Source organism: Vitis riparia, chromosome 10 (assembly GCF_004353265.1).
Source record: "Vitis riparia cultivar Riparia Gloire de Montpellier isolate 1030 chromosome 10, EGFV_Vit.rip_1.0, whole genome shotgun sequence".
Lineage (NCBI taxonomy): Eukaryota > Viridiplantae > Streptophyta > Magnoliopsida > Vitales > Vitaceae > Vitis > Vitis riparia.
Window position 1 is genome coordinate 16,356,391 of NC_048440.1, and position 286,829 is coordinate 16,643,219.

General features: G+C 34.5%; 25 protein-coding genes, 1 long non-coding RNA gene and 1 other non-coding gene across 53 annotated transcripts in view; 11 read left to right on the forward strand and 16 right to left on the reverse strand.

Moving 5' to 3' along the window:
• Nucleotides 1-5,422: 5,422 nt before the first annotated feature.
• LOC117923148 (cellulose synthase A catalytic subunit 8 [UDP-forming]) lies at nt 5,423-36,827 on the forward strand. The gene is made up of 25 exons (XM_034841389.1): nt 5,423-5,537; nt 5,659-5,755; nt 7,879-7,940; nt 9,445-9,501; nt 15,013-15,072; nt 23,630-23,686; nt 23,867-23,909; nt 26,743-26,820; nt 27,947-28,268; nt 28,339-28,492; nt 28,595-28,683; nt 28,842-28,913; nt 29,932-30,146; nt 30,894-30,973; nt 31,090-31,141; nt 31,240-31,381; nt 32,163-32,429; nt 32,778-33,123; nt 33,223-33,360; nt 33,959-34,084; nt 34,187-34,399; nt 34,657-34,924; nt 35,014-35,213; nt 35,470-35,823; nt 36,015-36,827. Exons 1-25 carry the CDS (start codon nt 5,442-5,444, stop codon nt 36,600-36,602), a joined length of 4,176 nt encoding a protein of 1,391 aa, XP_034697280.1. The 5' UTR covers nt 5,423-5,441; the 3' UTR covers nt 36,603-36,827.
• A 1,996-nt stretch (nt 36,828-38,823) lies between these two features.
• LOC117923459 (receptor-like protein 51) lies at nt 38,824-40,580 on the forward strand. Its single transcript, XM_034841749.1, has one exon. The coding sequence runs from the start codon at nt 38,881-38,883 to the stop codon at nt 40,201-40,203; it is 1,323 nt and encodes a 440-aa protein (XP_034697640.1). The 5' UTR covers nt 38,824-38,880; the 3' UTR covers nt 40,204-40,580.
• A 1,059-nt stretch (nt 40,581-41,639) lies between these two features.
• On the reverse strand, nt 41,640-45,770 carry LOC117923458 (pentatricopeptide repeat-containing protein DOT4, chloroplastic). Of its 2 annotated transcripts, XR_004652624.1 has the most exons (2): nt 42,911-45,770; nt 41,640-42,526 (listed from the first exon to the last, which is right to left on the reverse strand). XR_004652624.1 is itself a non-coding variant. In XM_034841747.1 (1 exon), the coding sequence occupies exon 1, from the start codon at nt 45,635-45,637 to the stop codon at nt 43,007-43,009; it is 2,631 nt and encodes an 876-aa protein (XP_034697638.1). In that variant the 5' UTR covers nt 45,638-45,770; the 3' UTR covers nt 42,563-43,006. The 2 variants fall into 2 exon arrangements, 1 of the variants encoding a protein (XP_034697638.1); XM_034841747.1 differs by lacking the exon at nt 41,640-42,526 and having other exon boundaries at nt 42,563-45,770.
• Nucleotides 45,771-45,863: 93 nt separating this feature from the next.
• Nucleotides 45,864-52,350, forward strand: LOC117923460 (SAP-like protein BP-73). 3 transcript variants are annotated; one of them, XR_004652625.1, is made up of 3 exons: nt 45,864-46,097; nt 50,598-51,011; nt 51,738-52,350. XR_004652625.1 is itself a non-coding variant. In XM_034841750.1 (3 exons), the coding sequence occupies exons 1-3, from the start codon at nt 45,998-46,000 to the stop codon at nt 52,076-52,078; spliced, it is 789 nt and encodes a 262-aa protein (XP_034697641.1). In that variant the 5' UTR covers nt 45,906-45,997; the 3' UTR covers nt 52,079-52,350. The 3 variants fall into 3 exon arrangements, 2 of the variants coding, with proteins under 2 accessions (XP_034697641.1, XP_034697642.1); XM_034841750.1 differs by having other exon boundaries at nt 45,906-46,097; nt 50,664-51,011; XM_034841751.1 differs by lacking the exon at nt 45,864-46,097 and adding an exon at nt 46,182-46,204 and having other exon boundaries at nt 50,647-51,011.
• A 680-nt stretch (nt 52,351-53,030) lies between these two features.
• Nucleotides 53,031-55,604, reverse strand: LOC117924161 (60S ribosomal protein L11-1-like). The gene is made up of 5 exons (XM_034842742.1): nt 55,496-55,604; nt 55,288-55,395; nt 54,955-54,997; nt 54,666-54,861; nt 53,031-53,550 (listed from the first exon to the last, which is right to left on the reverse strand). Exons 1-5 carry the CDS (start codon nt 55,496-55,498, stop codon nt 53,352-53,354), a joined length of 549 nt encoding a protein of 182 aa, XP_034698633.1. The 5' UTR covers nt 55,499-55,604; the 3' UTR covers nt 53,031-53,351.
• A 1,815-nt stretch (nt 55,605-57,419) lies between these two features.
• TRNAE-CUC lies at nt 57,420-57,492 on the reverse strand. Its single transcript has one exon. It is a non-coding gene; the product is annotated as a tRNA-Glu (tRNA).
• Nucleotides 57,493-57,888: 396 nt separating this feature from the next.
• LOC117922912 lies at nt 57,889-60,464 on the reverse strand. 2 transcript variants are annotated; one of them, XM_034841134.1, is made up of 3 exons: nt 60,061-60,463; nt 59,401-59,952; nt 57,889-58,545 (listed from the first exon to the last, which is right to left on the reverse strand). In XM_034841134.1, the coding sequence occupies exons 2-3, from the start codon at nt 59,910-59,912 to the stop codon at nt 58,326-58,328; spliced, it is 732 nt and encodes a 243-aa protein (XP_034697025.1). In that variant the 5' UTR covers nt 59,913-59,952; nt 60,061-60,463; the 3' UTR covers nt 57,889-58,325. The 2 variants fall into 2 exon arrangements, with proteins under 2 accessions (XP_034697025.1, XP_034697024.1); XM_034841133.1 differs by having other exon boundaries at nt 59,401-60,464.
• Nucleotides 60,465-65,897: 5,433 nt separating this feature from the next.
• Nucleotides 65,898-74,018, reverse strand: LOC117922985 (probable LRR receptor-like serine/threonine-protein kinase At5g45780). 2 transcript variants are annotated; one of them, XM_034841235.1, is made up of 11 exons: nt 73,705-74,018; nt 73,471-73,603; nt 73,240-73,311; nt 71,868-72,011; nt 71,727-71,785; nt 71,568-71,627; nt 68,617-68,682; nt 68,386-68,532; nt 67,956-68,294; nt 66,945-67,336; nt 65,898-66,499 (listed from the first exon to the last, which is right to left on the reverse strand). In XM_034841235.1, exons 1-11 carry the CDS (start codon nt 73,802-73,804, stop codon nt 66,173-66,175), a joined length of 1,839 nt encoding a protein of 612 aa, XP_034697126.1. In that variant the 5' UTR covers nt 73,805-74,018; the 3' UTR covers nt 65,898-66,172. The 2 variants fall into 2 exon arrangements, with proteins under 2 accessions (XP_034697126.1, XP_034697124.1); XM_034841233.1 differs by having other exon boundaries at nt 68,617-68,690; nt 71,714-71,785; nt 73,705-74,014.
• Nucleotides 74,019-75,034: 1,016 nt separating this feature from the next.
• LOC117922986 (shaggy-related protein kinase eta) lies at nt 75,035-80,048 on the reverse strand. Of its 2 annotated transcripts, none has more exons than XM_034841236.1 (12): nt 79,843-80,048; nt 78,834-78,926; nt 78,672-78,731; nt 78,317-78,589; nt 78,153-78,227; nt 78,019-78,075; nt 77,330-77,470; nt 77,170-77,220; nt 76,997-77,092; nt 76,609-76,692; nt 76,234-76,335; nt 75,035-75,646 (listed from the first exon to the last, which is right to left on the reverse strand). In XM_034841236.1, exons 1-12 carry the CDS (start codon nt 79,855-79,857, stop codon nt 75,551-75,553), a joined length of 1,143 nt encoding a protein of 380 aa, XP_034697127.1. In that variant the 5' UTR covers nt 79,858-80,048; the 3' UTR covers nt 75,035-75,550. The 2 variants fall into 2 exon arrangements, with proteins under 2 accessions (XP_034697127.1, XP_034697128.1); XM_034841237.1 differs by lacking the exon at nt 79,843-80,048 and adding an exon at nt 79,560-79,795.
• Nucleotides 80,049-86,668: 6,620 nt separating this feature from the next.
• LOC117923852 (O-fucosyltransferase 8) lies at nt 86,669-101,737 on the forward strand. 4 transcript variants are annotated; one of them, XM_034842348.1, is made up of 11 exons: nt 86,669-86,991; nt 89,778-90,057; nt 92,326-92,412; nt 92,517-92,616; nt 92,807-92,877; nt 95,319-95,407; nt 96,149-96,269; nt 96,371-96,514; nt 99,165-99,499; nt 99,612-99,852; nt 101,115-101,735. In XM_034842348.1, the coding sequence occupies exons 2-11, from the start codon at nt 90,025-90,027 to the stop codon at nt 101,427-101,429; spliced, it is 1,536 nt and encodes a 511-aa protein (XP_034698239.1). In that variant the 5' UTR covers nt 86,669-86,991; nt 89,778-90,024; the 3' UTR covers nt 101,430-101,735. The 4 variants fall into 4 exon arrangements, with proteins under 4 accessions (XP_034698239.1, XP_034698240.1, XP_034698241.1 ...); XM_034842349.1 differs by having other exon boundaries at nt 86,669-86,985; XM_034842350.1 differs by lacking the exon at nt 86,669-86,991 and having other exon boundaries at nt 89,859-90,057; nt 101,115-101,737.
• A 218-nt stretch (nt 101,738-101,955) lies between these two features.
• On the reverse strand, nt 101,956-107,054 carry LOC117923853 (nucleobase-ascorbate transporter 2). The gene is made up of 14 exons (XM_034842351.1): nt 106,635-107,054; nt 106,441-106,538; nt 105,936-106,112; nt 105,307-105,407; nt 105,138-105,213; nt 104,954-105,013; nt 104,380-104,564; nt 103,811-103,907; nt 103,636-103,722; nt 103,101-103,159; nt 102,905-102,996; nt 102,737-102,814; nt 102,492-102,652; nt 101,956-102,397 (listed from the first exon to the last, which is right to left on the reverse strand). Exons 1-14 carry the CDS (start codon nt 106,723-106,725, stop codon nt 102,185-102,187), a joined length of 1,575 nt encoding a protein of 524 aa, XP_034698242.1. The 5' UTR covers nt 106,726-107,054; the 3' UTR covers nt 101,956-102,184.
• Nucleotides 107,055-110,901: 3,847 nt separating this feature from the next.
• LOC117923930 lies at nt 110,902-127,213 on the reverse strand. Of its 3 annotated transcripts, none has more exons than XM_034842429.1 (9): nt 127,009-127,210; nt 126,518-126,876; nt 119,894-119,954; nt 117,818-118,053; nt 114,043-114,244; nt 112,352-112,483; nt 112,132-112,199; nt 111,919-112,037; nt 110,902-111,325 (listed from the first exon to the last, which is right to left on the reverse strand). In XM_034842429.1, the coding sequence occupies exons 2-9, from the start codon at nt 126,839-126,841 to the stop codon at nt 111,259-111,261; spliced, it is 1,209 nt and encodes a 402-aa protein (XP_034698320.1). In that variant the 5' UTR covers nt 126,842-126,876; nt 127,009-127,210; the 3' UTR covers nt 110,902-111,258. The 3 variants fall into 3 exon arrangements, with proteins under 3 accessions (XP_034698320.1, XP_034698319.1, XP_034698321.1); XM_034842428.1 differs by having other exon boundaries at nt 126,518-126,898; XM_034842430.1 differs by lacking the exon at nt 110,902-111,325 and having other exon boundaries at nt 111,947-112,037; nt 112,107-112,199; nt 126,518-126,898; nt 127,009-127,213.
• Nucleotides 127,214-136,236: 9,023 nt separating this feature from the next.
• Nucleotides 136,237-139,108, reverse strand: LOC117923933 (calmodulin-binding receptor kinase CaMRLK). Its single transcript, XM_034842435.1, has 2 exons — nt 137,552-139,108; nt 136,237-137,254 (listed from the first exon to the last, which is right to left on the reverse strand). The coding sequence occupies exons 1-2, from the start codon at nt 138,969-138,971 to the stop codon at nt 136,623-136,625; spliced, it is 2,052 nt and encodes a 683-aa protein (XP_034698326.1). The 5' UTR covers nt 138,972-139,108; the 3' UTR covers nt 136,237-136,622.
• A 12,245-nt stretch (nt 139,109-151,353) lies between these two features.
• On the forward strand, nt 151,354-155,127 carry LOC117923981 (CBL-interacting serine/threonine-protein kinase 12-like). The gene is made up of 2 exons (XM_034842513.1): nt 151,354-153,047; nt 154,748-155,127. The coding sequence occupies exon 1, from the start codon at nt 151,517-151,519 to the stop codon at nt 153,026-153,028; it is 1,512 nt and encodes a 503-aa protein (XP_034698404.1). The 5' UTR covers nt 151,354-151,516; the 3' UTR covers nt 153,029-153,047; nt 154,748-155,127.
• Nucleotides 155,128-167,102: 11,975 nt separating this feature from the next.
• On the reverse strand, nt 167,103-169,147 carry LOC117923325 (CBL-interacting protein kinase 5). The gene has a single exon (XM_034841578.1). It carries the CDS (start codon nt 168,796-168,798, stop codon nt 167,446-167,448), a length of 1,353 nt encoding a protein of 450 aa, XP_034697469.1. The 5' UTR covers nt 168,799-169,147; the 3' UTR covers nt 167,103-167,445.
• Nucleotides 169,148-178,164: 9,017 nt separating this feature from the next.
• On the forward strand, nt 178,165-179,082 carry LOC117922981 (protein DOG1-like 4). The gene has a single exon (XM_034841228.1). It carries the CDS (start codon nt 178,326-178,328, stop codon nt 179,061-179,063), a length of 738 nt encoding a protein of 245 aa, XP_034697119.1. The 5' UTR covers nt 178,165-178,325; the 3' UTR covers nt 179,064-179,082.
• Nucleotides 179,083-179,156: 74 nt separating this feature from the next.
• On the reverse strand, nt 179,157-188,021 carry LOC117922980 (protein MALE DISCOVERER 2-like). 4 transcript variants are annotated; one of them, XM_034841224.1, is made up of 15 exons: nt 187,678-188,021; nt 187,016-187,481; nt 186,776-186,908; nt 186,450-186,521; nt 184,922-185,065; nt 184,693-184,836; nt 183,158-183,253; nt 182,988-183,049; nt 182,404-182,898; nt 181,567-181,757; nt 181,344-181,476; nt 181,090-181,244; nt 180,786-180,977; nt 180,361-180,644; nt 179,157-179,668 (listed from the first exon to the last, which is right to left on the reverse strand). In XM_034841224.1, the coding sequence occupies exons 2-14, from the start codon at nt 187,113-187,115 to the stop codon at nt 180,384-180,386; spliced, it is 2,178 nt and encodes a 725-aa protein (XP_034697115.1). In that variant the 5' UTR covers nt 187,116-187,481; nt 187,678-188,021; the 3' UTR covers nt 179,157-179,668; nt 180,361-180,383. The 4 variants fall into 4 exon arrangements, with proteins under 4 accessions (XP_034697115.1, XP_034697116.1, XP_034697114.1 ...); XM_034841225.1 differs by lacking the exon at nt 179,157-179,668 and adding an exon at nt 179,677-179,797; XM_034841223.1 differs by lacking the exon at nt 179,157-179,668 and having other exon boundaries at nt 179,945-180,644.
• A 5,101-nt stretch (nt 188,022-193,122) lies between these two features.
• Nucleotides 193,123-196,767, forward strand: LOC117922835 (plant cysteine oxidase 4-like). 2 transcript variants are annotated; one of them, XM_034841019.1, is made up of 6 exons: nt 193,123-193,291; nt 194,494-194,736; nt 194,870-195,033; nt 195,245-195,392; nt 196,110-196,313; nt 196,427-196,767. In XM_034841019.1, the coding sequence occupies exons 2-6, from the start codon at nt 194,637-194,639 to the stop codon at nt 196,543-196,545; spliced, it is 735 nt and encodes a 244-aa protein (XP_034696910.1). In that variant the 5' UTR covers nt 193,123-193,291; nt 194,494-194,636; the 3' UTR covers nt 196,546-196,767. The 2 variants fall into 2 exon arrangements, with proteins under 2 accessions (XP_034696910.1, XP_034696911.1); XM_034841020.1 differs by having other exon boundaries at nt 194,515-194,736.
• Nucleotides 196,768-205,814: 9,047 nt separating this feature from the next.
• Nucleotides 205,815-215,835, forward strand: LOC117923371. 3 transcript variants are annotated; one of them, XM_034841626.1, is made up of 7 exons: nt 205,815-206,037; nt 209,020-209,409; nt 210,123-210,199; nt 210,347-210,383; nt 214,439-214,655; nt 214,738-215,206; nt 215,401-215,835. In XM_034841626.1, the coding sequence occupies exons 2-7, from the start codon at nt 209,088-209,090 to the stop codon at nt 215,650-215,652; spliced, it is 1,374 nt and encodes a 457-aa protein (XP_034697517.1). In that variant the 5' UTR covers nt 205,815-206,037; nt 209,020-209,087; the 3' UTR covers nt 215,653-215,835. The 3 variants fall into 3 exon arrangements, with proteins under 3 accessions (XP_034697517.1, XP_034697519.1, XP_034697518.1); XM_034841628.1 differs by having other exon boundaries at nt 214,867-215,206; XM_034841627.1 differs by having other exon boundaries at nt 214,439-214,576; nt 214,716-215,206.
• Nucleotides 215,836-217,792: 1,957 nt separating this feature from the next.
• On the reverse strand, nt 217,793-221,223 carry LOC117924185. Of its 4 annotated transcripts, none has more exons than XM_034842766.1 (4): nt 221,081-221,223; nt 219,417-220,443; nt 218,318-219,298; nt 217,793-218,212 (listed from the first exon to the last, which is right to left on the reverse strand). In XM_034842766.1, the coding sequence occupies exons 2-4, from the start codon at nt 220,413-220,415 to the stop codon at nt 218,174-218,176; spliced, it is 2,019 nt and encodes a 672-aa protein (XP_034698657.1). In that variant the 5' UTR covers nt 220,416-220,443; nt 221,081-221,223; the 3' UTR covers nt 217,793-218,173. The 4 variants fall into 4 exon arrangements, with proteins under 4 accessions (XP_034698657.1, XP_034698654.1, XP_034698655.1 ...); XM_034842763.1 differs by having other exon boundaries at nt 219,417-220,451; XM_034842764.1 differs by having other exon boundaries at nt 219,417-220,471.
• Nucleotides 221,224-223,830: 2,607 nt separating this feature from the next.
• Nucleotides 223,831-227,066, reverse strand: LOC117923764 (low-temperature-induced cysteine proteinase-like). The gene is made up of 5 exons (XM_034842205.1): nt 226,562-227,066; nt 225,162-225,394; nt 224,916-225,053; nt 224,312-224,833; nt 223,831-224,221 (listed from the first exon to the last, which is right to left on the reverse strand). The coding sequence occupies exons 1-5, from the start codon at nt 227,031-227,033 to the stop codon at nt 224,081-224,083; spliced, it is 1,506 nt and encodes a 501-aa protein (XP_034698096.1). The 5' UTR covers nt 227,034-227,066; the 3' UTR covers nt 223,831-224,080.
• Nucleotides 227,067-231,045: 3,979 nt separating this feature from the next.
• Nucleotides 231,046-243,111, reverse strand: LOC117922971. Of its 3 annotated transcripts, XR_004652594.1 has the most exons (5): nt 242,929-243,111; nt 234,372-234,899; nt 234,223-234,295; nt 233,610-234,144; nt 231,046-233,531 (listed from the first exon to the last, which is right to left on the reverse strand). It is a non-coding gene; the product is annotated as an uncharacterized LOC117922971 (long non-coding RNA). The 3 variants fall into 3 exon arrangements; XR_004652595.1 differs by having other exon boundaries at nt 231,084-234,144; nt 234,372-234,611; XR_004652593.1 differs by having other exon boundaries at nt 231,084-234,144.
• Nucleotides 243,112-248,243: 5,132 nt separating this feature from the next.
• Nucleotides 248,244-249,328, forward strand: LOC117924098 (abscisic acid receptor PYL11-like). Its single transcript, XM_034842656.1, has one exon. It carries the CDS (start codon nt 248,430-248,432, stop codon nt 249,003-249,005), a length of 576 nt encoding a protein of 191 aa, XP_034698547.1. The 5' UTR covers nt 248,244-248,429; the 3' UTR covers nt 249,006-249,328.
• A 2,282-nt stretch (nt 249,329-251,610) lies between these two features.
• LOC117924046 (peroxisome biogenesis protein 7) lies at nt 251,611-255,623 on the reverse strand. Its single transcript, XM_034842597.1, has one exon. The coding sequence runs from the start codon at nt 255,503-255,505 to the stop codon at nt 254,555-254,557; it is 951 nt and encodes a 316-aa protein (XP_034698488.1). The 5' UTR covers nt 255,506-255,623; the 3' UTR covers nt 251,611-254,554.
• A 5,691-nt stretch (nt 255,624-261,314) lies between these two features.
• Nucleotides 261,315-262,717, forward strand: LOC117923386. The gene is given in 2 exon segments (XM_034841646.1): nt 261,315-261,903; nt 261,906-262,717. Coding segments are annotated over 2 exon segments (546 nt in total). The 5' UTR covers nt 261,315-261,611; the 3' UTR covers nt 262,160-262,717.
• A 6,388-nt stretch (nt 262,718-269,105) lies between these two features.
• LOC117923811 (trihelix transcription factor ASIL1-like) lies at nt 269,106-273,248 on the forward strand. 5 transcript variants are annotated; one of them, XR_004652687.1, is made up of 3 exons: nt 269,107-270,447; nt 272,367-272,862; nt 272,953-273,248. XR_004652687.1 is itself a non-coding variant. In XM_034842275.1 (2 exons), exons 1-2 carry the CDS (start codon nt 269,616-269,618, stop codon nt 271,843-271,845), a joined length of 909 nt encoding a protein of 302 aa, XP_034698166.1. In that variant the 5' UTR covers nt 269,106-269,615; the 3' UTR covers nt 271,846-272,105. The 5 variants fall into 5 exon arrangements, 4 of the variants coding, with proteins under 4 accessions (XP_034698166.1, XP_034698168.1, XP_034698169.1 ...); XM_034842275.1 differs by lacking the exons at nt 272,367-272,862; nt 272,953-273,248 and adding an exon at nt 271,769-272,105 and having other exon boundaries at nt 269,106-270,447; XM_034842277.1 differs by lacking the exons at nt 272,367-272,862; nt 272,953-273,248 and adding an exon at nt 271,430-272,102 and having other exon boundaries at nt 269,106-270,447.
• A 4,991-nt stretch (nt 273,249-278,239) lies between these two features.
• LOC117923292 (protein LIGHT-DEPENDENT SHORT HYPOCOTYLS 10-like) overlaps nt 278,240-286,829 on the reverse strand; it is an 11,322-nt gene continuing 2,732 nt past the window's right edge. The window contains exon 2 of the mRNA XM_034841517.1: nt 278,240-278,557. The gene's annotated coding sequence lies outside the window, so the exon portion shown is untranslated. The remainder of the gene's footprint in view (nt 278,558-286,829) is intronic.

Sequence of the window (286,829 nt, forward strand, 5' to 3'; positions counted from 1 at the left end):
ATTTTATAAAACCTTATTCTGAATATTGGAAATAGAATTTAAGGGTTCGGTTGAAAATTATTTTCAAGAATAGTTTTTTATTTTTCAAAACAAAAAACTATAAAAACACGTTTGACAATTAAAAAATATGGTGTTTTAAGATAATATTTTTTTGTTATTTTTTATTGTTTTCACTTGTTTTGTAAGATCTATTTTAAAAAATAATTATGTAAATATATAAAATGATTAAAAAAAAAACAATATATATAGAAATTATTTCTAAAAATATTAAAAATAAATTAAAAACTTTTTAAGTTTCCAAATAGACTTTTATTATACAAAACATTAAAAAATAATTTTTAAAAATTGTTCTCACAAACTATTTTTCAAAACTATTTTCGAAAATAGTTGTCAAATAAGCCCTAATTTTTTATGTCACATTCATAATTGAACTAGAGAAAGAAATAAAATCAAAGCAAAAGAAATCAAAATCAAAATCAAGAATTTCATTTAAGTAACATTTACAATATACGAAAAAAAATTAGAATGAATTAATCATTTTTAAAGTGTTATTATAAGTGAATTGAATGAAATATTTTGATTTTATTTTATCCTTGTAAACATAATTTCACTATTATTATTATAGATTAAAAAAATCATATTTAAATTGAATTACAAATGAATAAAATTTTTTTTTGTAACATGTGTATTTTTTTTTAAAGAAATTCATTAATTTAAATTATGGAATTAGTTTTTAAAATTAAAAAAAAATGCTCTAATAAATTAATAATTGCTTTTAGAAATTTTATTTAATAGACCAATATTTATTTTAATGGTTTTAAATATTCAAATATTTATTTTGAAATATTTAGGATTAATGTGAGGGGTAGTTAGATAGTTTTGGGGGAAATTTTGATTCCCTAACCACATTTCTATGCTTAAATGGATTATGAAAGGTTGCCTTCCATACCTTTTGAATTCATAATATACTTTAAACTATGTTTGATTCCGTAAAAGTATTAAGAAAAAAATAAAAAATACGAAATAATAAAAAAATAATTAAAATTATATATTTTAAAATTATTAAATTTTTACATAAAAAAGAAAAAATAAATGAAATAAGTTTAAAATGACATATAAAATAATTTATTAATTTTAAATTAATTTTTTATTTTCTTTCCTTTTTTTTTCCTCATATTCTTGGAAACCAAACATAGTCTTCACTTTCATTTTACCAATTATTACCCTATTTACACTCCTAAAAATAATGAAAGGGAAGTAAATTTGTCTAAAAAATATGGTTGTTTTAATTAAACCTTGCATGTGAAACTCTCTTTATTTATCTATATTCTCCTTATAGTTTTGTTACCTTCCAACAAAGATATCTTGTGACCTCATTTTTTTAGCTTTTCAAACTTCATTTCATATGAATTGCCTTTCTTTGATCTTCTCACTTTTCTTTTCTTTTTTTTTTTTCAATTTTTTTATTTATTTCTTGTCTTAGATTCTTTATCTTAAATTTTATTATTTTTTCTTCATATTTTCATTTTTCTATTGTACCAGTATTTAAGCGATTTTCATTCAATTTGCACTCCATCGTACGCTTTCTTTCCACCATCATTTTTATATGCTCTTATACTTCTTCACATAAGAAAAAATACAACATTAAATTGTCCATATTATAGCTATAAAAGATTTTATCATCCAATTCAAAGAATAAATTTATCTACAAAATTTTATACAAAAGATATTACACAGGAGAAAAAAAAATGAAGAGAATTTTACTTTTTAATACCGAGAGGTCAATGATAATTATATGTACAATTTTTAATATGATATATGTATTTGACTTCATTCCATCTCAATATTTTAATATTTTTCAAATTATTAAATTATTATAGTTCAATTAAAAATTAATTATCATCATTACTTAAAAGATGGTTCTATTACAAAAAGGATAAATTAAGATGTAATACGGATTAAAAAAATTCAAATAATTGTTACCAGCATTAAGGGTATTGATGTAATTTTATATTATAAATATTTATTTTAAAATGTATTTTGTAATAATAATTTTAAACCATTAATCTCTATTATTCAGTTAGTTGGCCTGATTTGCGTGAACGGAGAAAAAAAATCGGCGGAAATAGTGCCACCTCCCCCAAAGGTCCCGGCAATAAATAAATAAAATAATTGTCCACGTTTTTTTCGACCGTTGGGTGAATTCCGGCTAATTACTGGCCTCCACTAACAAAAGAGGAATGAATGCTCACCCCACTTGCTACTAAAGCGCTTGTCTGTCACTCACCAGTCAAATGCAAGATAAATGCATGTGTCAGCTAAAATTAAATTATGGCGAGTGTGGTCTTTAAGCACAGCTCCCATGGTTTGTTGCCCAAAATACCACTTTACAATTCTCCAGAAGTGGCAAATAAGCAAGGTTAGTTTGGTCATTATGCAGCAGTGAGGGCACGGTAGGTGTTTATTCCTCTGGCGAGGTCTGTAGAAAGTGTAGAGAGTCCAAGGGGAGGCTGTGGCAAATTACAAAGTTGTTCTCCCCATTGTTGAAACTCTGGTTTGTTCAGGTTTGTAGGTTTTGTTTGGCTTTATTTCTCATGGAGGATTCAGGGTTCACAGAGAAGTTGGACTCTCTCTGGTTCTTCTCCAATGTTCTTTCTTTGAGAAGTCAATCTATGGCTTCTGCCACTGATGAGAAAGCCACTCAAATCTCTCTCCATCATAGTCCCAAATCAGAGGCAACCAAACCCCTGAGCATAATTGCTCAGAATCAGAAGAATCAAACAGAGAATGCTGAGTTTCTGGTCCAACAACGAAGGTGTCTTAATTGTGGTGAGTTTGCTGTTGAAACTGAAGGCCAGATAGCGAAAACAGAGGTCTTGGAAGTGCTGCCACCAGTGAAAGAAGAAAAGAGAAGAAGCAAGAGAAGTTTCAAGTCATGTTTGAATCAAAGAAGAAGGGTTCTTGGGGAGTCTGATTTACAAGTGAAGGGGCTTGGCGATATGGGTTTTGATGTGAATGTGGTTTGTGGGAACTGGGTGGTTGAGGAAGCGTCTGGGTATCAGTGGTTTGGCAGTCCGCATCATGTTAAGATGCCTCCTCTTAGTGATGGCATGGCCATGAAGCATCATCTCAAGTCTTGGGCTTACGCAGTTGCCTGCACTGTCAGATGACAGAGTCTTATGGGAGTTGCATTTTGCCTCTCTGTCTCAGCTATGTAAGTGATCAAGGAGTTCTTTCTGGGTAAAGCTGTAGCAGGTGTTAAGAGTTGTTCAAATTATTTCAATGAAAAGTTCTTTTCTTTTATCTATTTTATTATTTTTTGTTTTTGGGACCAAACAAGGTGTTAGAAGGGCGCAGATTATATTTTCGATGAAAAATTGTATTGCATTTCAGTTATATACTAGTCACCATACTTAAATAAATGGAAAGGACTGGAACTGCAATGCCCGAGCTTGGTGCTGATCTTGCAGAGGAAAGCCTTGTTAAAATGTTGAACCAGAATAAAATTGAAATTATTTTCCATAATTCTTAATTATAAAACTGTACATATGAATCCCATGAGAAGTACCGAGATTTAGTGGGAAACTTGCACGAATCACTAGCTTTATTTACAAGGTTCTAATTTAGTTTTACTTCCAGAAATAAGACTAGGAAGTGTTCTATGAGATGCAGAAGGATGAAGATGGTGCCTTGGATCGCTTGCTTTAGTGCATGATATGGAAGGCTGTTCGATTGTTTAAACTGTTGTTGCTGCTCCGAATTCTTCTGCCCGTGCATTGATTACCTGATAATGGACATCTGTGTGATCTTTATGTGATGCTTTCCACTTTATTTCCATGAGGCCTGGTCATCAAGGAAGAAAACAAAGACCCAAGTGTCTCCTGTATTATTTAGGAGCCCCCAAGAATTGATCATGACAAAATATCAACTGGAACACTTAAAGTCTCTTGTCAAATGTCAGATTGAATCCAAACTTTAAAGAGGCCTAAATTGACGACCTATGCTCCCATCTCTTCATTACTTCTTCTGGATCCAAACTCATTTTCGGAAAATTTTCTCCCCTCAAATTAGCCCTATTTTATGTCCTGATTAGATGTCATATTTGAAGCTCTTCTTATGCAAATAATTATCGTGGATTCTGAATCACTATCGAGTCTTTTGAAGGTTCACTTTCACAGTCGAATCCTTTTCCTTCCATTATTGCACCCTTTCTAAGGTGGTTCTCTCTCTCGTTGCCTTTGTTGTGGATCCTGCAGATATGCCACCCCCAGATTCTGTGCTGCATTATGCAATCTGCATACTTGAAAGCGTTTACTAGAATGTCCAGCTTCACTGCCCAAGTTGCATTTCTTTTGATGACTCCTCCAGAAGAAAATCAGCTCTTCTATGTACCAAGTCCTGTCATTCACCACTTCCTGTAGCCAAGGTTCTGTGATGCCTCTCACATAGCTTCAAAACACTGTGGTTACAAGTTCTCAGGTAAAACTGAATAACCAAAGGTCTACAATAGAAGAGTACTCTAGGAATTTGGAGCACTTGGCATAAGAAAAATGGAAATCATATCTGATTCGTTACAAATGTAGACGTCAATTCACACGCAAGCTTTAAAATTCGTTCTTTTTCCTGTGAAGGATTTCTTGGTAAAATTTGTTCTTTTTAAGTTTCGACTTGAAGGGATTTCTCAGGTCTAGTTTCTTTTCTCTGCATCACCAGCAATGCCCCATTGCCCAAATGCATGTGCTAGTGATTAGTCTTGATGGATTACTTCAGAGTGAAAGCATTTTCTTGCATTCAGCTTGACTTTTTGAAAGCCCAAGGAACAACCTTCTCATCTGCTGAATACCATGGGTTTGAGGCTTTCAACTCCAAATCTCAAATAACACTCCCACCCTGGGGGCTGAACATGCATGCATATTAGGCTCATAACAGTGATCATCTCTGGAATGGTTGTTCATAATTGTATTGACTCACTCTCACCTGCATAGATGATGTCTACTTTGGATTCAATGAGTCCTGATGGATTCTTATAGTTTTAAAATACATCCAAATAGTTGGAAAAAGCTCGTACCTATATAATATCATTTTTTTTATTCGACATGATATTATAATCACTCTTATACAAATACAGACAAAACTCTCTCTGGGATCATGGGATAAAACAAACAAACATGTCTTTTGAACCAAACAATAATAATAGCATTTATAACGACTTGCTCTAATACTTGTATACTTTAGACTAAATAATAATGATAATAATAATAATAACCTCAATCCTAAATAAATTATTAAAGCCCAAAGTTTCATTGCTAAAGCCCAATCCCAATGGGCTCAACCTGACAGCCCATTGGGCAATAACCGACGCGACCAGAACATGAGCCCCAACCCAAAGTTGCAGGGATTTCACAAAACCAGACACCGAGCATCGGAAAGCCCAATACCCGATGGCGGAGGCACGACGGTTGAGAGGTCACAAGGCCACCGCCACCTGCTGCATCGCCTCCCGCGACCGCCCTGGCCTCGTCGCCACTTCCGGCGAGGTAAGCTTTTTCCTTTCTTATTTCATTTTTCTTCTGTTTGGTTGCCCGGAAACCGCGGGAACAGGAAAGATAATTGAAACCCTTTATTGGTTGTGTTATTGTGATCATTTTATGAAAATAGGATGGTTGCATTTGCTGGTTTGATATGCGATGCAAAGATGTGGTGCTTACAATGGATTTGGGAGTGAATCCAATTTCATCTTTGTGTTTCAAGCCAGGTGAGTTTGATTTAATTCTTGGATTGCATCATTGATACTGTACTGATTTCAGGATGCTTAAAGGCCGCAAATAAGTGCGTCGGTTTCTTATTTTATAATGAGTTCGGGTGAATTTTGTCTCTGCCTTTAGTTTGAATATAGTCCGTGTAGAAGATGTTTTTAGAGTTCATTGCCTGCTTGGAGGGGTTGTAGTTTATTCTTCTTTTCTTGTTTTCTTGATGCCTTAGTATGACTTAGTATGCTTGAGTGTGTATTTGGGTATTGCTCCTTTTTAGCATCAAACATGCTCGATTCTGAATATAGATCAAAGAAGATCCCCTGAAATGGTTCTGAGAAGCTTACACTACTCTTTGGCTCACAAAATAAGAAAATTAATGCTATTCTGGTGACAAAGTATGTAATCCTTTCAAATGAAGTAAAGTAACTAAGGATTTTTTTCCCTGCCCTTTTGCGCCTTACATTTTATCTGGCATCAGAATCACTGTTAATTGTTAATTATTCTCTGTTGGAAATAAAAATGGAGTCGATAAGATGAACATGCTGTACATATTCCCAAAATATTGAAGTTGAAAAATGTATAGAAAGTAAAAACTGTGACCACCAGTTTGATATTTAGGTAGCAATGGCACAGTAGCTGGCTCAAATCCAATAAAACCTTTATCATTTGGGCTCATTATAACAATCCTGTTATTGCATTTTATTTCCAAGATTTGTGCTTATATGTGTTTCACTAAGATTTTTATAGTGGTCAAACACTTAAGTTCAATTCCATCTTGGACTTAACTCCCTTTGTTGAAAGAGTAGAGCTTTTAAATTTTCCTAAAAAAATAATTATCAATTGTTATTTGATAATGTGGGAATTTTTGTGGTGACACTTCTCGGAGACACTAGTGGATCCCCAGATCCCCATTCCTCTTATTCCACTTGAACTGGGGTTGATATGTGTGAATCTTTCCTTTGTGAGCCTCTAACTCTAACAATCAGACAAGGCCCTCAAAGTTGTCCAAAATACTTGTTGAGCCTGAAATCGAGGTGCACTATTCTCATGTGGGCTTCCCTAGCCAAGTCTTGAATCAGGTGACCCTGAAGCATCTAATATCATGCAACTAGGCATCCCCTGCTTGAGGTAAACCCTTTGGCTTAATGGAGATGTCCTCAAATGACCACTCTCTTTGAGGGGCACAAGGAGGCAACCATCAAAGGAACCCTCATGATGGGGCAAATTGTTGGGTATTTCTCATAACCTTTTTAACAAGGTTAGGAGGTGTCAAGTAGAGCCAGGGTATGAATCTGGGAAGTGATCTATGCTTTCTAACATGGTTTGGTCATGCATAATGAAGATCAAATAATGGACCCGGAAGGACAAGTGAATTTATTCAAGTTCAAAGCACAAGAACCAGAAATACACCAAAAAGAAATCAGATAGTGAGAAAAAGCATATGATGGAGATGTGGTAGAGGAGGTTGGTTGTAAATGAGGATGGATTAGTGATGGAATCTTCTGTTTTATGCAGGTTTTGTAACGTGAAAGACAAAATTAAGTGGTTATTTGTTGGGCTTGTTTTGGAGCACATTGATATTGGTTTCTATGGGCTGAAAGGGAGAGTATAATTGGTGAGAACTCGGGCATTGTGGTATTTCCTGTGTGAGGGGGTTTGGTAGAGTTTCTTCAGCTACAGGGACATGCTTTACTTCACTGACGGTGAAGCATGTTAATTGATTTTCTTGATGATCTGTATCTAGAGATAGTTTTCCTTTGTGCTATTCTTGTTTTTATCCTTGTATGTTTCGCATGAACTCACATTGCTCCTTTATGCACCTTTACTGTTCTCTTGCTTATAAATGAATTTAAAAGAAAAAGGGAAAAGGAAAAAACATGATGGTCCACAACTAAGTAGAGGATGTAACCATACATAGAGCAAAATGGCATAATGGGATCCCATGTAGCCAATCTCAAAAAGTTAGGTTTTTGGAATAGTCTTTGTGGAGATTTTAACATATGAAGTTGGGTGATAATTTTTTTAGTATGGCATTTATATCATTAGAATCTAGGTTATGTTTTTGAATCTTGAGTGGGAAAAGATTAGTAATCTGTTCTTTGCAAATGATTGTGGTATCACCCAGGGAATGAAGATATCATTTATGTCTCCTCAGGATCGGAAGTCAAGTGTTTCGATGTGCATCTGGTAATGATTTTATTGTTTTGTTACAACATTGACTAGTTGCAATCTTTCATGAACTTCTGCTTTATTTATAAACTGCTGTCTTTGAGTCATATTATTTATTTTTTATTGATGGTTTTTTAGTTAATGAGAACATTTCTTAAATTTTTAAATAATTGAGCTTGCCCTACTACAATTGTATCTCACTATTGCAGAAATTTATTACATCAGCTGTGCAAGATATTAGTAGAAAAAGGAAACAAAATGAAATCACAACTCTCCATAAAACTGGCATCCACAACCAATTTGGCTAGAGTGCAAATTTAAGAACCTTGCAAGAAGTTGACTTAACTGCCTTCCTGATATTATTTGACCCAAAATTTGAATCTATGTAAAGAAACTTAGTGCTTGATCCTCCAAAATGCATTGGAGTGCCTAATATAATGGGATCCCATATTTGATTCTAGCAACCTTAACTTCTTTCTCTCTCTTTTCTTGCTCTCTTCTCCTTTCCTTCCCCTTCTTTCTCTCTCTTTTCCCTCTCCCACTCTCCTTTTATCCCCTTCTCTTTCTCTCTATCTATATGTCTCTCTATTGCTCTCTTTTTGCATCTAAAACCTCTCTATTTCTTTCTTTGTCTTTCTTTCTCTCTTTCAATTTTCTTGTTCTCTCTTTTTGTCTTCTCTCCCTGCCTCTCCCTCTCTACCTCTTTTTCTTTCTCCTCCACTCCCTCTCTTTCTCTCTTCCTCCACCCGTTCCTCTTTCTTTCTTTCTCTTATCCATTTCTATCTTTGTCTCTCTCTTTGCTCCATCCTTTCATTTGTTTTTTCTTTGCTCTCTTTCTCTTTTCTTCGTCCCCTTCTCCCAGTTCTTCGTTCTCCCTTTCTCTGTCCTTTTCTCTCTTGTCCCTCCCTCTTTCTCTCTCTTTTCTCACTCTCCTCCTTTACCTTCTCTCTTTCGCTTCTCTTCTCCCTTTATCTTTTTTTTCTATCCCTCTTTCCCTTCCTCTGCCCTTGTCTCTCTTCTCCCTTTGTTCCCCCCTCTCTCTCTTTCTCGTTCTCCCTCTATCTCTCCTTCATCCCTCTCTCCCTGTTCTCCATTCTCCCTTCATCTGTCCTAGTCTCTCTTGTTCCTCTGTCCCTCGTTTCCCTCTTCTCTTCATCTCCTCCTCCTCCCCCCCCCCCCCTTCCCTCCTTCCCCTCTCTCTTTTCCTCCCCTCCCTCCCCTTCTCTGTTTCCTTCCTTCCCTTCTCCGTTGTACTTGCTGTTTTATTTATGTCATGTTTGCACTAAAGTGCCATCATGCTTTACTGTTGACTTCTGTTCCATTAATAATTGATATCACATATTTAGTTGCTAATGCATGACCTATGTCCATCTATTGCACATGCTCCTTTAGTTGTATCATGCTTCCACCTAGGCACTATTATGCTCTATGATCTATTTATATCCCCCCAGTTACTTCCATTCAATTGATGTTGATATCCCATTTCTGGTTTCTAATTCATTACCTGTTTTCTATCTTGGAGGCTGATGCATGGAAGCCATTGGAGAGTTACAACTACAATAAAGAGGAGATAAATCAGGTACATGCTATTGGTACTGTAAGTGATATTTTAACATTTTCAAGATTGTGGCCAGATTTTATGCTTTTGATCAGCACCTCTGTATTTTTCTTTGGTTATATTTGGTTAAAGAAATGCAGCTGAATTCTATGACCCATATTGGACTATGACCAGATACTGATGCTTGTGCCCAGCAACAAGCCTTTTTCTTCTGTTTTTCAATAGTGGCCAGCATTAATCAACTGTCCAAATCATCTCTTGTAACTCTAATTGACATATGAACCAAGTAGCCTTTTTTTTCTTTTTCTTTTTTTTCTCAAGTTTGAATAGACTGTGATTTAACTAATTTTAAAATAAAGTTGAATGCTAAGTCTAAATGATGTGTTTGTTTTTATTAAGTTCTAAATTCTATTTACATGCTAAAACACTTGAAAATTAATACTCAAATAAGTTTTTCCTTGCAAAAATGGTTATTAGTTTCTTTTTATTTTATGTAAATAAGATAAATATGAGTGAACTAATAATTTGATTAAAAAAAAAAGTAATAATTTAACGTATTTCCAATACCTCAGAATGCCAAATTTATTGCAATACCCAAAATTTTAAAAATATTATTTTATATAATATTTATCAAAATAGTAGGTGGTGGTTGAGCAGAGGCTAGCAAATCGAGAGGAGTGGGGTGGTGGATGCTGATTAGCAATGATGGAATCAAAGAAAGGGTCAGATTTGTGTTTGGCTGTTTGTGGAAGCTCAAGTTGAGAAGAGAAAGAAAAAGAAAAGTGACTTTTTCTATTGAGAGAAAAGAATATATATATATATTCACCTTTTTTTTTATTAAGACAAAATTGTCTTGAAAAAAGTAATAAGTTTTTTAACAAACATTTCTAAAATGTCTTGAGTTTTGGAAACAAGTTGCTTTAAGAGTTAATGTTAAAAAGAATAAACAAGGCCTTACTCTAGGTCTGAATTGTCACTATCAATGTATGCTAATATATACCTTGTGCCATAATTCTGAGTTTCAAATTTTAGTCATTGACTGAAATTTCAAAACTATAGGCAAAATGCTTTGGCATATCATTTTGCTTATTTGGTGTAGGAATTTAGTGAAATCAACAAACTTTGCCATCTTGTGTAAAGATAAGGGAAGCTCTTTGCCATGTATTGCAAGAAATAAAAATAAAAACAAAAAATCATTTTCCCTTCCTTTTTCCTTTTTTAAAATTGATTTTTTTTTTCTTTTTTGGTCTCTTTTCATTATAGCTTTCTCATCCTACTCTCATTATACTTGAGCATTCAGTTTAATCTTATAATCAGTTTGACATGAGATAAACATAATTATTTAAAAGAATCATTATTCTATATTTATCCAAGAGAAAGAGACTATTATTTGTGATTAGTTGTTTCATAGTTGTTAAAGGTGCACTTTAGGCATGCATAAGCTCAGGGCATATTGACTACCTAGCTGTAGCACCTTGCCTACCACAGTCTCATCGTTTTTTTTTTTTTTTTGACAGTTTTATTCTGGAAATTTTAAGATTTATGTTAAAGTTTGTATAGTTGCATTAGTTTTTTGTTGCTTTAATTAAAATTTTGGATCATATTTGGTGATATAAGTATATGACAAATGTTTACATGTCCAAATTTGCAATATATTTTATGAAATGAACATGCACCCTAGGTTGCGTTTAGTTCCTTGCACCTTTTAGAATTATATATATATATTTTCAATTTAAATATTTTATTTTCTTTTATTTAGTTGAAGATTTTTAAGAAATTTGTTAATTTTGAGTGGAACTATAGGGAAGAAAATGCTTGATTATTTTGATTTGGTGCATAGTGTTGATTTGGTTTATTTGTATACATATATATATATAAGTAATAGGAATGTATCTTAGGGTTAAAGGGGGACAAATCAAATACATATGGAGTATACTAATTTTTTTAATTTGTTTATTTATTCATTTTTTTATCTTATAAATGATGCACTTTTCAATGCACACATTATTTTAATGATGTTTTATGTTTAAAAAATGTATCATACTATTATTTGCATGTTGTATACAAAGTTTTCTTTGAAGTTTTCACATCTTGGTAATAATTTCTGTAAATTTTTAAAAAATAGTATTTGGATATTTTATTGATAGTTGCATCCATATTTTTCATATTTCAATGTTTCATTTTTGTTGTTTGTTGGCTTTAGATGAGTACATTTGGTTTGTAGAAATTGCATTCTTTATCTGATGAAATATACATATATATATATACCAAAACATCATAGAACATGCTCTTGCTAAAATGATGTCAATTACTTTGTTGCCCATGAACATCATTTTTTGGGAGTTTTAAGGATGAAGCAAGGCTTAGATGATCAGAGGCTGCTGGACAGAAAAATGGAGAGGAAATTGGTGGTTCAGACAGATTCAAGAACCTTTGGGAACAGAGTGTCTGTGGATCAGGGTCAAACAGTTGGTTGGATTGTTTGAGAAGGAAGAAGGTTACCAAGGGTGGATCAAAAGTAGGAAATAGGTGATTTGAATGGCTGGAATGTTTGGATTACTGCTGTAAAGGGGGATCAGAGGAACATCTTTGTTGAGATTTTAGAGGCAATTGTATATGGTATCAGATTGGACCTGGGACTATGTCAAGCAAGTAGATGCCTTGTGCTCTCTTTTCATCCCAAGATGATAGGTGATTCTTCATTATCTTGCAAGAAGGAGAGTGGCTTGCATTGATCATCAAAATAAAAGATATGGGTTTTTTTGAGGTAGTGGCAAAAACAATGCAATCAAAGAGGGGAGGCTGGTGTTCATGGCCCTGTAAGCCCAGCTGTGGCACAGAGAGCCATGCCCAAGTAGTGAATTCAGCTGAAATAGTGAACAACTTGAAGGATTTGAAAAGTTGTTTAGTTGAGTGGTGGAGGGATTTTGATTATCCTATTCCTGATAGACTGTCACTGGAGTTGTGGGACCTAGGTGGTGGATTGAGGGGTGAGAATAGTTGAACTCAATGCTGCTCTCTTCTTGTTTGTGTTCAAGTCAGAGAAAGGTTATAGAATGTTAAGGTGTAGACTTTGGTTTCTTGACATATGGGTTCCTTCAGTTGGTTGTTTGAGGAAAGAAGTTGAATTAAAGGCTGCTCATTTATGGAGTAGAAAATGGTCTAAGAGGGTAGGGAGCTTATTGGGTGGGTTCTTGCCAGTGGATGAGAGGATGGTCTTGTGGCCACATTCTAGGTGGGGTTTTGTTGAAAGATAATGGTTGTGGATTCCCAGGTGAGATCAGGATTAGGGTGAGTTGTTTATATCAAATGACAACTTTGCTGTCCACACTTCTTTCCTTATTTTAGCCCACAATTGTTTCCTTATTTCTCCATTTATTATTCTGTACAGTTAGCATACATTATTTGACGGATTATAGTTTACATATATAGGGCTAGAATCATGCTGGAATTTATTTGTTTTTATTTGCTTTCCATGTATAGCATCCTTGTAAAGTCTATATATAATATACAAAACTTAAGGCCAAGGTATTCGGCCATTCACACAATATTTTGACATGGTATTAGAGCTTGTGTTCTAAACCTAGAGTTTACACGCTTTCTAGTTTTTCTTTGGGTTTTCTCGGATTTAGCTCTAAGGGCTCTCGGATTTAGCCATAGGGGCTCTCGGATTTAGCCTTAGGGGCTCTCAGATTTAGCCCTAGGAGCTCTCGGATTTAGCCCTAGGGGCTCTTGGATTTAGCCTTAGGGGCTCTCGGACTCTAGCCCAGCTTTTGGGTTCTTTTTTTTCCTAGGCTATTTCTGTCTTCATAATGTCTGGAGAATATTCTATTGTTCGTTTCAATGGCAAAAACTATCTTAGTTGGGAGTTTTAGTTTAAGATGTTTGTGAAAAGTAAGAAGTAAGACAGAGTCTCTAAGTCATTTACGAAATCTGAGTATCGAGCGATGTCTCTTGCTTGTTCTGAAATCATTTGGCTTCAAGGTTTGCTTGCGGAGTTAGATTTTTCTGAGACCGATCCTACACCTCTACATGCTGATAATACAAGTGCTATTCAGATCACGGCCAATCCTGTCTATCATGAGCGCACAAAGCATATTGAAGTGGACTGTCACTCTATCCGTGAAGCCTTTGAAACTCGTGTTATCACTCTTCCACATATTTCCACTGACTTACAAATTGCTGATATCTTCACCAAGGCTCTCCATTGTCATCGACATTGCTTGCTAAGTAGCAAATTGATGCTTATTGATCAACCTGCATCAATTTGAGGGGGGCTATCAAAGGACAGCTTTGCTGTCCATACTTCTTTCCTTATTTTAGCCCACACTTCTTTCCTTATTTTAGCCCACAATTGTTTCCTTATTTCTCCATTTATTATTCTGTACAGTTAGCATACATTATTTGACAGATTATAGTTTACATATATAGGGCTAGAATCATGCTAGAATTTATTTGCTTTCCATGTATAGCATCCTTGTAAAGTCTATATATAATATACAAAACTTAAGGCCAAGGTATTCGGCCATTCACACAATATTTTGACAGTTTAATATTCAATCCTTCTTGTGGAGACAGCACCATGGATGAGTTTGGAGTTGAAAGAAGGCCTGTCAGTTTGTTATCTGACAAGGGATGGGTGTTCAGAGGTTGAAGAAGAAGAAGCACATGAGGTCATGCATGAACTGAGAGGCGTATATGGATGTGGGAGACTGAGAGGTTATGATAGTGAAGTACATGTGGCTGTCTCTGGTGAAAAGGTGGGTGAGTGAGGACCGTTAGACATGAATTAAGAATTTGAACATGGGTAGTGGTGGGGTTACTGATTCTATGCTGTCCAATTCAATTCAATTGGGCTGGCCCAAGGAGCTCAGGCCTCTCGGGGGAGGTGAAAGCCTTCCTGAGGATAATATCAACACAGTGAATTTTGGGCTGTTAGACCCCACTAAGGGAGGTCTTTATGGACCATGGTGATAGCTGCCCAGTGTTGGAGACTAGTCTTCTAGTTCTGACTCCAATGTGGCTGGGATAATGTCTTCTGATTCCTCTAGTGATTGTGAGTTTTATTATGCTAGCATTAAGCAGATTGCTTTTGGCATTGCTTCTAAAAATATTGATGAGGGTGATGGGTTTTGGCAGAGTAAGGCGAAGCTGTTACTCTGCACTAGGAAGCAGAGAATTCCTTGGCTCTTAGTATAAAGCAGTTGTGGGTTAGGGAGGCTGAAGAGGTGTTTTCCTGCCTCGAAGGCTGCTCAAGTCCCTAGCTTGGAGAGGAGGAATGATGGTCCCTTGAGAATGGTTACAGGTGTTTTTATAATCTTACAGCTTTCTCTTGTTCCTTAATATATGTTATTTTATGAGTCACATTATGCCATTTGATGTTTGGTTTGGATCTTATTGGTTTGTGAAGTTCCCTCTCCATCTTCTATCATAGTCCAAATCATGACTTCATATATAACAGGATTTTCTTTTAGTCTATGCAATATCACGCATAAAGAATTTTTTAACAGAATTTTATTTCAATGTCTGCAGATTGCATGCAATTCTAAGTCATCTTTTCTTGCATCTGCAGATGATGATGGTGATGTCAAGGTACTAATTGTTCATTGATTGGGTTTTGTTTTTCTGTTAATAATAGCAATATGTATAGATTGGGTTTTATACACTGTTATATACTTGTATCAATCCTTATGTTGGATATATAGCCATTTGGTAGAGGTGTGTTTTTGTGAGTGTGTGTTGTGATGTAGGGAGGGATGGAAGGGGAGTTTATTGCCTGTTGTTGGGTTGGAATTGATACCAAGCTTAGTTTTCCCCTGCTACTTTTCTTTTTTGTTGAGAAAATTTCATCTTATTATTCAGCTGATCATGCTGGCATCATTGGTAAAGCATATGGTTGCTACTAGAGATTTTTCATGAGCAACTGTATGATACAAGAATTTTAGGTTATGCCTTTCTCCTTCTGCAATTTTTCTGTTCTCTATTGTGTGGATTTGTCATGTTATTTTTCTTATGTTTACATACATAATTTAACTTGCATTAACTCCTTAGATTTGAAGGGTTAAACCTAAATTAGAAAAACATAGTTTTCCCTATAGGTTATGTGTACAAAAGGTGAAGGCATAGGAACAAAATAAGCAGGAAGTAAAAAAAACAAAGTTGAGGGAGAAGGAAGAATCCTGTTGTGTGCTGGATGGATGATATGACATGGACTGCCTCAAACACAGTTCCACAGTATTTTTCTTTAGTTTCCACCACCATAACAAAAATAAAATAGAATAAAATGAAAAAGCAAAAGATACATATATGATAGAGATCTTCAGGGTATTGTATCCCTTCTTACAGGAATTTCAAATAGGTAATACTCCATAACATACCATGATAAGACTCTTGACTAAAAGTATGCAAAAAATGAATAAACCAATCAGCAGATCCTTTTCACATAATAGAATAGGATAGAATAAATTTATTCAGGTTTTACTTGGTGGTAAAGGACCAATGTCATACCCTTTTCTCCTAAATTCCTAATAGAAAGAGTCTTGGCAAAATACCCTACATCCTGATAATTTCCTTTCTTGGAGTATCTCTATTACTTGTAATCACATGGCCTAGAGAATTTCCATTTAGACTGAGAAAATGGAACAAGGTCATTGGCCTATGGACCATGAATAATGCCCAGGTTGATTTTTTTATTATTACCTCAGCAGGCCTCCCTGGGCAAGCTACCATTTTTATCTCAAAATAAATGAGTATTTTACCATTTTTTATTTGATTAAACACCCACTTTTTTGGGCAATGTTGGTCTTCTAATACTTGGAATCTATCTCACACATTTTGTCTGCCCCTCACTATGAGACCTCCCTGTATACAGTTCTGAAGAACAAAAAATATTGAACGGAGAATTTTTTTTTTGATAGGTAAAGAAAATTCATTAAGAGCCAAAAGGCTAGAGAAAGGGTATACACGTAGTATACCAAGTACAAATCAGCAAAAAACAAAAGGACGAGCAAGCCTGACCCTTACTTGGTGGCTAGCCAGTCAACGAAATCTATCAAAGACAATGTATGATCCTCTATGTATACCCTAACCCAATTCACAAAAGTGTACAAAAAAATGGATTTAATATCTTGATCGTTCCTCTCAATATCGTCGAAAGCCCTTCTATTCCTTTCTTTCCAAATGGTCCACATTAGGCAGAGGGGGCAGCTCTCCAAGCTTTCTCTCTTTTCTTGCCCACAAAAGAACCATGCCAACCCAGGAGGTTTCTTTTCACAGAGGAGTGCATCACCCATTGCACCCCAAAAAGGGAGAAAATCAAAAGCCATAACATTCTAGCTTTTTCACAGAATAGAAGAAGGTGATCTGTGGTTTCCTCCTCTTGTTTACACAGAAAACATCTGTTGGGAATGCTCCAACCAAATCTCTTCAGGCGGTCAGTGGTGAGGAGCCTGTTCCAAGCCGCCTCCCACCCAAAGAAGCTAGCCCTAATTGGAACCCAAGGCGTCCAAATAGTTCTAGCCGGGAAGGGGGGCTTGGTGTCCCTTGAAAGTGAACTGTAAAAAGACTTGACAGAAAACGTCCCATTCTTGTTCTCTTTCCACCGGAGTAAGTCCTCTACACCTCTTCTAATGGTCAAAGGATGAAGCTTACATAATAAGCTTTCTACTTCTCCCACCTCCCAATCATTAAGGTGCCTGTTAAAACGAAGTCCCCAGCTTCCCCCAACTTCATCTTCCTCCCAAGCCTCAGCTACCCAGCCTTCTTTGTTGACGGAAAGATTAAACAAGATGGGGAAAGCTTCTTCCAAAGCTTGATTTCCGCACCACAAGTCCTTCCAAAATTTCACTCTAGTGCCATCCCCTATGGTGAAGCGGGAATGAGAGCGAAAGTTCTCCCAACCATTTCTGATAGCCTTCCAAACTCCCACCCCATAGCGGTCTCTCACTCCTTTGGAGCACCAACCCCCTCTTGGAGGTCATACTTACTAGAGATAATTTGCTTCCAAAGGGACTCATTCTCATTAGCTAATCTCCACAACCACTTCCCAAGGAGGGCCTTATTAAAAGTAGATAGACTGCGAATGCCCAGGCCTCCTTTCTTTTTAGTAGCACAAATAGCCTTCCAACTCACCAAGTGGGGTTTATTCTCTAAGGCACCACCGCCCCATAAGAAATCCCTTTGGATCTTTTCAAGCCTTGCGCACACTTTCTTAGGGATCACAAAGAGGGAAAGGAAATAGGTTGGGAGACTAGAGAGGGTGCTTTTTAGCAATGTGAGGCGGCCACCTTTGGAGAGGTATTGCCTTTTCCAGAGAGACAACCTTTTCCTGAATCTTTCTTCCACTGCATCCCACACCCTAGTAGATTTGTAAGGGGCTCCAAGGGGAAGACCCAAGTAGGAGGTAGGTAAACTCCCTATCTTACATCCCAAGACCGACGCAAGAGTCTCCATAGGGATGCCTTCCCCCACTGGGATGGCCTCCGTTTTGCTCAGATTGACTTTTAATCCTGAAATCGCCTCAAACCACATGAATGTCCAACTAAGATAATGCAACTGATCTGCTTCGGCGTCACAAAAGATTAAGGTGTCATCGGCAAACAGGAGATGGGACACAAGCAGCCCCTCTCTTCCTCTTCCTCCCACTCTGAAACCCGAGATAAAGCCCCCATTTCTTGCACAAGACAGCAATTGGCTAAGGGCTTCCATGGCAAAAAGGAAAAGATAGGGGGATAGGGGGTCTCCTTGTCTCAATCCCCTAGAGCTACGAAAGAAACCCGTGGGACTTCCATTGATGAGGATTGAGAAGGTAGCCGTAGAGTAGCACCAATTCATCCACTTTTTCCATCTATGCCCAAATCCCATCTTAGTCATCACATCCATGAGAAAGTCCCACTTGACATGGTCAAAAGCCTTCTCAATGTCCATCTTGAGAAGGAGGCCCGGATTGTTGCCTTTCAATCTAGAATCAAGGGCTTCATTAGCGATGAGAACAGCGTCCAAAATCTGTCTCCCATGAACGAAAGCATGCTGTGTATCTGAAATCACCTCCCCCATCACTGATTTTAGTCTATTGGCAAGGACTTTGGCAAGCAATTTGTAGACACTCCCTACTAAGCTGATTGGTCTGAAATCTCTTAGGTCTTCGGCCCCCTCTTTCTTAGGGATGAGCAAGAGGAACGTGGAATTTAAGCTTCTTTGGAAAGTCCCATGGAGGTAGAACTCTCTAAAGAGGCCCAAAATCTCTGGTTTAATAACGTCCCAACAAAACAACCAGAAAGCCATTGTGAACCCATCCGGTCCTGGGGCTTTGTCACCACAGAAGCTGCTTAGGGCTGCAAAAATTTCTTCCTCTGAAAACATAACTTCTAGGCTGCTGGCCGAACCTTCTCCCAGCTCCTTGAAGTTAAGGCCATTGATACTAGGCCTCCAATCCCCTGAATCTGAGAGTAAGGCCTGGTAGGCCCTACATACACCTTCTTTTATATCATCCAAGGAAGAGAGATTTACACCATTCACTTTGATCTTAGACATGAAGTTTCTTCTTGCCTTAGCATTAGCCATTTTGTGGAAATATTTGGTGTTTTTATCGCCTTCTTTTAACCAGATTTCTCTTGACTTTTGTCTCCAAGATGTTTCTTCCAACAGAGCCCATTTCTTATAGTCCTCAAGAGCCTTGTTTTTGGCCTCCACTTCTCCAGGAGACAGAGGGTTCTCATTCTCCTTGGCCTCCCACTGCTGCAGGCGAGAGAAGGCCTCTGCTCTATTAGAAGAAACGTTGCCTACCACCTCTTTGTTCCAGATTTTAAGGTCCTTCTTAAGAGCTTTGATCTTCACAGCGATGCAATGGCTACTATAGCCTTCGACTGAATAGCCATTCCACCAGCTTCTTACTAGGTCTTTGAAACCATCTAATTTCAGCCACATATTTTCGAAACGGAAGGGACTTTTGCCTGACGAGAATCCACCAGCTTCTAGAACTATGGGCTGTGATCCGAGACCAAGCGAGGAGAGCAGATTGAGTGATGGCAGAGAAGTGGTCCTCCCAAGGTTCTGAGATTAGGAAGCGATCCAATCTAGAGGCAGCTTGGGAGTTCAAACCCCCTATCCAAGTGAAAGGACCTCCAGCCAGATGGAAATCCCTCAGCCCCAGCTCCTCAATCACTTCAGTAAATCTCCTCATTTCCGCTGTGAATCTAGGGGCATTTCTTCTTTCCTCTGGAAATCTTACAGCATTAAAGTCCCCCCCTATGCACCAGGGTCTTCCCAGAGGCCACGGATGGCTCCAAGCTCCTCCCAAAAATCTTCCTTTTCACTGCCTATCACTGGCCCATAAACTCCAGAGAAAATCCAAGAGAATCCATCAGCGCAGTTTCTAAAGCGAACAGAGATGGAGTACCCCCCTCTTTCAATCTCTAACTTCTCCAAGACTCTGTTATCCCAGAAGAGAAGGAGACCTCCTGCCGCACCCCTAGCGTCCACTGAAGCCCAATTGAGAAATCTTCCTACTCCCACACTTTTAACCAATTGCGGAGAAACTTCTTTCACCTTCGTCTCCAAGAGGCAAACCAAATCTGGTTTTTGATTCCTCACCACTCCCTTAATCAGATTTCTTTTGCACCATCATTAATCCCTCGGACGTTCCAACAGAGAATTTTAATTCTCATTAATCAACTGGAATCAAATCCCAGGAGCTATGACCGGATCTTTTGGTTATCCCGGATGTCTCCCCATAACTAACAGAGCATTCCAATCTTTTTAACTCTCTTTCAAAGCGGGTGGTGCAAGATTTTTTCTTCTTCCTTCTCTTGCAGAGGGAATTATTTCCAGTCCTCAGCTTCAGTTTCTTAAGCAAGGCCAGAATTTCTACTTCATGCCCTTCAACAGGCATTCCCAATACACTGCTAAAATGAAAAAGCTTGGAGATCTCCTCATCTGACCATCCTTCTTCACTTGGATGAGCAACCGACGTGTCTCTCTGCTTTGCCACGTCAGTTTCCGGATCAGAGCTCGGTGCTTCCGTCAGAACCACTGTCGACCCGTCTCTGAGCATCATGGACAGAGGGCTCGGCGTCGCTTCCTCTTCCCTTGTCGTCAATTTCCGCTGACTAGAGCATCGACCCTTACCCCTCTCAAGCCCCGAATCCCAGAATGGAGTAGAAGAAGAGGATGGCTCCCCTCTCGAGGAGATCAGGGGTAGAGACAGGGTACCTTGTGGATCTCGAGGTTGGGCAGGAGAGGAAGGCTCCTTCACAGGCGGCGACTCATCCGAAAGGGGCGACGCTTGCCTTTGGGGTGATTTGCGATCTTCGACGGCGAGGGAGGGCTCCATCGCTGACGTCGACGCATCCAAAAGGGGCGACGCCTGTCTCTGGGGAGATTTGCAAGCTTCGGCGAGGAGGGAAGGCTTAGCCGCTGGCGTCGGCATGTCCAAGCGGGGCCATGCTTCCATCTGGGGAGGAACTGCGAAGGTAGGAGTCGGAGCGGGGCTTCTCTCCACCGGCTCGACGAACACTTAGGGCTTCCTCGCCCAAAGTCATTAAGATGGGCTGGATCGAGGGGCTTAGGGGAAGACCCCAAAGAGGCTGAGTCTTGGGCCTTCCCTAGCCCAGGCCAAAGGAGGCGCCACGAGTCAGGCCCGAATGGACCAGGGCGTCCAAACATTGGCCCGTCTCCACATCACGGCCAGGGGGCAGCCGGCCCGTCTCATCTTCGTGGGCTGGGGAAGGGGTAGCAGCTGCATCAGTCTTGTCCGTGGTAGGGGCACCACTTCCCATGACCGGCGAGGGCAGCTTTTCAGACTGCGGGAGGACAGAGGAAGAGGGCCGGGAGTCCACGCTCCCCTTAGCGCGTGAAGGGCTCACCTCGTCTTCCCCAATCTTCCAAACACCAGACCCGTGGGAGGGGATCACAGGGGAGAAGCAGGGCTCATCTTCCCACCATAGTTGCAAAGCAAAACATGAGGTTCCAGCAACCACCTGCAGCGAACTTGGTGTTGCCATCCTCTGGTTTCGACGAGGACTCTGGCCCACTTGAGGTTCCGACGATCAGCAGTGTTTTCGTCCACGGCCACGAACCTCCCACAAGAGTCTCCAAATTTCTTGAAGAGACTTCTGCCCCAGAGGTGCAGAGGAAGACCTAAGATTCTGACCCATACGAGGCGCACTTCCCCTCTAACTCCCTCAAGGCATCCCACGGATGGTTTCCATTTTTCTAGGCAGAAGCTTCTACCTCTGAAGCATCTCGACCCTGAGTTAAACACTCTCTCTGCTTCGTCCTCAAATTCAAACTCCAGAAGCAAGAGATTTGCTCTCATATTTGACATCCAAAGATTCCCTTCCAAGAACCATGAGTTCTTCGCCCACGACCCGAAAGCAACAGGGTCCGGAAGACGATCAGAGTCACCTTCCCAAGAGCCCACGAGGCATTTGCCCAACAATTCCTTGTTCCTGTCCAGAGTTTCTTTCTCCATTTCTAGCCAGATGGCATCGCGAGGCGCGGGGCAATCCCTAGGGGGAGATGTGTCTCTGACTACACTACTGCTGGGTGAAACCTGAGAAGGTAAGAGGTTTTTCAGCAGGGCTCCTTTCCATTGAAGGGGAGAGACTCCCAAACTTCTCAGTTTGCTAGCGAGAATTTTCCAGCCTCCTACAAATCCTCTCCCTTCAGGAAAAGCCAATGAAAATCTTTTGTTCCCCGCGTCTCTTACAATGCAAAACAAGAATCTCCCTGCTCTATTATTCCGGATCTCCAGGCTGTATTCTCTATCTCCTTCCGACCATAGCTTCCTGAAGGGGATTCTTTCCTTTAGCCCACAACATGCCTCAACCCCTTCAAGCAGCAGAGCTAAACTTTTCCCTCCAAATTTGACCCATGAAGAAAACTTAGGGCCTCTTTCACAGATCTTACCGCTCACTTTTCCTTTGTGTTCTTCTATGCTAATCTCAAAAGTCTTCAACTCCACACCAAACCAGCACCTACCAACAGGGGATGCTACCGGCATTGTTCATCTAAGGATTCTACATCTCATATAGTATTTACTATTTGGAAACTGGAAGTTTTCCTGGCAGCAGTCAATGCATCTTCTTCAGCAAGAAGCAAATACCAGTAACCATAGTTAGCTTGCCCAAAAGGACTTTTTTGGTGGCAAAAATCAGAAAAAATAATGAATTGGCACATGAAAATGCATAGATATTTCACCTATTGATTTTCTTGTCAAAAAAAGAAAAAAGAGAGAGAAGACTTTTACACAGCACTGTCACTGTCACACTGGTGATACATTGAACGGAGAATTATCAGGATATTGTCTTATAGAATCTATTATCATCTGCCCATGTCATCTTCCACATTAAAGGGAAACTAATTAATTTTAGTTTTAGAATATCTGAAAGAACGTGGATGGTTTGCAGTTTAGTTAAAGCTTAAAAACTTGGAGTTTGTAAGTTTAAACTTGTAGCTAAGAGGTAAATGAACATGTCATGCATTATAACCTATATTGATTAAACAGAGGTGTATTGTTTTACTTCCAAAGCTACACGATTTCTTACTGGTAGTAAAAACATTAAAGAAGTTCATGATTTCTTGCTGAGATCATGGAGATTTGTACATTGCATATGAATACATTGAATGAAATGTCATTTTGTGGCACTTATATAATCTATACTCACATTTAAAGTGTTCAATATAAAGGATTAAATTTTTTATGCTTAATTTTGTATGGAAATGATCATTGATTATCACATCTCTTGTTTTTGAAGTTTTAGGTGTGTTTGTATATATATATATATATATTTTCTTTCAATTTCACTAAAACATTTTAGTGTATCTTAAAAACATGATAGGGTACAGTAAAAATTTGAAAAGATAGTGATACATGATTTGATAGCTAAGTGGATATAACTCCTCTTGAGCCACACCACCATGCAATCATCTTATTTCTTGTTTGGTCTTATTGTCAACTAAGTAAAGAGTTTTCCTTGGTAATTTTCAACATTATGCTCTCTCACTCTTATAATTTTCAGCATTATGCTCTCTCTCTCTCTCTCTCTTGCATATATCATTAATTTTAAGTTACTTAAACTAGAAGAAACCAGAGTTTCCGGTAGTGCTACTACTTCTGTGATTCAACAACTTACTGTGGTCTTAATGACAGATAATTGACATTCGCCAGAAATGCCTATTTAAAACATTAAGATCTGGACATACAAGTGTATCCTTTCTCATTAACTGGGGTACTTTCTCTTTTGCAGAGCTTCAATATGTTCAATGAAACTTACATATTTTTTTTTTTAAAGAAAAAATGTAGTAGTATATCGTACATTAGTTTTGAATGGTCTTTCTATCCTAAGACATTGTTTTCATATTGTTCCTCCTTAACCATATATTATAGATTTGTAGCAGCGTGCAATTCCTTCCTTGGAGACCTTGGGAAGGTATTTCTTTTAATTTGCAGTAATGTATTTCTTTAATAGTAAATCTCTCATTGGAGATCTTGGGAAGTTATTTCTTTAATCTATAGTAACTCTTTCTCTCTCTCTCTCTCTCTCTCTCTGTATACATATACACACCAAACACTCTCACAAGTGACTGGTATTTGCCTTGTTGGATCATGGAGTTTAAATGCACCAAATCAGTATAATGTAGGGATCTCTGACTTGTTTAATTGGCATATGAATAAAACATGGAATTCTAGAGATCTTAAACAAGGTTGTCCACTTTCCACATGTCTATTCAGAAACCTTAGACAAGGCTGTCCTTTCTACATGCCCATTCATCATTCTCCAGAAATCCTGGGCTAATTTGACTCAGTCTGATCAGAGGTTTGGAGGGGACATGATGTCTCTTGGTCTCATACTTTTGATGTCCCAAAAGAAACATAGTTCGTACGTAGTTCTGGCTGGAAATGCTGAGAAAACATAAGATTGCATGGCTCATATCATCCAATCAAAATGTATTTTTTTGATAAGTAAGTGAATTTCATTAAAGAAAAAGGGGGGAAAGAGACACTAAAATAGCGACTCTAAGTATACAAAACCTATACACCCGCCATCAAAGGCCAAAAGACAAAAAGCCTATTGCCACAAGCCTACTTAGATCCCAACCAATCAATAAAGTTAACTATAGTTAGAGGGCAATCGTCTATGAACAATTTAGCCTCAGCCCATAACGTAAGAATAAAACATTGTTTCAATCTCTGAATTGATACCGACTCATCCTTGAAAGCCAATCGATTCCTCTCCTTCCAAACCGTCCAAAAAATATGAAGAAGAGCAGCTCTCCACACCTTCTTGCGATTTTTGCCCATGAAAAAACCATTCCAACTCAGAAGGGTCTCTTTAACTGAAAAGGGCAAAACCCAAGACACCCCAAATAAGGCAAAGAGAAGATCCCATAATGCCCTCGTCCTGGGACAATGAAGAAGGAGATGGTTTATGGTCTCCTCTTTCTCAAGACACATAAAACATCTATTCGCCAAGGCCCATCCTCTTTTCTGGACTAGATCCAATGTTAAAGCTTTGCCCCACGTGGCCTCCCATGCGAAGAAACTAATCTTGGGCTGCACATTTGCATTCCAAATAAAGCTTGAAGGAAACAAAGATGAACCACCATCTTCAAGAGCTATATAAAGAGACTTGACTGAGAATTTACTGCTCTTGGTTTCAGTCCAAGATACCATATCCTCCACATCCTCAATAACTCTTTTACTCTGACTCCTCTCCATAAATCTTTCTGCCTCCTCAACCTCCCAGTCATTGAACGCTCTTAAAAAACAGGGGTTCCAACCCCCCCAACCCCCCTCAGCTAAGGGATCCCATATATTTGCCACCCACGCTTCCTTCTCAACCGTCAAAGCAAAAAGAGAGGGGAAGGTCATACATAGAGGAGACTCCCCACACCATCTATCCCTCCAGAAGCTCACCCTTCTTCCATTACCAACTGTGAAAGCCATCCTATCACTCACCAACTTCCAATCCGCCCTAATTCCTTTCCACAAACCCAAACCATGAGCCTCTCTCACTTCCCGCGAGCACCATCCCCCTCTAGCTTCTCCATACTTCCCTCTAATCACTTGATTCCACAAAGCCTCTCTCTCATTTGCGAAACGCCAATTCCATTTAGCAAGAAGAGTCTTGTTAAGGAGGGATAGCTCATCCAATCAAAATGTATGAGCTTCTTTATTATCCTATATGGTTCCCATTTACTGAAGTTGCAGACTTACTGGAGTCTATCAGTGGTAAGGTATAGTCCAGAATCCGTTACATTATAACCGTAAAATTATTATTCTTAATACTACTGCCTGCGATTAGACCCTCTCAGACACCATATTTATTTCAAGCACTATAGCACAGGCTCAGAGCACGACGCTTTATCCCAACTTTTTGTGGTTTTCTAATCTTATTCCCTTAATTCTACTCTGTCAACATCCTCAGAAGATTGTAAAATATGTGATGGAGTGATGTACTAATTCACCATCCAAAAGATGGGAAGGAATGATTAGTGAATGATATCAATGCTTAACTAATGCTTTTTCTTCCTTTTGTTTTCCATTTTGTATCACTTATGGACGTGCATAACCCGGTGTGTTTTCTATGTCACCAATGTTGATTTTGCCCCATATCAGCCTGTGAGCATATTCAGAAGAGTTTAATATATGTCAATGGAACCTTGAAGCACTGAAATGGTTCTCAATGAAAAAGAGAAGGAAATAAAAGAGTAATTAACTAAAACAGTGCTCAAGTAATACACTCACTGCAATCTTATATTCATGGATTGCATAATTCAACCTATGGAAAGACATTGGAGTTGCCAGCACTACTCTGTACCACAACTCTAGCCTCTAGATGTTTTCATAATAGTGTATCACATTCATACATAAATGAAGAAAGGAACCTAATTTCTGTCCCAAAAAAAAAATAAAAAATGAAAGGAGTAATGAACTAGATCAACACTCAATTCTTAATTTACACAATCTTTCTACATTGTCTGTGGACAGGACCACATTAACTATAAATGTGGAAGCTGCTGTATAATGGTGTTATTTCATTGAGTTTGCTACACAACATTGTGCAATTGTGCATGGAATGTCATGCTCAAGTTGGCTTGTTGCTTGTGGATGTATTTTAAAAGCCTGTTACCAAATTATGGTATTATGCAAAATCTGCTACATGATTACATATTATGATTGCTGCAATTTCTTACATCATGCACCTGAACTTGTGATATCTTTTTTGACTAGCATTTTGTGTTTGGGAAACATTTTGTCAGTCATTACTGGTGGTCTTGATTCAAAGCTTGTAATGTGGGACTTCTCCAAGGGACGGCCATACAAAATTGTGGACTTTGGTATTTATGTTTTATACTGTTAATCTTCTATGTATACTCTCTTGCCCTTCACAACTCTTGGATGAACTGATCAAACTAGATGGGCTTCAGAAAAATTAAATCTGAGGTGGTAGCATGGGAACATGGATTCTCTGTCAACATTAGCATAAATTGTTTGTAGTAAAGTGTGTGGAAACAAAAAAAAAAAACTGATGAGGCTGTGGAAGTTGTTTTCCATGATATTTCTTTGGCACAGTTTCACATGTTCCAGGAACAGGAATGTGGAAAGTGGGTTTCTCAAAAATGGGTGGTTGATAACTAATAGTTTGGCCCTTGGTATTTGGGTGATGCACTCATGCTTTTTCTATAAAAATTCTCACTCATACGGTTAAGAACTTAGATTCATTTGATGCACATTTTGTTGATAACTTGCCCAATGGTAGCCCTGCATATGCATCCTCCTTATTGATGACTTGGCTTTCCCTTCATATAGAAATCCTATTGTGGAAGGAGAGGCCTTGAGCATTATAAAATGAAAACACCTCTCATCATATGATAGATATTGCCATCTAATATTTTGTGTTTTTATGCATGTATCATCACATTTCATAAGCAAGGTTTCATCTTTTATGGTCCCCTTCCTTCAGGCTACATTTGGTACTCAGGAGAAGTGGGTCCAGGAATGGTAGTGGTGTACTCCTAGAGATTCTTGTATTCAGTACACAAGAAAGTTATTACTTCATTAAAAGCTACTTCTATATGTGGTTCTTTAATATGAAAAAAAAAATAAAGACTTATCATTTTTTGTCAACGCTTTCCGGGAAATAACAAAAGGCTATACCTGCCTTTTTCAATTCTCTCTGTGTTACTTCAATAACATGATATAATTTCACAAATATTAATAATGAATGAATCCCATGAGGCCTGGCTCAGGTAGCAACAGATCGGGGTGGGGATGGCTAGCTGCTAGGTTTGATCCATTTGCTCTTGTATGGTGTCACTAGCCATGAACTAAGCGCTGATGTTTGATGCCATTGTTTTGCTCCTGATGGTTTCATTTTCTGTAAACTCAAATGGGTTCTTATTGTAGTTCTTATGCTTTGAAAGAAATCATTCGAGAAGTCTTACCATCTTCTCTTCACTGCAGGAATGCCTGACATGGAAAATAGTAGTAGCGCAGGACAATGTCTGAATCCTGCTTTTGTTCATGCAATAGCAGTTCCTGAAGTTGATATGTTGGAGAAATCAGGCAAAATATGTGTTGTAGCTAGGGGTGATGGTGTTGTAGATGTGATCAATATTGAATCAGAACTTGCTGCTGCTCAGTCAAAAACTTCCCCGAAACCGCAGAGAGGATCAAAATCAAAAGGCAGTGTCTCAACTGTTGCAGAAACTCTAAATCAAAATGGAAGGAGGAGGTTGCATTTGGATTACAGTTTGGGAGGCCATACTGCTTCTGTATCTTGTGTGTAAGTAACTTTGTAGCTTGTAGTTCTGTGGAACCAAGTTCACTTACTAAAGTTAGCACAAATGATTCAGGGCATTTGCGTTGTTTGGCGAGAGAGGGAAGTCTATAATTTCAGGTGGGAATGATAAAACAGTGAAGGTCTGGGATTGTTCCAGATACCTTGATGCTGGGCAACCTAGCAGCAGCAATGATGTTCTGCATTTGAACATCAATTTGAGCAAGAAAGTGAGTCCCATTGCATTTCCTGGGCAATGTCCTGCTTGTCCATTTTTTTTTTCCTCTCAGTTGCATTTCAAGTTTCTTATCTAGAACTTCTCACTTTGGCAGGTCAATTGGCTCTGCACAACTCCAGCTGATTCAGAAAACCTTGTCGTATGTGACACAACCAAAGTAGTAAAGGTTCATACCGTTTCATAGCTTATTCAGAAGCCTGGTCAAGTAAAGGTTTATACCGTTTCATAGCTTATTCAGAAGCCTGCGCCGTGGATTGTCATTAATGGAAAGCATGCCCTATCCCTGGCATGGTAGCAAGTGGCTTTCTGTCTCTATCAGTTTTGAACATATGGTCGGCTAGTTTGTCTGATCACAGATTGTATATTGAGAAGATTTATGGTTCCAAGCATGTGGAGCCCATAATAGTATTGAGGCATTTTAGGACAAAATTTTCCTAGAATTAGGTGGAAGATGGCCAATTTTGTGTAATACACACAGTAGTTGAGTTGAGACAACTTTTTGAAATTCATGCTTCAAACTGGAATCATGTTGTATTGTTTGGCATAATGGGAAGAGCTGTCAAGTTGCCATTCTTAATCCAGCATATCTTTTAGATGGCGAAGAGACTATTCATACTGCTTAAACTAATTTAATAACTATAAAGTTCACAAAATGATGCGCAATGCAATCCAGGACAATGATATCACGATCCATTTGTTAACAAATATTTTTCTTTGAGTGAAACCAGTGAATAATTTCAATCCAGGGACATGCAAAATGAATTGTGAAGAGAATTATGTATCAGAAGACACTTGGGCATTTTAATTCCTGTTAAAAGCTGCTAGAACTTATCAATGTTCTGATGGCTTAAATTTGAAGGCATCTGTGTTTCCTCCTTGAATACTTCGAATTTTACCTAAGAAATCTGCAGACAGCACTTAAATGATGCAACTCCATGTTGCATTCAATAAAGGTGGGTCAGGTTTCTCAATCCAAAACTCTGAAGAACCACATAGCTTGTTTTGCAAATTTACATTACTGCATCTTTGCCCACGCCAGCAACCTCCTCCTGAATATCATTAGGGGAAACAAAAGAAAGGTAAATAAATAAATGAACTTCCATTTGGGTCGTGGGTCAAGTCCAGTCACGACACTCAGACAAGGGCACAAGATTGGTTAGTTAAGATGTGCCCCGCCCAACCGCAACCTTCCTTAGAGCTCCCGCAAAATTTCAAATCTTTCCAAGCAAAGAAGAAAAAAAATGGACGTTGCTTCTCATCTCTCTCACTCTCTGGAAAAAATGACACCAACACCCCAACCTCCACCCCCCACCAACAACCACCCTCCATCCTTCCTCACCTCTACTAAGTTGCTTTCACCAGCCTCTTCCCTCTCTCATGGATTTGGGTATTCCCATATAACATTGGACCACACTAGCAGGGCTGAGGAAGAGCGGGAGTTTCTCAGGAGAGGGGAAGTGATATCAAAATGATGCAATCTGGGGTTCCACCCTGCACCACCTGTGGTGAACCTGTGGGGTTTGATTCAAATGGGGAGGTGTTTGTGGCATGTCATGAGTGCAATTTCCCTGTTTGCAAGTCTTGTTTGGACTATGAAATCAAGGAAGGGCGCAAGGTCTGCTTGCGCTGTAGCACTCCCTATGATGGTATTTCTCTTACTTAAATTTCTTTATTTTAAGTTTATGGATTCGTTTTTCTGTACGTGGGTTAGTTGTTTTGTGTTTCATACTTGCTTTATTCTTTCCAATTCTGGCATTTTATTGCTTAATATTGAAAATCTTGTTTAGTAATGCATTTATGTGACAAAATCATTTTGAAAAGCACAATCTCATGATAATCAACTCCCACATTTGAAATATTCTTTATAAACTTCGTTGCTCTGAGACAAATTGTGCAGTATTTTGAACTGTTAAAATGTTTCTCACATAATGAATAGAGGCAGAATTCATATTTCCTTTTCTGCTATGCTGCTGTTTCCTGGGAATCACAATTTTGGAACATTTGTTTTGTGTTCCATTTGGCCCTCTGATGCATGGTTTAATTCCTGGAAAGAATCAGAGAAGAGAAAAAAAGTGATTCAGAATGCCTTTTCCTTATACTTTTCCTTCTTTCAGATGAAGTATAAGAGAATATTAAGGGAGAAAATAACATGCTTGAAAATTTTCCCTCATATCTCCTGTCTTTCATATATTTTCTCTCATAAGATAAAGAATGTGATAATATTAGAATTTGAAACAATGCCTTGTAGGCAGATAGGATAATTACTTGAAAGAATCCCAAAGAGTAAGCCACTTTGATCTTCACTGATATGTGCTTCCTCCTTTTTGATAAGCTCTGTTGTGGCTCTCATAATTTAGTATCCCAAGTTAAATGTTTGGCTGTGAATTCTCCAGAGAGCTCAACAATGGCTGATGTTGAGACAAATCAATCCAGCAACCATTCCACCATGGCTGCGCACCTCAATGATGCTCAGGTATGAATGCACATTTGGTTATTGTTTTTCTTGCTATTGGTTGAACAGTCACCCTGTTTATATTTAAAGCTTCCGAACATTTGGATGAAACAATTTTCTATCATTGTGTTGTTTAGGGTGTTGGAATGCATACTAGACATGTCAGTACCGTGTCGACAGTGGATAGTGGTGCGTAAATATTGATTTCTTTTATCATAATTAATCTGGTCTGTTTGTAACCATTTCTCCAGAATAGTTGCTGACTTATATTTTCTGTTTTTTTGAAGAACTAAATGATGATTCTGGGAATCCAATATGGAAGAATAGGGTGGAGAGTTGGAAGGACAAAAAGAGCAAGAAGAAAAAGGCTACCAGTAAGGCTAAACATGAAGCTGAAATTCCATCTGAGCAGCAAATGGAAGAAAAGCAGTAAGTATAATGAGCATTCAGATGATTCTAAAACAGCTCATGAGAGTACACACACTGCACAATGATTTTGTAGATCACTTGAAAAAATGACTTCAAGGGGTTGGATGTGTATTTGTTCCCAGTGGTACAAAATGAAATTCTAAAAGGATCTCTCTAATGGGGTATGGCAGACATGCTTCTCCAAAAAAAAATTTCTCTGTTCATGCATTACCTGAAGATGCTTATAACATAAGACATTTACTTCACATGCTTATGTGTTTATCTTTTCACTAGGTTACCATGTGCATCAAAGAAAAAAATATTTTGTCAGGGCATTGATAAATCAAATGTAGTTGATAAGTGGTTTCTATATATTGAGATAGTATTCAGTTCTCACTAAACACAGTCATATGGTATTTCAAATATGAAATCAGGGAAAAGAACTATTCAAGTTCAAATTTCTCAAGCAATTTTAGATTAGACTGAAATCTATGGGTTGGCTTCTTCTGTATTTGAAATTTTGTGTAATTGTCATTTTGTTAATGATTCTGTAGGCTTTATGCAGAGATCAAACAGGATTTTTAATCAGGAGATTCAATATACTATTCCTCCATTTCTGTATTAAATACTAGTAGTTCATTTGTTTTGAGGCAGTGTCAATTTAATCCTCAACAGGAAAACTGAATTGATTCTGTTCATTTGTGAATCTTGATATTTTGGGGTCAAATACCAATAGTTCACTGAATCTTGCTTTAATGCGACTAAATCAATGTGCCAGTAAGATAAGTTGATTTCTGTGCAGGTCTGCAGATGCTGCACAGCCACTTTCGACAGTAGTTCCACTTCCACGTAACAAGCTCACACCATACAGAGGTGTGATTATTATGCGATTGATCATTCTGGCGCTTTTCTTCCATTATAGAATAACAAATCCTGTTGATAGTGCTTATGGTCTGTGGCTCACATCTATAATTTGTGAGATCTGGTTTGCTGTTTCTTGGGTGTTGGATCAGTTCCCTAAATGGACTCCCATTAACAGGGAGACATTTATTGACAGGCTATCTGCAAGGTACAAATCTTTAACTGCTAGCTTACAAATATATTGTTAAAGATGTCAAAAATAGGAGCTTGTGTTTTCTAAAATTGTTAAATAATTTAACAAGGTTGTTTGATGTACCTGACTGTTTACTTTATAGGTATATAAAACCAGACTTTTTCATGGTTTTTTTAATTATTTTCTCTGAGTATTTTGGAAAAGGGAGAATATGAAAATATACCACATATCTTGATTCTTGAATAACCAGTAATCAAGAATGGTCAAATACAAATGATCAAAGTTAACGAACTGAACTGTAGAAGTTAGGCGAGGTTAATATTGGTTGTGTATATGAGATGGCCATTTTCAATGCCATGGCAGGTATGAAAGAGAGGGCGAACCCTCAGAGCTTGCTGCTGTGGACTTCTTTGTGAGTACAGTGGATCCGCTAAAAGAACCGCCATTGATCACTGCCAATACTGTCCTTTCAATCCTTGCTGTGGACTACCCTGTTGACAAAGTCTCCTGCTATGTGTCTGATGATGGCTCTGCCATGCTTTCATTTGAATCTCTTGTTGAAACAGCTGATTTTGCAAGGAAGTGGGTTCCATTCTGTAAAAAGTTTTCAATTGAACCACGCGCACCTGAGTTTTACTTCTCACAGAGAATTGACTACCTGAAGGATAAAATCCAACCTTCTTTTGTGAAAGAACGTAGAGCAATGAAAGTAAGCATCTGAAGCTTTCTTTATTTCATATCTAATTTTTGTAAGTGCTTAAATTTTTAATGATTTTCTGCTGCTAACCATCTTTTAATTGTCTTACAGAGAGATTATGAAGAGTTCAAAGTGCGGGTGAATGCATTAGTGGCAAAGGCTCAGAAAACACCAGAGGAGGGCTGGACTATGCAAGATGGAACATCTTGGCCTGGAAATAATCCACGTGACCACCCTGGCATGATTCAGGTTAAATGATCAACTGATTAATTATTTATTCATTTTCAGAGTTGCTACAAAGTATTTTCCCTGTTTCTTCAGAGGTTATGTTGAAATTTAGATGGAACAAATGCACCTTCCAGTTTGAATTAGATCATCTTTTCATTCTCTAACTAGGTCCATCTTTACAAATTCTATGACTATTTTGCCAAATTTGAATTAAGTTACATTCAGCTATAAGCTGTTTGCAGTCTAAGCATGCAGTTAACTTGAAAATCCAAGTTTTGAAATATCTGTCACTTGAGGAAAGATTTAGAATCTGACATAGCAATACCTTCTGCTGAATGTAAAATCATTAATGTTTGGATTCAAAACACTACACTATTAACTATCGACTTCTTTGGCATTTTCATGGAAATTATAGAAAATTTTTATTTTCTGTATTTTTCTACAGATTTCATATCCATTATGAAAAAGAATTATTCTTTTTCATATTTGTGCAGCCACCTTCTCTTCCTCTCTTTTAAAGTGCTGCCTAGTTATCAACTATAGTTTCTTTAGAGAATCCTATCTTATAACATGTTTTAAGAACACATTTTGATGTATGGTTTTTTCATCACTCTTTCAGGTTTTTCTTGGACATAGTGGTGCTCATGATATAGAGGGAAATGAACTTCCTCGGCTTGTGTATGTCTCAAGAGAGAAGAGACCTGGCTACCAACACCACAAAAAGGCTGGTGCTGAAAATGCTCTGGTACATCTACTATGCTTATTATCCAAGACAAGCAATATTGGAAATGAATTGATTATTTTATGTAGCAAGTTGCATTATACTTCAATGGTTTGTTTTGGGCAGGTGAGGGTATCTGCAGTGCTCACAAATGCTCCCTTCATTCTTAACCTTGATTGTGATCACTATGTAAACAACAGCAAGGCAGTTCGTGAGGCAATGTGTTTCTTGATGGACCCACAAGTTGGACAAGATGTATGCTATGTCCAGTTCCCTCAGAGGTTCGATGGCATTGATCGCAGTGATCGATATGCCAATCGCAACACGGTCTTCTTTGATGTAAGCTTAAAGCAGCCATAATATGAGTATTTCGATTGGTTTGTATAATCATCATTAGGACTTCATAACAGTTAGGAAGGGTGAAATTTGACATCTGCCAGCCATGAAGAAGATCAAATGACATTCCTAAATTAAAAATTAACATATTAATTTTTTGTTAACACATTACAAAAAGAGGGAACAAATAGAAACAGCAAAGATGATCAGAAGAGGATTTATTGTAGGCCTCTTGACAATTCTTTAATTATTACTTTCAGGTGAATATGAAAGGACTGGATGGCATTCAAGGACCAGTTTATGTGGGAACAGGTTGTGTTTTCAATAGGCAAGCACTATATGGCTATGGCCCTCCAAATCTGCCCAATTTACCAAAGGCTTCTTCATCATCATCATCATGCTCATGGTGTGGCTGTTGTTCCTGTTGCTGCCCCTCCAAGAAGCCCTCTAAAGATCTCTCAGAGGTTTATCGAGACTCCAAGAGGGATGATCTAAATGCAGCCATCTTTAACCTCAAGGAGATTGATAGTAAGTCTGCTTTTTGACAAAACAAAGTACTAGAAAATAGTTAGCAGAGTTTTCACACCTTAAGCTATACTTGGATTTTCTCCTTGCAGATTATGACGAGCATGAGAGGTCACTGCTGATCTCCCAGATGAGCTTTGAGAAGACTTTTGGCTTATCTTCTGTGTTCATCGAGTCAACACTAATGGAGAATGGAGGAGTGCCCGAATCCGCCAACTCGCCTATACTGATCAAGGAAGCAATTCACGTCATTAGCTGTGGTTATGAAGAGAAGACAGAGTGGGGAAAAGAGGTGAGACTTCATTTACTTTTTCTCATGCTAGAATTTTATGCTAGTTTTGAAATTTTTAGAGCATACAAAGGTAGGAAACCAATCTCGATGTTAGCTTTTTCAATTGTTTTCTTGGTGGCCCCCCAATAATATCACTGCTTTTACCTCATTACATTTCTGCTCAAGCCTGATTGCCAAACAGAACCCGAATATATTCACTTCCACAGAATATCAACCAATTATTATGAATATTCAAATTTTAATGGTGCCTTGTCAGATTGGCTGGATATATGGGTCGGTCACTGAGGATATCTTAACGGGTTTCAAGATGCATTGCCGAGGATGGAGATCACTTTACTGTATGCCCTTAAGGCCTGCATTTAAAGGATCAGCACCCATCAATCTGTCTGATCGTCTTCACCAGGTTCTCCGATGGGCCCTCGGATCTGTGGAGATTTTCCTGAGTAGACACTGCCCTCTCTGGTATGGGTTTGGAGGAGGCCGCCTCAAATGGCTCCAAAGGATGGCATACATAAACACCATTGTTTACCCATTTACATCTCTCCCTCTCATAGCATACTGCTCCCTCCCTGCTATATGCCTTCTCACAGGGAAATTTATCATACCAACGGTAATTTCTTTCACTCTCCATCTTCAAGCCAGCTACGTCCCTCCCTCTTAAAGCTTCTAGTTTTCTTTTCTCTTCACTAAATTACACCATACAAAGAATTCAGATTCAGAATTAGCTTAGGACTTGCTTTTGAAGATCATTAATTAAACTTACGTAACTTACTTCTTCCTCTTCTTGGAAACTTGATTCAGCTTTCAAACCTAGCAAGCGTCTGGTTTCTTGGCCTCTTCATCTCCATCATTCTGACCAGTGTGCTTGAGCTTCGGTGGAGTGGTGTAAGCATAGAAGACTTGTGGCGTAATGAGCAGTTTTGGGTCATTGGAGGTGTCTCAGCCCACCTCTTCGCCGTCTTCCAAGGATTTCTGAAGATGGTAGCTGGCCTTGACACCAACTTCACTGTGACTGCAAAAGCTGCAGATGATGGAGAGTTCGGTGAGCTCTACATGATCAAGTGGACAACACTTCTCATCCCTCCAACAACCCTTCTCATCATCAACCTGGTGGGTGTTGTTGCTGGATTTTCCGACGCTCTGAACAGCGGGTATGAAGCCTGGGGGCCACTCTTCGGCAAGGTATTCTTTGCCTTCTGGGTGATTCTCCACCTCTACCCATTCCTCAAAGGTCTCATGGGTCGGCAGAACCGGACCCCCACCATAGTTGTCCTATGGTCAGTGCTGCTGGCCTCTGTCTTCTCCCTCGTTTGGGTGAAGATAAATCCTTTCGTGCAAAAAGTCGATAATTCAACCATCGCCCAGAGCTGCATTTCCATTGATTGTTAAACTACCATAAAACGCTGGAGTTTTGGATTAAGTAGGAGTCAGAGTCAGTTCCTTACTGAACTATAAGCCGTTTTCAAGCGAGTTTTTTCTTTCTCTCTTCTTCACAATTTGTATTGATCTTTCCTTGGGTGTTGAACAATAAGTTTGTAAAGCTTAAACAACTGCTTTTTGGCTCAACAGCAAGCGTTACTAATGTAAAAAAAAAAAAAGAAGAATTTGTGGTAATGTTCCTCCTACCTAAAATTTGAATGCTTACCCATTTCTGGTCTTAGATTTGCTTTTTCTTCGCATTGATTTCATGGAAATTCATTCAAACAGTTGGTTAAAACATCACTTTCATTTTATATGGCCTTGACTGCTTGAAGGGAATCATATTATGTATGGCAACATTAGCCCCCAACGCCCACGTTCATCACTACCAGCCCCCTAAATCTTACCCAAAATTGTGGCGTCATATAATAAATGTTCACGCAACTTTTCATAGGGTTATTCCCTAATTATAATGATTTTTCCTTTTCCATTCAGCTGCATCCACCTTTTCTTAAGTTAGATATCAAATTGCTTCATTCTCCATCTTACTTTAATGTATGCCACTTTTACAAGGACTTTCACTAAAATATACTTTTACTTTGTTTGGATTTTACTTACAGAAGTATTAATCTTGGTCTGTTGTCTTAAAAGTAGTGTTATTCCCTTTGGCCTTTTCTCTCCTACTAGAGAGAAGTAAAAAAAATTCCCAAACAAGTTTATAAGTGGACTGGCTGACTCTCACCATCACTCATATCCTCCTAAAGCAAATTTTTTAATACCATAGTGGGAGGGGTCTTACAGGGGTCCCATATATAATGCTAAATCATAAAACATCCCATGATTTTAAGTTCATATGATATTTTGGTGAATAGCTTTTCAATGAATTTTTTTTTTTTACTTCTTTATTAAATTCATCATATAATTAGGAGTGACAAGGTTGATATGATTCATTAAATTAATACGAATTTAGATTGAATTAAACTATTTTAATAATCATATTGATTAACCTGATCATAAATCTAACTTATTTAACTCGTATCTAACTTCTTTAAAATTAAACTCAATCTAATTATTAAAATTTGATCATTAAATAAACTGATGAATAGCATATAATATGTCTAATAATTATATCAGGTAAATATTTTTTACTTAATTATTATTTATATCGTACTTGAATTGATATATTCACTCGAGTGGATGAGTCTTAACAAAGCACAAACATGAGGAATTATCACTACTCATTCCCTACCCCATCCATTGTTAGGAGCACCACCCCCATGAAATAACTTAAGCTACACTAATTGGGCCTTTAATTTATGGTCATCAAGGAACGATAAATATTAAGCAACGTTTCATGCCTGTAAATTTCATTTGAAATATGGAATATATTCCATTATGGAGAAGATTACCCTTTCCAAACTATTGATCACACCCATCGTTATTTTGGGTAAATCTAAAATTGGACATGGATTAAAAAACAAAAGCCCACGGTAACAACCGCCCACGGTATGCATGTGGCGGTAGATTCTTAAGGGAATATGAATTCATTTTTGTGAAAAAGTCCTAAAATTTGGTGGTAAAAAGGTCCAAAACCCAACTCCCTATTATACCTTTCCCAGTGTTAAAAACTTTCGGAAACGTAGCAGGGGGGAAACCCCAAATCCCAATCCAGGTATATAGTATTCTGCCGTCACTCGCTCGCGCATCACTTAAACATACCCGCCGCTCTGATCGTCCATCCATCAATGGCGACAGCGCGTGTGAGTAGGTTACATGGTGGGGCGAGTTTGGGAAAATGTCAAAGAAATGGGTAAAAGGCGGGTGTTGCAATTAAGAAAGAGGGTCTCAAAGGCCGGGCCCAAAAGGAAATAATGAAAAAGGGGAGGCAGGAGCTGGAAACCACGCAAGCCCATTGCCCACCTCAACAAAACGTTGGATTATTTTTACTCTTTTTTAACGGGCAACGGATTTAAATGAGGCGTAGTAAGTTAATAACCTTGTGTTTTTGCCTAATTACGGTGTTAACCTCATCAAACCCACCCGATCACAGGGAAAGAGAAGCATATATTTGTGAAAACTCCTAGCATGAATTAATATAGAAACATCCAAATGTAGATTGTGTGGTTATGAGACAAATTCAAGGGTATATAAGTAAATCCAAGTAGAGCTCAACTCACCTCCCCTAAATCTAATCCCCTGCTGCTCCCCAGTCATCAGTTCAGTTGGGTCGTGAGCAGTGGGTGAAACAATGGATCCACATCCATCCCCGTTCTCGTACTTCGTGACTCTGCTCTATCTTCTCCTCTTCTCCGCAACCCTCACCTCCTCTCTCTCACCTCCCATTTCCCCTACTAAATCACCTTCAGCTCCATCGCCATTGCCCTCTGCGTCTTCTTCTTCTCCATCTTCATCTAGTACCCTTGATCCGAAGCAGTTGAGAGCCCTCCAATCTCTCAACATTCCAACCTCCAAGGACCCATGTGCTCAGCCCTCCTTCCACAATGCCACTCTCTGCGACTCCTCCAAGCCGTTCCGCCACCTCCTCTCTCTCCGCCTTGTCAACTGCTCAGACGACGTCGCCTTGTCCAGCACGGCCCTCAAGTCCCTCTCCACTCTGCAGGACTTGGAGTTCATCAACTGCCCCGTTGCCGCCGTCCACTTCCCCTCCGATCTCCTCTCCAGCCTCCGCTCCCTCACCTGCATCAGAAGCCTCCGGCGGCTCACCGGCGTTTGGCTCTCGCGCTTTCAGAATCTCACTGATCTCACTGTCTCCAACGTCCAGGTCAATGCTAGTGGTCCTTTCGTCATTCTTAACAGCATGAAGAAGCTCAGGTCAGTCACTATTTCGCACACCAACCTTACTGGGTATCTCCCCAAACACTGGCATTTGAACATTACCCACATTGATCTTTCCGGCAATCAGCTCATAGGAAAGATACCTAGTGCCGTAACTCTGCTAGAAAACCTTCAGTTGTTGAATCTTTCCTCCAATTCCCTTACCGGTGAAATCCCCTCTACATTGGGGGACTTGTTATCGCTTCAAAACATGTCCTTGGCGTCAAATTCCTTGTCTGGACCCATCCCTGAATCCATGGCTGCAATGCCCTCTTTGGTTCACATTGATCTGAGCTTCAATCAGTTTAATGGGACGATCCCAGATTACATCACGAAGATGAAGGGATTGAAGTATTTGAATCTCGAGAACAATAACTTCAATGGGGTAATGCCATTCAATGTATCATTCATAAAGAAACTGGTTGTGTTCAAGGTGGGTGGGAACAACAATCTATGTTACAATCATTCTCTCATATCATCCAAGATGAAGCTTGGGATTGCTCCATGTGATAAGCATGGATTGCCGATTTCACCTCCCCCTGCCAAATCGGATTCTTCAGCAGATGAAAGTGGAAGCAGCGATGATTCCGATTATGATGACAGTGAAGACGATTCTAGTCACAAAGAGGGACATCATCATGGACCAAATAAGGTAGTTCTCGGAGTGGCAATTGGGCTTTCATCTATAGTCTTTCTCATCGTTTTCTTAATTCTTCTCTCAAAATGGTGTGGATGAAGAAAAGAGTTGTAGGTTGATTTAGCTTAGAGAAAAATGGTGGTTAGGTATGAGTTCTGTTCAATTTATTATACATAAGAAGAGTAGTGAGAGATATCATTGAATTGGTGTGATTCTTTTTACTGCTATGATCATTTTGGTGGGGAAGACAACAGTGGTTTCCATTTTCTGGTAGTGGGTGTGTATGATTAGAAGCCATAGAGGGGAAAAGTGGTTGATTGTGTTCCCCTGAAATATGTATTTTTTTCTTGAGCTACAAGGCTTTCCTTTTTTTAACACCATTCACAGATTCAGCCTCTCTCTCTTCATTGTATGTGCTTTTTTAATATTATTTTGTTTCTTCTTTACACCTTCACAATGCAAAAACTTCGTAGCAAGTTCAGAGAGTTCTTTCATAAATTCAATGACTTACTTATTTTGGTAGGTTCAAATGCCCCACTGCATCTGCAATTTAACACATTACTAAGCTTGATATTTCTCAATATACGGGACTAGACACTATATATGAAAAATAAATAAGAGTGTAAGAGGAGATAAACTGATTTTTGTCAAAGCCAGCCTCTATCTTTCTCTCCTTACTACTTACTGCCCTAACTACCAATTTGGAATGCCCTAATAGAGAATGGGAATGGGCAATAAATTCCATTCTCGTCCATTAACTTATATTTGGATTGTTTTTTAAAACGAGAATAGGAATAAAAACTTCTTTGTCATGGAAACTAAATCTCACTCTTTCTAGGATTTTGATTTTTCTTTTTTACATGGTATTACGATTCACTTTCATTCCCATCTTATTTGCATTCATATTCCCACATATCAAAGTTACCCCGAGTTTGGAAAACAAAAGAAAAAAAAACAATCAAGAAAGAAGATTTTAAATTATATTGAGGCTTAGATTTCACAAGAGCACACCTGATTCTTGACATGGTATTTGGACCATGAAATATTGCCCTCTTCTAAGATTTTGACCATTACTGGTTTTGGCATTGGTATGGTTGCCCATTCCAGCTTTCCCCTGCAGCTTCCTTTTGTGTTTCTTCAAATTTAAATGGCATGTGCAGAACCACAGTTTATTTCTGGTGCCGATGATGGATGGCATGGGCTGATATTCTTTCATGTGGACAGATTTTGTAAGTAAAATATTACCTTCCTTAGCTATAAACATTAATGAAGAAGAAGACAATGCCAGGTTGGTGATGATTAATGAAGTTACTAGTAGAGAATTGGGATTGATGATGATATCCAACAACTATATGGTGTGAGTACAGGTTGGAAGGTTGGAGTTAGAGCTAGCTCTGGCTCCTGCTTAAAGAATGATCAACATTTTGAGCTTGGTAGTGTTTTTGAACCCAGACTGGACTAGGCTGCACAACTGAGTTTGCAAGTATTGAAATCCTCTGTTCCAGGGAGAGAATATCAATTAAGTAACTTAGATTAACATTTTTCCTAATTAATTTCGTCTTTTAGTTATTATTATTAAGGACCAACCCACTAAGCTGGAGAGGAGGACCATTCAACCTTCAAACCCGCTGATTTTGCAGTTTCCAGAGCGAGCTCGATTTAGAATCATTCCATTCTAGCTGGCCATATACACACTAGATGTGGCTGAAATGAAGGAGAGCCTACAGCGCCTCCAAATAAATGGAATGGTTGAGAGACAGAGACCACCTTTATACAGATTTCAGATTGCGTGATCCAGATCCTCTGATCCCTAGGTTCTGTGGTGACGCCAGGTGGGCCCATTTTCATTATGCAGTGGAAGCAATTCCACCAGGCTTCTAATGAACAAGGGCAGGGAAAAGGGTAATTTCTTGGAAGATGCCTTCGAAAGAAATTTTAAGGAACTTGTATAGGGTGCTAGATTATTTCAGAAGAACCATACATTGGTGGCACAAAAGAACAAAACAAAGGGCGACGTAGGTGTTTGAACATCTAATTCTATAAGTTTTTCCTTTTCAATATCTGAAATTGCACCTTCCCACTTCTCAAAAGTAGGCTTTACCCTTCTTTATTTAAGACTAGCTTTGGCTATGTTCTTCTCATAATCTCCAATCGCATCAGAAGTCACTGCTTCTTCTGTTGGCTTCCTCACTCAACCTTCATTCATATGGATCCACTTTCAAGCAGTTTAATGCATTTAGCAGGCACAGGAAGAGTTAAAATACATGCTTCCGCTATCTCCTGAGCTGCTGCCTACGTAGATATTCCCAGATGTCGTCCAGGAAGCCAAGCAAAAGCAATCTTCTCAGTTTGACAAAATCCTTGAAATAGCATTTCCGGGAACACAACCCACATGCCTTTCCACAGCCTTGCTTTGATGTCCCTTTCAAGAATGACAAAAATTTCAAGAAAATACACAACAAAGAAAAACCACCCCTGAAGCAAAACTGTGCCTCTCCACAAGTCTACACGAAATGGGAAATTCTTGGGAATAAACTAATAATTTTACAGACAAAGCTCAGCATCTCTACAACAAGGGAAAGGTACTTCAAGAAAACACAATCTAGGTAAATTGTGAACACTAGAAAGTTAGAAATGAGAGGTACAGGGATGCGTTCCGGCTTTTTGGTAAAATTGCATCACAAAATTCAGCCTGTGGAATAAGTAGGACCATTAATATGATCCAGAACATGGTCCTGAGCCATAGCTTAGATCAACAACAGCAATATGTTAATCTCTGTTAAATCACAATTTGCAAAACTCTTACCAATCAAATCTTGAAAATCAACTTGTGTCAGGGTGAGACAGTGAGAGTGCCTGGATGAAGAGCTCCTTACATTTCAACTCCTTTTCCCACTTTGTTTCACCAGTGACCTCTGCAAGAACAAGACCCATCCTTGAAATGATGAAAGCGATTAGAATCTCTCAAGATGATATCTCTCTTTACCATCTTGGACATGAATTTGGCCATCTCATGACAATCACCACATACTCTTAAATTCTTGGTGACCCTTACAGTTTTGCCCGGTGGCAAGCTCAAAATTCCAAAAGCCATGGCTATCTTCTCGCTGTGCCCACAGAGAGCCATTTCTTTCTCCGTGTCATCTGCCTTAATCAAAGCATACCTCATTTTTGGAAAGTGACCCTCTTCCTTCATTCGTGTCCTCGTCTTCTTTAATAACAATTCTATCTTATTGGCTAGTGGGTGTGAACTATCTCCAGTAACAAAGATATGGACTTTGCCCTTGATCTCTATCCAACTACACCCAGGGTTCTTTCTTAAGCCACGCCGGCCAATTCTCTCCCTCAATTTTTTCACTTCTTCCCACTTCTCTGCTTCTGCATAAATATTTGCTAGAAGTACATAATATCCTGTGTTCTCTGGCTCTAGCTCAAAAACATGTTCAGCAACTTTCTCTGCTAGTTTTACATCATGGTAGATTCTACACCCACAGAGCAAAGCACCCCAGATAGTGGCATCTGGTTCAATTGGCATCATTTTAATGAATTTATATGCCTTGGACAAATTGCCTGTGCGGGCAAGAAGATCCACAATGCAAGCATGGTGCTCCAACTTGGGCTCAATGCTACAGTTGTTTCTCATCATATTAAAGAATCCCCATCCTTCATCAAGTAATCCAGAATGACTGCAGGCATACAATATTGAAATGAAGGAAACTTCATCAGGCTCAATACCTGAATTTCTCATCTCATTGAATGCAGCAATAGCTTCACTCCCATACCCGTGCATTCCATATCCAGCAATCATGACTGTCCATGAGACCAGATCCTTTTCAGGAATCATATCAAAAAGTAAACGTGCAAGACCTAGTGCCCCACACTTCAGATACATGTCAACAAGTGCATTTGCAACATGTCGATCTAGAGAAAACCCATTTCTCAATATATGACCGTGGATCTCTTGGCCTCTTTCTAGAGCTGCTAGGCTGGCACAAGCTGGAAGGATGCAGGCCATTGTTATGCTGTTGGGCTTTGAGTTATATTGCATTTCAACAAACAAATTGAGTGCTTCATTGGGAAGTGAGTTTTTTGAATAACCTCCAATCATGGTATTCCATGAGACGATGTCCTTGACCTGCATCTCAGAAAAAACCGAGTGAGCATCTCCCATACTTCCACATTTTGCATACATGTCCATCAGAGCATTAGAGACGAACAGATCTGATTGCATTTTATTCTCCTTGATGTAATTATGGACATCCTTGCCATTTTCCAACAAGCCAGTACATGCGCAAGCATGAAGGATGGTTGTGATGGTAAAGATATCAGGACTAATACCTTCCTTTTCCATTTCATGAAATAATCGAACCGACATATCAGATAGGCCTTCCCGAGCATATCCAGCTATCATGGATGTCCAAGACACCACACTTCTTTCACCCATCGTCTCGAAAACTTGTATGGCACTATTTAGATCGCCAGATTTTGAATACATGTCCAACAAACAATTATTGAGAGTAAGTTCCTTACCAAAAGAAGCCTTTATTGCATAGCCATGAAGTGCTCTACCCAATAAAAGCATACCAGTATTTGAACATCCTGCAACTACACTGACCATAGTAGCTAAATCCGTATTAATCCCCAAAAGCAGCATTTGTTCAAAAAGGTCAAGTCCCTTCTCCGAAAGACCATTTGACACATACCCACTTATCATAGAATTCCATGATATAACATCTCGATCACCCAATTCATCAAACAACTTGCGTGCACTTTCAACTCTTCTAATCTTGAAATAGAAAGCAATTAGAGAATTCACAACTGTATTGTAAGACCCAAAACCCAGTCTCGACAGATACGCATGGACCCCTTCCCCTTCTTCTACACTTCCTGAAGCCGCATAACACTTCATAACGCAAGAAAATGTATAAGAATTCATTTTAACTCCCAACTCCCTCATCCGCTTGAATAAAGATAAACTTTCCCTAAAATTACCAATCTTCGCATATCCATTCATCAAAAGGTTCCAAAGAAATACCTTTTCGTTAGCAACTTTATCGAAAATCCGTCTCCCTTCCCTCAAATCCCCGCAAGTCACATACATAAACACAAGTTTGGAACCCAAAACACCATCAACTTCGACATCATTAGATTGAATAATCGAATGAATTCTCCTACCATCTTGTATGGATTTAAGATCCGCACAGAGCTGTAAGACAGAGCAATAGGTTCTTAACTCCAGGTCTGGTTTAGGAGACTGGTTGATCAATTCCATGGCCCTTCTCAGATTACCCAACTCACAGAATCTGCATATTTCAATGTTGTAATCCGTAATTTTACAATCAATGGTCTCACTGGGCAAGACTGAGGTGCCAATGGTGGCACAAGAATGATACAAATTTGAAGATACAAGTGGGGTATTGGAAGATGGTCTGAAGAATATGAAACCATTTGGATATGTGAGAGAGTTTTCTCTGTGAATTTGGTGGGGTGGAGAGACCCATAAGTTTGGCGTGGTTTTGGATATCAACAACATGCTTCTCTGCGCAAGGCGAGAACGGCGGCAAAAGTTTCAACTACAAAAACTGACAACCTAACATCTACAATCTGGAAAAGGAGCGTGGTCGACACGCGCTTTAGAAAAGCGTGTTGTCACATTTGAAGCTATGGGTGCAGCTGATCTCACAGCCACGTTGATACAGTTGAGACCATAGAACCATCAAGCACCGTTGATTCCCATTTAATTTCAATCCGAGATCACGCTTACAGACCACGTGTAATTCTGAAATTACTCAGAAAATATATGAGCTGGCTAATGTGCATCAATTCCACCTCCCATTTAGAAATCTCGGATTTTCCGGGAATTTTTTGTGTTTAGATAGAAATTTTCCTGAAAATGGTTGCAGTAGTTTTCTGTTCTCACTCGGCCCTTCGCTTGCAATCTTTCTACGCTTTCAGCAAGCCGAAATTGGGAAAATCCGCTGTCTCTCTTCAAGGTAAAATCTGTCGCCAACCCTAACCCTAAGCCTGGTTCTCTTTATCAAACCACCCCCCCATCTCCCTGCATTTCCATTAGCTGCTTCTCGTAATTGCGCATGACTAGGTCTTTTTCTTTTCCTTCTTTTTTTTTCTTGGATTATGTTGTATCTGTGTGTGTGTATGATGTATATGGTTGTAGTCGTGGTTAGAGTTTACATGTATTGCACTTAAAATTTCTTTTCAGAAGGCATATATCAAGTGATGCTAGGAGATCTACACTTCAAGTTTGAATTGGAAAGGAATATGCTTAATGGAGGTTTAAGTTTTTGTTTTGATTGTTAGTGGCCTCGCTTATTTCGTTTCCAACAAATGGTCTTATTACATTTTTACCTTAGTTTCATTTCTCTATGTCTAGGTTCCATTTCACCTAAGTTTCACTTCTTTTTGCTTGGATCTCATTTCTTCCTTCTAGTCTCATGTGTTTATACCATCATTTAAGGGTCCAGATTTTATCATACACTTCAATAGCTCGATTGCAAATTCGGTAGGGTCCGAATGGGTACCATAGCATTTTCCATTAATATATCCAACTAGGTTCTTTTTGGTGGAAGAACTGGATCAGAAAAAGAAAGGGAAAAAATGACTAAAAAAAGAAGGGGGATTTTCTATAGGATGTTTAACGAAGCATTGCTGTAATTGAGATTTCATTAAAAAAAAAAAAAAAAGTTGGGGAAAAAGCATCAGCACAACTCAGTTTTTGATAAGAGTTTGATCTTGTGAGATAAAGTGTGATTGGTTAACAATGATCAGCTTGCCAAGTTAGGATTCTCTAATTAATTAAGAGGATCTTCTGATTAATCTAGAGATCATTTGGATTTTGTTAGTAGTGAAGAATTGAATATCAAGATGTTGGTTAACAAGAGATTGAACAACTAAACTAAATATTATTCTTTGGGATCCCTCATATCATCATACAAAATGAACAAGAAATAGAATTGAACCCACTCCTGATATACCTCTCTTGATATCCCTCAATATGAATGGGCTTTTCTTAGAGAGTAAAAATCATCTGTATTGAAAAGAATTTGAAGACATTCTTAGGAATCATACTCCATTCTTTTTCTCTAGTTTAGGAATTATTCAAGGTTTGAATCCTGTGGAGGGATTCACTAGAGATAGATAATTGTTAAAGAAACAACAGATGTTTCTTTTGTCTCCTCTAGACAACTTGAAGTGAGAAATGGTTTAGATATTTAAGACAAATCGATATTTACAAAGTACTCCCTGAATCTTGAGAAAGATTTACTTATTCTTGAGAAAAGATCTACTTTTTTAATATATTTTACTACTAACTCCAATCAAAACTAATGGAAATGCATAATTATTTTTTATAAGCACAGGTGCGCGCACACACATATATATTAATGAAAATATGCAAAAAGAACTATAGATAGAGCACACCAAAGTACACCAGGAGTATGCAAAGGGCTCCAAACAAAAAGAACAAAAAAGAGAGAGAACTCCTTCACTTTTCAACTTCAAACCCAATGATCAACAAAATCCACCATAAACACATGTGCCTCTTCTATGCAGTGTCTTACACATTCCAAAAAATTGCAAATAAACTAGGATTTGAGGACTTGCTCTGAATGTTCCATGCTATCAAAAGCTCTTCAATTTTGTTCTTACCAGGCTGTTCAAAATAAACATAAAAGGGTAATCATCCATGCTCTCTTCCACCTCTTCCCAATATAGGACCCATTCCAGCTTAGCAACATTGCTCTTGTTGAAGAGTGGATCACCTAAGATATCCTAAACATGGAAAAGACCATGGTGATTTTACATGTAACATCTACACCCCCTCACCTAGTGACACTCACTTTTTCAACTAATCCAATGTCAAAATCCCTCCCCACACTGCTTCCCAAACAAAAAACTCCAATCTCATTGGAATCCACAAATTCCAAACAACACTAACCGGAAAAGGCTCTAATCCCCCTAACATAAAAAAGGAACAAAAAGTTTTGATTGAGAACTTTCAAATTTTGGAATCCAACCAGCCCATCCTATCCTTTGTACCCTGTCTTACTATATGCTTTTGAAGGTTCCTCAAAAAGGGCTCTATCATCTCTAACCAATCATGGAATCGCAGAGGAGAGTCACTACAACTCCCATCCACCAAAACTTTACTCTATTCCCATCCCTGATAATAAAGTGAATTCTACTTTTAAAAACCTCCTATTTGTTCCTAATGGTCTTCCACAGGCCTATACCAGAACCTCCCTTAGCACACTGGAGGACTGATCTTTCCCTTCTTCCCTAAACTTCCTAATAATAATCCACTTCCATAGAGGCTCTCTTTCTGTGAAAAATCTCCAACTCCACTGACCCAAAAGAGCAATGTTGAGAATAGAGAGATTTCTAATACTAGGTCCCCTTTTTTTCTTAGGCATGCATACCATAGACCATAAGACCAAATGAGGATTTTTCTCAAGTGTTCCACTCCCTCCACAAAAATATATATATCTTTTTGGATTGTCTCAACTCTTAAACTCACCCTTCTTCGAATCACCAATAAGGACATGCAAGATGGATCAAAGTGGGTCTCCCTCCTTTCAACAGATATCGTCTCTTCCATAAGGCCAACCTTTTCTAAAATCTCTCATCCACCACATCCCATACTATTGCCAACTGTAGGCCCAAATCTGTGGATGGAAGCTCCCCTATCAAACAAGTCAACTTAGAAGCTAGCACTTCCAAATTATCTATCCTTCCAACTGGGATAAGCTCACTCTTCTTCATATTGATCTTCAACCCAAAAATTGTCTCAAACCACCTGAGAATCCAATTTAAGCATACCAGCTACACTTGGCTTACCTCACAAAAGATGATAGTTCAACATATAGCAACTAAATCACCTCAACTTCCTCACAACCCATCCCTTCCACCTTAAACCTAGATATCAAACCCCCTCTTACCTCATCTTCATTAAGAGGTGGCTGGGAGTCATGGCCAGTAAAAATAAGGGGAGAGGGGATGAATGCGTAATTATCTTCATATCTTTGATACTCTCATATGTCCAAGTAGATATCTGAGCTTGCCTTTCCTAGGATTTTTCTAGCTACGGGTCCTATCAAGAGCCTTTCCATATTTTATACTTGCTTTTTTGCAATATGTGGGCAAGGCACAAGTGTCAAGGGATTGGGGTGGGTATAGGGGATGTCTAGGTTCTATTAAATGTTAGAGAAGGGGAAAAAACACACACGTTAGCTATTAAAAGGGAGATGAAATCTAAAGTTGGGACAACAACACCTTTCACCCTCAAATCAAGTGGCATTAGCTTCTCCACTGAATCAGCACTTCAACCCTCTATCTGTAAATTATGTTGAGCTTTCTTAATAATGATCAGGGCTCCTTTTTTTTGTCTTTCCCTTTGCCCTACCCCTTAATTCTTTAACAACCACAGAAAAAGGACAACAACAACAACAACATAAACAAATAAGCTGCAGAGCAAACTGATAATGGTTTCTATGGAGAGATGATGAGATTTAATGGAAAAGAAAGTTGTGGATTTAGGAACCTAAAAAACATGCAAGAGAGATGAAATCCTTTTTTTTTTTTTTTTGATAAGTTCAAGAGAGATGAAATCTAAAGTTGGGATAACAACACCATTCACCCTCAAAGCAAACGGCATTTCTCCGCTGATTCAGCATTGCACCCCCTATCTGTAAATCATGTTGAGTTTTCTTAGTAATGAAGAAGGCTTCTTTTTTTCTTTTTTTTCTGTCTTTCCCATTGCCCTACCTCTTAATTTTATCACAACCACTCATTCGAAACCCTAACCCTAGCAAAGAAAAAAGAGATTGGAAAAAATGGGTGATAGAGAGTGTTTGTAGAGATGAACATACCCAAAACATATAGTATTGCATTATTTTAATTGATGGGTATTGTGTTAGTTAGGCTCAAAGTAAGGGTAGGTGATGTTTTTTGTTTCTCTTAGTTAGGCTCAAAGTAAGGGCAGGTGATGCTTTTTGTTTCTCTCCTTTGCCCATTAGGGTGAGCCTTTTGGCTTTTGCCGCATACTTGTATACCAAGAGTGCTGTGTTGGGCATATCCTCTTTCTATTTATACTATTGTTATTTACCTATCATAGAAAGAAAAAATTGAAGGGTATCGTGTGATGTTGTGTTTTGGTTAACTCCATAAAATCAATCTTTCTGACAAAGGAGGACGGGTATTAAGTTTAGAAGTCTCAAGGGAAATCTTTGCAACTATAGGGTTCATGAATAGGTCAAAGGATGGTTTGCTTCCAAAAGTACTATACCTACTTCTTTGTGAGTGGATGCAATAGCAGTCTGTAGATATCACATAATCAGAGTTCAAACAGAAAGCCAATTTTTTTCCTTTGCTATGTTTCTTTACTTTGGATCAGTATTTAAGTCTGCTATTTCAATATCACTGGCTATACTGAATTTGCATTAAAGTTTGATATCAGCACATTGATAAATTGGTGCTAGGCCTGAAAACTTTGTGGACCACAAACTGAGGGATCAATCTTTGATGCAGCTTGTTGAATTTGGCAGAGACTGCAGATGGATTTTCACCCTTTGCCTCCCGAAGGGACCTTCTTCCATTAACCATTTCAAGCATAAAATCAGATGGAAACAGGAGAGGACGACCTCCCCGCAAAAATCATATCTCAGGAAGAACAGAAAAGGGGGATAAAAATAAGACACCGCCGTCATCTGATGGTAAATTATCAGAGTCATCTAATCAGGATGAGATAATTGCTCTTTTCAGACGGATACAATCTTCAATCTCAAAAGGGGAGTCTCTAGGTACCAAGAAGAGAATTTCTGACTCGTCCGTGGACAAGACATCAGCTGAATCAGTTTTGGAGATTCTTCGCCAATCAAGGAAACAAGTAAAAGGTAATGCGAGATTGACCATTATGTTTGTTGCTGTTGAAAAGATCTTTTAAAATTTTGTTGAAGGTATTTCACTGGTAGTTTTCAGGCTGCTCGCTTCTTAAATATGCGCTCCTTATGGATTCCGAATAAAAAACAGAGGAAAAGAAATAGAAAACTTTTTTTTTGTTTAGATAATGAGACACTTAAAGTGGAAACCTGTAGGTTGTGTTTGCTAGAGAGAATTGAATTTGATTTGGATTCTAGTTCCATGATTGGAAAACCTTTTCTTATTACGGATCATTTGTCTGAATTGGAAGTGGCCTGGATGTGGGCATTTCCATGCCACCAAAACAACCATAGGAAGCTTTTTTATTAGCATCTGTCCTTCCCGGCCTGCTGTCGTCAACGGTCCACTTCCTTGAATGAGAGTTGCTCTTCCCGGTCCTCAAATACTGTCTGTTGTCCTTTACTTGTTTAGTGGCATCTGTCTGAGGGCATTTGGAATTGTCTGTTTCAGTATTCACTCTTGTAAACGGTCGCAAACGCTCATCTTTCAGAGGAGAGCTCCTGCCACATCCTCTGATGTTGCTGCAACCTTTTATATTCAAATAAATGTGCACCAAAATTAAAATCTCACTCTCTTGCCAACCTAATGGAGTGTGTTTAGCATCATTTGCAAGGATGGTTCCTGAAATTCTCTTCCTTTATCCCCATGTTACTATTATTTTAAATGATGTTTATTTGCAGGCAGACCTTCAAAAAAGGAAGGAGGCCAGGTGTTGACACAGAGAAGAGGTGTGCCTAAGAAGGATCAGGGGATACCAGACAAACAGTATGTAGCAGACTTGAAGTCAGCGCGGCCTCCATCAAATTTTGTGAAAAGGTCTCCAATCCCATCTCATACAACCCCAAGAGGGAAGGCAGTCAAGCTGAAAAATGAAGTGTCAGTAAGAACAACTAGCTTCAATGAGTTGCCCAAGGTTGAGGAAATGAAAGTTACTGAGCTAAAAGAACTTGCAAAGTCCAGAGGAATCAAAGGTTACTCAAAGATGAAAAAGAGTGAGCTGGTGGAGTTGCTAAGGTCCTAAAAGGCTAAAAGTAGTTGAGGGCGTTCTGTGAGCTGAGACAACATGCAGAACGAATGTGAAGTTTTTTTAACTGCCGATGATCAAAGTGGTCCATCAATCATCTAGGGCTATACATCAACGAACCTGTCACCTTTTTGGAAAAGAATATCAACTTCAGTTGATGTTTAGTCTTCTGGGACAATAGTGCAACAATTTCATTTTTAACGCCCATGGTGATATTGTTCTAACTTCTTATCAAATCAATGGTTATATCGTTCTAACTTCTTATCAAATCAAGTGTCCTTGATGGCGGTGTCAACTTCGCAACAGCAGAAACATGGAGTTGTTTTGGCTTAAATTGGTAGGTGCTAATGCTACTTCATATTAGCATTACATGAAAGTCCCCTTAGCTTTCAGTCCCAAAAACAGCAGAATGAAAATCCCATCCATATTTCATTTTAAAAAGTTTAATAATTTGATTAACTCTAAAAAGGTTCATCATGTCTTATTCAAGCGGGTTTCGACCTTTTGTTAGAAAATACAGCACTCTAAAAACATTCTGATTTGTGACATCCCGTGATCGCCATGAAGGCACAAACTCAGGTGCTACTTGAATTCACCCCAGAAAATAGTTAAATAAAATTATTATATAAATATTAAAAAATTATTCTATAAAGAGCATCTTTGGACCCCCAATCTAGGAGATAGCCAAGTTAGGGCGATATTAATCAATTATTCCTTGACCACCTTTGCCAGGTAATGAACTGAAAATGGCCATTGGCAAGCTGTACAAGGTAGCAGCAGGCTTAATCAGATCCTCAAAGTATGCAATACCTAGAATTGCAATAGCATTTCAAAATTCCCGCTTAATCATGTTGGAATTTTGCAATCAGGGGCAAACCATCTTTTTTGGAGACTCGGAAGAACTCTGCCAGCAGTTACCCTGGACTAGTAGACTGAATAGCGCAAGTAATTGATTATAAAGCTAACGATGCAAAGACAAACCAGGGGTAGGTCCCCAACATTACAGAACCTTAAGATAATTTATGAGCACAGCTGTGTAAAGCAAAATAACGGTATCAAATGCCACAAACCAGCATATTATCTATTACTAAAAGCAACTAGAATTAAAACCACAAAAAATAATAAAAAAGAAAATTGAAAACCACCACAAGTGGTATTTTCTAGTCCTAGCAACTCATAAATCCCATCTAATTAAAGATATGATGCCTACCCTGCAGACACCAATAAAAAGAAGCAACACACATGCTCATGGATGTAAAGGATCTCTCTATTAACCTACAATGTTTTGGGCCTTATTAAGGATCACTCCCTCATATTTGACCTGGAACCACTTCATTGCATCATCCTTAGTAACTCTGTGGTGGAGTCCAACACGGGCCTTGCATCTTCGGCGACGACCTACACGATACCCTGGGCGTTCTAAAACAACATAGAAGTCCATGCCATAGATACCAGTTGAAGGGTCATACCTGGAATTAAAAAGAGGAAGATGAGAAACAACAGTTAGTTATTGCATACCAGTCAAATTCCTATTTGGACCATATATCTTATGTGACTTAGCTTATTTCTATCTGTTCCAAAAAACACTACTGCAACACCTGGAATAAGAAGTAGGATGGTCGCATGGGAGCATAATGTGTAAAGACAGTGGACCACCAAAATCCTCATTTCCCACCACAAAGGTCTATGAGTAACAACCTTGAACTGCATTAGCAGTCAATATGCTCCAAGTACAAGACAAGACAATATCCACTTGCTAACACAGAGGAAACTAGGTAAGAAGATGTGAAGCTATCTCTCCACCTAGATCTCAAACCCATTCTACTGTCAATTATGCAAGAGAACACAAACTACTCACCACTCAACCACAGGTAATCTATTTGCCCCAAAAAAAATACATTGTAAGTTTATATAACTTGCCCAGACCACCTTGTTCACCACATCTTTCAATCTTATAGTCAAAACTGCAGTTATGATATTATACATTCTACCCACCATCCTAATCGATGAAAGTCCCTAATATCTGCATCCCCTCCCTTTTTTGGAATGAAAGAGACAGAGCATCATAAGACATTTAGACCCAATTCAAGCAGGCAGACATAAATCCTACATTTTCCCAACACTCTGTGTCAATTTTGTCTCTAAATAAACAAACATCATGAAAAATGAGTGAATACAAAGAAGTTGCAAAAGAAGCAAGAACCCACAAGTAAATTGATATGTTATGACCTGCACATTTTTTTACGAGGAAAGAAATTCCTTTGCACAATGCCTTCTAAGTAATTTGGAAAACAATTTCTTTCATTTATAAAAATGACAATGGCCCACCAATGAACATCACCAATGTATAAACATTTTCAAAAGCACTTGGACACAAAATCAAGCCCTTCATAAGATGTTAAAAAGAAATTAAAAAACAATAAGCCACTGTGTTTAATTTGCAGTATAACCATTCAATTAAGCACCCGTATTCCAAATTATTCACGGAAAAGGGCAAAAATGAATTTAGAGAACAGAGAATACACTTTAGAAGCAAAAATATGAACAGAATATTATAGGAAAATAAAGGAAATTGCGAACTCACTTGATTCCAAGATCAATGTGCTCTTGAATACCAAAACCAAAGCAACCAGTATCACTAAAGTTCCTCCTCAAGAGCTCATATTCCTTAACCTTCAACCCACTCTCAAGAAGCTGCATTGCCTTTTCACCCCTGACAGTGACATAGCAAGCAATCTTCTCATTACGCCTGATCGCAAAGGACCGGACGGTATATCTTGCTGTTTAGAGCAACAAATAGTACATTAGATCACAAAAAACCACAAGATAATGCAATATGAAACAAAACGGTCGTAAAGAGAATTGTAGTGTACCCTTTGAGAACACAGGACTTTGGCCACTCAACTGTTCCAAAACCTAAGGATGGTATAGGAAGAAAATATTGGATTAGAGATGCACACGAGAAACCAGAAATGATGGATGTGATCCATTTGGATCCTAAGAAAAAAAGTATGAAAACAAAAGAAAATTTTAACATTTGGAAAGTTTATTCAGCGCATCAACTGGGTCCGATACCACTACTTGGCTAAGCAGAATTAAATTTGAATTTTTCAGATTTATATCTTAGGGTTTCACCATAAAATTGTATTTGAATCTACGAAAAATCTTGGGAACCAAACGGAGAAAATATAGAGAATATGAAGAACCTTAGCAGCCCTGGTGAGGCGATCGCCGCTTTCACCGACGGAGATGTTGAGGACGAGCTTCTGGACTTTGATGTCCCTCATTGGGTTCGCCAGTTTCCTCTCCGAAGCCTGGTTTTCCATTCACAAACATCATCGCACTGTCACAACTACTATGAAAATGATTCAAATTTATGAATATAGGAAATAGAGAGAAGGAGAAGAGAGACACCATTTGGAGTTAGGATTGAGGTGAGAAGCCACAGGACCGATACTGAGGCGGACTGCGGGTCTGAAGTAGGGTATTATATGGGAGCTAAGGCGCTAGGGTTTTATTTTTCAATGGAATGACAATAAAGCCCTGGTGCAAAATGTACCTCCTTTTCCACGTTGCGAACCCAGTAACTCTAGGGTTCTTTGGACTTTGGTTGATTGGGTCGAATTTCTCCTCTTGGAAAACTAATCCATTTCCCCTTACGAACTATCACTTTTAGGACAAAAATACCCTTTTCCTTTTGTGATTCTGCACCGCACGATTTTGATTTTCTTTTTTCGTTGGGCTCCTTCCATCCGTCCAATTTACACGTCAATCCATCCTACGATTTTAAAAAATACCCAAAACATTTTCCCGTTAATTTCTCCCTAAATTCACCTTCTCCTTCTTTTTGCTCTCGACCTATTTTGTTTGAAATTTATTTTATGCAACATATAATGTTTAGATTTGAAAGGCTAGATATGATAACTATGTCTAAGCCCGAAAAGTCAGACACTCTAACAATTTTTTATTCTTGATATTCGGACTTGGAGTATATGTCAAACTCTATAACTCCAAATAAGGGATAAATGTTCGATACTAGAGGCTTAGAAGCCCTAAAACAATACTTTAGGGATTTTCAACACCATATATTCGTGCATCAAAAAATTCATTAAAAACGTGGATGAATTTGTTTTGGTTTATACAAATATATATTTTCCCCTTTTCACTTTATTTTCTCCTTTACTATTTATTAATAGCATAAAAATGAATTAAAAGATATAAACAAAAACTTTATTTGTGTGACAATATCAAATGATGGTAAGCGAATCAATAGTTTTATATATAATGGTTTCAACTTTCAATATTATTTGTAAAATCTCAACCAAATATTTTATCTAAACTTAATTATGAGTAAATTTCACTTATAAAAAACATAACCAATGTCTAATTTTCAATCATAATATTGTTAACCAAACTTTTATAAACTTTATGCGAAAATAATTATTTTAAAAAACAATTTTGGATGTATAAAACAAAATAAATATAAGTACTAAAATAATGATCATATTCTTACCTTGATCCATAATACCAATAACACTTTTAAAGTGAAATTGAGTCACCTTGTGAATTATATTGTCAATATCTTCAATTCACTACTCTCATATAGTGGAAGGATTACTTGTGTGGTATATGTTATTAAATATAAAATAACAAAATGACATAAGAATGAGAGTGTATATTGGGATCTTAATTTATAAAAAGTTGTACATCTCTTAGTTTTCCCATCAAAGACTATATGAGAGTTATATTCATTATATTTACACCTATTAAGTATAAATTAATGGACAATGATGGGTTATTGACTTGAATGCGTTTCTATAATTGCATAGGTTATACTTTTTCATTTTCCTCTATTACTCATAAACATAATGTACAAAATAAACTTCACAATGATGGGACTACAAAAGTTGTAACACCACATTCATATAAATTAAATTTTCTAACTCTTCGTTTATAATTTTAGTATTTCATACATAAGACTTTTAGATGTCCAATCAATTGATACCCTTAAATAATATTTATACAAATATAATTATATATGACCACACATTATATGAAAAAAGCTAACAAATATTCGTATGGATTAAATTATAGTTAAGTTGTATTCATGAAAAACTTAACCAATGTTAAATTATCAATCAAAACATTCAATTAAATTTCACTGAAAGCTCATTGATGGGGATGTAAATGGAATAAGATGAGATCGTCTACATACTCACGTAAATTTATTTTTCATTAATGTCTTAATCCCCATCTAATGGGTGAGGAATGGCAATCTGGGTATGGGTATGTGTACTCTCCCCATCATCAATTTGGAATTTTTCTTAAAAAGGTGGAATTCCGTTGCCGGGACTTGAACCCGGGTCTCTCGGGTGAGAGCCGAGTATCCTAACCAACTAGACTACAACGGATGTATGAGGCTTTCTGACAAATTATTATTAAATCCAATTTTTCTTTCCTAACGGAAATGGAAAGAGAAGAAAAGCCCACGCGGTTTCTGCAACTGCGTCCCCTGTCTCATTAGCTCTCCAGGGCGCAAATTGCTCCTCCATAAGAAATTTACTTCACACTGTAACCCAATTTCCAAAGCAACAGATTTATAAATTGGAACTTTTGCGTTACTTTTACGTTGGTTCATATCCCATGACCGAGTAAACTTTTACCTTGACTCCACGAAATTGCACCACACAATCTCATGGAAACTGCCACGTTACTTCAACAATAAAACTTCTCCTTATATTGCTGTAGGGTAAAATCAGCAACCCAATTCATATATCTTCAAATCACAAACTAATACTACACTGACGCAAAGAAATATGAAAATTACCATTCCACTATAATTAAATGTAAATGTTGAACAAATTTGGGATGACTTCCATGCTTGTGATGGGAGTCCCTCTCAACACTAATGGCAAGTGAACCCCAGAGTGGCTCCCAGAAATATATTACAGAGTAGAGAAAACAAAGAAGACAGAAGAAGAAGAAAAAGGAAATTTCTCCCAGCATTGTACCCTAACCAATCCTTTTCAATTTCCACCCACTAATATGAAATTTCAGCCAACACTCCTTACAATCTGAAAACATGGCTGCCCACAATATATCACAGCAGTTCAGTAAATTAACTGTAGTTGTTGAGGTGGCAATATATAAGATTTGAACCCTTCAATCTTTAGGTCGCAGAGATGCAACCATGAAAGTGATGGTGCCAAAGAAGAACCTTTTAAGTCTGTTATTTACACGACCTTTAAAACATATTTACACGAAAAAACCATGGCAGCACAAAGGCTATTACCAGGCATGCCATCAGGAAGTTACAAAATGGCTGTCCCCGCCAACATCCGCCACCCCTGTCTGAAGAGTTACTACTGCTACCGGCATACCTCCTCTCATTCCAATCCTCCATGAATCTGTTGTCCCAGACACCTTTGACATTATTGGCAGTCTCACCACAAATTTCGCACATTCTGCACCAATGTGAAAAAATTGTAAGGAAGAAATACAATTGTAAAACCTAACTTTGGATTCTTGTAGGAAGGAAATCCCAGAAGAATTCGAATTTTGTTTGAGACATTTTTATTTTTTGGGATTTGGATAGATAGGCAACCAGAATATATAATAAATGGCAGGTGCCCCTTCTAGACAAAACAGCCACCATAAAGACCTAACCCTTCCTCCTAATGTGGATTTTGTATCCAGGTGTTAGCACCAACAATCTCTCTCCCATTGTATAAAGAGGAAAATCTTCCATCAACTACTTACAGCACAACCACATTCCATTGTCACACCCAAAAAAGGAAGTAAACTACCAGTAGCAGCTTGACATTCATACATTTCAACCCAACTAATGCTGGGAAGCAACCCAGTTACTATCTATCCAATGAAGATGAACAAAAGATACACAAAAACTTCTAGTACACAAATTTTGGCTCGAATCACTTCTGGGAAATTCATTTTTCCTCAAAATTTTCATTATTTGGTCAAGTTTCACCAAAATTTCGAAGTATTAGTTGATTTTGCAGCCATTTTTTAAATTAAAATGAGATCAATCAAAGTAATGATCAAAGAACTAGGATGATAAAGGTTAAGGAATTTCTTCCTTCCACAAAGAATCATTAGTTATCTTTCCTGAAACTCCTAGCAAACCTCACCATTCCATCATTTAATCTAGGAACCAATTTATGAACAAGAATTTGAAATCATTACCATCAAAATTTAGAAACATAGTTCCAAAAGCAACTCCATACTATGATTTAAAGAAGACACTAAAAATCCAGTTTCCACGGGAAAAGAAGAGAAGAGAACAGAAGAGAAACAATTACCTGTTTCCTTTGAGCTTAAACCAGGCCTCAGCACAATGAGGATGCGAAATCCCGAGCTCATCTTTACAACCGCAACCAAGCTGGATTAGATCCGCACTAGCATCACGGCAAGTAGCAATAGAACCCTCCGCCGCTGGGTCTGAACTCAAATGGCAAATCCTACACACCCTTTCTCCATCCCAATTCTCCACAAGCTCTCCTCCACCTCCACCGCCGCCGCACTTCACATCCACGACGCATGAATTCACCTCCTTCACACTAGCCTTCGACTTCGACTTTGCCTCCGACTCCGTCTCCGTCTCCGTCTCCGCCTCCGCCTCCGCCTCCGCTTTCGCTTTGTCACTTCCACTTCCTCCGCTGCTCCCCCGCCGCTCCTCTGCATCCGGCTCCGCCGGAGTTATCATAATTACCGTCTCAGGCACAGGCTCAGCACTCGAACTCTCATGAATCCCCCCCTCAACTCGGTCCACCTTATCGCCGATCCGCGGATCATGCGCCTCCCCTTCCATCATCAGTTAACCCAGCCACCCCGAAAACAAAAATATCCCGATTCTTCACAAAAAAAAAAAATCAAAAAAATAAAATAGAAATAGACATAAATGAGTGTGCAAGTATGAAGATCCAAACATGCATAAATATAGTTCAGAGAGAAGCGTTTACTTGGAATATTAAAACGGAAGATCTAGGGTTTGTCTACAGTTGAATTGGGTGCGTTAGGTGAAGAAAGGAACTGAAAACCATTATTATAATTAATATAAAAGCCTTCATATTTACAGATTACTTGAGTAGAATTAGTAAAAACAAAAACAAAATTAAGAAGAATAACAATTGGGTGGGGTTTGATCCTGGGAAGCAATCCATTGGTACATAGCATGGAGGTGTGGATTGAGGATTTAAGAATGGAATAATTATGGAAATGAATTGGAGTGTTGAATGGGTTTCGGGGGACCCCTGGTGGCGTGAGTGAGGGTGCCGCCCCAGATTCTCCCATCCCCTTTGTCGGCTCCCCTTTCCACACTCCCAACCTTCTTCCCACACCCGGAGGATTATTTATTTATTCACTTTTTCGACCAACCATTTTTCAGAAATTACATGGTGCCATTTAAATAACAAAAAAACCATATGCATGAAAAAGGCCTTGTTGCGTCGAAATAGAAAATTCGATATCGTCCGTTTTCGGTGGTTTTTCCTAATAATAAAAGTGGATAAAGTTGAGAAAATAATATTTGGTATGTAACTTTGGTTAGCTTTTATAGCATATGGTGGATAGGGGTTGGACCACTTCCCGTGGCTAAAGCTGGTGAAATGTACCTGGAAAAAGCTGTCAATGATTGAAGTGGACCGGATGGTGCTACAAGAGAGTTGACCATCAATCCCCCAAAGTGCTCACATTGGAACCCCTTTTCACCCAATAATTTAATCTCTCTCTTCGCCTAGCTGGTTAACGCCTAAGGTTAGATCTCAATAAATAATGAAATATTATAAAGTAATAATTTGTTCGTCCCTGTCACGGCTAGAGAAAGTATTGTGCTTGGACAGTTGGATGACTCGTTATTAACTTATTATGCAAGTTAAAAGGTCAAGAAATCGACTACCGTCTTCAAATTATTCTCCAGTCTCCACCACCTGCCCTTTCCACACATATTTTATAATTTAATAATTTTAAATTTTAAAAATTCATTTTGTGAAGATGACGTGTGGGAACGTAGGAGGTAGTACCCGGCTCTAGCTTCGTCCTGACCATCCGTAGTCCTGTGCGGGGGCATCCACGCAAGCTGGCCCAAAATGCCCACAGCCAGTACTTCCCCAATGATATTTCCAATTGGCTAGTGCGCGTGTTGCAATTTGCAAATCGACGAGTCTTTATCATATGCTTGTATTTGCGACGAGGCTCAGCTGTCCATGTGCGGTGCCAACCCTGGCGTCTATCTGCTTACATGGAAGGCAACAAAAATTTATGTAGAGAGATAAGACGATGGCTGCACATGACATCAGTGGCTTGAATTCAGTGACATCACAATTATCCCGTGACCATCAGTCTGTGGGTAGCCCCCTGAATTGGGAATAGCTTTCAGTTTGTTATGATTTTTATGTTCTTGGCTTTTACATTGATGACAAGAACAGGCTTGCGGACATGTATGAATGATTCAGTTCCAGATTACACGCAGAAATCAGAGAAATTAACAGCAACGGAAAAAGCAAGAATCATCCATCTCTCACCCAGCCCCCAATTTTGCATAATTTTGACCGTGGTTGAAACTTAGAAAGTCAAGGTATTGCTATTGGCAAGTTCAAAGGTACATTGATTTCGGTATCTGGGATTTTTAAAAACACGAAGAATATGTTTGATTTTTGAAAAATATCCAAAAAGGAAAAATATATTAAAAATAATAATTTTTTTATTTTATTATAAAAATATAAAAAAGAAAATCAAATATAATTAAAATTAATAAATAATTTATATGTTTTAACTTATTTAGTTAAATAATTTATAAAAATAATTTTTTTGTTTTTTTTTCATTTCTTCTATCTTTTCGCTTATTTTCCTTTCTTCGTATTTTCCCTCAAATTTTCTAAAACTCAAATATAGTATAAAGGATTAATGAAAATTTTAGATAAAATAATTATAAGGAGATGAACTAAAAAAAATTAACATCACATTTAATATGATTTAAATAATTATAAAAGCTTCTTGGAATTCATTTATGATAATGTTAATAATTAAAAAAGCTTAAAACGCTACCATATTTTATTTTTACACAAAGTGTTTATATTTAGCAATGGTATATCTTAAAAATAAAAAATAAAAATGATGAAAGATCATTGGAAAAAATGTATATATTTAAAAATGAATCAATTTGAATTTTTTTGTCTTGTAATTTTGAGTTGTATCATGAGATGGTCAAGTAATTCATAATTAAATTAAAAGTGAGTAATTGTTGAACCAAATGATACCTACTTGTCTATCAAACTCGTCATGGCCATGATCAAGATTAATACAACTCGATCAATATGTATCAATATCAATCGATAGTTCAAACTATAGTCCTTTTAATTGCTTCTGTATAAGAATATTTTTCATTTCATTGATATATCTTCAATTTTTAGACTTTGGGATTTAGATTGTCTTATAACAATGTGTTGGGTCATCCTTATTAGTTATGCAATTAGTGTTATAATAATTGAAAATAGATCAAAGTTCCCTTATTTTGTTCAATCTATTTTTTTCCTTTAAGAATATTAATTCATCCAAAGAATTAATTTGCTCTATATCTTCGCCTAATATAATATCTTCATTTTCTATAAGTCTTCTTTTATAATATAAATGATAACTTGTTCCATTTATTTAGTATATTATGAAGTTACGTCCATATCTTCTAACTCGGGCTATCAATTAAGGGTAATGTTTGATTTGCTGATGTTGGAGTTGGGTTTAGTGTGCCCAAGTGAGCTAATCCGACCCAACCCAATAAATGAGAAAATGGGGGGGGGGGGGGGGTAGTTTATGGGTTGAGAAAATTGGTCGGGATTTCTTGGACATTTCATAAGATAACCCAAAAGTGTTATTTTACGTCAGCTAATATAACATGTCATTTTGTAAATAATATGCAATAAGATAAGAAATGAGATAAAATATTTTGTTTCATATATAGTTTACAATGGTATAAGACATGTAATTACAGTAATTCATATTTAGTTAAAAATAAAATAAGACAAGATGAAATAATATATTCATCATCTTTCCGACATCCTTAACACATGAGATTTAATAAACTATAGGAGGGATGATTTATATGTATGTGTGTGTATATATATATATTCTTTTCTCCCATTTATTCTTTTCTATTTTTTTTTTTTTAAGAATCATGTTTAACTTTGTGAGATAAAATATTTTAATTAAAAAGATATATATTCTTTTCTTATATCCCATGGGTTATAAATTCTTGTCTCCCATTTATTCTCTTCTTTTAAAAAAATAAAATAAAATAATGTTGGTCACTTTGTGAGACAAAAAAACTAATTAAAAAATTATTATTATTTTGGTTAATATGTAATATTGTCTATTTATAAAACTTTAAATATTTGGATTATTAATATCATCAATAAAGAAATAAAAATTACCCAATAAAAAAATTATGGAGAAATATTCAAGTAATGTCAAATATGAGACAAATTTCACACACACACACATATATATATATATATATGATAAATAACTTAATAGTAAGATTGAAATAAATTTTTCGTTTCAATTTTTATTTTATTACCATAATAATGATATCGTAACTTTTGTATGCAAAATTATATCTACCTTTCTTAATTTAAAATCATTTTTTTCAAAAGTAATTTGATTAATCTTTTATTTCAAACTCTTAAAGTTTGCTTTAAACAATAAAGAGTTTATTTTTTTTTTAAAATTTAGGGACACAACTTTTTAAATTATTACTAGCTAGCAAAAATGGAAAGTTTTCCGACATGTAAATCTTTATCGATAATGTAATCCATTAAAATATACTTTTAACATTCATTAACATAAGATAACATTTTTAAAGCATGCCAAAACAAGTAACATTTTATTTGGATAAAGTCTAATTATGGAAGCAAGAGTTTCCCCATAGATCATTTTTTTTTTCTTAATTCAAACCTTGAACTATTATCTAGCCTTATTTTTTAACAGATACACCATTTGCATTAACTTTGATTCTAAAAAACCCACCTCATAATATTTTTTATTTTTTTTTAAATTTAGACACTAATATATAATTCAATCAAATGATTTAGTGTTAGTTTGGATATACTTTTTATATATATATATATAAATGGAAAATAGTAGTTATTTTTATATCAAATACAAGAACTTTTTACTAAAATTTTTTAAAAGTAATTTTAAGAATATAAGGCAAGTTTATACATTTTATATAAGAGTTTTTACATTTTTTATAGAATTTTTATTTTAAAAAAAAAATAGAAAATGCATACAAACGAAGCCTTAACTTTTTTTTTCTTTTTTTTAACCATATCCGAACTTCATCATTCTTAGCCTTTTAGATTCAATTTGAGACAAGAAAATAAAATTATTACAAATATTTATAAGAAAATAAAATTATTACAAATAGTTATAAGTTATCAACAAGTTCTTATATTTTACCAATTTCTTGTGCATTACCAATAATTTCATTCTTCCTATGAGAAGTACATTGACTTTTTTTGTTCTCCAAAAACATATTTGATAATCAAAAAATTATTTTTATTTTATATTATTAGACACAAAATATATGATATATTTAGATAATACCATTTAGTTGTTTTCAATTGTTTTTCTTTATTTTCTAAAGACAATGTTATAAAATAATTATAAATGAAATACTATATATAAAAATTATTTTTAAAACATATTTAAAAATATTAAAAATAGTTTTAAATTATTTCAAATTTTCAAACAAAGTTTTATTTTATAAAATATTATATAGCAATCTTTAAAAAACAATTATTAAATAGAGTTATTATTTCCATTTGGCTTTACATCCTCCTCCACTTCCCCTTGTCTATCTTCAACCTCAATTGGCTTGGCATCTTTTTCCACTTCCCCTTGTCGTTGAGACAAGTCATCATCCATATTTAGGTTCTCAAAGTCATTTTCAATTTTCATTTCATCGTCAACTATGGCACTTTCCCAACAAAGAAGATTAAATTCATCAAATACATTATGCATAGAGACCTCTATCATAAAGCCTTTTTTTTCCTTATTCGTGGCTTTGTAGAAGTAGCATAACCAAGAAATACCCAATGTTATTTTGAATCATAATTTCCCAAATTTTCTTTTATTGAGAATAAAATATCATCCAAATTTTTTTATTGGCTTTCCCAAATTTCAAAACTCTTGTTCTAAAAAAAACCAAAAAGATTATTGCAAGTTCATATTCGTTGAGTTAGGTTTTTTTATTTGCTTTTTCCATATTTCACAAACCTTGTTCTTAAAAACAAATAAATTGAAACGATTCTATGAATTTGTTTGAGTTAGGTAATGAAGTTTACGTTAGCATGTCTCAACCTTTTATGCGTGACTTCAATCATGCATGGCCAAAAAACATTATCTAAGATCATTATGTTTTTTAGTATTAATTATCTAAATATTTTCACTTCTATGATTTATGAAAATGATTTGAGTATTTTGAATGTCCTTTGTAATGCATCGGAACCTCTATCACAAAATTGACTTATATTTGATAAATTATGCTCCAAGTCTTCGACAAGTAAAAAATTTTGAATGATAAGACAATATCACTACCAATATTATCAATACTAAATATCATTTCTTTTTCTTAATTTATCTCACCTTGAGTGCCCATTCCTTCTTGGGTCTTAGAGGGTTAGTTTTTATTTATTTATTTATTGTAAACATACATTTACTTCTAATAATATTTCATTTAGCATAGATATACAAAATCCCTAATAACATGAAGAAGTGAACTTCTAAGTTCTAACAGCATAAAAAATAAGCACCAGAACAACCTGGTTAGAATTTTCCATGCAAATACCTTCATCTTAGTTGAATTGGAAAAGCTACACATAGTTATATTATACAAAATTCTTTGAGAGGGATCTGATTTTTTAAGTATCAATATTCACAATTGCAAGTAAGTTTTGTTTATACCAGTTGCTCACCTAGAGATGGGTTTGAGGTTGCTGCCCTATTGTAGTCCCAAAGTAACAAGTTAAGAGATTTTGGTATGTAATGCTGAATCTGGAAAAAGGATACGATAGTTACCAGTCACCGTGGTCCAGACAGCTCTATTGCTTCAATGATGAATGAAGATTCCTCATTGGCTTCACTGTAATTCCTGGACAAACTACAAGCCCTTCCCTCACCATTGAGGGTTCCTCCTCCTTGTGATTCCTCCTCCGCATGTCCAGACTGCCCAACCATACTTTCCAGGACCTTCAACACTTCAGACATCTTGGGCCTGAGGTTGGGATGGGGTTGAGTGCACAGCAGAGCAAGCCCTACAGCTTTTTCAAGCTCTTCTGTGTCGAAGCATCCCTTCAGATCCCTATCTATCAGCACTTCAAGCCTCTTCTCCTCCTGCAGGGTTCTAACCTGCACAATTCAACTAACACTTAAATTTTTATGACCCATAAAGAAAATGAGAAACAAAGGCCCTGTGAACTTAGAGATGCACACTCTCAGTTACTAAACAGAAAAGCAAAACATCCTATCCTCCCTAGGCGAATTCCATGCTAAATTTCCATGATGATTGCCAGCACAATGCATATAAAACAAGGTGAATGGATGAATTTGAGGGCAAAAAACCAGATAACACCAGGAAAAAAAAGGAAAACCCAGCAGAAAATTCTCGTACAAAGTCAAGAGCCATGTTGTGAATTAAAGTTTCATAACCAAAATCACCAACAGAAACAAAAGCTAATCATAAAAAACATGCATACTTCTGACAACTTTTCCCCCCTGATAAAAAAGGTCAATATGATAGCTGCATAGCAAAGAAAAAGTATGAAAATAGCAGATAGCATAGGAAACTACTTACCCAGTCAAGAATCATACCCTTCTGAACCTGACCATTTCCAGCATCTAATGCCTTTGGCCCTGTTATGAGTTCCAAAAGTAAGATCCCAAATCCAAAGACATCAGTTTTCTCCGAGGACTGTCCAGTTGAAAGGTACTCAGGGGCGATGTGTCCCACTGTACCCCGAACTGCAGTGGTAACATGTGAATCCCTCCTGTCTAACAGCTTGGCAAGTCCAAAATCCCCAACTACAGACTCAAAATTTTCATCAAGCAAAATATTTGCTGCTTTTACATCCCTATGAATTATTTTTGGATTACATTGTTCATGTAAGTATAACAGTCCACGGGCAGCCCCAAGAGCAATGTGCATGCGTCTGTTCCAATCTAAAGATGGTTTTTCTTGACCTGTGTCTGTCCAAGAGAATCAATATCATGTAAAGAGGAGAAATCTTCTACTTGATCTTATTTTTGTTTGAAAAGAAAGAAATCATGCTTCCAATGCAATTTGGTATTCAACAACGAATGAAAATTTTCTGGGTAACCAATCACTAACCTACTGGATATCATCACCCAAGTGAATAGCTATAATATATTTTTTTTTTTGATAAGTTATAGCTATAATATATATAAATGCCAAAATTGAATTAAAAAAATCTCCAAGTACATAAAATAGTATTTGGAAGGCCTAGAATAAAATGGAAAAAACTATCAAGAGTAATTTTCCTTTGTTCAAAAAAACACTTTCGTGCCCTGTATAAAAATTGTGATATTGTTTGAAATCACCTGTAAAGTAAAAAAAATATGTATGCCTCTAAAAGTCCACTTTCTTCCAGCAAATCATGTTGATTTCAGTAGAATGACAAACCTGTTTGAATGGTATGTAACTTGGAGAATGAAAACAATGCCAGTAAAATGAAGCTCATTCACATATAAACCTCATGATACATAGATCCTACTTCCTCAAATTCATTCAGAGAGAGAGAGAGTAACAAAGAACACAGGCAGACACAGCACCAAAATGGAAACAAACCTCTCAAGCGATCAGCAACACTCCCATTTGGCATATAAGGATAAACAAGCAACCTTTCATCCGATGTCATACAGAAACCATACAAGCGTAAGAGGTTTCGGTGCAGGGCCAACCCAATCATCTCAACTTCTGTTTGAAATTGCACTTCTCCAGTGAAATTGGGATCTTTCAGCCTTTTAACAGCCACAATTGTCCTATTTGGAAGATACCCTTTATAAACCACTCCAAATCCACCTTGTCCTAAGATGTTTTTGGGACTAAAATTGCTCGTAGCAATTTGTAGTTCACGAAACGAAAACCTCTTAAGATGACCGATATCAAATTCATAATCTTGCTGCACTGCAGATTCAAATAATCGGTGATTCTCACAATATTTGGCATCATTTGCATGCTTTATAAGAAGATGAAAACCAGTATAATTAGAAGGTACCATATGATGTAAACAGAAGGCGAGACCTGCACCAATGCACCAAACAGACAAGCAGAGTCATAGAAACCAGAAACGTGCAGCTGACACCTATGGCAACAGAAACCACCCATCGATGATGACCACTAACTTTCTCAGATGAACTTGTGCCTGCAAGTGAAGAATATTGCATAGGTGGTTATACTTACCACATCCTCAAAATATACCACACTTGACGGGTTAAGTGAAGATTACCATTTATTGGTTTTGCAACACGCATGCACGTTTGGGCAGATGATGAAGTGCATAGGAAATTGTTCCCTGTAATACTACAGTGAAAAACATGTAAACCTCCAAAAGAAAAAGGAAAAGCTGGAATAAGATAATGCAAAGAATTTCTGAATCAAGCTGGAAGTGCCTGTAAATAATTTGAACACAAACTGCAAAATCTACCATGCCACAAATATTGGCAGTTGCCATACATACAATTCAAAATACATTGCCTTCCTTTTATAAATGATGAGATTATACTACATTTAAATAAAATGGAATGGACACCATAACGAGAGGGAATTTGCAGAGAATGTTTCTATTTTATTACTTGTTGGGAGAACATAAATTTATCAAAAAACAGAAAATCCATGCATGAGGTGCAACATTTAGGATATATCCACCAACTCAAGATTTATAACAGAAGATCAATCTCAATCAGAAACGAATTAGCTAGAAATGCCATTTACAATGAAAGGAACCTATCCAGGACTCCGTTCAGACCTGACCAAGTAGCTTTGAGCATCCCATAAGAAGCAAACTTTGGTTTCTATATCATGCTATGCCAGAATTTGGTTTCACACATTTGTTTTTACATAAGCCAATTGGTTTGGTGTGATTGTTGGGCATTGTTTAGCAGATGGAAGTAAGCAGGATGACTGGACAAGACTGTTTTGCTCCTATAAAAAAACTATTAAGTGAGAATTGGGTTTAGATAAACTTTGCTGTACAATTTATTTTTTTTGGATAGATAAACTTTGTTGCACAATAAATGCCACTTTTCTTTTGACAGGATTTGGTATTTTAGTGTGGTTGTTGGGAATTGTATAGTAGATGGCAGGGAGAGGATGAGACCATTTTGATCATGCGGTTAAGTGGGGATCAAATTTAGATAAAATTTTATTATGTCAAGCACAGGCACCTTGAATAAAACTATACTTCACTCCCACTTTGGGAAATGAAGATAAGTTCTCTTCTACTCCAATTAAGAATCAACCAAACCTTCTAAACCATCAAGCTGCATCTACAAATCCACCACAAGAAGAAAGGAGAAGGTTTGAGGATTTTCTTCAGTTTGTTCACAAAAAGAAAGGAAAGAAAGAGAAGAGCAATGATGGGCCCCCACCTAAAAGCACTTCCATTTTGATCAAATAAAATGTTTTACTAAACTTGTCCTTTAAGTTCTGTCTCCTCACTTTTCAAGACAGTTCAATAATTGGAAACTTGAGTATGTAGAGAGATTCTCATGGAATTTGCACACTTTATTAATCAGAAGGGAAGAGGAGAACAAGTTGAGCTGGAAGGAAACCAAGTGTGACACTTTCTCTGTTATATCCCCCAATGCCTCCTTAGCCAAGGGAGGTAGAGAGATTTTCCCTGCAAGCATAGTGTGGAGTACTAGGGTACCAATGAAGGTAGGCTTTTTTGCATGGAAAGTGACATTGGGCAGAATTCTGACGCTAAACCAGATCAAAAGAAGAGGATGGATTTTGCCAAATAGACGTTTCTGGTGCAAAAGTGAGGAAGAATTGATGAATTGTTTGCTTCTTTATTGTTCCAACGCAAGAATGTTGTGGCATCTGATCTTTTCTCTCTTTGGAGTGGTATAGGTAATGCACTATTCAATTAGAAGGAACCTATTGAGTTGGCAAGGCTCACTCCTGGCAAAGTAGCAGAAAAATATTTGGAGGGCTGCTCCCTTGTGTTTATTTTGAACTTTAGGGAAGGAAAGAAATGGGAGGTTGTTTAATGATGTTGAGCATTCAGACCAAGCAATCAAATTTAGTTTTATGTCTAGTTTTTTGGATTGGGTTAGAATGTACATAACAAACCATTCAATGTAAATGATAGAATTTGTAGAATGGACCTTCAAGTAAGGAGAGGGAGACTTTTTTGTTTACCCTTTCCTTGTTTACCCTAGGCAACTATTCTATACACCGTGTGTACTTTGATGCACCTCCTCTTAGGCGCTTTTAAAATATCTTTTCATTTGTCTATCAAAAAACGTTTCTGTCTCCTAGCAACTCATTTTCTGTTCTCTCTTCAAAAGAGAAATCGAACAAGGGGAAGTGAAAATTTCTCAAGTTCACTTCTTTTTTAGTGGACCAAATGGACCACATGTGGAGAATTCTAATCTTCCAAATCATCTGGAAGAAAGTAGTGTCAACCATGACATGCTGAAAGAGCTCCCCTACCACACTGATATAGCCTGCATTATTTTTTCTCTTTCCACTTTCTCATGTAAATTTCAGGGTTTGCATACCATCATAAACAGAAGATATGACCCAAAGAGGAAACCATTAGTACTTGCAGAGTTCTTGTGCCCCTCCCTACCTCCCATCTTCAGTTCTTTGCAAGTTCATCAGGATCAGAAAATCAGTCATTTGATTGAACATGAATCAAATCAGTACCCTAAAGAAATAGATATTATAACTACTTATAGCAGTCAATGAGGATGAATTTCTGCTGCATCAAATTAATAGTTCACCAATATTTGGCTCTAGAATTTGTGAGAAGCAACTGCCATATTTCTCAGAAGAGAATTTTAACATAAGCAGGGGAATATCTTAAAAAATCACCAACTAAATCAGTTTAGGTAAATTACATAAGCTCCTTTACCTTTATTACAGGATCATCTTTGCTATAATTACTTTGAAACTTTAACTATTCAAATCAAATGTTCAGCTGAAAGAATGCTAATAGAAAATCCATTTATATTCTTTATAGGCAATGGATGTTTAGACAGATGGATTTTTCACCACCACTAAATGGCTGCAGCAATTGGTATCAATTTGTTGAAAGATGTAAAATATAGTCACATCAAATTCATAATGTTCAAAGGGAGATTGATCCATCTAAGCTGTTGGTCCACCAAAAAAACAAATGCAGCAATGCTTTTCTATGAAGGTAAGATGCATTTCCACTAAAGATTTCACCTGTAGTCTTTTGCCAGTATGTTTGGAGTGGGACCACTGAGATTGTTGAATGATAAGTCCCTGAAATATTGAAGTAACATTGAATCAATCACCATTTTGCATTATATAAAGATAGAAAAGACAGCTTCTGTGTGTGGGAGACCTACAAGAATGAAAGACCTGTAAGATTTGCAACAAGCCCAGGGATCTGTCCAGACAACTTGTTTCTACTAAGCCGCCTGAAAAATGTAGCACACTCAAAGTTATCATGACAGTTGGTAAGCAAATTGGCACCAAGTTGAACAGTCAAGCCATACTTACAAGTAATTTAGATGAGTCAGCAAGCCTAACGAGCTTGGAATTTCACCAATGAACTGGTTATCTGAAAGGTCGAGAGTTTGAAGCGCAGAAAGCTTCCCAATCTCAACAGGGATAGGACCAGATAATTGATTGTTCTGTAACCACCTGCAAGGTTAATAAAAAAGAAGGCTTTTGAAACAAAATTATAATTCCGAGGTTAAAAAATGGCTATCACATTCTTGTAATGAACTTAAAATATTGATACAAATTTTCAGATAAACATAAGCAGACAATCAACTTTCATTTAGATGCCTCCTAATGCACATTAAGAATTCCCCGTAAAGAGGCTACTATGATAAAACTCCCAATCCCAAATTATAGACTTTTGTCTAAAGGATAGGTAGTCAAACATTATCTTGTGAAAAATAATAATAATTCCACAAATATTTGAGTATTGAAAATACTTCTTTTAAAACTATTCCCCCACACATATTCAATCTTGATTTTTTTCTTACACAATAAAATTCTTGACTAAAATCTGAAATCAGTGGATAATTCGAGAAAATCCAAAATTCCACTGACAACATGATCATCAAAATCTCACTTGATAAATAATGACAAAAACTGGGTTACCTCAAAAGGCTATGGTAGGACATATAAAATGTGGATAATGGGATCAACTAAAACAACAAACTTTGATTAAATGATTCTTATTCTTCCTCCTAATTTCCTCTTTGCAATAAAAGTATAAAACTAAAGAATCAAGACCTAATACACAAGAGATTTGCATTTTCTAAGATGAATATTTATTAACCAAGGCTCCTACTTTAAAAGTAAAACCCAGCTTGCACTTAAATTTCACTTACCTACATCTATAAGTAATCTACACAATCTCAACCCATAATACCAAATTTTAAATTAAGTGATGTGCCCACATATCCCTTTCCATTCAACATACCCAACAGAAGGAAAGAACATGCAGACAACAAGAGTCTAAATGTCATGATAAGTAAATGACCCAAAGAACCCTTAGTTATTGTTTGAAAAATAGTGCATTGGATTTGTTTTAGCCAAATGAGCAGCATGATCAAAGTCATGTATACTAGAGAGCAGTTTCTCTGCCCTCCAATTTCCTTTTCCCTTATCCATGTATGATTTATTTGTGCAAATTATTCGAATTTTTTAAATCAGGTCTTGTTGAATTGAGCTGAGTTTTGAGCCCTTGGCAAATGAATCTTACTGATTAGGATGAACACTAAAGCCTAATTATGGATTAAAGTTAATAGCTCAATGGATAGTAGCCCAGTGATTCCAAACTCAGAAAACATTTAACCAAATTTGCAATAGAAGTTGTGAAGAAAAAGAAAAAATAACAATAACAGAATAAGCTTACAATGAACGGAGATGACTCAAATTCCCAATACTGGGAGAAAGGGTTCCCGATAAGCCCACGCTAGACATAGAGCTGTCAAGAGTCGAGAACTTTTATTAAGTGCAAAGATATAGTAAAACTCAGCAGATTTGGGCATTGAATAAACTATAAACCTACACCCAACTGACTGAAAAGCAGAGTTCCATTTTCACGGCAACCAAACAGAGGAAACGGGGGCAGTGGTAGACTTACAGAGAAATGACGAAACCCTCAGGAGTGCAACCCACCATGTTCCAAGTACAGGGATCAACAGAGTTAATATCCCACCCATCAAGCACATTCGACTCATCATTCATCTTGTTCTTCATTGCCATCAAAGCGGCCACTGTCCAAACAAAAAGTGAGGAAGAGACATCAACAACAACAATAATAAAGAAGAAGAAGAAGAAGAAGAAAGAAGATAGCATGAGAGAAGAAGGCAACAACCTTCATAGTTAACCCCCTTGGGAGAGAGAAGACTAATGGAGGCTCCACCCATGATGGGCAAACAAAACAACACCCACAACATCAAAACGGCATTATCCATGATTATGGAGTTGAGTGAGATTTGGTGAGTTTTTCCTGACACTGGAGACTAGGAGGTTGATTCAAGTTGAAGTCACCTCCGTTACTGTTCAGCCACTCTCACACCTTCCGCATTTTAAGGTCCAATGGAGCTCTAAATTCATCATCATTATTATAATTATAATTTCTCATTACTAAACCTGATCTCGATTGCCCCACCTTTTTCTATTTCCTAAAATTAAATAAAAATATCAGGGGGAGAAGTGACGAAAGAAAATGGCGGAAAGAAAGGAGGAAAGGGTGATGAAAGGAGCACCAAGCACAGCAAAGTCAAATGCTATTGAAAATGATGTGAGCGAGAAAAAATTAAAAATAAAAGTGGGTAGTGGCCGGGGACGGGGGACCTCTGCTTCGAAAGAAGAAAAAAGTCTTGAGATTTTAATGCCGTCAGAGACTGTCGGCTTGTCGTTTTCTCCCTTCCTGGACATGGTTTTCAAATGCCTATGATGCCTATGATTTGACGCCCTCCACTGCTTCTTGCTTGCTACTGAGGTGAATCATGTTGGACACCACATTGTAAACAAAAATTTATCAAGCTTTTCTCGTGTTTCTGTTTTTCATTTTTGTTTTTTCGCTTTTTGTCTTGTTTTCTCTCTCTTCATAGTGGAAGCTCGAGCATTACAAACTCTGATGATGGTGTTTGGAGATTAGACTTTCATACACATCTATAATGCGTACCAAATTAATGTTACTTAACTGTAACTTTGTAACTTACTATTGTGGTACTCAAATTTCAACCCTGATATAGTCAAAAACAAGAAAGGACAAGTTTTTTCAACAGACAAAAAGCGACATATACGAGCCCTCAGCCCTCTCTTGTTGAAAAGCCTGATGGAAAAGAAAGGGGAGTTTTGAAATTTGCGCACCCGCACACAAAATTTGACTAAACTGGACCGGTTGGACATTCATTACAGCACCACCTAATCATTCAATGAAACATGAACATGCGAACCAGATAATTGAGATAATTAAAGCCAACCAACAGCAGCATCACACACCTACCCTTCTTACATGATTAACAACATTGGTTCATAATTCACTTGGGTCATTCATTCTGTAGCAGACAAATGATCCAACAGCCGGGAGTCAAGAAAGAAAAAAATCGATAGGGACCCAATTCTTATGAGAGTATTTTTAAGGCTTTTCATATTCTCATTTCTGTATGGGTAGTAGCAATGGGGAAAGAAAAAGGGGAACACAATCATCAATTCTTTAAAATTAAGCTAGGAGGCTGGTCTCTCCACAAATTGAAACCACTTATCTTTAATACAATTCGGTTTGTACCAAAACAACCATGAAGATAAAAGTAGAAACAAGGAAGTAAACAAACCCAACAAGAAACTCACTACCCCTTTGCAACGGCCATTTCCTTTCAGAGCCCTCCTCTCGTAGGCATTATACAATTCACCTCATCTTTTCATTCTGCTAACAGCTTTTGATCAGTTCAAACTCAAACTATATATACTATCAAACATATACAGGTAAGAAAAAGCATTTGGGGGATAAGGGAGGAAAGACATCATAAAAGAGAAGCATCCAAGTCAATAAGTTGCAGCCATCCACCCACTGGAGTCTTTACGTAATTCTTGTAGAGCAAGAAATGCTGCTGGTCAGGCCTCACTGCATGGGGGATTTAGAACACAGATGGCACATCCCTTGGTGGCTCATTCATCAATTAGCAGAAATCAATTCAACATCACAAATAAATTTATGTGCCTGCTGGGTGGAAAAAACTTAGGCCTATTTGCCTCCTCACATGCTCCGGTATCAACTTATTAACAAGCTCAGGAGAAGCCCCAGATAACTGTGAATCACAATAAAGATAACAAGTGAACATTAAGAATATCTTGGACCAGAAACATACAAAAAGAAATCATAATACTAGAACTAAGAAATTGCACATTTGCAGAACAATTTCCCAATACAAAGCAACTTAACAAAGGCTTATTCCAACAAATGCAGACAAAGCCAATTGCTTTAGACAATTATATGAATCATGAACAAAATCCATATATATATAACAAGCCTAAAATGCATAGGTAACCTACTAATGACAGTCATGCATATTGTTTCCACAATGAAGGTATCTCCATCAAAACAGGTTCAATTCAGCATGAAAGACTAAAAATTCACATCATAAAACTGAAGATGATCTAGAAATATCAGTAGACCCATTTGATTTATTGAACTCAATTCTTGTTAATATAGTTATGTGCAAAAGGATCTGTGTTTAAAAGGCCTCTCATTATATTGAACAAAATTGAAAGGCCAAAAACCCAGAAGTCCAACAACATGAAGAAATTATGGACAGACATGTTCAGGCTGGAGACAAGAAATTAGTTTAGAAATTATATAGAATAAAAAATATAAAAATAAAATAAAAACCCTTACTTCCTGCTTAAAATTGAAGAGAGGTGGTAATGGACGACCATTTGGCAGGCGGGCATTGGGTTCTCGGAGCTCATCAAAGAAAGGATGTGCACATGCTTCTAGCTGCAATGACAAAAATATAGCTTAGTCAAAGAGGATGGAAATGGACAATGTATATTCAAAATAGTACTACTAATAATTACTTAGGATTTAAAGAAACTATAATACAACCCAAAGGGAAAAGCCAATCCAATGAGAAAATGGAGAAAAAAATTACTATAAACTAATAAATTGGCAAGTAATTAGTCAACCTCAATGAGTCCTCATGAAAGTTTCCTAAACTATCAACCATATGTAACCATATATCTAGAAAAGTCATAGCAGAATCAAACTCACAGCTGTGCAGCGAAGACTTGGTGAGTATTGCAGAAGTCGAGAAGCAAGATCGATTGCTTCAGGAGGCATTCGTTTGTGAAAGACCTAAACCCAAGAATTTAAACATCAATGTGAATCCTCTTTCACCAATTTGACATAGCATTTACAAAAATACGTGCACCAGTTAGAAATGGAGCCCACATTCCCACCAGGAACAATACAAGAAAAAAAATTTAAGCCATCTAAAGATTTCAAACCATGCATGACAAAAGCAAAAACTGATGAATACAATAAAAAATTGTCTTCAGATCATTATAGATAATATAATGATCTACGTTGTTATTAACTGGTCTCATCTACGTTGTTATTAACTGACAAAACCACAATAAAGGGGAAATAAAATGCAAACCTTGTGCCAAGGGTGTGCTTTTATCTGTGGAAACCTAAAATCAGTATAACTCGGATTCATACAGCGAATTTCTTCCCGCGTTGGTGTACCAAGAACCTGCCAGACAAAATGCAAGAATTTAACAAATGATCACCAGAACTACATGATTTCGAACACTAAAAATCAAATTGCACCTTGATAATCTCAACTAGCTGGTCCACTGCATTCTCTCCAGGAAACAATGGCTGTAACCGAAAATAAGTCAAATGAACAAAATTTTATCACAGAACTAAAATACATTTCCAGATATTGGCAGAAAGTGCAAAACTGAAAATTGCTGTGCAAATTGTTCACCTGGCCTAGAAGAAGCTCAGCTAGGACACAACCAGCTGACCATATATCAATTGAGGTTGTATACTCTGTGGCCCCAAATATGAGTTCAGGTGCTCGGTAGAAACGAGAACATATGTATGATATGTTCGCTTCACCTTTAACCTGATGAAAATTGGATTCATGGTGAAAACATGAAATATATCATAGAAAGAAAAAACAAGCAAAGACTGTCTTCCTACTGAGTACTGACTACCATGAAAGATTTGGTATGGAGCAAATTCTTCTTGAAACATATATTGAAAGGAACTGATCATCTCAAGAGCTAATGATTAGTAGAAATAACCGTTAAATGGTGTAGATTACATGATTAGATGATTAGGTAATTTATAGAAGGACAAGAGGATCAACTAAAATGCTCTTGAACCCACAAAATTAGAACATTATCAGGTGCAGGTTTCCTAAATCAATTTGCCTTCGAATGAACACTTCATATGCCCTCAAATACGACATCATTAATCAAGAAACATAGCATTAATTTCTTAATTTCCTTTAATAGTTTTATGCCAAATAGAAGTAAGATAGGCTGTTGCTAGATTGGCACCCCTCAAGATACTAGGAGAAGAATAAAGTATCAGAGAAGTTCTGGTAATACTTTGGAATAAAACAAAATAAAACTGAAAGGCCAAATGAAAATGAAAGGATTGACATACTAGCACTTTTGCACTTCCAAAGTCACAAAGCTTAACTTGGTGAGTAAGTGGATCAACCTGTAGAGAAGCCAAAAATTAATTCATTGATGCAGTTGTAACTCATTATTTTAAGCAACAGTCAGAGAAGAACATACTAGAAGATTTTGAGGCTTCAAATCCCTATGGCAAACTCCAGGAACACTGTGGATATATGCCAGGCCCCTGAAAATCTGGGATACATCCTCAACTTAATTAATATCTGGAGAGATAAAAGATAAAATATATATCCAAATTCCAAAGTGGGAAGTATTGCACATACTTGGTAAGTGTAAAGTTTCACATATATAAGAGGCATTCGCTGTTTTGCATTGCTGTAGTGCTTCAAGACCCGATACATAGTCTCAGGGACATATTCCATTACCAAGTTGAGGAAAAGTTCATCTCTACTTGTAGTAGAAAAGAAACAATGTTTTAGGGAAATGACATTTGGATGATCCATCGTGCGCATTAACTGCAGCTCACGATTCTTATATCTTCTGTCCTGCAAAACCTTCTTTATGGCCACAGTCTCTCCAGTTTCCAAGCATTTTGCCTAACAGAAGCGAGGAACCAAGACATGAAATAAAAAGAAAATGATATTGACACAAATAGTTGCATAATTAATATCCATGTACCTGAAAAACAATTCCAAATGACCCGGTACCCACAACACGCTCTGCCATGTAACTGATGGTCTGCAGTAAGCATCACAAAAAATTATATAAAACCGTTGACAATCATATTTCCACTCACAATTTGGAAGAGAAATTGTTTGTGAGCATTCAAAGTAGTTATACCTGTTTGGGCTCCCCATTTTTCCCTCCAATTGTGGTGGAAATGATGTGACCTGTGACAGGATCATTCCCATCAACAACAGGGGCAGAGATTTCCTGTAACAATAATCAAGTCAATGTTTCAAGAAGTGTTAATTCAAGAGCATTTGCATCACATAAGTAGAAGAAAATTTCGGAAGAGCAAATACAATATAAACCCACGTTAACTGTTAAGTACGACTTTGAATAGGTGACTATAAACATATATGACCCCTATAACAGCCCAGAAAATCGAAGAATCGGGTTTTCTAGGAGCTCAAAATCAAGCATGTTGAAAGTCAAGAAAAGAAAGATGCCCAAGAGAAACCATTAATTGCTAAAAAGTGTTAAATGCCTAAATATTTGCAGGTGAACAAAGAAGAACCAAAGCCACCAAACCATGAAACAATATGGATCAGAATGAAGATGGGCATATTTCTATAAGAAAAAACAAACTGAATCAGGCAATCCAAGCACCATACGAGGAATTGAAGAAGAACGACTTAATACAAATCATTTAAACACGACTCATACAAGAGACAAAAGAAAAGCACGAGCAAACCTCAAATCACAACAAAATCATAGAACAAAGCCCTGATCTAACCAAAGCTTTCAGTAAAGTCCATATCAATCAGCAAAAACAACAGGAAAGATCTTCAAAACCACCGGAACACAGAGATTTCTAGCAATTCCAGGTGAAAGAAAACGAACCATAAAAGCTTCAAATCAGGAAGAACAAGAGCCAAAAGGAACACATCCAGCTAGATCTCTAGAAAACCAACCAGAACCAGCGACGCAAACCTCTAATTTCCCCCTAGGTTGGCGAGAAAATGCAGGAAAACAAAAGAACAACAAAAAAACCCCAAACCCCAACCTCAGGACAAGAGAAAAACAATATAACTGGAGTTCGTCATTTGTCTGAGAAACAAAAAGAGCAAATAAATGAGGAAGAAAAAAAGGTTGGGAAAACGGAAGAGATAGAGAGGAATGCAACCTTGTCGTCGGACATGAGGATGAGATTTTCCGGCGGGCGACGAGAGAGAATCTTTCACTTTCTCATTGTATGGGAAATGGAGGCCCCAGCCACAACAAGCCCATGTGCTTCCACCTCCCTCCCTCTACTCCTTTTTCTTTCCTTTCCCCCTCTCTTTCTCTCTCTCTCCCTGAATGGATTATGGAGACGTCGTTTCTCTAAATTTTTTTGTTATGCCACGCTAGGAATGTGATTTGGACTCCATGGCTCTCGCTTTGTAGTCTTACCACGCAAAGATAACTAACAAATAAATAAATAAATATAAAAACAAAGAAAAAAAAAGGGACATTTTTCATTTTTTTAAAAATATATAATTTTTTTAATTAATAAATCAAATATGAAAAAAAAAATTAAAAAGAAAATATGAAGATGGGGTGGTGGTGTCGGTAGTGGTCAAAGCAAAAAGGGAGAAGTCTGAAGTCTGATGCACTGTGGAGGCAGCACACCACTGTTACGCTGGCGCGACTTTGACAGCAGATGAACATCACCTCAAGATGCTGACACGTGTCCCACTGCAGAAAGTGATTGGATGCTCACCCCCAAACACTAGGCCCCATCGCCCCATCATTCCACCTTCTCCTCTCCCACCTGCCCCACTCCCATTATTTTATTTTTTTATTTATTTCTTTTTTTTTCTATTATATTATTTAATTTTAAAAATTTTATAAAAATAAATCTATTCACAGTTGGTCGGTTTTCAGAAAGAGACAAGTGGACAAGATTTCAAAATTTACCGAATCAATTACCACTCTCATCATTCTCGATAAAGGCACTTGGGGTGAGATGGGTATAGTAACAGTCAATTAGTAATTCAATGAGGAGCTTCCTAATTATGAGCTCTCCATTTTTTACCAAATGGAATTCAATTTAAATCCAATTTGTTTGGGCATGTTTGGAATCATCTTCAAATTTATTTTTCAAAAAATAATTTTCAAAAACACTTTTTAAAAATATTTTCATAATATTTCCTTGAATAAAAGCTTATATATTTATAAAAAAATTACTTTTACCATACATCTTAAAAAGGGAAATTGGAGACAAAAAGGCTAAATAAAATAATGACAGTAAAAAGGGGGAATAGGGAAAGGGAAGTGGAGGGTGGGGGCCGGAAACACAAGGGGCAAAGAGAATCCAAAGGAAATAAAGTAGATCCAAATGGTAAAAAAGGGACGGAATAAGGCCAGATGAGAATTACATAAGTTTCACATTTGACTATTGGAATCAGACAATTCACTTCTTTTCAAGCTTTTGGAGGCTTGGGATTTAGGGTTAAATGCCACTGACCCTTAAGTTAAGCCTAATCTTATGTTTGTTGAATTGCTTGCTTTCATAGCTTCACTTCACATATCATTTCTTTCTTCTTATATTTTTATCATTTTTAATGCCTAATTTTTATTTTTATTTTAAATTTTGATGTCATTTACTTGGGATGTGTAGACTTATATCATCACTAGAAACATGTGAAGTATATGGGTAACCCGATAACGAAAGTTTTGCTTCGATCACTGAAAAATGAAAGGATTAAATTTTTTAAGATGAAAATTCAAGTTTTTCATAGGAATTTGAATGAAATATAATTGAAAGGACCTTAACTATTAAGGGTTAATAGAATGATACACACTTTTACCCCTAAATTATACCCTCTATAACATGATTATGGTATATAAATTGACCTTTTATTATAAAAAAAAAAAAAAAAAAAGAAAAGAAAAAATAATTGAAATTGATCAAAATAGAATAAAAAAATTATGAAAATTAAAGTTATGTTGAGGACTTAATGAGTTTAGGAAAATAGGTCTTATTTAAATAATTAAGAACACATTTGGTAGTAATTTAAGAAAAAAAATGTTTTTTTTTTAAAAAAAAACTATGTGGTTGGTAAATTTTAGGAAATATTTTCAAAAATCAAAAAAACCATTTAGAGTGTTTTATAAAGAAACACTTAGAAAACATTTGGTACCAGTTTTATAAAACGTTTTTAACTTTTTTAACACTTAAATAATAAAAAAAATCAATGTCTTAAAATTGTTAAAAATGCTTCAAAAAATCATTGTCAAATGGGTTTTTAGAGTACATTTGACAGTATTTTTAATAAAGGGTTTTATCGCAAAGTTTTTTTTTTATGAGAATTACTTATCTAGAGTGTGTTTGATAATGATTTTAAGAAATGTTTATAACTTTTTTAAAACTTAAATAATAAAAATTTTCAAATGTTATAAATATTATTAACGCTTCATAAAATTACTACCAAAATGGTTTGAGTGCATTTGAAAGTGTGTCAAACACACTCATAGAGTGTGTTCGACAATGATTGTGTTTGATAATGATTTTACGAAGTATTTATAATATTTCTAATACTTGAAAGATAAAATTTTCAAGTATTAAAAATGTTAGAAACGTTTTTTTTTAAGTGCATTTGACATTAATTATGTGAAGTGTTTTTAGTTTTTTTTTTTTAACATTTGAAATTTTTTATTTTTCAACTATTAGAAAGGTAAAAAACACTTCTTAAAATCATTACCAAATACAAGCTAAGAACCATTTGACAATGATTTTAGGAAACGCTTTTAATATTTATATAGTTTAAATTTTCTATCATTTAAATATTAAAAATGTTAAAAATATTTTTTAAAATTACTCTCAAACTGAAAACATTTCCTAAAAACATTTATAAATTGGCTCTTAATAGATGGTTTTCCTTAAAATTGATAAAAAAAAAACACTTTAAATAGATAAAGGATAAAATACACTCTAAATAACAAGTTGAATTTTTTATTCATGAATTTTTAGTTTTTACCAATTTTTAGTTTTTTTTTTTTTTAAAAAAACAAAACAAAAAGCAATAACATTAGAAGGCGTTATGCAATAATCCATAGTTTTTGTTTTTATTTTTAACTTCCTATGAATTCGAGGGTCTGAAAATAATTAAGAAATTATTCAAGGGTAGTAAAAAAAAATGTTTGTACAAAATTCCATGATGAAGTGTTAGAATGCATGATATACTTTCTCTATCCAAATCTTATAAGTTTTAACTTTTTTGAAAAATTGGTCATTTAACGTGATATCACAATCTCGATTCAAGATATATCATGTGTTTGAATCTTATATAATTCATGGGCTTAGATTTCAACGACCTAGATATATTGAATCTCATTATGTAACTGTTCATAGGTTCAAATTTCAACGACCTCACCATGTCTAATCTTATAATGGAAGCTCAAATTTTGCATTTTGAACCCTACCATGTCAAATATCATTATTTAATCATCTCGTGTAAGCTCTATTTGAAATCACTACATAAGACTAGTGTAATTTGACCATCAACTCATGAATAGAACATGTCTATTATCCAATAAAACATAATTAAAAAAAAAACCTTGTCTTTAATGTTTATTAGCTAAAGCTACAACTCGGGTCCATTGTTTGAGTTAATAGTTAACTCGAGTTTAACCTAATCCAACTTCTAACCCAAAGTATTTAATTCAAACTTATTTCTTTAAATTCGAGTTAAGTTGGGGTTAATTATAATAGATTTAAGTTGATTGAGTTAGATTTGTTTTGATCGAGTTTAAGTTATTTGAACCTTAATTCAAATCCAACCCAAATTGTGGTTACAGTGAAAAAATCTAACTTAAAATCGACTCAAATATTAAAAATGATTATCTAAACCTGACAAAATATCAAATTCTTAATATACACCCTTATTATTACCTATATAATCGATTATTATAAATTTATAAACAATACTTATGACGCTAAACAAAATGAATTACAAAAATTGTAAAAACATATCATTTGTTTCTCTAAGTATTACTATTAATCTAATTTAGAGTTGATGTTTCAAAAGAAAGGAGCAAACATTGCACCACCAAAAACTAAGAATTCTTCTTATTTCTCAAAATATGGAAAGAATCATGTATTTAATATATATTTAAATATTTAAAAATAAGTTATTATAATTAGATTTAAACATAATATTTGAATAAAGATTTAAAGTCAACATATCATTTAATATATTTAAATTTATTAAAATTATATAATAATTATTATATTTAAAATGTTTTAAGTCATTAAGGTCATATATATGAGAGAAATGAAATATTAAAAAATAACCTTGAATATTATTTTAAAAATAAAAACAAAGTCATATTAGTGCAATAATAAAATAAAAAGTATTTGTAAAATAATAATATTAATAAAATATATATTTTTTTATAAGGTGATTATAGATTTCCTTCCAATTCTTTGCCAATTTTAAATAGTTAAAAATCAATAATTTTTTTTCTTATTTCATTATTCATAATTACTTAGGATTTTGGTAATTATTTTAGAAAACAGTTTTATATTCTCTAGAAAAAAATAAAAAATAAAATAAACACATTTAGTAACTAAAAATTGTTTTTGGTTTTTAAAAACAAAAAATATGGTATTTTGAGATAATATTTTTTAATTATTTTATGATACTTTCACTTGTTTTAAAAAATAATTATATAAGCATATATAATAATTAAAATTAAAATACTAAACATAAAAATCATTTTTAAACATATTTAAAATATTAAAAATAGATTAAAAATATTTTATGTCTTTAAACGGACTTTTGTTATAGGAAATACCAAAAAATAGTTTTCAAATTTTGTTTTTAATAACTATTTTTGAAAATAATTATCAAATAGGTGGCTAATCACTTTAATCAAATTTTTTATTTTGAATCTATTTCCTTTCATTTACATTTTAATTCCATTTTTTTAATTCTATTTTCTATAATTTAGTAAACATTTCGAAAGTTAATGGGGATTCTTTTTGAAAAAAGACTTACCATACATGGTGTTAGAAAAATAAGACAAATAAACAATTAATCTGCCATTCCAAGAATGCAAACAAATACCAATGTCTCGAGCTAATTTGTCTTTTCTATCAACACAATTCAAGTGGAAATAGTGTGTAACAATTTTTGCATTAAAAATGAAAAAATGGACAGTGAGAATTCTAAGAGATAATTTATCAACCTAATAGAAAGTAAGACACAAAACACCAAAATTTATTCGGATTCGACGGTTCGCCTCCATCCATGGGTCAAACTTAAACAAAAGTCTTAAAAAAAAACAAAAAAGAAAAGAAAAATCTAAAAAAAAACAAAAAAGAAAAGAAAAATCCACGTTTCTTTCAATGAATTTGGTGGGAGAAGAAAACGAAAAGCGTGTCGTAATTGTTTTTAAAATAATTTTGTATTATTCAAAATAAAAGGTATTTGATAATTAAAAGAAAAAAGTTTTTATTTTAAAAAATAAAAAATAAGATGTGTTTTAAATGATATGTTTTAGTTATTTTTATTGAGAGTTGTTGGTGATGTCGAAATTAGGTATGTGTTATCTAAGCATCTTTGGAAGGATGCAACTCAACCCGATACCATGATCAGAATAATGGAACCCTTCTAGTACCACTTATCAAGAGATGCTTCTCCACGCTTTGTACCTTTTCATATCATTACTTGATTGTTGATAAGATCATGCTCACAAGATCACATCCTGTATTTGACATTTAATCGAAAAAGTTTGTGAACATCCCGTGATCATTCTAAAGTTCACACGTAATATCCCTGTTTATGAAGCGAACACACCTATTATAACAATCAAAGGAAAAACCCCAAAGAATACTAAAAAAGATTGTTTTCGATTGTTTTAAAAAACAATTATATAAATATCAAGAATGATTAAAATAAAATACTACATATAAAGATTACTTTTAAAACTTATTTGAAAAAGTATAAAATATGTTAAAAATATTTCAGATTCTCATCATACTCTTGTTCTATAAAATATTGAAAAACAGTTTTTATAAACTATTCTCAAAAGCTGTTTTCAGAATTATTTTAAAAAATATCGATCAAACGTTTCTAAAAATATAAAATATGTTAAAAATGTTTCAGATTCTTGATCAGACTCTTGTTCAATAAAATATCGTAGAACAATTGTTATAAAATCCTTTGAAAAACTGTTTTAAAAAAATTGATTATAAAAATACTGGTCAAACATATCCCTAACTTTTTTTATTTATAAAAATATACCTTTATTTTATAAAATATAAAAAAATGGTTTTTATAAACTATTTTCAAAAGTTGTTTTCGGAATTATTTTTAGAAATATCGATCAATTATGTTAAAAATATTTCAGATTCTTCATCAGACTTTTGTTCAATAAAATATCGGAGAATACTTTTTATAAAATCCTCTGAAAATCTGTTTTTAAAAACTGATATTAAAAATACTGGTCAAACATATGCCTGACATTTTATTTATTTATTTTTTCAACCTGCGGCTATTCCCTTTTTTATTTTTCGGCAAAACCCTTGCAATTCTGCTAAGCACCTCCCCTTTAAGAGGTGCTTGTGCCCATGCATTGGACCCAAGATTTGGTTCCGGTAACAGCCATCAATGGAGCGCCCCATCAACAGCAAAAATGCCCTCACATGGGTGGGTCTCATGAGCTAAACGAAATGGAGCCCACACACACAACACGTGGAAGGTAAGAAATTAAAGACGAAATGTATTTGTTGAAAAAAGTGACAAATTAAAGAAAAGATAAAGAAAATGGAAACACATTCCAAACCCAAAGTCACATAATGGCTATGTCTGTGACAAAGTTCAATTAGGCTAAGACAGACAGAAAAGGACATATAACCTATATCTAACTAAAACCCACCCACATGATCCTGGGACCTGCCCCTCATAATAGATCGTGTATCTTAATTACATGCCTTTTGACTTGAGGGCATCCCACATCAAATCGGCAGTGACCATCAACTGAAACTGGTATTAGGTTTTCTAACTTACCACCCCAAGCCATGCACCTATTCATGGAGAAGCCTGGTTCCCTATTCTTTTGTTACAAGCTGTGTTCAATGGCCTGCAGATCAATCTGCTCTGCTCTGCTCTTCTTGCCTGGCAACTGGTCCTTGGAAACCTTTCTTTCCCAGCTGCTTCACCTCCACTTTACTCACAGGAACTTCCCTGGCCGTCTGACTCACTATTTGGCTCATTTGAACCCAAGGGAAAAACTGAATTTGGCAGATATACAACATATATGGCAGCCAACAGCTTGCAAGGTTAGGGTACGATCTCACCTTCATGCCTCCAACTATTTCTTTCAAAAGGCTGCTCGTAGCGTACATATTCTTAAGTTTTGTAAATGTGTGCACTCATCAGTCCCGCATGTAATTTGGTTGGGCCAAATCTTGGTGTGGCCCAAGCTCACCAGTGTGATTGTCAAGCCACGATCTAGCCCACTAACATTTTTTTTTAGTCCAGTAATGTCCATAACCGCCTGTGAGGCCTCGTATTTGTGAAGGGAAAGCCCACCATGTCAGAGCCGCTCATTGTTAGAAGTGATAATTGTACCGAGTTTTTTCATATCTTCGTGTCATATGTTAAAATCTTTTATTAAGATGGAGATGGGAATAGGTTTATATAAATAAGTCAGGAGATGATGACTCTTGTGCCATTTCCATCTCTATTTATTGTCTAACCTTATAAAACTTGTCACGTTCATATAGGGTTTTAGTAGATCGTGATGTGAAAAAAGTTCAACATTTTAATTTTTTTTATATTTTATTTACCATATTTGTGAAAGCCCTTCATATCAAAGCTGCTCACTATAAAAATGATAATTTGAAAAGTTTTTTCAAAAGTTCATGTGATATGTTAAAATTTTTTATTAGGATGAAAAATGATAATAAGTTTATATAAATAAGATAAAAGACGATTATTGGTTCAATGATCTAATAAATAAGCAAATTCGATATAGTTCAAAACAAACAAGAAACAAAAATAGAAGAGGGTATTTATCGGATTGATTAGTTGAGGTATGATAGTGCATTGTCCTTAAAGTAGATATGTCCTCCTTGGGGTTTTAATCTCAGTGTAGTAGGAATCGACTTCTTATCTTCAGGATGCAATAGTCTATAAACATCATCTTAGGTGTACATCTCTATTTATTATTTAACATTATAAAGATTGCTACATGAGTTTTAGTAAATCATGATAGGAACCTTTTAATTTTTTTTTTATTTACCATATTTGTGAAAGCCCTTTATATCAAAGCCGCTCAATGTTGAAATGATAATTTGAAGAGTTTTTTCAGAAGTATATGTTAATTTTTTTTTTATTAAGATGAATATGAGAATAAGTTTATATAAATAAAATAGGAGACGATTATTGATTCAAGGATCTAATAAATAAGCAAATTCGACCTAACCTAAAACAAATAAACTTATCGGATTGATTGACTGCGACGTAATAGGTAGTGCATCGTTGTTAAAGCAGATCCACCATTCTTAAGGTTTTAACCTCGTTGCAATAGGAATTGATGTTATATCTCTAGGATTCAATGCCCTACAAACATCGCCTAAAGTGCATACATTTGATGAAGAAAATACAACTTACTTTTTGAGTATCATTCCTCCAATTAAGAAAAATAAAATGAGAAATTGCAGAAAATGGAAGATTGCAATTAGCTTGGAACAATATCTCGGATGGGAATTGTCGGACTCACACATACACATGGGGGTCCACATTAAGGGTTAAGGGTTTATGACCCAAGCCACCCGAATTTTCCTTTGGAATGGGTTTGAGCTCTCGAGGCACGTGAAACTCCATCGTAGTTCTTCACAAGCTCACGAGGCTAAGAAAAATGGGTTAGTATATATACTCATTGAAGTGCTTCTCCTTTTCCAATGTAGGATTGGAAAAACAAGCTTTACCACTTTAAACACATGCACTCTATACACTCTTCCTACAATGATGACAACCCATTTTGAACTTGTCTCATTACTATCTTTATTCATTATATAGCCTTATAAAGATTGTTCCATGCATATAATGTTCTAGTATATTATGATATGATAAAAAGTTGGACATTTTAATTTTATATTTTATTTCCTTTATTTCTTATATTGAAGTTTAACTTAAATAATTAATATTTTAAATAGTAAAATGATTTTTTAAAGAAAAATAACTCAACTGCGTTTTTTGATATGTTGACCCGTCTCTTATTTTTTCTATACTTATAATTAGTTTTCATACTTTTATGTGCTTCTTAATTAGTTTTATTTCTTCACTCTATCTTCCTTGAATTTCTTTATCACAATTCCATTGGTTTTGTTTTTCCTTTTAAAAGATTGATGTGGTTCACACCCCATTAATTTTATCTTCTGAAAAATCTTTTGGTTTTTTATTTTATTTTTATTTCTCTATCACCTCGTTTTTAGTAGAGTTTTTTTTTTTTTTGAGAGCTTAAATCAAACTATTTGAAATAAATCTAGTAAAAATGCATTTTGGCCCTACCATATATGGACTGCTGTGATCCTTAGGTGATCTAAGAAGTGAAATTCTTCCAAATTGTTTACATATTTAATAAATGTTGCTTTAAAAATAAATTTTCAAGAATTAGGTCTTGAATTTACAACCAACCAAAATTCAACCCGAAAAAAATAGATTGAGTTGAGTTTAAATTGAAAATCTCGTATTAGAGATCGGATTGAGTTGAGGTTACATTGATTATTTCTTAACCAATTTGCTCAAGTTACAACCTTGTTAGCCCTAACTTAAATACCATATTAGGTTTTTAATTGGATTAATAATTTATGTTATTCTCGTACTTGGCCATGCCCATTATTTTCTTTTGATTATTCTTATGAAATTTTGAACTATATGATCTATTTTAACTTTAATATTAACCTTATATGTTTTAAGATTCCTTTACCTTTGCTTTCTACCCTCGAAAAGAAGAAAGATTAAACTTTATAAACAAATTTAAGATGAACATTTTTTATTTTTAATATAATAATTAATAAAGCTCTATTTCATAAATAAATAATTCTTATTTTATTTTATTTTGTAGAGAATTACAGGATCCTCATTTGGTAGAAGAGCAAGTACGGATGCAACCGTTTTTGATGTGAAGTTGGTTAAAAAGGCCCCACCAGATTGACCGAATCATTCATCTCTGGGTACTGTTTTCCTCTTCTCTACACCTTTCTTGGCTTTCGGAGTCTTCACAGATAAAGTCCCATGAAGATTTCTGGGTTGGTGTCGTTATTGTTGTTGTTGTTGTTGTTGTTCATCTGTGGCAACATCATGGTTGGAGAATGGAAACGCAGAAACGCTTCTTATGTTTGGTGGTAAGTAATTGTTGTGAATGCGATTCTTCTCCTGCTTTATAGTAGAAAAGAATTGCTTATTTATGGTGTCATCTGTGTATTCAAATTTTGGCTTAGTTTTCACTCATCTATATGCGTCGTGCCACCAACTTCTTAACTTCACTTGGAATTCATCGTCAATGTGTGCCAACAAAGCTGAATATTGTTCTTTCCATCAGATGGGTTGGTGGGTTGGTTTTAGATTTCTCAGGAAGAGAGAGTTGTGGGGTGTGTTGTAATCAGGGCTCTGAAAAGGGGTTTTGAGTGTTTCGTTAATTATCGATCAGAACATGTTAATTTCGTGAGAGTTGGAGGTGGTGGCTTTGGCTTGAAGCCTTGTCGAGAGACTGTGGTTTAATGGGGAAGCAGGGGTCTCCAAGAAGTCCTCGTCCTAAATCTGTTGGTGCTGATTTATCATTGGGGATGAAAGAGTATCAGGGTAGATGCCCGGAAACTCTACCGGGAAGTGATCCTTCTCTTGGGAGGAGAATATCAGGGGGAGATTACAACTGGAACAGAAATTTGCTGCTTCATGGGTTGAAAAATGAGCCAGCAAAATTTGGGGCTTGTAAGGGAGTTTATGTAGGGAAAAAGCATACATGGTTTCGTAAGCATGTGAGGTCGGTTGTTTTTATGTTTGGGCTAATGGGTTTCCTTTTCCTGCTTGATTCCCTTATGGTCTCTATTTTTGATTCAATGAATCTTCAGGGCAGTTCCGCCCCAAGCAAATCAAGTGGCCTAAAGGTACAACTTAATTTCTGCAAATGATGCCTTGCAAACTAATACTACATGCTTTTTCCTCAATTTGTTGTGTTTATGGGTGTTGGACTACTGACTATTGGAACTTGGAAGTTACATAGTTCAAGATGCAGATATACCAAATAAGAGTTACTTATTTCGTCCATTATTTTCTCATATTCCCATTTTTTTTTCTTATCTTTGTTGGTGCCTATTGGTAAAATTCAGTGGCATCTTCCCTCAGCTTACTTTGTCACTCTCTAACTCCTATTATGATCAAGTTCTACTTCCCAATTCTTTAGGCTAAGGCATGATCTCTATACATATCAGTAAAGTTAGATCTGTTTGAACAATAGGAGTAAGCTCCAAGTTCATCTGAATGGGATCACAACATTATCTTTAGAAGTCAAAGTTGAGGAGGTCAGTCTTCCTCTGCTTCATTAGTTTCCTGCTATCCATGCTTGATGCATCACTGAATCATAAACATCTTCATTTCTATTGTAACGATCGGCTTCCAACCATGTAGATATTGTCCGCTTTGGACCCAAAAGGGCTCTCACGGCTTTAAAACGTGTCTACAGGGTTAAGAGGAGTCCATACTTATATAGTGCTAGGAACTTTCCCCCCTATCCGATGTGGGATGTCACAAACACCCCCTCATGTAGACACAACGTCCTCGTTGTGTCCTACGGGATTGTGGGGCCAAACAGACAAACACCCTTATAGGCCCAAACAAACCCCACACCGAGGTCAGAGATCGGCTCTGATACCATTTGTAATGATCGGCTCCTAACCTTGTAGATATTGTCGGCTTTGGACCCAAAGGGGCCCTCACGGCTTTAAAACGCGTTTACAGGGTTAAGAGGAGTCCATACTTATATAGCGCCAGGAACGTTCCCCCCTATCCGATGTGGGATGTCACATCTATCCCTTGGCTAAGAAAGAGTATAGGTTGAATATAGTAGTGGGATATTGTACCTCAAGATATTTTAGTATCTTACCTCTTCCATCATACATCTGCAGAAGTTTCACTCAATTTGTCATTCTTTTTTTACATGATGCCTTTACATCAATATCTGTTATGCCTTCACATCATGGCTCAACTTTTTCCTGCTGAAGTTCTATAGCAACTGATTGTTCTGCTTTTTATTCACAGAGATTTTTTTTGTTGCTTTTTTAAAATGAGAGCAGTCATGGTATATGTTGCCTAATCCACCTTTTCTTCTCAATTGCATAAGGGAGGAAACACATGCATGCTTATTGTTCTAGTTGTAAGACTCAGCATGTCTAGGTGTGCCTGTATCCTTTAGGCTCTGCTTATTCCCTGGCAAATTAGCTTGTGCAATATTTATTTTTTATTGTGCAATTTGTGGATAAAGAGTGCATACTCAAGTTATGTGGTGTAGATATTTTCTTTGTGTACTACTTGTAGTTAATTTTCTAGTAAAAGAAGTAGGGGAAAGTCCTCGATTGCTTCAACTTAAATGGGATTATGTTTCCTGCATGTATAAGGAGGATAAGAGTTATCCCAATGAAGAAAAATCACCTGTACTGATGTATGATCGGCTTCTAAATTTGGCTTCTAGTGCCCTTGCAGAGGTTTGTTTCATAACTTTTAAAGTCCATATGTATATTAATACGTGCTTGTCAGATACATGATTAGATATATTTCTTAAACATCTGGAGCCTTGATTGTGCTACAGAAAGAATTCAAGCAAGATTCATTGAATTTCTGGGAAGAGCCATATCGGCATGCATCTGTATGGAAACCCTGTGCAGATAGAAAAAGTTCAAAAATTATAGGTACTTGATATCTTTAAACCTTTGTTGTCATATGAACAACATTTCATTTAACTATGTTTTACAAAAATAACTTCTATTGTCAAATAACTGATAGTGTGAGATTGAGTTAGAAGTTTAATGATAACCAGTTACTATGAAAAAATCCCTCAATGTTTGAATTGCTTTGTCACTACTTTATTTTCTGACACAGGGAAGTCTGAAAAAAGTAATGGCTTTATATTGGTCAGTGCAAATGGTGGTCTCAATCAACAGAGGGTTGCTGTAAGTATCTAAGCTGCATTATTAATTAATATTTACTTTCAGAGTAAGGAGAGCTTCAAGCAGACTGGGATAACTTAATTCCTTTGAACATCTCAACTCTTCCTGTGAACATACTTGCAATGAACTTATTTTTATCAGAGAGTTCTCTATAACTTATGTCATATGTGGTAAAAGTTTGTTGGCAAAAAATCAATTCTCCCCTGCATCTTCAATATGCAATGGAAGTTTTACTTTGGAGACAAGGATGGAGACATTTTGATTGTCAATCTACATATTCTCTTTATACAATGGAAGGCAATCTTAGCTTGTCATTGTAATTATCCTTACACAATGATTAGCTAAAGTTCAGAGCAAATGTTTTGATGACTAAGCTAAATAAACCTCAACAGTCTCTAGATCTCTGTTGGTAAAAGATATTGCATCTGATTTATTATGAGAAGTAGTCAAGTACACTACATTAGATGGATCACCCTCTCTTGCTCTATTCCCATGAGGGAACACAATAGAAAACCTCACTATGAAGTGTACCAGAAGAAGATCTCCAAAACCCTACGCAAACCATCCAAAGAAGCATGATCTTGCAACTCAGAAAATATTTAACTTTGTAAATTAAAAATATATTTCTTAGGAACTCTTATACCAATTGAGGGTTTTGGATCTTAGGTGTCAGTAGACAATGGGTCTGTCTCGAAGTTTCAGATTCATCCATGCTAGAGTGGGAGTGATCTTTGAAATTTTGTGAATTTTAATGGTATATATGGGTTTGTCTCTGAATTCTTGAGTAAGGGGTGCCATACCCTCCTTGTATTCCCCAACTATGAAGAATGAGTAGAGCATTTACAGTATTTGGACTATAGGGATAACATATTGAAGTAGTCGAACAATGAAAACATTCAATGTTATGTATTTCTGAATATAACCTGGTCCAAACTGTTTGTGCCAGGCTTTTATTTTTTGCTCCTTGAGCGATTTGAAGTTTTAAATTCTGGAGTCTGTCTCATTTTCTCTAATTTATTACCAAAGATCTTGTGGTCCACTTGCCTCATATATTTTTTTTACCTTTCATATAATATTTGAAGTAAAGGTAATCAAGGCAGGTAATCAAGGCATGCCTTGATAGTTCTTACTTTTGATAAAAAGCACAATCATGTTGTCTTTGAAATCTTCAATAGAATAATATTGTTTTTCAATTAATGGAAGCAAGTTTTAAGTGGTAAGTATGGGTAGAAGATGGAGGGTGGTGATCCAAGGAAGTGAGAGAAATTTATGGGGTAGGGTTATGGAAAGTCATTAAAAAGGATTGTGATCTTTTCACTAGTAGAGTTGTCTTCTCAATTGGTAATGAGTGGAGGGTGAGATTTTGAAAGGACAAGTGGTGTGGTGATGAACCGTTGTGTGCTACCTTCCCTTCTCCTTTTGTTATTGTTTCTTCTAAGGAGCTTGGGTGGCGGATGTTTGGAACTCGTCAGAAGAAGGGGTTTTTTGGCCCCCTCGCTTTTCTAGACTCCTAAATGCTTGAGAGATGGATATTGTGGAACATTTTCTTTTAAGTTTGCAGGAGAGGAGAGTGTGCAGCAAAGAGGAAGATAAGGTAATTTAGAGAGGGTAAAAAATGGTAAGTTCTTTGTTAATGTCTTTTACCCAGCTCGAAAACTAGGAAGTACAATTTTGTTTATGGCAAGTGTGATTTGGAACTCATGGATGCCACCGAAGGTGGGCTTTTTTGCTTAGAAGGTTACTTGGACAAAGGTTTCAACCTTGGATCATTTAAAGAGGAGAGGATAGTCTTTGAAAAACAAATGTTTCCTTTGTCAGTTAGAGGAAGAGTTTATCGATCACATTCTTATCCACTATGTCAAGACAAGGCTATTATGACATCTACTATTTTCTCTTTTTGGTGTGTACTGGATGCTTTTCTCTTTAGTTAGAGAGACCCTTTTTGGTTGACATGCCTCTTTTGTGGGTAAAAAGTAGAAAAAGGGGTGGTGGGCTGCTGCCTTATACTTGTTTTGGAAAATTTGGAAAAAAAGAAACAATAGATCATTTGAGAATGAGGAGCATTCCATTCAAGGACTAAAACATTCTTTTCTTTGTAATCTTTGGGCTTGGTCTAACTTGTTTTTAGCTTTTGGTCCCCCATCTATAATAGATTTTGTGGATTGATTGGGCTCATATTGAGGAGGGCGTTGTTTTTGTGTCTTCTCTCTTTTCTTTTAGAGGAATCTTGAGGCCTTCGTTATATACTTCTTATGTACTTTGGGGTGCTTTGTTGGAATTTCTTGTTTATAGTATTCTCTTGCTTTGCTCATAAAAAAAAAAATTGTTTTTCAATTATGTGTATTAGGGGAGTTTCTCTTCTCTTTGGAGTCTAGACTGCTGTTATATTTTAAATGACCTTATTTCTGCACAACTTCCATGTATTGTTAATTTACTGTCTGCAGATTTGCAATGCTGTTGCTGTGGCTTCTCTTCTTAATGCTACTCTAGTTCTCCCCAAATTTCTTTACAGCAATGTGTGGAAGGATCCTAGGTCTGAGTTCATGCCTTATGTTTATCCTACATATTGTTTTAAATTTGCTTTTGTTTATTGTTACATCAAGCGTCTCATCAATTTTGTTTGAATATTGCTGAGTTGGTTGATACTGACACTGCCCATTCAAAGAATGGTTTTCTCAGTTTTTTTTCTTTTTTTTTTCAGTTTTTGGTGTATGGTTTTGGGATCTCAATTATTGATGGATTTTCATGGAATTGTTCAGACGTCAATTTAGTCTTGCTTATCTTATCCAGGATATCCTCTTTTAATAAATTCAGTTGAGTAAAACAGAAGAGAAATACTTGACTCAATGATTTCTCCTCTTATCTCACAGAGTGTGAGCTGCCAAAACTGAAGGTGCTTCATGCTTATGTTACTTAAAACACCTATTAGATGTCTTACAGCTTCAAGAGATGGATGTAAAAGTTAAATTATAATTGTTTATTATCATCTTAATAACATGAAAGTAGAGTAATGAAATGTAAATTCTCATGACTGGTCTAGTTTTCTTGAGGGTTGTCAGTAGGACTATACTATCTTTTTATTTTATTTTATTTATTTGGATATCTTGAATTGACCAAGTTACCTATTTGCAGTTATTAGGATCTGATTAGTGCCTTAAATAGTTGCAGATATTTGATTTTGTCTTCATGCCCCAATTGTTGTACACATGCATGCATGCATTTGCTATTTCAGTAGCAAAATACTTACTCCTTGTGTTATTTGATGGGACTGCAGCCAGTTTGGTGATATTTATCAAGAGAATTATTTCATTAATATCATGAAGGATGAACTAGAAATTGTAAAGGAGCTCCCTCCTCATTTGGAGTCACTAGACATGGAAGCAATTGGCAGTCTAGTATGTCATTTATGTTATTTCTTAGTTTATATCTTACTTGCTGTGGATTATTTTCACCCATTTTGAGAGCATTGCCTTAATCTTTTATCTTGCTTTTCCAGATTACAGATGCTGATATTCCGAAGGAGGCAAAACCCATAGAATATGTCCAAAAAGTACTTCCTCTCTTATTAAGGAATGGTGTTGTCCACTTTCTTGGATTTGGAAATCGACTCGGCTTTGATCCATTGCCTTTTAAGCTTCAGGTTGAGGACATCCCTTGAAGGTTCAAGTATTGCAGGCTTAATGATAGTGTTATGGAAGCCTAGCCTACTATTCACTAGATATCAAATCTATACTATATTTTGGTTCAGGTAGCATTGAATATTTTTGCATCTTGTTAAGCACTCATTTAAGTTCACATGAAATCTAGGTCATGCTAAAGTAAGATAGCTCAACCTGGAATTTCCATAAACTTTAGGAGTCATGCTCTCTATTTTGGTGGGAGTATTGAATCATCTAAAGATCCTGCTAACTAAATAAATAACTCAGTTTCTAACCTGCAAATAGTAGTCCTCATGTACATATTCTGATATATAGACTTCCATTTTATAATACATGCTAACCTATCAAAAATATCATGCAGAGCACATGCATTATATGGTCTAAACAAAGTTTCTTCCTTGGAACATGAAATTTTTGCCTCCAACATAATCTATGAAGCAGTTGTTGCTGATCCACCAACAACCTTCGCCCACATTCACCCCACAGAAGTAGCTTACTCACCAAATGCATTCAATTAATGCATCATGAGTCTTTGGGCAGTAGACCCCGATAAACCTTCTTGTTCAAGGTAGAGGATCAACTCTCACTCTTTTGAGGCTACCGATCTCAAGAGAATGGCAAAACAAGGAGCTGTTACACTTATGCTAGATGCGTCTCTGGTTAAAGCCATTAGCTTAGTATAAATTGTTGGTCCATTACCTAATAGCTTAAGGTTTTGGGTTAGATTGGTAGGTTAACATAGTATCAAAGATCTAGTTAACCGGACGTCTCAAGTTTGAGTATTTCTAAATGTTTATTACCTCATCCATTTATTTGTAATCCATAATGTATAGTTTGTCTTTCCATGCGTGGGTATGGCCTAGAATAGAGTGTGAGCCTATTGGCTAACAACTAAGTTTTTGGATAAAATTAGTATAGTTTACAATAAGTTATAGGGTTGTGTACATGCTTGTGCTCTTGATAGCAGGTCATAGCAACCCTGTCGCTGACCTGTGAAACAACTCAATGGTCTTGGTTTAGTGGTTGAAATACAAACTAACCAAGACTCACCTGTACCCTCTAGGATTAACGCCTGTCCCTATAGTCTAGGTTATAACATGTAATCTCTTTAACTTGCATAGAATGGATTCCAGTTCTCCATAATCCCTAGGCAGTTTCTGCTTGATGTGTGATTCTTGATTCTGTTGACTCAACATGGCTCCTGCTTGCAGATCATCTGCAGTACTTTATGCTGCAGGTCTTCACATGCCATAGCAGCTATCTAATGCCACTGAGCCATCACACATCAAAATCTTCCACTTTCCCTTTGACAAAGTGGTCTCTTGCTGCTCTCTCCCACTCTTTTTCCACTTAGGTTGCCATGCAGTCTTACTTACCACTTTAACCTAGGTCTCTCCAGTGGAAAGTGCGTTGATCAAATTTTAGTATTTCTGTGTATATCCATTCTTTCTTGCAATTTCTATGCTCCAAAGTTTTGTTAAGTTCAACTCTGATTCTTTCCATAGGATTCCTGGTCGATCAGGGGTACTCTTATCTCTAGAGATCATGATGCTTATCATTCTCACTTACTTCAAGCCTTTCAGTGTAGAAGATGCCAATAGATCCCAATCAAGTTTAGAGACTCTCTAAAAGACTTCAAAGACGATGATTAGGTTAAAATTGCCATATCTATCTTACCAAATGTCAAACTTGTCTTTGAAGTTATCTTTGTTCCTTTCTTGTTATATAGAAGCTAGGATCTTACCCCTCCAAAACCCCCTTTTCCCAGAAACCTAGGAAAAGAGAATGCAATGAATAGATGTGGTATGAGGCATCCAACTCATACCAGTAAATCAAAGTAGAGATTCAAAACTAGAAATGGCATCTTAAAATGAAGAAACAAGTGACAGCAGATTCCCCATCCTTCTTACAGAACAAATCATAGGTGTGTACTTTGGTCTTCTCTTAGAACACACCTCTGGTGTTTGCTTTTTCATAAGCCATTATCCAAATTACAGCTGTAACTTCAGGAGGAACCTTAATGACTAAAGCACAATAGAGAAGAGGATAGGCTTTAGCGGCATGATTCTTTCAGAAGATATTTACAAAATACAGAAAATTTGGATCAAGAGAACCAGACCTGTTGCATGTTGGCGCTACATTCAAGATTTTATGAATAGATTCATCTATGGTCCTTGGTTGTTTTATCACTGATCCATATTAACATTCAACATTCTCATTTTAGCTACATTCATTTTATAGATTTTTTGTTTTTTGATTGCTCAACATTTGCCATAAAGATTGGTTGATCTTATTGACGTATTGTAAAATTTTCCCCAAAATGATAGGTATACATCAAATAAAAGCATCTGTCACTTCTATCCATCTTATTATAATTCTGTGGACAATATCTAATTCGATATCCAATGCATGGATGACTGAATAAGATAATAAAATGGTTTTCCTTAAGTATCCTGTTATCATTAGCATCCACTGTGTTGTTTCTATTCCTAATTCAGAAAATGAAACTGAAGTATATCCGATTTTACACTTCCTTAAACAAATAATATGTACCAAGCTCAAAGTTCCTCTCTTCCATGTGAGTGACACCTTTATGAGTCAATGATATATTATTGATTTTTTTTTTTGCAGAGGTTAAGATGCAAATGTAACTTTCATGCTCTGAAGTTTGTGCCAAAAATTCAACGAGTTGGTTCGTTATTGGTTCAAAGGATAAGAAAATATGATGCTGCAAAGAGTAGGTTAGATAAACAGCTGCTTGGAAACTTCATGTCCAACATTCCCTTGAAAGAGAACCATGCTGAAGGGGGCCCATCCAAATATCTTGCTTTGCACTTGAGATTTGAAGTGGATATGGTGGCATACTCCCTATGTGAATTTGGAGGTGGAGAAAATGAGCAAAAGGAACTTCAGGCCTACAGAGAAACTCATTTTCCCCTGCTTATTGAGCGCTTGAAGAATGTGAAGTAATGTATCTAGTTTTCTTGGCTCCTCAGATTTTGCATCTTTTTTCACCATGTTTGATCAAATTTATTTTAGTTCATTGATCTTGCCTTGGTGTATTGTTTATGGCTGCAGACCTGTTTCCCCTACACAACGGAGAAAGTTGGGGAAATGTCCATTGACACCAGAAGAAGCAGCACTAGTTCTTTCTGGTCTTGGTTTTAAGCGGGGAACTTACATCTACCTGGCTGGGTCTCATATATATGGGGGACAGTCTAGAATGCATCCATTCACTAACCTTTATCCCAATTTGGTCACGAAGGAGGATCTCCTCTCACCCAGTGAACTCGAACCTTTTAGGAATTTCTCTTCCCAGGTAAATTAGCAGTAGCTTGTCCTGCCTTTCAATTGGAAGAAATCTAGGTGTAGTAAAATATGTGAACAATTTCTTATGAGAGCTTTGACAATTACTTCTTAGCAATATACTTAGAACATTTCATACAGAGCTATGAACTGGTTCTGCAGAAACTTGAACCACTTTCAAGGTTCACTTAATTCTGTTTAGTTCCTTGAAGGAATGAAAAGAAAATAATTTTCTAGTAGAATCTTCTTTCTTCAGCACTTTCAATCCCTTTCTTTTATTTTCTTGTTTTCTTTCCATGAACTTCTCTAATGAATTTCAAATTTTTGAAAATTTCCTTGATTGTCATTCATGTCCTCGAAAAGTGACCGATGTTGACATGGGATATCTTCATTCATGAAAATTTTACATATCTCTACACACTGACCTACATCTTTCTATTTGGTTATGCTTATATACTCACATGGCTACAAACAGTTGAAAGCATGAAAATCCACAACAGAGTTGGAGAAACATTTCAAATTGATGATCCAAACTATTGAAGTTGAAAGAGTAGGAACAGAAACTATACCTCTTAAATGATTGATATTTGATCAAACCTATACCAATGAGAAACTTAGCTCTGGAAAAGTTAGTGAGGGAACCGAGTACATCCTATTTTGTAGTTTGTCTTAAAGTCTAACCTAAACATGTGAAATTGGTCCAAAGTGTCCAGCTGTCAGAAAGGCTTTGACATAACAACCATTGAAAATTCTGTATAGGAGAAAACACATTATTAGAAATATCAAATGAGATGTGAAGTAGGCAAACTATTTTCCAACATAATAAGTCATTCATGATTCCTCAATTGACATTGTTGTATTTAGTTGGGCTAGTTTCTATATTGCTTAAATTATTCTAAATTTTCACATATGATATTTGCATTATGCTTGTATAGTGGATACAAAAAGTGTAGATTATTTACTTGACCTTGTTGATTTTATAGTATGAAGTATATGATATGTGGTATTAAATGAGTGGTATTCCAGACATGAACTTCCTGGTATCATGGAATGGGAATGATCGCAAAGAATACCATTGTATCATGATAGTTCAAAGCCAAAGGACAATGCTTAAACTGTTCTTTCTTCAAAACTTAAGGCCAATTCTCTAGACCCTGCTGCTGGAATACAGCTCAGAATCTTGGTTGTCATTGTTCCATCAGATAAGAGTATTTTCTTAGGTTATCTCTTTCCCTCAACTCACGGGTACTAAAAGGAGAATTGTTGTGGATGCAGCTGGCAGCTCTGGACTTTATTGCCTGTGCAACTGCTGATGTGTTTGCCATGACTGACTCTGGGAGCCAATTATCATCCTTGGTGTCGGGGTTCCGAACGTACTATGGTGGTGGACGTGCTCCCACCTTGAGGCCTAACAAAAAGAGGCTAGCAGCAATTTTGATGGAGAGTAGGACCATAGAATGGAAGAGTTTTGAAGATAGAGTAAAAAAGATGATCGAGGAGGGTCAAAGGGTGCGGGTGAGAGGTTTTGGTCGAAGCATTTATCGACAGCCAAGGTGCCCCCAATGCATGTGCAAATCCCACTTACATTGACAACCTTTCCAAGGGTCCTTCATCCTTTCAATATTCTTTCATTCATTGATGAGAGACCATGCCTGGCATTATGGTGGTGTGGAACCTCAACCTCAACCTCAATCTCAACCTCAAGCCACATGTGGATTGGAAGGTGAATGAATCATGCTATTGTTGATTGAAGGCAAGACCTGTTGGATTGATGTATATCACGGGATAATGGGGCATACAAACCATCTGTTGGGCTGCATTATTTTTAATTTTAAATCTTCCTCTATGATTCTTTTATCATTGTTTTTGACTCTGAAAATATAATAATTCAAATTTCATTACACAGAAGCCTCAGTGTCTTGATCTCCCCGATTTCTTCCTTTTTCTTACATGAAAAAGTTCACATGCTTGCATATAACTTTGTGTCAACATCTATGGCGTCTCTTCCCGCCTTCTGCGCCTTCATTCCTCCCATGTAGTTGTGTGGGAAGTGTTGATAACAACTGTCATTGTTGGCATACATATAACACTGTAAATATAGGGGGCCTCAGCTAAATGCAGTGGATAAATAAATTATTTTTACTGGATTAAACCTGAATAACCCTAGTCAATATACATAAAATTGAAGAAATAGATAAAAGACAAAACAAAGCTGCCATCTCGCTCCGAGTCAAAACATGGAAGATCTCCATTTCAGTCTCTCTCACTAAGATTGTGATCATCACACAATCATTTTCTACAGACATGGCTTTTCCTTACATCTCTCTCTCTTGTAAGGCAGGCATTCAAGATGGTGGAAAGAAGCGGTTGAGGTTGAAAGGGAGGGTGTAGAACTCCTCATTCCGGCTGTCTCCTTTAAATGTCCGGAACTTAACCCACCATGGCATCCCCCTGTCTCTGGCGCTGTCCTTGTAGTCAAGTGTGTTGTCTAGGAAAATAGCAACGATTAATGCAACCGTTGGGGACGAGAAGAAGATGGTGTTGAGGAAATCATTGAACTGCATGGAAATATAAATGAAATGAAAATCCAACCCACCACCCAGCAATATAGTTTGACGTTAGCAGATAATAAACTAACTAGGAAAGACTCACCCATCCAGCCCTTGTATGAGCAGGACCATGAAGGGCAGCAGAGGTGTATTCCCTGAAATACTCAGGAATGGACAAACCCAGGAAGAAAGCCACACCCGTGATGAAGAGGTTCCTCATTGAGTTCATGTTTGTAAATTGCAAAAATGATAGCCCCACAGAAGCTGAAAACAACAGTATATATTCTCAACCACCAAATTGCAAAGTTAAGAATAGAGGAATCAAAGCAAAATAGTGATACTACTCACCAACTAGGCCAAACAAAACACAATATACAGCAGCAAATATAGTGAAGGGTATTGATGCAAATAAAGCTCCAAATTTCCCTGCAAGTACAAAAAGAAAAATGAGTTTTAAGGGACAAAGAGAAGAAGTAATTCAAGAAGCAGTAGTATGTGTGATAAATTGTTGCTCACCTAGTATTGAGAAGAATATCATAAAACCAGCTGAAATTTGAATGACCCTGCGGCTTCCAACGCGAGTTGATCCAAGAAGGCCCACATTTTCTCTGTTGTGTTTTTTTTTCTCAAATAAATTAAGGACTATTCCAAGAAGGAAAAAAAAAAAATCGAAAGCAAGAATTTGTTGACAGGGTAGTATGAGCATACTTACACAGACACTGTCGAGCCAGTGGATGTCCCAAAGAGTCCACTCAGTAAGATCCCAATTCCCTGCAAAACGAGGTTCAATATAAGTTCTCTAAAGCTAGAATTGTGTAATTTTATTCTAGGGCAATGTTGGCAGAACCATTTTAATGAGGTCTGGTCGGATATACAATCAACTAGTTCGCTTGAATTTTCCATGGTTGTAACCTAACTTTTTTTCTTTTTTTTTTGTCCTTTTTACTTCTATTGCTTTGGTGAACCATAGAACAAAATTGCCACCACTTTTTATTTGCATGATTTCAGAAAATTGTACCCCTAAAATGTCCAAGTTGGTAGAATATCATGCTAAACAGGGGGGCACTGGTTTAACAGACAAAAGTTTTTGTTGGTCCCACAGGAAAAGACACAGGCCATGTAGATTTTGCTGTCAGTTTGAGAACTTGTCACATGTCAGTTTATCAGGTCTGATGGCATCCAAAGTGATAATTTTGCTACTCGTGAAGAATAATGGAGCATAAATCCAACAAGTATAATTTGCAGACCTGCCAGCCAATACCCCGGCTAAGGACGTGGGCTGGAGGTGGTGTGGCACTTGCTAGCCGAGACGCAGCCTTATAAGCTCCAGTTGACTGCCAAAATAAATACAAACTGTTATTACCAGTAATCAATATCTATGATCTTTAATCCTCTGTTGTGTGCAGGGCACATGCATAATACCTCAATCAATGAGACCAGGACAGCAGCCATCATTCCAAAAGCATGACCAGCATCAAAAGTGGGTGCGCCCCACTGAAGAGGATATGGTATCTTTATCCTACATAGCAATGATTCCAAGGATTAGAGGCAATACTAAGAAATCTATTTGATTGAAAAATGTACAATCTCTCTGTACACAGTTCCAGGAGGAGGAACCCACCCATGAGTGGATGTCACTTATCAAATGGGGTCCCTATAAAAGTGTTACACTAAAAGGATGATACAACTTGTGCTTGTTTTCCAACTGTACTTTCAGGGTGTTTGAACAGTAGCCATTCTCCATGAAGAGAATTTTGGGTACCAACCGTGGACTTGATTTGAGATTAGCCTTGTCAGTTTAAAAGAAATTTCCAGAATGTTTCTATGCACCACCACCACTGGCCATCCAAAGATATGCAGTATGCTCAGATCACTGTAATAAGGAGCACTAATAGTTCTGGTATAGGCATTTGTGTCTATGGTATGTGTGTGTATTAGCATATTAGATTTAGGCAAACACAAAATTGATGGAAGCTAATTCTGATACCAACCATGGAGCAGAAGATATGAGGTTGGCCTTGTCAGTTCGGCAGTTATGTTGGGTTGTTTCAGGACGATGTCTGTATGCACCACTGGCTGTCAAGAGATGTGCATATGCCCATATCACTGTGACTGATATAAGGAGTGCAAAACGCTCCAGTAAAGGCAGTCGTTTTGTTTGAAAATGTTTCAAGTACTGCGAACAAAAAGTAAGCACACATAATTAGAAAGAATATTTGCTTCCCAGCTAATACTATCCAAGGTTCATACTGCTAGTAATCTGGCTAGTTTGCTTAAACCGATTTTGCAAAAATTACAATATGCAACATACAATTCCGCTAATGGCTGAAACTTCTAAGCTTCTCCCCATTTAGTATAATAATGAAGTCTAAAATTTTCAAGTCTTGTTCCAAATGATAGACATCCACCACAACCAGGAGGAACTGACTCCCACTGGGGATAATCTAGTAGAAGATAAAGAACCATTTGATGGAAACAAGTTTCATTCCCGTTTGGTATAGAAACTCCCATTACCCTGCAAAGATCAAATTAGAAAGTGAATTCAACAAATAGGATGCTGTTTACCTGGGAGAAGGCAATAAATAGGAAAAGCATGGGTATGCCAATTTCCACGCACCGTCCAAGCTGATAGAAATTTGGAGAAACCAAGGTGAATGGTATCAGTGAGAGGGAAAAAGAATACCGACTTTTCTTTTCTGAAATGAGAGATTTAAGAATTAAAATACAGGCATCAAAACTTCTACTATACCACTGGGAAGCCTCTGTCAAACAGCCCAAAACCCACTAACGAGATCACTGGTACCATTCCAAGTGGACTAAAAAACCTGAGACACCAAAAAATGTCCACATTTGAACACAAAGAAAATCTACCAGTAAAGCTCATTTTCTTGATTATGAATGTACAACTTTCATTTTACCTCGAACAGATGGCCCATATTTGACTGTACCCCAGAATAATTTGTATGCTTGATGCCACTATCAGAGCACCTTGGATTGCTCTCATGGTATTGAGAAATCTCTAAAAGTATAAAAATACAAAGCCATCAGATTTCAAACAAATTTGGCACATTATCATTAAGGTTTTAAAGTATGGTCCATGGTAAAATTCATTTCTAGACAGGATCATGTGTAGAGAATAATGAATCTTTTTCTCCCTTCCTAACCACGCCACCCTCAGGAAAAAAAATGTTTTCAGGTACCCTTTTCCGGAATCTTAATAATAAGGTTTTAAATCATTTTAATGAATGGTTTATTCTAATAGAGGATGTACCCACACACTGTCATTGGGTCAAACTCACCGTGTTCAATTATTAAGAAAGAACATGAATCTCCAGGTTCTGAATTGATTGTTGGATACTTGAGGAATTTCCCATCTATTTGTCCTCTCTAAATTTTATTTAGTAAAAGCAATTCGGTGAGTGGGCCACACAGATTTGGACCGAAAGAACTGCCTTTTTCGTGAATGGAATTCAACTTTAATGAGAAAAAGCAAATGCAGGAAAAAAAAAATTAAAAAAGGAAGAACTGAGACGGAAATTAAACTAACCTGATGAGGATCAGAGATTTCCATCAAAGATGAATCATGAATTATGGAGATAACGGGGACCATGAAAGCATATGAGCCCCCAACCACGGTCGGCAATCGAGTCCCAAACAGAGTCTGTAGAAGTGTATTAATTCCTTCTACAAAAAGCAGAGTCTGCACTACCCTCACTTTGTCATCCTGATCCCATTCATCGAATTAACCAAAAAAAAAGGGAAAATGAAAATACATTTCAATCGGGTAACAGATAGGAACAAAAGATTCATAAGACATTCCAATTTGGTTCCCCAAATCTCCTCTTTTATGCTTCTCCTTTAGCACATTTGGCAAATCGTACTAAAAAATGGATTTTTTTTAAAGAAATAATTTGATGATCATCAAGCCTTGTCTCAACACAATAATGCCCCTCAAAAACTTCATGGAATTTAAAGAAAATGGCTTTGGTAGATTGAATGGTAATAGAACCAAATCACAAAGAAAAATGATTGGGTTTTGAGAATTGGCTCACATCAGTTCCACCCATCAGAGGAACAAGGAATGAGGGAATCATCACTGCAGTCCCCAAGGCCAAGATGTAGTGTTGGAACCCCAGAGCTATAGCCTCCGCTGTTTTTACATCCAGAAAGTGAGATACCATTCAAAAAATGAGCCAATCATCAATTGGAGAATCAAGATTGAAGAAAAGATCAAGAAAGAGCGTACCCCATGAAGGATTTGAGTCGATACAGTACTCAAAGCCTTGAATCTGGTCCATTGGTGGATGGCTAATCTCTTCTGGCTTTGGAGCTGCCATGGCTGTAACACTAACACCCACTTCACAAGAATCACAACCACCCTTCTCAAAAACACTTCCCCCTCTCAGAGTTGTATCAACTGAATGCAATGGAATTGAAATGAAAGAATGGAAGAAATAGATAGAAGGAGAGATAAAGCTGAAGAAAGAATCACTGTAACACAAAAAGCAGAAAGACAAAGAAAGAAAGCAAAGGATGAGGGAAGCAAAAGAGAAAGGATTGTGGAAAAAAAAAATAAAAAGGAGTCGTAGCGGCTCTAGAGAGAGAGTGAGTGAGGGAAGAGACTACAAGTGTTAGAAGAAATAAATCAAGCATGCAGTTGCAGCCCACTCATAGCCTTTGTATTTTTCTCACTCTTCTCTCTCTCTCTTTCTCTATATACATATCCATCCCTTGTGTTTTCAATTTACAAGTGTGAAAGGTTCCGTTAACTTTTCCATATTCCCCAAACTACCCCTCTATGAACTTCCAAACCAAATGTTACCGTTGTCTTCACTGCCCTCTGCCATTTTATTTTACAACTCAACTTCTACTCAGGCCCATTATTATTCACCTAATCTTATACAAAATAATAAATTGGGGGCATATATTGAAATAGGTTTCTATGAAACTTCCACTTTTTCCATTTCCTCTTTTTTTTTCTTTTTCTTTTTATCTTATTTATTTTATTTTTAAATCCTTAAAAGGAGAGAAAGGAAAAAGGAGAGAAAAAGAGGTGGGCATTTTCTTCCTTTGAAAAAGATTATTGGGGGGTCATGCCCCTACTTCAAAATGATACCAACCCTTGGATCATCACTATTATTAAATGATTAAAAAATATAGTAAAAATGGTAGGGATAATAAAGTAATTTTCTAAGTACTTTTTAGAAATTTTAAGTACAATTCATTATTTCCTTTTAATAATAAATACTTTAAGTAAATAATAAGATGGTATTTATTCTTCTATTTAGAGCAATTAAAAAGAAAAACAAATGAAGGGTATTATTGGGACCAATGTGGCTTTAAATTTTTCAAAATCTTGGTAAAATCATAATGGATTTCTTAGCATTTTATTTAGAGTCCCATTAAGAGCTCTAACTAATGAATATATAAACAAAAATATCCCAAGTATTTAAATTAAGAGGAATTTAAAAAGGGAAAAAAAAAGAAAAGGAAAAGGGTTTGTTGTTATTTTAATTGCAAAGAATTTGAATGGCTAATCCAAACATGTTTGTTTTCAATTCAAAACCCCAATATAGATTCTGATTTGGGTTTTCTTTTTTAAGGAATGAGTGAGTGGGGTCCTGCAGTAAATGTTTGATAAACAAACAGGGTCTGACTAAGAGCCAACGTGTGAGGGAGCAGTGTCCGGAGTCCAGAGCCCAGAGCCCAGAGCCCAGAGTCCTAACGTCTCTATTTTTGATGCCCAGACAGCCACCATGGAAAACTGAGCCCAGCCTCTATAGTCTGTATCACCCTACGTGTATTCTATACTGTATGCCCCTGCCCCCAACCAGCAGTCAAATTATTAAATTTTGGGTTAATTATCATTTTTATTTTTTGTTGGAAATGCAGATGGGAATTTGGTAATTGGTATGGTGAGTTAAATGCATGGATTGGCATTTTCCTTTCTTTCCTTTTTTTGGGGCGTACACTGACACAACATTAATGCTTTCAACATTTACTTACAACAACAGATTATTTGAAGAAGAAATTGACAACAAATCAAGCTTTTTCTTCTTCTGGTTAAGATTCTTTCTCAGTTGCAAGTTAGCATTTCAATTTGAAGCAATTAGTCAAAAGACATTTTAGGTAAAAATGTTTAATGTTTTTGGTTAAAGGATGAAGGTAGATGTTGCCATTAGGCAACTCTAAAAGTTTAATCATTTCCAAGTTTATCCATCCTACCATCATAAAAGGGATTTTTTTGTACATTCATTTTAAGTCCGTCTTTGGTTCACAAAAAATATTTAAAAAATAAATATTGAAAAACTGATTTTCTCGTTTTTATTTTATCATAACAAATATAATTAAAAATTTTAAATATTTTTGAAGTATTTGCTCTCTTTATATGTAGAAAAAAAACAAAATAAAAATATTTTATTAATTTTAAATTCATGTTTTATTCACTTTTTTTTCTCTTTTTTCTTTAACTTTTCTCTCTCATATTTCATTAAATTTTTGGGAAAAAAAACATAACCTAGGTTTTCTTTCCTTGCAATACCCGAATAATTTCAAGGTTATTTCTTGAGTGTCATGAAAGTCAAATAGCCTGACAATGACATACCATTTCAAGGACATTTCTTGAGTGACTTTACTAATTTTTCCCCAACTTCTATGAAACATTTCAGAAGGATTCCCTCCCCCAACCAACAAAATGTAGGGGGTCCAAACTATTAAAAATTAGGACTGCGACATGAGGATAAGCAGCTAGATAGACGAATTCCAACAAGCACCAATCCTATCAAGCACAAGCGCTCTACCCTCCGACTTCCAAATCAGCAAAGCCAAAAGTGTGAAAAAAATAAAGTGGCATTCTGATGGGAACAAAAGCTATTGCCGTGACATGTAGACATGTCCGAATTGATGGACTGTTACATGAATTTAACTAAGGATGCCAACGATAAAAAGATGTCAAAATAGGACCCAAGCAACAAATTTGACAGGGAGGAGGAAAGGCTCCCACTCTTTTAACAGCTAATTATTCTGAGGCATGCTCTAGTGCCGCTTCTTCAAGATAATCAACACCACCACCCCAGAATTTGAAAACGGTAGTCAAGAGACTTTCAATTGAATGAATACCAAGTAAGAGCCCTGATTGTGTCAAAACTAGAAAGAACAAAGAATGCGAACAGAATGACCAAGTTGATGGTGTGGCATGTTCAGATGCTCTGATACTGGTAAGGATGGTAAATTTGACGCAAAGGGGTGTAGCCGTGTAGGGCGAGAGGGTAGGCAACTTTTTCTAAAAGACACTTCTTTTTAATGCAATAACCTTGATACCGTTTCCGCCCATGTAAAAAGATCACATCAATTTTAAAAAGGTCACACATAGTACCCTCAGGGATGAAGGATGTGCCTAATCCAAGGATACGCCCACCCAGAGAATATACCATTCCCTCCACACTAGCATGGTCATGGGCAGACTTTATACAACCAGAAACTGCAAAAGCCTCTCTTTTTCTCCTTGACATGCAAAATATCAACAATCCATTCATTGACATTAACGATCATCGCGCCGGCTGGAAAGGTGCATTCGGTTGTAGCTGTCAGGAGGCAGACACAAGAAAATTATTGGGACAAGCAGTCGTGACCAGGATAGTGATGGATTCGGATACCACACGATGTAAGATTAGAGAATAATTCAGATGTCAAACAGTCTAGTTAACATGTTGCAGCATTGCTGATCCTCGTGAAGAAGTATCAAAGTCCAATTTGATTTTCGTGTCTTCACTTTCTCACACATGAAAAATAGCCAGTCAATTTTGCACTGCTCACGGGTAAAAGAATAGTGACAGGCCAGTGACAGACCTTTTCCACTAGTCCACAGGCAGGCAATAGGGACTGGTTTGGAAGTTCGAAATGCACAAAGATGACGAAATTAGAGGATTGGGAAAGGAAGGCAATCTACAAGGGGAGGCAGAACAGCCTAGCATCCTATCATCATATGTAGTCAATAGTCATGTAATCATGAAGAAACTTGATAATGATTGATAGATCAATTTTAATGGGGCCAGAGCAAAGAATGGGTGGAGGCGACTATGATGTTGTCCGGTGGCCACAGATACCGTTGGAGTTCAGTGACTGAGAATGGAGCGAAGGAGAAAAGAGAAAAGGGCACAAAACTATGATTGAAAGATGCGATCCAAGTGAAAAGAATGTTTGGGCAAAGTGGTAGGACGTGCGATGGAAATGACGGGGTGGGGGCATGCCTTCTTTTGAATTATTTACGAAAGAGATTCCTCTAGGCTGGGGCTCAGATTTGTGTATTTGAAGCATGACTTTGACTTGAAATAAAGGGCTTGGTGATTAGTACATACCAAAAAGAAAAAGAACAATCCAAAAAGGAACACTTTCTGATAACCAATCTTTCTTTGTTAAGTACATCAAGCTTTGGCCTAATCAAGAGGACTAGGTCAATTTTTCCACCTCATGCCATTTTTCCGAATTTAACCGATTCTGGGGCAACCCCTGTCAGGTAGTAAAAGAGGCAGCTTCATAAAATTGTGTTAGTCCACTATATCAATAGAGCATCCAGGTACAGTTACATAATTTTAAGTGACACTAAAAGGCAAGTGACCGCAAGGAAATCCATCTGAGACGCTTATGCCCCATTGAAAACCATTTCTAGGGCCATATCAAACTAAAGAGAGATCATGCCAGGTTGAATTACAAAGGCAATGATCAGATGGAAATGAATTCCTATTTCATGCCATATACATAATGACATAAATGATATAACAAGGAAGAAGCCTACAAAATCCCCCAGATCTATTCCATCAATCCTCAAAATTATATAAAAAGTTTCACTGCCAAGCAATACAATGAAGGGGTCAAGATCTTCTCTCTAACTTCCTTTCACTAGATCTCTTTTCTTCTGCCTCTCGTCGTCTCTGTAGCCTGCCATTTAAGTAGAGAATACAGACTGAATGTCTCACTGGAAGCAAGGAGAAGAATATTGCATATGACACTCAAAAATAAAAGGTTAAAGTCAAATCAATTTGTTACCGGTTTCAATAGTTAAAACCAGTTCGGATTATAATAAGAACAGTACAACAACCCCAGTTACATAAAAATACTTCACAATTTCTCTCTACTTAAGGCAATTTCCCTTTACTTTTTACAGGCCATCTGCATTACCTTCAATCACTTCTCAATTGCATTTTTCAAGCTTTTGTGCATTTGCTTCACCCCCAGAATGCTTTTTCTATAGCAGTAATATCGAATGTTGACTTCTCACAAGATCATAAACACAATATGCTTTTACTTATAACAGATGTCCATATCAAAAATTATCAAGAGATCTTTTTAAGAACTAAAGCTCTTAAACCACTTAAGTAGATGCATTTCATATATATTGTTCAAAAGCCACTGGGGAGTTTGCCTTATTTCCATTGTAGTACAAGGGAACACCAATGAGAAAACACAAACACTAGGAACTGGAGAGAGCTGAGCAAGAATAAAATCCAATGTAGCAAGTAAATAGGACTTACGCAAAAGCACTGTATCCAGCACCAGCATTAGCTGCAGATAAGAGTGCTGCATGTGCCCCTACACTTGACATAGAATCCTGCCCTCCAGAAGGAAGAGGATTCCTTCTATCCCCATCCACCTGAAACCAGATAAGTTATTAAAATATAGCAATCAATTAACTTAAATTGGTATATTACAGGAAACATACATATATATTATGCATGGACAAAGACCTTATCCCACTTTGATTTCTTATTCTGCCTACCATCCCGCGTCACAGCATCAGCTGCAGTAGAAACACCTGCAATTCATAGGAATCCACCATGAACTGTAAGATGATGACTTGTTTGCAGAGGACACCACAAATTAATAAATTGAAGGACTGAAAAAGGAAAATTTCCTCAAGAGTCCTATTTTCATTCAATATGTTCACAAGAAAGGTGAGTTTTTGACCTGGAAGAGGAATGTTGATTTTTGGAGCAGCAGCAACGATTCCAGTTTGTGCTCCTCCAGCAACAAATTCAACCTTTTGACTGCTCTTCCTTTCTTGTTCCTTCCTCTCCATTTCACGCTTCATATCAGCTTCTGTAAAGAACATGCATTAGTGGCTAAAGTTATGTTTATTGTAAATAACATAGGTCTCTTCTGGTATGTTTGAACAGGAAGAAGTGATAGTCGCTTATGTTTATAAATAAGTATCACAACAAAATAAACATTTTATATAGGTAACATTTTTTTTCCCTCCCGAAAATCAAACTGGAAACCTACCAGGATCCCACCCCCAACACTTTGCTACTTGAACCAGGTTTCAAGGGCTATGACAAGTGGCAACAGAATAAGCAGTTAAGACAACTTTTAAGAAGCAAGAACCAGCAAGAAAGAATCTGAAAGTCAATATAAACAAATCTCAATCAAATTACAGCATATACCCTGACCATGCAGATTCTATCACTCAAAATATTCTGTTCAGCTATTGACCATTAAGCATGCGAGTAGAGGTGGCCAGAAACAACATGACAGTGAAGGGTCGAACCAAACATCAAGTTGGCTGGCAAAGAAGGATTCATATAGCTGAACCCAAGTAGCTGGATCAAAGACTAGTTGAATTCATTTGTTAGGTATATGCAGATGTAATATAGTCTCTGCAACATATTGTGGTCAGCATCCAATATGGATATTGTTGCCATGCCAATGCTTTGATTGGGATGAGGCAGGCTTCCTTGAACTTGAAGCTGCATTTAGTAATAGATAGTGCAGGCATGTGATCTTCTATATAGGATTGGTGAACAGTCTCAGAGTCTAAGATCATGTTTGGTAGAGAAACAAATGGAACTCAGATTTGTGAGAGGACAAGATTGAAAGTTTGCATAAAGCAATTCTCTAAATTAAGGACATTTTGAATAGTTGACTGGGAGATTAGAAGAGGAAAGAGAGAAGTATGGCTTACAAGCCCACCATGCTTATCTTGATGTATTTGGAAGTGAAGCAATAAAAGAATCTTTGATGATGTTGATCAATCAGAATTGTAGCTGAAAAATGTTTTTGTGAATTTTTTGTTGAATGGTCTGCTAGATCAGTAGGAAATAGAAGCCTTTCTTTTGTAGATTTCATTTGATATTTAGCTTTAAGGATCAAGGAGTTTTATTTTCCTCATTTTTTTTTTCTTTTAAAATCCTTATGAACATCACAAGTACAAGGGAAGTGCCCTCTTCTTGGCAATTGTTTCACAACATTTTACGTCTCAAAACATTTTTTTTTTTCATTGTTCAAAATGCCAAAAAATAATGTTCAAAACAAAAATCTTTTCAATTGCCATGCTAAATTAATATTAACCAGAAATATGACAGAAGTAGGAGTTTTCAGTAACCATTTCCCAGGTCTACTCTCTGCAGTACCAAATGCAACATATTTAGACAACTTGAAGATGCATAGAGTCACAAAAGGTAACATGTAATAAGAACACAAACATGATAAAAGAATATTGTCAGAAGCAAATGGAAAACCTTGCCGCATAGCTGTGTATATTTAAAACATAAAAAAGGGATTGATAGAAAGAAAGAGGAGAAGAAAAAGGAATGCATGCACATACACATGAATGCACAAGCACACACACAGTAGAGAGAGTAGAAGGAGCTGTCAATTACCTATCTCATCATAGTAGTCACTTTTGTCATATCCATGAGGGTCAAACACATCTTTACTGAAGCAAGATCCTATCTGATCAATGTCTTGATACCTCACTGCATGTAGCAAAAAGTCAGGGTTCCGATAATCCTTCCTATTTCTCACTTCTGCATTAAAGCTTTTTCCATGTCTCTTATATGAAAGGAACTTGTTTATTTTTTCCTGCAGCATCAAAACAGGAGGGAGAAAAAATATCAGAAGGCAATGGGCTAAACATCAAGTCACAGTATTTGAGTGATTTTAATACTAATGGAGTTTTGAAATTATGCCCAAAAAAGGAAAAAGAGAAAGAAGAATACAAATAAAATTGTTTTAAACAGTAAGCACCAATAAATTAAGATGTCATTTGGGAACATTTCTATTTTTAAAAACAAAACATAAATATTTTTTCAATTATTCTTTCAATTTAATTATAAAAAAAAAACATACTCGGTAGTTTTTAATTTTGTTTCTTGTTTTTGAAAGCAAAAAAATAAAAAACATGTTTATAGTTATATAATTAAAAAAAAATGTAAAAAAGAAAAAGTTATTGGTGATTTTTCAATGATTTCTTGTGATATCCAATGATCATAAATGAACCATTAATATCGTTTGTTTGAGGGAGAAGAATAAGATGCAGGTGGAATGTGTGTTAATTATCCATTTTAAAAAAATTGGTAATCATAAAATTCATAAAATTTTATACATTTTTTATTAAAAAAAAAAAAAAATTGCTAACAAATTCTTAAAATAAAAAGTGAAAATAGTTACCAAATATGACTTTTAAAATAAGACAAATTCTTGATGCAGTACTTATAGCTAATGAGGCAATTGACTCGATGTTGAGAAGTAATAGTACAGGGGTGCTTTGCAAACTTGATATTGAAAAAGCTTATGATCATGTAAGCTGGAATTTTTTACTTGAGGTGTTAGGAAAAGTGGATTTTGGACAAAGGTGGATCAATTGGATTAGTTGGTGCATCTCAACTCCAAGGTTCTCGGTTCTCGGTGTTAGTGAATGGTACTCCCTCAGGGTTTTTTCAAAGCTCTAGGGGCTTAAAGCAAGGAGACCTGTTATCTCCATACTTGTTTGTTCTAGCTTTGGAGGCACTTAGTTGCCTTCTTGGAAGGGCAAGAGAGGGTGGCTAATTATTTGGTTTCAAAGTGTTAGGGATAAATGGGAAGGGCTTGGAGATTTCCCTAACCAAGAATAAGACAATCAAAAAAGATTATTCTCCCTTTCCATATCAACTCAAAGAAGAGAAATTCCTCAAAGGAACTTAGATTGGTGCTCTAAGCATATAAAAAAATAAATATAAATAAATAAACAAATGAAAGATCCATTAGAAGAAGAGCAAGGATAAATCACTTGCAAAACCTCAAGGCTTCATTTGAATCATAAAGCACTAGGGGGGAAATAGGAATGAATTTCAAATTCCCTTATTTGGTTTGCCATAGAAATTACTAAGAAAAATAAAATATAATCGATATAACTTAAAAATTTATACATTTTCAAAGCATGAAAAGAGATAAATTTGGAGAAGCATGTAAGAAAGAGTTTATTGAGTTTAAACCTATTTCTTGTTTTTCACTTTTTCTTTCATTCCATTATTTCCATTTTCCCCTCCATTTTCTTTATCTCATACTTCCCCTTAATTTTTTACAAGATCTAAATGGAGACTAAAAATAAGTAAAAGCATACTAGAACTATCCCTAACTATTATAGTAAAATATTAACACCCAAATATTTCCAAAAAAAAAAAAAAATCTTAAAAATGAGTAGCAACATACTTGACCTAATCCTAACCATTAAACATTGACATCAATGAGCCAAGGCACCTTAAATGTGTTGTTCTCTGTTTTGAGGCAGGCAAATTAGAAGAGGTGATAACCATTAAAAGGCGGGAGAATTGCTTTAATTAAAAGAATGTTTTGAGGCAGGCAAATTAGCAGAGGTGATAACCATTAAACATACTTACAAGTTGCAGTTAACAGAAAGGCAAGATTTGCAGATTCATTGGTTTGGACAAAGGCAAAAAGAAACTGGAATTCCTAGCTTGGTCAGGGAGTTCCAAAATTGGGATATAAAGGAAGTGACTACCTTCATGGACCACATTTATAGGGTGGAAATGCTTAGAACCAGAGAGCATGCAAATGGATGAAAATTGACAGAAGATAAAAGGTTCTCTATCAAATTGTTCTATATAGATAAAAGGTTCAGCTGAGCTATGATTTCTAGCTAAGGAAATCTAGAGCTCTTTGGCTCCTATAAAGGTGGCTTTTTTGTGTGGCTCACTGGCTTGATGATGAGGGAAAAGAGTTATTCCAAACTGGTGCTTATGTGCCAAAAAAAAATGGGAAGAGTGTGGATCACTTTTTCAATGTGAGATGCCAAGGGACCTATGCTTTATGATGATCGCTCTTTTTTGGTGTATGTTGAGTGCTTCCGAGAACCACAGTGCAGATGCTTCACAGCTGGAATGGCAAATTTGCTGGAAGAGAAAGAGAATGTGGAGGACGGTCCAATGTTCCTGTCCTGGTGTCTACGCAAAGTATGCTGGAAGGCCTGGTCTTCATACCTGCCCTGGGCTTTACTTGAGGCCAATTCTACTTGTTCATTGTCACCAGTATTGGGACTTTTGTATCCCCTTCCAAGGTGGGTTTCTTTACTTGGAAGTGGTACGGGGGTGGGTTTTCACCATCAATCAACTAATGGATAGAGGAAGGATTATCGTAAACTGGTGTCTTTTGTGCAGAGAGAGTTAGGAGTCAGCCAACTTCATTGCAAGGTGGATTGCTCACACATCACTACAGGCACTACATGCCCTGCTTTCTACCGTCCTTGGCATTTCTTGGTAAAGTCTTTAATTTTGATAGTTCTCTGGTAAGTTGCCATGGCAGTTTTGTTGCCAAGAGGAAGAGGAAGATGTGGAAAATTGCCCCTGCACTTACTATGGTGTATTCAGAAGGAATTACACCGGTCCATTCTTTAAAGGAAGGAGCACTTGGAACTAAGTTTGAAAGCCCTCCGTGTGAAGTTTTTATTTATGCGGTCTAGGGATTCTATAGAGGAAGGACACTTAACCTTTTTTGGATTCACTGAAAGGTTGTTATTTATTAGCTTAGAACCTTATTATGACCACTACTTTTTCTTTTTCTGTTTATTTGCAGTGTTCATTGGAGTTCCCTTCAGGAACCTATATATTTTTCTTCCTACCAAACCCCCCACACATCAAAAAGGAAACAAAAAAATCCAGGAGCTTGAGCATATAATGCTAGGATCTCTATAAATCAGGTTGATAGAATCTAGCATGGATGGGAGGCACTCCTTGTATCAAATTTTAACGTAAGTATTGGATGTAACCAATTGGTGAGGGTTCTTTGGCCCTTTCTCTTCTTACTTTTCAGCTTTCAGGTGGGAAAACCTTGCATACTTGTATCTCCTTTGGTTGTACCATCTCAGGCACCATTCTAATAAATTTCTTTGCCTTACCTATCAGAAAATACAACACACAAAGCTACCAGTAGAAAAAACGTCTCTAGTCTTCATTTCTAGAGACCCAGAAGTATTAAGTTTTTAAGTGTTGGAATGGCCAAAGGAGAGAGTGAAGATCGTAGGACCGATTTCAGGATCTGTATTTTTAGATTTTCAGATCAAATTCTTTAAGACCTCAGAAAATATTATTAGAATCGATGTGAAGTAGAAGCTTTCAGCAGTAATCATATCTTGCTGGCTCTTCTAAAAGAGGAACTTACTTGCAACTCATCAGAACACTTGGCTTTTGTTGGTGGTGGAAGGAACTTATCCAATGGATCAACATCTTTCAGCGCTTCTACAGTCATCTTAACATCTTCATCAGCCTCTGCAGCTTCAGCTTCTGTTACGGCATGAGTAATTAGATCAGATTGAGATGGATCTAATTGTTCAGATGATTGAGGAGGAGTTGCTTGAATGCTCGTTGTCCCCGGGGACATTTTTTCTTGGAAGTCACCTGCAAATGCAAATACATGTTGAGAATTATAGACAGAAGAAAAGGTCCAGACTTTCAGTAGTAACATAACATGGTTCAAGAAATAAATATCTAAGAACATTCTATATTTCTCTTTCTTTTTTTATAACTATGTTTCTTAACTCACCAAACATTAAATATTCTTGATTATAGTTATTCAAGAGAAATAAAATTAATTTCTCTAAGATCTCGAGCTGACATAAAAAATGAATTGGTTCAAAATGAGAATATTAATGCCCATAACATATGCAAATGCCAAATCCAATAAGAACAATTTATGCCAAATTAAAATTAAAAAAAAAAAAAAGAGCATTCTATATCTCTCTTCCTTTTTAAACTATGCTTCTCAATTTGCCAAATATTAGATATTCTTGATCATAGACATTTGAGAGAAATAAAATTAATTTTAGTAAAATACCCCAGCTACATACAAAATGATAATAGGTTCAAAATGGGAATTTTAACGCCCATTAAATATCCAAACTCCAAATTAGACAACATTATCATATATTTGATAGGCTAGATAAAATTCTGATTTTGCAACTATTGTCTACAGCAATATCAAAAGAGCTCCATCATATGAGGCCCTTGTTAGCAAAAAATAAAACAAGCAATGCCCAATGGAGGATTATTTATTTAAATATAAAATGAATAATTTATCATTGATGGATCAATTTCTCCCATGTCAAAAATACACTCCCCTAATACATTACACATGACCCTATACTACTGAAAACTGTGAAAGAGATAGAAAATGCCACTCAAATAAAAAAAAAATGGTAAAACATGTAGTGGACTTGATCTAGCCCTAGACAAAATCAGCCTCAAATAGAACAAACAAACCAGCTATTCCTTCAAGCCATATGAACCACTGTCATCATATTGACAAAGCCACCCTAAGTGCCATTGGATTGAATATGTATATCCTATAATCAAGGATAAAAATGTTGATACCAACAAAAATATCGATAAAATATCTATGTAAATATCAATATAATAACAGTAGAAATAAAAGAATCATGAAAAAAAAATTATCAGAACAAAAGAATCCTTGAAATTAACCTCAAAACATCAAAACGTTGAATGAAACTTTGAGAAATAATAAAACAATCAATAATGCATAATTAAACTACTTTGTTTTTTTAAATAAAATAAATATGATAAAACACCATTAGTCAAGAAAATATTCTACGCCGATGATAAATGACCTTGAAAGTGAACACATTAAGATTAGAATATTTATACCTTATAAATGTAAAAAAGTATATTTATTAAAGAATCCAGGTCTCCAAAAGACTAGTGCAACCACCACCTTTTCCACAACTTGAGATCCAAATATTACTGGACTCAAAGACTGTAGTACTGCTGATGACAGATATCATGTAGAGAAACTATGAGGATTTCACAACCTACATAGAGCAAATAGAAGGGAAATTTTGAAGGTCATTAATACCAACAGATAGTCAAGTTGCTCTTCTCAATTCAGCCTTTAGGATGTATACTCACATCTTCAAAGGCATTATAGAGTTGCAGTCCTCAGAGCAATGTAGTTTACTGTTAGTAAGTCATAGAAATTAAAAAGCTCCTTCCTCTTATATAGGTTTAGTTGATATTAGTTTTTTCAATTTGCTGCTTGCCACTAACATCCATGATACAAGTAAAACCACACCATTATACAAAGCAATGTAACAAGAACTGCGAAAATTAATGTCGCTAGGCATTGAAGTTAGCACAAGGTCAATTAAGGAAAAAAGTCTTCTGAAAGATAACATGATTAAGAAATAGGATACTGGTGTAGCAGATACATATGCATCACACATACCATTAGCAGTTTGAAGCTCAAGGCCAAACATGACACGACCAATGCTTACAATTTCCCCTTCCTGCAGTTAAATGAAATCAAAACAAAGAATTAACTAAAGCAATGCATTTTCCACCAAGCAACACATTTTTTATTTTTTTGACAGGCAAAATGAAAAGACATATTAAAAGCACCTGGAAAAGAGAGCATCAGAGTGCACCAACCAACAGTTAATTGAAGATACTAATCCAAAAAAGATATGATGCAGAAATGACAAAGCAGCTGTTTGGTAGCAGAACAAGACCTATTTTTGGCTTTTTTTAGAAACATGTTAGCTGAGATAGTAAGAAGCTTAGGGGTGGATAGATTTGTAGATTTGGGCGAGCCGTGGAATCTAGGGGGCGGCTGGTGGCGTGTTAGTTTTCTGGGACAACAAGGCAGTGCAGATTGTTGGGATGGAGGCAAGGGTGTTTTCTATTTCTTGCATGTACAGGTCCTACAAGGATGGATTTGTGTGGATTTTTACTAGGGTGTATGCGCCCATCTAGAGGAAGGGAGAGGGAGGGTCTTTGGGATGAGCTAGGGGATATAGGATGGATCCTGGGTGTGTGGAAGGGGACTTCAATATAGTCCTTTTGCCGAGTGATCGTAATAGAGGGGAGTGATTTACTGTAGTTAGGAGGGGGTTCTTAGACATTAAAGAGAGCTTGACTTATGTGATCTCCACTTTTGTGGGGGGTGGAGTGTGGGGTTTACCATTGACTTGTTGTGGCAGGATGAACAACAACCAGTCCAAGTCAAGGCTAGATCAGTTTTTGGTGTCAGAAGGGTGAGAGAGTTACTTCAGTGGGATAATGCAGAGCACATTGCCAAGGCCAATGTCAGATCAATCTCCTATTTTACTAGATGGGAGATGGATAAGAGGAGGAAACATCCCTTTCAAATATGAAAATATGTGATTGAAAGTTGATGAGTTCAAAGACTTGATAAATAGTTGGTGGTGGGGTTATCACTTCAGAGGTTTATGCAACTTTGTTTTGACTTCTAAGCCAAAAGCGTCGAATCAAATTTGAAGTTCTAGAATGAAGAGGTTTTCAGCAATCGTAGTTTTAAGAAAGGAGATGGCTTTTAATTAGGTGGGTTGGGGTGACGCACAGGAAAGGAAATCTACTCTTTCTATGAGGAGGTCAAAGCTATAAGTGGGCATCTTTGAAAGAGGTTTCTTAGACAAAAAAAAATTGAGAGAGATTTGATTGAAGAATGGAGACAAAAATACTAGATTTTTTCATAAGATGGCTAATGTGTATTGCATAAGAAACTTTTTGGGCAAGTTCAACGTTAGGGGTTTGGACAAATGAGGAAATAAGATTAAGGAAGGGATTGTTCAAGCTTATCACAATTTGTTGTTTGATCTAGGAGTTTGGAGACCTACAATTGATGGGATGTCGTTCAAAGCTTTAAAGAGTTAGGAGGTTGAAGGTTTAGAGATGCCTTTCTCTAAGGAGGAGGTGTTCTATGTGTTATTGAAATTGAACGAGGCCAAAGCTCCTCACCTTGATGGGTTCTTTATAGCCTTTTGGTAAACATGTTGGGACTTTATGAAAAAGGAGGTTTAAGCTTATTTAAGGAATTTTTTTTATCAAAAAAGGTTTTGAAAAGTCTAAATGTCACTTTCCTGATGTTAATTCCTAAGAAAGGTGAAAAATCCTAAGAAAGGTGGTGTCGAGGACTTGAAAGATTTTATGCCTATTAGTTAGGTGGGCAAGTTATATAAGCTATTAGCTAAGGTTTTGGCCAATAAACTGAAAAATGAGGTCAGAAGAATAGTTTCCAAGTTCCAAAATGCCTTTGAGAGGGAAAACGAAATATTGATATCGTTCTTATTGTTGACTAAGTTGTTGATTCTATGCAAAGGAGCGATTCTAGTGATGTTATTAGTAAATTAGATATTGAGAAGGCTTATGATCATGTTAACTTGGGGAGGTTTTTGCTAGCTATTCTAAACATAGTTCAAAGTTGCAGTATTGGTCGTTGATTCGAGAGGTCTTGAGGCATATCGGTCTCGGCATCTTGGATCTATGTTAGCCGATATGCAAAATATACTAATTAAAAACTAAAATATATTTTAAAAAATTATTACAATAATAAAAAAAATTAACACAATTAAATGAACTTAAGAATTAATAAAATAAACTTCTTTCTTTTAATATTTAGTTATATTAATATACAATTTTAAATTATTAAATATAATTAATAACTATTAAATATTTAACTATAAATATATATATATATATATATATATATATATATAAAATAAAAATATTCTAAAATACTATTATTATGCTTTATGGTATTTTATTTTATATTTATATAATTAAATTTATTAATTCATTATTAATGATTAATATCATATTTATTTTAAAATTATTATATATCCATATTTAATACTCGTAACATTTTTCATATTTCAATTTGTTATGTTTTTAATTTCTTATAAATATCCTATATAATTAATTTTATAAATAAATTGTCATATATTAGGAATAATTAATTTCATAAAGGGAATAAGATTAAAATTTCCTAAATATATTCCGCTACTTTCTCAATTCCTAAATTCCAAACCAAAGAAGAGGAAATGAGGCATCGTTCCTCCCACCCACCCAACTTGTCATCAACATCACTGATGACCTAACTTGTCGCCAACCATCAACAAAGATGATATTGCTATTCAACGACATCAACACTTCCAAATGAAGAAAGAAGAACTGCAAAAGCATTGTCATTACACCTACCCAATTCATTGTCGACCATCAACAAAGAGGATATTGTTATTCAACGGCATCGATGCAATCGACAAGTAAGCAATAAAGATTGAAGAAGAGGGTCGGGATCGGAATGGTGCCTCAACCAATTCTAGCGCTACCACTCACCATCGTTCAATCCAACGACAACGAAGAAGATCGTTTTGTGGGTTTGAAACCATGGATTCTAGTTAACTCGGTGTAGTTTTAGTGAATCAAAACGAGTTTTGCCGATTTTTTATCGAGTTAGTACAAAACATGTACCAGGTATCCAACTCGTCAAGGAGCTTGGCAAGGCAGATATGACTCAACCGAGTCGTATCGAACTCAGCCAATACTTTGAACCTTGATTCTAGAAAAGATGGGCTTTACCAAAAGTGTATTAAATAGATCCTTTCATGCATTTCTACAATGCGATTCTTTGTCCTTATAAATGGTACTTCATTCGGTTCCTTCCAAAGTTCTAAAAGATTGAGATAAAGAGACCCCCTCTCTCCCTATTTATTTATGATGGCGATGGAGGCCCTCAGTTGCCTTTTGGAGAGGGTTAGAGAGGGTGGTTTTTTGTAGGGAGTCGGGGTTAAGGGGAGGGAGGATGAGGGGGTTGAGACTTCACATTTGTTGTTTGTTGACGATTTCCTTCTTTTGCGAGCTTCTCACTCTCAAATGGTTTATTTAAGTTGGCTTCTTATGTGGTTCAAAGCTACCTCAAGTCTAAAAATCAACCTTGAGAAAAATGAATTAATCACTATAGGTGAGATTGTCAATGTTGAAGATTTGGTTGTAGAGTTGGGTTATCGAGTGGGTAACCTTCCATTTACTTACCTAGCTCTTCTTCTAAGAGTTCCTTTCAAGATAAAATTAGTATGGGATAGGGTGGAGGAAAGGTTTAAACTTAAGCTCTCAATGTGGAAAAGGCAGTATATTCTAAAAAGAGGAAGACTCAATCTAATTCGTAATACCTTATCTAGTATACCTAACTACTTTATGTCTTTGTTCAACATTCCTAGTAAAATAAGAATGAGGCTTGAGAAGATTCAAAAGGATTTCTTTTAGGGAGGAGGCATATTGGAGAAAAAGCAACACTCAGTGAATTGGTCAATTATGTGCAAAAAAGGGAAAAAAAGGGAAAAGGGTAGGGTGGTTAACATTAGAAGTCTTTCTTCTCTTAATAAGGCCCTATTGGAAAAGTGGAGTTGAAGATATACCGCTAAAGGAGATGCTTTTTGGAAGCACGTTACTCAAGAACAATATGGAGAGGAAGAAAGAGGCTAGAGATCTTGCATTGTGAAAGGTGAGTATGGAGTAGGGTCATGGAAAGCTATTAGAAAATGGTGGGACCTTATCAACTCTAAAGTTTCTTTTGAGGTTAGGGATAGGAGGAAGGTGAGGCTTTGGGTGGAGAGATGGTGTGAGGAGGAATCCTTGCAAATATCTTTTCCCACCTTGTATGCCTTAGCTATGAATAAAGAGGCATGGGTGGCAGATATTTGAGAGGAGTGTATGGGAGCACTGGAACTCTTATTTTTCTAGACATTTGAACAACTAGGAGTTGGATATTGTGGAACCTCTTTTCTTGAGATTGCCTAGGAAGTTGCTGAAGAGGGGAGAGAAAGATAAGGTGGTGTGGATGGGCTCAAAAAATAGTGTTTTCTCTATAAAATCATTGTATTCTATGCTAGAGTCGAGGTGCTCAATTTTTTCCTTGAAGTTATTATTTGAAATTCATAGGTTCTATTTAAAGTGAGTTCTTTTCACTTAGGAAGCTTGTTGGGGGAAGGTTTTGATGTTAGAACTACTTCAAAGGAGTGGTTGGTCCTTGGAAAATAGATGCTCCCTTTACAAAAGTAAGGTATAATCTGTTAACCACATCCTTCTTCACTGCCCTAAAGCTAGGGAGCTACAGTACCTTTTTTTTGGCTTTATTCGAAGTCACTAATGCTCTTCCTTTATCAATTAAAGAGGCCTTATTAAGTTAACATGGCTCCTTTGTGGGAAGAAAGTGTAAGAAGGTTTGGCGAGCTGCACCAGTGAGTATTTTTTGAACTTTGTGGAGAAAGAGTAATCTAAGAGCATTTGAAAAAACGAAGCAATCAGTTCATTCTTTGAAGAGTTCGTATGTGATAAATTTGTTTTCTTGGGTTAAGATGTACATTGCAGAAGGAACTTTGTCATTATTCGATTTTGAAGATTGGGTGGGGTCTCAATAAGGGAGAGAACCTTTTTTGTGTTTTCCCTCTTCCGGCTATGCATTTTGTTTTCCCTTAAATACAAGTTGTATATCTTGGTGTATAGCTTTTTACATTAATATATTTTTTTTCTCTTGCTTACTTACCAAAAAGGAAAAAAAAATGATGAACTACATCTTTAGAGAACAAGTGACAAATTCCTTCATTAGAAAAAAAAATGTTGGATCTGATAATACAAAATGTCCAAACATCATTTCAAAAGAGACACATCAATTCACAATCACAATAAGTCTATGTCAATTGTTGGTATTTAATGCTCAACCTTTTTGTTTTGATCATGAATGCATTTAATAAGCATATCCAAATCAACACCCGTGGTGCATCAAGTTCATTACTTGTTTGTGATGTTGCTTTAGTACATATGAGAATAGAGACTAGATCACAGTTTGAAGGAAACTTCATGTTATGAAAAAATGTTAAAGAAAATTATTTTCTCATATTTGTTTTGAAATGGAAAATACGAAAGAAAATCAAATATAGTTAAAATTAGTTAGAAACTTGCATATAATTAATATTGGTTAGAAACTTACATATTTTCAAATTATTTAATCTTGATATTAAAGAGTTAAAATATATTAAATGAATTTGAAGTAGTATATAAAAAAAATTTATTGACTTAAATTTTTTTATTTTCCTTTCCTTTTACTTTTCCTCTTTATTTTCTTCCCCTTGCATTTTCCCTTAAATTTTTTGGAACCCAAACATAGCCTTAGGATCTAAAGATTTGGGACAAGTAGGATTAAAACACAATTTATATAAAAGTCTAGTAAAAGTACCTGAGAAACAATGAATAGTTGAATATGAATGCTCAAAAGATACCTAAACATGGTAGTATTTCCACCTAGGACTCAATATCTGTTGTGAAGGGGAGAATGGAAAACATAATAGACAAAAATAAATTGGTTAATGAGTGGAGTGTTGAGTGACTTCCATCACTAGTTTGGGTGGTTACCCTCATTGTTGAGTACTATAGTGTATTCTATTTTCTTTATTTACTAGCTTGTTTTGACATTTCCTGGTGAAGTTCAACCCCTTCCATGCCTTTGAGCTATCTTATTGTTCTTGTTAAAGGAAAAAAAAAAAACAAAGATAGTTACAATACCTGCATTGATGAAACCTTTATGATGAAAAAAAAAAAAAAGAGAGGAAAAATAGAATTAAGAAATGAGTACATCCATGGTAGGCTACAGGTCAGACCTATTGACCACAACACAAGAGAGAATTCATGTGCAACCATGTGCAACAAATGTGTCAGGAAGATATAAGCAATTTGATTGAAGCAAAAGGTGCATAAAGAACAAAAGGAAGAAAAAACATAACTCAGATTGAAGCAATAAGAAAAGACATGAACGTTTTAATTTAATGTAACTTAATGGAGACATTAGCATCTAAATAGACATAAATAAGACACAAAGATTCATATAGCTCACCTAAATGGTTAGTATATAAGGCTTTCTCATGTTATAGTAGTTGCTGTAATATTAAAATTTTATCATCATATAAAATAGCTAAAATTCAACAATTTCTTCTTCCTTTTTGGTAAAGTTACTCAGCAACCAAACAAAGGATAACTAGGAAAAAAAAAAAGAATATACCTCGGCTTCAGGTGACATTGCACTTTCATCATGGCCATAATCAACGATAGTGAGCCTTCCTCTTCCAGGCTTCTGAGAATCCAACAACATCGGCTGGGGCAGCGGAGAGGAAGAAGGAATCTGAGCCTGTTGGGGAGTGGTCTTCGGTGTGGAATTGACATCGAGAAGTGGAGGCGTGTTCTCATAATTGACCTCCCTATCACTGTTCTTTAAATCTTCTTCTGTATCATCTCCATCTTCTTCGTTCTCAATATCATCCATGTCCTCATCATTGTACACCGCCAACAACGATATACCCTCGAATTCTTTCTTTTTCGAAGCCATCAAGTTCAAATCCGGCGATTAATTCTTCAATTTCACTTTTAACACAATTGGATTTCACTGCGTCGAAGTAAAATATCAACTCAAAAAATAGGCGTATGGAATTCCGCTAATCAAAACCCTAAAACTGATGCAGAGAAGATCCAAACGTTCCAAGATAGTGATAATACCTGATGAGGGAGATGAAGCTAGGGTTTCGGATTCCCCTTTAATATCCCCTAACTTTCATTCCTAAGGGACCTTTCCGTCTATCCAAAAACGGAATTCCTTTATTTTCCCTTTCTTTCTTCACTCCTTTTTTGCCCTACTCGATTTTGCTCAAACGGCGTTGCAGGAGGGGGACGAAAGGGTGAAGGGAAATTAGAAATTAGAAATGCTTTTCTTATAACGGTTCGTGTCAAGGCAAGCAGTCAGAACCAAAAACGATTCGTTTTAATAATGTGACCGGGCAGACCCATGTCCAATTGGGTCGAGGAACAACCCGTCACTAACTATCAAAACCTGGGTTGCTTTTTATATTTTTAATAATCAGTCAAATGGTATTTGAAAATAAAATAATTAAAACTTGAGTTGATTATATATAAAATTAAATTTAAAAATTAGTTTAATTTTTATTTTTATTTTCCTATTTTTATAATATAATAATAATAATAATAATAATAATAATAATTTTCAATAAAATAAGTTATAAAAAATAATATTTTTAATTATTTAAAAAATATATTTATTTTAATTTAATTAAAAAAATTTAAAATAAAATAAATTAAAAAAAAAAAAGTTAAATTAGACAAAACTAGTTATAAAAAAAAACTATTTTAAATAAACAGGACGAGTTATAATAGAAGTAACTCGTCCTAAACACACCATGTTCTCATCCCTATAATGGTGAATGTGATTGTGATTCTTGTTATCAGATAACTTAGGCCATTTTTGTTTTTCATCTAAAAGAACCTTTAAAATCTTTATTCATTATAACCTAAATTCAATTATTATATTTTAAGCAAAATCTCCACTTTTTTCTTTTTCTTCTTTAATATAATTTCAACTATTTTTTTTTCCTTTTTTTCTTTCTATTACTTTTAAAAAAAAAAATACAACAAATTTTGTAACATTTTCCATTAATTTCTTTCAACTTTTTTTTTATTATTCTTTTAATAGTGATGGGTTAAATATGATGAAATTTCTAATGTTTTCCAATAGTATTAATTGAACTTGATTGTATAGTATTTGTTTATGAGATGTTTGGTAAAATTTAATACTTATTGTTTAATGACTTAAGTTGAACTTAAATTAAATTATAATTAAGTTGTTAACTTAAAATTTATTACTTGATTTTTACTTTAAGTATGAAGGCTATTTAATAAAATTAACTTCAAACTTATTCCAAATCATCAAATTGATATATCTATTCTCATAAATTATAATTAAGGCAAAAAATGTTGAATAACAGTAGAACTCATGGAATAATAAAGGAGATTGTGAAAGTAATTAAAGATAAATAATAGTAAAAATGTAAAATGAGAATGTAAACCTAAAAACAAGCTAGTTATTTTTACTTATTACTTAAAATTATTTTTGACTTTAAATTATATAATTAAGTTATTTTATCAAACATACTTAATTTATTTAAAGACTTAAATTAAATTATTAATTCACTTTAAGTTATTAAATTAATTTATTAATCACTCACTTAGGAAATATTTGATAAAACTTAATACTTATTATTTAATGATTAAATTGATTTTAAGTTAAATTATATTTAACTTGTTACTTAATTATTTATTTAAGTATTAAAGTTATTTAATAAAATTAACTTCAAACTAATCATAAATCATCAAATTAACATATTTATTTTTATAAATTATATATAAGATAAAATAAATTAAGTAATAATGGTAGTAAAGAAGATCATTGAAATAATTAAGGCAAATAAAGTAAAATGATAAAATAAATATTTAAATTTAAAAATAAGTTAATTATTTTTACTTATAATTTAAAGTTGTTTTTTTATTTTAAATCATACCATTAAGTCATATTAAGTTATTAAGTTGGTTTAGTAAACACTCGTTTAATTAAAAAATATTTTTTCAAATAAAATGGATGTTAAAATTCATAAGAAAATCCTCGCTTGAAAGCTTTTACAAGATTTTTGTTATAATAAGTCGCTTGCTTTTTGCAATAAAGAGAAAAGTTTTTAAGGAAAAGGTCTAATTCTGTGGGCTGTTTTAGGCTTCCGCGTAATAAAATACACCGGTTGAAGAAAGTTCATTGAACTATCTCTTCATCCTACTCCCCTTCCGAGGTGGGATGGATGGATGATGCCATGATGGAGATGGATTAAAGAAAGATCCATTATGAGAGCTTGAACCAAAGGTTGAAAGAGTGAGGAAGAGGCCATTGGACGATTGATGCCATGCTGCTTGTATTTGTTAAATAATAAAATATAATAATATAATTCTTTTGAAAAAAAACTTTTTAATAATAAATTTGTTGATAATATATTTAAAAATGATATGCTATTTCTTAAAAAAAAAAGTATAAAATAATAGAATATATATATATATATGTATGTATATTGTTGAAGGCTGGCATTATCAGGATCACTCCAATTTCCTGATTTATTCGCCTCCTCAACTGAAGAAGATGCTTCCCTCCTTTGACTTGCAAAAGATGTCTGAACAAGGGGTTCGGACACACCCTCCTATGCCTTTATTAGTTTCGCTCTATAACATATTGATATTTTTATGGGACTCATCTCCCTAGAAAAATGTTTACCTTCTTTGACTGTGTGGAGGCCTTTTATAGTGCTAAGAGTTTTGTCCCTTTGAATGGTGGAAAGACTTTTTGACTGTCATGATAGTGCTTAGAGGGTGGTAGAACCATCATTATCCTATAGGCGGCTGTCAGAGCTTGCTGAAGGGATGGTTTTCTGTCATTCTTGTCTTTTCACTTTGCAGGCGGCGCATTGCAGGTCGTGGTAGGTCACCTGAAGTGACCCAGGAAGGTCATGTCGAGTATGCTTTTGGTAAAATGAGTAATGATTGCCCGCGAAACATGATCAAGAATCTTGTTTGAGACGCTAGCCACTGGGTTCGGATTGGACATCCGAACAGGGGGTACGCACCGCATGTCAGTCCATGTGAACGTCCGAACAGAGGGTTGGACGTTCCACGTGTCCAATGGAGGAGTGTCTTGTGAGGCCGCCACGTGTACGTTTAGGGGTGGTCCCCTACATATATAGCTTCCAATATATAAGAAAAATAAAATAGTAAATTTTTTCTTTTATTTTTTACATATATTTTCAGATTTAAATATTATATTTATTCATTTAATAGAATTTAAAATATTAGCACACTTGTACTTTAAGATTAAATTTAATAATATCAAACATAAAAAATAAATATTATTGATTTTTAATATATATATATAGGAAATATCATTAATTTTAATAATATATTTACGATTTCATCGAATTCAATTATCAATTCTACCATTCTACTACAAATCGATAATTTTTCTAATTATATCATTTGAAAATATTGGTTATTTAAATATTAAATATTAAATATTATTTTTTTCAAAATTCAATGGAGTGAGAAAATCTCATTATATTCTTTTATTATTTTTTTTTCAATTCCTTTACAAGGTAGTTAAAGGGTAAATTGATTCAACCATTATTAATATCATTAATATTCAGAACTTCAATCTTCATTTTTGCATGAAAGTGAAACTTCAGAAGTTGCGTAATCGCTCTAATTAGTACTGACAAAGAACAAGTGAAAAAGATGGGGAGCTAGAAGTTGGAAGAGGCGGTCGTCACCCAGCATGCTGTCTACCTCCCCTACCCTCCACCAGCCACTAATAGGAGTAAAAAGTTAGCCTACTTTTCGTATCCACCAGCCACTAATAGGAGTAAAAAGTTAGCCTACTTTTGTACCTCTCACTTTTCTTCTCAACACGTCGGCTTCAAACCCTTCACTTCTCACAAACAACCATACCATGAATTAATTCCCGGCCGAGTGAAGAGGACATCGTAAGATGACTCCAAGTTTGGAGAGAATGACGTTGGCCCTTTGCACCTTCCCATGTTGTCTTATGTCTCCAACACGTACACTTGCCTTGATCTTATCTCAACTCTTTTCTTAGCTCTTCTTTATTCAAGTTTGTGCATGTTTCATTAGTTTGTGAGATTACCATGTCTTTAATATGTTAATGCTTTTCTTCTCTGTCTTTTTATTATTTAAATGTTGAACACAATCAAGTACTCTGAGATTGTGAAGAAATACTCAATACTTGTGTTTGTAGGTAATGGTAAATTTATTCTTTTGTACATTTTTATAACATTATACTCCTTGATGTAACACGAAAAATTGGAGTAACGTTTCTAATACTTATACATATGAAATTAAATTTAAATTCATTATTATTTATATTATGTTTGGTTTTTGAAAAATATTAATGAAAGAAAAGAAAAATAAGAGAAATGGTTTTATCATATTTGGTTTTATTATGAAAAATACGAAAAAATAAATAAAATATAATTAAAATTACTTTAAAAAATTTATATTTTAAAATTATTTAACCTTTGTATAAAATAGGAAAAATAATTAAAATAAGATTGAAGAGCATATAAAAATATTTTATTTATTTTAAATTTATTTTTTATTTTCCTTCATATATATATTTTTTCTACTTTTCTTCTTTTCCCTTTTTATTTTCTTTCCCTCATCACGTGACATAGCCTTATACTGTTTTTTCCTTATACTGTTTTTTTTTGTTCTTCTAAAGGGAGATTGACAATGAACCGTGAGGTATAATGTTAGATGATGAGAAAAAGGTGGATTGAATGGTATTGAGGAAGTTTAGGAGTGAATAAAAATGGTATTCAAGGAGCCAATATTTAACAAAAATAAAGGTAAACTTGTTCTTAAAAATTATTTTTAAATAAAAAATAAAAAATGGGCTTTAGTTATTTTTGATAAATTATTTTTTAAACACATTTTTTAAATAAAAAAATACTTGCTTAGATAAATAAATTTGAGTCATTTTTAAAAATAATTTTTCTATTTTGATTTAATTAAAAAAATTGTAGTTACAAATAAATTAAAATTTAGTTTTTAATAAAATATGGATACCAACATTATAATAAAATCATAAATTATCTTTTAAATAAAAAAAAATACTATTTTAGTATATATTACAAAATATGAACATTAACAACTTTATAAAAGTATAAATGATTTTTTTTAAATGAATAATAATAATAATGGTTTATAATATTTTATTTAAAATGAATTAAATTTTTTTTTTTTTTATAAGCACATACGTTAAGTTTTTTTATTAGATGTACATACTTTAGTTTATGAATTTTTGATGATGATTAATTTATTTTTTGTGTTCTAATTTTTTTTTTAAAAATTAATAAACTTATTTATAAATTCAAGCTTTGTTTGATTTGAATTTTATTTGTTTAATGAGCAAATTCAGAGAATTATGGTTCTATTTAGGAAATAAATGTCATAATCATTTTACATCCATTTTTGTCCATAAACTTTTAAGTATTGATTAGGTCAATATTAGAGCATAAAATTATTTTTAAAGACCACTAGACTAATTAATGAATACAATATATTAACTTTAATTTGTTTAATTTAGAGTTTATTTGCCTAGTAAAAACTTTGAAAACTCATAGTTGTGTGTAAAAAAGAAACTTATAAAGTTATTATAAGAAGAAATAAGTCTCGTCAAGGCTCTATACCTTGGTCATTATTCTACCAATTACCATGTGTTTAGGACATTTTCAAGTAGCAATGACACTTGGTGATAAAAATGAGGTACCTCTTTTCCTCATTTATAAGTAGATAAGCTTGTTGGTCATTGTCCCAATTTGGTTAAAATAAGCTTTGGTGAATTGAATAGGAACCCAAGCTCATACTTAACTTAAATCGAAAAATTGCAATGGTAGAAAGGTAAAATTAAATGGTATGAAGATAACATTAAAAATTAGATATTGAAATTGAAAACATAAATAAAAAATGTAAGATTACAACTACACTTAGAGGGCTGCGTTCTTCCTTTTTATTCCTCACATTTTCCTACTTTTGCACTATTCTACTCCATTTCTTCTCTTTATTGCTTCTTTCGATGTTAGCTATTTATGGAAAAGAGAAAGTGAATTGTAAGAGTTGTCATCCGTTTTGAATCAAAATATATGCTTTAATGACACATATATGATATGGTTTATGCAAGATAAAAAGCTCAAATAATCTAATTTAGCTCAAATTAATGCTTAGATCCTAGTTCTGGATCCAACTTCAATTTTGAGGCTAATTCCAAGTTTAAAAGATGAAAAAAAAAAATGCTAACCGCAAAAGTCATTCTCAACTAAGGAAATATAAGGAGTTAAATATGTAAAAATGAAAGACTTGTGATTTGTGAGCTATGAGATGTCTAAGTAAGGGTGTAGTAAGCAAGTCATGGACATGAAATACTAGCCATGAATGTTATGGAGTGAGATAAAGGGCAACCAACCATGAGGAACGAAGTTGGAAGCAAATGTAATCAAGCTTAAAATGGAATTTGAAACTTAAACCTAGTAGCAACACATATCCTTACTTTGATGTGATTTTTAAAGGTCTTCTTGTAATATTTTTAGAGCAAGATTTTGAAGTTTAAGAAGTAAGAAATCCAAAATTTTAGACAATGTATAAATTGGAATGTAAATGAAGAAGTTATGATCATTTGAAAACAACTGATCAGAGTTGAATGACTATTTTGAAATCAAAATGGTAATTTCGAAAATTCAACTTATAATTTTAAAATTAATTTCGAAATGACCACAATTTCAAAATTACACATTGCCACTTTGATATTTTGCCTCCACCTTGACAATTGTATTTGGGCACTTCATCCACCCTAAATTGGCCTCACATGAGTGGAATTCAAGATTTTTAGCATTATTTTTGGTTATTTTAGATAATTATTTTGGAAAATAAGTGATTAATTGGAGCATGTCATGTGATATGAATTTTTTTTTTTTTTGCTACGAAACTCTAATTTTAGGTTTTAGAGATGAGATAAAAAAGAAATTGAGAATTCTTGAGGATTCTTGAGAGAGAGAAATTAAACTCTTTTTTTTTTCAATTCTTTAAAAAATCTTCAGTTTTCTTTCTTTTATTTTCCTTAGCATTTTCTATTTTATTTTTATGGCAATCAAACATAAACTGTGAAGAGAAACCTCCACTATGTTTGGCTAACTTGATGGATAGGGAAATATAACATGAAGGTGAAGAATCCAAAGGAGGAAAAGTAAGAATATGATAAGTAATGGTTTTCTTTATGTTTTCAAAATTTAATTAATAGGATTCTAGGAATGAATTCTTCATGTTAGTTCATCCTAGATAAAGTACAAAGGATTCTTACCAATGTACTAATGATTCTTAGAAAGACTTTGATTACTAGTTACAATTTGATTTTTCTATTAACAAATTTAAGGGTTGAATTTACAATATGGATATAAGTCATAAATTGGATAAACTAAAAATCAAAATTAGTCATCATGTTTAATTAGGTAAGAGATATGTTTTCAAAAATGTAAATTTAAGTTTCAGATGCAATATTAGTCATAGGATTCAATTTGGTTACAAATTGACTTTGATTTTAAACCTTAATTAAATTTTATATTTCTCTCTTTAAGGATTCAAAATTGGATTGTGAAACTTTCTAAGACATTTTCCTTTGTTTAATTTATTTTGTTGATTATGTTAAGAAATTTTTATCTATATTTAATCTTTATTTATTTAATTTAGGATTTCATTAACTTTAGCAAATAATTAATCTTTCGAATCTAAAAATAAATAAACACGTTAGAACCGATTCTAGATAACAATTCAAAATACTACAAAGTCATAGTAACTTTATCTTTAATTTTTCTTGACTAAAGTTACCACATATTTAGGTTGTTTAGTAAAATTAACTTAAAATTTATTTTAAATTATCAAATTGATATATTTACCCTTATTAATTTTAATAAATATTTATACTTTCACTAATATTAAATAATAAATTTACTTCTTAAACATCCATATTATAAATGCATATGATAACTACGTATATTATAAAAGATGAGTTATAAATGTAGAATCATGATTGCAAAATATATTCTTACTAAACATGAATAAATGAGGTAAAAATGATTTAAGATTAAAAATAAGTTAATTATTTTAACTTAATACTTAAAGTTATTTTTTTATTTTAAATTGTGATATTAAGATGTTGTTTGTTTTTTTTAACTTTTTGTTAAAATCAATTTACTTTTAGACTTCAAATGATTTATTTTTATTTTTTCTTGAATTAATTATTACTTATTTATTAAATAGAAAAAAAAATCAAAATATTTGGGTTAAAAGTAACTTTTTGAACATAGGAAAACACAATCTTAAAGGCTTTCTTAAGGTAAATTTATCATTCATTCTCGCTCTAGTAAATTTGTACACTTAATTAGTTTGTGTTTTTTTTTATAATTGATGGTCTACTCGATTATTTGATGGTTGTGATTTTTATGGTTTGTTTGGTTATTGGAATTTTATGATTTCGTTGAATGTTGAAAACTAATTTTAAAGTGGTTTAAAAGCTAAAATATTTTTAACTTATTTTTTATATTTTTAAAATAATATTTATTTATATTATATTATTTTATTTTTAGTCGTTCTTCAAAGAAGTGAAAACAATTGTAAACTAAAAATACCATATTTATTTTATTTATTTATTTTTTTATGGTGTCTTTTTGATGTATAATACTTCTCCCTCAACATTGATTAGTGAGTGTGAACCCAATTTAAAGTGGGAGGAGCAGCAGCCCTGCCACGACCAAGTCTGAATTACATAAGTTGAAAAAGATAACAATGATTGAATGTACAATCCCCAAGCATATCTCTAATTTTTCTTTTCTTTTCTTTTCTTTCTCACCTTTTCCTTTTCCCTTTTCCTTTTCCTTTTCTCTTTCCTTCCATGGGGAGAAGAATCCCATAAGAATCTTATGAAGCTTTACTTAACTATCATAGCGAGGCAAAGGAAGAAAGGAACATGCGGCAGGAGCTCTCAATCACCATCCATGCCTACCCATGCAGCCTACAAAGTTAAAAATAATGAATTTCAGAGAATGACAATGCCTTTCGTGGGGGACCCTGGTAGGCTGCAGCTACAAATAACAGATGCCCAATTGGCCCAGTCTACAAGATACATATCCTCTGTTAGTTTATGCTTTAGACGTCTGTGGTGAGGGGGCCTGCTTTTCTTTTGTAAATTGGAAGGAATTATCCAAAGAAGGGAAGAGATGGAAAACAAAGGAAAAGAATAAAGCAAAATAAAGAAACAAAAGGAAAAAACCAAAACAAAAATAAAGAAAAAGGGAAAGAAATTAAAGAAAAGGAGGGGATGATGAGGCTTTTTTAGAAGAGACAAGCAGTAAGTGGGATTCTCTGCCCACCTAAACGACCACCACCCTTCTCCCACCTTACCCCACCTCATTTTGTCTACCATTTTTTTTTTCCTCTTCAAATTTTTTATCTATACATCAAATTAAAGAAAAAGAATCAATTACCCAATGGAGACAGCCAAACATGGTCCTATTTCAAACTTCAGAAAACTTTACCACGCCAGGCCAAAGCGCGTGACAGAAACCCACAAGTTAAAATTGCAACAATGATGCTACACGCTCTTTAGGCAGCCAGGGGTTGCGTACGTCAGTGGCCTTGGAAATTGGAACGCTGCGGAATGAGTCAACTCAATTCAATTCAGGCCCAGGATGTATGTCTTTGAGCAGACCCACGACCTGTTGCATTGTGGGTCTTTTCCCAGGTGACTCGGCCGTACATAAGTATCCAACTCGGAGACACTCTACCATCTCGCTCACTGAGTCGCCACCGACTCCCAGCCTCGGGTCCAGCGCGTTCACTCCGAGTCTGTCCTTCACCAGCTTCCTCGCCCATGCAATGGTCTCTTCCGACCCGGGCTTACCCGTTAGGAGCTCTATCAACACGACACCGAAACAGTACACATCAGTTTCGGTGTTCCCGATATCTCTGTCCCGCCTAAGGCCGAAATCCGCGATTCGGGGCTCGAAGTCGTCGGCGAGGAGGACGTTGGAGGCGACGAGATGGCCGTGGAAGATGGGCTTGGAACCTGCATGGTGGAGGTAGGCGAGCCCACGCGCCACTCCGACAGCAATGCGGTGGCGAGTCCGCCATTCCATCTTTTCCGGAGACGAGGCACGGGAACCACTTTCTCCGTCATTGATATGCTCCCACGTATCAGTGCTCCAGTCCTCCACGTTGGGCGCGCCGGTGGGAAGCTCGTGGAGCCACCGGTGCAAGTCGCCGTTGGCCATGAACTCGTACAACACCAGCTTCTCTCTACCTGAAGATAAAACAAAAACCATTAACCATCAAACAAGAAGACACTCGCAGGGTTAATGTTTTACAGCTGATGGGAGGATCTAACACCATTCAAGTTCATCCATCAGATTCTATGACATCATTAAAACCGCGAATCCCAAGCTGTAATGATAGCTCGTGTTAGATTGATGTGAGTGAGGCTCATGCAACAGTTTGAGGAGTACGACACACAAGTGTTGGGACACGTGAAGCTATTTATTAGGGTAGGTCAGGAACTGCCAAATCTGGAGGAGGGTTATGTGGACAGTGGCCACCGTACCTGCAATGCAGTAACCGGAGAGAGGAAGAAGGTTGGGGTGCTTGAGCCTCGCCAGAGATTCAAACATGGGTACAGCGTCGTTGTGGTCAACGGATCTCGCGTTTTCCAGCACTTTGATTGCCACGTGGATGTCTCCTGGGAGGACAGCTCTGTAGACTGGCCCACATCTGCCCTCCGCTAGCTGTGACTCCTTGCCGAAGTGTGACGTGGCAGCGATGAGGTCCTTGAATGTGAGGTTCATCAGCGGTTTTTCGAACATCACCACCGGAGCTGAGGATGGTTCCTTGATGTCGGCCACCCATGATGTGCCTGACTCTGTCTCGAAAGAGAAGGGTCCTGATTTCTCCATTTTGAACTCCGCCTGCATCGGCTTCGAGATTGCCCATCTGTTTCTTCGCTTCAGCTTCCTTCTCCTGTACATGCAATACGTACAGATAGCCATGGCCAGGACCAGGAATGCTGATGCACACGACAAAGACAAGACTAGAAGTTTAGGTTTTGATTTGCGTTTCTTCTTCGCGAGGTGTTCTGGGAGGGGTTTGTGAGGTGGGGTAGAGGAATGGGGTCGAAGTTCTGGGAGGGGTTTGTGAGGTAGGGGAGTGGAATGGGGTCCAATCGGAGGGGTTGCAGTTTTGGAGACATTGAAATTGCCAGCATGAATGAACGCAGAGTTGCCAAATTTTTTGTGGAACTCGGATCCAATCAGTCCGGTGAACTTGTTGAATGAGACGTTCAAGACCCTGAGTCCGTTGAGCGGAGGGAAATCAGAAGGGAACGTACCATTCATGTTGTTTTCAGACACATCCAAGTGTGTCAATCGCCGAAGTCTTGAAATGGGCTTCAAATTGCCTGAAATATTGCAGCTTGAGATGTCAAGGTGCTCAAGCTTAGTGAGGTTCTCAAACCCAGAAGGCAAAACTCTCAGATCGTTATTCGAAAGGTCAAGAACTGTAAGTGCTTGAAAACCAGAGAGCCGTACCAAGTTGGTGAACCGATTGTCCGATAGATTCAGCACCTGCATCGACGAAGTCGAACCTAATCCTTCAAACCCAACGCTTCCCCCAAACCGATTCCGGGACAGATTGACCTTAACCAGGCTCCGAATCGACCAAAACCAACCAGGAACATGCCCTCTGAGGGAATTGTGGGAAAGATCGATGGCCTGCAACTGAGACATGTTCCTGAGGAACTCCCATGAAATAGTCCCGCTCAGATTACGCGAAGAAAACTTCAGTTCCTTCATTGGAGGGCTCGAACAGTTCCCATGATCATAAGATTTAACCCAAGAAGAGTTGAATCCAGTGACGCCTTTAAATGCCTTGAGAACCAGCTTCGAGTCTGTAGTACTGTTGCATGTAGATTCTGCAGCCACTACCACTACCAAGGAGAGCACAAGCAACAATCTCCAAAACATCTCCATTTCATCACTTCAAGCTCCTTCACTTTTTCTATCATCCTCCATGCCCGCCTTTGGCTCTGAGCGAGAGAAAGACGCAGAGAAAGTGAGAGGCTATTCTCAAATCTGAAATCTACTATAAGAGGGACTGAGGGAAGGAGTTAACGGCGTTAGAGCCTTAATGGAACAGGTGACGACGTCGTGAATTTGAAGTCATTGTAAGAACCGGAGAGGAACCACGAAAAGCTGGAAGGGTGAGTTTTGATTGGTCAACAAGGAGTTTGACCATCCAAGCCTCAGAGTCATTACTCTAAAATATATTATTGATAGAACTACCGGTAGGTGATGCGGTGATTGCAAAGATTTTCTACCGCGGTGACGTATTTACCCACGGTGAATTCTTAAAATATCCATTTCGACTTGGGAGGAGTAATCACATGTGGCCGTGACTACATCCCCAAATAGCAATTGCTGATCTCATCACTGGATCTTCATTCAAATGGGCGGCTCATGGACCACATCTCTTTCATTAATGGCCGATGATACAAAGGCCACCCGTCCCTAACAATGTCCTTTCAAATATAATTTCTGAAAATTAGAGAATTAAATTGTGATGGGCATGACCTAACATTCCATCCCATTATAAATTAGGGTCCAGTTGTGACCGGCGGGTTCCACCCAAAAGCCTCCCTTACATCGATTTGGCGCGTTCCCTCCACAATCGGGCTCTTTTTGGTATGATAAAGTCTAGTGTTTGGTCCATGCTTTACACCAAAACACGGTTTCAAAGGCTGTGACCTTTGATTTATTTCTCGTCTCTGCGTATTTTCTTTCTTGATTCCCGGAAGCTTGTTAACATGGGCATGGCGTCCAGCCTTATTTAAGAAAATATTCTCTTTCTTGAAAAAAAGGTTGGACTTTTGATTAATTGACCGTTATGCTAATATTAATTATTAAACCTCGATTTGGTTATTAAGAATGTATTTGATGATATCTTAAAAAGTGTTTTTATCATCTTTAATACTTCAAAGATACAAATTTTTAAATATTAGAAAAATTAAAAATACTTCTTAAAATTATTATCAAACGCATTATAAGACAATTTATCAAACTTTTCTGTTTGTAACCCATCAAGAATGTTTTTTTTTTTTTTTTCCTCTAGTGGTTGTTTTTGTTAGGTATCTTTATTCATCCACTTATACGTGACTTAAGTATCAAATATCCTCAAAATCGTCCAATATTTGATTCTGATGACTTGAGTTCATCGTAAGCTAAAAGTACGGAGGATAAAGTTTGATATAATTCACTAATACTTGAACTTAGTGTTTTTTTTTGTGGGTTTGAGTCAAATTCATTTAATAAATAAATAGTTTTTAGGTCAATGTATATAACATGAATTTGATTTGAATTAACTCATTTAATAATTTTATTGATTAACCTAATTATAATTTCAAAGTATTTAATCCATATTTAATCAATTTTAAATTTATTTTTAAATAAATGAGTCAATTGAATCATTAACATGTTTAATTGAGACATTATTCAGATAATCTTATATGATATTTAACTCAACTCAATTATTATATACTTTAAAAAGCTCATAAACACATGATACCGTATTTGAATTTACTTTTTCAACATGATTATTATTCATATTAGATTTGGATTAACATAAGTAATAAAATATTTAAATTTTGACTCGACATGAAGACGTGATAAGTCATCTTAGCTACAATCACATTTGAGCATCAATCAAATAAATCCAAACTAGAATGACACGAAGCACATTAAGCATTTGTCCTATAGAATGATTTTTCTATATTCAATCTTCAACGATACGCCATGAGTGATTTGTGATTGAGAAGTTTATGAGTTAATGTCATTGTCCTAACTCACCACACTTCTATCATCTTCTTTCTTTTTTACGTAACGCATGTGGACTTTTCATATGGTTATCAGCTTGGGATTGTTTACAAGAAAGAAAAAAAGATGTAGCCATCCCCCAAGGATCAAATTCCTTTGGTTATGCCTAAAAAAACAACCAGCCTACTCACAGGATGGCGACATGCTTGAAAATGTTGCTTCTGGAGCATAGTTGTTCAAGGTTGTACTTAACCTTCCGAGAAAGCCAGTGAAACTATGACATGTGAAGACTGAAGAAGGAAGGGGAAATTTCAGTGAGTGGTGAAGACCAGGGATATGAAGAAATCTGCTTTAGTAGAATAGTCATGAATCTATTGATAGTTATGGGATGACCTTGACTAAAACCCAAGTCACCCACCTTAGTCCATAGGGCTCTTTTAGTAGAGTAGTGATCATATTATAAATTCACATGGGATGTGCCCCTAAAGTTGTCAATAGAAAAAGGTATCATGGTTTGATTTTTGGAATACATTAAATAGTATACAATGTAACGTTTATATATAACCTTACAATGATGCTCATGACTTGATCTTAGCACCAAAAGTGAAGTTGATTCAACTAGACTTCCAAGTGCTTCAGCTTTTTACGTGTTGTCAACAAATTCCAATGGATTTGGAGGCTTGCAGACAGCTTACTCCACAACTTCCATACGCATTAGGTCGTTCTCAACTGCCCACTCACGTGCTCTTCCCTGTTATTTACTGAAAAATACTTGGATTGTTTCGGAGGATAAGCTGGCTTCTACCTAACCCCACTGCCATCCAAACCCTAAATTCCAAAGAGAAGGACAAATAGAGTTCAACTGAGATTTGGGAGGACGTACAGATACCTTCAAACCCTACATTCCAATCAAGTTAATTGATCCACAATGTGATACTTATTATATTTTCATTTTCTCATTATCTTTCTCGCCTTTCTTAGGCTTGTTGTAATGCAGTACTTAAATAGATTTTTGTGACAAAACACGTACAGACAATTAGTGGGTCTGTGATCCTTGGTTCTTGTGTTAGACTGAACCAAAAAGCTGAATGCAATTGAGTAGTAGATATCCAACTTGGCAATCTTTTAGATATATATTATATTTAGCATCATACCGTGGTTCAACTTGGTTCTTTGGGGTGTTGGGACAGTTGTTAATGGTTCGGATTGTGATTAGGTAAAGGAATTTTTTTGATATGATAATCTAGCTCCTAATAGTATGAAAGAATTTCAAACGCAATCTGAGTTGATTCTAGGTGAATCCAATCCATCAAAGGTTTGATTCAACTATATGGCTAATAATGATGTAAATATAGTTACACAGAGGTGATTTCTTTCCCATCACTGCTTTTTCTCGGGCATGTGATACAAAATTTGGTGTGGTTTATGAGGGTTTTAATTTAGACTTTGATTTTCACATCTTTTGTTAATTTAGTGCTTAATAGTGTGATTAGGGTCTCTATGACCGACAAAATACGGGACACACCTTTGTAATAACTTGTTTTTGTGATTAGTGAACTTTGATGAAGATGATTATAGTGATTAGTGTCTATGACATTCAAACCTACAATTTTTATTTTCTTGTGGTGGCACTAAGACTCAAATTAACATGTTCATATGAACGTAACTAACATACAAAATAGTATAAGTTGTTGAGACAAGACAAGGAACATGCACGAAATTTATTCCCAACTTGTATTATTCCACATGCAATATAAGAAGCAACAACTTTGAACACTACAAGGAAAATGTAAAAAGATGACGTTTTTTAAGCATCAAGATAGATATAAGATAACGCTTTCCAAAAGCATAACCTATGTTTGCTGATAAGTAAGGATCACACATCTCAACCTACGCACCGAGTTGCTTGCATCCCTCCTCATCTCAACCACATAGTCCACATCTGACATATGATATGCTCCATTCATGGCTCTATGTCCACACTCATATACCTCATTCAAGCCAGTGTGCACTTAGGTGTAGTGCCTTACACCTTTCCATTGAGAGTTATTTTCTAGTTTATTTGTGTAGTAATTTAATTAGATTTTTAATTATTTTATTTATACTTTAAAAAAAAAATTCCTACCTAAAATTACTATACACCATTAACCATTGTCATTTAATTTATATTTTATTATTTTATGTGATAAATGATATCATGAGCATTTGGAAAATATTTTAAATTCCATGTATCACAAAGACAGGCTTGCCAGAAAGAATTGAGCCAACATCTAGCCCAGTAAAATGTGTCTTAGTGGGGCAGGCTTGATTGTACAAGGAGATGAGAACTTGGGCTGAGTCTGGGTGGAATTAATATAGGGTTATGTACCTTGCATAGGACTGGAGCCCAGAGCCTTTATGGCTCTATTCTGGACCTTCTTTTGTGGGCTAGGCCCAAATTCTCAAATATGCACCAATCAATTGGGTATGTATGCCCTTGCCCTATCTGCAACTTGAATTTTTTTCATTTTACTAGATTTTTTTACATGTCGAAGTCCATTAAAAAATATTCAAAGAAATTAATCCATATTATTAGGTATTGTTTGTTTTTTACTAAATATAAAAAATTAAAATATTTAATTGTTTTTATTCAACTAAAAATAATCTTGATGATATCAATCGACATAATTAAAATAAATTTGTTATTAATAATTCTAGTTTACCTATATTGTCTGATAGGTGTCAATATAGGATTTTAAGAGTGTTTGGTTGTGTGATTTTAAAATAATAATTTTATAAAATAAAGTGAAATAGAGAATAATTTTTAGAGAATAAGTAGGAGTTATTTTCACTAGTTTTAAAAAATAAAAGGAAAAAATAGGTTCATTTAACTATATTTTTTAAAACTTGTTTTTAAAAATCTTTTTTAAGTTAAAGAATAAAGCACCGTTTTTAAAAATAAGTTTTAGAAAATATGACCAAACTCGCTAATCATTTTCTAAACGAAAAGGTGTACTTTGATAATTTCTACAATTTTTTATTTTTCAAAATTTAATATGAGTGATAATTTTCCTTATTTTTGCACATTTTAATGAATTTGCACGCTTCCAATATTCTTGTCATGATTGCCCGAGAGAAATATTGAAAAGTGAATAAAACATTTTTTAACGTTATCAAGAGGTTCCTTAAGATTTAAGAAAAACAATGTGTTCGGATAATTTATTTTTGTATTTTTTTAATTATTACATTCAATTCTTAGTTTTTAAGTGAATTAAAGACTTTGATAATAAGAAATGGCCAGACTTATAAAAATTTATCCTTAAAAACAATATCAATTCTTTTCTTTGTATGAGTTTTTTGTTTCCTATTTTGAAAATCAACTTGCAAATTATTTTTATTTTGAAAAATAAAAAAAAAATTGTTTTATGTTTTTATTTGGGAAGCAAACTTAAAAAGAAATATTCACAAAAAATATAAACAAACAAATTCTAATATTTTAATGGATAAATAAAGGACAACTTATATAAATTCCTTTTTAGTTTTTTTGCACAAGATTTAATATCGGGAAATATATGAAAAAAATGACAAAATAAAAACTTTCAAGTTTATAAAGTACAAATTTTAAGCAACTATTTAAAAATAATTAGCATTTTAAACATTTTTTGTGTGTTAAAAGTACTATATTGGATCATTTAGGTATTATCTTTTAATGATATAAGTATTACATTTGACCATCTTAGATACCATATTTGATAGATAAGTGTACGAAACTTGAAATATTTTTAAAGAGTTCTAATTTTATAATTATTTTTACATGAGTGTGTGAAAGCACACTTTTTTGGTCTTTCTAGTCCATTACTTCAAAAGTTGTTATACGAATTCATAATATAAAAAGTTTTATACAAAGTTTAAATTTCGTCCAAAAAAGAATTTTTTTAAAAAAAAGAAATTATATATACAATAATGAAGATGACATCATATTTAGGGTTGATTTCACTTATTTTCTTTCAAAATTTAACTAAATCAACTGGTTAATTTGAAATTGCATTTAATACCAACCTTATTTTTAAGTGAGATAATAGATGAGTAAAAAATAATAAATAAAAATTATAGATGATGTATTTGATAAAATTTCAAATTAATGAGCATAACATATATTTAATCAAAACCTTAAGAGATGTAAATGAAATTAACCCTTGTATTTAATATATATTGAAAAATTGATGTATTTAATTCGTAACAAAAAGAATTATGCTATGTAGTCTCTATTTCTATATGGTGATATTACCATTGTTTTTTTTTTTTTTTTTTATTGTTAATTGTGTAACAAAGTTAATTTAATTAAGAGAATCATCCATGATTGGGGGTTGGGCGTTTAAAAACTTTTTGAAAAAGATTAATTAAAAGCAAAAGATAAGTGATAATTAAACAATATAATAAATGAGTAAAAGAAAAAAGAAAAGAAATATGTGAACTCTTTTACAATGGTTCAACAACTTGCTCATGTTTACTTTTCTCAAGCCCCTGATGAGTAAGGGTTTCACTATTCAATGCTTTCAAATCAAGCCTTTAAGCTTCACAATTATATTCTTTGACTCCAATGAAGATTATAATTTTTTCAAGTTTTCTACCAACTTGAAGTTTTTTTCACTCAAAGATAAATAAGTAGGAAAAGTTTTAATGCTCCCAATCCTAGCACAAATATAGCTCCTAATGGGCAAGAAACTAGGATAGATTTCATAGATGCACTAAAAGGAATTTGCAAGTTTGGATTCAACCACTTAAATGAAGAGTTTTGAAAGAGAAAAAATAAGTGTATTTCAATTCAATGCAAAAGTTCTCTTCTAAATAAATGCAATAAAACTCTTTAATTTATTGAAAACAATCTCAAACACTTGAAACCACAGAAGGTGGCCTTGATTGGTAGAACTCAGATTTAACCAATTGACTAGTCGTTGGTGCATTAAAGCACAACAACTGACTATTGGTATTTTTTAGGTTCGATTGATCCTGGATCGACCTCGATTGAACCTCAATTGAGCAAGCCAAATCCTCAATCAATGATACACCAACTATTAGAAGATAGAGAAAAAGATTAGGAGCCTCTAGTCTTCAAATGGGCAAGCCTAACCAATTGAGTCAATTCCCCAATTGGTTTGACCAGTTTAAGACACCCTCAATTAGTTGCAACTAAAAGTGCACAAATGCTCTCGATTTTTTGTTCCAAACTTCTAGTAATTTGTATAATACTTTTAAAAATCTTTCAAAGTCAATTTTGAAAGAATTAGACCTAAGGTCTTGAGTTAAAAGGTATATTCATCCAATTTCAAGGTAAAATATCATTTAAAGCTTAAGTAAGAATGAAGAAAAATAATTTTAAAATGCATAAAAAATATTTAGATCTAAGCGCACAGATAAATACCATCTTACAATATTTTCTAAACACATTAAGTCTTTAAGGGGTCCACATCTTCATATTATTTAATTTCCTTTCAATGTTACCTGAGCTTTCTTTAAAATTTATCGTTAACATTTGAAAACTTCCTTTGATTTAAACTCATTAGTGTACTTAACTTGATTTTAAAATCATAAAAAATATGATTAAGAGAACTCTTAGGCTAAGATTAATTTTATCATTTTCTATTTCACTTTTAATATTTGTCTTTTCTCTTATTTCTATGTTGCTATAGGAAGTTAGCTTCTTGCTTCATGAAATTACCTATAATGAAGGTTAATAGGTAATCCTTATAGCCTAAAAAATACAATTTTAAAAATGTTCTATAAGTTATTTAATAAATATATGTATTCAATGAATAAACTAAAGAATAATCCCAGAACGGATACACGATGTATGTGGAAAATCATTTGCAAAAACTTTGTGCATGTAAAAACTATAAGTTAATCAACTATAGAGCAATTCACTATATATATTTTAAAAAAACGAGTACACAGTTCTACCTAGACCATAGTTTATCTTTTCCCGAGGTCTTACACGAATAAGTACTAATACTTTTCTTCATGTCCATAACATACCACCCATCTACTCCTTAGTGAACGCTTCAACAACCATCACAAACAAACTTAAACAAAGTGAAGGCTTTGAGAGTGTTTAAATCTCACAAAAATAATGACAATAAATTAACTCTACGACATGGGTTTATTTTGCAAAACCAAGGTTTGGTTAATTTCGATTTTGATGATAACAAAATAAAGTTTGGAACTAATATTTCTTCTTAAGTATGTTAGGCAAGACGATTTTCAAAGTGACAATTATAAATATAAAACAAGCCAACGAAAATTCGAGAAGAGGATGAAGTCCTTTCAAGACCTAAAACTCTTTAGGATCTCTTTGTAAGGTTGTTGGTACAATAGGATTATCCATCTTATTTTTTATTCATGTCACTAAAATCATTCAAGAGTTGAATTGCTTTAAAACATTTTATATTTGGATGATTTCATGTTTTTGATTAAAATCTTATGTCAAATGTGTGAAACCAAGGTTTGGTTAATCTTGATTTTGATGATAACAAAATAAGATTTAGAACTAATGATCATATTTCAAGTGTGATTAGGCAAGACGACTTCCAAAGTGGCAATCCAAAGACAAATCAAGCCATGGAGAAATCATGAAGAAGAAGACCACTTCAAAGAGAAGAGTTTTTCAAGACTAAAGATTCTTAAGATCTCTTTGTAAGATTGTTGGTGCACTAGGACTTTCATGCATTTCATTCTTTATTTATGCACCAAAATCATCCAAGAGTAATATTGTTTTAAATATCTTAAGAATTGGATGATTTCATGTTTTTAACTAAAACCTTGTGTTAACTGATTTTCAAACTTGTATTAAAAGGTTTTAAGTTGAAAAAGGTTGAGTGTTGAGCCAAAAAAATGGCTCAACCGGTTCAACCGGTCGACCGGTCGACCGGTTGTGCTTGTCCGGTAGAGGACCGATTGAGGAAGACCAAAAAGTTTCTCTCTCTCCCAGTGGCCTTCTCTTCCTGGTCAAGGTTGAACCTCAACCGGTTGAGGTCCGGTCGAGGTCCGGTTGAGGTTCGGTTGAGGCCCAATGGTCACTTTCCCTAACGGCTAGTCAACCGGTCGACCCCTAACTCGACCGGTCGAACCCCCAATGACTAGTTTGGCTTTTTTCTTCTATAAAAAGGCTCCAAACTTCATTGTTTCATGAGCTTAACCTTCCCAAATCATTCTTGATTATATTTGAGCCTTGGAAGAGTGTTTTTTTTAGTGCACCATTGTTTCATAACTTGCATATCTTTAGTGCACCATTCAATCCTATTTTTTCTTGTATCTTTGAGCCTAAAGTTCTATTATTAGGATTTTGAGAGATCATTATTTGTATATCTTTGTGAGGAATTTTCTCAAGTGTGGGGTATCACTTGAGGGGTTGTTCAAGAGTGAGATAACTCTTGAGAAGTGTAAAGGGTGCTTGGAGCCAAAAAGTCCAAGAGGGTGAATTGGAACCATAATCCAATTGTAAAGAAATTGGAAGCTTGGTTGAAGCTTCAAGATAGTGGAACCCTCACTCGGTTAGGAGGTTGAGGAGAGTGGACGTAGGCAAGGAAGTGCCGAACTACTATAAACTCTCGTGTTTGCACTCTCTCTTCCCTAACTCTTTTAAATTATATGCAACTGTCTTTATTTTGTTTATTATATACTTGCATATAATTGTCTCTTATTTTTGCATAGTTTAAATTTGTGAAAAAGAGACCATCATCCTATTTACCCCCCCCCCCCCCTAGGGTGATTACCGTAGTTTGGAGTAGCCTCAAATTCCTAACAAAATGCTTTCTAAACTTGCTTTATAAAATTTTAAGAAGTTGAATACAAGTTACTAGAGGTTCTAGGCCTTAAATCAAGGTCTTTTACACACTTTACAATGCAATCGATTGAAGTAGGGAAGAACCGATTGAGTCAATTAGCCTGACCAGTGAAGAAGCATTTGCACACACATCTTCTCTTCTGGTAGTATGTATTCAATCGATCGAAGCCCTAAACCCTTATGGTCACCTACTAGAAGCATTAATTGTTAATGACTAGTGAATCGATCCAACCTGTGCTTGATCGAATGACCCCAAATTATGCCTAACAACTATTTTAAGCTTCCAACTCTTATAAAAAGATTCAAAACTTCATTGTTTAGTAAGTTTAACTTTCTAAAATCTTTCTAGTATATATTTAAGCCTTGGGGGAGTGTTTTTTAGTATACCGTATTTTAAAACTTGCATATCATTAACACACCATTTAATCCTATTTTATTTTGTATCATTTGAACTTAAAATTTGTACTAGGATTTTGTGTGAATATTTCATATCATTTCTTGTGAATATTTGAGAGTGAAAAATCTAAATGTGAGGTACATCTTGAGGAATTGTTCAAGACCGAGGTATTTATTGAAGATTGTAAAATGTGTTTAGAGTCATGAGTTTAAAATGATTTATTGAAATCATAATCTAATTGTAAAGCTTAGAGGCTTGGGTTGAAAGATTTGAAATAGTGGAACCTTCACTCGGTTAGAAGTTTGAGGAGAGTAGATGTAATTCGGATTGTACCAAACCATTATAAAAATATGTGTTTGCATTTTTTCTTTATTCTCTTTATATGCAATTGTTTTTCTATTATATTTATTATATGTTTACATATAGTCGTCTTTTATATTCATAATAGTTTAACTTTAAAAAAAATAGAACAGTACCTTGTTCACCCTTTCCTTCAGTGATTACTTAAAGTTGATCTAGCTAAAATCATAACATGTTCAACATAACAACTAATAAGTGTATTTATAGATGAAAAACCCTACTGAGCTGAGTGAATTATAATACTAAAATTTAACAAAACCCAATTTGGAAGTCTGACAAAAAAATAGAATTCGATGATGAAAAAACTAAAAGTGTTTGAGTGCGGTTTGTGGACGCTTAAAAGATCTCTACATGTTCTCATACATCAAAATTAAGTGTAATTAAAAGATTAATTGATGAATTTTAACCTAACGTTCTTACTAATCTTGATTGAGAATTGTTAATTAATTTGTACATGAATTGCATCGATCATTGTATTGAGAGAGTATTGATGCATCTATCCTTATATGTCTATTCACTTGCTTTAAAAAGTGAAAAATATCATGAAAATCACCACAAAATGTTTAAAAATTAAATCCCTTCCCCATAATTTTCATAATTGAGATTCATCCATAAAATTATAAAAATTAATAATAATAATAATAATAAATCACCTAGCAAAAATAAAGCAAAACGTGAAATGATGTACAAATAGTATGTCACTTCAAATAAGGCCATGCTACATTTCAAATAGTGATGTAGTTTTTGGTTTTGGAAGATACCAAAGGATATGCCCTTCAATGCGGGTGTTCATCATGAGTATCGTAGAAAATGAAATCTCGCCAATTTATATCCTATTTTATCCTACGTGGACCACTAATGCCACCTACCCAACCAGACTGCCCAACAAGATCAACTTGAATCAAGCCCCCTTCAATTACTCGCACCTGATCAATAACTGCACCAGCATACAAAATGGAAAAACATGTGAAATATTTTGCGACGTTTTAGTTTTTAATCGGTGACACATGCAATTTACGCAACGTGGACGGCCACGATTTCTTGTTTTCCTTTTTCTTTCTTACTCAACTATCAAATCCCCACCGACAATTGTGTTGGCTTTCTACACAGTTCCCAACGACTTTTCGGTTTGACCCTAGATAGCCTGAGAAGGCAACCACCTTATAACTCCCCAACAACGTCCCGCGCCAGGGAAGCCCCTAGATTAGGAGACGCCTCCACAACTATTTAATAGAAGCCAACGTGTTGGGGACGAAGACACGTCAGCCGAGTTATGAGAGTCCACGTTGGAGACATCGAAAGGTCAACCGTTTGGCCGGGCTTTTAACATAATACATATAGCTGTTTAGATTTGGGCCTCTTCTCCTTTTTCTCTTACACTTTTCAAAAATTTTGCCAGCTGGCAAATGTCGACATTTGAAGGGCGAAATTGAATGTTCTGACACTAGTTATAAAAAATTTCAAAATTTATGGTCGAAGTCGTAATAGAAATTTACTGGTAACACACCTGAGACGGATTAAATAATATAGAAATTAACGGTTTAGTTTGTGGACAGACCAAATCTCGAGGGATCGGATACTTTTTCATAATTCATAGAAACGGATGTTTTTTTTTTTGTTTTTTTATATTATTTAGTAAGTCAAAGAGTTTGGATGCTTAAGATTGTGGAGGGTATTAACGGATTTTGTAAATAATCTGTTTTCTTCCTTAGATTGTAGCATGCAGGATGTTAATAATTATAAAAATTTGAAATTTAAATAATAAAATAAAAAGGGTTAACATGTCATTTACAGGGTGTTTTAAGAGGTAAGAGATTTTATTTATTTTATATAAGAAAGTAAATTGTGTGAAATTCACATGATTAGTGAGGGGGGCTTGGGAAAAAACCTAATAAAATAAAATAAAATAAGATTTTTAAATCGAATGAAGTGAGGGTTGAGGGTTGAGAGAGAATCCATGACCTATAAAAAACCTTGTTCTCCCACTCCAAACGATTTAGGTTATAATATTCAGAGAAAGGGAAAACAAATAAAACAAAAAGACGAGAAAACCAGTTGTAATTTCTAAAATAAGAGATTCAAATGCGGAATCGCTGAAGGAGAAGAAACAGAAGGTTCGAGACATCATCCATGGCAGACAGGCAGAGCAAGGAGAACACAAGCAGAAGGAAGAACGGGGAGAACCAATCTTTGCTTCTGGGGCGGTACGAGATCGGGAAGCTTCTGGGGCATGGGACATTCGCCAAGGTCTACCACGCCAGGAACGTCAGATCCAACGAGAGCGTGGCCATCAAAGTCATCGACAAGGAGAAGATCCTCAAAGGCGGTTTGATCGCACATATCAAGCGCGAGATCTCCATACTCCGCCGCGTTCGCCATCCCAACATCGTTCAATTGTTTGAAGTCATGGCCACCAAGGCTAAGATCTACTTCGTCATGGAGTACGTCAGGGGCGGAGAGCTCTTCAATAAGGTCGCCAAAGGCCGCCTCAAGGAGGAGGTCGCTCGCAAGTATTTCCAGCAGTTGATCTCCGCCGTCGGCTTCTGCCACGCCAGAGGGGTCTACCACCGCGACCTCAAGCCCGAGAATCTCTTATTGGACGAAGCCGGTGACCTCAAAGTCTCCGATTTTGGGCTTAGTGCTGTCTCTGATCAGATGAGGCAGGATGGCCTGTTCCACACCTTTTGTGGGACTCCGGCGTATGTGGCACCTGAGGTTTTGGCCCGGAAGGGCTATGACGCATCCAAGGTTGATATATGGTCGTGCGGTGTGATACTCTTCGTCTTGATGGCTGGGTATCTCCCTTTCCATGATCAGAACATCATGGCCATGTACAAGAAAATCTACAAGGGTGAATTCCGATGCCCTCGGTGGTTTTCGCCGGAGCTCGCTCGGCTTCTTACTCGGCTCCTCGATACGAACCCGGAAACCAGAATTACAATTCCGGAGATTATGGAGAATCGGTGGTTTAAGAAAGGTTTTAAACATATTAAATTTTACATTGAGGATGATACGCTTAGACTCTGTAATGCTGAGGAGGCTGAGGATGATGTGGAGTCTTTGTCGGATCAATCTATGTCAGAGTCGGAGTCGGAGTTGGAGACTCGGAGGAGGCTTTCTACATTGCCAAGACCGGCGAGTTTGAATGCATTTGATATTATATCATTTTCACCAGGTTTCGATCTCTCCGGATTGTTTGAGGAGGGAGGTGGAGACGCGCGATTTGTGTCGGGTGCACCTGTATCGAAGATTATATCAAAATTAGAGGAGATTGCCAAGGTGGTGAGCTTTACAGTGAGGAAGAAGGATTGTAGGGTGAGCTTAGAGGGATCCAGAGAGGGGGTGAAGGGGCCATTAACGATTGCAGCTGAGATTTTTGAGTTAACGCCCTCATTGGTGGTGGTGGAAGTTAAGAAGAAAGGAGGCGACAAAGGGGAGTATGAGGATTTCTGTAATCGTGAATTGAAACCCGTGTTGCAGAACCTTGTTGATGACTCTGCTGCTTCTTCACATTTTCAGAACTCCTTGCACAAAGGAGAGTGTGGGCAACTTTCTAATCTGGAATTGTTGGAGTCTGGATTGAAGAACCTTGTGGTGGATGACTCTGCTTCTACACCACATTTGCCCTCAGATACTGAATAGAAAGGAGAGAGAGAGAAGGGTATGCTTTTTCCTCTCTTTTTTTCTTTGCTAAGGCTTATGTATGATAACGTGTCTTCGTTTTCCTTTTTTTTTTTCTTTCCTTTTTTCTCCCTTGTCCATCTGTTACGTTTTGCTACTTAGATGAAGCTTTAGACGTTGTATTTGCAATTCTTATTTTGGAAGGCTAGATTAAAATTATTACAGAGTATGGAATACGGGATTCTAATTCTCTCAGTTTTGTGATGGTTGATAGGATATGTTCTCCACAAGAACAAATTTAGGTTTTGCATTGTCTTGAAAAAGCCTTTGATAGGATGACAGGAGGGAAGCAAATCTTCAAAAATGTTAGTAATTTTGTACTCCCATTATGAGCTATCAAAGTCCTTTATAGAGATATGCAACTCTTAAAATGTTTTCACTACATTTTAAGTCTCTTATGATAATACCTTGTCGGGGAATAAGAACTTTAAAAGCAAACATGCCTATAAATTTGGATTACTCCTGTTTTGGGATACTTTTTGTATGAAAGGAAATCTTACTTAAGGTGATATTTGGTTATCGATTTGATTTTCTGGCATACCTCATTTGGGGGGTTTCTGTGTTGTAGGTAAGCAAAGATAGAAACAACCACATCTGTTTTGAAATAAGAAGTGCAAAGTTAGAGCTGTGGACGATATGGAACTTACTAGCTTTGTTTTGACCAATTTTGCTATTATGAAGAATAGCTTCATGAAATTACATCTTTTTTTTTTTTGTAAACTAGTGGGTTCCCTTAAAGCAATTGAAAACGATCCTGCAATTATGAAGAATACCAAAATGGGGGTTTACTAAATGATCCTGCAACGGTTTTCATTTGAGTTAGGCAAAGCAATTGAAAAAATGGAATAAGGACTAATAAGACAAAACCACTTGAGTAGCAGAGTCACAATTTAAAAATGCTTAAAATTATTCACAGAAAAGCAAGAGGCATGCTGAGGTTAATTTGAAGTATTGAAATTCAATTGATGAACTTTAGGGATCAAAAGCAATAAATGAGCAGTGATCCTGTTCTCAAGATGTTTTGCTTGTTGGAGCAAGACATTTTGTTGTCCTTTACTGGTGAAAATTTGTGCTTCACTGTCTCTGTAGTTGGGAAGTTGGATATTCCATGGTTGAGTTGGTTCTCATGGAATTCCCTGATTTATAAGTTGCTGAGACCCAATTGATGTGGCTTTTCATTTTTAGGTGAACATTGAATGAGTGGAAGATTAAAGTCAATTTCATCACCTAATTTTGGTGAAGCTAAAGTGGCTAAACAAGACACCATTAAGGATACGCAAAATTTGATAGGAGGCAACAGGATGGATAAGTAGTCAAAAGATGCTTAGTGTAACAACTATAATGTTGACTGCAACCCACCCAAATCTTTGTGATTAATTTTGTTGTTAAATCTCCTTTTCTTCTAAGAAATGTATGATTGTCTCTTTTCTATATGTCAATGCATGCCTGCGTTCGGTGATATAGTAGTAAAAGTTAAACTGGGTGGAGCAGTCATCTTTACTGCTCTAGCTGGTATGTCCTCTTGGCATGGTTGTAGACTTCCAGTTCCAGATTTGTCTAGCTTGTAAACTTTCCTCCCTGTCTTAAAAGCAAAACTTTTCTTGCTACAAGAAAATTGTGAATCACAAATTTGTGGATTTTGCCTAGATCCAATATTGACAACCATGACATCTGTTGCAGGTGTAACACAACATGGCCTGTGAATTCACGAGGCACGATTATAGTTTTGCCTGAGATCGAAACTTCTCTTTGGCATTACTGAAAGAAGCCCTCTCTTGTGACAAGGAAAACATTAGTAATTGTTTTCTTGCTTATTCTGAATAATTCCCAATTTGGGGAAATTTTTTTTGTGCATGTTAATCTTCTTTTGTTTTATACATCAATTATATACATGAAATCCTACTTTGAAGGTAGGGTCCTACTACAGTACCAAAGGTACTTTTTAGAAAAGGTACCACCAATTAAGTGATGCCATGTATACACTCCGCGGCCCATGGTTTTGTACTTGAGTTTCATTCTTTTATACCTTGCATCTTAATCTCATATCATTTTCTCACTTATATATTGGTCTCATTTCTTTGTATGTTTATAATGACTTAGATTTTATCATATATTCAACGGTCAAGATGAGGAGTTCACTACGTACCGAATTAAAACCTTAGGGTTTTCCATTGAAGTAATAACTGATTGTAGATTTGTTTCTCTAGTAGTTTCTTATGTGAGCTAGTGTTGCGGCTTTGGGGGAAGGCTAAGCAAATCGATAGTAAGACCTTGTTTTGAAGTTTTATTAGATCTGAAGGCTGTATGATATTTTTATATCTATTTTTCACCATAGTCCATTAGAGCGATGTTTCCATTATGGAAGTGTATAGTTCTTTTGAAATGCTTCTATACTAGACTGCACAATGCTCAATATTTAAATCAAAGACTATTGTATCTTCTGGGAAAAATTGCATCACCCAGGATTTTGGTAGGTTGGATTTTTTGAATCTTTAAAGCGGATATAATTTATTGACTATAGGGGTTGATAGAGTGGTTCCCATTTGAGTTGCTTGCGGAAGCGAACGATATAGAGTTTGAAAGTCAACAATTTGAGTTTCGTAACCCAATTCCCCGTGACTTGGTACACACACACCTGTCGTCCTCATAGTCCATTGTGAGCCCGCTTTGCTTTTCTAGGTGGACGACACGGCTCATTCTTGGGGGGTGGTTTCTTTGCACCTTAGGTGTGTGGGCCCTTTTTCTGCACTCCCTTTTCCAAAATTTCCAGAAATTCTGAGAATGGCAGTGATTGAACTCACCAATTTTTTTGGTTGTATTGTTTTTTTGATGAACGGAGAAAGGGAACTGGAAAACTGAAATCACCATCCCTTAATAAAACAAATTCCAGAAGGAATCATGAAGATGATTGAATCAAGATAAAGGCGTTGTTAGATACAGCTTACGTGGCCAACATAATAACTAAACCGGATTTATGATTTATAGCTAACTAATTCTTTTCTCTAACAGCTCCCCTCGAACTCAGAATGACTAAGCTTTCTACTTTGAGTTTGCCTTAGAATAATGGAAACCGAGGACTTGAAATAGCCTTAGTCACACTTCTGTACTTTGATCTTAAGGTGATACATGTTTGACTTCAACTTTCTTTTCTAACACTTCTTTTGCAAAATATAAATTTAGCTCAATGTGTTTTGTCGGACCATGCAAAATAGGGTTAGTTGTTAACATTATAGTGCTGAGATTATCACTCCAAATGACTGGTGGGGTTGATTAGTACTTGAACTCTGAGCTCGCTAACAAGAGACTTCTGCCACAAGATTAGACAAACTTTGATGATCAACCTTTGTTCTAAATCTTGAAACTGTATGTTTCTTTTTGGAATGCCAAAGAGATTGATTCCAAGATCTTTAATGGTTACATATTGGAGTGCTTCAAATATGCTTTGATACGACTGAGTGTTCTCCATAAGATCACTACTAAAAGTTGATAATTCATCCCATTGGTCATAGAATTATTAATTCCTTTGGAAAATTGCATCTTGGCCTTGCGAAGCAAATAAGCAACATAGTTTGTGACAAATGAAGACCATTAGTAGAAAAATGTTCCACTTGTATCCTAATAAAATAATCAACAATTCCTAGATTTTTTAAGGCAAACTCCTTATTTAAGTGAAGAATCAAACTTTGAATAGTAGGTACATCTCTCCTTGTGACTAAAATATCATTCACATAAGCAAACACAAATGGGGAATGAGTTGAGGAAATTCAAGCAAATAAAGATTGTTCTTACTTTAGAGACAAAACTAAAACATACGAAAACAACTTGCAACTTTTCAAGCCATAGGTTCTGTTTTAGTCCATATATTCCTTGTGGAATTCACAAAACAAATGATACTTTTTAGGATCCACAAAATCGGTTGGTTGCTCCATAAACACCTCTTGTTGTACAATCCCATTTAAAAACACATTAGTGATATCTAATTGTCTAATAATCCATCATTGAGTCAAAGCTATAGTCAAAATAGCCCTGATGGTAGTAGGTTTTACAATTGAGTTAAACATTTCATTGAAGTCGAAACCAATTGTTGGATGGAACACCTTAGCTACTAACCGTGCTTTGTATGCCTTATCTACCAAACATACTTTGTATTTTTTAATAAATCCATCAAGATTTTCCTTCCAATTAGGAGAGTTACTAGGGACCAAGTTTGGTTCCCTATCAAGGGTGAATATTCATTAATCATGGTTGCTTTCCATTGCTCTTGCTATAATGCATCTTAAATTGAATCTAGTTCCTTGGTTGCCATTAGTACTTTAGGTTTGTAAATCCAATTCTTCAACCATGTAATCATAAGACGAGTGTTATCAATACAATGATCATCTTCTTTAAGCGAGTGAGTAGATAGATCACTAGAACTATTTAGAGGGATCAAATAGGTATCTTGTTGTGGTATTGAAGTAGATGAACTAGGAGGTTATGAAATTTGATTTAGAGAAGAAATAATAGGTAGAGTGGCCAAAGGCCCTAAAGAAAAACCTGTTTGTGAATAAGACTGATTAGAGCAAAAATATGTACTTTAATACCACATATATAATATGAGTTGTGTAGTACAAAAGCTTGAATAATTCAACTTAGCTTAAATTGATGTTAAGACCCTAGCATTGGTGTTAATAGCTATTTTAAGTTTAATTTCATAGGGAAAAGAGGAAAAAGAATGCAAAGGGAAACTTGCTTCTAACCAAGGAACAAAAGGAAGGGTTAAGTGAGTGAAAACAGGAAGTGAGATTTGTGGAAAATTTAATAGCCTTGGGTGACAAAGCCCATGAAGTTAGTTGAAGAAGATGAACTTGCGTGGAAACAAGTTTAAGTAAAAATTGAGAGGAGTTGTAAGATTCTTGTAGATTGAATAAGGATAACTATAACTTTGAACCAAAATTTGGAGCATTTTAGAAATCTTTTTTGAGCAAGCCACATATAATTTCAAGGATTGAGAAGTTAAAATTCCAATGCTTTAAATAGTTCACAAATTGGAATTGTAATGAAGAAGTTATGATTGATTGAAACAAGTAGTTTAGTGGTAGAAGGCAAAGTCAGAGACCACAAGAAATTTAACAACCTTTCTTGTCGAAATTTTTTTAATCAACATAGTATTCATGAAATTTTGCAACTTTTCATGTTCAATTCATGTCAAAGAATTTCAACATGTGCTTTATCCAATTTGAAATTAGCTGAAACCCTTGGAGATTTGCAAATTTTGTCACTTCGCCAACCTAAAGTGGGCCCCAAACATTTGAGAATTATGATTTTATTATTTTTGGATTATTTTAGGTGGTTTTTGAGAATAAGTGGCTAACAATAACATGTCATGTGTTAGGTTTTGACCTTAGCTATAAAAATTCAATTTTTAGGTTAAAATTTTTTTTTTTTTGAGATTTTCTCGAGAGAGACGATGATATTAAGGATTCTTAATTTGTTATTAATTTATTTATTTATTAATTTAATCAATTGTTTCCTATTTATTTGATCCAAAAATGGTTCTTTATTCTTCATTTATGGATTATGTGGATGAAATCATCATCATGATAGACTAAAAAACCATCTTGGGTTGTAAAGTATGAAAACTTAAGGTTAGATCCAAATGGAAATAATGAGTAAAATTAAACTAATAATGGATTAAATGAAAGGTTAAGACATTGACTAGGGATTTTTTGTAACTCTTGATCCCTAGTTATTTAAGATTTTGCTATTGTTATCTGACCTAAGGAAAATTTGCACAAAGTGGTAAAAGCCTAAATATTTGAACTTAAACTTAGATTTCAAATCCATTCATCTAATTAGTAATTCAATAATGAAATAAAATTTAAAAGTTATGATGCAAATGAAATTTTGAATGTGTTATATTTTGAATATCCTATGATCAACAACAATCAATATCTTTCTTTTGCTAGAGGCCCTATACCTGAAGTTAAATTAGGAAACCCCCAATCTTGAATCATTTGAATTAGAAATTGAAAATTCATTGCAATATAATTGGTGTATTTTAGTCATCCAAATTCATTTGAACCAATTTTTAACACCCTTAGTTTATAATTAGATAACAAGCGAGTCTAATCTAGTTTGACAAGTTTAAAAGATCAATTTTGACAAGTTTAAAAGATCAATCCTTGATGATAATACCTGGAGTACTATAAAAGTTATAATGACTTTTTCTTTGGTTTTTCTTAACCAGAATTGCTATGTAATTTAGGTTTAGTATTTTAGACAATGGAGATTTGCAATTGTTAGAAAAAATAGGCTAATCTAACCTATGGTAATCACCCTAGAGGGAGGTGAATAGGGTGATGGTCTCTTTTTGTAAATTTAAACTATGTGAATGAAAGAGACAAATATATGCAAGTATACAATATAAAGATAATTGCATATAAAGTAAAAGAGTAGGGAAGAGAGAATGCAAATACAATATTTTAAAGTGGTTCGGCGCAACCCGACCTACATCCACTCTCCTCTAGCTTCAATTCCAAACTTGAGGTTCCACTAATTCAAGGCTTCCAAACCAAGCCTTCAAGTAATACAATTGGATTATGGTTCCAATCCACCATCTTGGACTTTTGGCTCCAAGCACCCTTTACACTTCTCAAGAGATACCCCACTCTTGAACAACCCCTCAAGTGATACCCCACACTTGAGAAACTTCCTCTCAAATATTTATAAATAAATGATCTCACAAAATCCTAATACAAAAACTTTAAGCTTAAATGACACAAGAAAACTAGGATTGAATAATGTACTAAAGATATGCAAGTTTTAGAATAATGGTGTACTCAAAAACACTCTTCCAAGGCTCAAATATATTTAAGAAAGGTTTGGGAAGGTTGAGTTCATCAAACAATGAAGATTGAAGTCTTTTTATAGAAGAAAAAAACCAAACTAGCCGTTGGGGGTTCGATCGGTCGAGTTGGGGGTTGATCGGTTGACTAATCATTAGAATTTAATGCTTGGTAGGTGACCATTGAACCTTGACCGGTTGAGGTGTGGGTCGACTAGTTTCTCATCTAGTTGAACAACCATTTTGGAAGAGAGAGAAGGTTTTTTGCACCCCTCGAGCGGTTGAGTTGGCGGTCGACCTGTTATTGTTTACCCCATTGACCGATTGAATTGGGGGTCGACTTGCTCTTAGACCGGTTAAGCTGGCGGTTGATCGGTTTCTCATTCGATTCAACCGATTGAGTCATTTTTAGCTCAACAACCAACTTTTTCAATTTAAAACCTTTTAAAACAAGTTTAAAAAACATTTGACACAAGGTTTTAGTCGAAAACATGAAATCATCCAATTTTTAAAATATTTCAAACAAAATAAATCTTGGATGGTTTTGGTGCATAAGTAAAAAATGTAATGCATGAAAATCTTAATGCACCAACAACCTTATAAAGAGATCTTATGAAACTTGGGTCTTGAAAAACACTTTTCTTTGAGGTAGTCTTCTTCTTTATGATTTCTCTTTGACTTAATTTGTCTTTGTAATTGCTACTTAGGAAATCGTCTTGCCTAATCACACTTGAAATATAATCCTTAGTTCTAAATCTTGTTTTGTTATCATCAAAACCGAGATTAACCAAACCTTGGTTTCACAACAATCAATAACTATTTAATAGGTAAAGTTTGGTTTGCAAAAGAGAAGGAAATTTCATAAAAATGACAAATCCAAGATATAAAAATTGTACCATTATTATCAAAACATGTGTAACCTTTATGGTTTAAATTTGTAGCAATGTACATTAAGTTGAATAAAATTATAACTTGTATTTGTCATAAGGCTCGAAATTTGGAAAACAAGTACAACCAAAGACTTGAAGCATGAAATGATCAAGTTTAACAAGACTTCCCACTGTGACTTGTAATGTAGAAGTGGTGTAGGAAGCCTATTGATGAGAAAAGTAGTTGCCTGAAATGGCTCATCTCAAAATTTCAATGGCATAGATGCCTCAACTAAAAAGTAAGCCTATTTTCAACAATGTGATGATGCTTCCTCTTGACAACACTATTTTGTTCATGAGTGTAAGTACAAAAATTTCAATGAATTGGATGAAGGAAAATTAATAAAGGCTCTATATTCCTCATCTCAATTAGTTTAAATAGATTTGATCTTGCAACCAAATTGGTATTCAACTTGGTTTTTAAAATAGATATAACTTTTGAATAGAATTTGACTTATTTGATCAAAATATATCCAAGTAAATCTAGAATAAGCATCAATGAAGCGAATATAGTATTTGTAACCACTAGAGGATTAAGTTGGTGAGGGAACCCACAAATCTGAGTGAACTAATTAAAGTGGTATAGGGTAAACAATTTTTTATCATTGAAAATGAAATTTATGAATTTTACCTAAACAAGTTATGGAAAAGCTCGAACACATTTATTGAGATTTGGAACATTGCATTCATAGAGTATTGATTTTACAATATTTGTTGAAGAATACTTAAACTTATTATGTCAAAAATGAAAGACAAGATTGATATTTGTTATAAAGGAAACAAAAACAATGGGTTAATACAGTAAAATCCTATAAAATAATACTCTTAGAACCAAGAGAAATTATTATTTTAATAGGATTATTTATTTATGGATGAATAAGTATTTATTAATTTAGAGAGAGTATTATGTTTCTACTGTATAATACTTATAAATTCATGATTCATAAATCCAAAATAATGGATGTGATCAAAAGTTAATACATAGAAGTATAAAACACTTTAAAAAAGAAGATGTGGTTAATAATTGTAGAAGGTAAAAAGAATCATAAAAGGAAAGGGTTTAATGTCAAAACTTAATGTCTTAGAAGATAAAGAGGTTTCAAATATGGGATGACCCTAGAAAGAGTTGAATTAAGAAAAATTGAAGTTAATAAACTATTCAATCTTGTATTATAAATTTTTGCTTGCTATTTTTTTTAGGGAGAATTATGTTTTGGGGGTAGATGAGCCCCCAAATTAACAAAAGGTCCATATAACTTTTCAAATTGAGTTGAAGGATATGAAATAGTAACGGACAAATATACCCTTTAAGAACACATATAAAATATTTTATAAAATTAAGTTAAATAATTTTTTTTTCAAAAATACTAAATTAAATAAAAGTAGTTTTCAAAAATATTAAATTAAATAATTTTTTTTCAAAAATATTAAATTAATTTTTTTTCAAAAATATTAAATTAAATTAAAGTATTTAAAAAATATTAAATTAAATAAATTTATTTTTAAAAAATATTAAATTAAATAAAAGTATTTTAAAAAATATTAAATTACATAAAAGTATTTTAAAATATATTAAATTACATAAAAGTATTTTTAAAAAATATTAAATTAAATAAAAAATATTAAATTAAATAAAAGTATTTTTCAAAAATATTAATTTTTTTTCTCAAAATCAACAAAGGGTATTTTTGGAAATACTGAAGGATGATATCCTTCAACTCAATTTCCATACTTTCATTGGGTCTTGGGCTCAATTTGAAGAGTTACATGAACCTTTTGTTAATTTGGGGGCCCATCTACCCCCAAAACATAATTCTCTATTTTTTTTTATGAACTACATCAATTATTAATTTATATTTCATTAAACCCTTAAGGATTTCTAAAAAAATTATCATCTTATATATTTAGCGAGGTTATTAATTTAGTACACTGACCCAAGTTGGGACCATAAGATTTTATTATTTAAATGAAATGATTAATTTATTGAATTTTATTTATTGAGGTTTTACCATACTCATAAGAAACTAAGAGAAGAATTAAGATTAGGCCAATTTGGAGTGGAACTAGACTGCAACTGCAATGGAGGATTCATGGATCGATGGTCAAACTTGTACAAACCATCTTTAACCTTTCCTTCTATTAATATTTCTTTGAAAATGTGATATTTAACAAGATAAAAACCAAAATGAAACTCAAAGAGACTTTGTTATCTTGAGCAAATTTAGAGACACTTAAAAGATTTTTAGTTATAAATGGAATATGTAAAATATTTTTCAAGGAAAGAATTTTAGAATTGAATGGAGATGAGAAAGGAGATTGACTAATGTGCTAAATTAAAAAAACAGTTCCATTACCTATGTGGACCCTACCTTGTATAATAAACTTTGGTCATCAAATTTGTTGTATCCAGAGTGACATGATTTGTTGCATCCAGTCTAGATGTCAATTGATATTCTAGACTACTTAAATTACAACTAACATAGCTATCATGAGAGTGTTTTGCTAAGGTTGTGGTTGCTAACCTTGAAATCAAGGTCCTGGGAAAAAAATTATCAAACTTGTAGAAGCATTGCAAAAATATATGGTCAAACTTACCACAAACATTGTGATTTGTTGAAATTCTAGATATATCTATCTTTGAAACCTCCACTAACAAACCACTTTGACCTCCTCTATCTCTAAAACCAAATCCACCCCAATTATTAATAAATTTCTAAAATCCTAGAAAGCTTTGTCTATGAAGATTTCCTTAACCAACATAATTGGGACGAAATCCTTGACTATTTCCAAAATGATTGAATTTTGTCTTACCTTGTTATGGAGATCGAGATGTAGCTACATTAATAGGAGGTATTATAGAATTAAGACTCTTATTATGCTTTTTAATTCGTACTTCTTGTGCAAGGAGTAAATTGATACAACAAACATGTCATATTATGAGGTGAGACCACAAAAAAAAATGGCATCATTATGACTAACAATAAATACAAAATAACCTACAAAAGTAAATTGATCCAAAAACTTCATGAATTTTAGTAGATACTCATTGATTAATAAAGATCTTTCTTGGTGTTCGATATCTGTGTTTTGAGGTAAGCATCCTTTACCTCTGTCTTTGATGCAAAGTAGATATCCAAAGTGTGTTGGATCTAACAAGAGGTTTCATACCTTAATTCAAGTTAGAAGCACTTTTGTCATGAAAGAATAGAACTATGAAATTAGTAATTGATTTTGTTGTTCCTAATCAAGAAACTCATAATTGATTTTATTGATTACTTCATCACTTGATTTGAGAAATTTGTTGGAGATGATTTTGAGTCGAAAATGAAATGTTGAAGCTTGTGACCACAAATTGCAACAAGAACTTGCTAGTGGTAGAGAAGAAAATTACTAGTATCAAGTTTAACAAAGATCAAATGGCTAAAGGATACATGGATGAATTTCATAAAAGATGAGGAAGAGGCTTCCATGGTCGATGATGAAACGTTTTCCATTATTGGAGAGAAAGTCTTTGATACCATTTTAAGAAAACAAATTTTGGAAAATTGATTTCATATCATGATTGAATTAAATAGAACCATCTAACAAATAAAACCATCGTCTAATAAACAAAACCAAATTAAATAACATTTATATACATGACTAACAAACTAACTTAAATATGTTCATGATTAATGACTTAGTAATTCTTTTCTTTAACACCTTCTTTAATTTACATTTCAGGGAAAAGTATGATCACTATTATAAAGAATGCTTTGTTATCCTAATATGAGAGAGAGAGAGAGAGATTTGTTTTATCCCACCTAAAAAGATTAAGAGACAATGATATGGGTGGAAAATGTTTTTTGTTTTTACCAATGATCTCACATCGAAATCAATAAAGTCTAAAGTTCTTAAAGTATTGGAATTATACGATATTATCTTCATTTAAAAATTGAAAAGAATTGACAAAGGGGTGTAGGAAGAAATCTAATTGGAATTAAAAACTTATACCCTATCATTCTTTTATAATTCAGTTTAAGAGAATGGAAAAAAGAAAAAAATTAATTGTTAAAAAACAAAATTATGCCCACTCACTATTATAAAGAATGCTTTCTTATCCTAATGAATGAATGAGAGAGAGAAATATGATCCCTATTTTAAAGAATGTTTTGTTATCCTAATATAAAGAACGCTTTGTTGAGAGAGAGAATCTCTTTTATCCCACCTAAAAAGATTGAGCGATAATGACATAGGTGAAAAATGTCTTTTGTTTTTACCAAGGATCTCACATGGAAACCAATAAAGTCTAAAGTTCTTAAGACATTGCAATTATGTGATATTATCTTCATTTAAAAATTGAAAAGAATTGACTAAGGGGTGTAGGGAAAAATCTAATTGGAATAAAAAACTTATACCCTACCCTTCTTTTATAATTCAGTTCAGGAGAATGAAAAAAAAAAAAAAAAAAAAAATTTAATTGCTAAAAAACGAAATTGTGCCCACTCCTAGAGGAAGATCCAGAAAGTCCACCAGCCACAGGAAGCGGTTTCCCATTGGGCATTTTCCAACCCTCAATTTTCTATTTATAATTTACTTTCCTCGTAAACAAATTTTAAAATGAACTCCCACCAAATTTAGAGATTCTCTTTGGATACGCTGTTTGCGTCATTTAATGGTTGATATAATTACATTCAAACTGGAAAGCGATTCAGGGGTGGTGGGTGGTCGGTTGGTGGCTCAACTAGTATACATTTTGAAAATATATTTGGTGATCGGAGTCATAGAAGGTGGGGGCTCAAATTTACATCTTTTTCTGCACACTAGATTGGGAAAAAGTGAGTGGTCCGGGCTTCTATAGGTCTAGGATTTTGACAAAATATAATAAAATAATTATTAAAATATAATACTTTTAAAACCATTTTTAAATTTATTCAAATTAATGAAATTGATTTTAAATTAAATTATATTTAAATTATCAATTTAAAATTTATTACTTAATTTAAAATTAAAATTATTTAATAAAATTAACTTAAAATTTATTCTAAATTATTAAATTGATTTATTTATCTTCATAAATTATAATTAGAATAAAAAATATCATGAAATAAAAAAATAGATTATAGATGTAATTAAAATAAATTAGAATAAAAAGATAAATAAAGATATGGACTTAAAAATAAATTAATTATTTTTATTTATTACTTAAAATTATTTTTTTACTTTAAGTTATACCATTTTATTTTTTTTACTTTTAAGTCATATCATTAAACTATTTTAATAAATATACTTAATTCACCTAATAGCTTAAAAACACCCCCTCAAATTAATTCTTTCAAAGACAACAACTTTTTTTTTTTTCTTTCTCTTTCTCAAAAATCCTAACAGGTCTTGCTGCACCTTGGCCAAATGAGGTCAATGATGCATTGAGATTTAATTTATAAGGTGTTCCCTGACAGTGACTGTATAATTAATAATAAGATGAGAAGTGTACAAAGAGAATCAGCCCAATTGGTGACCTTTCTTGCACAAACTTTAGAAAAATAAAATCCCTTAGATTTTGAGGTATAATTCCAATGTTTTAAAAATCAAATCGGTGATTAAATTAGAAAAGTTGAACCGGTTAAGTTCATTAGTCGAATCCATGATTGCATTGCAGTGAAATCAATAACATCATAAATATATAATTTATATTTTATTAAAATGAAATACTTTAAAAAAGTTTATATATATATGTTATAAATTTAAAAGATATTAGATTATTTTACTTATATTAAAATTTTAAAATAACATACCATTCTAAGCAAATTTAAAAGGTTAGCAGATTGGTTAACCTTACTGCAAGTGGCGTTTGGGCTAAGATAGGCGGTGCCATGTTTCCAGCATCTGGAGGGCCCATTTGCCAACAGTAGAAAACCAATGAACCGAACTAGGGGTGAACCGGACCAGATTTATAATTCAAGATTTGGGTTGTTTTGAAATGGACTTGAAAAGGACAGTGATAAAAGCAGAAAATTTGATCAGTATACCAAATGTCAATACGTTTTCATTAACCACAGAGCTTCCAATAGAGTATGACTCCATAGAAATTCTGATCATGGAATTCTAAAAAACACTGCTGCCATCCAGTGAACTGTTGAGAGGAAGGATCAATAAGTGGGCACATGATGTAGAAGGATGCTATGGTTGCCCATTCTGCTAATTTCCAACTTCTATGCTTTAAAGAGGCAAAATAGAAAAGCTGATTCTAGAGCTTGCAAGAGTGTTTAAACACAATACTATACATTAATGAGACAAGAAATGAACGATACATTTGCAGATGCTGTAATTTCTTTCATTACTTTTGACTCCATCTAATCAGAGGAGGCTGCCAGTTATTTACAATTTTGCCTGCACTTTGCATGAAGTTTTCTCTATACATTTAGCAGGATGAGCTTTGAAGCCAAGCAAATACAAAGAAGCCGGAAAAAAATTTTAAAAAATAAATTACAGATATAAAACAGGCATATAGAAGACGAGCTTCATCAGGCGGGTGGAGGTTCACTAAGGTAAGAAGGTAGGATATGACTTCTACCTAGTGGAAAGGAAAAGGAAAACAAAGAAAAGAAAAAGAAAAAGAAAGAAAGAAACTACACAAATTGGCCCTATTGTGGTTGTGGCTGTTGCTCCTGCTGCTGCTCACTTCCTTGCCAAGTCCATACGATATCCTTGAGTGAAGGCTTCAAATCTTGGTTACAGAACTTCTTATACTCCAAGGTGTCGCCTGCCGTTTTCTTCACCTCCACCACGAAAAGTGAAGGCGTGACCTCGAAAATTTCAGCATCTATAGCAAGCTGACCCTTTCTCCCTTCCTTGCTGCCTTGCAACTTCACCGTCCCATCCTTTTTCTTAACCTTAAATCTCTCCATTTCTGCTATTTCTTCCAGTTTGGATACGATGGTTGATGCAGGCTGTTTGGTGGTGAACCGAGCGTCTGGCCTATGATTGGTATCTTTCTCAAACAGACCTGACAGATCAAACCCGGGTGAGAGAGAGATGATATCGAAGGCATTCAAACAAGTTGGCTTCATGCTGCTTGTTGTTTCCTCGGCTTCCTCCTCAGAAGTTCCTTCTGGATGTGTGGCAAATACAGCACGGACATCGCTCATCGAATCATTTCGATTGGGTTGTGGGGCTTCAATCGGTTTGAATCCCTTCTTGAACCAAGGGTTGTCCATGAGCTTGGCCACAGTTATTCTAGTGCTGGGGCTGGGGTCAAGAATTTTAGAAAGAAGCTTCCGGACCTCCAGTGGGAACCATTGTGGGCACTTGAATTCACCTCTGCTGATCTTCCTGTACATTTCCATGAGATTAGGGTCATGGAAAGGGAGAAAACCAGCCATGAGAACGAAGAGAATGACGCCACATGACCACATGTCTGCCTTGGCTCCATCATAGCCCTTCTTGTTGATGACCTCCGGAGCCACATAAGCTGGAGTTCCACAAGTAGTGTGGAGGAGGCCATCATGCCTCCTTGAGTCCCACAGCGCACTCAAGCCAAAATCGGTTACTTTAAGGTCTCCATTCTCGTCAAGGAGGAGATTCTCCGGCTTGAGGTCGCGGTGGTAGACTCCTCGGCTATGGCAGAAGTCAACAGCTCCAATCAATTGCTGGAAATACTTGCGAGCCGCGTCTTCCTTGAGTTTGCCTTTCGCCACCTTGTTGAACAGCTCTCCACCTTTGACATACTCCATGACAAAATAAATCTTGGTCTTGCTGGCCATGACCTCATAGAGTTGAACAACATTAGGGTGTCGAACAAGGCGCATCACCGAGATCTCCCTCTTGATTTGATCTATCAACCCCACCTTCAACACCTTCTCCTTGTCAATCATCTTTATGGCAACACTCTGACCAGACTTGAGGTTCCGAGCATGGTAAACCTTGGCAAAAGTCCCTTGCCCAAGCATTCTCCCCATCTCGTACCTTTGCATCAAAATTACACCTTTCTTCTCCATATCTCCTTCAATCTAGAAAAAAGAAAGAAAGAAAAAGAAAAAAGGGAAAACTAAAGAGTTATTGGATTATACCATCCATCTCTTCCTGCAGTTTGATCTATTCTTTTTGGTCCTAATTCCCAAAAAGAAAAACCATACAGAGACAAAGGAGAAGAAAGGCCCGGGATCGATAAAAAGGGGATTCAAACCTTGCCCTCAGGCAGGGAGAATCCCTTGTGATAGATGATAACAGTATTGCAGCAGGGAGCTTTTCTACTTGCAAATCATTCTTTCTCATGAATAACAGAAAACGAGAATTTGAGCAAAAATAGTAAGAAGTTTGGGTTGCTCTCTAGGTTTCCGGAATGGATGTTATTTTCATGCTATTTATAGTAATATATACAGGAAAATCAGATGGCTATTATTATTTTGCAGTTATATATCGCGTATATGCAATATTCAAAGCCTTTTCTTTTTGTCTGGCTGAGAAGATCGATGACGAAGAAGTGGCGGAGAGAGAGCATGTGAGAGCTATCATACTCCTCTTGTAACGCAGAAAATAAAAACAAAATATGTATCACATCTGCCACCACCAAGTTGCCAACTTCTCTTCATTAACATTAATATTAATGGATCATGATTTTTTTTTTTTTGCCTAATTATTCAGTTCTTGTGAATACTTTCCTTGTTCTTATTTTTTAAAAATAAAAAATGATAATATCTCATATATAATACAATAGCTCATATGAAAAGACTAACTCACTACCTACCTTCAAAAGTTATTTTTAAAATTTGACTAGATCATCCAAGTAACTAGAAAATCAGGATGGTGACAGGAAGCAGGTAAGTCTTCATGGGTCCACTTTCCTTATTTGTACTGGAGTCTGGAGTGATCATCTAAAACACCTATCCATGTGGACACTCCTCTACTTCAAATTAATTGGACCAGATATGGATGAGAACTCTTCCACAATTTCGAATTTAGGGAGTGCACATGCATATCACGTGTATGACTTATGGGTATGGAAGCTGAAAGCTCTCCCCCAGAAGCTGCCATTATCAGAGAAGAAAATCTCTACAGTTGGCGTGGGGAGAGGTGGGGAAATGAGGTTGGGTTGGGTTGTTTGCAACAAGACAATTTCCCAACAGATAGCCAAGCCCCATGTTCAAGTGGGTTCCATATGATAGATATTGGACCACAGTGATTGATTAAGCAATGAATTTTGCCAAGTGGCATGGGCATAAGGGCGTAGTTGAATAGTAAGGCATTTCACAGCCACAGATTGGATACGGAGAGAGAGGCACGTGGTGGTGGGTGGCCTCCATGGGGATTGCTGGTCCACATGCTTCTGAATGACACTCAGTTATTTGCAAGGAAGTGTTTGGGCTCCATTGCATGCCCTTTGTCCTTTCAGTTGGTGGATGTCACGAAATATCAGTATATTAAACGACCTGGTTGCATGGTCGGCCTTCAATTCCACTGGAATCACTCATCTTTACAAATTACAAGGGGTACTTATAGGAATCATTTGTTGATTCAAACTTATGAAATGCACCAATAGGGACCCAACATATACGGGTACATGGACTCAATTCCTCCATCGCTGTAAGAAATAGACCATTCATTTTTAATAATATATGTTTAAAAGAATACTAATTAAGGTCCATTTAATCCTTAAATGTACTATAAAATTTAAACGGTTGGATGGTGAGGTAAACAATGAAATCAAAATATAAAAGAACAAATAAATGAGATTCAACTTCAAAATTATGGGATCTGAAGATGTGTTAGTGAAATAATCCGATTGATGAAGTCTTTTAGTACTGTAATAGGATGTACATATTCGTTAGAGTGTGTTTGATAGTGATTTTAGAAAATATTTTTAATATTTTTAACATTTAAATGATAAAATTTTTGAAGTGTTCGAAAGATTAAAAACTTCTTAAAATTACTATCAAACAAACTCTTAGTCTTAGATTTAAGAATCCAAAATTCTTTATGTCTTTGTGCATTTCATTTTTCATGGTCCCGAGTTCATAACTAATATTAATAGTGATGGCCTTATCTGCCTAGTCCTGGCATTTTTTCTCTTTACTTCTCAAGAAAAATTAAATTAAATTATCAATAATTGTTACTCAAAAAAGAAACTTTATTGATGACAAATTTACATTATTCCCACAAAACTCCAACACCCGAACAAAATTCTACAACAAGCAGACACTATTTGTACCACATAATTCATCCAATTCTCAATAAAATTAAATTTTATAAATCTTTATAAATTTCATATTTAAAAATAAAAAAATAATAATATTATAAATTTTGGATTAGAAATAAGTTTATTACAAATGTTCAAAATTCAACTTCTCACTAGACAAGAAAAACCAAAATAAACAATCACTGATTCAAATGAGATGTTTTAATTAGAACTCCAAAATATAATTTAAACAAGTATAAATATCTATTGCAATTAACAATTCTAATTAAGTTTAAAAAATATAAATTGGAATTTGATATTCTTTCCCAAATTAAAATTTTGAAAATTAATGAATTAGTCTTTTGAATTCAAATATCCTCATGCAGGGTTCACTTTCCTAATCAGAAAGAGGACACCATGACCACTCAACTCAAATTTCTTCTCAATTACTTCATTTTATTGCTTGGAGTCAAGTGTTTCTTTATTATAGATAACGTACACATATTGTTAATAAGAAGGGCAAACCGATGTTCTTAATTTACAATTACTTTTGATCTTCGATCAACTCTCACTATGATCACATCCCTTAATTGTTGAACAATAATACTCGGACCCTGAAAGCATCCAGATCCCTTTCACAATTAAACTTCTTATATATGTATATTATAATAGTGAGAGTGTAACATTTATCTGTTTTGAAATTGATGATCTTTTTGAATCATTGTATAGAGTATAAACAACCTTCTTCCCTAACAAAAATGGCTTAAGGGGTAATCTTGACCTTTGTTTCTTTTTATAGTATGCTCGTGTATTTGGGTGATTGGATGTCATATTTAATAATGGAATTCATATTTCAATCACAAATCTAAAGATACACCATTAAAAGCCAATGATAATTAATGAAACTTATTTTAAAAATTATTTAATATTTTGTTAGCAATCAAACATTATTAAAAAATCTAATTAATATCCAATTATAAACCCTAATTACTATTTAGTTACCAATTTCCTAATCTAATAATATAATTAATCAATATAAAATTTTCATCATTTGCAATAAACCATAGTACTACAAAATATTTGAAAATATGTCAAAACACTATTTTTTTTTCTCAAATTATTGGTTTTAATTTTTTTTCTTTTAATTATATAAAATAAAGAATATAATAATTAATTTTATAAATATTTTTAATAGATAAAAATAAATAGATTTAATATTTAATATTATTATAAATAAAAAAACCCTAGATATGTAAAAGGATTCTCAACCTTATTCAATAAGTTAAATAAAAAAGACATCATCCAACAATCCATTCACTAATATGATAAATGGACTCATTCTCACATCTCCTTCTCATGTATTGTGCCTCTATACTCTCATATTCAACTAAGATACTATTCCCAATACGGTGGCGTCCTAACATACATGTCTTCCCTATTTCACCATGACATAACCTATGCCAACCAAATCCATTTGCCAAAGTGAGCTCACCTAATTGATTTCAGGTTAGAGGTTGTGAAATATTAGAACCGATCATGTATATTTTGAATAGTTAAATGTCTTCAAAGATAAAATATCTAGTAGCTCAACTCAACTTATTAGGAGGGTTGCAACACCGAATTCATAGAAAAATAAAACAAAATAAAGAAAACATAAAAAATTATATGATTTAGCTAATTATCTACATCAAGGGAAAAAAAAGAAGTCAAATTTATTAATAAACTTCTAAATTACATATTTAGACTCTCCCAACCTCTTTCTAACCAAAACTCAATCATCTTTGGCTCATCTCTTCTCACTCGTTTTATGACTCTTACTCTTCTACCGATTCACTTTTTTCATTCTCCTTATTGTCATCACTTTTTTCACTATTTCTACAAATCCTATATAAGCCACATATTTATAGTGTTATGAGCTAACCCTAAATAGTGGGTCCATTAATCATAATCAAACTCAAACACAACAATTTACCTAAGCCTAAACTTCACAATATTAACTTCCTCAAAAATAAAATAAACAATTTGAGTCAAAATTATTAAAAATCTTTACCTTGACTCAAATTCTCTCAATCCACGCATGGTGGGTCTCTTCTTGATAACCACCTTCACATCCCTTATTATTGGGGTGCCCCTAATCAATAAGAGTTGATATATATCAAATTTAAACTCCCATCAAACTTGACTTATGAAATTGCCTATATCTTCTTCATAATTTCATTTCATTTACAATTTGTTTAAACCTTACTATGATAAGTATTCTTACTTGAAAGTAAAGTCTTGATCATTCTACCTTTTTGTTTTTCATCTAATACCGACATTTAAGTTTTTTATTTTATTTTATATTTTTGCTTCTAAGTAATTTATCAATTTTTCATAATACCTTCTGATATATCCCTTTTTATAGCAATAACAACATTTCATGACCGTCTAAAAGTGTGATTGTGACATATCATGTTTCCTAACATAATTTCTCCTCAATTTCTTCCTTGATATGATTCAAACTTCATCACACACTACTACAAAAATAATTTATGATGTCACTATTTATGGTGTCACATTTAAAATAATGACACCATTGAGCTTAAAATTTATAAAGGTGACACATCATATAAAAAATCTTTAATTAGGGTAGTTAGATGATGCTAATTTCAGATTTATGGTGTCATTTTTTGGAAGTGACACCATATGAAATAAAAAATTTTAAATTTTATAACTCAATGGGCCCTTTTTTAAAATAGTGAGTAGGAACAATTTATGAAAAGTCCATTGTTTCCATATACACATTAACTAATATAAAAGATCTTATTGCTTAACCCTAACCATCTTTTTCTTCTCCTTCTTCTCACACCCATGGTCGGCACACCCAAAATTGATATTCTTTGCTTCGTAAAATCTCGGGTAAGTCAAAATCCCTTATCTATCATCTTCATTTTTTTTTATTAATGCAAAAATATTTGTTAGTACAATTGTTTTATATCTCTTGATTTAGTATATCTATGATGTGGGTTTTGTAAATGGTGTGTTTTTGTCGAGTTCCAGGGAAGTAAAAAATAGGTTTAACATTCTAACATATTTTTCGTTTCATTGCTAATAAGCCCCAAAACAAATGAAAACAAGAAAAATGAATGATTTTTAAAATTTTTGTCTAATTGAGAATGAGAGATACACTAGTTTTCTTGTATGAAAATAAGAGGATTTATATATATAATAGACATAAAAATAGACTTCTTTGATATTTAATAAACAAGTGAATTTTTCTCTAAAAAAAATAAAATAAGAATTTCTCTATATAATAAAATAATTTACATATGAGATAGTTGTCAATAAGAAAGTTTTGAAAATAAATTTGGGATAAAATATTTTTTAGTAAGTTTTGTTTAGATAATTCAAGAATAAAATAGTTTATTAACTTTCCTTAAAAAATAATATTCTTCTTTATTTTTTGAATTGATCAATTTTTTTAGAAATAAAATTGTTAGGTTCTATTCTTTGTAAATGTTTAAGAAATTCTAAAAAATTCTTTAAAAATAAAATGACCTTTCTACCACATTCCTTGTAATAAATAATTGTTTTTTATACATATTGTAAACTAAAAAAAAAAAAGTCTTTGTTCAGTTAACCTAAGAAGACAGGAGAGTAAAAAGTATTGTAAAAATGATTTTGTTGAGAGAGTTATCTAAATGGAATGAGATATTGGTAGGTGAATAAAATATTATGGTGATTGTAATAGTTGACTTAGTGAGTGGAGGATAAGTGCATGCTTCTTTGTTTATTCTATAAAAACAATAATTTTAGTAGTTGAAAACGTGTATGAAATGACTGAAAATATTTTCTGAAAAATAAGATAATAATAAATGGATAATAGCTCATTTCCTAAAAATCTTTTGATAAATTAAAATAACTTGTAGTTAAAATATATTCTTGTGAAAGTATTTAAAAATGAACCAATATATTAATAATTGTTATGATTAAAAAATCGATAATGTTTATGAAAAGTTCTTTGATTCTTTCTCATTCTAATTTTTCTCTTAATATTTTTTAATAAAAAAATTAGATTTTTTTGTCTTATATGCACAATTTTCATGCTTGTTATAATATCATATCTTATCATATTAGTAGTTGAAAACATTTTTATATTTTGTTACTAAAATTTTATTTTATATAATTGAGATGAAATTTAATGGACATTGTTATTTCACAAAATGAACTTTAAAAAATATTGAAATTAAAAAAATCCTTCCAAGAAATATACGTGTGTATATATATATATATATATATATATATATATATATATATATATATATATTAGATGTTAAAAATGATTTTTAAAAACAAAATGAATTATAAAAATAAAAATAAAAAGTGCAAATTTTAAGTAGAAAATTAGTATTTTTTAAAAATTTTAGATTTATATTTTGATTTTGTAGTTTTGATTTATTTTTTATTTTCTTGAATTGTTTTTATTTGAGTTCAAATGTAACTACTTTGTTATAAGATTCATTAAAGAAATAATTGTTGATTTTACAGTTATTGCTTTAAAGGTTTTACTCATTTAATGAATTGTATATAATTTCATACTTCCAATTATTGTGATATTAATGTTATTCTCATTTGATTTCAGTTTGATGACCAAAAAAACATATTCTCAAGTAGAATTTGATGAAATTAGAGAAGAATGAATTACTTTTGTGTTATAACTAATCATGAATCATATTGATGTATCGTGATCATTCATGGTAAGTCCCTTAGTTGTTATATGATTGAATTTTCCATTGGTATTGTATAACATTACTTATTCTTTACGAACTATTTTTATATCAAAACGAGAAAAGGAAAAAGAAAAAGAAAACATTAGTACTTAGATTTGTTTATTGTTTATAACATCACATTTTTATTTTCAATAAGAACTCTAAACCTTATTAAACTATGAAATGCAGGTATACACTCTTGGGAGGACAGTATGAAGAATGAAAAGAAAGAAGAAAGAGGCAACAAGATTTAGGTTTTTAAATATGACTCTTATGTCATACATTATTGGACATAAACATTACTTTATTTGGAATTGAGAATTTTGGGTTTTGGATGCAACTCTTGTGTCATTTTATGGTTAGCCGGTTTTATGCATATGAAATGTAGGTATACATGAATGTTGGGAAGCTTAACATTTCTAAATCATGTTTTAATGTGTATTCACTTTCTTTTTTATGAATAGGTGGGTTTGATGTGTTTGATGTACTATTATTTTGTGAACATTTGATATACAAATATTATTGGATGATGTAATGTGTTACAAGTTAATTCATAAGCATAATGAAAATATAAGTTAAATATAATATGATTATTATATTTATGGACAATTTACACAGGTTGGTCTTATTTATTAATAAGCATTACAAAAATCTACAAACTAATCAACAAAAAACAATCATATCTTCCATAATCATTTACAATGATGTGACACCATAAATTAAAGGTGATACATTTAACGTGACACCATAACTCAAAGATGATGCATTTAATATGACACCTTATATATCTCATACAACTCTATATCAAATTAAGCATCACTAAAAATATATGGTGTCACTTCTGAATGTGTCACCATTTATCTGCTTTGGTGTCGCTTCGAAATATGTCACCAATTGATACCCTTTATGGTGTCAGTGGATAAGGTGATGCTATATTGTAGTGACACCCTATATTTATAGTGACTTATTATAAATGTCATCATATATCTTTTTTCTTGTAGTGACAATTGCTTGATATTTTGTCTCTAAATGAGTAGTTGACACCCATTAAAGTTATCTTTCCAATTAAAAGTGCATGCAATCACCGATGTCTTATATGATTTTGAGATGAACATTAATAAAATAAGAATTTGATCTTCCTCATCAAATCTTGAACTTTATACTTAATAATTGAGTTATGTACTTATTAGATTTATTTATATGATCCCTAACATTGGTTCATTTCATCTATCTTCAACTCATATAACTATTTTTTTAAATATAATTTATTTGTTAGGAATTTCAATATATAAAATTTCTCTAACTTTTCTCATTAATGAAAATGATATTTTTATTTATTCAAAGTACTATATTTTATTTCAAATATTAGACTCAAACGAATAATTTATCACTCTTACTTACAATTCTTTCAAATTTTTATCACTCATGCTTTTTGGTTTCTTTTCTTATATAGGATTAAAAAAAGTCATTATTGTACTAAACTATCTTTTAGTGTACCTTGCTAGATACTGAAATTATTCTATTCAAATAATTAATATCAATTTTTTTATGTTAGACATCATTTTCAAAATAATAATATAAAAAAAAATCCAAAATCTTCACAAAATTTCTCTAATGCCATTTGTTGAAAAAATTGACACTCCAAATGTACTAAAAAAAAAACTAAAATAAAAAAGACAAAAGTTTTATATAGTTTAGTGTAATAGCCTACATCCGTAGGAAAAGAAGATTAAATCCACTAATAAATTTCATATGGAAATGCTTAACCATTAAAAACTCAATTTATCCTATATTTATATCTTCACTCTTCTTAATACAAATATTTCCCTCTCTCTCTCTCTTTCTCTTTTTTTTTTTTTTTTCACTCCCACAACAAATCCCATGTGAAATCATATTTATAGTCTTATGGACTAAGGAGTCAAAATTCACATTGACCGTAACGTTTAATAAGCTTTTCAATACTATTCAAACATAAAAATAATAATTTATCAAATCTAAACAAATAAAATAATAGTAATAATAATAATTTGAGTGAGAATTACCAACACGATCCAAGTACGTGCCTAAGTTATCGCCTGTCTTCCAGTGTGCGTGCTAGTCGTTAAACAAATTTGTGGGATACGGTTAGCTGGACGGCAGGCTGATTCGGTTGGCACCATGTGGTGGCAACATTTAGTGCGGAGTGAAATGAATGCATGGGTAGAGTGGAGTGGAGACATACGGGACAAACCCAGGTGGATCTTAAGGAAAATGAATAGCTTAGGCACTCTCCACGTGGATTGCAGATTGCTCCAGCTTCTAACACGTCTGGATCAACATACAAAATGTCACGCCAGGTAGTGGGTTCATGGCTCTTCAACCGTGTCAGAGGTTAAAAAGCCAGAGAAGAAACGGCCGAGACTCTCTCTCTTTCCCCAAGCATATAAACCATTTACCACCTCTTCAAACACGCCAGTAGCTAATTGCTGCGCGGAAGCCATGCAAAAGCCACGCAGTTCCTTTAACTCGCAACTCTCCAGCTGGTCACTCACCCCTGTTCTTCATTGACTCTAAAACAAACCCTTTTTCTTTATGGTCAACTTAACTTCTTCACAAACATAAAATGAAAGCAGAAGAAAAGATGAAATCCCCAGTTGAGGAGAGGTTCATCGAGTTTTATGAGAAGTGGATGTGTCAGCTAGAAGAAAATCTTCAACGACTTCTCAAAGTGTCCAGGGAGATTCCTCATCGCACAGAGAGAGAAGCACTGGTGTCCAGAGTTACAACCCACCTCAAAGAATACTACAACGCGAAGTGGGCTGCAGCGCACGAAGATGTTCTGGCCTTCTTTTCGCCAGTATGGCTGAGTCCTTTAGAGAATGCTTACCTCTGGGTAACGGGTTGGAAGCCGTCCACAGCTTTTCGTCTGATTGAATCACTGAGGCAAACAGGGGTCCCTGGGGAGAGCCTGGCGGAGATGTCGGAGGAGCAGATGAAGAAAGTGGAGGAGCTGAGAGTGAGAATAAGGCTGGAAGAGGAGAAGGTGGAGAGGGAGATGGAGAGGCAGCAGGTGGCCTTGGCTGATCGGAGGATGGTTGAGCTGGCTCGAGCGGCTAGCCGAGTCAGCAATGGTGGACTGGTGAGTGAGGAGAATGGGCTGGTGGAGGTGGCATTGAAGGGGTTGTTATCCGGGTTGGAGCGAGTTATGAAAGCCGCAGACTGTGCGAGGCTCAAGACACTGAAAGGGATTTTGGAAGTGTTAAGCCCTTTACAGTGTGTCGACTTCTTGGCTGCAACTTTGATGTTTCATGTTAATCTCAGAAAATGGGGAATAAAGAGAGCTGGTCCCCATGAGATGTAGGAACTACCTACTCTTATTTCTCCAGTTTCCAGTTTCACTAGGAAGTGTGTTTTCAGTAATCTTTGTTCATTTCAGCGTTTGGCACGGAAGAAATACACTAGACGCTGTTAAATTCAGTAGTTATTGAAACAGACCCTCCACCAGATGTCTCTTTGTTAATGTTATTATAGATCAGTAATCTCCACCCAAACAATGAATGAATGCCTTTTACTTTTCTGCGAAAATTTTTCTTAATAGGTAAATTTTTGTTCCATTGGAACTTGAACTTGTGACAATCAAGGAAAAGCAGTTGAATGAAAAGTTCTCTTTCTCAACAACCAGAAAAAATACTAAAGAAGAGGAGAGGAACCGACACCAAAAACACTGTTGGAACTTTCGTTTTTTATTATATATTCACAACTTCATCTTCCATTTTCTTTTCTTGTTTTTTTTTTTCTCCCCCTTCTCTGGATTGTGAGTTATTAAACCAAGCTCATCGAAATTGACCACTGACACCACACTGGCGATTGCTGGCCAGCTGACTTCAGCAGCTGTGTTCACTCCTGCAATATCTTCATCTTATAAGCACAAACGTTTTGTTCTGCTTCCATTGACGACCAGGTTTCCTGTAGATCACTTTAATTTTCATTTTGATGAAATTTGTCTGATCTTTGTAAGAGGGTCATGAAGCTACTATGATGGTACACTCATCATGAGCTTTTTCAAACTTTCTTCAAAGCTCTCATCTAGAAAAGCTGTGATATCATATTTCCAAACAAGTGTCATAAACATTTTGTATATAATGAAAGTAAATAATTGAACTAGAGGAGAAACAGTCCAAAGTTGAAAGGCCAAACGGGTGCAAGCAATAAGAAATTAAAGAACAAATTACCAAGAGTAGATAAAAAAAATATAGCCTTATGTATTAGGGAAAAAAAAAAAACAAAGAAGATAAGTATATGTCAAACCTAGCATTAATGTTTACAAACCAAAGTATTTTGGGACTCAGATCCCAGTGCTATGCTTTCCCTTTCTTTACATGCCAAACCATGTTCAAAACAATACATATATCAGGTATAAATTGGGAGCAAGCACCCGTCTAGTGAAACTTAATGTGTACCAGACATTTTATTGCAAAGGAATGCTAAGAAATAACAGGAAAATAATCAAATAGAATGAATCATTGCCAACATGTAAAAGAGGGAAGGGACAAAAACAGATTTGAATAACAAAGGATTGGTAGTAGTTACACTGGGAACACAGATTAAAACCTATTCTTTTTTGCACATTGATACGAAGTGAGAGAAACTGGACTTACAACCCAGAAGAGTCAGACAGAAATTAGGTTGCTTCCACAGATAGGATCTCAAGTTCAGCCCACCAGAGGGGAGAAAGTCTTGGTGTTGCTGAGTCAGGTGAAATAGGAATCACTTCCCTCAATTTTGAAGTGACTTCCCTCATTGTCGGCCTCTGCCTTGGATTGGGTTGGATGCAATCCTGGATTAGTTCGCAGATGATGTCAAGCTCGTTGTTTTTGAAGGACTTGAGGGTTGGGTCAATAAGGTAGCTGATGCTTCTTTTGTCATTTAAGTGTTCGGAAGCCTGAGAAGTTTGTAACAGATTTATTAAAAAATACAAAGGAAAATATTACAACACTAATTCAGCCAAAATTTGAAGGAGAAAATCTAAAGAAATTGATATAACAGGTGTTTTTTAGATCAATAGATCTCTTTTGAAGCATACCCAGTTCACAAGAGGCCCTTGTTCTTCAGAGTAAGGGAGCTTCCCAGAAATAGTTTCCAGCAACAGTATTCCAAAACAGTAGACATTTGATTCTGGATCAGCAAGTGGTGGCAATTCAGAATGCTCAGATTCCTCATTGCCTGAGATCTTTGATTTAGATGAAAGGTCTGCCCAAATATTGATCTCTGCAATCTGTGAAACCACAGTAAACTAATATTTTTAAGAGGGGGAAAAGAAGAAAGAACTAGAAGTATGTTGCACAAAGAACAAAATTAAATTATGGGATGTGGTGTAGGTGATGTACTTTAGCAGCATAATCATCGGTCAAATAGATTGCAGCTGAAGTCAGATTGGAATGTGCTACAGGCGGATTAAGCTCGTGCATGTATTGAAGACAGTAAGCAGTTCCCATAATTATCCTTGTTCTAGCATTCCAATCAAGATGTTCCACTTCCTTAACTGAAAACATGGAAAGGGGAAAAATGTTACTCCTCAAATATTCAAATTTTCTTTCCCAAAATCTTCACCATCGAGGCTACACATAAATAGAAATATTACCGTGAAGATGCTCAAAGAGGCTTCCATTTGGAGCATACTCAAACACCATCATTCTTACGAAAATGTCATCCTCCTCACAGTAGCCAAGAAGATTGACAAAGTTCTTGTGGTTCACCCGTGATAGTGTATCAATCTACACCACACCCAAGACAGAAAAAATCTGAATACTTCGAAACTGTTGATGGCATGAAAAATGTTGAACTAATACTTCCAGAAAACAAACCTTTTTCCGGAAGGCCATTTCTGAGCGTTTTGACCAGTCCTTGGAAGAAGAAATTCCAGTTGATGCAACAGCAATCTCTACTCCACTTGACAGTGTGCCCTTGTACACAGTGCAATCATCCAGAGTGTTGATAATATTGCTGAAATCCTCGCATGCAGTTTCCAGCTCTGTTCGATTCAGCTTCGGCACTCCTTCATTTCAAATAAACACATGGTTCATTTCCCATATTGGGTCTAAAGGAATTATACTAATATTCTCAAGCCTGGATCATTTATCACAACAGTGAAGGAGGTGAGATAATTTAGGTCCAGCAAATGAGGAATGGGGGATGACTAGGTGATATCAGCTGATATTCAAAAGAAAGTTTGAACAAAACAGCACTAAATAGAAATTGAAGGTAAAAGAATCAACTATCAAGGACTAGACCATTGACGTCACACAGCTTTATTTAATCAATTTTAGGTTGTCCTCGAATGATGCTTACACTTGTTTAGTATCATTTGCGATAGAGCAGTCATTTTTTGTATACTGTTTACAGTGGAGATCCTAATTTCAAATCTCTTTTAAAATGACAAAAGAACCATTTTGTTTCTATTGAAGAGGATAACATGCCTAATTATCCTTTAAATTTTAATTGTGGGGATAAAAGCCTAGGTCAAACTCATCTGGTTCTTGTAGTCAAATACAACATTCTGTTTTCTTCTGGTTCACACAAATCATGTAACAGCCAGAGAAAAGTCAACATCATGATGGTAGTTGACAATGCAACCAGCCAGATAGATGTGCAATTCATAGCAATGCACAATAGAGCAGTTTTATGTGTTATAGTGAAATCACCTGTAACAAATGCTTTCTGCAACTGTCCACTGAGTCCAGTCGTCCAAGGACCTATTGTTGTCACTCCTCTGCTTCGGCACATGCAGAGCATGACTGCAGCAACAATGAGTAAGAGTGCCACACCTGGAACCACGAAAACATACTTCCATATATTCCCAGAACTACCATCAACTGAAGTTTTTTGATTGGTGGAATTTCCAGAAGGACTGAAGTGGGAAGCTTGGTCATGAGAATTCTCCGTGCTGTTAGTTTGTTTCGATGAAGAATCAGCAGGTGAAGGCTGGGGGGCAGGTGTATGAGATTGTTTCTTCTTTTCATTTGCTACAGCTGGGAAAGCCCCGCTGCTCCGTGTAAAGGGAGTAATGATCAGTTGAAGGGGTGACCCACCACTGGCAGCTATAGCTGCAAGGTTACTGGACTGCTGGAGCAGCCTACGTCTCACAAAATTACCTAGATCCTCTACATCTTGGACCATGTGGAGCTCAGATGGAACCCCTGAATGCAAGAATCAGTATCATTTTTCTCTCAGAAGTATAAACATAGATGTTCAATGGACTAAGATTCTGGAAACTGGTTCTACTCACTAGGTTGTGTATCACAGCAATTATCTCCTTGACCATGTGAAGAGTCCTTTCCAAACTTTAACCTTAAAAGAACAGTAAACGGTTTCCATAAATAGGACATAACAAGAGAATGTTGATAATTCAAGTAAAAGGAAAATTAGGAGGGTACAAGAAATATGTCAATTCCATACTGTGCCAAGACATTGATGTAGCGTTTAAGTCTTCCTTTAATCGGGATTATGAAGGAATCTTCCTTACTCAGTTGTTTCAAACTGCTCTGCCAGACGCTGCCCAAAAATACATTAAAAGATCAGAGAAAATCATAAAGAACATTTTTCTCTTTGAAGCAACTAGAGATATGTTTAGTTGACCAGTAAAACTGAAAAAAGAATGGAAATGCTATGTTATCAGTTAAAAGAAATTATATGATTAGGAAATGCTATTGATCTTCCAAACTATTTTGCAGTATGCACAAATTAAGGACAATCGTTATAGCACAACCAAAACATGTTAGAATACAGGCCAGAAATCATATTATGACTTGCAACCACTGACATCATACATGTGAGCATGTCTTTAGTCCATCATTCTGCACATTCTGCCACATTCTGAGGTTATGCATATGACTCACAGAATCTTGATTCAGGTAGGTCTACTACAGTATGTTGTGCAAGTGGTGTAGCTCAAAAGCCAATTGTATAGGAGGATTCTCACTTTCCAGAGGGAGGAACAAATTTATCAGACAGGTTCATCTTTTCTTGCATGCTTTAGTTCTAGCCAGCAGCAGAATGCCATACTACCATATTTTGATAGGCAAAGAAAAAGGCACAGGTTAACAAAATGAGTGGATGGAACTCACAAGTGACATGGGAGATTTAATGAAATGAGTAGATGGAACTGACATGTAACATGAAAAAAGGTTCCACAGAAACAACAGACACAAGAACACACTCAGTCGTCTTGCAGGTTTACATATACGCTTTGGATTAGAATGATTGAATTGATTATTACACCTTGCATAGAATATATTCTTAAAATCCAAACCAATTGTTTGAATCTACCCATGTGATCATCAGAGGTTTTACTTTCTTCTGAAGATGCATTGGCATACTTGATCAAAGAATAAAGAGCATTCACAGGACATACTTTCACATAACTTCTTAACAAAACACACACACACACACAATGCAAGTTTGATGGTTTGGTAGTGTGCCTACATGCATATAGGAGAGGAGAAAATCCTGTTTATGAGAACTTCGGTCAAAAAAGTTCTTTAACCCAACCTCTTTCAACCTGGAGCATAATGATTCACCTCATAACCCAATATAAATTTAAAACCATATGTTTTGACTTTGCTTCTCCGATAGAGTTGGATAACTAGTGTATAACACACCCTCGGTATACAGAAACAAGCTGAATGAGATATGTCTATCACAGCAATAGCATACTACAGCAACTAAGCAATAATTAAAGCAGGTATCTGCATGCCACACATGACAAAACTTCACTTGTTTATGGTAAAGAAGAGATATTTAAACATGATATATTGCAGAGTATCTTCAGCAAGTATCAAGTTCTATGGCATATCTAAGTGAACAGATGAACAATTGAGTGCAGTTCTAATCCTTTTGCAAAATTCACAATCTATGTATTGGGCAGGGGCTGTACAAAAGGCAGAAAGTACCTTTTACCAAAACAGATTCAAAAATCTTAAGTCGTTACTTACCAGTGTCCAAATTTTCTATTTGCAAAACCAGTTCCACTGGCAACAGGAGATGTAAGGTTTTCATCAAATTGCAATTCAGAGAGCAAATTGAGCTTCCCAGCATCCATAGGAATGCTTCCTTCAAATTTATTGTCACAAAGCAATCTGGATCATAAATAGGATTTAGTCGGGCTAATGGAAGTTAAAGAGTCAAGCATCAATATGATTTTATCAATAAAGATGCGCTTACAAGCGTTTCAGTGAAGGCATTGAGCCTATTTCTTCTGGAATTACTCCACTCAAGTTATTATCCCTCAGGTCCAATAGCTCCAACCTTATAAGTCCTCCAATCTCTTTAGGAATGGTACCAGAGAAATTGTTCTTGTGGAGTACACTGTAAATGCAAATGGAGAAGAGAACCAGAACCAAAAAAAAATCCATGAGGTTAAGAATTGAAATAGAAAATCCATAGGGTTCAGATATTGAGCATATACAGTTTTAATAATTAGCACCTAAGGCCCTAGAAGGATATATTTAATATTCAAAATGATGCATATCATATCTATATATATATAGTTTAGATGGATGATGACAACAAAGAAATATATAGATATGTTACAATTTAAGTTTGAAAGTTCTAACCTAATATTTTGTTTCACTAAAAAAACGATGAAATTCCCCAAAATAAAAAATGTCACAACAAAATGATTGACAGTGGTAGGTGGTAGTGAAACCAACCTCATCCAAGAAGAAGAAGAAATCCAACATCAAAGAGTGCAAGGGAAGAATGAAGGAATCAGCTATCCACGGGGCACTTTTATGTATCACTTGATAAGAGAAATCTACATTGGGGAACTATTGGGATGTTTTCCCCAATATGTGATGATTCTGATGCTCTCACATCTTCCTGTGAATCTTTCATCCAATTCACAAGGGTGTGCAAATCGTGGCTCACTATCACCACCCATTTCTCTTTCCTTGTCTGTCATTAGAACAGGTAAATTGTTTCTTTGCTTTCTGATTCTCTTAATCCCCCATGCCCAAGGAAATGGGAATCAGAACTATAATGTTGGGAATGCTGATGAAGAAAGAAATTGGTGATGGGAGCAAGCCATGAACGGAGCACACACATAAATTGGATGGGAGACTTCCCAAGGGACCATAAGAGTATCTCCCGTCACATCTTTAGGAAAATATCCTGATGGTTGACCAGTGTAGATTTCTCCCATCAAGTTTGGTACCTTAATTTCACAGCCCTACTATGGCCAAATGGACTCACTCTAATGCCTTAGTATCACTGCCCCTAATGTTCGTCTCATGAGGTCTTTTATTTTTGGGTTAACAAGAAGGTGATATTAATAACATGCAGCAAGACACACCTTAATCTGGACATGTAAGGCACATTTTACAGAGCAAAATCCACACCAGCCTACTGCAGTAAGCTGTTCACGGTGTTCAGTCTATTGGCGTAAGTATGTGGAAGTAGACGATTGAAAGTAAAAGAACAGCAGAAAGAACCAAAATAAAATAATAATAATGTATTGCTGATTAAGAGAGCAATGATGAAAATAATGATAATGCCTAAGTGGTATGCTATTAAGTTTTGTACATGACATAATTCCTATGCCCATTGGGAGGAGGGGTAGTAGTTGTATCAGCATTGTGACAAGCCAGGCTACAGCTATTTGGAAATGATACTCTGATAAATCAAGAACTCCACTGCGACAGAAAAACCAAATTTTTAAGCATAAAGCTTCTGCAATATTATTAATCCTTACAGGGATCTTAAGTGACTAAGTTTCCCAAGCCCAGGAGCCAGTATTCCTTCCAAAGAAAGCCCATTCAAATCCCTACAAGTAGAAGTAAACAGGTAAACATCAGAACCTTCAATTCGTGTGCTACACAATTTTCCAATATCAAGCTCAGTTCACTTTACGTAATGAATCTTAACGAAAAAAAAGAAAGAAAGAAAGAAAGAAAAGAATTCAAACCATTTTTCCCACCATATGAACACCAAACACGATAATTCGGTAATTCCTATTTAAGAAAACTTTTGGAATGGATATTTGACCAAAAATTATTGAGAAACAGAAGAGGGACTTACAGTGTTTGCACTTTACTGTCATAACAGTGAACACCCAACCACATGCAAGCATCACTGTTACTGGAATTCCAATTGGAAAAGGCGCCATATGGATCAGAGTCCACTCCTGCCCGGAATTCCAGCAAAGCCAATCCTGCATTCCCACTCCAATTGCAATCAAAAACAAAGAACCCTATTCAACCATTTTATTCAATACCAATCTAGGAATTTAAAAATATATAAATTTGGGGAGAGAATCACCTTCAGAATTAAGCGACCAACACCTTTGAATTCCCAAAAAGATGATCAGAACTGAAAATATTAAGAACTGGAATCCAAAAGCGTTCCATCTACCCCCCATTGCTTGATGAACCAAATGCGGAAGGGGTGGAGGTAGTGACAATTTCTGCCAAAAGCCAGGACTCTATACAAAATCGCCAGATTTTTACACAAAACACCCCTAACAAGTTTGGAAGTATTGAAAAACAACAACGTCCCAATTATTAAAAAAGAACTTGCAGAGATATACGTTCAAAAAATTCAGTTCCAGGCGAAAACTATACTACAAACAAATGCGAATTCATCTGGGCTTTTGCGGATAATGATCATATCTGATTCCCTCATCTTCATAATTAAAATTGACTTCTAGAACACCCTTCTCATCAACAATTGCATAACCATTCTCTCCAGAAAATGTCCCAACAAAATCTCCACAACTCGATTACAGCTGAAATTATACAAACATTACAAGAAGTCAACAATATGAAATGATACCAATAGCATTTCACAACACAAGAGAATAAGAATACCCTCATGAACAAGCAAACAGAGAGTAAAAGCAAAAGGAAAAGCAAAAAGGAATGCAATGTAACAGAGAGAGAGAGAGAGAGAGAGAGAGAGAGAGAGAGAGAGAGTAAATTTACCATAAAGAAAGGAGCAAAAGGTTGCAAAAGAATAACTTTCCTTGGTGCTGTAGCTGAATGGTAATATCCTTAAGAATTTCAGGGTCTGAATGGAGTTGAAATTGGTTTTCTTTTTCAAAGGAGGGTGGGGTTGATTGGTGGGAGGTGAGACTTGAAGAAGGCAGCAAAGAAAAAAAATCTAATACAACATAATTAATTTTTTTTCTTACTGCCCTTTTCTCGAATGATCTCAGAAGACCCTCTCTTCCACCATCTTCTTTCAGTTCTCAGGGGTTTCTCTGCTTCTCTCTCCAAATTTTTTTTTTCTATTTTTTACGTTCTTCTTTCTCTCTCCTCTCCCTCTCTGTAGCCCCCCACCACCCCCACAGCCTGCGTCCTGTGTTTTCCTTTTTTTCTTCTTTTCTTTTTTTAAATTTAATTTTTTTTTAAAATACTTTTGTCCGTTCTGGGGTGTCAGTTTTGGGAATGTGGGTCCGTACTGCAGGTATGAATGGCGGTAGGCTTAACGGGTTAACTGTCATCGGCGGCGGGTGGTAAATTTCCCGCGTTTTGGAATGGTGGTGGTGATGGCGCCCACATCCGGTGTAGTCGGACGCGCTTTCCATTTTTTTCTCTCCCCGTTGACCAGGTCCCACCTCTCCCTCTCTTGGCGTGCCTCCCTCTCACCCTTTCCCTTCCCTCTCTTTTTTCTTTCATTTTTTAAATCCAATCTAAAAAAATATTTAAAATAGTTGAAATGTTTTTCTTTTAATATATAAAATCATTGAGCCAAAAGTGATGAATAATTGAAATTGACATTTTATGCACTTGATCAATATATCATAGAATATTATTATTCTACGCTATCTCGGGACATATTCAAGACAGATTACTCTTATCCCAATTCTATTCATTTATTTAAAATAATTCTCATTCACGTATCAAAAAATTAAAAAAGGAGAAATGGATATAAGAAATTTTTATACCCACTTTATCGTGTTCTATTTAATTTTTATTTTTAATTTTTTTTTATTTTTTAATTATATTAAAATAAATATATTTTATAAATAATTAAATTATTATAATTTTTATAATTTATTTTATTGAAATGTATTTTATTATTATTATTATCATCTATATATATTAAAAATAAGAAAATAAAAATTAAATTAATTTAATTTTAAAAAGTAACTTTATATATAATCAAGGTGGGATGAGACGAGATAAGATAATAACTCATTTTAAACTCGTTTATTTAAATTTTAAATTCATCCATTAGGGCAGATGAAAAAACTCATCCCATTGTCATTCTTAATTAGTATCACTTTTTTTTTTTTTTTTCTAGAAATAAGGAGATATTTTTTAGATCATAAATTTTATATTTTAGATTATATGTGATTAAAAAAAAAAAACAAAATCTCAATGCCACCTGTACATTGATAGAAGACAAAACTCCCGTATAAAAGTTGTTTTTAAAAATAATTTTTTTTTCTAAAAAAATAAGAAAACATATTGGATAACTAAAAAATAGGAAAATTTTTTGTTAATTTTTTAAAAAATATTTTTTTTAAAAAAAACATCTTATAATCACTTTTAGTTATTTTTATTTGTTTGTTGAGAATTTATTTTTTAAAAATAATTACAATAATTAAAAATAAAATAATACATATAAAAATTATTTTTAAAATATACATAAAAATTTAGAAAATGTGTTAAAAATATTTTGATGTTCTAAAGAGTCTTTTATTTTACAAAAGATTAGGGAATGATTTTTGTTTTCAAAAAGCATATATAATTTGTACATTTATGTACCAGTTTGAAGGTTGGTGGAACTCTTGCGTGACCAATGAAGCCAGGAATGCTATCCAAGGGCCTCTAGCCTGGTTCCCTATCCATGGACGATCCTGTGGCATATACAGACGCCGTGAACACACTGGTTGTTCGAGAATTCCTTCAAAGCCTATTTGAGAGCATCAAGCATCACTTTCAACTACTTGGAGTGCTTTTGTATGAGGTATTCCCAAATAAAGGGAGACTTAATACTTTTAGCTCGATTCTTCTTCACTCTAGGCTATGGTGTATGATGTTTCTTGTTGCTTTTATACGTTAGTTATGCAACAATCCCACATGTCACTTATAAGGAAAAATGATTTTGAGGTGAGTCTATAAGACTAAAGATGAGTCAAGACCTCAAAATGAACGTATTGTATGGATGAGTCAAGTCCTATTTTGCATCTTTGAATAATAAAGCCACAAAATGATTGTGAATGACATATCAAATCATATAGAGGATTAACTTGTGATTAAAAGGCATGTTTTATAAAACTTAATATGTATTACTTAATAATTTAACTTAATTTTAAGTTAAAATGTTCTTAAATGGTTGATTTAAATCATATTATTATTATTTGTCTTTAAGTATAATCTTCAAGTTTGAGCATATATTCCTAAAGATTTGAAACATCCACATCTTCTTTTTTTATTTAACCCTTGACACTCACATAATTACAATATTTCCTTTTAAATTAAAACTAGATTTTACAACTATGATAACAAATAAAAACTATAAAGCAAATATGTATGACCCAATAAAAAAATATTTTATATTCATCGTGTATTATTAGAGTTCGTTTGATAATGATTTTAGAAGGCATTTCTAATATTTTTAATACTTAAAAAATTTTATCATTCAAATGTTAAAAAGAGTGAATTTTTTTTTAATAATTATTACCAATCACACTCTTAGAAAGATAAAAGAAAATGATTTTGTTAGTGCATTAGATTGTTTAGTTTAAATTATATAATTTTTTTTTTCTTTCCTCCATGTTTAAAGACTTTTTATATTTTTTCTGTCCTATACTTTTTTGAAGACTTGAAGCTATTGCTGAAGTGCCCTTATTAGGGCTTGAACATTTGTAGCAAATTTTCCAAAAATTAAATATTACAATTATTATTATTATTATTATTATTATTTTACATTTTTTCTACATTTTAAATTCCACCTTTTTTTTTTGGGACACTTAGGATTTTGGTTCAGTAGGGTTTGTCCCTATATATATATTATGCCTAGAAAATCAAGATTCATGCAAATTTAGAAAAAAGAATTATTAGTTTTTTCACATCCTTATGCTCTGAAAACAATTGTGAATTCTTCTTGAAATTGTGATAAAGATTTACGTTCCCTCCTGGCATTAAGCTCTAAGGAGCGCATGTGATAATACATCATAGATGTGAGACTATTATAGGATTTAAGGTGTACGACTTAAGAATGGTAACCATCAAGTAATTTTCTATACTTTTTCAGTCTTTAGGAGACTTTGTGGGTAGAAACTTTGTGAATGGTTTTCTACATACATCAATTTGTCTTATTGTAGAATTGAATTTCTTTTCTTCTTCTATACTTTCTAAAGAATAAAAAATTAGACTAAAAAGGAAAAACTACTTATTCATCTAAAAGGTGCTAACAAAATCTCAAACTTTTGAAATGCAAATAAGGTTTTATTTAGTACTTTTTTTTTTTACCGGATATAATATGAGATATGATGATATACATAGATCAAATATCTTATCCTATATTTGATCGATAATGAGAATGATAAGTTATCAAGTCGTATTTTATATCTCAACTCAATCAAACATCTAATAGGTGAAATAAAATATAGTATCAAACCTCTTTTTGTTCTTTATCTTATAAATGAGAATTCTAAGTCAATATAATAGATACACATATTTTAAGTTATTATTTCAAATGGTAGAAATTAAAATTTAAAATTTTAAAAAATGAAATTTAAAATTTAAAATTTTTTTCTCATTAAGCCACAATTTCAAAATTGTTGGAATACATTTGACTGGATTGATATTATATCATAATATTGCATATTAATATTTGTTACTATAAAAAAGTATGAAATCTCTATCATATTTGCCATTATTGGAAAATGGTTTTACCATTTATAATTTAATAAATAATTTTTTTTATTTCTTTGTTAATAATATTAATGATTAAAATATTTAAAATTTAAAAATAAAATAAATGATAAAAAAAATTAAAATGAGAAGGAGAAATTTGTTTATACATAAGATATGTATATCTTATGCAATTATCACATCCCATGTGGAGAAGGTATAAAGGAGATATTGACTAACGCCGCAACTTTGATGGGTTGGATAAGTTAAAAAGGGTAACCCACTTCAAACTTGTCATGGATGTGTTCAACCCTGAGGTGGAATTAGGGTTGAACATAAATAATTGTTCATAAATTTAAACTTCAACTATCAAAGATACTTTAACCATTAAAAGAAAAATGGTAAACTCATTGGTCAATATAATTAAAAACTAAGAAATTTTTATCTTTTTATATTGTCAATAAAATTATATATATATATAATAAAATTAAAATTAAATAAATAATAATATATGAGTTTAGATTTCAACAGATTGCTCGGACCATCAACTTACACAAACCTTAATATTTTCGGGTTGGTATTTTTTTAAACCTTTTTTTTAATTGAGTCTAACCCTAATCCATTTATATCTTGCTCATATTAATTTGAATGATAGGTTGGACGGATTGAACTCATTTAAATTGCATCATTATATTGAACTTATCTTATCTTATATTTGAAATATATTTGATTAAACATAAGATAAGATAATTGATAGGGTGATTTATTGCAACCCATCCACAAATTTATCATCACACTAACCAAACTTAAAATTAGGGTTAAGAAAAAAGGCGTGAGTAAAAAATAATTAAAATTTCTTTTTCAAGTGTTTTTGGGTCGATTTGATTTGATGGGCCTATGGGCCAGGTTTCAAAGAAAGTGAGCTTATAGGCTGACTGAAATCGGCCGTAGGAGATGAATCAGTCCAGAATTGTGGAACGGCCCCACTATTCGGCCCACCTGGGGGCGCTTTCTTCCGCAGCCACAGGGCCCACCTTTCCGTTTTTAGACTTACGTCACTTCCTCTCAAGTCTCCACCTCCCTCGTAGGAAGTCTTTTCGGTTTTTTTAGGCCTTAATTCAATGGTCGGATTTGATGGAATACCTAAGTAATAAGATCACAAGAAAGGTAAATGATATTTGAGACTTAATAAAAGTTAATTATTTTCATTTTAAAATTTGCTTAAAGAAAATACCTTTTTATATTTTTTTCATTATCAAAATTGAAAATAATTAAGAATATGTTACCAGATATAATTTTTAAAATTGTTTATTTAGTTTTAAAATTTATTCTATTTTTTTTAAATAAAATAAAATCTGAAGACAAAAAAATCAAGAAGACGGCGGCTTATAATTGTTCAGAAAGAAATAACCAATTTTCAAATATTGATTATTTTATTTTCATGATTATCTGTAATATAAAATTTACGGCGGTAGGAAGAAGGTAAGTAGTAGGTTTTGGAAAAAAAAAATGAAGATGGGAAGATACATTGAATTGGACGTGGTAAGCGTACGGAGGGGGTGGTTGGCGCATCTACAGCCGAGACGCGACAACTTGTGCGTGGTCTGGCAAAAGCTGCGCGCCCTTGGGTGCCTCTGCCGCCGCACCACCACCGCCACCCACGACCCACCCTAGTCACCTCTCACTCGACTTCCTCTTTCGTTACACCTCTCGCCTTTTCTCATCCCAGGTCCTCTCTTTCTCACTCTCTCTTTCTATATGTATATGATCTGAACGATAGTGATCTAGGGCTTCAATCTGCAATTTTCTTCTTTTATTTTTTTATTGCTTGAGAATGATTCCATAATTCATCGTAATTATAGGGTTTTCTTATTGATTCTTGCTTTCCTTTTTCCTTTTCATGCCTAAGCGTTTCACGCTTCAACTTGATTGGACTTATCTGAAATTTTTAGCTTTCGGTGTGTTTGATTGCTGAGAAAATTGTGGAAATTGATAGGAAATATACAGTTTAACATTTTCGGGTATTGAGTTGGATGAAAGTGGATGACTGAATTTATCTCTGCCAAACGGTTGTCCATACATCACTGAACCAATATTTTGATCGGAATCATTGAGCTAATTGTTATTGTGTTGATTAAATGAGCGATTAATCTATTTTCCTGCATGTGTTTGGCTTGCAGGAAAATTTTACAAGAAAGCATACCTTTTGTTTTTCCTTGTTTGTCTTCTGTGATGCGTTGTCTTGCAAAAAGAAATAGAGGAAATTTGAGGGAAATGATTTTCTGCAAGTGAATGAGAATCAGCGGAAAATACCCTTTTCACTTATCTAATCAATCAAATATAACTTAAGGTTTAAGATTTCATTTTCTTTTCTATTCTTTTCCTTGGGTTTCTTAGCAAATAAACAGAAAATTAGGAAGATTCTTTTGATAGACTTGTTTTTCCCATAAGGTGTGGTTTGATGCACTTCTGATTTTTCATTTTAAAAAATATAAAATAATTGCAACTTTTATATAAAATTTAGGAACCCTGATGCAATTATATATATATAAATTCTTTTAAAACTTTTAAATTTTGAGGTTATAAAAATTATTTAATACTTGATTTTTTAAAATAGTTTTTAAAACCATTATCTTTTTAATGACAAGTCTCTTAGAGTTTCTACATTTTAAATATGATTTACTATTGTTTTTTGTTTCTAAAAAGAGAAAACAGAAAAATTTTTAGGAACAAAAAATGTATCCAAATTTCAAACTGAGTTATAAATATTATGATTTAGTTACTTCTGTCCTTTTGTGGAAGTTGGTGTTTTTGTCATGTTGTGATGTTAGGTGCTTTATCGGATAAACATCCTTGGATTAGGATTTTTTAACGACTATGTATGTTGATTGCGGTTCATTGGATTCTTGTTCTGAGATCAACCATTTCCAGTTGGCTTTGGAATTGTTGCAGAGAAACTAAGTTTTGCTGAAAGCTCTCCTGTAACCTAGAGAAGCTTGAGATACTATTGGTTTGGATAGCTGATCAATAAATTCTTCACACATTGGAAAATCCCCAGATTGGTTGTTCTCGCCATGCCAGTTGTGCAGAAACTATATAATGCTTGCAAAGAATCCTTCTCTGTTGATGGTCCCTTATCAGAGGAGGCTCTTGGAAAAGTTCGTTCTATTCTAGGTGGGAAACAAGTATTCTTGTCTCTTTTCCACTCTTCATTTAATTATTGTCTTAATTTTTGCCCTTTTTTTGCTTATGAACTTACCCAATTTATCTTATTGTGCTATACTCTAATCACATAATGCTATTCCAGATGATATGAAGCCTTCTAATGTGGGTCTCGAACAGGAGGCACAGCTGGCACGTGGATGGAAGGGTTCCATGCATGGTGCCAATGGGAAAAAAGTGCGTAATGGCAGTCATCAGTACCCGCCTCCAATCAAATATCTGCACTTACATGAATGTGACAGATTCTCTGTAAGCAATTTTTTTAATGATTTATTAATTTTTGTAGGCATATTCTCTGTAAGCAATTTACATTCTTTTAGGACTTCAGTTTCAATTTAATTTTTCATTTTGAATTGTGATTTCGAGTTACAATTGGTTCCTGCAGAGTGGGTTGCTTGATTCTTCAAAAACTGAATCTGGTTTATCATGAATTCTTGGTGATTTTTGGATTTTGCTGCAGATAGGAATATTCTGCATGCCACCTTCCTCTATCATACCCCTCCATAATCATCCTGGAATGACAGTGTTGAGCAAGCTTCTGTATGGTACACTACATGTGAAATCATATGATTGGCTTGATTTACCTGGGACTGCTGATCTATCTCAAGGTGTGGTCTTATACTGCAATAGTTTTTTTTATAGGTAAATGCAAGTAATATTAATAAAGCACCAAAAATGCACACCAAAGTCAAAATCCTGTTCTTTTCTTGAAGTTTCTAGAAACTTTAGAAGTTAGAAATAGTCCTGGTATGCAATGAAAACATTTGCTCATGTGAAAATAGCACAATTTCTTTAATGGGTATGTTGCTTATGTCCTTTAATAAAGACATAGGATGGAAAAGAATTTGGACTTTTGAAATTTGTCTTTGTTTGGATCCTGAATGGCAAGGATGAAACTCATGGAAAAAGATCAGTGGAAGTGGTAAAAGTTGTAACCAAACCTTCAACATTGAGGGGGTTTACTCGCCAAATGAAAAAAACAGTTTTTCAATATGATTGGTTTCATTGCATATGTGCGACAAGGATTGCAAATATTAGTTAAGTTCACTGTTAAAAAAGCCTAACATAGGTGCATAGGACAGGACATTGATTACCAAATGATTGGTTTCATTGCATATGTGTGACAACGATTGCAAATATTGGTTAAGTACAATGTTAAAAAAGCCTAAAGGATTTGATAATCAATGTCCTGTCCTATGCACCTATGTTAGGCTTTTTTAACAGTGTATTTAACCAATATTTGCCATCCTTGATTATTCATATACATATGCCATGTTGTTTATTACATTCTTGTTAAGCTTATTTTGATTGGTGGGAATTTGCAGCAAGACCTGCAAAACTAGTGAGGGATTGTGAAATGTCTGCACCGTGTGGTACAACAATTCTTTATCCAACAAGTGGTGGTAACATCCATTGTTTCAAAGCTATAACTCCTTGTGCTCTTTTTGATATTCTCTCACCCCCTTACTCTTCGGAAGATGGGAGGCACTGCTCCTATTTCCGAAAGTCTCCTAGGAAAGATCTACCTGGTAATTTCCCCCTATCTTGTCTTATCATTTGGTCATAGTTAAACTGAATTCTGAAACTCATTACTGATGACTTTTTTCTTTTTTCTTTTTTTGGGTTTTTCTCCCTGCAAAAGGTATTGATCAACTTTGTGGAATAAAGCCCTCAGAAGTGGTTTGGTTAGAGGAGATTCAACCTCCTGAAAATGTTGTGGTCCTGAGGGGACAGTACAAGGGCCCCATTATTAGAACTTGAGGATTTTCTGGCTGGATGTACCATAACAATGGTCAGATTGGCTTCACATTTTGGCTGCAGCTGCCTTGGTAATAATGTCTGTTATTAACTGTGCTAGGCATTTGGCTTTGTACATATTTATATATATTGATGAGATTTTTTTATTTACTGATTCCCTTTGCATATCAAATGGCAATTGAAATAACCTTTGCCCTTTAATATCCATGATAGGGTTCAATGTTAGGATCTGTTCCTTTGGTTGATTTTCTGCTTTATGTTCCATTTCTTACCATATACATGCAGTTCGGTTCCCTATTCCAGGAAATCATATCTGCTAGTTATTCTTAATACCTATCAGAGCCATTGTATTTTTTTTGGGCTGTTGCTATTATCAATTTGATTTAGAGCAGGTTTGGTAGTTCTTCTAGAAAATACTTTTAATCTTTTTAATACTTCAAAATTTTTATCATTTAAGTGTTACAACTGTTATAAACGTTTTCTAAAATCACTTCCAAAGGTACTCTTAACTAAATCATGTTTAACTACTTTGTCTGTCAAAAACAGAGCACCCGATTTTTAGAGTTTCGGCCCAATAAGGTTCATTTAAAATAAAAAATGACCACTATGACTTCGAATCAAAAAAATATGCCTGATCTAAACTTCTTTGGCCACGTGGATCCACGCTGGCCAATTTATTTCTCTCTTTTTTTTTTTTTTTTTAAAAAAAAGAAGAAACGCAGTTATGTTATTTTCAATTAAAAAATAAAATAAAAACAGCCCTGGACTGCGTTTCTTTTAATTAAAAATAAAAAATAAAAACACAATTCATGGCTACGTTTGTTTTTTTCTTATATAAAAATTCTCATCTTTTTAATCCTTCATGCTGCGTTTTTTTTTTTTTTTTTCTAACTCTTCATCCCCTTTTCTCTTTTATTTATTTATTTATTTTATAATATTGACTCTCATCTTCAAATTCCAACCTTATCAATTCTTTTTCTTTTACAACCATAATCTTATATTTAATGCTCTAATGAAATGGAATTACATACTAAAAATTATGTAGAGCTAGATTTTGTAATTATTCCCCTCTGTATGAAAAATTATATGGTAAAAATTGTGTAAAATATAATTATTCTTGTCAATACTCAATTTAATTGACGCTTAACTTAAGTTCAATCAAATCTTATTTTTCTAAATTGAGATTCAAATTAAGTTAATACGCATTACCTAAAATTAGCATTCATTTCCTTATATCTTTTTATGGTAATTTATAACATTTATTTATTTAATCATAGTTATAACCCTATTCAAAAATCAATCAAATGAATAAAAAACTTTAAAACAAAAATAAAAACAATACAAATAAAAAAAATCATCTTATAACATTAAGTGATATTTTTAAGTAATTTCCAAATCAACAATATTCAAATTAAGAGTAAAAATTATATTTCCTAAATGAAATTTTAATTCATAATTAATCATTCAAAGGATTAATCAATATTGGGATGAAAGAGTGATTCCCGTAATTAAAAAAAAGCATATCTAGAAACAAAATTAAGATAAATTAATTGTTTCGACATCAAAATAACTAAAATCTTTATTAATATATCAATCCTCAGCTATAATTCAATTTCTCGTAACTAATTGTCCATTTTCTTGTACTCGGCAAACTCCCCTACAAACACCAACCACCTCTTTAAGCAGCAATTAATAATAAAGTAAATTTCATAAATAAATAAATAAATAAATAATTGAATAAGAGATGGATATTTAATAAGAGAATTCTGAAAAAAAAAAAAATTCTAAATGCTGGCAGCAAAATCTGAGAACAGCAGATAAGTACTCTTACAACATGATGGTCAATAGTGTTGCGTTACATTGAAGAATAATTATGTCATCTAAGAATATGACAAGAGCCCCCCCAAAATTTTCAAATTTCTAGAAAAATATGAGAGGGACTTCCCACCTATACTATTTATGAAACAATAATATGATAGAAGTATGAGGAAAGAGCATCAAGCAACTTCTTTAATCTGTTTATTAATTAAATATTTATTATTTTGGTCAAGGGAGGCTGCCCCTATAGTTCTATCTAATCACATATCCCATTGTGCCATTATTTTTTATAAGTGTGCCAGAGTATAAAACAAAAATAATTTATAAACTAAGATAGTGAAGAAAATATTCCTCGAAGAAATGATTTCTTTTTATTATTATTGTTATTATTATTTTTTAATTATAGACAAATCTAAAAGTTTTTTAAAAGAAAAGCTAATAGTTATAAACATAATTTTTATAATTATTATTGATAAATAATATATTCACAATAATTATAATTATTTCTATATATTGGATTTAGTTAATAAAATTAATTAATTGTATAATACGTATATTTATAACAATTATATTATCATATAAATGCTACTTGTTTTCTTATTTTTAATTAATAATACAATGGTAGTCACTTAAAAGTCGTTTCTTCAAAAAGTCATTTGCTTAAAATTTAAAAATTTTAATTTATTTACCCTCAATATTTTAAATTGATTGAAAATAATTATTATTGAAAACAATATTAAGAAGTAATATGGAAGTGTAAGAAAAATAATAATAAATGAAGTTTAAAAATTAAAATATTTATTATTTATAGTAGAAAGAAAAAACAAGTATAAAATAATATTAATTTATATTTTTTATAACAATTAATTAAATTAATTGAAAGATAAAATTTGAGATAAAGACCAAAATATTTTTTTTAAATCAATATGAGATAACAAACATAATTTATACTTTTATAAATATTGTAATATAACCAATACATCAATAATAATTATAATTATTTTTATGTATTGAATTTAGAACATAAAATAAATTAATTTTACAATACATATATTTATAATTATTCTATTATTAAAAAGAAAAAAAAAACATGTAGCGTGAAAACATTTTTTATAAAATAATTTTTGGAAATCATTTTTTCAAGAGATTATATTTATTTGGATTTTTTTTTTAAAGAAATGGGACGAATTTTGTTTGGATTTTTTTAAAATAATTTTTAGATTTGCCTATAATTTTCTTTTAAAAAAATAGTAAAAAAAAAATTATCTTTTCAAAAGACAATTTTAGTTTATATTTTTTTAAAGAAGTTTTAGAAATGGTACCTTCAAAAGACAATTTTTGCCTATAATTTAAAAAAAATTAAAAAAGAAATCATATTTTCAAGAAACATTTTTTTAATAGAATTTTTAAAAATCATCTCTTCAAGAGACAATTTTTGCTCACTTTCTTTTGTAGTTAACAAAAATTAAGGTAGATTTGAAAATATTTTCTCCACTATTATAGTTTACAAATTATTTTTTTAAACTAATGTACACTCATCAAAAACCCGCATTTAGAGTCCATGATTTCCTATCCTTGTTGGATCTATCATTAGAGAAATGCAAGTAAATTTATAGGACTAAACACGAACTCTTGTGTGGTCTAAAATATGCATTTTGTTAAGTAAAGAATGCTTGTTTCTCAATAAATAATTTTACCCAATCACTTTTCTTTTATTATTATTATTTTTCATTTGGTGAAATTATTTGACAACCTTTAAACATGTTTTTTTCCCTATGTTCATGTGCAATATATGCTATTGTATAACATTCCTAATATTGCTTTGTAAGTTTTTTTAGAGGAAATATAAAGAGATTGTTTTATATGAAATAATTAGTTTAATATTGTACAAAATTTGGATGCATATTGTGGGTCCGTATTTTTTATGTGTGTGAGGATTCAACAACAAGACTCGTTTTTATTAATGAAAGATTGATTTTTTCAAAAAGTTGAAGTCGTAAGTTATTTTCGTTTATTTTTAAAAGAGAAAACAAAATAAAAAAGAAAACTTTATATAACTCTTTATTTAAAAAAGATATATCTGCAAAAATTGAGTTTAGATTTGGGGTCATGTTATATATCGAGAAAGTAAAGTGATAAGTCATAACACTCTTCTAAACCCATATACATGATATCTTTACTAAACAAATAGAGAGAACGGTGACAATTAACTAATTAATCATAGATAGACATAAATCAATATACACACAAATAATGATAAATTTATATTATAAGAATGTACAAAATTAATGACATAAGAATTATGTAAACTAATTTAAAAATTATTTCAAAAAATTACTTTTTCAAGAAATTCCAAAGGAGTATTAAAAACAATTTTAAATTAATGATTTTAATTTATTTATTTACAAAAAAGTTGTAATTTAGTTTCAATAAGTGACTTAATTTAATTTTATTTTTAAGAAAGTTATTTGCACAAGAATTTATTACAAAATTTTAATTTAATAATAAAAATGATTTTTACTTACTTTTACTAGTAAAAGAATGAACCTTTACAATTTCATTTATAAAAGTATTTCAATTTGATTTTATTTACAAAGAATTAATTTTTGTACAAACTTTATTTACGAAAATATTTTAAATCCAATTTTATTAAGAAAATGATTTCTACAACTTTAATTTGTCAAAATGACTCTTATCCTATTCTTATGAAAAAAATAATCTTTAAGACCTTGGTCTATGAAAATTACTTTTAATTTCATTCTAATTAAGGGAAAAGAATTTATTTAAAAATCAATTTTATGGACAACTTTTATTAAATAAATAAAAATCAAAATTTTGGGCAATTTTTATTAAACAAATAAATTTTTGGACACTTGTTATTAAAAATATATTTTTTTTGAATTTTATTAAAAACAAGTTTATGGATTCCTCTAAAAACATTTTTCTTAATTTTTTTTATTAAGAAAACTTTCTTTTATTAAAAAATATTTTCTGGACTATTATTTTTATTAAAACATGATTGTTCAACTATTTATTTAATTAAAACAAAAATTTTGTACTATCAAATATTCAACTTTATATACACCTAATACATATTTACAAAAAAAAAATATTTATGAATAAAAATGAAACTAAATAAAATTAGGGAAATAAAATGTGTACCCAAATATTTAAGTATCATAAATTTGTACTTAACCAATGGAATACAAATAAGCCTAGTGGAATAGGCTTATGCAAAACAAAAATGAGTGTAGTAAATATAGCCAAAATTCCAAATTAAAGGTTAGTATATAAGCATGACAAATCTAAAATATGATAAATCTAAATAAATTCGATTAGAGCTAAATTCAATATTTGTAATCAAGCCTAATTTAATATGTAAATCTGAATCTATAACAAAAATCAAATCAAATTTAATATGTAAACCCTAAATGTAAGAGAAATCAAACCAAAAAAAAAAAATACTGTAGAAATTAAAGAGAAAGAGGGATTTGTAGCCCTGCGATGAAGATGCAATGGGGTGATGATTTTCCATGAGAGGAATGGAGAGAAAACGAGAGAGAGAGAGGTAGGGGTCGCCGAAAGTGGCATTGATCGGTAGTGTAGAAATTAAAGAGAAAGAGGGATTTGTAGCCCTGCGATGAAGATGCTGGGGTGATGATTTTCCATGAGAGGAATGGAGAGAAAATGAGAGAGAGAGGTAGGGGTCGCCGAAAGTGGCATTGATCGGTAGTGACGGCGGTGACCGCAGACGGTAGGAGGTAATGTGGTGGGGGGAAAAGGATGGGTGAGTGTTCTGGACGTGGGGATGGGTGGGAGGAGCAGGGAATAAAAAATTGGCTTCGCGGGGGGGGGAATGGGAAAGAAGAAAGAAAAAAGAAAAGGGGAAAAGGAAAAAAGAAAAAGGGAAAAGGAAGAGGAGTAAAGTGGGAAAAGAAAAGATAAAAGGAAGAAAAAAAAAAGTAAAGGAAAAAATAAATAAATAAAAATAAAAACTAAGAATTAAAGGATATGAGTGGAAAAAAAAATGTAGTCTAAATTAATATAAAAATAAATTTAGAACAAATTTTGAAATCTATACACATTTTGACACCTGTTTAGATGCACAATCTAGGTGCACAAACAAAATTTGTATATAAAATACATTTTTGAATATATATAAATTTAAATAATATGATATGTATTATATGCTAATTCATAAACATTAAAAATATAAAAATTAACCAACCCAAAACAAATATATTTTCCACAATCAATTATAATAACATTGCATTATAACCCAAAAGTGATGTATATATATAATACGTCGTACGTATCTTCCATGTCTAAAAATGCAAGTATAATCGCTTTTAAAAGTGTTGATATCAAAATATGATGTTATTTTCCATTATGCAACAAATGAAATGTATTTTATACATTACTAAGGTCGTCATATATGTTTTTCCTTGTGGTGAAAACTTCGAGGGGCCCATGCCTGTACATAGAAAGGTAAAAGTTGGATTTATTTCCAAGACCTCCTACCAAACTAAGTTAGATATCTTATCAAACCAAGTTCTGATACTAATTTGAATTACCAATTTTTTAAAAAGTTTGAAATTGTAATATTTGGGTTCAATAATTCATATCCAATGAAATAAATGGGGGAAATACAAATTACAGAGAGGTGGTTTTCGAACTCATGACCTCCCACCCAATAACACTCTCTCAGGGCCCCATACCTACAATAGAGAGACAAATAAATGTAAATAACCATTTCTAGACTTACAAAAACTCAAATGCATGACTTTCTGTTAAACCAAACTCTAATATCATGTTTAACTACCATTTTTCTTAAAAAACTTAAGCTTGTAGGATACATATTATACTTAGCCATTAGATTCCCTAAGATGGTTCAATATATACGACAACATGGAAAGCAAGTAAGAGGCCGAAGAGATGGTCTCCTTTTAAAAGGTATGCCCAAAGGTATATGCTTAAGCCTAAACTATGATATTTTTCACAAGCTAATAAACCAATATCTAATCCTTGTATTATGAGGATGGCTAAGTAACATAATTAGGGTAAGAGTGTTTTCTTAGGAATCTACTAATATCGAGCTGCGGGATCACATGTTTGTCACTATGCAACCTAGGGCCATGGCCAATACTCTACTGATCAGCAAATATGGAATTACTTGTCTAAAGTTTATTAATCTAATTACCTTTCCAGTTCCTTCTTCTCAGCACTTGATTAAATTATCATCAATACAACAAATTCGAATTTTGTAGCACTAATATTCATTTACAAATTAATTAATTACATAAAATGTTTTTCATTTGGATTAATGGTCCCTAAGGAGCTTGAAAATACTTCATATTTGCATGTCTAATGAAAATAATAGCCAGAAATGATTGACATACACAAGTTGCTGATGGATTCTTTTTTATGGGCATTTAAAATATTCTCCAACAAAATTTTAAAGCCATGATGTGCTGTGATGCAAGGTTGAATGTCTTCACATATGTACCACGCATTCATCAAATGATAGAAAAGAAAAGCAATTCTTTGAAAATTCCTATATGCCATAAAGAAAAAAATAGATCATGTCAACCCCCATGCACGCCAGACGACAAAACATTAAGAATTTTCTAGGCACGTAGGACTGGGGATTCCCCATTTTTATAACCTCTTAAACCCCATAAGTTCTTTCTTCCCACCCAGTTTTATATAGTTATTGAAACTCTTACTTCAATCCTTGGAATATCTGTCTCTTTCTCTAAAGAAAGTATGGATATGCCACAAATGACAGCCACTTTTAGGCGTCTTTTAGCCAAACCTAATCCTCGAAGTGATTCCTCTTCTTTCCCAAAGACTCTGAAGAAAAGGCCCTACTTGTCATATAATTAAGACAAAACAATCCGAATTCTCTCTAGCAAACTTTGGAAAGTAAACCCTTTGGATGGTGGGAGAAAAGGTTAAACAAAGGTTGCAATTTGAGAATATCTAAAGGGATGGGAGACATGACATGTCTCTCTTACTTGTTGCCCTCCCGTGTTTTCTGCATAAATGTCTAATATGATGGGCTTTCAGATTTGTTGGGTAGCCATGATTAAAATCCAACTAATTAATTTTTATATATGTTGGTCTCCGAAGAGACAAATGTAGCCTTTAAGTGTGTGTTTTCCTCCGTCCCTCAGCTGATCAGTGCACACATGGAAGTTGATAGTACTAATAACTTCAGCAATCAATTTACAGCTTACATATTTATGAATCCAAATGAATGGAAGCCTGGTACCAACTATATGGTTTCTACTCCTTCATAAGTTCTTTTTCTTCCCCACAAGACTGTAAAATATTTATTTTTATTCTACTGCGTTTACATTTGTAGATGAAGCATTTAATACTAGTGGTAAATCCCTTTGTTCTTTGAATATTAATTATAAGGAACAAAATCTTACGATTAAGATGGAATATCTCTGGCCTTTCATGCCGGATCCTTGGGAAGATTTTGCATGAAATATGTGGTGCCAAACTCGGTTTGACCATTGATGCATATCTACCTGAAATTTGAGTAATATATTTGTAGTTTGATATTGGACTAATTTAAAACTTTTCAGGGAAGGGCTATAAATTGAAGTCAAGGTTTCAAATCCACTTTGCCGACTAAAATGTAGTTCAATTATTGAAACGAACACCTAGAGAAGCAATATTCTTCTCAAATGCAATTAAAAATGTTTGAAAAATGACATTGATCAAGGCATCTTGTTTGAAAGCATGCAATAGTCCTATCAAGATTCAATAATTTTCTACTTTCACCCACCATTGTAGCCCCACACATACAATACCAAGGTTTTTATTCAATGCTTGGTTTCTTTTTATGAATCAGACCAATGTATCAAAGTCATAAGAGCATGTGCAGTATAAACTAAAACTGTGGACAATGACAATGGGAACAAGGTGACAGAAAATAGGTTTATGATATGGAAAGAAAGTCTTGGTTTAGGTAGGGAAAAATTGATGGGTTGGAGAAAGAACTGGTCCCATGTTTGGTACAGACCACCTTGCATGTGAAAGTTATCAATTAATAAAATGGAATTTGTTTATCATAAAAACAATGGGAGATGTCCCAAAGAGAGAGAGAGAGAGAGAGAGAGAGAGAGAGAGAGAGAGAGAGAGAGAGATTTTACGTGGACAACTGTGAAAGAAGGGTGATGAAGAGAAAAGGCAGTCACATGATCTACAACAGGCCAAGGGACCGGTCTCAGCTGTATTCATAATGTTATTATTATTTCATTATAAAGAGAACAGGTGGATACTATCCCATCATTTTTTTTTAAACCGTCAAAGTCTAAGAATATCAGAACTCTGATGACTATTGCCATTTCAATTTAATTCCACAGTTGAATCAAACAAAAACTTCTCAAGCAATACTCTCTCTCTCTCTCTCTCTCTCTCTCTCTCTCTCCCTCTCTCCCTCTCCCTCTCTCTCTCCCTCTCTCTCACTCCCTCTCTCTATTTTTAACAGTTGTTCAAGGATTGATTCATTTTCGATCAGTCCACCTGTTTTTAACTTTGCATTCTAGGTTTTTGTGGGTATGGAAGGATCGGTCCAGAGATATGTCTGAATCAGCAGTTAAAGATTGATCAACTGATCAAAAATCTGGAAGGAGGATCAAAGCATCTTCTTCATCATCAATGGTTTGTATTAGCTGGTCCGGGAAGAGAAATTTCTTTGCTTTTCTGAAGTATAAGTGCCTTCTTTTTAGCTTATATATATGATTTACTCACAATACTGTGCTTCTAATAGCAAGATTCTTCACCTGGATATGTAGTTATTCAAACCTTTTTGGGGGGGTTTCAACTATCAATTATGATCATTTGACAAATCATCAATCTAAGAATTTTCAGAAGCAACAAAACATGATTTATCTGCCAGTTCCTTCAAACCCTTGCTAGATATAATTATGGTCAGGTCACTAAATATGTTTTCCTGCATATGATTTTGACCTAAATTCTGCAATATCATTCCAAAATATCCATTATCCAAATATTTGTTTGAGAGTTAATCGCATAAGATGACGCTTTTGAGGGACAACACACTGAATTTTGTCAATTTGGAAAATATTTTCCTCCTGACAAACCTTTGTTATGTGCCTAAATATTAGCTAAAATCAATGTTTGTACGACATTGTAATTATCTAAAGTAGCTTTCTTCTTGTTTTGAAGTTGTTGCTAGTAACATAGCTTCTGTAGATACTGACACTAAAACTACAAAATAGGAGGACAAGTATCTGTTGATGAGTTCTATTGTGAAGTTAATCACTCAGTATGAATAATTTTTGCATTAATTCCGTCAATGTTGTCCCAACTTTTGTACTAGATCTGCAACATCCTGTGTAACATGTTCTAGAAAAAGGACATGAGGCTTTCCAGCTACTAACATCTGTTGATATTTTGTATCCTCTTAAGTGTTTTCTCAAGAATATTATACAATTTACATCTTCGAAATCTTTTGCAGAATTTCTAAAGATAGTACTTGAGTGGTTTAATTTAGGACTATTGATCTATGTCTATACATGTAAGTCTCATATGATTATAATGGCCTTTTTTTTTTCTTTTTCTTTTTTTCTTTTTCTCAATTGTATTGGGAATAAATAGATTGCACTCTTTTAGTGGACATTTAGTTTTTGTTCATGAGACTTTTTCTTTTTAACTCTTCAGTATGGAAATGTTTTTGTCTGATCACGATTAATTTCTATTTGACTGGAAAATACATAAATTTTCAACATTCAAGTCTTTATTCCGAAGCTACTTCCATTTATATATATGGGTGGATGACATGTTCGGTTTATGAAAAGGATTTATTAATAAATTAATGTCCTAGCTACTGTTGTGCGCTCACCATTAAGTTTCTACAGTTAAACATCCACCTAAAAATTATGTCCACCTAAAATTTGCATCCACAGCAATGAGATGAAAGAGTCCAGAGAATAGCAATTACAATCTCTGACTGAGTATCATCCTTTTTGTTGTTATTATTATTATTATTATTTACAAGTATGACAAAAAAAGTTAGCTAGGAAAACATATAATACACTCAGTCATGAACGGGAAAAGTTATAAAATATATCTTATAAAATATGAAAAATAATTAACAATATCTTTATAAATATTTTAGGTGGTAATAGAAAAAGTTATAAAATAAAAATATAAAACCTATATCAACTATATAGAAATTTGAGGTATTGTAGGTGACACTTGTTGGAACAAGGGCTTATGGTCAAGATATAAATATAAAAAATAAGGAAACATGCATGTGATGTTTTGGACTTAATAACTTTATTATTTGTAATATTATCTATGGTATAGTAAAATGGCTCTTTAGTATCCATGGATGTAAACGGGATTGGCTAAACTATATTAAAACATATATTCTTATTTTTATCTTTACACTCTTGTACTAATATGTTAACATTGAAGATTCTACATAATAAATTGTATTCAAGCTTCCACTTACATAATAAGTGATATTAGAGCTTAGATCGAGATTTTTGAAAGAGCCAAAAAAATTTAAGAAGATTATAGAAAGAATTTTGGTTAGAAGTGAAGTGAAAGGTTCTATCATTGAAATTTGATATACAATACGAATATTATAGAAAGATGAAATATTTACTCAATGGAATTTGATTCAAAGTAAATATTCTTAGGAAGTGTCCCCAATTCCAAAATGGAATATATTTCTTTTTGTAAAGAATACTTCTTATGTTAATTTATTATTATAATATTATACTCACTTATAATATCTCTTTATATATTCGAGATCATAAGGAAAAAATTTATGAAATAGAGATGTAGATCTAAAACATATACCAAGCACACAGGAATGGAAGGAAGATTATGTAATATTCGATGGAGTGAGGGCTCATAGTTCAAATGTAGATGCATGAATTGGGAAACATAGAATGTTTCATAGTTTTATAGTTATATTTGGTTTTTCATTTTATGATAATCACTAACGTGTAATAAAATAATTTTATCTCTTTTGTTAATATAATCCTGATTGGCTGAATCACATTAAAATCTCACATATCCTTGTGTGTGGATTATTTTTCCTTATACTGATATATTAGCATTAAATTTTGATATGTTAGCATTAAATTTTCATTTGCACGATAAGCAGTATTACAACTTTTGCCAACACAACAAATTTTAGTGCACAATCTTAACTAAATTACACAATTTTAATGTATTATTTTGGTGCATGTGGTTAGACTATGGTCAAATAAAAAACTTAAAGCTATTATAATTTCTAGATATAAACCTCTTTAGGGTTTAGTATGAGCTAGGCTAAATTATAAATGGATCTTGGCACACACATTGGATATGCCTTCCACTTAAATGTAGAAGCATTTCAAGAGAATGCACACTCATGGTTACCTGTTATTCATTTCCATGAAAACGATATGAATTTAGACGGAAAGGTTAAAATGATAATTCAACCAAATAAAGAGAAAAAAAAAGGAGAGAATATAATGTGTATCCTACACTGCTAAAAGTGAATTTTGTCTAGTTATTTCCACAGATAAGCATTATGGCTATTTTTCTCCTCTCCCAGCTTCCTCAAATCTTGATTGTACTTCACATTTTCCAACATGCTCTCCTCCTCTCCATGTCTTTCAGCGAAATGCAACTGTAAAAAAAAATCTACAATATTGGGAAGTGTTTTACATGAAGGAGCAAGAGTAGCCATGACAGAGAGATTATTTATCCATGAAGAAAAAAATGATGGAAGCAAGCAGGAGGAAACAGAAAACACCTCCTTTGACTTGAATGAAGAATCCAACTCCCCAGAGGATGACGCTGCAGCTGAAGCTGAAGTGAGCATGGAGGATGATGAAGGAGAAAGAGAAGGGAGTTCAGCAAATAATAATAATGTCTCTGCTGGGGAAAAACGTGGAGGGAAAAACTCAGTTAGGCAGTATGTTCGATCAAAAATGCCTCGACTCCGGTGGACTCCTGACCTCCATCTCTCTTTTGTGCATGCTGTTGAGAGGCTTGGTGGACAGGCCAGTAAGTTTTACCTTAAAGATACTCTATGTTCATTCTTCTTCACTAGAATTTTCTTTCTTTCTTTCTTCCTTTCTTTCTTGTCCTCTTCAAACCTGGAATTTTCAAAAGATAAAAAATATTTATAATTAGATATTACTGATCTCGGTATTAAGATTTCGATAAAATTTTATAGAAAGAAATAAAACATTGTACAAAATCAATTTAAATCACTATTGTAATTTATTTGTTGTTATTTCAATATATGAGATTTTTTTTTTGTTCTTACGAGTTCTTCAAATAATATTGATTTTTTTTTTTTTACAATTTTGTATTTAATATTTTATTGAAAAAGTTTCTTAATGCATGGGAGTACTCTTTGGTTTTTAATTTGAAAATTTGAAAATATTTTTATTTCATATTAAATTTTATGTTGTTTATTTTATAAATTTAGTGTTATTTAATGACGGTCTCATTATAAACAATCAATTAATAAAACGCTTTTTCGCTTTCAACTTATTTATAATTGGCTATTAAAAAAACTCTCAAAATTCTCTATAAAATTTATTGAACTCTTTGAATTTTATTTTTTAAAAATTATTAAAATTATTGAATTTTATAGTGAAATTTGTGTTCTAATTTATATATAAAACTTAAATTCTTCGCATTAAATATCCTATATTGCCATTCATCATATTCTTCGCTTTAAAGTAGTACTTTCTTTTCGAGAATCCCAGGAGCGACTCCAAAGCTGGTTCTTGAGTTGATGAATGTGAAAGGACTTAGCATTGCCCATGTAAAGAGCCACTTGCAGGTACTAGATAGGGTTCCACCCACATTTTCTGAAATAGTTTCTGTTTTCGCGGCACTTTTTTAGTGTTTTTTTTCTCTTTTGCTGCTCCTCTTTCTTCTTTTGGCTACTTTCTCTTATTCTGACAATGCACTTTCAAAATATGCGCAGATGTATCGAAGTAAAAGGCTTGATGAATCAGGACAAGGTAAAGTAGTGGTATCTTTTGGATCTTTTCGATGGTGCTGGAAACCGGAAATGTGTGGAATAGGGGTAAAGCTTGAAAAAGGGAGGAATAAAAACACCAACTTTTATCTTCTAGGAATTTTGAATCCATGGACCACGGGGATAACTGTGGACCTGGAAAGAATCTAGAAGATTGCCATAAACCTATAATTGGAAAGAAGCTGGGGTGATTGCCACAAACGTATGATAACTCTAATTTCGAAAAAATCAGGTTGATATTAGTTACTTTGCATAGATATCCATGGGTATGTTGATATTATTTGTTTTGAAGTATGAACTTAGAGAATGTTCATGATTTTAAAATACGTCTACATGATTAAAAAAAGTCTATACATATAATGCCATAAAAATTTCCCCCCATCAGATGTGGGATATCAAAGTCTTTTATGCCTCTTAAACAACTGCTCTACCATTTGGGAGTCCATGTTGAATGTTGATTATATAGCTAAATTTTTTAATAGAAACAAATTTAATGATTGTAGTCTTCCTCCATTAAATTGTTAGGAGAAAAATCAACACGCAGTGGAGGATCAATCAAATCTCTCCCTATGTGTGTGTGTCTAATAAGAAAGTAATAGAAAAACACAATATCACAACAATGTTTATCAACAACAATCAACTATATGTATGCATTGCGATTTTTTACATAGAAAACCTCCTTAATGTGAGACTATGGGAGTATCTAGTGAAAAGTTGATGATTCCTAGTAGACCGTCTAGGTGGGACTATGGGAGTAGCTTGTGGTACTTGTGGTTAGTCAAGGACATCATCAGAATTTCTAACCTCTACAGGTTCTGAATCATCACCTGCACCATGTTGGTCATTTTGTGTCTTAACATCAAGTTGATTTGCCATTAGTGTTGGGGAAATCATTTCCAAGTCAATCAACTTGTCATTATTGCCAAATTCTGTTTTCTCCATCTTATCAATGTCCGTTATTATCTGATCTTCCATAAATGCAATGTCTTGGCTTCTAATCAACTTCTTCTTAATTGGATCATACAATCTGTACCCAAATTCATTTTAGCCATAACCCACAAATACACATTAGCGTGTCTTCACATTAAGCTTAGACCTTTCATATTTGGGAATGTGCACAAAGGCCTTGTATCGAAAGAAACATCTTTGCCTATCCAAACTCCATTTGGCACATCAAACCACAAAAGAACAGAATGTGAGAGATTCAACACATGAACCACTGTATTCAAAGTCTCACCCCAAAAAGATCTAGGCAGCCTTGCTTGTGAAAGCAAACATCTCACTTTCTTAACCTATGCCCTACTCATATTTTCAGCCAAACCATTCAACTATGATGTCTTTGGAGGAGTCTTTTGATGGCGAGTACCCTATTGCTTGCAGTACTCATCAAATGGCCCTAAATATTCTTTTCCATAAGTTTGAATACATTTTAGTTTTCTTCTAGTTTCTCTCTCAATTGAAGCCTGAAATTGCTTGAACATATCCAATACTTGATCCTTATGCCTCAATGTGTATGCCTAAATCTTCTTTGAATGGTCATCAATAAAGGTCACAAAGTATAGTGAACCACCAAGTGTTTGTTCTTTCATTGGACCACACAAATCAAAGTGGACCAAGTCAAACAAATTCTCATTTTTTAAAGAAGAAGGATATGCCTTGAAAGCAACTTTATTTTGCATCACTGCCAAGCAATGAACACACTTTTATAAACGTGTGCTTGTCATCCCAAATAAGTGATTCTTTTGGGACAACACCATCATTCCTTTCTCACTCATGTGATCAAGTCTCTTGTGCCATAACTAAACTGTATTCACATTTTCAATAGTATGAATGACATTCTTAGAAAGTCCAACTTGGATCACGTACATATTAGGATTCCTTTTGCACCTTGCTATGACCAAAGAGCCCTTAGTAAGCTTCCATTGACCATTACCAAAACCATTATAATAGTCTTCGTCGTTAAGCTTATTGGTAGAGATAAGGTTCAACCGAATGTTTGGAACATGCTTTACATCTTTAAGAAATAGTTTCATACTATTATGGGTTTCCAACCAAACATTACCCATGCCAACAACCTTAGTCACACTATTGTTGTCCATCCTTACAACTCCAAAGTCATTGGGTGTGTAGGATGTGTAGAAACCCTTACAAAATGTAGTATGAATAGTAGCACCACTATTAATTTCCCAGTTGGTCCCATCACATGTTGAATTGATCATATCATCATCGTATATTAGTAGAAAGTTTTCTATAGTAATGGCAATGCAATCTTCATAATTGCTATTGTTATCATTTTCTTTCTCTTTGTTTTTCTCATTTTCTTTCTTTAACTTTCTACAATATTTCTTGATATGTCCCATTCTTGTTGTAATGGTAATACTCAACATTAACAAATCTGTTCATGGACTTCTATTTTTTTCTTTGTTTTTTGGATCCCGACACTTACTTATTTCTCGTGCCTTAGTAAACAATTGACTGTGAGGAGGAACATTGTAATTTTCTTTTCATCTCTTCATTTAAAACACTACTTTTAGCAATTTCCATTATCATCTCACTATTTGGAGTTGAATTAAACAATGACATTCTAAATGTCTCCCAAGAATCCGATAAAGTGCCCAAAAGCCATAAGCCTTGTACCTCTTCATCAAATTTTACCCCCCTTACAGCAAACTGATTTATCAAACCTTGGAATATATTCAAGTGATCGATCATAGGAGTATCATCATGATATCTCAAAAGAATCAACCATTTCATCAAATACATTTTGTTGTTTTCAGTTTTTCGAGAATACAACCTTTCAAATTTGATCCACAATGTGCGTGCATGCTTCTCACCACTAACATGGTTTAGCACATTGTCATACACCCATTGTCGAATATACTCACACACTTGCCTGTAAAGCAATGTCCATTCCTTATCGGTTTTGTCAACAGGTTTTACTTTGACAAACATAGGTTGATGGTAACCCTTCACATACAATAAATCCTCCATTTTATCTTTCCACGGCATAATTTGAGCTATTTAAGCTCACCATTCTATTTGCACTAACATTCATTCTTCAACACAACACAAGTAACCAAAGCTCTAATACCACTTTGTTAGGAGAAAAATCAACACGCAGCGAAGGATCAATCAAATTTTCTCCTTATATGTGTGTTTAATAAGAAAGTAAAAGAAAAACACAATATCACAGTAATATTTATCAATAAGAATTAACTATACACATGCACCAAAAATTTTAATGTAGAAAACCTCCTTAATGTGGGGAGTAAAAACCATTAGACCGAAGTCAACTCAAAAACTTCACTATCAACAAAAGTGAGAGTACACAATTTGTCCTAACATTAATCAGAGACTATCAATAACAACAATTATCAAGAGCAAAAATTCTTAACTTCACAAACATAAACATCAAACAATATATGAGTGAAATAAAGAGGTCAAAAACTTAGTATTCTATACGGGTATACTAATCTATTCAAAAAACTCCGATCAACGATCTAACCGTTCAGATTGAAATACCATGAATATTGAACCTTTTGTTAAAATTTCACCTCAATCAGACTAGGGATCAAAGATATATCACTCTTTGATGAAAACTGTACATAATAGAAATGTTCTCTTTTTCTTTTCCGTCCTGCTTTGTTCAGATGATTATAACTTACGGTTGATTGTTTCGATCACCAATCCGACCAACCAAAATCAAGAGACATAAGACTTTTCACTCTCAAAACCAACAACTGCTCTTCTCTCACTTGGAATTCTAAGACATGAATCTTTTTTGGGTTCTAAAAAAACCCTATACCAAGAGACAAAAATGCCCATATCATATGGGCTTTGTTGGATTTGACATATTTGGTCCATCCTCCACATGAGAGAGAAACCTAACCCAACATAAATAACAATGGTATGGAATTTAGAGGATTAAGTTGAAAAATCCTCAATTAAATAACAATGATATGGGATTTAAAGGATTAAATTGAAAAGGAGTGGGAGCATAATCTTACCGATTCTTCAAATGTTGCTTCCTTTGTACAGTATTATGTAAAACATATAGACGAATGGGAGGAAGAGACCGAGATCGTGATTGCTCTCCTGGAATTTTGTTCAGACCAACTGGTTCTTGCCGACATTTCAGCATGGAGAAGAGTGGAATGGAGCAAGCTTGGAACCCTGGTGAGTGCAGTCGTAGTTACAATCTTTTGCGGTGCACCCTCTCTCAACAACAATATGATTTCAGAGCTAACTCTTCAAGGTAACTGCTTAAACTCAATTATAAGAAACCTGAAAGAACTTGTTTCATATTCTTGATTAGCCTTTCACTCACACCCAAATAGGCGGCAACAGTATGCTTCCACTCATTACTATAATGCGTTAAGATCAAGTACTAGTGCACTACAGAGCAAACAATATTTCGGACAAGGCAACGGGTTGGTTGAAAGGATGATTTTCCATACTCAAAACAGGCCATCAACTTCAAACCCGAATCATGTTTTGGAGGCAATTGCACAAAATAGACCCACTAGACCTAGCAGATTTCTTGAAGAAAAGAAGTGGCCTCCACGGGAATTGATTGGAAATCCGTGGAGGGAGAAAACCAGGACTAATGCTGCCTCCCAATCTCTAGTGCATCAAATTTGTACTACTCCAAGGTCTGTTGGAGCAACGCTAACATACAGCAAGCAGCCGTCTGTATGGAGCCCTGCAAATGAGGAAAGACTTGGGCAATTTCAATCACACTTGCATTATCCTAAAATCATCTCCAGTATCTCCACACCACAATTTGAGCCGCCATTTCGGCTTGAGGTAACCTCTCGGAATCTGATTCATTTAACATGTCATCCATGGTACAAGTATTTTAACAATTAATCTACTAGTAAGTTTCAGAAAATGTGGCTCTTCATGGAATGCTACTCTTCGTGTATCAGAGTTCTTCATGGAAATTTTGAATGATATTTATAGTGCTGCTCTTCATTTGTATTTTATGTTTTGAAATGCAGTCGAATCAGGAGAAGAGATTGAAGGAGGAGGAATGGTTGCCTGATTTGCAACTGAGACTGAGCCAAAGAAGTGCAAATGAGGAGGACTCCCACCACAAAACCAAGTATGAAATGAATACCATGCTTTCTTTGTCTCCGTATTCCTCAAGGCAGCAAGAACAACCTACTGAGAAACAAAAAGAAGAAACTCAAACAAAAGCCTGGCCTTCACAAACAACCACCGGCAAGGCTGATTTGAGCTTGAGTATTTAGAATATTTGACCATATCTAGAAAGCATAGAAGTGAACTTTCAAGTAATTGTCTTCTTAATCCCTTTTGTTGGAATAAAATTAGTTTAGCATAGTGGTAAAACCGGCCATACAGTTTACATAGGGTAGATTCACATGCTATGTACATTGAAATACATGCTTAAATATGACTCAATTTGATAGGTATATTTATATCATCAACCAATATGCCATCCTAGGAAAAGAATCCAGTGTATTCAGAAGTTGCAGGATACGGTGTACCAGTACGAGCCAGGCCTGAAGAGCTAGCCGAAGCAATGCATGATGCTGGGGCTGATGGGCTATGGCAACATGACAGACTAAATCCCAAAACTCAATAGTCCTAAAACCATTGTCCCTTGCTATCCAGTCACAAAGTTTATATTCCCCATTCCAGAATCAGAGATGGAAAACTTTTAGCAGTTCTATTCAAGGTAACATTGCAATTTATATCAGCAGAGCTAAATGGTAAAACCTGTTGGAATTTAAATGTATTCTTAACAGGTTTAAAACATCCTTCAATTATATAATGACAAATTTTATTTTATTTCTCTATTGGTAAAGTAGGGTATTCGTTTAACATTACAAAGGCATAAGGCTTTCCATATCCTTAATCTAAAGTATACCTTACCAATTTAGAAAAGAGAACTCCCTATCTTGTCAGAAAAGTTTGAAGTTTTGTTCTATTGGCAACGAGAGCTTTTAAGGTCCACACCCGACCACCAACCATTTTTTAACCTTTTGATTTAAATAAAATACTATTTACTTTATATTGAGATTGAGATCATTTCAATTTCAAGATTGTTGAAATTTTAAATCTGTACTGATATAATTTTCTGTAATAATTTATTTTAAAATTATCATCAATCCAATTGCTGAACACATTAACAAAAGGCCGTTAGGTAAACCACCCAAATCTCATTGCTGGAAGAAATTTAAAGAAAATAGAGGGTTTTATTTTGAAATTTTTGTCTTCTAACTTTAAAATGGTAAAAAAAAAAAAAAAAAAGACTTAATTTATAAGGGCATGGTAGCCGTTATGGATTTCTCAATGTTTTTAGAACCAGATGGATCATTAAATCAGAAAAGTTATCAATTCACAGTTCACTGATCGGACCAACGGTCGAACCGGTGATATCATAAATATATATTTTATATATTATTAAAATTTAAAAAAAATTATGATTCACTAGTCGGATCAATAGAACCAACGGTCGAACCGGTGATGTCATAAATATATAATTTTTATATTATTAAAATTTTAAAAATTAATAAATAAAAATAATAAACTTTATCTAAATTTTGATAACATCTACATTGTTTATTGGGTTTTTTCACAAAATTTTCTATTGATAGATGTCAATCAACCCAATATTTTCAATATTTCAATAAATTAAAATTTCAAGGTGTAATAAATAAAACAAAAATAAAAAATTAAATATTAAACATATCATTACAATTATAATAACAAAAAATTAAGAAATTAAATATAGAACATAAAATTAAATTTTAAAAAACCAAAATGGAAGGCGAGGAAGGCATGCCAATGGTGGGCGACGGGGCTTTGAGGGGAGGGGATGGGAAGGAAAATGAGTTATTGGGAAAAAATAAAAAATGATTGAACCGACCGGTTCGTTCGGTTCATTGGTCGAACCGCTACTTCAAGCGATCTGATACCGATTCGATCCATTTTCGGTCCAATTTACCGGATCGAACCAAAACCGTGACCGGTCGGACTGACCGATCCGATCAGTTTTTAAAACCATGGGATTTCCCTAACATATATACCAATAAATCTCCCTAACATTAAACAAAATTGTTGGAAAAAATTAAAAGCGGCAAAACTACCCATGTTTGCCCTGTAACCTTAAAGTATACTTTTCTTTTTCTTGGATAATGTTCACCTTCACTATCAATTTGGCTTCGGTGCCAATTCTAGCATCCTCTTAGGCAAGAACGCCGCCATTCACTACCCCAAGATTAACATGAAATAAAAGAGCATCTGAATCACCTAAAATCGATTGACCAACAAAATTGGCAGAGTACACAGACAGTACTATCTCCCACATTGCCTCTTAGGCAAAGAGCTCCAAAGAATCCGATATTTCACATAATTACACTAGTGAAATCTGTAAGCTACCAAGGAAGCAGCATCTTCATTCACAACCAAAAAGGGGTATTCTTTTATGAAAATACAGACATGTGAGGCAAACAAAGAAACCAGATTGAAGCAAGAAAATTTAATGAGCATTACAACAAACAAAATTTGATCCAATATATGACTACCACCTCAGCCTCATTCTGATGTAAGAGAAGGAATGGACAGTAAGTATAAACTTCTGTTGACAAAATAAGAAATAACCACACTGAATTCCACTATACCTAACATAACATCAGTGAGAACAATAGGGTAAGGGGACCTCTGGAAAATTACAATTACCTTTGACAATATTGGATAAAAACATCCTAATATTGTGAATAAGAACTTCATGGGATCCTAGCACTTTCAAGTTTTGGGTAGCTGAGGAACATGAGCAATTAGTTCCTGTCAAGGTAAAAGGAATTTTTAGTTCATCTCAGGTCTCTCACCAATAAATCCTTGATCACAAAATTATATATATATAAAGACTCAGGGTGGCAATGAAGTTACCTCAGAATAGCGTACATGATCATAATGCGACTTAGAAGTTTTTACAATGGTTTCCCACTTTGTATCCGTGGAGGAAGTCTTGGGAGCCTGCTTTCTAGGATGAAACTTGCTTCTTTGGTGTGGTTTCTGCAAAGAAACAGTACGCCAGAGCCAAGACTCAGAAGGTGACTTTGGTAAGGCTGGGGGAACAGGGGACTGTAAGAATGTGACATTTGAATCAACTTGATCATCTGCTTTTAGAATCTGCTCATTGTTCATACTTAGGTTTCCATCAATAGGCCCTTTGGAGAATTCCAAGGACCTAAATTCCTGATCGAGACCTTGATCCAGTCTAAAGCTGTCCAGTGTGTCTTCTTGGCTATTGATATGTGGTATGTCAGAGGATGAAGGCAGGGAGTCAACAGATCCAGGGGCTTTTAATTTCAATATGCCCCCCTTTGAAATGTTCAGGCATCTTATATCTTGAAAAGAAGATTCTGCACTAGAAGCTTCTTCTATTCCTCTTCTTTCTACCAAGGTCCCAAAATCTAAACCAGCAGTGTCCATCAGCTCCTTGGTGTCAGAATAACTTGGATGTTGAAATTCTGCAACATCTACAGAATCTATGTACAATGTTTTCTCAACTATGGGGCTAACTGAGCCTGGCCCTTGTTTATTTTCTTCGGGGGATAATATCTCCGAAAAGTTCTTACAGGCTTGGCTATAAAAAATTAACCTATCAGCCTTGAAATTGTCAACTTCTATAGGTACACCAAGGAACCCCATTCCTTCATGAAAGGGAGAGTGAGGTGCTTCATTCCTGTATGGAGATATGCCACCGCCGCTACTTGAGTGTCTGTGGGGAGATGACCCATCTGTTGCTTGTGAGTCACTGGAATAGGTACAATTGGATTCCACAGTCATCATATTCCCAACTTCATGCAACTTAGGTGATTGGACTTCATAATCTAATTGGTTCCGACGAAAAGCATCCCAAGCATTCTGCTTGTACACAGCATCACCACCAGGGAACATCCATCAATACCAGTTGGAACCAGAATATGGAATGATAAAAATGCAAATAAAGATAAAAAGAAATACACAATAATCCAACAGTTACCTTTGTAACAATTCGGTCATGATCTCTGACATATGCATGCTTGGACAGTTTTTTAACAACTCGGGCAGAAGATTTGGGAACCCGGGTCCTTACTTTCATCCCTGGCACTGGATCTAAGAGGCACAAAGAATTCTTTAAGCAAAACCGGGGAATTAATCCACAACCTGGTATGTTGCCAGAAGCATCATATTCATCATGTTCATCTTCACTTTCCCTTCCCTCTTCCTCTTCATATTGGCCATAATACGGTATGATGTCTGTCGAATATTTATTAAGAGAAGGTTTTGTATCCTCGCTGATCACCCTTTTAACCTGTCTAGGTTGTTCAAGTACCACAGATTGCTTCCTTGAAGCATAGTGAGGTGTTTCCAAGACCATTGCCTTTGCTGCAGGTAAGAAGCGATTCATCATAAGATCTCGAGTTTGTGGATCTATGGAGAAGGTTCCAGAAGGTTTGACATCTGGACCATCAGACCCACTCAAACCACTAACACTACAGCTTAAAGACAATGAATTCGTTGGGGACAGTGAGTCAACCGCATCAGAATAGGCATCGCTGCCACTATCGTTATCAGAATCTCCTTCCTCGTGTAATCCCTCCAAGTTAGTAAAATTTTCATCCAAGGAAGATGTTTCATTTTGGGGCCTAAAAATATTTCGATTGTCAGATTCAATTTCTGCAGGCTTCTGTATAACATCAAAAACCCTCCCTGGTGGAACCCTTGGAGTGCTTGAAAGCTCTTCATCATGCAACTGGAGCTCTGGTTCACTTCCATCCTTGGCTCTTCCCGGAATCTGCTCCCAGCGAAAAGGGACTGCAACTGGTTCTGTCACCTGATCGACGCTGGAGTATGGTATGTAAGAAGGAATAGAAATCTGTCTATTGGGCCGCGGATTTTCAATCATCTTCCTTTTCTGTCCATCTGAAGAACTCAATGTCGATGAAATTCGCCTCACTGATAGAAGTGGTGCACTAAAATTCAATTGCTTTCCCTCCATGAACTCTGTGTAGAGTTGGTTCTCCGCACTTCTCCTCTAATTCAAAGTTCATCAGTCTATCAAAATCAATAAACAATGAAAAAAGGTAGCGAACAAAACAATCTACTCTGTATTCCCTATTATCCACGGAAATCTGAAAATAATTGTTGAAAAATCTAATTTCCAAACTAAAGGAAATGATTTGAACACACTTCACAGCCAAACAGAAAACGAACGATGAAGCCACTTGAATATCAGAAACATATAACTTTATGATCCACGGAGTATAACCAAAAATAAAGTAAAAGTACAGTTTGGTTATTGAGAAAACTGAGGAGAAGGGGGAAAAAAGAAAAGAAATTAATACCGCTTTGTTAGCAAAAACAGAATCAGTTGTGTTAGATTTAGCTGAGTTGAGTTCAGAGGCACAAAATCGAAATTCAAGAAAAACTTGTCCGGTGACTCAAAAGCCTGAATCCCAAACCAAAACCACCCATTTCCTCGACAGCGAACTCAAATTCACGAAAAAAAAAATCAGTTGAAAACCCATTGAAACCGAAATAGCCGGATTCACCATTTCGCATACAATTATGCAAAGTTGTTCGGTTCGAATAAAATAAAAACCAAAAAATAAGAATCAAAGACAGCGGCCGGGTGAAAGAGATGGAACCAAGAGACAGGCATACCTGTGGAGATGCAGTACCGAGCGGTGTCGCCGGGGATGCTGCCGAAACTTCAGGAGTAAAGAGACAAAAAGAAGGAAGAAGAGAGAGAAAGTGAGAAAGTTCTCACTCCAATTCCGCTCTCTACATATACTTTTGCTTTCACAATCGTTTTCGTGTAGAGACCAGAGAGACCGAGATAAGGCTCTTGGCCATTGAGGCCTTCGCACGCGTTTGTCGTGTGCCATATTCATCCCATGCCATCATTCTACCCTGTTTTTCCATTTTTGTCTTTAACCGACAGATTAAATTGGTAACCTTTTATTATTATTATTTAATATAAATTAAATAAAATATTAATAATTTCTCACCATAGATGGTATTACTATAAATTTGATAAGGTAAGATAAAGCAAGCATAATAATATAAAAAGGAAAAGAGAGGAATCAGGGGGGTTGGTCACGGACATAGATGCGGTTGGGGGAAGTAGAATATTTAAATGAGGGACCGACCCACATTTAATATGGTAAGTACCCCTTAACCCAAGCAGTTGAAATCAATCATTTTCAGAGAGTTATTGGCACCATTCTGCCCTCCCACTGTTTCTGCTACTGATTTGTACCATTTTCGCATTCATTTTCTCACCTCTGCTATAAGTTAATATTCAAATTTTCATCCGTAACTTTTTTAGAAAATGTCTTCTAGTAAATAGGGGAAAAAAATAAATATACATACGTATATAAATAAAATTTTAAAAAGATATTAAAAAGTATTTTCTTTGCATAAGAAGAGTAATTATCATTATTTTAAGATAATTGTCAAGTTCTTATTTTCAATTTTCATTTTATGATTTTACTTCCCATTTTTGTTTTCTTGAAAATGCTTTTGATTAAGAAAAATGACAAGTATTTATTAATAAATGAAATATATAAAATCTTACTTGGTTTCAAGTTTTCACTAATTTAAAAAAAAAAAAAAAAAGAAGTATAGTTAAAAATTTATATAATATAAATATCATGTTATGATTTTTATTTTTTATTTTTTTAGACTTTTTTTTTTTACTTTCTTCAAGAAAATTTCTCAAAGAATAGAATACAAAATATTTTTAAAAAATATTTTTTAGTTGTTTTATGAAGATTATTTTAAAAAATAATTATACGAATATGTGAAATGATTAAAAATAAAATACTAGATATAAAAATTATTTTTAAAACATATTTTAAAGAATTAAAAATATTTTAAGTTTTCAAACAAACTTTTATTTTACAAAAATAAGATAACGATTTTTAAAAATTATTTTTTAAAATAGTTACCAAACAAATTCTTTGTTTTCAAAAAATTAAATGAAAAAAAACAGTCCAAATATGCTTTCATACTTATATCTATATTCTTTCAAAATGAAAAAAGTAGTCAACAAATCATAGTGTAAATCTTTTTCACTTATACATTTTTTTTTCTTGGAAAATTCCAAGGTATTAAATTGGTCTCTATTGAACATTGAATTTGAACCACTGAAAATGTACAATAAAATAGAAGTTTTGAACAATCGTAAAAACATATTGGACTAAAGGATAAGGGAATGAGACTTAGGTAGAAACAAATAAGACCAAATTTTCTATTTTTAGAAATAAAAAATAATACTAACAACCTATTGTTGGACAAAATAAGAGTTAGATATTTTGAGGATGATGATTCTTGTCACTTGTATTATAGCTAGTACATGGAGTATATTTACAAAGATTATCCATGAGACCTTAATCTCTACGAGATAATCATGGATATTCAAAAAAAAAAAAAAATCATATGCAATTTTTTTTTAATTTTTTTTTTAAGACTAATGTAATGGGGTATAAAAGCACTAGAAAGTGTTGGTTGAAGAGTTAGATCCATCAGATCAAAGCTTGGAATTCAACCCATGTGAGTAGGTCCGGTCCACGTGGCCCGCGGAAAGCTTATCATGGCTTTAGGGGGTCCGCCATTATTGACTTTAATCGAGTCAAGTTAGAATCTTTCATAAGGAAAGGTGCCTACCCTGCATTATAAGAAAGAGCTTTGAGTAAAAGACAACCCAGTCTTGTTCACACACCAGAGTCACGCAGGCCCTTCCTTGTGTAGACATGCAAAGGATCACAAAAATTCCTCTGCATGTTTGGGGTCCCCTCACTTCAAAGTTCAAATTGTGTAACATTGAAGTTTTAGCAAATTGTTTTAAAGTCATATCATACCTAATTCTTTTTTGAGTTCATATCATATTTGATAATAATTTATGTTCAACGATATGATATAGGTGGACATGGAAGGTCCAACCACACTCAGCTTTTCATTTAAGGGGAACATTGTATCTCAATCCAAGGCTTCTTCCCGTTTTTATGCTTCCCTACCTACTAGTCGAGCCGAGTGAATGAAAAATATTGATTAGCCCTCAGTCCTCACAGCCTTTTTTGTAGTATAAAAGAGGGGAATTTGAAAACAATATAAAAGTTAATGTTCTCATGAAATGAAGAGATTGCAGACATTTTCAAAAATAATTTTTAAAAAGCAGTTTTCAAGCCCTCAATGAAATCCATCTATTTTCGTGGCCTAGTCCATGGCCACAGTTAGCTGCTAAACTCCTCTCGCCCCACCAGTTTTTAGCCCACTAGGCTTATATCTGAGATTTCCAGGGACATTTTCATTGAAGATTCTAAATTCTCACCTGATAGCCTTTTTGCAGGATGAATTACTGAACCCTGTATTGTAATTATATGACAGGGCATGTGCTGCAAGGTAGAACAAACAACCAAACAGGGAAATACGATCGAAAACGATTAAGATAGTGTTCCAATACATTATCCGTAGAAAAGAAATCAAATTTTCCCATCTTCTGCTGTTGATTATGCTTACTACGTATGTCCAATGTGCATCAGACCATACATTCAAAACAGGACAATGTAATGGTCGCTCCCCCTGGGGAGGAAGAAATAGGACAAATGACTGACAATCTTTAAAATTCAAACTCATAATTCTCATTCATCTTTCCCCTTCTCAACGCATCGCAGCAAACCTGTTCCTCTTCCACTCCAGAGGTTGGTATGTCTTCTGTGTTTCTTCTATTTTAGTCCAGGGGAACTTGTGCTTCGCCATCTTTCTCTTCTTTGCTGCTACTCCTAGGTAGTCTCCCTGGTTCTGTAATACCAAAAACATACAAACAGATAAGGTGAATTGTAATGTTCCCAAGAACAAAAGAAGAAACACTGATGGGGTGGTCATATATACCTTGAGACATAGGCCTTCTTCCACATCGCAAACGGGGTAGTCACTGGGGCAGCAGTACTCTGTTCCAGTGCAGCAAACGGCGTTCTCGTATTCACAGCAGCCGTAGATCAGGCAAAAATCATAGAACTCATATATGCAACAGCAAGTCTCATCGCTCGGGCAATAGGTAAAGTCACCGCACTCACTAGGGGAAGGGCCAGGAGAGGGAGGTGGTGGGGAGGGAGGGGGAGGCGGTGGCGGGGATGGTGGGGGCGGCGGCGGTGGTGGAACAGCTGGGGATGGATAAGGAGATGGTGAAGAAGACTCTTTGGTCGGATAGGAAGCCATGGCATTGATGGCGCATTCTCCATATGGTAAATCAGTGTTCCTCTTTATGTAGAAGTACCCCTCCATTCCCCAGCTTGTTCCCCATGAATTCTTACAAATCCAGTAGTCTTCACTGTCTTCAGAGCCATAGCCAACTATCAGAACTGCATGGTCAATGTCATCTGGATCATCCGAGCAATCCCCAGCATATATTCCCTGAACAAATTCAAATTACCATCGTTTACATTTTCGTATTCGGATTCGTAAATGTAAATAATAAATTAGCAGTAAGACCTACAGATGTGTAGAGCTGAAAGTCAAGAGCAGAGCCATCCATGCCCACGCTAATAGGTTGGTTGACAGTCGCACATAAGAGAGCACTGTCCGATTCATCGACATCTTTGTAGCCATCAATACTAACAACTTTGGTATCCTCCTGATCAAAGAAAACCCATACAAATGATAAAACTACTCAAACATGAAGTGAGATCAATGAAGAATGAATTTTTTGCCAAAAGGTATTATAATTCTTTACTAAACAGACCTTGGTTGTGTTACAGGTACCATCAGTGCCTGTGTAGGGATAATCGGATTCTGAATCGATCCCACCATTGCTTATAACCCACTCAAAAGCATAGTCCATGTAACCTCCTTCGCATCCATAGTTGGTTGAATCACAGTCTACAAGTTCTTGCTCCGACAGACTAATGAGGTCTCCAGTGACTATGGCATTTATTCCTTCCATGGCTCCAGTGGAAGAGAACGCCCAGCAACTTCCTGTGTGACATTAAGCAGAGGCACAATAGGTACTATTTAACTAACAATTTCGAATTCTTGATCAAATCCCTTTACTGATTGCAACCATCTATAACTTTTTCCAACCAAAGTTTTAGATTATTTATCTGGGGAAATTATGGTCACAGGATAGTTTGGTCATTTCCTTCTCCTATCTAATTTTCTTGGTTCATCTAAAAGTCAAAGTTCAAATAAACACCCATCATTCATCATAGCTGGTAAGTGAGGCGTCACCCGTCCCAAAAGAATAATAAAATAATGCATAGTCGCAATGTCATGTTCAGACAATTACAATTACATGCTTAAAAACTTAATTTAAGTCATTAATCAACAGTATAAATATAAAGTATTGACACTTAATAGCTATCAAGAAAGTGAAAAAGGAGGACGGCAACTACCCAATCTCACAAGAGGGCCTCTAGGGAATTATAAATTTGTGACAGTGGCAAATTATTAATTGACATTTCATATTTTTGTAGCATGTTAATTGTTCAAAGGCCCTAAAAGGGCCCTTTTTGTTGCAACTGTTTTAAAAAATTATTCTTGAGCCTTTATTTTGAGAGGGGACCAAGCCTAGAAACTACATACATGGCAAAGCACTGGTCATACCAAAACCCCTCATTATGGTTAAGGATGGTAATAGGGCGGACTTTTTCGGATACCCGTCCCTTTCCGATTATATATAAAATTAATTTTTAAATTTTAATTTTACTATTTTTAATATATAGATAATAATAAATATTTTAATAAAATAAGTTATAAAAATATGATAATTTAATTATTATAAAATATGTTTATTTTAATATAATTAAAAAATTAAAAAAAAAAAGAAAATTAAATGGAGCAGAGCGGGGTGGGTATGAGAATTTCTCATATCTACCCCGTCCCACTCTGTCCCATTTAATTTTTTAAATGGGACGGGAATAAGACTTATTTTGAATTAACGAGGTGAGGTTGGGATAGGGGTTACCCGTCCCGAACCTACCCCGGTGCTATCCCTGTGAATACGGTATCTAAGATTTAATTCATGTAACTCCCAAATCCACAATGGCAAATGATAGTCTTGTAATGAACTTCAAATTTTGGGAAAATTTGTGTCTTGTCTTTAATCATCAAATCAAAGAACCGTAGGGGATGGTTAAGACTTACCACAATCGCCTTGGTCTTTGATACCGGTGACAACACCCTTCTTCCTCCAATCCAGGGAGGAAGGCGCCTCACAGGACGCCGTGCCCTTCTTCTGCTGCATGCTTCTCCGGAGAGAGTTGTTTTTCTTATTGATTGGCTTCTTAATCTTGGATAAATACTTCTCCTTGAACTCCTCATTACTCATGTCTGCAAACTTGTTCATTCCAAGAGTATGCCTATGCCCCTTTGAGTTCCTCTCTATCACATACTTCAAATTTTCCTTGAAAATCTCGAACCTCTTGGCTGTCTCCTCCGCATGCTTGTACACTCTCTTGTGCCTCTCCTTCCATAGATGGAACAGCTCTCTTACTCTCTCTTCCGATGCAAACTCCTCTCCAGTTATGGAGAATTCAGTGGGGAGGCTTGAAGAGAGACATGCCAGTGAAGCCCAGATGAAGAGGACAAGAGCCAGTTGAATTTTCTGGGAACCCATTTTCTCTACTGGGTTTCCAGTGATAGTCTTTTCTTTCTCAGTCTGTTCTATATAAGGTGGAAATGCAGAGAAAGCTAGCTGCACCAAGCCAACCAGTCAGCCTAAGACTTTGGCACCTCAATTTCTCAATGATAAGAAAATGAAATTGTTTCCTGGAAAGACCAAAATAACATTTGGGAATATGAAAATCATGGGGACAATGAGGCTAAAAACTGGAGAATAATGTTTATTTTATGAGGGTCATTCTGTGATTTCTAATATTTTATCTTCCACGTCTGTGGTACCAAATTATTCTGGTGATGCCCTTCTTCTAACCTTCATGACCATTGACTCGTCGGTTGAGCTCGTCCACAGACAGCTAACAGTCAGCAATATATGGAGATCAGACCATTTGGTAAGACAATGAGGAATAATGGAACATTTGGGCCTCCTAATGGAAATGGCTATGATCTTGGCATGTAGGGCATCCAGGATTCAGATGAATACAAGCTAATAAATTGAAAGGAGCTTCAAGCGTATTGGCCTTTGGCCTTAAGGACATATGCCCTTTTAGTAAATAATTAAGAAATAAATACATAAACTTAGCATTTTCAATTGTTATTAAGAACATTTAAAAAAAAAAAAATTTAATATCTCAAATATATTGTAGGAGAACAATATATTTTTATAACAAATTCTCAAAAAAAAAAAAAAAACATTTTCTATAATAATTTGTAAAAAAAAATAATTCTGAATTAGAAAACTATTCATGTCATAAAAACATCAAAAACTATTTTTAAGAAAGTTTCCAAACGGGGTCTTAAATTCTTCCAAAAAAGCAAAAAAAAAACAATTTCTACAGGACCACACCTTCGTAGATGTATCTTCATAGCATCATAATGACTCATCAATAGAAAACGAAGCATGTGATCTACATCCCTGCACGACTGCCTTCAATACTGTTCACAAGAATCCAATATTGTCCGTTTGTTTTTGTATCTAAAGTCAAGGCAGCAATATTGCGTTTGTTTCTAACATTTGTTGGGTATGAAACCCAAATCTATAGTGCAATTCATCTTTGGTAAATGATGTCCTTATATGATCTTTCCTTTTTGTCAAATAAATTGTTATTGTTAGCATTCATAATTTGCTTTTGAGCATTACTTTAACTATATACTTGTAATGAACAGATCCGACATTCTTGTAATTAGAAGTTTAAATTAAATTTGGAAGTTTAGATTTTTGGTTAACAAGGCTAGTTTTAATTCTTTGGGACAGCAGGAGATTGCCCCCTTGAGTTGTTGGGTTCAGGAAGACTAGGTGTGATACCATTTACAGCTGGTCAACAACTTTGTTTGTCTTGTTTAAGGAAGTAGTTGGCTACAAATTGTATGATAACTTCATGGTGCTAAATCAGTGGAGCTCATCTGATGGCCTAACCCTCGAAATCAGATCTGAATTATGATCTAAAATATATCAAATGGAATGAGTGCACATGGCAAACCCCATTCCCCATATATATACATAATTGAGGCAATTCCTGATATTAGAGTATGACAATGTTGTGTTAGAACATGCTGTTACTATATCGATATGTCAAGTTTATTAATATTTTATGGTCTGATATGAATGAATATGAATAAAATAAATAGGTTTTACTAGTTGGTGGGAGGGTAGTGTTTTTGATAAGGTTTTGGCAAAAAGCAAGGCCTGCATTTTGATGCCATGTGAAAAATATTTGAATGTGACTGGTTGGCACGTCCGTATGATATTTTAGGCTACCTTGCTTGTCATTCCTAAGGTCATAGACTCGTAGTCCATTCCCAACTACTGGTACTCTGCTTCAGCCACAAACATCATAGCTTAAGATAAAAGTCCACCATTTTCATTCAATAATAATTTATGTCGGTCCAAAAAATAAAATTATCCACCATGTTTTGCTTTTGAAGCTTTCTTCATGGTTAAGTCATGGCTTGGCAGATTTTGGCGGGAGGGTTAGGGATAAGGATTTTCCGTCAAAGTATCATGACCTACTTGTCATTCCTTGCCTAGAAAAAGCTGGTAGGTTTGCAGCTACCACATTGTCCATTTTTGCTTTCTCACCTTGGGTAACTATTGATTAACTAATTCTTGATAATGACCACTCCCATATAATTAATGATTATGTCAATTCAATATTACTTGCATTTCCCCAAGACTCCCACTCTGTGCTCCACTTAATATTTTAATGTAATGTATGCCTCTGGGAGAGAATTGTGGAAGGGGTATAATTGGGTTTAGTGCTTATAAATAAAATCCAAGTTGAGCGTTAGGTTTGGAACCAGTGCCTAGCAAAATGGCATGTCACCATCCCAATATCTCATTGACTTGGATACATGCCAACGGTGGCCGGTGGTGAAGCCAGCAAATGATTTGAGATGGCTTAAACCTAGCTATTAATTTCAAGGGGCAAAAAAATGACAAAAAAGTATGTCTAGTCTAATAGTAATAAGGGGATTATTTACCTATTCATGAGGAAGGATTCAAATCCCTCTATGACCATCTTTATGTTTGCTCCGGCTCCAATGCCAAAAGCACAGTTATGCCAAGAGAGTATAAATTTAAGGAATACTTGCATTTTTAATCATCCAAGAGAGTGTGTCCTTGATATATTAAAAGAATTTTTAAGCTATCAATTTTACTAAAAGTTTAATATTAAATTATTAATTTTTCCAAAAATTTGAACTTATAAAATTTAGATTCACAATGTACACCGTTCCCAATGATTTCATACCTACATATGAAAAGAAACAAACTCATACACAAACAACTGTAATATTTTACGTATCACAAATTTCATATATCTAACTTTGTTGAGTATACACGCCTTAATCTTAAACCTTTCCATATAAATTAACTATTATATTTTAATATTATCATATGTTATTTAACTAATTTTGAACTTTTGGACTTTCTTCAACCCTAATGTGGTGTTTGTTTTTTTATTTAATTCTAAATAAAACTTTAAAGCTTAATAGTGTTAAATATTAAGTTGTTTGTTTTTGTAGTATTTTATTTCTATAAGTATTAAAAATTAAAGAAAAACCAATATGTTATTTTTCTATTTAAAAAAAGTTACATATTTTGGTTTTTTCTAATTAATAAAAAGTTTATAATAAGTTACGAAAAAATAGAAAAACAAACAACCTAAATTTTGAAAACAAATTACTTTTAGCAAAAAGCCAAAAAAATAAACATCACCTAAGTTTCTTTGACATTGCTCCTTCTTCAAGTTTTACAACTTCCATTTTTTTGGGCTTTTAGTCATTTGATTATCAAAGCATTCTAAGTATTTTTTTTTTCACTATATATCTAAATCGATAAGTGTAAAAATGATTGGAATTGTTACTCAACCTCATTTTTAGTATTTTGTTCTTTCACTTTACCTTAGAACTGCAGTCTTGGTCAGGTTTTGCTGGTCCCTAGCCAGACTTGAATAGTTAATTTAGAGTAATTACCAGTTGTAAACCAAAAAAATAAAAATAAATAACACATGGTTAAAGGCTTATCTGAAACGGGATGACTTTTCATCCAGGAGCCCTTTCATGGACAGATTCCACAACTCATAGTGATAGAAAAACAAGGCAAATAATTGGTTAGGAAAGAGTATCACTTTAACAAGTTGATTATATTAAACAATAATCAACTTAATAGGTAGAGAACAGAGGCTTGGCTTTATGGCAGTAGAGAACAGAGGAAAGTCTTAGATATTGCAATAGGTAGAATCTCTTATCATCAAAAAATTACCCCACAGAAGCTTAAGACACGCCTTCCATGCATTGAACTCCTTTGTCTTTACTGGCATTTCTGTTGCGCCAAGCTACATGGGAAACAAAAGGCCTGCAACCCAAAATGATACCGGATGACTTTAAACTCTTTAACACTTGATCAAGAAACTTAAAGGCCATTTTTAAAAGTTGTGGATCACTTTGTATTTAATCAGTGGTCTTATTCAAGTCGTGAAAGAATTTTTACTTTGAGAGACTACATAAAATAAACACAACGCATTTCCTTCCATTTAGTAAAGTTCTCTTTCCTGAAAAAGTGAGGCATATTTCAAACGCATTTCCTTCCATTTTCATGAGTTTTGGGAGGGTTATGGGACCATGTGGAGCGGACCGGACCCACTGGACGATGGCATAACCATTACTGCCGACTAAATGAATTTTTGAGAAAAGAAATATCACAAAAAGGTGAAAAGAAATGGAAAAAAGAAGGAAAAAAAAGAGGAATAAGAAAAGTGAAATGAACGATCAGGGGTGATGGGGTCGTGGCCGTGGCGACAGGTGGCAACCCAAAGACCAGCGACTCTCTTTTTACCGCATCTTTATCTTCCACCCTACAAGTCCTCCCTTGATACTCTCTCCCTCGAGCCACCAGTTTCTGTGACTCTTTCTCTTCCTCCTCAGTCCTCACCATTACCCCTCACCTCAGATGCACAACCTCCTATCCTCTTAAAGGCCACCAGTTTCTACTACTACTGTTACTACTCTCTCTCTCTGTTGCATGTGGAGCCACCACTGCATAGCTCAGATGCATGAGCTTCTTTCCTCTCTTCTCTCTCTCTGTTGCGTGTGGAGCCACCACTGCATTTTTATCTTCTTCATCCTCACAAGCACAGCTCAGATGCATGAGCTTCTTTCCTCCCTTAAGGGCATCAGTTTCCACTACTTTCCTTCATCCCCACAACTCCATGCAAGTTCTCTCTCATTCCCATCCTCCCTCTAAGCCAGCAGTACTTTCCCGCGCTGAATCTTTATCTTCATCCTTACACACAAGTAAACACTTAGTCCGTCTTTAAGACTCTTTAGGTTTCTGCATGCATGATGAACTTCATCCCCATACGACACCAAGGCTACTCATCATCCATTCCCACTCCCTTTGCGGAAGAAAAAAAGTTGAGGAATAGAAAATCCCACAGAAGGAAAAATGGCACCAAGTGTGGGGAGTCTCGATGTGCATGATTTGCCAGATATGATTCTCTCCAACATATTCTCCTTGGTGGTGGAGCGCGTGAAGAGGACTTCCCTCACCCTTCGTTGTAACATTCGAAACATCTACCAACTTGCTTCCAAGCTATCACTGAGCTTGACTTCTCTGTTTTCCCCCTGGGGCCATCCAATTCTAGACTTCCTTCTCCTGGCTGTCCTCTTTCGTAAGGCCTTCCTTTATGTGGTCTCTCTTAATGTTTACACTCAATCTATCCACTCTCCAGCTTCTGGCCCCTCATTGGCCTAATTTTCATCGAGTTATGCTCGTCCGCTGGCACCAGCGGTTGCCTACCATTTGGGTCTGACATCCTCCCACTGCTTGAGCATTGCCACTCACTTTCTTTCCTCCATCTCTCCAATTTTTACTCCTGGACAGAATATATCCCACCAGCCCTTGAAGCTCACCCTTGTCTTGAAGCCTCCCTTTCCCGTCATGATATCCTCACCGTTTCTTCCACTGAGGGATTTAAATCTGATCATGAGCTTCGCGCTATCACTGCTGCCTGCCCGAAACTTCATGAGTTTCTTGTTACATGTATGCTTTGATCAGAGAAACACTGGTTTTGTACTTAGCAATGAAACTCTACGAGCTCTTGCTTCAAACTGTCCTCATCTTCCCCTCCTCTGTCTCGCTGATATTCCTTCCCTATCAGATGCTAGGGCTGATCCAGATGAAAACGTGTACGCTCCCGGAGAAGCTATCATCAGTCATACCACAACCAGTGACCCTTTTGCAAGGCTGCCAATGCTGAAGAATTGGTTCTTGGTGTTTGCCAAAACGTTAGAGATACCTGGTCAGCGCTGGAGGGGCTTAGTTCCAAGTGCACACTGCTTAAATTTTTGAAGCTGGGACAGTTCCATGGGATCTGCAAGGGAATAGATTCTCAACCCGATGGCATTGTACTCTGCAGACGTTTGGAGTCGCTGTCCATCAAGAACTGTCCTCACTTGACCGATTATGGGTTGGTAGCTATGGGGCCTTACCTGCCCCTGGCTGATCAAGTTTGAGGTTTGCTGCTGATGAACTGCTGACTCCATTGGCTCTAGCAAGACTAGAGGATTGCCCCGTTCTGGAAGAGTCAAGAATAACTGTTGAAGGCGATTGCAGGCAGCAACAGAGACTTGCTGCCTGCACTGTTGGACTAAGCTCCCTTGTGTGTCACCTTCAGTTTTCCAGAATGAGTATGGACTGTGGAGGTGTAGTAGGGTATGCTCTGACTGCTCCATCAGGGTACATGGATTTAAGCCTGTGAGAGCAGTTTTACCTGAATGGGATTGGGAATGTGAATCTGATTGAGCTCAATTATTGGCCTCCACAGGATAGGAATGCTAATCAGAGAACACTCTCTCCCTGCAGCAGGATTGCTCGCTGGGTGTATGAGCCTGAGGAAGCTTTTCATTCATGGGACAGCTAATGAACACTTGATGTTTCTTTTGAGAATACCAAATCTCAGAGATGTACAACTCAGGGAGGATTACTACCCTGCACCTGAGAATCATATGAGCACAGAGGTATGAGTAGATTCCAGCTTTCGATTTAAGGACGCCCTCAATAGGCGCCACATACCTGACTGAAAACTTGGAGCTGGGCTGCTCATGTCCCTCTACTGTGTTATTTGAAAATTTCTTTGCCTCCTTATAATATTGAAGTCCAAGCATTGTGTTGTTTTCAAGCTCCAATTCAAGTCGAATGAAATCGCATGCATACATATGCAGAGAGGGGGAACTGAAATTCATGCTATACAATTAGAAGATAATAAAACTGAAGAAGTGCTCCGAAGATTATCTTGATATACAAATTCTTAAACAGTAAATTCAGCGGTGCAAGCACACATATTAATGAAGAGGGAGGCTAGGGCAGGGTGCCCAGAGTGCAAACTGAAACTTAAGTCCATGGAAAACTTATGATTCTATTTAAATGGAAGATGGTCACTGATCGGCAGTTCATGATAACTTAAAAATTCTGAAACTGTCAGTTCAGCACCTTCACTCTAGTTTTCTGTACAAACATAAATTAAATCAAGGGAGTGTATTCTCATAATCAAGCAAGCGTGAAAGAATCTCATCACTGTTAGGTCCTTCGTCTGGTTCTACCCAACAATCTGGAAAAAGAATTGTATTCAGAAATTAGAGCACGCCAAATAAAAGACTTAACACTTCAAGGTTTGACAAGAATAAACCTGCAATTAGTTTGCCAAAGGGACATTCAGGAATTTCCAGCCGCAATCCATCATTGGCAACAGCATATATTACCTGAATAATAGAAGGCAAAAAAATTAGACTTCAGACTTGATTGAAACATATAATTGTAAGAGAACCTAACACTTACTTGTGCTGATGGAACACCTTCTCATGGCCTAGTAAGAGTGCAAAGCTCCCATATTAGTACCCCCAGGCTAAAAATATCACACTTCTCTGTAAAGGGTTCATTTCAGATGAGTTCCTGAGCCATCCATTCTGGAGTCCCTGCAGATGATATATCTCTCATTGGTGTAGTGGTAAGTATCCATGACAATCCAAAATCGCAAATCTTGATTGTCAAGTGCTTATCCACAAGGCAATTAACGCTCTTTAGATCGCAATGGACCATTTCCATCCAATATATGCACATCAAACCCCTAAAACTTGTCAGAGAACTATATCCAGTTAGGAGTTCCACATACTCCATATAAAATTTGAAGGCATGTGAGACTAATGTAGGTGGTGGCAGAATCTCTTTTACACATTCCATCTCATTATTTGGAGTTGTGACTGTTTGTCAATGCTCAATCAGTTCATGTCAGCTAAAAGAGCAGAGCATTTTAAACCATCACCATGGCTAGTACTCATGATGCATAATGAAATTTACAGGTGAGCACTGCAAAATAAATAAAGTAGCCAATGCACATAAAATTAAAAAACTTTTTGAGGACATATCCAATATGAATGTATTTGGAAAAGGAATTTCCTACTGATAATTACAAGAAGCTCAAGAATAAGAAGATTGTTCTGTGGACCCTGTTGCATTCTAAGGAAGACATGACAACTATTATAAAATAAACATTATGTGCAAAATCTGCATGTGTTCCGTGATGAACTGGAGAGAGGGAGAGGGAGGGAGGGAGGGGGAGAGAGAAAAAGAGAGAGAGAGAGAGAGAGAGAGAGGAACAACAACAACACAACAACTTGACAGCAAGTCCATTCTAACCAATGGAGACCATATAAAGATCTATTGGGCACAAGATTTGGACATCTAGGTGCCTTGGAAACAACCTAGTATTTAATCAAACTAAGTGTTCAGACAGAGACTAGCTCCATTTGGTGTTTTTTCCTGGCAGATTTGGTTATGCTCAGTTACTAGAGCCCAGTAAGCTGTTGGGCTGTTTAATTTTCTACCATGTAACTGGCAGTCCTAATGAGTAGCTCTAGCATATGATTAAGTCTTTGCTTGTCTTTTTTGTCTGAAGTCTTGACAGACTTCAAATGTTTTAGTATTGTTTTTAAGTCTTATTTTTAAACATTGTGTCTGAATACAAACCATAAAAAAAATAAAAAATAAAAAATAAAAAAACAATTTTTTATGAGAAATCTAATGTCTGAATGACATTTTTGGATTGAGTTTTATTCTAATGGTAGACAAATCCAGACCTGTTCAAAGTTCAAATAGAAAAACAAATTCCATCTCATAGAGTTCACTTGGCCCAACCCAAAACCTGGTTGGTCTTGTTCAATTTCTGGCTGGCTGTTCTTTTGAATTGATGGAATTGAATGAGTTTAGTTCAATAAGCGAGGAATCTGGTAAACTGCAGCAACTGAAATTGAACCTATGCTTTTTGCTTTAAAAGTGTGGCAGATCTGGTGGCTGATTTGCTGTTTTTATGACAAAGGGAATCTTTCCCACATTAATGAGTGGTTTAAGTTAGGTTCTTACTTGTAGGAGGTCAGCCACAAGGGACAATGAAGTATCAAGAGTTTGAGAGCAGAGTGGAGCAAAGCAAGAAGCGAGAGGGGATTGGGGAGAACGGCAATGGGATCAATGAGAGTCCAGGAGGGCAGGAATTGCTTTCTTGTTTTGTTAGGCAGAAAGTGGAGCCTTTTCGTAATGCTCCAAAATAGTAAATCTCACATTAATTATTCAAGGATGCGTGAAACCTACACTTGTCATAGATATACAATCCTCCCTCTCATTTTAGCAGAAGCAAAATTGATATATGTCAATTCCACCTCAACGAGCCTCCAAGTCTAGTCACCAAACCAAGACCATCAGACCAGTCCCAAGGTGCTTGGTGGTAGGAAAGGCCAACTCCACCACCATTTTGGACCTCATAAGCCAAACTTCCGACTCAAGTAGGTGTTTTAGCATCGGTATTGTATCAATGGTGGAAACATCCCCTCCCACCTATATCCCTTTCATGTGAACATAGTGTCACCTTCACTAAGAGGAAAAGTAAGAGAGACCCCCTTGGCATCCACTATGGGTGGGATCCATGTTCTATGGGAATTTGGGTAACTTGGGGATGTATTTAAAGATACATATCCATGCTCAAATTTCTATGACATATCAGATGTGTAGGGAGACTTGTGAGCATGGACTTGTCCATGCATCGAAGCCCGAAGCAAGGCACATCAAGTGTCTTATTAAAGGGGACTGGGGAGTTGTCTTGAATATGTGACACTAAACATGCAAATTTTTATCATTGGTCATGTCAAGATGGAGCTTACAAGTCATAAATTAGACACATAGTATGCAATGATTGGCCCATGTGGACTTGCAAAATAGGACATAAACAATGATGGAAAAATCGTTCCTCTCCATCTTCTCCATATAACCTCCTTAACCTCTTGGCAACAAAATTAGCATATAAATAGGCTACCATATGGGCCTATCCTCTGGACTCGTCATATTTCCATAGTTGATTCACTTTAGGACTAAGTAATATGTCTAGTCCCACTTCCTGCCAGCGGACTGGTTAGTTCAAGCATTTTATTTAAGTTATTAGTGAATTAAAATCATAAATCATCGTTGTGAAAATAGATTTAATATGCCAACATCTATTTTAGTTAGGCTCAGTAGTAGACAGTTAAGTCTTTGGTTTGACTTTAAGAACTGATTTAGGTTGGTTTGATTTTGAAATTTGGGCTGGATTGAACCCAAAATTGGATCATATCAAGGGGTCAAATTCTTGTAAGGGACACTCTCCCATCTCCAAAGTGTGTGCTCGGGTGTCAGGTGAAGAGAAAAGAAAGGCTTTTATGATGGGGTCATCTGCGCCAGAGAGTCCAGCACCAAGATAAGCCTCCACTAGAATCACACAAGTGGGTACCAAGGGCAAATAATGAAACAGAGACCTTACTGTGTGATTACTGTAATAAACTAGGCATGCTAGGGATAGATGTTAGAAGCTACAGGGAAAGCCTAAATTCAGACAAAAATGGAATTATGAAAGTGCTTCCATGGAGCTTAAAGATTCTGAGGAGAAAAACAACCCCACCTCAACTTCAAATCAGTCTCTATTTACCAAAGATCATTTGTAGCTCTTGTACAAATGCTTAAGCACTCCCTTCATCCTCTTGTGCCTTTGCACAATTAGGTAATATCTGATCGGCCTTTTAGTTTCAATCAGTTTCAAAAAGTTCAACTGTAGGTCCATAGATCACTGACTCTGGAACCAGAGACCACATGACTAATGAATCCAAATTATTCTTATCAAAATTGTACAAAGAAGAAAGTTCAGGTGGCAGGTCAGTCATTGACCCAGTCAGTGCTCAGTGCTGAAGGAAAAATTACTCTTGAACCCTCTTTAACTCCCTTCTATGCTTCATGTTCCTAGGTTATCATGTAACTTGTTATCTATTAGCAAGATAACAAAATCCCTAAACAGTTAGGTCACTTTTTCACTTGATCAATGTGTTTTTCAAGACTTAACCATGAGAAGGATGATTGGCAATGCAAGGAGAGAGAGGGATTGTATGCCCAGAACCAAAGGAGGGAAAAGTTGTTCAGGCTATTCTTGGTGGAATTCAAAAGAAAGAGTAATAGATTTCGTTGCTTCAACTTAGACATGGACATTGAAAGTTTTCATCTCTCAGTATTTTGTATTCCAAGTTATGTTCTACAGATCTTTCAAAATTCAGATGTGAAAGATTTGCACTTGCAAAAAATCTCATGTTTCTTTCCTTCCTAGTAAGAGATCTGAAATTCCTTTTTTCTTACATACATAGTAACGTTTGGGATCCTTAGAAGGTTCCTTTGTTATTTAGGTTAATATGGTTTGTCACTTTTATTGAAGATTGTACACGGGTTACTTGGATTTACCTACTCAAAATAAATATGAGGTTACTGTTACTTTAAAAACAGATGCCAAGGGAGGGTCCAATCACTCTAACCTCAGGGTGGAGAGTCAATCTCTTTACATAAGTGCCCTAAGTTCAAAATGGTCAAACCCTCTAAGGTTGATATGCAAGAAGCGTCACTTGAATCCAAGGGCTGAGGGGAGTCGATCCCAATTCATTCTATATATCTTTCTATTATGAAGTTGAATGTAAGTATTACTATATTTCAAAGAAGGAATCTGTGCAATTTTATAGGTAACTATATATAACAGAAAAGGAAAAAACTTAACTTCCAAAAATATTTGTCCTAAAATCAAAGAATCAGAAGCACATGGAAAAAATAGAAAAAAAAAATAAGTAATTTCCTAATTTGAAAGTCAGGTAACAATCAACCTTTGAATTTCCCATTCTATACTGATTCTTAATTGATCTATCAACACCTCCTTCAAGTTAGTGAATAGATATTATATATTCCCAGCTTACTCATAATCATCCAAATTGTTTAACTCGGAAGTCCTTTAGTCAAAATATCTATCAGTTGTCCTTTTATTGAAATATAGGAAGTGCAAATCAAGCCACTATCCAACTTCTCTTTAATGGAGCATCTATCAACTTCCACATACTTTGTACAATTATGTTAGATAGGACTATGTGCGATATTAATAGTTAATTTGTTGTCACAATGCAAGTTCATTGTCCCTTCCCATTTAACTTTAAGATTATCAAGAACAATCCTCAACCAAAAAAACTCACATATTCCCCATGTTATGGCCTTAAACTCTACTTTTGCACTTGATCTTGCCACAGGTCTTTGCTTCTTAATTATCTTAGAAACCAAGTTTTCTCCTAACAATGTACAATATCCCAATGTTGACCTTCAATCTACACCTAAACCCACCCAGTTTGCATTAGTGAATGCTTTAAAACTCAACTTCATACATCTTTTAAAAAGAATACCCTTTTTCAAAAGTGAATTTTAAGTATCGAAGAATTTTGTGGACTACAAAATGACTTTCTTTTCGTGAACGCATAAACTAACTTATGACACTCATGACATAGGTTATATACAATCTAGTATGGGATAAGTAAATCAACTTTCCAACTAACCTTTGATATATACCTTGGTCTACCATTGACTCCTCCCTAACAAACCACTCTTTGAATAAGCCAATTCTATGCCCAAAAAATATTTCAATTTTCTAAGATCTTTTATTTCAAACTCTACAACTAGGTGTTTTTTAAGTCATTTTATTTCCTACAAATCATCTCCAGAAATGATTATGCCATCCACACAAACAATTAGGATAGTAACCTTGCTTGAAGTCGAGTGTTTCAAGAGAGTATAATTTCCTTGACTTTGTCAATACTTCATTTCTACCATGGTCTTAGTAAATCTACCAAACCATGCTCTAAAAGACTAACTAAGTCCATTAGTCTTTTTTAGCCTATACATAGGGTTGATATTGTAATTTTCATTAAATCCTAGTGGAGCTTCCATATAGATTTCCTCCTCCAAATCCTCATGTAAAAAAACAAGGAAGTAAATTCGGGAAATTTTGGCTAAATTTCACTGTTTTGGTGGGGCTGAACAGGAAATTTGGAGTGGAAAGTCACTTGAATTGAGTTTCTACAATTTTTGGGATTTTTCATTTGATATTTTCCCAATTTATACTGAAATTCGATCAAAATATCCCAAAATTCAGCCGATATATTGTCCCACATGCCAAACGCCCCACAAAATAAAAGGAATGTGGGCGGTTAGGCTTCAACTCAAGCCCTTCAAGCTGAAAATAGTGGCCCCTTGCCACTAAGGTAATGTTGCCCTTATTAATAATTAGGCATATATTTTATATATATATATATATATCGATTTTGTGTCCATATAAAAAATGAAATATTAAAATAAAACTTTAACAAATTAATTAATTAATTACAATTATCTTATTTTCAAATTCCATTCAACAAATCGTTGAAAATATAAAATCATCATGATAATCCTTTGTATACTAATTAAATACAAGAGAAATATAAACTTGTAAATCATATATATAGAAGAAGAGAGATAGAAGGAATAAAAGGTATGAAATTCTTTTCCTTTATTTTCAACCTATATAGAGACCCACATATATATACAAAAATTTCTAGCACCAAAATAAGGAACTTTCCTAACCTAATTACATCATATCCCTTTGATTACAAGATTGCCTAATTCTCTCATCAATTACAAAATCATGGCTTTCCTAATTTCATTATTGCACACTCCTCCTCAAGCTAGTGAATAAATGTTTTTCGTTCTCAACTTCAATACACTTACTTGAAATATTGTATTACTTAAACATTTTGTGAGTATATCTACAAGTTGGCGATTAGTAGATGCATAAGGAGTACAAATCAATCCACCATCTAGTTTCTTCTTAATAAAACGTTTGTTTATCTCTATGTGTTCTGTTCGATTATGTTGTATTGGATTATGTGCAATCCTAATTACAAATATGTTGTCGCAATAAAGTCTCATTAGGCCATCCCATTTAATCTTCAAACCTTCCAAAATGATCTTCAACCATAGTAATTTACAGATTCCTTGGACCATTGCACAAAATTCCGCTTCTACACTGGACCTCACCATCAAACCCTATTTCCTACTTCTCCATGTCACTAGATTCCCACCAAGAAAGGTACAATACCCAATGGTTGATCTTTTGTCAACCACAAATCCAGTATAATCTGCATTTGTGTATGCTTCAAGTACTAGTCCCGAGTTTTTTTTAAATAGGATATCATTTCCTAGAGACACCTTAAGGTATTATAGTACTCGGTTAGCAGCTTGTAGATGAACCTCTTTTGGATTGTGCATGAACTGGCTAATCATACTCATAGCATATGCTATATCCGGTCTTATGTGAGAGAGATAAATGAGTCTTCCTACTAGATGTTGATACATCTACCTATTTACCACAACATCTTCCTAATAGAAATACTCATATCTATTTTTGCAAACATGATATGGTAACGAGGAGGGTGAAAAAAAATGAAAGAAGTGTCAGCTGGACAACAACATAAATTCTCTGTTTTCACTTTGATACTAACTTGATAAATTGTTGAATAAATATTTTCGTATATCTCAAGGGTATTTATAAAAGGTATATAAAGCTATTTTAGGATAGTTAACTATACAAAATAATAGACAACTACATAAAATAATATACAGTTGTATAAATCATAACTATACACCGTAGCTACAAATCACAGTCGTACACAACTATAAATCACATTTGTACATAGTTGTAAATTATAGTTAATCACAACTGCACACAACTATAAATCACAGTTATATATGCCAATTGATAATATCTACATGGAAAGGAATGACTTGTTACAAATGGTATCAGAGTCAATCCTCAATCCCAGTAAAGGCCTTTGTTTATTTAACTTAACAAAGGGTGTTTGTCTATTTAGCCTCACAATCCTATGAGACACAACAAGAATATAGTGTCTATATAGGGGTTAATTGTGATACAACACATCGAATAGGGAAAAAAGTTTGCGACGCTATATATATGAGCTTCTCTTAAGCATATAAAAGCGTGTTAAAATTAATAGAGCCCACTAGGCCAACAACAAATCGTATCTATACAATTGAGAGTAAGTCGTTACAAATGGTATTAATATTGATCCCTAACCCCGATGTGGGTCTCTGTTTGTGTGCCTTTCAAAGGGTATTTATCTATTTGATTTTGTAATCCTATAGGATACAATGAAGACGTTGTATCTGCAATGGGTGGGGGGTTAAATTTTGATATCTTACATCAGATACAAGAAAAAGTTGTTAGCACTATAAATGTAAGGGCTAAGTCTCGTTTTAAAACTATGAGAATCCGTTGGGGCATAGCATGTAATATTTACATGGAACAAGGAGTGGGTTCACTTACGCTTAAAGAATTCAATTTTTTAATTCTCTTCTATCTTTTTTATATACTACCAATTTGCTTGATTTTATATTTCAATAAATTTAAAATAAAGTTAAAAATCAGAAACTAACCCCCCGCGAAGTCTTCTCCTAACATAGGGAAGGCAAAAACTTACACGGTAGCACCTCATCTTTCCAAACCACTTTAGCTGCCATTGTACCCATGGAATTGGGTCTTCTGGAATTGGGAACCCCAATTCCATGTTCACAGTCTAGTTGGTTTATATACCTATGGTATTCTCAATTTAACTGCAAATCCACATATATAGCAAAATAACTGAATTCCAAGGCATGATTGGAAACCAAAATCAATTCCAATTCCACGGCACCAAACACAGCCGTAATAGTCAAACAAGTTATCAGACAGATCTCCATTCGATTGGCAACAAAACTAAGGAAATACAAATCGAACACCTTCCGAGGAATTCCAATATCAGGCATTATATCATTCAGATTTCAAGAAATTAAAATTTCACCTGAGCGAAATCACTGTATTAGAATCCATTGAATGGAGGCTCCGGTTTCCCTCTTATTCAAAACAAAAGAAAAAAAAAATGCGCAAAACTAATGCTCAAATAAGGAACCATGAAATTTAATGGATAATTACCAGATGATCTTTGCATTTGAACATCTCCTTTGAGCATTTAAATCACGACATTTGAATCTGAGTTCAATGTAAGTGTTGATAGTTTTCCAGGAGGGAAAAACGAGAATTATATGGTCATGCAAATTCCGGAATTGGTACGTTGATTAGGTATTTAGAAACGATAATGATGCGATCCTACTGCGACATCTGGATGCACGGAGCCCCTTGAAACACCCATCACCCAGAAATAATTATTTTTTCAAAATTAAGACTATTTTGATTGTGTCTTGATTTTCTCTTTAAAAATAATTATGCTTATCAAATTTTTATATCCACCAATGATATAAATGATAAAATTAAATAAAAACAATAAAAGGCGGTTGACACTACAACAGGGTTCAACTCAACCAATTTGATCTAGTTAATCCAAGCTCAACCCAAGAATAAATCTTTTATTTAATGCAATAATTTATCATAATAAATTATATAATTTTAATAGATAATAAGTCAGTTTATCTATCTTTTTATGTAAGATGATTTGTTTTAAGTATAAATTAAAATTTTAAAAGTTAAATATCAATGGTTAGAAGGGTTTCATGTCAATAACAATTACTCAACCCAAATATAACTCTAGAGCCTAAAATTTGTCATATGACTAAATTATAATTTAAATTCTCTTTTATGAGAGTTTTTTTTTTTTTTTTCATTTGCTTTTTTGTTTTTTATTTTCATTTTTTTATTCACCACATATCACCCGATGGAATTCACCACTCTTCCACTCTCACCTACTTCTCATTTTTCACTCTGCCCAAATACTCATTATCTCATTTGAAGTGCAAAGGTTAATATGAGAAAGAAAAAGAACCCTCTTGACACTTAGAGTTTGTTATAATAATTGACAATACATACTGTCTTCTTACAAAAGATGGAGAGTCTTCAAATTATAAATAGGTCATAAGCAATTCAAATTCATCTTTATGGATGATCATAATGCAAGAGGAGGTTGAAACCTTACATAAGAACTAGATGTGTGGAAACTTCTGTCACAACCACCCAAAAGAAAAACTATCGGAAACAAGTAGGTCTATAAGATCAAACATGATAGCAATGACGAAGTGGAGCAGTATCGTACAAGACTAATTGTTAAATGATATGCTTAGAAAGAAGGTGTGATTTCAACGAAATCTTTTCTCCAATTGTTTAACTTGCATCAATTCAAGTAGTTTTGGCTATGTGTGCTAAATTTAATTTACACCTTGAGTAATTGATGTGAAAACAATGTTTTTTCATGGAGACTTCAAAGAAGAAATTTATATGCTTCAATCGGAAGGTTTTAAACGAAATGGGAAAGAAAAATTGGTTTGTAGGTTAACCAAATCTTTGTACGATCTAAAACAAGTGCGAAGATGTTGGAACAAGAGATTTGATTCTTTTATTTTGACCTTTATGTATAACAAACTCAATTCAAACCATTCTATATATTACAAGAGGTTTAAGGGTGATGATTTTATTATCTTGTTTTTTTACATAGATGATATGTTGGTTGTAAGTCCCAACAAAGATCGAGTCCAATAATTAAAGATACAATTGACTAAGATGTTTGAGATGAAGGATCTAGGACCAACAAACAAGACTCTAGGGATGCAAATTCACCAAGATAGACAAAATAGGAAAATTTGGCTTTCATAGAAAAATTATTTAAAGAGAATTTTACATGGCTTCAACATGCATGATTGTAAGTTAATTTCCACCGTACTCACTATGAATTACAAATTATCCTCAATTATGTGTCTTAGTAATAAAGTGAAAAGGATGAAACTATCTCGAACACCATATACATTAGTAGTGAGAAGCTCAATGTTTGGTATGATTTGTATAAAACCAAACATTGCACAACACAGTGAGAGTGATAAATCAATTCATGACAAATTTAGGGGGAGGGCATTGAAATATGGTTAAAAGGGTCCTTAGATATATGAAAGGAACCTCAAATGCTGCATTATGTTTCAAATGATCAAAATTCATTGTCAAATACCATGTTGATCCATACTTTACAGGTGATCTCGATAAGGGAATCTATTATAGGTTGTGTTCACACTTATAAGAGGTGCAATGAGTTGGGTTTCAAAATTCAAAATTGTTGTGGCTTTATCTACAACAAAAGCAGAATATATGACAATTACATAGGCTTACAAGAAAACTATTTGAATCAAGAGGTTATTGGAAGAACTTTGACATAAACAAGAGAAGATTCCTTTATTTTGTGACTGTCAAAGTGCTTTGCACATTATAAGGAATTTAGTATTTCATTCAAAAACTAAGCACATAGAGTTCAATATTGCTTTATTTGAGAAGTGATGGAAGAAGGAATTGTGAATATGCAAAAGATTCGGATAATCTAGGGATGCCTTGACAAAAACAATTAATGATAACAAATTTAACTTGTGTAGATCATCTTCTGGCTTGATAGTAACAAAAGCAACATGTGATATGGCAAGACACAAAAAAATAACTTCAAGTGGAAGAATTTAAGGTTGAAGTTATCCCATATTGGATATGAGACAAAAGGGGAGCGCCACCTTGTGCTATAAAGGGAGATCTCTATCCCTTACATTATTTGTTCTATTTTTAAATTATTAATATAGATATTATTTCATAATGTATATAAGATGATGAAACGTAATATCTATATCATTAAAATATTATATCTTTAATTGAAAATACATAAAATCTTAATTATTTTTAAAATGATGCATGAAATTTGGCTTCACAAGCGCTGGGAGAAATACACATTTCCCAAAATCTTTCGTGGGATACAAACAAGAAAGAAAGAAGAAGCCAAGTGGACACCAGAGCATAGCATGTGAATGCCCGCAGTGGAAGTAAATTTAACCTCATCAGTTCACCTCCCCCGTGCCTTCACGTGGACGCCCATGGCACCGTTCTCGAGCGGAGAGCCTGTCCACCTAGAATCTGAGCATACCCATAAGCGCCAAATCTTACCATCTATTCTTCAGACTGGAGCCGCCTGTCGACAAATCTTCTAGCGGTGCCGTTCAGCACCCTTCCCTTGCCTTTCCGCCTTCTCTTCTCTTCTCCACTTCAATTCCTGGGGATTCATCTTGCATCTTAGGGAAACAAATTTCATAATTTGTGCAATACTTTCAGAAACTTTTGGTGGAGGTTGCATCTTTTCGTTCAATATCATCGTACGCACACCGGGTTCGTTCGGGTTTTCCAAAAAAAAACTTCTTAGAAAATTTCTCCCAGCTTTATTTCCTCGGGTATTCAATTTTTATGGCATATTGCATTCCTTTGTTATTCTAATTTTAAATTCTTTTGCAGATTAATATTTTTATCATTTATTATGTTTCTAATTTATGGTAAAACATTATTATTATTTTTTTAATTTGATTCTGCAAAACTTTGAAAATATATCATTAAATAATTTTTGTTCAAATGTTAAAATGAAAGTTAATTAAGGTTGATTTTAATATGACACTTTTATTTGTAGTGTTTTTGTTAGAATCACTTTTATTTTAGCAAACATCCGTGACTTTTTTTATTGTTGAGTTATAAAAATTTTTAAATGTTATAAATGTTAGATACGTTTTTATAATTATTATCAAATGGGTTTTTGATAATATTTGAACAAAATAAAAAGGTTTTGATAGTATTATTGATATTATGTTAGATAAAAATAATAATAATTACCTAATAAATAATTATCTAGTATTAATTTAAGTTCATTGAGAGTAATTTTAAAAGGAGCTAAAAGAGTTGCCTAATCTTTTGAAGATTTATTTATTGATATAAAAATTAAGTATTTGGTTAATTTTTGGAAATCATTTTTAAAAATTTAGAGAATTTTTTTCTTAAACAATTACTTTTTCAAAAATCATTTTTTATTATATAATGCATTATAAAAATACTAATAAATCATTTTTTTTATATCCAAATACTAAATGAAAAAAATAAAATTAAACATTTTTAATGAAAAATCATTAATATAAATATTTTAACCAAACAAACCAATCCTTATTAAGAATTTGTCAGGACTATTTTTAAAAAATATTTTTAAGAATTTGTCCATAAAAATTTTCAAATGTTAAAATAATTAAAAAAAATTTTGAAATAATTGTTTCACAAACTCTAACCCTCTTTGAAAATGTTTATATTGTAGTGCCAACGAAATCTTTGATACCAACAATGTTAGTTTAAGAACACAAAGATAAAACAATCACACATACGGTACACGAGGTTTTAACGTGGTTCGGCCAACCATGCCTACGTCCACAGATGAGAGATAATGATTCCACTATACAATAGAGAATATTACAGAGGACAGAACCAGATGCAACTATTGGGTTCCCGAAACATCCCATGTTTCCCCACTCCTTGTATCCATACCTTACTACGAGTCATCTCGCTCCACCAGGTACCTCCCGTTCTTCCTCACATCTCTATCCACCTTGTATAGTCTCTACAGGCTTATCTTCATCCCATAACTTTTTCCCCTCATGACCTAGAATATTTATAGAGATATTTCCAACAATCTTCCTTATTCTATAAAGAAGTCTAATATTACAATAATATATCAACCTAAAAATATTTTATATAATATTCTTTCCAAAAAGGAATCTATACTAATTAGGAATTTGGGACACTTCCTAACATATATTACAAACATTATTAATAAAATCATAATGAATAATAAATAAAAGTAGTTCGTAAGTTATTAAGATATTCTCATATTATCTACGATAATAAATATTTCAATTTATTTATCATTTGTTTAGATACACTTGATTTTTTATTTTTAAAATTATATATATATAAAGGTTAAATGCATTTAATTAAATTATAAGGGAATGTGATTAAAATTCATTTATTTTTATTTTTACTCGTTTTTTAAAAAATAATAATAAAAAAATTGTATTTGATGAGATTTTAAATAAGGTTAAATGTATTTAGTGACAGGGAGAGAGAGACAGAGATAGACATGACATATGGTATTTTCGATCAAATGGTATTTTGGATTCAGACATAGATTACTGAGCACCTTTTGTATGCGTCCATTACCTTCTTCTCGTCTCATTAATTAGCATAGAAAAAAGGAATTGATGGTACCTCTCCTATATTGAATAATAAAATATGATTTTTCCTTTTTTTTTTTTTTAATTTCGAGGGTATTTTTTATTATATGAAAGTGGGTGGTCCATGTAATCACACGTTTATTAACATGCTAAAATATTTCTTGTGTAGGCATATCCCCAACCGCCTCAACCACGACCACGAAAAGGCTAGCCAACAACAGCAAGCAGAAAGATATGGTCAAATCTAAGGCGCAAACGCTAGCTCAACCCCCAAGAACGCCCCTTCAGCCGATCAAGCACAAAACGACAAAATTTCCGTCACTCCTGCTCAGAAGAATCAGAAAAATCTTTTCGCATATTTAGACCCTTGTTCATACACCGGTCTCTTTGCAAGGAGGGGAGGGTGAATTGTGTCTGAAAAATATCATGAAGGTATACAGCCCAAGCCAAATCCTTGCAGAAAGAGGCCCTAGGGCCCAGGCCATGGGAAACCTGTATCACACCCATCATCTCCTTCCAAACCAGTGTTCCTCCTTGGTGGTTCAGACCACAGACGCACCACTGCCCCAGGTTTGGTCCATGGTTCGGCGCTTTGACAGGCCACAGTCCTACAAGAGGTTTGTGCGTGGTTGCACCCTGCGTCGAGGCAAAGGCGGCGTCGGAAGCGTACGTGAAGTGAATATAGTTTCGGGCTTACCAGCGGAAATAAGCCTGGAGCGCCTCGACAAACTTGATGACGATTTGCATGTCATGCGGTTTACTGTAATTGGAGGGGACCACCGGCTGGCCAATTATCACTCGACTCTTACACTGCATGAGGATGAAGAAGACGGGGTTAGGAAGACTGTAGTGATGGAGTCGTACGTGGTGGATGTTCCTGGCGGGAATAGCGCGGGGGAGACGTGCTACTTTGCTAATACCATAATAGGGTTCAACCTCAAGGCCTTGGCTGCCGTCACCGAGACTATGGCTCTCAAAGCTAATATTCCGTCTGGGTTTTAAATTTTGTGTTGCAAACAAACAGCGCTCATCATGTGTCTCTGTGTAGGCGTAATCTAAGCAGAAATATGATGAGAACAGTTTAGGTTTTGCTTTACCAAAATCTCCAAATAGTGATGATCGATGTACTTTGTTTTGTTTTGTTTTGTTTTGTTAGTTTCAATGTGAGTAGCACTACCAATACTTGGTGCTGTTTTTGGACGTCAGCTTTTTTATGGAGTAGCCTCTAGCCATGAAGTGACTTTGTCTCTATATATGTGTGACTCTGTCTTGTGTCACCCATGGTTTCAAGCTTCCTGGATACTGCATAGTATGCGTTCTCTTAATTAAGTTCAACTCCACGTTCTCTGATTATACTTTTTGCATCAACTAAAATTCTGATTTCAAAGCCCGATCGATTATTATGCTACTCGACTGGAAAATTCAATCCTACGTGCATATCCAATTCATAGAGCCCCAAAACCGGCCTAAGATTAGATTTTCTTAAGGAATATTTCTATAGATATTTTAAATTATGATGAGAAAATATTATGAGATAAAAATATGTTTGTAAAAATGATATGAAATGAATAAAATATGTGAAGAAGAATGGAGGACATTCGTAATTTAGAGTGTAAATACAAAGAAAAAAAAACATGAAATCATTTGGAACCTAATAATTATATTTGATTTTTGTTTTTTATAATATTCTTTTCAATACAATGAATTGATTCTATCATATCTATAGATGTAAGTATGATTGATCAAACCCTATGTACTTGTATGGATTATTTGATTTTTGTATTCTTGAACTAACAACTTGCAATAGGCTCCCAATGGATCTTTGGGACATCAAAGGCTAAAATACAAATGTGGGTAAGGATAAAAGAAAAGGAAAAAAAATGGAAATGAAGAGTCAGAAAGAGATATGAGAGTATATTCAATTAATAAAAAACCTAGGGTTCAAGAAAACAATGACAATACACCTGGTGATTTCTACTTAATGGGAGCTATTTAGAAAGAATAAAGTAAGGCCCAAAGGCAAAACTGAGGGGAGGCAAACACTTTAATGCACCCTAATTCAAGAACCCTAACATATTCTGTGTTACCATGTTGACACAGTTTGCTTTCATGCATCACATGTTGACACGGTTTGCTTTCGTGCATTAAATAGAATTTTAATCCTTTAGCAACCATAGGCCCATTCACCATAGCTTCTCAAGCAACATCTATGCTCTTTGCATGATGATCCATTTTCATGTAAATATTATCCATCCTAAACCTAGTGTGCCTTATAATTTTGAAAGTTGTGCACATAGACAAGAGGAACTCATGCACATACAATATAATAAATTTTTTCCATCATTTAATATAAGATATTACAATCATCCTTCGTAAATCTTTATGATATATATATATATATATATATAAAATGTATGCATGGTGCCAACACTTATATGACTTTAAAAACTGCCTACATAATCAACGAAAAGAACTCATATATATATATATATATATATATATATATAATATCATCCTTATAATGCATATATACAATATTATAAACTTTTTTCACTATTTGATATAAAATATCACTATCACCTCGAATACGGATAGGAAAACAAACAAAATCCCACATTAAGGTGGGAAGGTGGGGCCGGGCTTTGAGACCATTTATGATAGTCCTCTCATTGTTATATGGATTTTGTTCACTTTGTTTTCAATAAATCTTCACGACTCTAAAACAAGTCTATATTATTAAATAGAATCCATACATATATAATAATACCACAAACTTTTATCTCCTATCCAAAATGCGGAGTTTCCCTTCTCTACTGATTGATTCAATTTTCTACTGCAAGCGTTCAATTTAAACCTTAATTGAAAATCCCGATCTGGGAAGAAAACCTGCCGAATCCAAAGTATTCGGGTATGGGAAATTCTCCTGAGGTTAGTCAAAGCGTAAAAGTTTAGTAAACAAATAAAAGCCAACTGCACTTAGTGGCTTATTTGAGGGGGCCAAAAACCACAATGTTCAGAACTTTTTGAAATTTAGTGGTCATGAGTTCAATTTGCCTTTTAAGCAATGATTTTTAAAATTTTGAGAGGGGCATTTTGCCCCTCCTAGGCCTAAGACCTGCACTTTGGATTGGACCAGATAAATAAGAAATCAAGTAGAGGATGTCTTAGTCGGCTGTCGTCAACTTTAACCCAAATATGCCAGGACGTTGAATAAAAGAAAGCATCTCAGGTTACTTCCACAGTACATTTGTTTAAAGGACACTTTAGGTTTACTTGTGAAGGTTGTAAGCATGTTAAAGAGAGCAGGCGAGCCAAGAACAATTCCTCAATGTAATTAAGAAATAAGTGAATAAACAAAGGAAAGAAAATCCAAACTCAAGTCTGTGGCATCACCATTTGCAAGCTTAACTAAATAGGCAAAGCTAGCACCTGTTCATTATATAGCATTAGGTAATTCCTATCATAGAATTAGACCTGTATGTGGGTTTCATTATTGATATAAATTACACTAGTTCTGGCCTTTTGGCATCCTTATATATGCTTTTGCTAGGTGCTTTAAATATATCCCTTTGCTTGCCTATCAAGTAAATTAAAAAAAATTATATGGGTTGTAGAAGAACATGCTAATTCCTACATTCATGCTTGGTCCAAGCAACATTCTTAGTTAAACAACAGACCATTACAAGTATAGGCAAGCAATTCTTGAACACACTTGGACTTCGAAATAAAAAATAAAAAATCCCAAAGCAACAGAGATACAGTGACAAACTTAACCGGTGAGACCCCGTGACAGGTTTCACATCTATCATTTCTAGTTTCTTCCCTTTTATAAGAGAGAACATTGTTCAGAATATATTAGACTCTTTCCCTTCAATGTCCTCAAAGGTTCATCCCATGTTGACAAATGCAAAAAACTTCATTCTGCGCATGGTACTGGTAAGAAGGTCCTCCACAAGCAAAACTCATCTTCAGAACGAACTATGAAATCATGTTAGTACAACAAAATCCAATTTTGCTTGTGAAGAGAAAAACCTCACTTTCTTGACAGGATCTAGATTCCCATTAAGCTCCATGAGCAGCAGCTTAAAACTCCTCATCATCCTGAAACTTTCACATACTTGTCAACAGAAGCTACAATACAAGAACAATTATATTTGCTCTGAACACAGGCAAGGATTTCAAATTCATGGGAGGCAGAGTTATGGTCTACGTGCATCCTGGAACACAATTGTACAGTGTCCATATCTTTTGAATGTACAACGGTGATGGGGATGGGGGAGAGGCAGAGTGTAGACATAGCATTGTAGAGACTGCCGAAGTTTTGGAAGGTCATGGCATAGCTCTTGCATGGGTTTTAAAAACTTACATAGTTCTTATTTGGGGATCTGCAATTTACTTCCCTTCTTTTCAAATTCTTTGTTCTCTTTTTTACCCATAAACCAAAACCTAAGGGCATGTTTTCTTCCTTTTTTCTGGGACATGCTCCTCTAGTGTGCATTCCTTTTCCCAGGATTCGGCTCCTCTGTTGTGAAGTAAGCTGCTAAAAATTACCAGTAGCAGGGCTAGTTCAACAAGGATAGTAATAAAAACTAAAACAAACAAAAAATGATTAAGAAGAGCAAGGTTGGGATGTTAATAATGTTTCGGATTTGCCTCTCTTCTTTTCTGAGCTATTTGTTGTTCCATTATGATTCTTTAATCCATAACCAAAGCCCAAGAGCATGCTTAGCCTATTCCTTTTCCCAGGAGTTGGCTCCCTCTAGTGTCTGGAATTTGGCTCCCCTGGTGAAGTTGGTCAACTAAAAATATTTTTACCAGGGCTTCAACCAGGAAAAGGTCTAAACAACCAGCAAAAGGTCTATACAGCTAGGTCTAAATATTGGATATCTGCCAACATCCAAAAGGAGATAAGAATAGTTCAGCAACTTCCAAGGTAGGGTATCAAGTTCTTCTCACCTCATATCCGACAGATCCCATAACTAAATCTTTCATAAGTAATCCTAGTCAGTGCCTCCAGAGAGAATAGCACAAAACTTGGCATTAGAAACCAAAATTCTCCCACGTGAATCCATAACCCCTAGTTTAATTGTGCAGATGAGCTACATAGCATGTTGTAAGTGGACAGTTCAACGCTGGTGAATAGTAATAAACTAAACCCAAGACATCTAGAAGCATACCACAGAATGTTTTTAAAGTAACCTTAAGAGCATTAACAGATGACACTACCTATACCAATGCTTAGAAGGTCACATAAAAGGGCAGGGTAAGTTCAATAAGAATGATCAAAAGCTCAACATGCAACTTTAGTTAATTAAAGAAGGATCAAAGTCGGTAGGAAAGGTGAAAGGAGTAATTTGAAGAAAATAATATTTTATGCTTGTGATCTGGGTGGCTTGTGAACTCCACCTTTTTTCAGAAATTTCTACTATATTAAGTTTAATTTCCACATTTTCTATGCTAGAATGTCAGAAAAATGACAAATTTTCCAAGCAACTGGAACTTGACACAAGCAATTCAAAAAGTAAATTGGGAGAATAGTACCATCTTATGTTAATCCTGGGATTTATACATTGTTAACTAGAGGTCGTTTACTTAGCCAAACTCAATAGAGCAACAAGTTGAGCTAAGTTTGGATTCAAGGAAACTCCAAAAAGTTCAGAAGAGAACAAGTCTAGTGAAAACAAAAAGGGCTAAGGAAGTCATTTTAGCTCGACTTCCTTTTCTTCCCTTTGGTGCTCTTTGTATACTTTGCTGTACTTGGGAACCTGCCCTTTTTGTTTGACGCTCCTCAACAAATCTTAAATGGACACAGTTCACTTGCAGCCCTACTATTCTGCACCCAGAAAATAACCATACTTCCAAATGATGCTCATTCTAGCAAAAGAAATTGTGTTACAATATTAGAAGTAATTCTTCCCCATTGCTTAAGAACAATAGTCAATTCTTTATTCCTGTTCTTCAATGTTTATACTAATGCACTTTTTTTTTTCCTTTTAGACAAAGCAGGAAAAGTGGCATCTGTAAATCGTGTATAAAACAAAAAAATTGCAGTATCAACATTTGCATGCTTTACTAACCATGCAAGCCAGGATATTCACCGTGTCTTGGGTTGGTTCTACTATAAAGCATATAGACGTGCATAGGCTTCAGATACTACACTCATTCTATCGGGACCAGTCCAAATTCTTAGTTAAACAAGACAAGCTGAACAATAGATGTAGTGAAAAATATTGCCCCAAATGCAACTACCTATAAAGGTGAGGAAATTTTATAATGAATTTAGCATGGAACAAACCTAGAATTCAAAGAACTCAACCAAGAAACAAGATTGGCCTCATTTTATTAAAATTCATATACAGGGGATTATTATGAAAAGTTATTATTCAACAAAAACAAAAGTTACCAATTATTTCACAACAGAAGTAATAGATTGACAATGTACTCAACAATACCCCCACTCTCAAGCATGAGATTTATCATTTAAAAGATCTTATCTGCTTTGAAAATGTTGAACCAATTTCAAAAGAAATAACAAAATAAAAAACTTCCCTTTAAGGCGCTCTCGGATCAGTTCCATGTTGCCAAACATACACAAGTTCATCCCACCCTGTACTTGCAAGAAGCCCCTCTACAAGCACACTCATGTCAACCCCAACCGCAAACTCGGTGTGGTGATCATACCTCCCAATCAGAGCATCCTCAACCATGTAATCCCACAGACAAACAGTCATATCATATGAACAGGAGGCAATCGCACCCCGCCTATGCGGTGAAAATTTCACCTTCCGAACAGCATAGCTGTGCCCATTGAGCACAGAGACCGGAATTCGAAAATTCCTCACGTCCCACACCTTAATGGACTTATCAACCGAAGCAGACACTAAGACACAGTCATCATACTTGTTCCAATCACACGCAAGGATCTCGAATTCGTGGGCAGGGAGGATCATAGTCGAGCCCGGCTCGCGCACGTCCCATACCCGGATTGTGCAGTCGCCGGAGGCGGAGGCAAAGACATCGGCGTGGCGAGGGTTCCAAACGGAAGAGTAAACGCAATAGGCATGCTCCTTGAAAGTACGGACACTTGTGGGTCGATCGAGAGTCCAGAGCTTGATGGTGTCGTCCCAAGAAGAAGACAAAAAGGAGTCACGGCGGACGGGGTTGAAGTCGAGGGAGTGGACTTCGCGGGAGTGTTCTTGGAGGGAGCGAACAGGATTGGAGGCGGGAGGGAGGGCGAGGTCGTAGAGCTTGACAGAGCCGTCAGCGACGGCGGCGATGAGGAGAGATTCGTGGGACTCGGACCAGGTGACATCGTAGACACCGTCGGCAGTGTCGAAGGAGGCGAATTCGGAGATAGGTCCGGCGGGGGAGAGTTCGAGGACATGGAGGCGGCCGTTGCCGAGGATCCCAAAGTTCTGGGCGGTGGCGACGGCGAGACGGGACTCGTAGAAGGGGCTGAACTTCACGGCATAGCCGTTGAATGGGGTTTTGAAGACTGGCATTTTCTTGGTTTTTTGGGGTTTGGGAGAATTGGGATTTGCTGCTTCGCTTTCCTTCTCTTTTGGGTCTCTCTTCTGGTTATCTATAGGGATTGTTTGGTTACTGGGTGAATCGCTCCCTGGTTGCGGATCTGGATACTCTTGAACTGGTTGAGGAAACGATAGACCGAGATCAGTAGAGATGTTTGTTTGCTTACAAGGATAGCAACAGTCTGACACCAGCATTCCAGACTGGCCATAGGCCCACAGCTGCGGGTCCATGAACTTGAGGTCTAGACTGCAGCCTTGGGCTCGTTCAGTCCTTTGCATATCAATGCGGCCTAGCTTTTGTTAAGTTTTCCAATACACATGAGCCCAAGACTAGGCCTGATGTACCAATGACAGTAGCTCACAGTTTTGCAGTTTCCATAAGTATAGTAGCAGTATCCGTTTGGACTATTAATGCATTTTTCTCATAAATATAGTAGCAGACATTTTTATTCCAAAAAGGGAATTTCCACCATGTGAGCATAAATCCTATTCCCCGTGACAAATAAGCTTAATTGACAATAAAATAAAAATTAATTTTCCATCAACTTTGTTATATTTGAATAAAAATATTTATTATTAAAATGTTTTCAAATTTAAGAAAATAATATTTTCAAAATTAGTAAAATATATATATATATACTATTATTAGAGAATTTTTTTATTATTTCTTAATAACAATAATATTAATAGACTAGTTTTTGAGGTATCAATTTGATAAAATCCTTTCAACTTTTATACAAAATTTTTTTTTTTGAATTTGTTAAAATATTAATTATAAAATTAAAATAATTTTTATTTTATTTTGTAGTTAATACTTATAATATACTAATTTTAGACATTTTTTAAATGATATGTAATGAGAATTTATTAGTAATAACCATACACATAAGTTGTAACTTGATTAAAACATGCATGACTAATAGAACCATACATTTCTCAAATAGTTATAAAATATTAATTTTTAAAATACACACAATGAGTTTATAGAAATATAAAAATTATGAAACAATTGCTAGCTTTTTATCTCTAAAAGAAATTTAGAAACAATCATAAAAAAATTAAAAAAATTTTGTCTTAAAAATGTGTTCACTTATGAATCGATAATCTTAATTAGTATAACATGATAAGACATTATAAAAGAATTTTTTTTTAAAAAAATTGAAATATTTATCCTACATATATATATATAGTAAGGAAAGAATACATTATTTAAACCAAGTTACTAAAATATTTTTGTTGACCACCACATTAACAAATTGTGGAATTAAAGTTTAATTTAAGGTTTATTTATGAACTTCCATTTGTTCATCTTAAAAGAAGAGTAATGGAAGTCATTTGTGTGCAACCTATAAAACAAATTTCTCATACGTTGTATAAGAGAGATCCCCAAACAATAAAGTTCTCTCATTCTTTATCTAATTTCCTCCTTTCCTTTATACACTTCTAAAGGTATTTTATATTTATTTTATTATTCTTCATAGCTTACATTTTGTTTGTTTTCATTTTATAATATGTTATCAGTATAAATTACTTTAAATGTAATTTTTCTTTATCTTAAACTCGAGGTTATTTATATAAAATATCTATGCATTACTTTTGTTATTTTTAGCACAAAACTTTTAGCTTTCTCCTTTATGTCGTATTATACAATTATAAAATCCATTGAGTCATATGTTGTCATGAATCGAAAGTTCAATGACCTAAAAATATTTATTCTTTTGCATGATAGGCTAAGTCACCCAGATTTTCAATGATACATTGAATAATAGAACACTCACATAAACATCCACCAAAGAACCAAAAAGATTCTTTTGGGCAATGATTATTCATGTGTCACGTGTTCATAAAGAAAACTAATAATTAAACCATCTTTTACTAAAGTCATAACTGAGTCATTAGTCTTTCTAGAAAGAGTATATGAAAACATATATGGGTCTATTCACCCGGTATGTGGACCATCGTATTATTTAATGATCTTTATAGATGTCTTTATTAAGTGGTCATATGTTTATTTCCATTCTACACATAAATATTGTCTTTGCTAGGTTTTTTGTACAAATAATTACATTATGAGCAAAATTTTCAAATTATCTAATAATGTCAATAAATTTACTTTTCAAACATTTTATTAACTATTGCATGTCAATTGAGATTGACATTGAGCATCTTGTTGATCATATTCATACTCAAAATGGTTTAACAAAACCTTTCATCAAATGTCTCAAATTAATAATTTAATCATTACTAGTAAAAACCAAATTACCTACTTCTGCTTGAGGATATGCTATTATGCATGTTATAGTTTTAGTATGTATTCGACCCACAACTTACCATGAGTGCTCCCCTTCATGAAGCATATTCTTTTAACATGGTAAACATCCGAGGCGAGTGTTATAAATGAAATGGTGAAGGGCCACCACATTAACTAATTATGGAACTATGGAATTAAAGTTCATTTATGAACTTCTATCTTAAAGATGACAAATAGAAGTCATTTTGTACGAAGCCCTGTAAAAGGCTCCTAATGTCTTATATAAGAGACACCCCCAAGCAAGAAAGTTCTCTCATTCTTTCTCTTATTTCCTCCTTTATTTTGTACAATTTTAAAGGTATTACATATTTCTTTTATTATTCTTCATAGCTTGCATTTGGTTTATTTTCATTTTATAACGATTTTATAAAGTAATAAAGTATGTATTTATTAAAATATATAATAAAATAAGCTCATACTTTATAGTATAATAACATATAAACTATAAATCATAAAACAACAATTGTGAAAAATTCTAATCCATTTCTAAAATTTATTAATAATATTTTAGAACTTTTGGTCCAAAATAACTAAAAAAATAAATTATAAAAATATCAAAACTTGTATTAGTATCATACATAAAAAAATTCATGAATTTTTTTAGTAAAACACCGTATAAAATTATGATATTTGAAATTACATTAATTATATTTTATGGTTTTCTCCATAAACATAAATATTAGAAGAGAAATGATTAAATATTTATAATTTTAAAAATATTGTGATTAAAAAAATTATATGTTCTTATAAGTGTTCATTACTATCTTATAATAAAAAATTGTGAAAATTTTAAAACATAATTAATTTTTTTTTTCAAAATATATAAAATAAGATAAAAGAAATATAAATCAAATTTGCATTTGTTAGTATTATTTGGTAAAAAAAAATTATGAAAAAATTAATTTTTTTTCTAGGAATATTTTAGTGATTGTGTTTAGATGAAAAATAATAAAGACATCATAATTTTTGATAAATTATGATTAAAATTACATTCTCATATAAATAAACTAAAGAAAATTAAAACAGTCATGAGTTTTTTTATTTCTTAAAATTTAAAAGTATAAATAAAATATATCTATAAATATCATACAATGAGAAATTATTTAGATTCTAGAAAATATTTCTAGAATAAATCAATAATATTTTATAAAATTCTTCTTAAAATGGACACTAATAAAATAATAGGTTAATTTCATTGATCTCCTATAAGATTTTAACTAAATACACTTAATCACAATTGATATGAAATTTTATAAGTACTTCCTTTATCTTTCTTATTTGATGTTTTTACTTACGATTTCTTTAATTCAAAATAAAAAAGATATTTGACGAATTTTCAAATTACCGAAGGCTAGCTATATTTAGCTAAACCCTTAAAGGATGTGAGTGAAATTATCCTTAAGATAATTATACAAATATTAAAATATCAAAAATGTTATAATTAAAAAATATTTTCTTTTATAAACTAGTATTTATTAATATTATGAGACAAAAAAAAATCACCATACAATTATCTCATGTGTATTGGTACTTGCAATTACTAATACCCATTGTAACCCAACTACTTTATTGAATGGTAATTTTCATGAATAAAATTATTTACCAAGTATCATTTATTTTTTTTATATTCATAGAATATTTTAAATGGTTTAAATCTACTATAATAATATACTTTTGTCCACGAATATTTACCCTTGCAATTATTATCAACAAAAAGTAGGGTCCTAGGCTTTATTGCGGTTGTAAGGTCATACGACAAACTTTCAAACTCCGTTTATAAAAGTCACGGTATGAAGTGTGTGAATGCAAAACGGCGAAAAAAAAAAAACCCATCAACTTTCAAGTTGTATGTCCGATCCCAATGCGCCATTTTGGCAGGGGAAAAAAAAAATGAATTTCTAGGTATATATGATATCATCAAGCTCCTCCACAGGGATCATTACATGTTTGGATCATGTGCTTTTTAGGTAGCTCCAATTTTCTCGAGAATCCATGTTTTCCCGTCCTTTTCCTATGTACTCACTTGCTAGAAATTGAGCTACCAAAAATACCCAAATGCATAATTCCTCTCATTATTTGAAATTGGTGAATGGCAGGTGGGTGGGCTCAAAGATATGAATTTAAATAGCAGAGATGGTAAGGGAATGTCTGAACTGGCATTTCGACACTAAGAGGAAAAAAAAAGAGAGAGAGAAAGTTCCATTGTGGATGAGATGGTTGTATGGTGTGGGAGGACCCACATTCCAACACCGCAGATACTAACCAAAGAGGGTTTGGGGGTTGGGGGTAGAATAAAAACTTGTGTGAAAAATGAAGATGGGATGAACTGTTTTAAGTGTTGAAAAATGGGCAATCCGAAGAAAATAGCTAGATTTAATGATAAGAGGGCAAATATAATATCAACACCCGTCTCTCCATGGACCCTCCTCTCCATGCCTCACATGCTGCCCACTAACATCTACATCTGATCCATTTAATGGGTGGGTCACAGTTTGGATGGGACATAACCAAAAATTAACAAGATCAAACGAAATTAAACAGTTTTAACTACCTTATTTTCTTCTATATCAAATCCATGATTGGACCCACTACCGAATGGTCCATATGAATATCAATAAATACACATCAAATCAATCAAACATAACTGGGTTTGAAGAGATGAGGATGAGTGATTTTCCGGGTGTCATGATCTTGCTTTTGAATTTGAGGCTTTACATGGGGAGAAAAGCATAAGTAATGCAAGTTAAAAGACAGTTCAAACAACCATAGCCGTTTTCTATGGATTTTGTATTTGGTAAATGGGCAGTGTTTGCTAGGAAACACATGCCCCAAGGACTTGTGGGGTTGCAAGAGTTATTGGTAATTTAGACTAATGGACAGGCCCATATTCACTGGAGTCAAAGCACTTCACAAACCCTAAAAAAACCCACTCGAGCAAAATAAAGTTACATAAAAAAAAAAAAAAAAAAAAAAAAGGGAAGTCCATCACACCTCACTTTCCAATGAAAATCCGCAACCCACATGATCTTGCTTGGGGATATTGAAAGATCATGACCTCCTCTCAAAAGAAGATCTCCCCATGCCCCATTCCCACCCTGCTTCACCCGATACATTCCAAACAAAACCTTCCCCCCCTTCCCTCTCTCTTTCAATTTTTCTCAGGACCCTACCCTAATTGCCTCCTCACCTACTCTTAATGGGGTGAATCAATCGCCTCAGGACAAGTGTCTGCACTGAGATTGAAACACGTGTCCTAAGCACCCTTTGGGAGGGTCTTGGTTTTGCTTACTTGGAAGTCCCAATCATGGCCTAACATGTGTCACCCATAAGCCCCCAACCTTGCAAACCCAACTCAAATTATTGAACTTGGTGTAGGAGGAGGAGATAGGGGCCCTGAATGATGAAACCAAAAGGCAAGTACAGAGTGAGGTGCAATTATTCATGCCATGAATTTCATCCTAAGCAAGTGAGAAATTTCCCACAAAGGCAGAAAAATTTTAAAAAAAAGAAAGGAAGGCCAGGGAAAAAGCTATGATAAAAACATCATTTGTTGCAACATTTTTAGTTGATTGATGCCCACTCTCTAGCTCCCGTAGCTCTGATGGAGAGATAGGGGGAAAGGAGAAAAAAAAAAGGCAAAGAAAAGAAAAGAGGCTTCTCTTTCTCTCTTTTATCTTTCTCATTCATGTATCTTCTCTTTCCTTCCCCACTTGTTTCTTCTTCAGCTCCAATCTCCTCTTCTCCTCCTCCTCCTCCTCCTCTCTCTCTATGAGAGTTGCAGAGAGAGAAGGAGCCATGAAGAACACCATCAGGTGCTGCATCTCTTGCATTCTTCCATGCGGCGCCCTCGACGTTGTTCGCATAGTACACTCCAATGGCCATGTTGAAGAAATCAGTGGCACCATTACAGCCAGCGAGATCATGAAAGCCCATCCGAAGCACGTATTGAAGAAACCCTCCTCCTCATCCGAAGAAGGGGTTGTTCCAAAGATAGTGGTAGTGCCTCCCGACGCAGAACTCCAACGTGGGAAGATCTATTTTCTCATGCCCATCCCCCACCACCCGAAAAGACTCGATCGAGATCGTCGACACGGAAGAAGAGAAGAGATTCCGAAAGCAACAACACCAACACCCACCACCACCACAGCAACACCGCCAACAACACCATATCAATGACAAACCTTCTCATTTCTGATCGGTACTTGAGTGAAATCCTTTCGGAGAAGATATCAACACAGAGGGATCGAAGGCGGGGGCGTGTGGGTGTGTGGAGGCCTCATTTAGAAAGCATCTCCGAGACACCAAGTGATCTGTGACATATGTGGTGATTTATGATTCTTCTTCTTCATCATCTTCTTCTTCTCCTCCTCCTCCTCCTCCTCCTCCTCCTCATGATTCATTCTCATATTTTAAAGAAAAGATTACCCACCTCTTCTTCCTCTTTTTTTTTTTTTCTTCCCTTTCTTCCCTTCTCTTTTGTACATAAGCATAGAAGAATAATATGCAAAAGTCCTACGAGGGCTTGAATATTATATATGTTGAATGCCCACGAACAGTTCCTGTAGGGTCTCAGCACCGGAGACGGCCATAATTTGCGTCACAGTCACCAGAATTGGGATTGCCTTTTTGAGCTTCATTCAAGTTCGCTTAAGTGCATATATTTATTTATGGGGACTGTAATTTTGTAATGTGAAGAGAGAAGAAAGATTTATTGGAAGTTTTTGTTTTGTTCTGTGAGAGGAAGAAGAAGAAGAAGAAGAAGAAGAAGAATGTTATCGAGAGAGAGAGAGAGAAAGAGAGATCCAAGTTGTTAGTGTTTGTGTTTGGCAGGTATGTGTGAATAATATTGAAAGGTGATTTTGCTGCGATGATTATACCGCCATTTGAATAAACTAATGACCATAATGCCCCATGATTTCCATTAAGGAAAATGATTAGCTTCCTCACAAGCCACACCAACTGTTCGTCTTTCCTCCCTTAATCCCCATCCAAATATCCAATGTAATGCTTATGTTACTCACTGTCAATTTTTTTCCCCTTTCCGTCTATTTTAGTTCTTTCCAAAAGAGAAATTGATATACCCAATTTTGTTTTTTATTTCTTATTTTTTATTTTTTTTTAATTCATAAATTAAATATTAGAGTGTTATTTTATTGATCAAAGTCATAAAATTGATGTTGGATTCGCCTTGATCCATGATCCAATGAATAACCCATAAAAAATAAAAGAACCTAGACCCACCCATCATGTATTTTGTTGTATGGGCTCAATAATAAAAGGTAGTTATAATTGGTGTTAAGGTGATCAAAGTGGCTTTAAGGTAGATGAGAATAATAGTCCCCACAAAAGCATTTTCCACCAAATATAGCTAGGATAATGCCCTACTAGCTTGCACTAACAAGTGGGCATATGTCTTTAAGTATTTTGTTGTTTTGGAGATGATTAGATGATGCCAATAGCATCCTATAAAGGTGAATACAGTAGAGTTTGACCTTTTTCATCTGCTATGGATGAAGGAATAGTTGTTGATCCTTTTGAGTTTTGACAAAGGCCTATCTTCTGATGCATTTCTGTTCTTATTTTCCAGTCCCTCTGGGCCCAATGAAAAGGTCCTTCCTTCCACATATCATTGCTATTTAATCTATTGTCAGATGGAAGTGGGTCGGGTTAGCCCATTTTACTTTAAGAATGCTTATTTTGCTTTGTTCTCCAATTGAGAAGATTAGAAATTTTAGCTCCGTATTTTTATATTTTCGTGTAATTAGAGGTTGAATTTTAGGTTCTGACCACCATATTATTGGGTATTAAAATTTTAAATAATGGTTATATTTGATTGATTATATATAATATAAGATACGATAAGAAATGAAATATTATATCTTATCTCATTTAATTAGTAATGAAATAAAATAAGTTATTTTATTATTTATCTTATTTAATTAAATATGAAATATGATAAATGATGGATGTATTAACATTCTTTATCTTTTTTTATATTATTTCTATATAATATACGTTAATCCTATGTTAAAGACATGATATATTCATATTTCATGTATCATCATTTTTATTTTTATTAATTTTTTATTTTTTTATTATAAATTAAATTTATGATTAAAAAAATAAAAAAAATATTTATAAAATAATATATATTTATAAAATTTAAATAATTTTAATCATAAATATTGTTAAATATAAGAGAAATTTTATCATTTTAAAATAAAAAAATATTAGAATGTGATATAATTTTTATTTTAAATATTAACAAATAATATATATTTCATGTTATTATTTTTATTCATTTCACAAATTAAATGTATCTTGAATATTTATCGGATACGAGAATATATGAATTACCTAAGTAAAGTTTTATACGTTAACTTGATTTTGAACATATATTAATATTCAAAATGTCTGTAAATATTTTTAAAAATAAATTTTCATATATATATATATATATATATATATATATATTTAAATAAAGGAAAAAAAAATTAAAACGCATCCTACAACACCTGAATTTTCTCCACATTTTTGGGCAGTTATTGGTTGATCTGAGATCGACCCATACCTTGAATGGCTCAAAATATAAAGAGATTTTCTTCATAGTTTATGTGGTGTAGATTACTAGAAATTTTTTTATAAAAAGAGAAGTGGAAGTGGGAAATGGAAGAAGTAATGATTCAGACGGCGCCCCTCACCATGCATCCATTATAGGGGTCGTTGTCTCCCCCTTTAGCTTTGATCTCTCTTTTCTTATCTTTTCCCATCTGCCATACCTTTAATTTTAATAGTTAATGCACCCTTCCCTCAATGTAAGTTAAGTTTTTAACCTAATCTTTTTTTTCCTTTCCTTTTTTAAATTTCGAGAAATGACACCTTGGACAAAATGGAATGTCGACCGCGGCATAGTCAGTCGCAGATGGGACCATATACTCTTAACCTAATGTGCTTTGTCATCTTACCAAACCTATCATTCTTCCAGCTTCTTTATTTTTATATTTTTTATATTTTTTATATATATATTTTAAATTTTTCAATTTTAAAATATGGTTTGCCGACATGCTTTTTATCTATTTAGGGAATGAGCCTAAACGTACTTTCTTCTATTTAATGAACATTATGGACCAAGCCCAAGTGATTTATGATTAATTAACTTTAACCTTTGATTGCTATGTATTATATAGTACGTGGAATATTGAATATTGACTTGTTCCCAATCATAGTTGGCCTCAAATCTTCCTACATTTAGTCACATCATTTTTATTTAAACTCAGACACTAGGGTGTTTTAGGCTTTAGGCAACAGTAATGTGAACTTATCTTGGATAAGTAGAAAACCAAAATTATTCACTAGTATTGAAGGGTGGATAAGATAAAAGCATAGAATTGTATTTCAAGTGATAGGATTAGGGTTTTGCTAAATGGTGGATTATAGAAAAATGTAAGTAATAGTTGTTCAGGGAAAACCTAGTTTGTTAAGAGTCTTAAGACAATACTGAAAGGTGTGGTCTCACTTAGATGCACATAGTTTCAAGTTTGAATCTTATTACTGATGATACCTTGATTTACTTAATATTGGTTGTTACGAATGTGGTGAAGACTTCTAGATTTGGGTTCCCATAAAGAGTTTTAAGAATTTAATCATAGAAGGTTTCTCGAGTTCTGCTATATTTTGAAAGAGACGTTTATTAGAATGTATTGTGCCTATCATATATGCATTTAGGACTCATTGTTTTATATCCATTATTATATATTTTGATCCCATTCATTTATACTTTAATCTCGTTTTTTGTATCTAATTTCATTTCTTCTTTAAATTTTTTTTCAAGCATTTTTTATGTTAATGATCCAAAGTTTAATAGATGCAATTGAGTAGCGATCAAATTTTACCATTTTTGTATGATTTTACAGACAAAACCAAGGTGCCAAAGAAGTACCTATGAACCCCGGGAAAAATGGTACTTTCACATCTCTAAAACTATACAAAAATGGTAAACTTGGATGCTGCTCAACTCCATCCTGCTAAATCAACACATGCGAATATTTTAAGTTATTTTTTCTTATACAAATGAAAAAGCAACCAATGTGAGCATGAAATGAAGATAGAAAATCAAATAGGAGGTCCACTCAAACAGAGGAGCCAAAAATAATGCATTGATGTAAGGGTTGAATAGCTTAGAGATGGGAGTGGTCCTGCAAAATGTGCACAACTAACCTCCTCTTTGTTTTTGGAATTAGACATAAATCCTTTAAAAAGTGCCTTTATATCTAAAGCGCTTGGACACTGCAACACCACCATAACTTTTTGAATGATCTCCAAGTATCCCACTAAGTGGACCACTCCCACAAACCACTAAGGATGTGTAGCATTTAGTTTTTTTACATTCAGCCATTGATGTAGACCCATCTCTCTACTACCCTTCATCCATCATCTACTTGCTTTGACTTTGGGTTGGGTCTAAGCAAAATATAAAAGGTTTGATGTGAAAAAATCACTAAAGGGAAGGGCTTTTTGCCTCCCATTTTATCTTCATTGTTTGAGCCACTTTGATCACTTTTGAGCTTGTTGGATTGGGGGGATTGATGATGTCAAGGACTTGGGGATTGAGATAAGAAGTTGTAGACCCATTAAATAGAATCTTTAAAATGGAAAATCTACAAGTACTTAGTACTTAGTCCCCACCATCTTCAAGATTTTCTAGAGTGATCTTTCAATCGATTGTTCTTTTGAATATTGATGGCCTATATTAATGGACTTCTTCTTCATTGTGGTTGTGGATGAACTTTGATTAACAATACCTTTGAAAAATGACCTTTTTGTTTAGAATGAAGAGAATTTGGGAGTATATAGGAATCATTAGAAACTTTTAAATTCCACTTCAACATGATAATTCATTGGTGGTTAGAGAAAATTCCATGTCAAGAAGTGACATTTATTTTAAAAACTATCTCAAATAAAAAATGAAGAAAGGTAAAAAACAAGGTGAGAAATAATTTTGATATACAATACAAATATGAAAAGGGGAAAATAATATATGTGAAACTATAAAGATGTTGAATCGGTATTAATATTTTCGGCTTGAAGTAATGAAACTCTAAACTTTGAATAGTTGAAAATTATAAATAGAATACAAATTTCTAGTCCTTAAAAATCTTGTTTGTATGGTTGGAGGACTAGGGGTTTCCTTTAAATTAAACTTATTTTGATTGGATGAATTTTAAATAGAAATAAAACAAATAAAAAATCCTTAGATTATGTAGGGTTCTTGGAAAGTTTGAGAAATAACATGAGAGAAATAAAATAGAGAAAATTAATAAAAGGAAAGAAAAAATAAAAAATAATAAAAAATAAATTTAAAATTAATAAATTATTTTTATATCCTATTTAAAAATCATTTTACTTATTTAACTTTTTTATATAGATAATTCTTAAATTAAGATTATCATTTTGAGGTGTTCCGAATTTGTTATATATATTCAATCAATAAGAAAGTTATTAACTTATAATATTATTATATTATAACTAGATTTGCTCACAAGTTAGAAGAAAAGCTCCTTCTTGTCTTGAAAAATTAAAATTTTGTACAATCATCGGCTGCAAATCATATAAATATTGTTCGTTTTGAGTCTAAAAAATGACCTTATAGATATAAAACAAGTTTATAAATTAAGCATAATTTATATATATATATATATATATATATATATATATATTATATTATATTATGAGATTGAATAGATAAACATTTTTATAAACCAATTTCAAATAGGAGGGCAACTTATTTATCATAAAACTTTCATGGAATGTATTAGAATTATGCATGTCTTGCAACTCTGATGTAGACCACATAATATATTGAGTGATAGATTTGGTTCTTTTGGTTCCAAAATATAACTCATCCTTAAGATCCACAACAAATCGTAAGAAAGAGGACTAAATAGTACGACGAAGGAGACTCATCATGATGAATCCACATTATGTACACTATGTTTGAAACAGCTTGGCTATTTGACAGCATTGTAGGTGGTGGACAAGGAAGAGACCCAAGGGAAACATGGAATTGAGATTTGAGCACCCCATCATGGGTTGTTGGTGGGGGTGGGTTTCGACTTTCGAGGGCAGTTGGGACGCGGCGTTAGTAGATATGAGGTAGGTGCTGGTTATGGAAAATGGAAGATCCAATCAACCATACCTCCATTGGAAACTTTTGTACAAATGTTGCAAAATTTGCAATATAAGGAAACGATACATATTCTGATAATGCAACAGAAAGAGATGTGGGGGATGAATTGAAATGGGTGCTTTAATTATTTGGTTCCTTTATATCTAGTAGATAGATATGTATCAAAGCACATACACGGCGAGATTCAAGGCATGAATATAGGTTGAAAAACTGTATCAAGGAGCAGATCAGATCAGATCAGATGCGGTCATTCTTCACCTCACTGTAACGCTCTGGAGTTGACTCAATGTTTCAATTTCTTTCACACATCATATGAGGATTGACTCACAAATTGGGGGATCTCTTTGTCAACTTTTATTTTTATTTTTTTCAGAATTTTACGCTTATTTCAAAATTATTCTTAAAAATAATTTTGAGAAGATGTTTTATTTATTTATTTATTTTTAATAAAAAAAGCTATTGTTTTCTATCTCGTACTGCCATTCTTTGTCGCTTAAGGTACAGTAGTCCCTCGTTTGAAATTTTGTGGGAAGAAGGAGTCTTGCCCTTCCATCGTGTCTTTCTTTGGTCCAATCCTAACTTTGTCACGGTTGTGGGAAGAACATAGAACGGCTCCATGTTTAGCCCCTTTTTCAAATCATGAGCCCGCGAGCTGCCCCTCACTCGAATTATTTTACCTTGAATGCCTTTTAAGGACGATATTACCTTTTCCTATGGTCCAAGATTTATCGGCAACTTGGGAATGTGGAGGTCAACGCTTTGGCATCAGATGACACTCTGCGTCTCTGGTTGAGTGCTCCAAATGTCCAAATTTATTTGATTTTATAAATATGATCAATTATTTGAGATTAGGATTATTTAATAATTTTATTATGCAAGAAAATCTTCAATTTTTGTAGAAGCGAATAAAGACAAAATAGTGAGGAATAAGAAAATAAGGAAAAAAAACAAAATAGTGAGAGAGAGAAAGAGGGGGGTGGGGGAGGGCGACAAGGCGGGTTAGCAGAAAAATCCAACCCAAACTGTTTTAACCCTATCCATAAAAAGCGAGGAGTCTCACATGAGACACTCCACTCGCCGCTCGCCACTCTCCCAACAATCACGCGTTCCTCTGCAGTGCCCGCATACGGTTCTGCAAAGACAGAGTTTGCCAACCGGAGCCTCTTCTAGCGTCAAACGGAACAGCATATGTTTTGATTTCCAAATGCTAAGTCACCAATAACAACGCCATCAACATGACTCCTAAAATTAGAAATTAAAAAGTCAGTCCGTAATGGTCCAAGCCCAAGCCTCTCCAAGCCGAGCCGTGTGGGCTCCCCAATTCCCGACGCAAGTTAACCATGCCAACGTAACCTCCACGCGCTTTCGCCCCCGGCGACCTCACCGTACCTTCCTACACATGCGGCTCACGCGTCTGTCAACAGCCGGCGCATCATCGCCGCTCATGTTCTCCCTCACACCGACGCAACTTCTTCTCCTTGTTCCGTATTTGCCCCTAAAACCCATCCCTATCTACCACAAACCCAAACCCACAACCACATCTCTACATCTATCTCTGTTTCACCGACCCACCTCCATCAACGACGATGGGTGACCTCACCGATTCTCTCCCCCCCTCCACCGCCCCTCAGCGTTCAGCCCCCTTTCGCGAGGATTGCTGGAGCGAGGACGCCACTTCCACTCTTGTCGACGCCTGGGGCCGCCGTTACATAGAACTCAATCGCGGTAACCTCCGTCAGAAGGACTGGCAGGAGGTGGCTGATGCCGTTAACGCACGTCATGGCCATGTGAAGAAGGCTCGCCGGACGGATGTTCAATGTAAGAACCGTATCGACACCATTAAGAAAAAGTACAAGATCGAGAAAGCTAGGGTTACCACTTCCAATGGAGCCCTAACCAGTTCCTGGCCTTTCTTTTCCCGCTTGGATGCCCTAATCGGACCCACCTTGTCCGCAAAGAAGCCTTCCTCGGCTTCTCCGCCATTAGCCCTTCCTTTGCCCTACTGGAAGACGCCTTCTCCGGCAGCCCCATCGGCGTCCGTTGGGGCTCTGCCGCAGAAACGCCCGATGCCGGCTGTTGATGATTCGTATTTTCGCCGCAACTATTCGGCCGTTGCAGCGGCGGCAGCGGCAGAGGCAGTGGACGAGGACGATGACGAGGAAGAGGAGGAAGAAGAGTCGAGGTGGAGCGCTGAGCGCAGTGGGGACGTAGATGGGATGAGGCAGTTGGCGCGGGCAATAGAGAGGTTTGGGGAAGTATATGAGAAAGTGGAGGCAGAGAAGCAGAAGCAGATGTTTGAATTGGAGAAGCAGCGAATGCAGTTTGCGAAGGATGTGGAGTTTCAGAGGATGAAGATGTTCATGGACACCCAGGTTCAGCTTGAGAAGATCAAGCGAGCCAAGAGGTCGGGTTTGAATGGTGAGAGAATTCGATGATCATTTTGCATTTTCTTCCTGTATTGATTTGTGTATGAGATTGAATTGGTTGTTAACGTAATTGATTTGAGACCTGGGGAAGTATGGTTGCCTAGAGTCATTGAGCTAAAGCTGTTGTTCAATCTTATACATAATCTGCATCTTTTATTTTATTTTTATTTATTGTTTACTCTAAGAATTATCAACTTTTTTATTATTAATTGTTTGAATCCAACAAGTACTTTTCTTTTAGGCTGAAATTGTTTATTAATTTTCACTAGATAGATTCTTCCATTTTACATAATTTTGTAAGTTGAAAAGTTTTGGGGGTGTGGGGCTGCCAAATTGCAGTTTGTTAGTTGCCCCAAAACTGTTAGTTGGTAAAGATATTTCCTCTTGCATTGTTTCGCCCTTCAAATAATCATTCCTGAGGCAGGATGTTAAATTTTCTATTCAGATCATCCAAGTGAATTAGAAGCTGTTCATGGTTTAGCAAGATGGCATCATTGTGTAACCTTTTGAGATGATGCCATATTCAGTACATTTATGCTATCCCCTGATCTTATGTTTAGTTATTTGATAGGGTTTTGGGCAGTGTTGATTATGAAGTTTTAACCCCACCATCCCCAAAGTTTTTTAAGTAAAGAATTTAGCGTGACCATGAGGTACGTCTTTAAGGCATTCAGTTAAGGCATTCAGTTTGAGAATCATTTGATAAATGGCTGGGAGTTTCGTCTGTGGTTGTTCAATTGCTATCAACTTCTGGTGGTTTCACAAGACGCTGTTCAATCACTTCACAGGGTTTGGCTTGCCATGATATTTATTCAGAAGTAACTTACGGAATTTAATTCACCCATCAGAAGAAAAAATGTTTGCTTTATCAAGGAGATGTATTTGAAAGGGTTCAATAATTAGTCTTGTCAGTGTGGAGGTGTAAATTTATCAGGGAATATTTTTAGGATGACTTTGCACTGTTTTCTTGCAAGGATTCTTCTCACTTAATGGAGATGGAGTTCGAAGGACTTCAAGGTTATCTATTGAATGCTTAGGTTGATCCGAGGATGAGCATTTGAGGAAAGTTCTTGTTAGACTTGCAATTCATGGAAATAGTTTTTTTTTTCCTCTCGTGTTTTAGTCCCAGAGGCAGTTTTGCTGCAGTTTTCCATCTAATTTGGCATTTATCTAGATGCTTATGGAGTTCATCAAGATCTGGTTTGCATTCTTTGGTGTTGAAGACCAGGCATATAAGAGGCTGGTTCCATTGCCTGTACTCGGTGCTTATTACTAATGTAAAAGTTTTGCTAATCTGTTGGTCCTCTATCCAGATTCTGAAGCTGTGAACAACTTCAGTCTTCTCTACAATTCTGGAGGCCTTACTCCTTGGTGGCTTCATAAGCTGTGAATAAAGGCATGTAATATGGTACTAGTAACTCATGATCGATTCTGCTTGGTGTTAGGCTCAAGAAAGCTGCCTAAGAATTGTAATCTTGCCGTTTCTGATATAGTTTGGGTTGCTGCATGTTCAATTTTCTCTATCCTTCTTTATACATATCTTTTCATTTCCATATGCTGGCAGAGGTTGACAAACTTAATAAGCCCTACAGTGGGTTCATAAGCTTAATTTTTTGTTTGTTAGATAAAATTTGGATGATATTTGCCCAATTTCAGGGGAGATCGGAGACATGATTACTGCATTTTGTTTTTTTGTTTCAAATCCCTTTTCATCAAGTGAATTAGAATTCTACCTCTAGAATATATAGTTGTTATCTGTTCTAGAAGCAATTAAAACTATTATAAATAGAACTAAATAGATGGACTACTGAATGTGGTTGTGAGCACTGTCATTTTTTTTTTTGGCTACATTCACAGTTGGCTTGCATTGCTGAAAACCAGTTTGCCTTCAGAATTGATGTTTTAGAACAGATTTGTTGTTCCTTTTTACAGACATTTATAGCTAGCCCTGTGGAAGAAAAGCTTGCGAATATCAACTGGATTTTCATATTTATCCCTACAAAGTACATAGACGTGCTGCTGAGTTTGTGAGATGGGAAATATGGTAACAGTGATAGTGCTCACATCAGCAAATTAGCGGCCGACAAGGTTGTTAGTATTCTACTGAATCATATACATTCCTTTGTTCTTGCCTTTACTTTTTTTTTTTTTCCTTTTTACTTGTTATTTATAATGGGCAGTTCCCTTTGTTAACTCGTTGCCATACTCAGAGTGATGCCTGAGTTTGGTCTAATTGTCCTTGATTTAATGTTAATACCCTCTTAATTTGGAACTTGGTTTTCTAGTTTGACTTTCATTGCCATATTCAAGGTTAGATTTGCTCAGAAGATTTTATTTTTTGAACACCACTAGGGTTTGGTGTTGGAACCTAATACGCAATATCATTCATTTCCTATTGATGATGAAGGTGCTACTTATAAATCCCAAATTTTAAATTTTGTATATGCATGTCACTGATTCCACATTAAGCATCTCATTGTAACTGATTTCTTTGCAGATCAGAAATTGAAAGAATCTTTTCTCAAGTCCCCTCTTGACCTGGTCCAGGGTTCCTTGGGGCTTGTGAAATTTCTATTTGGATTTTATTGATGGCTTGGGCTTGGATCAGGGGTAGTCTTACCATTTTCTCTTTTCTCTTTTTCTTCTTCTCACTTTCGGGTGCTATCTATATACTACTTGTGTATTTGGGTAGTGCCTCATTTGGAAAGGTGTTGCTATCTATACTTGTCGTGTTCATGGGTTGTGCCTCATTTGGGAAGGTTTTGCTGTCTATATATTTCTTGTGTACATGGATTGTGCCTCATTTGGGAGGGGGCTGTTTAGTCTATTTTATTGTTTATCCTAATTTAAAAAAAAAAAAAGAAAAAGAAAAAGGGCAATCTTCATTGTTATGACACAAATTTTATAAAATTTATTGCTGTTGTCCTTGAATGTTCCGGTCATTGATATCCCAACTCCGACATTACCCAGGAAGACTATGGTGTTTTGAACCGTTTTTTCTCCTTGTACATGGGGGTGTCTGCCTGTCAAAAAAAAAAAAAAAAAAAGGAAAAAAGATAGGCGTGTCAAGAAGTGTTGTGCAATAGAAGCATTGGGTTTGAATTTTTGACCCGAGTCGGCTTGTATTGGTGGATTTTAATATCTTTTCCTCCATGGTGGGCCCACTGCAGAAACAAAGAAATCTGGTTTTTAGTTTTTGGGTTTATTTTCTCTTGTGCTTTGATTTAAAGATAGGGGGCCTTTTGTTCAGATGTCTTTGTTTAAGGATATCAGGATTGCCGTTTCTCTCCTCCTCCGGTACAGTACTTATTGTTTCACCTATAAAAAAGAATCCTCATTAGATCTATAATGACAGAAATCTTGTTTTTCTGTCTCGTCTCCCAGATACCATGAGCAGGTTCAGCAGATGAACAATCAAATGGTCCTTTCCAATTCAGTGGACTTGTGAGTTAGTTGTCTAGATCATTACAGTCCCAGTAGATGGTGGGTCATTTTTCTTTTCGTAATTAAAATTTGTTAGAAGAGAAATTGGAGAAATGAGGTTCAATTTGGAAGTTATCAAAAGATTAAATCAAAATACAATCCTTATCCATGCACACCCACTTCATTCTTAAGAAATGTGGCTGCTCGTGTTATTTTGGGTTGGGCCATTTTTTTTTTCTCAACCTTATATCTCTGTACACTGTCGTCTCTATTTTTTCTTGGAAAAGTTGGTGCATTCGAATTTCGAAATGATAACATCATTTCGGCAATACCTAATTGCTCTCCTATTTTTCAGATTCCTAAATTACTCTTCCCCACTCCCCCCTTTTTTTCCTACTTTTAAATCCCAAATTTAACCGGTAAGCCATAGTAACAGAGCGTCCATTTTTTTTCCTTTGAAGAAGTAATCATGGCCAGATAAACCATCTCTTGCCGCTCCGTGAAGCTGCAGAACCTTTTCCCTTTTCCCTTTTCCCTCATAATTTTCTCGGGAAACAGTCATATCCGGCTGAGCTAACTATTAGCCATCCTTGTTTAATTATAAATTGTAAATTAAGGGTTTATTTACAACGTGGATGCGTTGCTACCAAGAATAATTTAAAGTTCTCTTGGGCGTTTATTTGGCATCACCAAAACCTTTAATGAGCATAGCCACGTCTCACGCCATCTTCCTTAAAAAGGCCTTTTTGTTTGAAGTATATTAGCCCATATTTTGCATTTTTTGTTTTCGAACTTTTATTTCATAATTTAAAACTGAAAAAATAAATTTAAAAATCATGTTTAATTTTTATTTTAAAAAAAAATATTATAGAAAAATAAAAAAATGGAATCCAAAAGTCTTTAATTTTCAAAATTTTTAAAACAAGCTTTGAAGTAAAAATTGTTTATTATTTTCTTTCAATATCAAATCAATAATATCAATGTCTTATTTGTGAAGATTAAAATCTATCTAAATTTACCTTTTACTTTGAAGTAAAAATTATTTGTTATTAAAAATTTGTCTAAAGTCACCAAAGGTAATAGGAAAATTATTAACATTTTTTTATATTACTCGTATAATTATGAAGTATATTTACAAAATTAGAATTATCCAACACGTTTAATATTTACAAAATTAAAAAAAAAAAGAGCATAAATTTATGTTTTTAACCACTAAAAATATTAAAATGTAAAATTCATTACGTTTTAAAAAAATGTTCTTTGTCATAATGAGCATTAATTATAAGCCCGATGTCAGTGGCTGATCTTTCATAATATTATTTTCTAGTCACGAAAGTATTAATCCATTGTATTTTGGTTTCATGTATTTAATCATAAGTAAAGATTTACATTTTATCATACAATCCAACAGCCCACATCATGTGTTGTGTATGGTGCCAATCAGTGACATAGCAAAATTACCTTCTGCTAGATAAAATTTTTGTCAAAATCAAGTCTTGGCAACAAGTGAGGTTAGTGCTTTTAGCCTTCAAGGATAGTGGGGAAGCTGGTTCTGTAAATTTTCCTAAGAAGATCATCAAGATTATTGGACTCCAATGTCCATAATTTCTTGTACGCTGGTTTAGACTTTAATAAGAGTGGCCCAGTGGGGCTGTTTGCTTGTCAAGGAGGAAGAGGACTAGGACTGAAGAAGTTTGAAGTCTTGAATTATTCTCCAGCGCTTTATGGGTAATTAGATTGGTTCATGTTAAATGCCATTAAAAAAATGGAACCGTTCGTGTATATATATAACCTGCTTGACTATATTGCGCAGACAAAATTAATGGATAAAACCTTCAATTGTGTATTGAGATAGTCTCTTCCAGATCAGGAACGAAAATGTCGTGATATATCGGCGATATATTATCGATATATCGTGTATTGGAAGGTTTCAACACGATAAATCATGGTGATATATCATAGATGAGAAATTTTGGTTAATATCACCAAAAAATTGTCGATATATCGATTGGAGGTGATAAATTGCCGATTTTTTCATTAATCGATTGTCACCGATATTTCTCCAATTTATCATTGATTTTTCAATGATATTTTTGTAAAAAAAAATCGTCCTCCCTCTGCCTAGGCTCCCCCTTCTCGGGCTCCATTCCCCACTTTGCCCATATATAAGACCTTCTATCTCCTAAAAGGAGATGCTATTATAGGAAATATCTGATCCGCCAACAATCTCCCCCCAGCGACACCCTTAGGTTCCAAACTTGTGACCTCGGCTCTGATACCACTTGTAAGACCTCAGGTTCTACCAACTCTCCTAAAAGCAATTGTTATTATGAAAGATGCATACCCTAACCTTATAGTGCATTCACTTAAGCGTCCACAACAGACACAAGGAGAGTTGATGAACATGGTCAACCCTCCGATCTGCCAACATATATATATATTAAAAGTTAGCACAAAAGAATATTTTTGAAAATAAATTAATTAAATATTAAAAAATTATACATATATTATCGATTATTTTATACCAATTAATATAATTAAATTAAATAGATCATAAATTTAATATTAAATATATTTTAAAATTATATATATTATAATATTATTATGAAATAATATTTGATATAATTTAATAATAAACGTACACTTATAAGATACATATTTTTTATTGATGCATATAATATTATTATCTAACATAATAAATCATATTATACATATATTAAATTCTTTAATAAAGTAACTTTAAAATGTTTATTATACTTATAATTATATTTTTATGAAGTTTTTTTTTTATATTTTCATAAATTTTAATCAATTTTAGATTTATCGATTTTTTTTTTTTTCAAAATATCCACAAATATATCTATAAAATTGAAGTATCGATATATCCGTGATTACAGATATTTTCATCCTTGTTTCAGATGAAGGCAAGAAAGAAAAAGAGAGAAAAAGACTGGGATCATATGACAACTTATTCATTCTAGAGCAGCGTTTTCTACTGGAGATGCTTGCCTATGGTGTCATATATTCTAAGAAGGTGTAGGTCTGTGCATGGTTAAACTACCTGTAATTAAGATTAGATTACAGGATGAAGAAAAGATATATGATGGAGCACTGTACTGTAGAGGCAGTATTAATTACCATCAAGGAGACCAACAGAGGTCACCATATGCCATGCGGTGTAGGATGTTTCACCAATGGGTTGAACCCTCACACTACCATTGAGGATTTTTCTTCGTAGTATAGAAGGTGGTGGACGATTATGAGGCTAGCTAATAGGGTTTTCTAGACTTCTCTGGAATATTTGTCACAGATGAGCCTAGAGTTCCATTAATGCTGACTTACTACTCCCAATAATGGTGGGTTCAGGAGGAGCTATTTGAGGCAAGCCAAATATCAGCCCAAATGTTCAGAAAACTGGCTTGCTACATGTCTTCAAGCAGTGAAGATTTTCAAGGGCTCCTCATCCTAATTATTAGCATAGCAGAAGAGAAACACATACATATGGAAACTTGAAAGATCCATACAACAACGAATGATACTTGGTCATCTCAATAATTAAAATAAATATTTGACGCAATAATTAAAATAGCTTCTTAAAGATAACCTGCAAAGACAAATCTTCCCGAAGAAATATTAGAATTCAGTTCATGAAACATGCTCCATAAGTATATCATAGAACTTTTATATAACCCCAAGATTTGATTGATAATGTAACGACCTGTTTCTAATTATATAGATATTACCAATTGTGAGCCTAAAGAATCTCCATAACTTTAAAATGTGTTTACAAAGTTAAGAGAAATTCATACATATATAATGTTGATGTGGAATATCACAATCATCTTCGTGCAAATACAATATTTTCATTGTGTTGTGTTCTACAAGATTGTGAGATTAAATAGACATACATCCCTCATGGAATTAAACAAACCCCTACACTGAAGTCTAACAAGCCCTTATACAGGGGGGACGGAAATTGACTTTGATACCATTTATAATAACCCACTCCTAACAATTCATATATTATCCATTGTTAGCCTGATAACCCTCATAATTTTAAAACGTATCTATAAAAATAAAAAGAGTTTACATATATATAGTGTTTGAAACTTTTTTCCTTTTCCGATCTAGGACATCACATATAATATGAGATTCATGTGGATCAAAAATTTTGTTTCTTTGTTAATTCAAACTATATTTACTATTAACAGAAGAAGAAGAAGAAGAGATATTTAATTTCTTTTTATCTACATAATATATAGATATTATCAACTGTTCCTTATTCATTTTACTTCTGTACAAACACGGATCCCATACAATGTCCACCACGTTGAGATCCAAGTACCATCTAGATAACAAAGTTTGGCTAATAATTGCAAGTACTGCATGCCTGCTAGAAGTTCGACTAAGCGGGTTCAATGCAAATACCCAGTATGGGAAGAGAAAGCCTACCCTTTGTGCATTAAAGAAGTAATACATCAGAGATATATCGCTCCTGTTCTTTAAAAAAGTTTAGAATGTGATGACTTACAAGCTGGTAATTAATTGCAATCAAAATGTGGAATAGGCAGACCATCTTGCCACAATATATAGCTTAGAACTAGATGTTTATCTTATAACTATTTGTAAAGAGAGAGCCACATTCTGAGACAGATTCAGACTTCCAGTGTTGCATGATCCTGCAATAAACAATTTATGAATACAAATGTTAACTATTGTAGTTTTTACTTCAAGTAGAAAAGGAAATTGTGCTAAAGATGAGAAAATGACATAAAATTAAGAATGTTTGCAGTACCACCACCATCAAATGCAGTTTTCTCGAGAAAATATTTCAACTCTGTTAGGGCATCTAGATTAATGGCTCGATAACAATTTTATGTAAGGCGTCAGAATCAATGTAATAGCAACATGTGACATGAAATATGTAGCACGTATAAAATATCCAAAGATCGAACGGGTATTATGGTTCAAGAAATGGTTTGTCCCCCACTTCATCAACACCATTCTTGCTACTAGACATAGTAGATCTAATGCAGCCAATGGCACAACCTAAGTGCATAGAGCAGTCTATAATCAAAGGAAAATTAACGTGGTTCAATAGTACTGCGCCATTATTTTTGTGATAGCTTCAATCTCTTTCCGTTTCCTTTTGTGCTCCTTTACTATTTTTCAACTAAGGAAAACACATATCAATCATCATGCTAGTACACTATGTTTTTTCTTTTTCATGCTATAGTAGGACCTAATGGCCTACTATGTCTTTTTTTTTTCTTTCTTTCTCATGATATAGTAGGACCTAATGGCCAAATTCTCTAGCTCATCTCTCCAGTGTTTGGCTTGTTAAAACAGGAGCATAAATTTTGAGATGAGTTAAAACTTGGGCCCCTTATTTAATCTACCATTGCTTTTTGGATCATTGAGTCTCTCAGTTAGGGTAAAAGGTCATTCTCATTTGTGCATCCAAACAACAAATTTTGTAAAGCAGTAGTGTTTTCAAGTTTGCAACACAAAAGAATGCAGAAGTAAATGATCACCATTTGGAACATGAATGGAAGTTGCTAGTACAATCTGTATTCTTCATAATCCATCAACTAATTGAAATTGTTTCTAAATTTTGATGTCTGAAATTAGATTCACAAGATCAGCCCTAGAAAAGTAATAATTCTGGGAAAGAAAGATGTGGATCATGTACTAGCTAGCTAGTGGTAATAAAACTAGACATGCATACAGAAAATAACGTAAATTATGAAATGGGACTTCCTCAGAAAACTGGGACGTGCTCTCAGGAACAGATGGTTGATGGGTGGGGTTATGCATTGTGTCCTACCCCAGCTTGTACTAATTATTTTTGCTCCTCCTCAATGATTCATTTTAGTTCTTTCCTTCTAATGGAATTAGACAAGGCGATGCTCTATACTCATATATTACTTGTACGGTTATCGCAAACATTAGCCCACTTGATATACAATAATATTAAACCCACGTACGAGAAAAGGGGGTATATGACAAATAATACCACTAAAAAAGGGCAAGAGGGAGAGAGAATAATGCAGGATTCAAAGACATGTCCCATATCCCATTTTTCCTTTCCGTCAGTCTTTCACCCTAATCCCAAATCCTAAAACTATTATGTGGTTTTTCCTTAGAAAACATTACCTTCACTTCTATATTATCAAACCTATTATATTTACAATCCATGCCATTTTTAGCAAAATTAAGAATATTTATAAAAATATTACTTGCATTTTTTAAAAATAAAATAAAATAATAACATACACCATATAAGAAACATACTATCAAAATTTTAAAAGAAAAAAAGAGTTTATTATTTGTTTAGCCGAGCTTTCAAAAATTAGTTTTTAAGAATTAAAAATAATTTGATGTTATAATCATGAATAAAATTATGTTCGAAAACTTAATCTTAAAAAATAATTTTTTTAACTTATTTTTCATAAACACAACATGTATTAATTCATAATGTAATGCAATCTATACCATGTTTTTAATTATTGTTTAAAATAATACTCTACAAAAAATACTTAAAAATATCTCAGATATATTTTTGAAAATCATTCTTTTTTAAGAACAAATTCATAAAAAACTATTTTTATTTATAAAAATAATTACCTAATAAACCCTAAATCAGTTTAGGGAATAATAAAGACACTTTTAGTAACCAATAGTTGAAACTCAAATTCAATCAAGTTAATCTTATATCTTTCCCATGTACCCGTGATTCTCATACACATACATTTTTAATGCACATGTGCACATGATTATGCCTCCAATGCACTATTAATAAGCAAATTATGACACATAGAATCACATGAAAAAACAAGGTGCAAATACTAAGTATTAGTTGAACATCTCACTTTTATGATCAAGTAAATAAAAAACATGATTATACTTATCTTAGATCCATCAAATATATGTTTCATATACCACATGCTTACAAGAGATCAAACAACTTTATCTTTCTTTGTAATTTCTTTTGGAACTTTTGATTAATTTAATTAGTACTTTGTTTTTTGTAATGTCTTTTCCTCTTTGCTCCATTCAATTCATGATATATCATAGCATCATAATATCAAGTAGCAATTTTTATGCTCATGCTCAATTGTATGATTGGTTTTAGGCATTTGTTACTTCTTAGGACTAAATGCCCTCCAAAGAGCCAAAGCATCATATAGGCACGAAGTAATAATGTATATCATAAATACATAATTTATATATTAGTAAAACTAAAAATAATTATATATAATTAAAAATAACCAAAAAAAAAAATTCCACTTTTAAATTAAAATGACATGTTATACCATGTGTATCTATACCTATGTATTGGTTCGTTATCCCAAGCTTAGGCATTAATTTATCCATTTTCTTGTTTCAAACATTAAGTTGACCATTCATGACCAAGCCAAACTATAAACACAATTAGACATTGACTTGGACTAAAAAAAAAGACTAGGTTAGCAATTTCACCACGTTGACCAATCCTATTTTAAAAATATTAGTTCTTGAAGACATTCATCCACACTCTCTTATACATAGTTTTAAATTTATCAAATCAAAAAGATCCTTGAAATGATTTCAAGGACGGTTCAAATCACGATTTGGAGTGACTTTTTAGAGCTATCAAGGGAAAGGAAAGAGTAAAGCACAAATGGATTGAAGTACAAGGAGTAATAAACAAGTATGTTTACGGGAGGATTAAACATTTTAGGATAGGTAAATCTCTTATACTCATTCTAGCAATATATTGGTAAATTTTTGTATCCTATGGCTTGTCATTTTTCACTTCCTATGATGATTTTCATGTTATATTGCTGTTTCATTCTTTTGTCCTAATGACTTGATTTAATGAATTTGGAAATTGGTTAAGCATATACAACAGTTGATTAAATTTGATCATTGTTGAGATTGTTGCATTGAATTTGGATTCTTCATTGATGAGGAATCATTAATCTCTATTATTGATTAAATTGGATATTTCGTCAAGAAGGTAAACATACAATGTTGAGTGATTGATAATCTTTCGTCATTGGGCAAATTAGTCAATTACCTAAATCAATAAATGCCTATTTCCCCCTCACTCCCCTAAGTATTCTCAAAAGAAGCCATTTTTACTATGTTTTGTAAATTTGATTCTTTCAAGTTCTTTATTTTGTAAGTACAATTCTACGACCCTCCCCCTCCCCCCTCCCCAAGGGTTGATCTTGAATAGAAACGACAAAAATAGAAAAGAATGAGAAAAAAATACATATATTTCCATGCATTAGAATAGTTGTTTTCTTTCACCTTTTTTTGTCTTCCTAATTAAATTAAGACTATGTTTTCTTAAATTCTAATAATTTATTTAATCGATCTTTTTGAGTTGTTATTTTCTTAGAATTCAAAATCTTACATAGACAAATTAAACAATTCATTATATGATAGACAATGACAAAAAAAAAAAAGCAATTTCATGTGCCAATGAAGTTGTTAAACCTCCCTAACAAAAATAACTTTAAAAGTGGAATTACTTTAGAATTTAACTTATTTTGGGGGAAAAGTATAAAAATATATGTATATACACATGTACACATGTATTGAAAAATGATAGAAAGTAAAGGTGATAATATCTTTCCCCTATGATTATTTATTTTTCCTCATCATAGCTTCCTTTGACATCTCATCTTTTTTACTTTTGTGTGTGAGAAAATTTGCTTATGCTAAAGGTCTTTTTTTGGTTATTCGCACATGGCATTAGAGCATGTCGATTAAATATGCAAACAATCAACAATAATTCAATCTAATCTCAATTTTTAAGTTTGATGCAAAAAATATTTTGAATTTTATCGAATCTAAGAGAATTAATATGTATAATGAGTTATAGACAAAGAATCTATGTTACCCAAGGAAGAAATACATCTTATACAAGCATAAAAGAAATTGGTATATTCTAGATAGAAAAATTTGAAGGTATGCCCTTACATCTGTTAATTGATAGGATTGCCTAGTTTCTAAAAGATTGTGAACACACTACAACAAAATATTCACGAGACATCTTGTTGAATACCCACAAAGGAGTAAAAAAGGTAAAGAAAGTTTGAGCATAGGGTTTGGAAAGGGAATTTAAGCCTTTTTAGATGAAAAAAACCAAAAGATTTTTTTTTTTTTTTTATTGTAAACATTGGCTCTTGTCAATCAAATGAAATCTAATAGGGAAAATTTTGTATACTTTCAAGTTGTGAAATTAAAAAAAAAAAAATTATTCAAGGTTTAACCATCCAATATGAGTTTAAGGCCACAAAAATTAAAGAATCAAATAATTTCAGTATCATGACATTGTAGGATTGTGAAGTCTAAATCAGTTTTATTACATTTTGCTTTGGATATCGGGGTTGAGCTCCCTACTAAGTTCGCAAGGATCAAGCTACCCAGTTAGCACGTAAGAGTTGAAAAAGGTAGCACCCCTTGGAGAAATTTTTTTCTTTATATGATGAATGACGGATTTGCCCCTATTATATATTTAGCCATTTTATGTTTTAGGGTTTTGTTTTTTTAGAGAATATGATCGTAATTGAGAGTTATTATTATTTCATTTTTTTTTAGAATTTCACCATTGTACTCTTTCTTTTTTCTGTGATTAGTAAATTGTTGAGTATTGGTAAATTCTATAGACTTAGAGATCACACTGATCATTGAACCACATTAAAAACTTGTATTTCTCTTTATTTTTTATTCATGTGTGTGTTGATTTGGTTATCATACATTGGATGAATTAATGGTTTTTTTATAAGCTAAGCCATGACCAATGTTTAGATGAAAGGTCCTAAATTGAAATGAAAAAGGCAATGCAAAGCCAACTGAATTAAATAAGAAATGTCAAAGGTTCGTCGAGAAGAAAATTCGAAATTAGGCCTAAAAGAAATAATAACTCTCATATTCAATGTTTTAATAAAAAAAATATTATCATTACTAGTCTAAAAATGGAGCTAGAAGATCATATACAAGAACTTTTAAAGCTAATGCTATAAAAGATAATGGTAAAAATTTAGAGACCTTATTATTAACATATAGTATTGTAGAAGAAAAAAAATAGAAGTACTATTTTTGGATACATGGTATAATAATCTCAATGTGTGGTAGGAAGGATATTTTCTAAGTTAGATTAAACTTTCAATTTTGAAGGATATCGGTTTAGGACAAAAGCAAGATTTCCATTAGATTAAAGTATTGATCCAAAAATTATATCTCCAATGTATCATGAGTTCCAAGTCATAATCATAACATCTTAAGCATGAGGCATATTTTAGAGAAAAGGTATCTTATATGAGCATATGCATTGATGATTAAAAAGACAAATAGTAATAAAAATGATGGCACAAATCGTGTGTTTTCATTCAATATAATTGTGAAAATTTAGCTCTAATTCTACAATTCATGATAAAAATTGGTTGTGACACTTATATTTGGGGATTTAAATCTTAGAAATCTAAAGTTACTTGTTGCTAAGAGGTTGGTTCCTTGGCTCCTTGGCTCCTTTTTGTTAAAATGTGTAATCTACAAATGCACCAATTATGATTATGTCCTATACAATCATGAAGTTGTTCACAACATTAACATCAACATCAACACAAATTACTTGCACACTCTAAAGATCGTGTGATTGGTGATAACAATGACCTAATAAATGAAGAATTGATAAATTTCTTCTATTTATATATTGTGATCCGTTAAGTTATGAGAAAACTACTCATGGTGATTGTTGGCCTAAACTATGGCATTTGAAAAATAAAATGCATAACAATTCAAGAAGTTGATTAGTATCAAATGGTATACAATCAAATGGAAGCCAAATAGAGAAGTTGAACACTTCAAAGAAAGATTGATAGCCAAGGTTTATAAGTAAAAGCCAAGCTATACTTATGTCTCATCCCATACAAAACCATTGGAAAATTTTTTGAAAGGATATTGAATAAGCTTTCTTGAATGACAAACTAGAAGAGGAGGTAATCAATTGCATATATGGAAAAGAGAGAAGAAAAAAAGTTTCATAAGCTAAAAAAGGTCTTGTGTTGATTGAAACAAATGCAAAAATCATCATACACACAAATTTAGTCTTATTTTGTTAAGAATGAATTTCAAAGATGACATATTTGTGAACACATTTTATATGTCAAATCTATATTTTGAAATGACAATCTTATTGAGTGTTTATATGTAGATGATTAATTATTACTAAAGATAATTTGAAAATGTTGGAATAATTTTTTTTTTAAAAAAATGATTAGTTATTTTTAAATGATAGACATGAGATTTATGTCTTCTTTACTTAAGATTGAAGTAATTCAAATGGATAAGATTAATTTCTTTATATTTTAAAAGCAGTATGCAAGTGATATTCTTAAAAAAGTCAATATAGAATCATACGAGTCTATTTAAACTTGAGTTGCAAAAAGAACTAAATTAGGCAAAGGTAACATGAATGAGTTAGTTAATCTTACAAATTAAAAATAAATATAAAAAAAAAGAAGAAAAAAAAAGTTAGGAGTTTATATTGTTTGACTTCTATAATAGTAAATATTATGTAGGAATTATGCTTATAATAAAATTCATGATTCTCACTTACAAGCAACAAAATTTATCTTGCAATGCATGAACCCTACATTTAGTTCTTGAAAATTTTGAGAGAAAAAAAAAAAAGGGAAATAAAGAAGAAAAAAAAGAAGTTGAGGAAAACAAAAGATCAATTTAAAATTAGTAAATTAATTTCATATGATTTTTAAAATTTATTTTACTTATTTTTCCTCTTTTATATAAAGATTAAATAATTTTAAAATGTATATATTTTTAATTAATTTTTTATTTTTATGACAAACCAAATATTTTAAAAATTATTTTTCTTTCTTTTCTTAATATTTTCTTGAAACTAAAAATACCATAAAGTTAAAGGTGATATTTTTTATGCATATACTAACAATATATAGATAATGTTTGGACAGACAACGATGAGAAGAGGAAAAGTACTTAAGTTATACATTTTATCTTGGTTTGGAAGTTTAAACAAACGATTGTTTCGTTAACAATAGAAGTTGAGTATATTATATTATATATTAAAAAACAAGTGGTTGTTTTGTTAATAATAGAAATTGAGTATATTACATTTGTTAGTAGTATTGTTTAAGCAGTATGATTGTTTAGAATGCTTTTCAATTTGAAGCATACCTAAAAAGTTCGTTCTTATAAAGATTTAACTTTGTGATAATTTGACAATCACACTGACTATGAATATGATTTTTCATGGAAAAAATAAACACATCGATTGAGTTTGTTCTTCTAAAAATTAAGTTGTAGTCATCTTTGCAAAGGAGCCAAGGTCAAAATATTACTCAAATTGAAGAAAATAATGGGCATATGATCAAATATGTAGAGCTTGATTTAAAGGAAACTCAAATCAAACAATGTGAGAGCCTAATTAAAAACTATATATGTTTTGCACACTTTCTTTCCATTTTTTCATCAATTTTCTTTCCGTCATATTTTCTCTCAAGGTTTCCAACATTAAAGGAGTACTAATAATCTTATTATAAGTATTCATTACGTAGCCTAGTCTTAAAATTAACCTCATAAATCTCTTGTCGGAGTGTTTAATGTTAACATAGATGGCCAAGTCTAAAATGTAGGAAATAATTTTATATTAAGGCTGCCCTCCTCGTTAAAGAAGAAAGAATGAAGCCAAGTTCCAAGCTCTCACTGATAAAGCCAGATTCCAGCTGGATGGAAATAAAAAAAAAAAATGCTAACTAAAGAGCGCAAGTCAATCTTTATCAGAATCTACTGTTCTCACCTTCCAAATAAAACCTTAAAACTCCCACATAAAATCAATAGGGATTCTTGTTATGTCAAATAGCCAATGAACGTGAATAAATCACTTTGTGTTTGTGTGGTTGTATTTCCTTCCTTATT

Coding starts and splice junctions, on each gene's coding strand:
- LOC117922912 (XM_034841133.1), bottom strand. CDS start 59,912: ATGATGGAAGGGGAGGCGCATGATCCGCGGATCGGCGATAAGGTGGAC. Junction 58,546..59,400: donor TTTAAGCTCAAAGGAAACAG/GTAATTGTTTCT, acceptor ACATTGGTGCAG/AATGTGCGAAATTTGTGGTG.
- LOC117924098 (XM_034842656.1), top strand. CDS start 248,430: ATGAAGGTATACAGCCCAAGCCAAATCCTTGCAGAAAGAGGCCCTAGG.
- LOC117923325 (XM_034841578.1), bottom strand. CDS start 168,798: ATGGAGAAGAAAGGTGTAATTTTGATGCAAAGGTACGAGATGGGGAGA.
- LOC117923460 (XM_034841750.1), top strand. CDS start 45,998: ATGGTTGCAGTAGTTTTCTGTTCTCACTCGGCCCTTCGCTTGCAATCT. Junction 46,098..50,663: donor ATCCGCTGTCTCTCTTCAAG/GTAAAATCTGTC, acceptor TGAATTTGGCAG/AGACTGCAGATGGATTTTCA. Junction 51,012..51,737: donor ATCAAGGAAACAAGTAAAAG/GTAATGCGAGAT, acceptor GTTTATTTGCAG/GCAGACCTTCAAAAAAGGAA.
- LOC117923930 (XM_034842429.1), bottom strand. CDS start 126,841: ATGGCTTCGAAAAAGAAAGAATTCGAGGGTATATCGTTGTTGGCGGTG. Junction 119,955..126,517: donor CAATGTCACCTGAAGCCGAG/GTATATTCTTTT, acceptor ATTTAACTGCAG/GAAGGGGAAATTGTAAGCAT. Junction 112,200..112,351: donor AATCAACATTCCTCTTCCAG/GTCAAAAACTCA, acceptor TATGAATTGCAG/GTGTTTCTACTGCAGCTGAT.
- LOC117923853 (XM_034842351.1), bottom strand. CDS start 106,725: ATGGCAGCTCCAAAGCCAGAAGAGATTAGCCATCCACCAATGGACCAG. Junction 105,408..105,935: donor AAATCTCTGATCCTCATCAG/GTTAGTTTAATT, acceptor TTATACTTTTAG/AGATTTCTCAATACCATGAG. Junction 103,723..103,810: donor TCCTGGTCTCATTGATTGAG/GTATTATGCATG, acceptor TTATTTTGGCAG/TCAACTGGAGCTTATAAGGC.
- LOC117923764 (XM_034842205.1), bottom strand. CDS start 227,033: ATGGGTTCCCAGAAAATTCAACTGGCTCTTGTCCTCTTCATCTGGGCT. Junction 225,054..225,161: donor GTACCTGTAACACAACCAAG/GTCTGTTTAGTA, acceptor TTCTTTGATCAG/GAGGATACCAAAGTTGTTAG. Junction 224,222..224,311: donor AAGAAGGCCTATGTCTCAAG/GTATATATGACC, acceptor TTGGTATTACAG/AACCAGGGAGACTACCTAGG.
- LOC117923458 (XM_034841747.1), bottom strand. CDS start 45,637: ATGTTGTTGATATCCAAAACCACGCCAAACTTATGGGTCTCTCCACCC.
- LOC117922986 (XM_034841236.1), bottom strand. Junction 78,076..78,152: donor TGAAGCCTCAAAATCTTCTA/GTATGTTCTTCT, acceptor GCTTCTCTACAG/GTTGATCCACTTACTCACCA. Junction 75,647..76,233: donor TCTTCAATTTTAAGCAGGAA/GTAAGGGTTTTT, acceptor TGTGATTCACAG/TTATCTGGGGCTTCTCCTGA.
- LOC117923148 (XM_034841389.1), top strand. CDS start 5,442: ATGGCGGAGGCACGACGGTTGAGAGGTCACAAGGCCACCGCCACCTGC. Junction 30,974..31,089: donor CGCACCTCAATGATGCTCAG/GTATGAATGCAC, acceptor TGTGTTGTTTAG/GGTGTTGGAATGCATACTAG. Junction 32,430..32,777: donor ATTGACAGGCTATCTGCAAG/GTACAAATCTTT, acceptor ATGCCATGGCAG/GTATGAAAGAGAGGGCGAAC.
- LOC117923371 (XM_034841626.1), top strand. CDS start 209,088: ATGACAGAGAGATTATTTATCCATGAAGAAAAAAATGATGGAAGCAAG. Junction 210,200..210,346: donor ATGTAAAGAGCCACTTGCAG/GTACTAGATAGG, acceptor AAATATGCGCAG/ATGTATCGAAGTAAAAGGCT. Junction 214,656..214,737: donor TTCAGAGCTAACTCTTCAAG/GTAACTGCTTAA, acceptor ACACCCAAATAG/GCGGCAACAGTATGCTTCCA.
- LOC117922835 (XM_034841019.1), top strand. CDS start 194,637: ATGCCAGTTGTGCAGAAACTATATAATGCTTGCAAAGAATCCTTCTCT. Junction 195,393..196,109: donor GACTGCTGATCTATCTCAAG/GTGTGGTCTTAT, acceptor GGGAATTTGCAG/CAAGACCTGCAAAACTAGTG. Junction 196,314..196,426: donor TCCTAGGAAAGATCTACCTG/GTAATTTCCCCC, acceptor TCCCTGCAAAAG/GTATTGATCAACTTTGTGGA.
- LOC117922981 (XM_034841228.1), top strand. CDS start 178,326: ATGAAAGCAGAAGAAAAGATGAAATCCCCAGTTGAGGAGAGGTTCATC.
- LOC117923981 (XM_034842513.1), top strand. CDS start 151,517: ATGGCAGACAGGCAGAGCAAGGAGAACACAAGCAGAAGGAAGAACGGG.
- LOC117923933 (XM_034842435.1), bottom strand. CDS start 138,971: ATGGAGATGTTTTGGAGATTGTTGCTTGTGCTCTCCTTGGTAGTGGTA. Junction 137,255..137,551: donor CTCCGGTTACTGCATTGCAG/GTACGGTGGCCA, acceptor TTTTATCTTCAG/GTAGAGAGAAGCTGGTGTTG.
- LOC117924185 (XM_034842766.1), bottom strand. CDS start 220,415: ATGGAGGGAAAGCAATTGAATTTTAGTGCACCACTTCTATCAGTGAGG. Junction 219,299..219,416: donor ATGACCGAATTGTTACAAAG/GTAACTGTTGGA, acceptor GTGTACAAGCAG/AATGCTTGGGATGCTTTTCG. Junction 218,213..218,317: donor ATCATGTACGCTATTCTGAG/GTAACTTCATTG, acceptor TTACCTTGACAG/GAACTAATTGCTCATGTTCC.
- LOC117922985 (XM_034841233.1), bottom strand. CDS start 73,804: ATGGATAATGCCGTTTTGATGTTGTGGGTGTTGTTTTGTTTGCCCATC. Junction 73,312..73,470: donor GAGGGTTTCGTCATTTCTCT/GTAAGTCTACCA, acceptor GACTCTTGACAG/CTCTATGTCTAGCGTGGGCT. Junction 71,628..71,713: donor CTTACAGGTCTTTCATTCTT/GTAGGTCTCCCA, acceptor TCAATATTTCAG/GGACTTATCATTCAACAATC.
- LOC117923852 (XM_034842346.1), top strand. CDS start 90,433: ATGGGGAAGCAGGGGTCTCCAAGAAGTCCTCGTCCTAAATCTGTTGGT. Junction 92,617..92,806: donor AAAAAGTTCAAAAATTATAG/GTACTTGATATC, acceptor TTTCTGACACAG/GGAAGTCTGAAAAAAGTAAT. Junction 96,270..96,370: donor TGGAAGCAATTGGCAGTCTA/GTATGTCATTTA, acceptor TTGCTTTTCCAG/ATTACAGATGCTGATATTCC.
- LOC117922980 (XM_034841224.1), bottom strand. CDS start 187,115: ATGGGGGGTAGATGGAACGCTTTTGGATTCCAGTTCTTAATATTTTCA. Junction 186,909..187,015: donor TTGGTCGCTTAATTCTGAAG/GTGATTCTCTCC, acceptor GTGGGAATGCAG/GATTGGCTTTGCTGGAATTC. Junction 181,245..181,343: donor CCTCTTTGAGCATCTTCACG/GTAATATTTCTA, acceptor CCATGTTTTCAG/TTAAGGAAGTGGAACATCTT.
- LOC117923811 (XM_034842275.1), top strand. CDS start 269,616: ATGGGTGACCTCACCGATTCTCTCCCCCCCTCCACCGCCCCTCAGCGT. Junction 270,448..271,768: donor CAAGAGGTCGGGTTTGAATG/GTGAGAGAATTC, acceptor TCCTCTATCCAG/ATTCTGAAGCTGTGAACAAC.
- LOC117924046 (XM_034842597.1), bottom strand. CDS start 255,505: ATGCCAGTCTTCAAAACCCCATTCAACGGCTATGCCGTGAAGTTCAGC.
- LOC117923459 (XM_034841749.1), top strand. CDS start 38,881: ATGGATCCACATCCATCCCCGTTCTCGTACTTCGTGACTCTGCTCTAT.
- LOC117924161 (XM_034842742.1), bottom strand. Junction 54,998..55,287: donor GCCTCACCAGGGCTGCTAAG/GTTCTTCATATT, acceptor TACCATCCTTAG/GTTTTGGAACAGTTGAGTGG. Junction 53,551..54,665: donor CACATTGATCTTGGAATCAA/GTGAGTTCGCAA, acceptor TTTTAATTCCAG/GTATGACCCTTCAACTGGTA.